The sequence below is a fragment of the Scyliorhinus torazame genome, chromosome 16 (assembly GCF_047496885.1).
Source record: "Scyliorhinus torazame isolate Kashiwa2021f chromosome 16, sScyTor2.1, whole genome shotgun sequence".
NCBI classification, from domain to species: Eukaryota; Metazoa; Chordata; class Chondrichthyes; order Carcharhiniformes; family Scyliorhinidae; genus Scyliorhinus; species Scyliorhinus torazame.
In genome coordinates this window covers 186912001-187200358 of record NC_092722.1, presented here as the reverse complement: position 1 = coordinate 187200358, position 288358 = coordinate 186912001, and the positions used below count along the sequence as shown (strand labels likewise).

General features: G+C 47.6%; 2 protein-coding genes across 2 annotated transcripts; both read right to left on the bottom strand.

Moving 5' to 3' along the window:
• Positions 1–49114: 49114 nt before the first annotated feature.
• On the bottom strand, positions 49115–53269 carry LOC140392320 (uncharacterized). Its single transcript, XM_072477635.1, has 3 exons — positions 53033–53269; positions 49558–50627; positions 49115–49511 (listed from the first exon to the last, which is right to left on the bottom strand). The coding sequence occupies exons 1-3, from the start codon at positions 53267–53269 to the stop codon at positions 49115–49117; spliced, it is 1704 nt and encodes a 567-aa protein (XP_072333736.1).
• Positions 53270–106257: 52988 nt separating this feature from the next.
• LOC140393308 (uncharacterized) lies at positions 106258–266968 on the bottom strand. Its single transcript, XM_072479621.1, has 16 exons — positions 266837–266968; positions 229159–229277; positions 215859–215942; positions 210655–210711; positions 208883–209035; positions 197016–197141; positions 194503–194548; positions 192314–192404; positions 166080–166221; positions 158866–158970; positions 154978–155068; positions 149037–149127; positions 129891–129968; positions 113029–113131; positions 110665–110801; positions 106258–107759 (listed from the first exon to the last, which is right to left on the bottom strand). Exons 1-16 carry the CDS (start codon positions 266892–266894, stop codon positions 107624–107626), a joined length of 1617 nt encoding a protein of 538 aa, XP_072335722.1. The 5' UTR covers positions 266895–266968; the 3' UTR covers positions 106258–107623.
• Between the last annotated feature and the right edge of the window lie 21390 nt (positions 266969–288358).

The following is a 288358-nucleotide window of genomic DNA, read 5'->3' as shown; positions in this document are numbered from 1 at the left end:
GAGTGTGCGAGTGAGTGTGTGTGTGAGTGTGTATGTGAGCGTGTGTGTGTGAGACAGAGTTTTCTGAGTGTGTGTGTGAGAGAGAGTGTGTGTGAGTGTGTGTATGAGAGAGTTTTCTCACACTCAGAAAACTCTCTCATACACACTCTCACACACAAACTCACACACACACACTCTCTCACACACTCAGAAAACTCTCTCACACACACACTCACACAGACTCAGAAGACTCACTCACACACACTCTCTCACATACACTCACACACACATTCAGAAAACTTTCTCTCTCACACACACACTCTCACAAACGCACTCTCTCTCACACTCACATTCTGAGAGTGTGTGTGTGAGAGTTTTCTGAGTGTGTGTGTGAGAGTGTGTGTGTGAGAGTATGTGTGAGAGAGAGAATTTTCTGTGTATGTGAGAGTGTGTGTAAGAGAGAGGTTTCTGAGTGTGTGTGTGAGAGTGTGTGCAAGAGAGAGAGAGTTTTCTGAGTGTGTGTGTGAGAGAGTGTGTATGTGAGAGTGTGTGTGTGAGAGAAAGTTTTCTGAGTGTGTGTGAGAGTGTGTGTGAGACAGAGTTTTCTATGTGTGTGTGTGAGAGAGTGTGTGTGTGAGTGTGTGTATGAGAGAGAGTTTTCTCACACTCAGAAAACTCTCTCATACACACACTCACACACACTCTCACACACACACTCACACACACACACACTCTCTTACACACTCAGAAAACTCTCTCTCACACTCACACACACTCAAAAGACTCTCACACACACACTCTCACACACACACTCACCCACACACACTCAGAAAACTCTCTCACACACACTCTCACACACACACTCAGAAAACTCTCTCTCTCACACACACACTCTCAGACACACACTCACACTCGCATTCTGAGAGTGTGTGTGTGAGAGTTTTCTGAGTGTGTGTGAGAATGTGTGTGTGTGAGAGTTTTCTGAGTGTGTGTGAGAGAGTGCGTGTGTGAGTGTGTGTATGAGAGAGAGTTTTCTGAGTGTGTGTGAGAGTTTTCTGAGTGTGTGTGTGCGTGAGTGTGTGTCTGAGAGAGTGTAAGTGAGTGTGTGTATGAGAGAGTTTTCTGAGTGTGTGTGAGAGTGTGTGTGTGTGAGTGCGTGTGTGAGAGTGTGTGTGTGAGAGAAAGTTTTCTGAGTGTGTGTGAGAGTGTGTGTGTGAGAGAGGTTTCTGAGTGTGTGAGAGAGAGAGAGTGTGTGTGAGAGTGTGTGTGAGAGAGTGGTTTCTGAGTGTGTGAGAGAGTGTTTGTGAGTGTGAGTGTGTGTGTGTGTGTGCATGAGAGAGAGAGGTTTCTGAGTGTTTGTGAGAGAGAGAGTGTGTGTGTGAGTGTGCGAGTGAGTGTGTGTGTGAGTGTGTATGTGAGCGTGTGTGTGTGAGACAGAGTTTTCTGAGTGTGTGTGTGAGAGAGAGTGTGTGTGAGTGTGTGTATGAGAGAGTTTTCTCACACTCAGAAAACTCTCTCATACACACTCTCACACACAAACTCACACACACACACTCTCTCACACACTCAGAAAACTCTCTCACACACACACTCACACAGACTCAGAAGACTCACTCACACACACTCTCTCACATACACTCACACACACATTCAGAAAACTTTCTCTCTCACACACACACTCTCACAAACGCACTCTCTCTCACACTCACATTCTGAGAGTGTGTGTGTGAGAGTTTTCTGAGTGTGTGTGTGAGAGTGTGTGTGTGAGAGTATGTGTGAGAGAGAGAATTTTCTGTGTATGTGAGAGTGTGTGTAAGAGAGAGGTTTCTGAGTGTGTGTGTGAGAGTGTGTGCAAGAGAGAGAGAGTTTTCTGAGTGTGTGTGTGAGAGAGTGTGTATGTGAGAGTGTGTGTGTGAGAGAAAGTTTTCTGAGTGTGTGTGAGAGTGTGTGTGAGACAGAGTTTTCTATGTGTGTGTGTGAGAGAGTGTGTGTGTGAGTGTGTGTATGAGAGAGAGTTTTCTCACACTCAGAAAACTCTCTCATACACACACTCACACACACTCTCACACACACACTCACACACACACACACTCTCTTACACACTCAGAAAACTCTCTCTCACACTCACACACACTCAAAAGACTCTCACACACACACTCTCACACACACACTCACCCACACACACTCAGAAAACTCTCTCACACACACTCTCACACACACACTCAGAAAACTCTCTCTCTCACACACACACTCTCAGACACACACTCACACTCGCATTCTGAGAGTGTGTGTGTGAGAGTTTTCTGAGTGTGTGTGAGAATGTGTGTGTGTGAGAGTTTTCTGAGTGTGTGTGAGAGAGTGCGTGTGTGAGTGTGTGTATGAGAGAGAGTTTTCTGAGTGTGTGTGAGAGTTTTCTGAGTGTGTGTGTGCGTGAGTGTGTGTCTGAGAGAGTGTAAGTGAGTGTGTGTATGAGAGAGTTTTCTGAGTGTGTGTGAGAGTGTGTGTGTGTGAGTGCGTGTGTGAGAGTGTGTGTGTGAGAGAAAGTTTTCTGAGTGTGTGTGAGAGAGAGTGTGTGTGAGTGTGTGTCTGAGAGAGTGTAAGTGAGTGTGTGTATGAGAGAGTTTTCTGAGTGTGTGTGAGAGTGTGTGTGTGAAAGTTTTCTGAGTGTGTGTGAGAGAGAGGTTTCTGAGTGTGTGTGTGTGAGTATGTGTGTGAGTGTGTGTGCGAGTGTGTGTATGAGAGAGAGTGTTTTCTGTGTGTGTGTGAGAGAGTGTGTGTGTGAGTGAGTTTTCTGAGTGTGCGTGTGAGAGTGTGTGTGAGAGAGTGTGTATGTGAGAGTGTGTGTGTGAGAGAAAGTTTTCTGAGTGTGTGTGAGAGAGAGTGTGTGTGAGTGTGTGTATGAGAGAGAGAGTTTTTTGTGTGTGTGTGAGTGTGTTTGTGAGAGTATGTGTGAGAGAGAGGTTTCTGAGTATGTGTGAGAGAGAGAGTGTGTGTGTGAGTGTGTGTGTGAGTGTGTGTGTAAGTGTGTGCATGAGCGAGAGAGTTTTCTGAGTGTGTGTGTGAGAGAGTGTGTATGTGAGCGTGTGTGTGTGAGACAGAGTTTTCTGAGTGTGTGTGAGAGAGAGTGTGTGTGAGTGTGTATGAGAGTTTTCTCACACTCAGAAAACGCTCTCATACACACACTCTCACACACACTCTCACACACGCACTCACACACACACTCTCTCACACACTCAGAAAACTCTCTCTCACACACACACTCGAACACACTCAGAAGACTCTCTCACGCACACTCTCTCACACACACACTCACACACACACACTCAGAAAACTCTCTCACACAGACACACACACATTCAGAAAACTTTCTCTCTCTCACACACACTCTCACACATGCACTCTCTGTCACACTCACATTCTGAGAGTGGGTGTGTGAGAGTTTTCTGTGTGTGCGTGTGAGAGTGTGTGTGTGAGAGTATGTGTGAGAGAGAGAATTTTCTGAGTGCGTGTGAGAGAGAGGTTTCTGAGTGTGTGTGTGAGTGTGTGTGTGAGTGTGTGTGTGAGAGTGTGTGCAAGAGAGAGAGAGTTTTCTGAGTGTGTGTGTGAGAGAGTGTGTATGTGAGAGTGTGTGTGTGAGAGAAAGTTTTCTGAGTGTGTGTGAGAGAGTGTGTATGTGAGTGTGTGTGTGAGAGAAAGTTTTCTGAGTGTGTGTGAGAGTGTGTGTGAGAGAGTTTTCTGAGTGTGTGTGTGAGTGTGTGTGAGTGTGTGTATGAGAGTTTTCTCACACTCAGAAAACTCTCTCATACACACACACACTCTCACACACACACACACACACACTCTCTCACACACTCAGAAAACTCTCTCTCACACACACTCACACACACTCAGAAGACTCTCTCACACACACTCTCACACACACTCACACACACACACACTCTCTCACACACTCAGAAAACTCTCTCTCACACACACTCACACACACTCAGAAGACTCTCTCACACACACTCTCACACACACAGACTCACCCACACACACTCAGAAAACTCTCACACACACTCTCACACACACACTCAGAAAACTCTCTCACACACACACTCTCTCACACTCACATTCTGAGAGTGTGTGTGTGAGAGATTTCTGAGTGAGTGTGAGAATGTGTGTTTGTGAGTTTGTGTGAGAGAGTGCGTGCGTGAGTGTGTGTATGAGAGAGTTTTCTGAGTGTGTGTGAGTGTGTGTGTGAAAGTTTTCTGAAAGTGTGAGAGTGTTTGTGTGAAAGTTTTCTGAGTGTGTGTGAGAGAGTGTGTGTGTGAAAGTTTTCTGAGTGTGTGTGTGAGAGAGAGTGTTTGTGTGAAAGTTTTCTGAGTGTGTGTGAGAGTGTGTGTGAGAGAGAGGTTTCTGAGTGTGTGTGAGAGAGAGAGAGTGCGTGTGAGTGTGTGTGTGAATGTGTGCATGAGAGAGTTTTCTGAGTGTGTGTGAGAGAGTGTGTACGTGAGCGTGTGTGTGTGAGACAGAGTTTTCTGAGTGTGTGTGTGAGAGAGAGTGTGTGTGAGTGTGTGTATGAGAGTTTTCTCACACTCAGAAAACTCTCTCATACACACACTCTCACACACACTCACACACGCACTCACACACACACTCTCTCACACACTCAGAAAACTCTCTCTCACACACACACTCACACACACTCAGAAGACTCTCTCACACACACTCACACACACACTCACACACACACACTCAGAAAACTCTCTCACACACTCACACACACATTCAGAGAACTCTCTCTCTCACACACGCACTCTCTCTCACACTCACATTCTGAGAGGGTGTGTGTGAGAGTTTTCTGAGTGTGTGCGTGAGAGTGTGTGTGTGAGAGTATGTGTGAGAGAGAGAATGTGCTGAGTGTGTGTGAGAATGTGTGTAAGAGAGATTTCTGAGTGTGTGTGTGAGTGTGTGTGTGAGTGTGTGTGAGAGTGTGTGCAAGAGAGAGAGAGTTTTCTGAGTGTGTGTGAGTGTGTGTGAGAGTGTGTATGTGAGAGTGTGTGTGTGAGAGAAAGTTTTCTGAGTGTGTGTGAGAGTGTGTGTGTGAGAGAGGTTTCTGAGTGTGTGAGAGAGAGAGTGTGTGTGTGAGAGTGTGTGTGAGAGAGTGGTTTCTGAGTGTGTGAGAGAGTGTGTGTGAGTGTGAGTGTGTGTGTGTGTGTGCATGAGAGAGAGAGGTTTCTGAGTGTTTGTGAGAGAGAGAGTGTGTGTGTGAGTGTGCGAGTGAGTGTGTGTGTGAGTGTGTATGTGAGCGTGTGTGTGTGAGACAGAGTTTTGAGTGTGTGTGTGAGAGAGAGTGTGTGTGAGTGTGTGTATGAGAGAGTTTTCTCACACTCAGAAAACTCTCTCATACACACTCTCACACACAAACTCACACACACACACTCTCTCACACACTCAGAAAACTCTCTCACACACACACTCACACAGACTCAGAAGACTCACTCACACACACTCTCTCACATACACTCACACACACATTCAGAAAACTTTCTCTCTCACACACACACTCTCACAAACGCACTCTCTCTCACACTCACATTCTGAGAGTGTGTGTGTGAGAGTTTTCTGAGTGTGTGTGTGAGAGTGTGTGTGTGAGAGTATGTGTGAGAGAGAGAATTTTCTGTGTATGTGAGAGTGTGTGTAAGAGAGAGGTTTCTGAGTGTGTGTGTGAGAGTGTGTGCAAGAGAGAGAGAGTTTTCTGAGTGTGTGTGTGAGAGAGTGTGTATGTGAGAGTGTGTGTGTGAGAGAAAGTTTTCTGAGTGTGTGTGAGAGTGTGTGTGAGACAGAGTTTTCTATGTGTGTGTGTGAGGGAGAGGTTTCTGAGTGTGTGTGTGAGAGTGTGTGCAAGAGAGAGAGAGTTTTCTGAGTGTGTGTGTGAGAGAGTGTGTATGTGAGAGTGTGTGTGTGAGAGAAAGTTTTCTGAGTGTGTGTGAGAGTGTGTGTGAGACAGAGTTTTCTATGTGTGTGTGTGAGAGAGTGTGTGTGTGAGTGTGTGTATGAGAGAGAGTTTTCTCACACTCAGAAAACTCTCTCATACACACACTCACACACACTCTCACACACACACTCACACACACACACACACTCTCTTACACACTCAGAAAACTCTCTCTCACACTCACACACACTCAAAAGACTCTCACACACACACTCTCACACACACACTCACCCACACACACTCAGAAAACTCTCTCACACACACTCTCACACACACACTCAGAAAACTCTCTCTCTCACACACACACTCTCAGACACACACTCTCACTCGCATTCTGAGAGTGTGTGTGTGAGAGTTTTCTGAGTGTGTGTGAGAATGTGTGTGTGTGAGAGTTTTCTGAGTGTGTGTGAGAGAGTGCGTGTGTGAGTGTGTGTATGAGAGAGAGTTTTCTGAGTGTGTGTGAGAGTTTTCTGAGTGTGTGTGTGCGTGAGTGTGTGTCTGAGAGAGTGTAAGTGAGTGTGTGTATGAGAGAGTTTTCTGAGTGTGTGTGAGAGTGTGTGTGTGTGAGTGCGTGTGTGAGAGTGTGTGTGTGAGAGAAAGTTTTCTGAGTGTGTGTGAGAGAGAGTGTGTGTGAGTGTGTGTCTGAGAGAGTGTAAGTGAGTGTGTGTATGAGAGAGTTTTCTGAGTGTGTGTGAGAGTGTGTGTGTGAAAGTTTTCTGAGTGTGTGTGAGAGAGAGGTTTCTGAGTGTGTGTGTGTGAGTATGTGTGTGAGTGTGTGTGCGAGTGTGTGTATGAGAGAGAGTGTTTTCTGTGTGTGTGTGAGAGAGTGTGTGTGTGAGTGAGTTTTCTGAGTGTGCGTGTGAGAGTGTGTGTGAGAGAGTGTGTATGTGAGAGTGTGTGTGTGAGAGAAAGTTTTCTGAGTGTGTGTGAGAGAGAGTGTGTGTGAGTGTGTGTATGAGAGAGAGAGTTTTCTGTGTGTGTGTGAGTGTGTTTGTGAGAGTATGTGTGAGAGAGAGGTTTCTGAGTATGTGTGAGAGAGAGAGTGTGTGTGTGAGTGTGTGTGTGAGTGTGTGTGTAAGTGTGTGCATGAGCGAGAGAGTTTTCTGAGTGTGTGTGTGAGAGAGTGTGTATGTGAGCGTGTGTGTGTGAGACAGAGTTTTCTGAGTGTGTGTGAGAGAGAGTGTGTGTGAGTGTGTATGAGAGTTTTCTCACACTCAGAAAACGCTCTCATACACACACTCTCACACACACTCTCACACACGCACTCACACACACACTCTCTCACACACTCAGAAAACTCTCTCTCACACACACACTCGAACACACTCAGAAGACTCTCTCACGCACACTCTCTCACACACACACTCACACACACACACTCAGAAAACTCTCTCACACAGACACACACACATTCAGAAAACTTTCTCTCTCTCACACACACTCTCACACATGCACTCTCTGTCACACTCACATTCTGAGAGTGGGTGTGTGAGAGTTTTCTGTGTGTGCGTGTGAGAGTGTGTGTGTGAGAGTATGTGTGAGAGAGAGAATTTTCTGAGTGCGTGTGAGAGAGAGGTTTCTGAGTGTGTGTGTGAGTGTGTGTGTGAGTGTGTGTGTGAGAGTGTGTGCAAGAGAGAGAGAGTTTTCTGAGTGTGTGTGTGAGAGAGTGTGTATGTGAGAGTGTGTGTGTGAGAGAAAGTTTTCTGAGTGTGTGTGAGAGAGTGTGTATGTGAGAGTGTGTGTGTGAGAGAAAGTTTTCTGAGTGTGTGTGAGAGTGTGTGTGAGAGAGTTTTCTGAGTGTGTGTGTGAGTGTGTGTGAGTGTGTGTATGAGAGTTTTCTCACACTCAGAAAACTCTCTCATACACACACACACTCTCACACACACACACACACACACTCTCTCACACACTCAGAAAACTCTCTCTCACACACACTCACACACACTCAGAAGACTCTCTCACACACACTCTCACACACACTCACACACACACACACTCTCTCACACACTCAGAAAACTCTCTCTCACACACACTCACACACACTCAGAAGACTCTCTCACACACACTCTCACACACACAGACTCACCCACACACACTCAGAAAACTCTCACACACACTCTCACACACACACTCAGAAAACTCTCTCACACACACACTCTCTCACACTCACATTCTGAGAGTGTGTGTGTGAGAGATTTCTGAGTGAGTGTGAGAATGTGTGTTTGTGAGTTTGTGTGAGAGAGTGCGTGCGTGAGTGTGTGTATGAGAGAGTTTTCTGAGTGTGTGTGAGTGTGTGTGTGAAAGTTTTCTGAAAGTGTGAGAGTGTTTGTGTGAAAGTTTTCTGAGTGTGTGTGAGAGAGTGTGTGTGTGAAAGTTTTCTGAGTGTGTGTGTGAGAGAGAGTGTTTGTGTGAAAGTTTTCTGAGTGTGTGTGAGAGTGTGTGTGAGAGAGAGGTTTCTGAGTGTGTGTGAGAGAGAGAGAGTGCGTGTGAGTGTGTGTGTGAATGTGTGCATGAGAGAGTTTTCTGAGTGTGTGTGAGAGAGTGTGTACGTGAGCGTGTGTGTGTGAGACAGAGTTTTCTGAGTGTGTGTGTGAGAGAGAGTGTGTGTGAGTGTGTGTATGAGAGTTTTCTCACACTCAGAAAACTCTCTCATACACACACTCTCACACACACTCACACACGCACTCACACACACACTCTCTCACACACTCAGAAAACTCTCTCTCACACACACACTCACACACACTCAGAAGACTCTCTCACACACACTCACACACACACTCACACACACACACTCAGAAAACTCTCTCACACACTCACACACACATTCAGAGAACTCTCTCTCTCACACACGCACTCTCTCTCACACTCACATTCTGAGAGGGTGTGTGTGAGAGTTTTCTGAGTGTGTGCGTGAGAGTGTGTGTGTGAGAGTATGTGTGAGAGAGAGAATGTGCTGAGTGTGTGTGAGAATGTGTGTAAGAGAGATTTCTGAGTGTGTGTGTGAGTGTGTGTGTGAGTGTGTGTGAGAGTGTGTGCAAGAGAGAGAGAGTTTTCTGAGTGTGTGTGAGTGTGTGTGAGAGTGTGTATGTGAGAGTGTGTGTGTGAGAGAAAGTTTTCTGAGTGTGTGTGAGAGTGTGTGTGTGAGAGAGGTTTCTGAGTGTGTGAGAGAGAGAGTGTGTGTGTGAGAGTGTGTGTGAGAGAGTGGTTTCTGAGTGTGTGAGAGAGTGTGTGTGAGTGTGAGTGTGTGTGTGTGTGTGCATGAGAGAGAGAGGTTTCTGAGTGTTTGTGAGAGAGAGAGTGTGTGTGTGAGTGTGCGAGTGAGTGTGTGTGTGAGTGTGTATGTGAGCGTGTGTGTGTGAGACAGAGTTTTGAGTGTGTGTGTGAGAGAGAGTGTGTGTGAGTGTGTGTATGAGAGAGTTTTCTCACACTCAGAAAACTCTCTCATACACACTCTCACACACAAACTCACACACACACACTCTCTCACACACTCAGAAAACTCTCTCACACACACACTCACACAGACTCAGAAGACTCACTCACACACACTCTCTCACATACACTCACACACACATTCAGAAAACTTTCTCTCTCACACACACACTCTCACAAACGCACTCTCTCTCACACTCACATTCTGAGAGTGTGTGTGTGAGAGTTTTCTGAGTGTGTGTGTGAGAGTGTGTGTGTGAGAGTATGTGTGAGAGAGAGAATTTTCTGTGTATGTGAGAGTGTGTGTAAGAGAGAGGTTTCTGAGTGTGTGTGTGAGAGTGTGTGCAAGAGAGAGAGAGTTTTCTGAGTGTGTGTGTGAGAGAGTGTGTATGTGAGAGTGTGTGTGTGAGAGAAAGTTTTCTGAGTGTGTGTGAGAGTGTGTGTGAGACAGAGTTTTCTATGTGTGTGTGTGAGGGAGAGGTTTCTGAGTGTGTGTGTGAGAGTGTGTGCAAGAGAGAGAGAGTTTTCTGAGTGTGTGTGTGAGAGAGTGTGTATGTGAGAGTGTGTGTGTGAGAGAAAGTTTTCTGAGTGTGTGTGAGAGTGTGTGTGAGACAGAGTTTTCTATGTGTGTGTGTGAGAGAGTGTGTGTGTGAGTGTGTGTATGAGAGAGAGTTTTCTCACACTCAGAAAACTCTCTCATACACACACTCACACACACTCTCACACACACACTCACACACACACACACACTCTCTTACACACTCAGAAAACTCTCTCTCACACTCACACACACTCAAAAGACTCTCACACACACACTCTCACACACACACTCACCCACACACACTCAGAAAACTCTCTCACACACACTCTCACACACACACTCAGAAAACTCTCTCTCTCACACACACACTCTCAGACACACACTCACACTCGCATTCTGAGAGTGTGTGTGTGAGAGTTTTCTGAGTGTGTGTGAGAATGTGTGTGTGTGAGAGTTTTCTGAGTGTGTGTGAGAGAGTGCGTGTGTGAGTGTGTGTATGAGAGAGAGTTTTCTGAGTGTGTGTGAGAGTTTTCTGAGTGTGTGTGTGCGTGAGTGTGTGTCTGAGAGAGTGTAAGTGAGTGTGTGTATGAGAGAGTTTTCTGAGTGTGTGTGAGAGTGTGTGTGTGTGAGTGCGTGTGTGAGAGTGTGTGTGTGAGAGAAAGTTTTCTGAGTGTGTGTGAGAGAGAGTGTGTGTGAGTGTGTGTCTGAGAGAGTGTAAGTGAGTGTGTGTATGAGAGAGTTTTCTGAGTGTGTGTGAGAGTGTGTGTGTGAAAGTTTTCTGAGTGTGTGTGAGAGAGAGGTTTCTGAGTGTGTGTGTGTGAGTATGTGTGTGAGTGTGTGTGCGAGTGTGTGTATGAGAGAGAGTGTTTTCTGTGTGTGTGTGAGAGAGTGTGTGTGTGAGTGAGTTTTCTGAGTGTGCGTGTGAGAGTGTGTGTGAGAGAGTGTGTATGTGAGAGTGTGTGTGTGAGAGAAAGTTTTCTGAGTGTGTGTGAGAGAGAGTGTGTGTGAGTGTGTGTATGAGAGAGAGAGTTTTCTGTGTGTGTGTGAGTGTGTTTGTGAGAGTGTGTGTGAGAGAGAGGTTTCTGAGTATGTGTGAGAGAGAGAGTGTGTGTGTGAGTGTGTGTGTGAGTGTGTGTGTAAGTGTGTGCATGAGCGAGAGAGTTTTCTGAGTGTGTGTGTGAGAGAGTGTGTATGTGAGCGTGTGTGTGTGAGACAGAGTTTTCTGAGTGTGTGTGAGAGAGAGTGTGTGTGAGTGTGTATGAGAGTTTTCTCACACTCAGAAAACGCTCTCATACACACACTCTCACACACACTCTCACACACGCACTCACACACACACTCTCTCACACACTCAGAAAACTCTCTCTCACACACACACTCGAACACACTCAGAAGACTCTCTCACGCACACTCTCTCACACACACACTCACACACACACACTCAGAAAACTCTCTCACACAGACACACACACATTCAGAAAACTTTCTCTCTCTCACACACACTCTCACACATGCACTCTCTGTCACACTCACATTCTGAGAGTGGGTGTGTGAGAGTTTTCTGTGTGTGCGTGTGAGAGTGTGTGTGTGAGAGTATGTGTGAGAGAGAGAATTTTCTGAGTGCGTGTGAGAGAGAGGTTTCTGAGTGTGTGTGTGAGTGTGTGTGTGAGTGTGTGTGTGAGAGTGTGTGCAAGAGAGAGAGAGTTTTCTGAGTGTGTGTGTGAGAGAGTGTGTATGTGAGAGTGTGTGTGTGAGAGAAAGTTTTCTGAGTGTGTGTGAGAGAGTGTGTATGTGAGAGTGTGTGTGTGAGAGTGTGTGTGAGAGAGTTTTCTGAGTGTGTGTGTGAGTGTGTGTGAGTGTGTGTATGAGAGTTTTCTCACACTCAGAAAACTCTCTCATACACACACACACTCTCACACACACACACACACACACTCTCTCACACACTCAGAAAACTCTCTCTCACACACACTCACACACACTCAGAAGACTCTCTCACACACACTCTCACACACACTCACACACACACACACACACACACACTCTCTCACACACTCAGAAAACTCTCTCTCACACACACTCACACACACTCAGAAGACTCTCTCACACACACTCTCACACACACAGACTCACCCACACACACTCAGAAAACTCTCACACACACTCTCACACACACACTCAGAAAACTCTCTCACACACACACTCTCTCACACTCACATTCTGAGAGTGTGTGTGTGAGAGATTTCTGAGTGAGTGTGAGAATGTGTGTTTGTGAGTTTGTGTGAGAGAGTGCGTGCGTGAGTGTGTGTATGAGAGAGTTTTCTGAGTGTGTGTGAGTGTGTGTGTGAAAGTTTTCTGAAAGTGTGAGAGAGTGTTTGTGTGAAAGTTTTCTGAGTGTGTGTGAGAGAGTGTGTGTGTGAAAGTTTTCTGAGTGTGTGTGTGAGAGAGAGTGTTTGTGTGAAAGTTTTCTGAGTGTGTGTGAGAGTGTGTGTGAGAGAGAGGTTTCTGAGTGTGTGTGAGAGAGAGAGAGTGCGTGTGAGTGTGTGTGTGAATGTGTGCATGAGAGAGTTTTCTGAGTGTGTGTGAGAGAGTGTGTACGTGAGCGTGTGTGTGTGAGACAGAGTTTTCTGAGTGTGTGTGTGAGAGAGAGTGTGTGTGAGTGTGTGTATGAGAGTTTTCTCACACTCAGAAAACTCTCTCATACACACACTCTCACACACACTCACACACGCACTCACACACACACTCTCTCACACACTCAGAAAACTCTCTCTCACACACACACTCACACACACTCAGAAGACTCTCTCACACACACTCACACACACACTCACACACACTCAGAAAACTCTCTCACACACTCACACACACATTCAGAGAACTCTCTCTCTCACACACGCACTCTCTCTCACACTCACATTCTGAGAGGGTGTGTGTGAGAGTTTTCTGAGTGTGTGCGTGAGAGTGTGTGTGTGAGAGTATGTGTGAGAGAGAGAATGTGCTGAGTGTGTGTGAGAATGTGTGTAAGAGAGATTTCTGAGTGTGTGTGTGAGTGTGTGTGTGAGTGTGTGTGAGAGTGTGTGCAAGAGAGAGAGAGTTTTCTGAGTGTGTGTGAGTGTGTGTGAGAGTGTGTATGTGAGAGTGTGTGTGTGAGAGAAGGTTTTCTGAGTGTGTGTGAGAGTGTGTGTGTGAGAGAGGTTTCTGAGTGTGTGAGAGAGAGAGAGTGTGTGTGAGAGTGTGTGTGAGAGAGTGGTTTCTGAGTGTGTGAGAGAGTGTGTGTGAGTGTGAGTGTGTGTGTGTGTGTGCATGAGAGAGAGAGGTTTCTGAGTGTTTGTGAGAGAGAGAGTGTGTGTGTGAGTGTGCGAGTGAGTGTGTGTGTGAGTGTGTATGTGAGCGTGTGTGTGTGAGACAGAGTTTTGAGTGTGTGTGTGAGAGAGAGTGTGTGTGAGTGTGTGTATGAGAGAGTTTTCTCACACTCAGAAAACTCTCTCATACACACTCTCACACACAAACTCACACACACACACTCTCTCACACACTCAGAAAACTCTCTCACACACACACTCACACAGACTCAGAAGACTCACTCACACACACTCTCTCACATACACTCACACACACATTCAGAAAACTTTCTCTCTCACACACACACTCTCACAAACGCACTCTCTCTCACACTCACATTCTGAGAGTGTGTGTGTGAGAGTTTTCTGAGTGTGTGTGTGAGAGTGTGTGTGTGAGAGTATGTGTGAGAGAGAGAATTTTCTGTGTATGTGAGAGTGTGTGTAAGAGAGAGGTTTCTGAGTGTGTGTGTGAGAGTGTGTGCAAGAGAGAGAGAGTTTTCTGAGTGTGTGTGTGAGAGAGTGTGTATGTGAGAGTGTGTGTGTGAGAGAAAGTTTTCTGAGTGTGTGTGAGAGTGTGTGTGAGACAGAGTTTTCTATGTGTGTGTGTGAGAGAGAGGTTTCTGAGTGTGTGTGTGAGAGTGTGTGCAAGAGAGAGAGAGTTTTCTGAGTGTGTGTGTGAGAGAGTGTGTATGTGAGAGTGTGTGTGTGAGAGAAAGTTTTCTGAGTGTGTGTGAGAGTGTGTGTGAGACAGAGTTTTCTATGTGTGTGTGTGAGAGAGTGTGTGTGTGAGTGTGTGTATGAGAGAGAGTTTTCTCACACTCAGAAAACTCTCTCATACACACACTCACACACACGCTCACACACACACACACACACACACACACTCTCTTACACACTCAGAAAACTCTCTCTCACACTCACACACACTCAAAAGACTCTCACACACACACTCTCACACACACACTCACCCACACACACTCAGAAAACTCTCTCACACACACTCTCACACACACACTCAGAAAACTCTCTCTCTCACACACACACTCTCAGACACACACTCACACTCGCATTCTGAGAGTGTGTGTGTGAGAGTTTTCTGAGTGTGTGTGAGAATGTGTGTGTGTGAGAGTTTTCTGAGTGTGTGTGAGAGAGTGCGTGTGTGAGTGTGTGTATGAGAGAGAGTTTTCTGAGTGTGTGTGAGAGTTTTCTGAGTGTGTGTGTGCGTGAGTGTGTGTCTGAGAGAGTGTAAGTGAGTGTGTGTATGAGAGAGTTTTCTGAGTGTGTGTGAGAGTGTGTGTGTGTGAGTGCGTGTGTGAGAGTGTGTGTGTGAGAGAAAGTTTTCTGAGTGTGTGTGAGAGAGAGTGTGTGTGAGTGTGTGTCTGAGAGAGTGTAAGTGAGTGTGTGTATGAGAGAGTTTTCTGAGTGTGTGTGAGAGTGTGTGTGTGAAAGTTTTCTGAGTGTGTGTGAGAGAGAGGTTTCTGAGTGTGTGTGTGTGAGTATGTGTGTGAGTGTGTGTGCGAGTGTGTGTATGAGAGAGAGTGTTTTCTGTGTGTGTGTGAGAGAGTGTGTGTGTGAGTGAGTTTTCTGAGTGTGCGTGTGAGAGTGTGTGTGAGAGAGTGTGTATGTGAGAGTGTGTGTGTGAGAGAAAGTTTTCTGAGTGTGTGTGAGAGAGAGTGTGTGTATTAGAGAGAGAGTTTTCTGTGTGTGTGTGAGTGTGTTTGTGAGAGTATGTGTGAGAGGTTTCTGAGTATGTGTGAGAGAGAGAGTGTGTGTGTGAGTGTGTGTGTGAGTGTGTGTGTAAGTGTGTGCATGAGCGAGAGAGTTTTCTGAGTGTGTGTGTGAGAGAGTGTGTATGTGAGCGTGTGTGTGTGAGACAGAGTTTTCTGAGTGTGTGTGAGAGAGAGTGTGTGTGAGTGTGTATGAGAGTTTTCTCACACTCAGAAAACGCTCTCATACACACACTCTCACACACACTCTCACACACGCACTCACACACACACTCTCTCACACACTCAGAAAACTCTCTCTCACACACACACTCGAACACACTCAGAAGACTCTCTCACGCACACTCTCTCACACACACACTCACACACACACACTCAGAAAACTCTCTCACACAGACACACACACATTCAGAAAACTTTCTCTCTCTCACACACACTCTCACACACGCACTCTCTGTCACACTCACATTCTGAGAGTGGGTGTGTGAGAGTTTTCTGTGTGTGCGTGTGAGAGTGTGTGTGTGAGAGTATGTGTGAGAGAGAGAATTTTCTGAGTGCGTGTGAGAGAGAGGTTTCTGAGTGTGTGTGTGAGTGTGTGTGTGAGTGTGTGTGTGAGAGTGTGTGCAAGAGAGAGAGAGTTTTCTGAGTGTGTGTGTGAGAGAGTGTGTATGTGAGAGTGTGTGTGTGAGAGAAAGTTTTCTGAGTGTGTGTGAGAGAGTGTGTATGTGAGAGTGTGTGTGTGAGAGAAAGTTTTCTGAGTGTGTGTGAGAGTGTGTGTGAGAGAGTTTTCTGAGTGTGTGTGTGAGTGTGTGTGAGTGTGTGTATGAGAGTTTTCTCACACTCAGAAAACTCTCTCATACACACACACACTCTCACACACACACACACACACACTCTCTCACACACTCAGAAAACTCTCTCTCACACACACTCACACACACTCAGAAGACTCTCTCACACACACTCTCACACACACTCACACACACACACACTCTCTCACACACTCAGAAAACTCTCTCTCACACACACTCACACACACTCAGAAGACTCTCTCACACACACTCTCACACACACAGACTCACCCACACACACTCAGAAAACTCTCACACACACTCTCACACACACACTCAGAAAACTCTCTCACACACACACTCTCTCACACTCACATTCTGAGAGTGTGTGTGTGAGAGATTTCTGAGTGAGTGTGAGAATGTGTGTTTGTGAGTTTGTGTGAGAGAGTGCGTGCGTGAGTGTGTGTATGAGAGAGTTTTCTGAGTGTGTGTGAGTGTGTGTGTGAAAGTTTTCTGAGAGTGTGAGAGAGTGTTTGTGTGAAAGTTTTCTGAGTGTGTGTGAGAGAGTGTGTGTGTGAAAGTTTTCTGAGTGTGTGTGTGAGAGAGAGTGTTTGTGTGAAAGTTTTCTGAGTGTGTGTGTGAGTATGTGTGTGTGTGAAAGAAAGAGAAGGTCTATATGGGGACGGGGAGCATTGACAAGGATCTGTACAGTGCCCAAAGAGATAACAATCTCCTGGATGTTTAACACCATGTCATTGCCAGATGTTTTATTGCCTACTGCAAAACCTATTCCCAAGGAAGGCGCAAGCAAGGGCACAGAATCATTGTCCATAAAACTGAATGTTCTTGAAATACTCAGGACAAACACCATCTATGGCGAGATTGTCACGTTTCAGGTTGAGGTGCCCCTTTACCAGTCATGTCGACCCGATAATTAACTTTCTTTCTTTGTACAGCTGCTGTCTGACTTGCTGTACATTTCCAGCATTTTCTTTTTGCTTTAGAACTTTCAGAATTTTCAGCATCTGCAAAATGTTGCTTTTGTACATGGAATCAAAGAATGATTACAACAAGGAAGGAGGCCATTCGGCCCATTGTGTGCCTGCCGCATCTCTGCAAGGCCGGCTCAGCTAGTCCCACTACCTGCCCATTTTCCCACAGTCCACCAGTTACTTTTTGTCAAGTTGCAGATCCATTTCCCTTTTGAAAAGGGTGATGGAACCCCCCTCCACCAAAATCTCGGGCAGTGCATTCCAGATCCTCGGCATTCCCTGCAGGCAGGTGTTTTTCCCGCTGTTGTTTGGTCCTTTCGTCAATCGCCTTAAATCTGTGTCCTCTGGTACTTGACCTTTCCACCAACGGGAGCAGTTTCTCCCTTTCTCCTCTGTCTGGACCGCCTGGTGATTTTGAACACAAACCTCTTCTCAACTTTCTCTTCTCCAAAAAGAACTGTCCCAGCTTCTCCCATCCGTGGGAATGAAGACCCTGCTGTCTGGAACCATTATCATTAATGTTTTCTGCACTCTTTCCAATGCTTTCACATCCTTCCTAAACTGTGGTGCCCAGAATTGGATACAATGCTCCACTCTAGGCTGAACTACTGTTTGATATCATGATGTTTTCTTGGGGGGGGGGGTTTACTGTATTTCTTTAGTGCCTTTCACTGCCTCTGGACAATCCACAGTGCTTTACCGCCGTTGAAGTGTGGTCACTATTGGAGGATGCACGAGTCAATTTGTGCAGAGCGATCTCCCAGCAGCAATGTGATCTGACCAGCGTATTCATTGTAGTGATGTTGCCCTGGTGAAACATTGTTTAAGAAACACAATGATGAAGATCACCATCAAACCCATTATTCAGCTATTTGCATGCGATCCCCACACGGTGATACACTGTACATAGTTACTGGCCTCGTCCCTCTCCATCTCCATCACCTCCTCCGGCATTCCCACTCTCTGAGTAACTTTCCAAGTCTCGCTTTGACAAAGGGTCAGCTGGACTCGAAACGTCGGCTCTTTTCTCTCCTTACAGATGCTGCCAGTCCTGCTGAGATTTTCTAGCATTTTCTCTTGTGGTCTTGCCTCTTGTTGCATTTCCCCCGCTCTTTCTACCTTTGGCAGCCTTGCCTTCAGCCCTCAACACCTTAAGCTCTGGAATTGCCTCCCTCTGGTATCAGCCCCGCTCTCCTCCTTTAAGCCTCTCCTCACAACTGTGCCTTTGATCAATTTCAACATATCCTGATGTTCCCCCTCTTTAGCTCAATGGCATTTGTTGCATGGAGCACCTTGGTGGACAATGCCACAGTAAAGGTCCTTTGTTGTCCATGTCCCTAAATGCAACTTTTCCCATGAAGAGAATAAATGTTGATCATCGCGAGCAATGTTAAGCTAACCCGCCCTTCAAGAGATTGTTGTTTTACATCTTCCTTCATTTTGCTCTCCTTTGAGAGAGCAAGAGAGCAAGTTGGATGGGATTAGAATCAGTGATCTCTCTCCCCCACCCCCGATTCATAGAATTTACAGTGCAGAAGGAGGCCATTCGGCCCATTGAGTCTGCACCGGCTCTTGGAAAGAGCGGAAAGAGCACCCCTACTCAAGCCCACACCTCCATCCTATCCCCATAACCCAGTGACCCCACCCAACACTAAGGGCAATTTGTACACTGAGGGCAATTTAGTCTGGCCAATCCAGCTAACCTGCACATCTTTGGACTGTGGGAGGAAACCGGAGCACCCGGAGGAAACCCACGCACACACGGGGAGAACGTGCAGACTCCGCACTGGCAGTGACCCAAGCCGGGAATCGAACCTGGGACCCTGAAGCTGTGAAACAATTGTGCTAACCACTGTGCTACCGTGATTCCTTGGGTCTCCCATCCTATGAGGTGTCAAAATGACCCTCTGTAGAAAAATGCAGCAACACAAGAGGTTCACGGGCCAGTCAGTGCTGCTCTCTGCAAGATCCACCCATTAAACTCAATTTCGGGTCCCTTTCACTGGTTTCTTTTTCAAATATGTATCCACTTTCCTCTTCCAGCTTGGCGTTTGGAGCAATGTTTCAAACTCTGCACCCCATATACTAACAATCCTCTAGTGAAGAAATACATTTCTCATCACTCCCTTTTTTTGATGAGGAGCAGTGAAGTTTATCTCTCACTCGCCGATCACCGGAAATAATGACCGGCTCTCTTCCTCCTCCCCCCATTTCCTCTCATTAAAGTCTCTTGAGTCGAGAGACGGTTTATTGAAAAATTCTTTCAATGGGGATGTGGGTGTCACTGGCTGAGCCAGAAGGCCAGTAGATCCATTGCTGCCTGCAGTATCTCACCCCAAAGGTATGCATACGTCTAGACCATGTTATTTGACCCATTTGCCTGTGAGGGATGTCACAGGCAACCCTGATCTCATCACTCATTATCCGCACAGCCAGACCAACACGAACAATGATCAGGAGCGACATCCCAGGATGACCTTTGCACCACCTTGCCCAGGCATGTGACACCAAAAGAGTTTTTAGAACTCCACTTTTAAACAAAACAAGTCCATCCTTTTTTTACTCAATTCATTCATCCTCCCCTCTTTTCACCAGATCCCCCAATATCATTTAATTGCAAAATAATCATAATCTTTATTTGTGTCACAAGTAGGCTTACATTAACATAGTTACTGTGAAAATGTAGTTTTCACAGTAACCACATTTACTGTAGTTACTGTGAAAAGCCCCTCGTCGCCACACTCCGGCGCCTGTTCGGGTACACGGAGGGAGAATTCAGAATGTCCAATTCACCTAACAAGCACGTCTTTCGGGGCTCGTGGGAGGAAACCGGAGCATCCGGAGGAAACCCACGCGGGCACGGGGAGAAGTGCACGCTCCACAGTGACCCAAGCCGGGAATCGAACCCGGGACCCTGGCGCTGAGAAGCAACAGTGCCAACCACTGTGCCGCCCTAACAAACTGCAGTTGATTCTTGAATCCATTTAGACTGATATCCGACAAGGGCCAATCAGCCCTTCGAATCTACTGGGCCATTCTTTTCTTCAATTCATTTTCTCTGAGGTGTGGGAACTTATTGCCCATCCCTAATTGCCCTTGAACTGAATGGCTTGTTCAGTGAACCAGATGGATTTTCATGACAATCGACAATGGTCATCATTTTTAGTTTATGATTTTTATTGAATTTCAAATTATACCATCTGCCATGGTGGGATTTGAACCCAGCACCTAGAGCATTAATCCCTCATCTCTGGATTACTAGCCCAGTGACAAGACCACTATGATTTACCTTGTACCTCAGTTAAACACCGCCAAATCAGCTAGTATCTTCCAGGTTTTGGGATGTCAAACCTAGGGCGAGGCCAATCATTCAGGAGGAGATGACTGAACATTTGGAAAGACAAAGCTCGATCCACAATTGTTAGCATGGTTTTATGAAGGGTGAGCCGCGCTTGACAAACTTGCTTGAGTTCTTTGAGGACGTAAGCAGCAAGGTGGATAATGGAGAACCTGTGGATGTGGGGTATCTAGACTTCCAGAAGGTGTTTGACAAGGTGCTGAATAAAAGACTGATCTAGAAGATGAGATTGCAGGGGGTTGGGGGTAGAATACTCGATTGGATTGAGATTGGCTGATTGACAGAATGCAGAGGGCCGAGGTTCTCTGGTGGAGAACTGTAACTAACGGGGTGCCTCACGGTTCAGTCCTTGGACCTCAGCTGTTTACAATCAATATAAACGATCTGCAAGCAGAGACAGAGTGTAACATTGCAAAATTTGCGGATCATACGAAAATAGGTGGGAAAGTTGGCAGGTACAGATTTTACAGACGGATATGGATAGACTAGGAGATTGGGTCAAAATTTGGCATACGGAGTTTTATTATTTTATTATTGTTATTAATATTTTTTTTTATATAAAAAATTTAATTTAGTTGTTAGCCAGATCTTGGTAGAAAGTTAGAGGGATGGCAGGGAAGGGAGTGCAATGTTCCTCCTGCAGGATGTTTGAGGTGAGGGATGCCGTTAGTGTCCCTGCTGATTTTACCTGCAGGAAGTGCTGCCATCTCCAGCTCCTCCAAGACCGAGTTAGGGAACTGGAGCTGGAGTTGGAAGAACTTCGGATCATTCGGGAGGCAGAGGGGGTCATAGATAGCAGCTTCAGGGAATTAGTTACACCAAAGATTGGAGATAGATGGGTAACTGTAAGAGGGACTGGGAAAAAACAGTCAGTGCAGGGATCCCCTGCGGTCGTTCCCCTGAGAAACAAGTATACCGCTTTGGATACTTGTGGGGGGGGGGGGGGATTACCAGGGGTAAGCCATGGGGTACGGGCCTCTGGCACGGAGTCTGTCCCTGTTGCTCAGAAGGGAAGGGGGGAGAGGAGCAGAGCATTAGTAATTGGGGACTCGATAGTCAGGGGCACAGATAGGAGATTTTGTGGGAGCGTGAGAGACTCACGTTTGGTATGTTGCCTCCCAGGTGCAAGGGTACGTGATGTCTCGGATCGTGTTTTCCGGGTCCTTAAGGGGGAGGGGGAGCAGCCCCAAGTCGTGGTCCACATTGGCGCTAACGACATAGGTAGGAAAGGGGATAAGGATGTCAGGCAGGCTTTCAGGGAGCTAGGATGGAAGCTCAGAACTAGGACAAACAGAGTTGTTATCTCTGGGTTGTTGCCCGTGCCACGTGATAGTGAGATGAGGAATAGGGAGAGAGAGCAATTAAACACGTGGCTACAGGGATGGTGCAGGCGGGAGGGATTCAGATTTCTGGTTAACTGGGGCTCTTTCTGGGGAAGGTGGGACCTCTACAGACAGGATGGTCTACATCTGAACCTGCGGGGCACAAATATTCTGGGGGGGAGATTTGTTAGTGCTCTTTGGGGGGGTTTAAACTAATGCAGCAGGGGCATGGGAACCTGGATTGTAGTTTTAGGGTAAGGGAGAATGAGAGTATAGAGGTCAGGAGCTCAGATTTGACGTCGCAGGAGGGGGCCAGTGTTCAGGTAGGTGGTTTGAAGTGTGTCTACTTCAATGCCAGGAGTATACGAAATAAGGTAGGGGAACTGGCAGCATGGGTTGGTACCTGGGACTTCGATGTTGTGGCCATTTCGGAGACATGGATAGAGCAGGGACAGGAATGGATGTTGCAGGTTCCGGGGTTTAGGTGTTTTAGTAAGCTCAGAGAAGGAGGCAAAAGAGGGGGAGGTATGGCGCTGCTAGTCAAGAGCAGTATTACGGTGGCGGAGAGGATGCTAGATGGGGACTCATCTTCCGAGGTAGTATGGGCTGAGGTTAGAAACATGAAAGGAGAGGTCACACTGTTGGGAGTCTTCTATAGGCCTCCAAATAGTTCTAGGGATGTAGAGGAAAGGATGGCGAGGATGATCCTGGATAAGAGCGAAAGTAACAGGGTAGTTATTATGGGAGACTTTAACTTTCTAAATATTGACTGGAAAAGATATAGTTCGAGTACATTAGATGGGTCGTTTTTTGTACAGTGTGTGCAGGAGGGTTTCCTGACACAGTTTGTTGACAGGCCAACAAGAGGCGAGGCCACATTGGATTTGGTTTTGGGTAATGAACCAGGCCAGGTGTTGGATTTGGAGGTAGGTGAGCACTTTGGGGACAGTGACCACAATTCGGTGACGTTTACGTTAAGGATGGAAAGGGATAAGTATACACCACAGGGCAAGAGTTATAGCTGGGGGAAGGGCAATTATGATGCCATTAGACGTGACTTGGGGGGGATAAGGTGGAGAAGTAGGCTGCAAGTGTTGGACACACTGGATAAGTGGAGCTTGTTCAAGGATCAGCTACTGCGTGTTCTTGATAAGTATGTACCGGTCAGGCAGGGAGGAAGGTGCCGAGCGAGGGAACCGTGGTTTGCCAAAGAAGTGGAATCTCTTGTTAAGAGGAAGAAGGAGGCCTATGTAAAGATGAGGTGTGAAGTTTCAGTTGGGGCGATGGATAGTTACAAGGTAGCGAGGAAGGATCTAAAGAGAGAGCTAAGACGAGCAAGGAGGGGACATGAGAAGATTTTGGCAGGAAGGATCAAGGAAAACCCAAAAGCTTTCTATAGGTATGTCAGGAATAAGCGAATGACTAGGGAAAGAGTAGGACCAGTCAAGGACAGGGATGGGAAGTTGTGTGTAGAGTCTGAAGAGATAGGCGAGATACTAAATGAATATTTTTCGTCAGTATTCACTCAGGAAAAAGATAATGTTGTGGAGGAGAATGCTGAGCTCCAGGTAAATATATTAGATGGCATTGAGGTACGTAGGGAAGAGGTGTTGGCAATTCTGGACAGGCTGAAAATAGATAAGTCCCCGGGACCTGATGGGATTTATCCTAGGATTCTCTGGGAGGCCAGGGAAGAGATTGCTGGACCATTGGCTTTGATTTTTATGTCATCATTGGCTACAGGAATAGTGCCAGAGGACTGGAGGATAGCAAATGTGGTCCCTTTGTTCAAAAAGGGGAGCAGAGACAACCCCGGCAACTATAGACCGGTGAGCCTCACGTCTGTAGTGGGTAAAGTCTTGGAGAGGATTATAAGAGACAAGATTTATAATCATCTAGTTAGGAATAATATGATCAGGGATAGTCAGCATGGCTTTGTGAAGGGTAGGTCATGCCTCACAAACCTTATCGAGTTCTTTGAGGTGACTGAACAGGTAGACGAGGGTAGAGCAGTTGATGTGGTGTATATGGATTTCAGCAAAGCGTTTGATAAGGTTCCCCACGGTAGGCTATTGCAGAAAATACGGAGGCTGGGGATTGAGGGTGATTTTGAGATGTGGATCAGAAATTGGCTAGCTGAAAGAAGACAGAGGGTGGTGGTTGATGGGAAATATTCAGAATGGAGTTCAGTCACAAGTGGAGTACCACAAGGATCTGTTCTGGGGCCGTTGCTGTTTGTCATTTTTATCAATGACCTAGAGGAAGGCGCAGAAGGGTGGGTGAGTAAATTTGCAGACGATACTAAAGTCGGTGGTGTTGTCGATAGTGTGGAAGGATGTAGCAGGTTATAGAGGGATATAGATAAGCTGCAGAGCTGGGCTGAGAGGTGGCAAATGGAGTTTAATGTAGAGAAGTGTGAGGTGATTCACTTTGGAAGGAATAACAGGAATGTGGAATATTTGGCTAATGGAAAAGTTCTTGAAAGTGTGGATGAGCAGAGGGATCTAGGTGTCCATGTACATAGATCCCTGAAAGTTGTCACCCAGGTTGATAGGGTGGTGAAGAAGGCCTATGGAGTGTTGGCCTTTATTGGTAGAGGGATTGAGTTCCGGAGTCAGGAGGTCATGTTGCAGCTGTACAGAACTCTGGTACGGCCGCATTTGGAGTATTGCGTACAGTTCTGGTCACCGCATTATAGGAAGGACGTGGAGGCTTTGGAGCGGGTGCAGAGGAGATTTACCAGGATGTTGCCTGGTATGGAGGGAAAATCTTATGAGGAAAGGCTGATGGACTTGAGGTTGTTTTCGTTGGAGAGAAGAAGTTTAAGAGGAGACTTAATAGAGGCATACAAAATGATTAGGGGGTTGGATAGGGTGGACAGTGAGAGCCTTCTCCCGTGGATGGAAATGGCTGGCACGAGGGGACATAACTTTAAACTGAGGGGTAATAGATATAGGACAGAGGTCAGAGGTAGGTTCTTTACACAAAGAGTAGTGAGGCCGTGGAATGCCCTACCTGCTACAGTAGTGAACTCGCCAACATTGAGGGCATTTAAAAGTTTATTGGATAAACATATGGATGATAATGGTATAGTGTAGGTTAGATGGCTTTTGTTTCGGTGCAACATCATGGGCCGAAGGGCCTGTACTGCGCTGTATTGTTCTATGTTCTATGTTCTAATGTGGATAAGTGTGAGGTTATCCACCTTGACAGAAAGAACAATCAGGCAGATTATTATCTGAATGGAACGCAGATTCAAAATGCGTCTGGGCAGAGGGATCTGGGTGTATTTGTTCATGAAGCACAGATAGTGTGCAGGTACAAAATGTAATGAGAAAGACAAATGGAATGTTAGCATTTATTGCAAAAGGATTGGAGTATAAAAGTAGAGAAGTGTTGATGCAATTGTACAGGGTGTTGGTGAGACCACATCTGGAGTATTGTGTCCAGTTTTGGTCTCCTTATTTGAGGAAGGATGTGGTGGCATTGGAGGAAGTTCAGAGGAGGTTCACCAGATTGATTCCGGGGATGAAAGGGTTGACGTATGAGGAGAGATTGAACAGTTTGGGCTGATACTTGCTGGAGTTTAGAAGGATGAGAGGGGTTCTGATTAAGGTATATAAAATACGAAAAGGGATTGATAAGTAAACGTAGACCAAACATTCCCCTTTGTGAGGCAATCTAGAACGAGCGGTTACAGATATAGGTTGAGAGGTGGTAGATTTAAAACTGAGATGAGGAGGAACTACTTCTCGCAGAGGGTGGTGAATTTGTAGAACTCGCTGCGGTGGAGTCCAGATTATTAAATGGTTTCAAGCGGGAGATAGATATATTTCTGATTATAAAAATGGGTGAAAAGGATCTGGGAACAGGCAGGAAGAAGGCTTTGAGACCAAGAAGAGATCAGTCATCATCTGATTGAATGGCGGAACAGGCTCAAAGAGCTGAATTGCCGACTTCTGTTCATAATTCCTATGTTCCAACGCTCCTATGTTCCAATTCCAGCCCCCTTGACCCGGAGTCACAACATATTTGAATTAAGCAATAATTCTTAGAAGAATACCCACAGCCTTTGGCCCTTGGCTGCCCAATTATTACAGTCACCAGGTTTGTAAATTTAAACACAAATATATTTTATTTATAACAAGAACTATAATGAAATATGCAGCAAATGCAACTGGTTAACTATTATCTGATTCCTGATGCCCCACTTGGACTTTCCCCCACCCTCTACACACACACACACAAGGCAAACAAACACAGAGGGGAAGAGGGGGGTGAAAATAATAAGTAAAATGATAAAGAGTATTTGTTTCAGATGGTTGTCTTGAAGCATATTTTCCTTTAAATTAGGCTTTCAGGTCGAGAGTTCTGGTTTACAGACTGTAATAATAATAATCGCTTATTGTTACAAGTAAGCTTCAATGAAGCTACTGTGAAAAACCCCTAGTCGCCACATTCCGGTGCCTGTTCAGGGAGGCTGGTAAGGGAATTGAACCCGCGCTGCTGCCATTGTTCTGCTTTACAAGCCAGCTGTTTAGCCCACTGTGCTAAACCAGACTGTATTGGTTTTCACTGTAAATTAATTCAGGTTTCTGCAGTTTCAGAAATACAGCAGCGGCCCAGATTCTCTGGAGAAACATGAGGGAGCGAGAGAGCAGGTCCACGTCTCTCCGCATCCAGGTCTCCATCTCTGCTCTCCTTATGTCTCTGGAAATCATCCCACTCAGGCAGGATCCAATCACCACCTGTTACCAGGCAGAATGCTGCCTTTTGGCCAATTCATTGGCCACAGGCCAACCAATCGAACAGAGCCCCACCCCATCTCTCGGGTGCCACAAAGTCTGAGTTCTGCTGCGTGGCCATATGCTGTGGTGCAACTTTGCAAATTTCTCATTCTCTCTGCAGCTTGACTTAAAGATACATGTCCATTAAGCATCCGTAGATCAAAATGATAACAGTAAAAAAATAAAGGAAAGGAAAACATCAGGAAGGACCCTTATATGGGGGTACCACAAAGATGTGCTGGGGAGCCCCCTTGCTACCTGCCCAGATGTACCCAGGTACGGTTTGCAAACCAATTGCCTGGGAAATTCAAGTTTCCTCAGGCAATTCTTGTGCAATCAGAAACTTTTGAAAGTACGATATCAATTGCAAACGTTGGATGGTTCCGTCTTTCTTGCCAGAATAATTACCCAGGAACGGTTGGAAAAATTAAAAGTACTCCTAACTCTTGGGTAACTATAGTACTGCCCCACCCCAGATGCCCCCACCCCCACCGGACACCATCCTCACCACCTGGCATGCTTCACTGACCACCATACAACTTACCATACCCCCTGACGACCCAACCCCCTCCAACTGACCCCCCACCCCCCCACTGACTACCTGACCCTCACCCCCTACTGACTACCTGACCCTACCACTGACCCCACCGACCAACCAATCCCTCACCCCCTCACTGACCACCCACCACTCCCCCGCCCACCCACCATGATCGATACTTATTTCAGAGTCATGGGTTTTAAGGAAAGGGCAGGAATTGGGATTTGAAGAATTGGTAACAAAATGGCAGCGTGGATTCAATGGGTCGAATGGCTGCTGAATTCTTCCTCTGAGGGTGGTGTGGTTGTAAATAAAGTAAAATATTTTGAGTCAGATTTACTGAAAGCTTTAAGTACTGATTTCATAGAATCATAGAATTTACAGTGCAGAAGGAGACCATTCGGCCCATCGAATCTGCACCAGCCCTTGGAAAGAGCACCCTACCTAAGTCCACACCTCCACCCTAACCCCACACTTCCACCCTATCCCCATGCCTCCTCCCTATCCCCGTAACCCCACCTAACCTTTTTTGGACACGAAGGGCAATTTATCATGGCCAATCCACCTAACCTGCATGTCTTTGGACTGTGGGAGGAAACCGGAGCACCCGGAGGAAACCCACGCAGACACGGGGAGAACGTGCAGACTCCGCGCAGACAGTGACCCAAGTGGGAATCGAACCTGGGACCCTGGAGCTGTGAAGCAAGCGTGCTAGCCACAGTGCAACACAGAGCCTTCTTATTTCAACTCGTCAGCCAGGTGGGTTTGTCAACCTGCTGATTTAGCTTATTCCGATATCCCTCAATCGTTTAACCACATATCGGCTATAGAAGAGATTGAAAATAAGTGGGGCCCAATGGGGCCATATCTATCTTTGCTCGAATGGGCAGTGTGGCTCTATCCTTAATTATTTATTTTAATTGTTTACTACTCTTTGATGTTTATTCAATGAACAATCAAAAGGTTTCAGTGGCAGAAGAGACACACACTGTCAGAGTGACATAATGTCTGGATAAGTGAGTAGCACTTTAGCTCTGTCAGTGATGAGATATTGGATCGTAAATGTTGCACTGTGTGTCTGCGTGTGCATGTATAAGATATGTCACAACTGCGGGGCAAACATCTCTTATAATCCGCAGTCATTATGTGAAAAAATAATGTGCAATGTCCCATATCCCAGAGATAGAGGCGCGAATCCCGCTCCGCCGCCCCGATGCCAGCTGCCCTATGCTCCGGTGCCGTTTTTCGGGAGGCGGCGGGATTCTCGCCACGCCGGTCGGGGACCGTTGACAGCAGCCTCTCCGGCTCTGGGGGGGGCCCCCACGGTGGCCTGGCCTTCGGGGCACTTCTTTCCTCCGTGCAGGGCCCCTGTACGGCTCCGCCATGTTGGCCGGCGGCCGGCGCGGAGAAGACCCGCGCACACGCGAGATCACGCTGGCCGTTCCGCTGCGGCCCTTCGGTGCCGGCTGGAGCGGCGCCAACGGCTCCGGCAGAAGCCTAGCCCCCGAGAAAGTGGAGGTAAGTGGAGAATTCCTCACCTTGGTGGGCCGTTGACGCCAGAGTTGTTGGCGCCGGTCTTCCCGCCGGCGTGGGGACATCGCCCCATTTTCTGGGAATTCCGCCCAGAGAGTCTGACTATTGGGCAGTCAAGAGACGTTCTCAGCATTAAACAATTAATAAGATCAAGCGTTAGATCAAGTGTGAGATCAGGTGTAATGTCTGCTCTCATCAACTTGAATCTCATTGGTCTCTCGTCTGGGGACCATGAATTGGATTCAGTTTGAATTGGTTTTTGGAGCAAGCAAGGAGATGGATTAGGGGCTTGTCCTGTCCACGCTGGCTACTCTGGACATCAGTGGTTTTGTAACTCTGAGGAAGGAATAAAATTAATTTAAAATAAGTCAAATCAGGAAATTTACAGGTGGCCAGATAACTGTCATAATCAAATACTTGCAAAAATGATCCTGTTTCAACCTCCTGCCCTGAAAGTTCCTTGAACAAGTATCACGCACTGTTTACTGTTTAGGGCCCAGGCTGGTGACCATTCTTCATGTGTGAGCTGAACAGAAATGTCACATAATATTTGACTACGAACAATTATAGCTAAAATAGTGCCCCCCCCCCTTGAGGATCTAACCATCACCCTTGACATTCAAAGGCATTACCATCGCTGAATCCTCCACAGTCAAGATCCTGGGGGTTACCATTGATCAGAAACTGAACTGGACTAGCCATATTAATACTGTGGCTACGAGGGCACGTCAAAGACTAGGAATCCTATGGCAGGTAACTCATCTCCTGACCTCCCCACAGCCTGCCCACCATCTACAAGGCACAACTCAGGAGTATAATGGAATACTCTCCACTTGCCTGGATGAGTGCAGCTCCAACAACACTCAAGAAGCTCAACACCATCCAGGACCATAAGACCATAAGACATAGGAGCGGAAGTAAGGCCATTCGGCCCATCGAGTCCACTCCACCATTCAATCATGGCTGATTTCAACTCCATTTACCTGCTCTCTTTCCATAGCCCTTAATTCCTCGAGAAATCAAGAATTTATCAACTTCTGTCTTAAAGACACTCAACGTCCCGGCCTCCACCGCCCTCTGTGGCAATGAATTCCACAGACCCACCACTCTCTGGCTGAAGAAATTTCTCCTCATCTCTGTTCTAAAGTGACTCCCTATTATTCTAAGGCTGTGCACCCGGGTCCTAGTCTCCGCTGCTAATGGAAACAACTTCCCTACGTCCACCCTATCTAAGCCATTCATTATCTTGTAAGTTTCTATTAGATCTCCCCTCAACCTCCTAAACTCCAATGAATATAATCCTAGGATCCTCAGACGTTCATCGTATGTTAGGCCTACCATTCCTGGGATCATCCGTGTGAATCTCCGCTGGACCCGCTCCAGTGCCAGTATGTCCTTCCTGAGGTGTGGGGCCCAAAATTGCCCACAGTATTCTAAATGGGGCCTAAGCTTCAGAAGTACATCCCTGCTTTTATATTCCAAGCCTCTTAAGATAAATGACAACATTGCATTTGCTTTCTTAATTACGGACTCAACCTGCAAGTTTACCGTAAGAGAATCCTGGACTAGGACTCCCAAGTCCCTTTGCACTTCAGCATTATGAATTTTGTCACCGTTTAGAAAATAGTCCATGCCTCTATTCTTTTTTCCAAAGTGCAAGACCTCGCACTTGCCCACGTTGAATTTCATCAGCCATTTCTTGGACCACTCTCCTAAACTGTCTAAATCTTTCTGCAGCCTCCCCACCTCCTCCATACTACCTGCCCCTCCACCTATCTTTGTATCATCGGCAAACTTAGCCAGAATGCCCCCAGTCCCGTCATCTAGATCGTTAATATATAAAGAGAACAGCTGTGGCCCCAACACTGAACCCTGCGGGACATCACTCGTCACCAGTTGCCATTCCGAAAAAGAACCTTTTATCCCAACTCTCTGCCTTCTGCCTGACAGCCAATCGTCAATCCATGTTAGTACCTTGCCTCGATTGCCATGGGCCCTTATTTTACTCAGCAGTCTCCCGTGAGGCACCTTATCAAAGGCCTTTTGGAAGTCAAGATAGATAACATCCATTGGCTCTCCTTGGTCTAACCTATTTGTTATCTCTTCAAAGAACTCCAACAGGTTTGTCAGGCACGACCTCCCCTGACTAAATCCATGCTGACTTGTCCTAATCCGACCCTGCACTTCCAAGAATTTAGAAATCTCATCCTTAACAATGGATTCTTGAATCTTGCCAACAACCGAGGTTAGGCTAATTGGCCTATAATTTTCCATCTTTTTCCTTGTTCTCTTCTTGAACAGGGGGGTTACAACAGCGATTTTCCAATCCTCTGGGACTTTCCCTGACTCCAGTGACTTTTGAAAGATCATAACTAACGCCTCCACTATTTCTTCAGCTATCTCCTTTAGAACTCTAGGATGTAGCCCATCTGGGCCCGGAGATTTATCAATTTTTAGACCTCTTAGTTTTTCTAGCACTTTCTCCTTTGTGATGGCTACCATATTCAACTCTGCCCCCTGACTCTCCTGAATTGTTGGGATATTACTCATGTCTTCTACTGTGAAGACTGACGCAAAGTACTTATTTAGTTCCTCAGCTATTTCCTTGTCTCCCATCACTAGATTACATGCGTCATTTTGGAGTGGCCCAATGTCTACTTTTGCCTCCCGTTTGTTTTTAATGTATTTAAAGAAACTTTTACTATCATTCCAAATGTTACTGGCTAGCCTACCTTCATATTTGATCCTCTCTTTCCTTATTTCTCTCTTTGTTATCCTCTGTTTGTTTTTGTAGCCTTCCCAATCTTCTGACTTCCCACTACTCTTTGCCACATTATAGGCTTTCTCTTTTGCTTTGATGCATTCCCTAACTTCCTTTGTCAGCCATGGCTGCCTAATGCCCCTCTGATAACCTTTCTTTTCTTTGGGATGAACCTCTGCACTGTGTCCTCAATTACTCCCAAAAACCCCTGCCATTGCTGTTCTACTGTCTTTCCCACTAGGCCCTGCTCCCAGTCAATTTTCGTCAGTTCCTCCCTCATGCCCCTGTAGTTACCTTTATTTAACTGTAACACCTTTACATCTGATTCTACCTTCTTTCTTTCAAATTGCAGATTGAATTCTACCATATTATGATCACTGCCTCCTAAGTGTTCCCTTACTTTAAGATCTTTAATCAAGTCTGGCTCATTACATAACACTAAGTCCAGAATGGCCTGTTCCCTCGTGGGCTCCATCACAAGCTGTTCCAAAAAGCCCTCCTGTAAACATTCAATGAATTCCCTTTACTTGGGTCCACTGGCAACATTATTTACCCAGTTCACCTGCATATTGAAGTCCCCCATGATCACTGTGACCTTGCCTTTCTGACATGCACTTTCTATTTTGTGGTGCATTTTGTGCCCCCGGTCCTGACCACTGTTAGGAGGCCTGTACATAACTCCCATTATGTTTTTTTTGCCTTTGTGGTTCCTCAACTCTACCCACACAGACTCCACATCATCTGACCCTATGTCGTTTAGTGCCATTGATTTAATTTCATTCCTAATTAACAAGGCAACCCCGCCCCCTCTGCCCACCTCTCTGTCTTTTCGATAGGTTGTGAATCCCTGGATGTTTAAATGCCAGTCCTGAACCCCCTGCAACCACGTCTCTGTGATGCCTACCGCATCATACCTGCCAGTCACAATCTGGGCCACAAGCTCATCTACCTTGTTCCGTACACTGCGCGCATTTAAATATAGCACCTTTAATTCTCTATTGACCGTCCCTTTTTGTTTTCTTAGTGTGGTGGACCTTGGTTTACTGAGCCTTTCCATTCACTGTGTCATATTTTGTGGGATTGGGACTATCGTAACCTCTCCTGAGTTTTGTTTTTTCGTGCTTTTTTGTATTCCTAAGCAGCTACGCTTCCCACTGATTACTTCACCTCTTGGTTCCCTGCCTTTCCCTTCCCCCCCCAATCTCTAGTTTAAAGTCCTATTGACCACCCTATTTACTCTTTTCGCCAGAACACTGGTCCCAGCTCGGTTCAGGTGGAGACCATCCCAACGGTATAGGTCCCCCCTGTCCCAAAACTGATGCCAGTGTCCCATGAAAAGGAACCCCTCTTTCCCACACCACTCTTTCAGCCACGTGTTAACTTCCTTTATTCTTGCCTCCCTATGCCAATTTGCACGTGGCTCAGGCAGTAATCCGGAGATTATGACCCTTGAGGACCTGTTTTTTCATTTGAATCCTAGCTCTTTATAATCTCTAAACAGGTCCTCTTTTCTAGACTTGCCTATGTTGTTGGTACCGACATGGACCACAACAACTGGATCCTCCCCCTCCCTCTCCAGTATCCTTTCAAGCCGGTCAGAGATGTCCCGCACCCTAGCACTGGGCAGGCAACATACCATGCGGGACTCTTTATCCTGCTCACAAAGGATACTATCTATCCCCCTGATAATAGAATCACCTACAACTACAACTTGCCTATTTACTCCCTCCCCTTGAATGGCCTGCTGAACCATGGTGCCTTGGTCAGCTGACTCATCCTTCCTGCAGCCCTGTTCGCCATCCACACAGGGAGCAAGTGACTCATACCTGTTGGACAGGGTCAAGGGCTGAGGCTCCTGAGTTCCTGACTGCTGGTTCCCTTTACCTGCCTGACTTGCAGTCACACCCTGCTGTCCCTGGCCACTGGCAGGATTTAAACTACTTACTCTGACAGGTGTGACTGCCTCCTGAAACACAGTGTCCAGGTAAGTCTCCCCCTCCCGGATGTGCCTCAGTGTTTGAAGCTCAGACTCCAGTTCATCAACTCTGAGCCGGAGCTCTTCGAGCAGCCAACGCTTACTGCAGGTGTGGCCGCTGCAGCTCGCAATGGGATCTGCGAGCTCCCACATCAAGCAGCTCAAGCACATCACCTGACCAGCCATCACTAATTAATTAATTAGTTTAATTTAAGTTTACGAGTTTAGCTGTGTTTTTTTGGGGGGGGCAGATTTGCTATCAACCAATCAGATCACAGCTTCCCTCTGACGTCACTTTTGGGGGAAAAAACTGGAAAACGAAGTTACCATTAGGTTTTTATACTCACAGAGACTGCTCCTCCTCCTCCGAATGGCTCCCGAAATTAGGCCCGGAGAAAGAGAGAGAACAAAACAGTCGGGAAAAAGCACCTTCTCCCACTCTTCACCAAATTACCAAATTCTCACTCTGTCTGTGTCTCACTCACTCAGGCTGTGTCTCCTTGACCAGCGCAAGCAGCCCGCTTGATTGCTCCCCAGTCCACAAATATTCAAACCCTCCGTCACTGACGAACAGTGGCAGCCGTGTGTGCCATCTACAAGATGCACTGCAGTAACTCACCAAGTTTCTTTAGACAGCACCTTCCAAACCCACGGTCACTACCATCTAGAAGGACAAGAGCAACAGATACCTGGGAACCCCACCACCTGGAGGTTCCTCTCTAAGTCACTCACCACCCTGACTTGGAAATCTATCACCGTTCCTTCACTATTGCTGGGGCAAAATCCTGGAACTCCCTCCCTAACATCACAATGGGTGTACTGTTGCTCGTTTAGCCTTAGTTTAATTGCTCTTATTCTGTCACCTTTGCTCTTGAGTCACCAGGTATCTTTCTGATACTGCCACGTGGTTCAAGTCCGAGTAATGATTAATAATCCAACACACCGCTTAGTAAGAGTTAAATCAATGCTCATTTATTATATGCAGCAATTAATACTTATACATTAATTCTATCACTAAGCTACTTCCTACAACTAACAGGCCAATACTTAACTTTGGAAATGGCCCACCAGGTCAGGGAAACGAATGGCCTTTCGTATGGGTTCTGAGCCTGCGGGATTCAAAGCTGGTACAGGTCGATAGTCAGGAGTGTCTATCTGGTAGCGATCGTTGGAGTAAGACTTACGTTTCTTTCGGCTGTTGTTGGAGAGAGTAAAGAAGGGTGCAGCCGGGAGGAGAAGGGTCGATTTGAACTTGGCCCCTATTCTTATAGTCCCCAGGGGCTTCCCGCCTCTCGGGGCAGACCTTGTACCTGGTTCCAAATGGTCTTGGTCCCAATCACTTGGTTCAATATTCTCCAATGCTGGAGCGATTCCTTGATCGAGGGGTGGTCGTTTACCTCTCTTTGTGTCAGCTCCTGCTGGCGCCGAAAAGTCTGGGTCGGCTTTGTGTTACTAACTTGTAGCATATTGTTCCCGGGATTGCTACTTTATATGCAGATGGCTGGGTTGTTGTGATGTTGATGGCTGCAGGTATCGATTCGGTCTGGCTTCCCCAGAGGCGAATACGCTGTTTTACCTGCAGCTGTCTGTTTGAGTCCTGTTGGCTGATTTTCCCATCAGCCTCTTCCGTTCGCCATTTTAAATCGGGGTTTGGCCCTTCTAATCGGGAGTTAGCCATTTTACATGGCTACAGTACCTACACCTGAAGGACTGCAGCGAAGGCAACTCACCACCACCTTCTGCAGGGCAACTAGGGATGGGCAATAAATGCTGGCCTGACCAGCGACGCCTACATCCCGTAAATGAATTGTAAAAATTCATATAAAGATCCAGAAACTAGTGTTGCTAGCTGGGCTAGCGGCAGAGGGTGCTGCTGAAAATTCATTGAAATCTTGAACACAACAAGTAATCTCTCCACGTAGAACCCCCACAGTGCACGGACTCTCTCAAAGACCACCCTACCTAACCTTTCTGTTGTAATTATATTAAAGCAGCAATAAATTTGTAACAATGATTGACAATTAACTGTCAGTCAACTGGTGCATTCTCCGTGGCAATGCCTGTACCAATGCGAGTCCGCTTGCTGGTCAATCTTATACAGTGGAAACTGTCGATCCCTTCACATTTGGTACTCTTACGAATTGTCCCGAAGAGTGCAAGATTAAAAGACCGATAAAAAGTGTCTCTTTTTTTTTCTCAACAATAATGGCATTTATTGCTGTTCTCTTAATCCAGTGGTGTTTTATAATAGCTTGAGTATGTCATATACCGATCGGCACGGTAGCACAGTGGTTAGCACTGTTGCTTCACAGCGCCAGGGTCCCAGGTTCGATTCCCGGCTTGGGTCACTGTCTGTGCGGAGTTGGCATGTTCTCGTGTCTGCGTGGGTTTCCTCCGGGTGTTCCGGTTTCCTCCCACGATGTCGAAAGGCGTGCTTGTTAGGTAAATTGGCCATTCTGAATTCTCCCTCTGTGTACCCGAACCGGCACCAGAGTGTGGCGACTAGGTGCTTTTCACAGTAACTTCATTGCAGTGTTGATGTAAGCCTACTTGTGACAACAAAGATTATTAAGATTAAGATTATAAGTATGTCATTTCGAGACATTCCCTGAACAATTAATGCCCAATAACGTATCTATGAACTAACTGGTTGAAACAGAAAACTCTATCCAGAGGTCCACCAGGTGGAGTTTTTAAGCAGAAACTAAGCTCCAATACAATGTAAATCAGTCAGAAACATTAATAAAGTTATTTTTTTTCATCCCATGTAGGTTTCTAATTGAACTCCAAATTTAAAACTTGCCATTGTATTACACTTTAAGACTTTTCTGCACAACCTTCTTATAAAACTATATGAAGGACTTCAAAGTAGGGTGATTAAATCTCGTCCTGGAGGTTTCACAACGTGATTTGGCCCAATGCTCCAGCCATTAGTTGGCCAACACACCTATCCTTGTGATGTACTGCCTTTCGGCTCCAATGGGAAAGCAAAAAGATTCATTACCCAACTTGATGTTGCTCGACTGTCAGCCAAACGACCTGACCCCACACAACCACCACCACCATTTCCACCCCCCCCCCCCAACCCCCACCCCAACCCCCACCCCCCACACACACAGCCAACCCTATCCCTTTTATACCTGGTAAAACGATTTTATTTTTAAGAAATGAGAAAATAATGTGTTTAATATCACTATGAATTTTTTCCAGGGTTGCATGTAGCAGTGTCCTGGAGCTTGATCTTCAATTCCTGCAGACTCCAGGCCAATCCTGCAGGGTTGGCAACCTGGTTCAAACTGGAGAGGTGGGAATACCACAGCAGATAACCAGGAATCAATAGATGACCAAGAGCTGGTTAATCCTTTGTTGTGACTTGTTGTGGTGCCCTGGCAGTCCAGGGTAAAGCACTCAGACAGAGCACCTGGTCTTTCACCATTATACCAGTACCAAAGAAGAACCAGGCAACGTGCCTCAATGACAACCGACCAATGGCCCTGACTTCAGTCGTAATGAAGTGCTTCGAGAGGATGATCATGAAGCGCATCACCTCCATACTCCCAGAACGCCTTGATCCACTGCAATTCGCATACCGCTGCAACCAGTCCACATCAGACACCATTTCCCTGGCCCTACACTCATCCCTAGAGCATCTCGAAAACAAGGATTCCTACATTAGACTCCTATTTATTGACTACAGCTCCGCCTTCAACACCATAATCCCAGCCAAGGTCATATCAAAGCTCCAAAACCTAGGACTTGGCTCCCCACTCTGCAACTGGATCCTCGATTTTCTGACCAACAGACCACAATCAGTAAGAATGAACAACAACACCTCCTCCACAATAGTCCTCAATGCCGGGGCCCCGCAAGGCTTTGTACTTAGCCCCCTACTCTACGCCCTGTACACACACGACTGCGTGGCAAAACTTGGTTCCAACTCCATCTACAAGTTTGCTGACGATACGACCATAGTGGGCCGGATCTCGAATAACGATGAGTCCGAATACAGAAGGGAGTTGGAGAACCAAGTGGAGTGGTGTAGCGACAACAATCTCTCCCTCAATGCCAGCAAAACTAAAGAGCTGGTAATTGACTTCAGGAAGCAAAGTACTGTACACACCCCTGTCAGCATCAATGGGGCCGAGGTGGAGATGGTTAGCAGTTTCTAATTCCTAGGGGTGTACATCTCCAAAATTCTGTCCTGGTCCACCCACGTCGCGCTACCACCAAGAAAGCACAACAGCGCCTATACTTCCTTAGGAAACTAAGGAAATTTGGCATGTCCACATTGACTCTTACCAACTTTTACAGATGCACCATAGAAAGCATCCTATCAGGCTGCATCACAGCCTGGTATGGCAACTGCTCGGCCCAGGACCGCAAGAAACTTCAGAGAGTCGTGAACACTGCCCAGTCCATCACATGAACCTGCCTCCCATCCATTGACTCTATCTACACCTCCTGCTGCCTGGGGAAAGTGGGCAGTATAATCAAAGATCCCTCCCACCCGGCTTACTCACTCTTCCAACTTCTTCCATCGGTCAGGAGATACAGAAGTCTGAGAACACGCACGAACAGCCTCAAAAACAGCTTCTTCCCCACTGTCACCAGACTCCTAAATGACCCTCTTATGGACTGATTTCATTAACACTACACCCTGTATGCTTCATCCGATGTCAGTGCTTATGTAGTTACATTGTATATGTTGTGTTGCCCTATTATGTATTTTCTTTTATTCCCTTTTCTTCTCATATACTTAATGATCTGTTGAGCTGCTCGCAGAAAAATACTTTTCACTGTACCTCGGTACACATGACAATAAACAAATCCAATCCAATCCAAGAACCTCCGAAGAGAGGAAACCCCAGCAGAAAAAAAACTGTGGTTAGAAACCTGCTCCTTCTAGGAATAACTTCAGAACAAAAAACTGTTCTGAAAAAACTGCAGTTCGAAACAACACCTGCTCTTTCTATGAAGCACTTCAGGACAAAGAAACAGCCTCTTCAAACAACAACTGCATAAAAGAGGAGTCACACCAGGGTTAGTGCACCATGAAGAGCTATAAAAACAAGCACAGCTAATCCCTGCTTTGAAATAACTTGGACCTGTCAACCAAGAGGCTTGTAATGTGAAATTGAATGGAAACAATGCAGATCGAAGCTTTTAGGTTTCTCAGCAAGCCCAAAGGCTTGAAAAAGTTAAAGAGGACTAAAATTGAATCTGTAAAAAGCACTTCCAATGTTTCCAGTATATCAATGGGAAGACTTTTCTTTTACCTTTATCTGACATATTTCTGAACTTTACATGCTGGGAGAGATATCAAAGGTTTTCAAAGCTACAGAGGGAAGAATGTTATTTTCATCTGACAGATCATTGAACGTGACATGCTGGGAGAGACATCAAAGTTTCCCAAGGCTACAGAGGGAAGACTTTTATCTTCATCTGACGGATATTTGAATTTGACATGCCAGGAAAGGGTTTAAAAGTTTTCATGTCTACCGAGGGCAGACTTGCCACACCACCCCCCATCCCAGGAAAAACCCAAGACCTGAGACCCCCCAGCCTGCCCATGCTTCCCGACCCCAACCTCCCCTGAAGGACCCCGCCAGCACCCTGGAAGATGTAGACAGGGTAATAACCCCTTGCTCCCCATCGGTGTCCCTGGCACCTGTTCCCCATCTTTTAGGGACCAATAGTGATTCGCGCCCAGGTGACATCCTACTGGGGAGGTGGGGGAGGGGAATACTGGGAGTCCACTTCATTCAACTTTTATCTCGCTAAAGAGATTAAAATGAATGCAAATTAGTTGTGATCAGTTTGTCACCCTTTCTGGGCAAGATCATGATCACGCCAGCTGGAGGAGGTTGGGAGAATGGGAAACTTAAGCGAAATTCTCCATCCCGCCCCGCCACATTTCTGCCCCGACCCGCCGGCGGGATGCTCCGTTACACCGGCCGGTCAATGGGGTTTCCCATTACGGGGCAGCCCCACGCCGTCGGGAAACCCCCGGGCGCCGGCAAAACGGAGACTCCCGCCGGCGGAGAATGACGCCCCAGCTGATTTGTGCCTGGCACAGAGCCCGTTTCGGGGCTCTTCCGCAATTCTCCCAACATAGCGAGATTTGTACCGTAGGAACAACCCCATAGGCTATAGGTTAATACTTGTCAAAAACAGGACAGGACTTGACCAGCGTGCTATGATCCTTGATTTCTAGTTCAGCCGTGGCGCAGGTTGGCAAAGTCTCTGTTGCCTCCCTATAAAGCCAGCTTCTTGCGGGCAGCAGGCTCTTCCACTTCAAACTTCCTACACAACTTTCTCAGTGAAAGCTGCTGCTGCCTGTTCTCACTCTCACCCAGCCACAACTCACAGCATGATCGCCGATGTGCATTCTGATTGGCCCAAATGAGGTGAGGCAAATTCCTATTAGGCTTAATGGGAGCGTGATCAATCTGTGATTGTTCTAGATGATGTGTGATCAGTTTCTAATTGGTTTCTCAAGGGTGCTGGCCATCTATTGATTTAATTTCCCATTGTCCCTTGACTGGCCCTCTAAGGTGTCAATTACCTGTGGAACCACCCCTCTCATTAAGCTTGTTCCTGTTACTTCTTGCGAAGGTACAATAATGTTTCGCAATGTCTTGCTTGGCCAGTTGTTCAGGGTAGGGGAAATATGCTGTAATTTCTACAATGATTCATATCTTTAGCTCATCGTCTCAGACTTTGTTGAATTGGTATTAAACCAGACTCCTATCAGTGACTCTTTTTAGAGGCCACTTCGCTGGGTGATGCCTTTCTCTCTCGCTGGTTACTTGGAATGAGATACTTTATTTTCAAAACATAGAATAGAGTGGTAAAGTTGCTTACAGTCTTAAAACTAATAAATAAGATTACAGGAGAATCTAAGACCAGCGAGAATGGTCTCAGATTAAAGAGGAGCCAGTTTAAGACTTGAGATGATGAGGAATTTCTTCTCTCGGAGGGTTGTGAGTATTTGGAAAGCCTTACCACAGAGAGATGTGGGGGCAGAGTCCTTGGGTGAAATTCTCCCGTATCGGCTCGATGTCCGCCGACTGGTGCCCAAAACGGCGCAAATCAGTCGGGCATCGCGCCGCCCCAAAGGTGTGGAATTCTCCACATCTTGGGGGGCTGAGCCCCAATCTTAAGGGGCTAGGCCCACGCCGGACTAATTTCCGCCCCGCCAACTGGCGGAAAAGGCCTTTGGTGCCCCGCCAGCTGGCGCGGAAATGACATCTCCGGGCGGCGCTTGCACGGGAGCGTCAGTGGCCGCTCACGGCATCCCCGCGCATGCGCAGTGGAGGGAGTCTCTTCCACCTCCGCCATGGTGGAGACCGTGGCGAAGGCGGAAGGAAAAGAGTGCCCCCACGGCACAGGCCCGCCCGCGGATCGGTGGGCCCCGATCGCGGGCCAGGCCACCGTGGGGGCACCCCCCGGGGCCAGATCGCCCCACGCCCCCCCAGGACCCCGGAGCACGCCCGCGCCGTCTTGTCCCGCCGGTAAGGTAGGTGGTTTAATCTACGCCGGCGGGACAGGCATTTTAGCAGCGGGACTTCGGCCCATCCGGGCCGGAGAATCGCGGGGGGAGGCCCGCCAACCGGCGCGGCGCGATTCCCGCCCCTGCCGAATATCCGGTGCCGGAGAATTCGGCAACCGGCGGGGGCGGGATTCACGCCAGCCCCCGGCGATTCTCCGACCCAGCGGGGGGTCAGAGAATCGCGCCCCCAGTGTATATTTGAGGCTGGGATAGATGGATTCTTGATCAGTAAGGAAATCAAGGATTACAGGGAAAGGGCAGGAAAGAGGATGTGAGGAATGGCGGATCAGCGATGATCCTATTGATTGGCGGAGCAGGCATGAGGGGCCGAATGGCCTTCTCCTATTCCTATTTCTTATGGTCTTACGGAAGTATAGTACTCATAACTGATATTGTGCATATTTGAACATAAGTGAGAATGCATTTGATGTCTGCTTTTATTTGAGATAAGGCAGCGTGTGATATCTGGCAACATGAATTCATCAGCCCAGATGTCTAATTATTCTATAGATGTCAGTATGTCCTGGAGAACATAATTAAAACAGCTGCTTATCAATGTGTTTTTGTTGAGAGATCGTATGTTCTTGTTGTATCTATCAGAGCTTGGTATAAGTCAATTAAACATAGAGGTTGCTTTACAGAACCTACAAAGCTACAGAAATTACAGTCTATGTAAAATCAGTGCTTCAAAGTGACTGATGTGCTAAATATAAAACAACACATTCAACCAACAGATATTAAAATTTAAAAGAAATAGAGTTACAAATGTTAAGTACAGAACTTAATTCGAAGATGGTTACTATAATGATCCTGGAGATCCGAGAAAGAAGGCTTGCTTAAGTTTATTATAAACTTAAAGGTTAAGGCCCCTGCCGCAACATACAATAAGGTCCCATTCGGGGACAAAGGAGAGCGCTGGACTCGGTTCGGGCCAGTATTTAAAGGGCTAAGTAACGATCTCCAGTTGGGTGGAGCTCCACTCACTTGCAGGGGAGTTCGTATTCTATGACTCCCAAGGGGTGATCCGTCAGTGTATTCCCATAGGCCTCATGAGGGCCTCCAGGAATGCAATGTTAGCATTCATGTCAAGAGGGCTAGAATACAAGAGCAGGGATGTACTTCTGAGGCTGTATAAGACTCTGGTCAGACCCCATTGGGAGTATTGTGAGCAGTTATCTAAGGAAGGATGTGCGGGCGTTGGAAAGGGTCCAGAGGAGGTTCACAAGAATGATCCCTGGAATGAAGAATTTGTCGTATGAGGAACGGTTGAGGACTCTGGATATGTAATCGTTGGACTTTAGAAGAATGAGGGGGGATCCTTTTGAAAATTACAGGATACTGCAAGGCTTGGATAGAGTGGACGTGGAGAGGATGCTTCCACTTGTAGGAAAAACTAGAAGCAGAGGACACAATCTCAGACTGAAGAGACGATCCTTCAAAACAGAGATGAGGAGGAATTTCTTCAGCCAGAGGGTGGTGAATCTGTGGAACTCTTTGCCGCAGAAGGCTGTGGAGGCCAAATCACTGAGTGTCTTTAAGACAGAGATAGATAGGTTCTTGATTAATAAGGGGATCAGGGGTTATGGGGAGAAGGCAGGAGAATGGGGATGAGAAAATATCAGCCATGACTGAATGACGGAGCAGACTCGATGGGCCGAGTGGCCTAATTCTGCTCCTAAGGCTTATGGTCCTATAGATGGTTATGACATTCACATATTGTGACATAGAGTGGCTTACTTTCAACATCACAAGTTAAGCTACGTTGATTTAATGCACAAGGCCAAAACACTTGGTTTCCTTTGCACAATAGATCTTTAAATTTATAGCTTACGGGCCTGGATAGCCACATGAGTAATACCTTGGCGTCTTGCATCACTGGCATAAGAGCCACATGCTTATTCTCCATGGTCAATTGTGAGTGTGAGACTAAGGCTGGGTCATGTGATGAGCTAGTGTCCCCGAATTCAGAAAAACTCACATTGGATTGACATACTTTGATTATTTGGCTAATGCCCATAAGACCATAAGACATAGAAGCAGAATTAGGCCACTCGGCCCATCGAGTCTGCTCCGCCATTCAATCATGGCTGATATTTTTCTCATCTCCATTCTCCTGCCTTCTCCCCATAACCCCTGATCCCCTTATTAATCAAGAAACTACCTCTCTGTCTTAAAGACACTCAGTGACTTGGTCTCCACAGCCTGCTGCAGCAAAGAGTTCCACAGATTCACTACCCTCTGGCTGAAGAAATTCCTCCTCATCTATTTTAAAGGATCGTCCCTTGAGTCTGAGATGGTGTCCTCTGGTTCTAGTTTTTCCTACAAGTGGAAATATCCTCTCCACATCTACTCTATCCAGGCCTCGCAGTATCCTTGTGAAGTTACAATAAGATCCCCTCTCATCCTTCTAAACTCCAATGAATACAGGCCCAGAGTCCTCAACCGTTCCTCATACGACAAGCTGTTCATTCCAGGGATCATTCTTGTGAACCTCCTCTGGATCCTTTCCAAGGCCAGCACATCCTTCCTTAGATATGGGGCCCAAAACTGCTCACAATACTCCAAATAGGGTCTGATCAGAACTTTATACAGCCTCAGAAGTACATCCCTGCTCTTGTTTCTAGCCCTCCTGACATGAATGCTAACATTGCATTTGCCTTCCTAATTGCCGACTGAACCTGCACGTTAACCTGAAGAGAATTGTGAACAAGGACTCCCAAGTCCCTTTGTAAACTACAAACTAATTGTAAATAATTATCAAAATTAAACTTTCCTACACAGAGACTCACTGGTGTTCTGGTGCCATTTTTCTTTGAGAACATTCCTTATCCCTCGGGTACCCATTACTGATTACCTTTTCCATATGTCCTTACATCTGCTGTTTTCCTCAGCAATGTCTCCCTTTGGTTATTTTGCATTGTGCTACAAAAAATGTATTTTCCCCCCTCACAGGAAAAGACAACTCCTGCAGCCTCACTGCGCCAGGGACCCGAGTTCAATTCCGGCCTTGGGTCACTGTCTGTGTGGAGTTTGCACGTTCTCCCAGTGTCTGCGTGGGTTTCCTCCGGGTGCTTCAGTTTCCTCTCACAGTTCAAAGATGTGCAGGTTGGGTGGATTGTCCATGTAAGAAAAAGATTGCCTCTTTGTATCGAAAGATGTGCAGGTTAGGTGGGGTTACAGGGATAGGGCAGGGGAGTGGGCCAAGGTAGCGTGCTCTATTGGTGGACCTTGCAGACACAATGGGCCGTATGGCTGGGGGGGCCACAACAAGGGGTCACAGTCTCAGGATATGAGGTCGGCCATTTAGGACTGAGGATAGGAGAATTTCTTCACTCAGAGGGTGGTTAACCCTTGGAATTCTCTACCACACAAGGCTGTGGGGGCCAAATCACCGAACATATTTAAAAAGGAAATAGAATTCTAGACTCTAAAGGTGTTGAGACGGATGGTGAGAGCACGGGAGTATGCCATTGAGATAGAAAATCAGCCATCATCATATCAATGGGGGAGCAGACACTACCCTGAGGAATTCCTGCAGTGATGTCCTGGAGCTTAATTAATTGACCTCAAATAATCACAACCATCTTCCCTTGCGCCAGATATGTTTCCAACCAACAGAGGGGTTTACTCCTGATTCCCATTGACTCCAGTTTAGCTCGGGCTCCTTGATGCCGTACTCGGTCAAATGCTACCTTTGTGTCAAGGGCAGTGACTCTCACCTCACCTCTGGCATTCAGTCCTTTTGTGCATGTTTGAACCAAGGCTGCACTGAGGTCAGTGATCCTTGTGAAATCCAAACTGAGTGTCAGCCAGCAGGTTATTGCCAGAAAAGTGTCGCTTCCTATCGTTGTTGTTGACCCCTTTCCTACTGGTGATTGAGCGTAGATTGATGGGGTTGGGTTTGTCCTGCTTTTTGTGTACAGGACATACCTGGCAATCTTCCACATTGCTGGGTAGATGCCAGTGTTGTAGCTCTACTGGAACAGCTTGGCTAGGAGAATTGGAAACCTCTGGAGCACAAGTCTTCAGGGTCCATGTATAGGAGTGTTTTCAAGGACTGAGTATTGAGCTCGCTTTTACATTGAGGGTCCTCCCTCTTAGTTACGGCTCAGCTAAACACAAAGACCTGCGGACACATCAATCCTGGTTAAGACGGCTTTATTTTCCAAGCTTGGCCACGTTCGAGGGAGAGCGATTTGGATAAATGCCAAAACCACTCTACACTGTTTCAGGTGCAACAGTTATACAATTTCCAAAAATTAGTAGCCCACCCCAGTTGGACTTGATCCAATCCTTGTAGCTGTCAATTTTACCTTGACCAATGAATTTAATTTTAGGCATCTTGGTGACTCCGTGATCAAGCTCATGATTTAGCCCCATCCTGTTCCTTGGTCATCTGTTGTTTTCCAGGACTCTTGTATTCATTATGTCTTGTTCTCCCCTGTTCCCATGTTGCTTATCTCAGCCAGCTCCTGCCTACCTCATTGTTTGTCTGGGTGCAGGATGTTGAAGCTTTGTACCGTGGATTGTCTGAGCACAGGATGCTGGGGCCACTGATAGGAACTGTTTCTTGAGCTGGCTATATTATTGCTGACCATATTATTTCTGTCTGATTCTGTTTGTGGTAAGAACATGGGCAAGTTAGCTAACTTAAATCCCATCATGCATTGCGGCCATTACTTTTAGCAAGAGTTTAAATGCTTGTTACTGCTATGTGTTAAAAATACATGTTTACAAAATAATGATTACTGGGTATACTTTCTATGATTAGTCTCAATCCTCAATGAACTAACTTATGTAGAACTATTCTAGTGTTATCCTAGCTATCCGTTTTTAAGGCGTTTAATCTCAGGACCTCCCTCACCATGACCTTTGCGATATTCAGAGCCTTCAGCTGGTTCACATGGAGTGAATCAAATTGGCTGAAGACTTTGATGCAGCAGAGCGGCTTCCGGAGCCATTTCAAGAGGGTATTGAAGAGCCAAGCACATCGCCATGGGTCTGGAGTCTGTTGTGGAGTCACATCTATCTGTAGGCCAGACCAGGTGAGGATGGCACATTTCCACATGGGTTTTTATGACAATTGTTGCCATTAGACTTTTAATTTCAAACTTTTTAAAATTCAAGTTCCACGCTCTGCCCGGATCTGAACCCGTTGTCCTCAGACCACTACGAGTCCAGTGACAATGCCGGTATGCCACTGTCTCCCCTCAGGATAGTGGTCACTAAGATGAAGTCAAGAGTCAACGTTTTGCAGAAACTGGCAAACAACAGTTGGGGAGCCTCAGCCACCAATCGGCCGCAATGCAATGACCCTCCACAGAGCTCAGCGAATCAAAGAAAACAAATCCTTCCCTCACCAACGTCCTTCATCTCCGATTGAAGGCCCTTTTGGACCCGTGTACACAACGTCAGTCAATGTCACTTCAACCCTGACGAAACCCAGGGCAGATGAATGGTCCTCACAAGAAGTCACGAAGAAACACCTCATGAAAGGTCCAACACAGAACGTCGTTACGTTCAACCTCCCACGAAGCTCATGGACATCACTAAACTGCATCCGTATAAACCATGGCGGATGTGGATACCTGATGGACAAATGGAAAATTAAAAACTCTCCTGTGTGAGACAGTGGTCACCCAGCACAGTCCGTGGAATACAGAACAACCCAATGGCCAACTCATAAATTGGAAGGCGGTATTACGGCGATGCACACCGTCGCCCTCCACCCCCCATGTAATAGCTTGGCTTAACCACCGTAATGTAAAAATCTGGTTGGTGCTCTAACCCCAGCTACGCAAAAGACGAAGTTTCAGAAACAAGTTTATGGCAGCTCTCCTAAAACTAGTAAAAGCTGGAATGATAAAATGAGAATGATAAAATGTGGTTAGACTGAAGCAAATTGAATCAAGGGTGAGTGGGTGGACTAAATAGGGCTACAGTGAAACACTATTAAAGTTTTATAAATCTCACTGTCGTGCAATCATGGATTATAATGAAACCTGAAATATATTCGGCAGAAAAATAACACATTACTCTGCAATAACATATTACCCAGCAATAACATATTACCATGCAATAACACATTGCCCTGCAATAACACCTTAGTCTGCAATAACACATTGCCCTTGTCATGGGAATGTCACTTTAAGAAATGTCTGTCTGCTCAAGTGGCTGCAGTGATGTCAGAGTGTGGGTGGAGCTGAGCTCTGGCTCTGCTTTTTAGTTTCGCTTTGAGAAAACGCTTGGGTGTGTCTGTGTTTTTTAGTTTTGTTTTAGTGTTGGAGCTGCAGCAGCCGAAGAAGGTATAATTTAGTTCTCTGTGCCATCTAAAGACTATCTCTAGATCATTTGGTGAATTCAGGGTGATAACTGCTCTCAGTAGAGAATTAAAACCTGATGTGCTTCTGTAAAAATGATTTTTGTCTTATGGATGTTAAAAGGAAAGTTTAAGGATTACTTAGTGTTGTATTGTTTGGGGGTGTATTTGAATTGATGGTTGCTAAGATGTTCCCTGTATGTTTTAAAAAGGTTAACTGAGTTCATAGAATAAACATTGTTTTGCTTTAAAAATTACTTTTAAATTTCTGCTGCACCACACCTGTAGAGTGGTCCGTGTACTTCCCACACTACAATCTAGTAAACGTCATGGGTCATGTGAACTCCATGATACACTTTAGGATTCTCTAAACCCTGGCCCATAACAAATTGGGGGCTTGAGGGGGATAAAAGTCTATTTATTGGATTGGCTTAGTGAACTTAAAGACAGTGAGGGGTGAGCATATTGTGGTTGCTTTTCAGGTGTGGTATTTCAGTTTAAGTAGGGAGTGTGTTGTGGACAATGGCTCTTTCAGAGGCTCTGAAGTTTTGAGGGTGGAGACGGTCACACACAGTACCTTACAGACAGAGACTAAAAACAGGGTTTAAGAGTTGGCAAAAAACATTGCAGTTAACATTACCTGACAAAATGCGAAAAGGTGAGGTAATTTTGGCGGTGGCTAAGCAATAACACGTTACCCTACAATAACACATTAGTCTGCAATAACACTTTACTCTGCAACAATACGTTACCCTGCAATAACACATTACTCTGCAATAACACATTACTCTGCAATAACACGTTACCCTGCACTAACATATTATCCTGCAATAGCACGTTACTCTGCAATAATACATTACCCTGCAATAACACATTACTCTGCAATAACACGTTACCCTGCACTAACACATTACCCTGCAATAGCACGTTACTCTGCAATAACACATTACCCTGCAATAACACATTACTCTGCAAAAGCACATTACTCTGCAAACACGTTACACTGCAATAACACATTACTCTGCAAAAGCACATTACTCTGCAAACACGTTACTCTGCAATAACACATTACTCTGCAATAGCACATTAGTCTGCAATAACACTTTACTCTGCAATAACACATTACTCCGCAATAACACATTACTCCGCAATAACACATTACTCTGCAATAACACATTGGTCTGCAATAACACTTTACCCTGCAATAACACATTACCCTGCAATAACACATTACCCTGCAATAACACATTACTCTGCAAACACGTTACTCTGCAATAACACATTACTCCGCAATAACACATTACTCTGCAATAGCACATTAGTCTGCAATAACACTTTACTCTGCAATAACACATTACTCCGCAATAACACATTACTCCGCAATAACACATTACTCTGCAATAACACATTGGTCTGCAATAACACTTTACCCTGCAATAACACATTACCCTGCAATAACACATTACCCTGCAATAACACATTACTCTGCAATAACACATTAGTCCGCAATAACACATTACTCCGCAATAACACATTACTTTGCAATAACACGTTACTCCGCAATAACACATTACTCCACAATAACACATTACTCCACAATAACACATTACTCTGGAATAACACATTACTCTGCAAACACGTTACTCTGCAATAACACGGTACTCTGCAATAACATATTACCCTGCAGTAACACATTACTCCGCAATAACACATTACTCTGCAATAACACATTACTCTGCAATAACACATTACTCTGCAATAACACATTACCTTGCAATAACACGTTACCCTGCAATAACACATTACTCTGCAATAATACGTGACTCTGCAATAACACATTACCCTGAAACAACACATTACCCTGCAATAACACATTACTCTGCAATAACACATTACTCTGCAATAACACATTACTCTGCAATAACACATTACTCCGCAGTAACACATTACCCTGCAATAACACATTACTCTGCAATAACACATTACTCTGCAATAACACATTACTCTGCAATAACACATTACTCCGCAGTAACACATTACTCTGCAATAACACATTACTCTGCAATAACACGTTACTCTGCAATAACACGTTACTCTGCAATAACACATTACTCTGCAATAACACTTTACCCTGCAATAACACATTACCCTGCAATAACACATTACCCTGCAATAACACATTACTCTGCAAACACGTTACTCTGCAATAACACATTACTCCGCAATAACACATTACTCTGCAATAGCACATTAGTCTGCAATAACACTTTACTCTGCAATAACACATTACTCCGCAATAACACATTACTCCGCAATAACACATTACTCTGCAATAACACATTGGTCTGCAATAACACTTTACCCTGCAATAACACATTACCCTGCAATAACACATTACCCTGCAATAACACATTACTCTGCAATAACACATTAGTCCGCAATAACACATTACTCCGCAATAACACATTACTTTGCAATAACACGTTACTCCGCAATAACACATTACTCCACAATAACACATTACTCCACAATAACACATTACTCTGGAATAACACATTACTCTGCAAACACGTTACTCTGCAATAACACGGTACTCTGCAATAACATATTACCCTGCAGTAACACATTACTCCGCAATAACACATTACTCTGCAATAACACATTACTCTGCAATAACACATTACTCTGCAATAACACATTACCTTGCAATAACACGTTACCCTGCAATAACACATTACTCTGCAATAATACGTGACTCTGCAATAACACATTACCCTGAAACAACACATTACCCTGCAATAACACATTACTCTGCAATAACACATTACTCTGCAATAACACATTACTCTGCAATAACACATTACTCCGCAGTAACACATTACCCTGCAATAACACATTACTCTGCAATAACACATTACTCTGCAATAACACATTACTCTGCAATAACACATTACTCCGCAGTAACACATTACTCTGCAATAACACATTACTCTGCAATAACACGTTACTCTGCAATAACACGTTACTCTGCAATAACACATTACTCTGCAATAACACATTACTCTGCAATAACACATTACTCTGCAATAACACATTACTCTGCAATAACACATTACTCCGCAGTAACACATTACTCTGCAATAACACATTACTCTGCAATAACACATTAGTCTGCAATAACACATTACTCTGCAATAACACATTGCTCCGCAATAACACATTACCCTGCAATAACACATTACTCTGCAATAACACATTAGTCTGCAATAACACATTACTCTGCAATAACACATTACCCTGCAGTAACACATTACTCCGCAATAACACATTACTCTGCAATAACACATTACTCTGCAATAAAACATTACTCTGCAATAACACATTACTCCGCAATAACACGTTACTCCGCAATAACACGTTACTCTGCAATAACACATTACCCTGCAATAACACGTTACTCTGCAGTAACACGTTACCCTGCAATAACACATTATTCTGCAATAACACATTATTCTGCAATAACACATTACTCTGCAATAACACATTACCCTGCAATAATGTATTACTCTGCAATAACACATTACTCTGCAATATCACATTACTCTGCAATAATGTATTACTCTGCAATAACACATTAGTCTGCAATAACACATTATTCTGCAATAACATCTTACTTTGAAATAGCACATTACTCTGCAATAACACATGTAGATTTGGATTAATTGTCATGTGCACCGATGTACAGTGAAAAGTATTGTTCTGCGTACAGACCAGGCAGATCATTCCATAAATGAAAAACATAGGACATACAATAAATACACATACATGGACATAGACATTGGGTGAAGCATTTGGAGTGTAGTGCTACACAACAGAGAAGCTGTGTGGTGAGATCAGTTGAGTCTATAAGCGGGTCATTCAGGAGTCCGGTAACAGCCGGGAAGAGGCTGTTTTTGAATCTGTTGGTGCATCTGTACAAATTGGTAAGAGTCAACGTGGACGTGCTGAATTGTCAAAAACCCGGCTCCGTGTAAGACTCCGATAATAAAATATAAGTCAAACATCCACAGTTAGTTTTATTTTTACTTACACAAGGGGATACTGCACCTAATCAACGCTTAGGATGAAAGTCCGCAGTACAATGGTAATTCTGCTACATTTATACACATGTATGCAGGCAATTTCTTTGAGAAGGTGACTGAACAGGTAGATGAGGGTAGAGCAGTTGATGTGGTGTATATGGATTTCAGCAAAGCGTTTGATAAGGTTCCCCACAGTAGGCTATTGTATAAAATACGGAGGCTGGGGATTGAGGGTGATTTAGAGATGTGGATCAGAAATTGGCTAGCTGAAAGAAGACAGAGGGTGGTGGTTGATGGGAAATGTTCAGAATGGAGTACAGTCACAAGTGGAGTACCACAAGGATCTGTTCTGGGGCCGTTGCTGTTTGTCATTTTTATCAATGACCTAGAGGAAGGCGCAGAAGGGTGGGTGAGTAAATTTTCAGACGATACTAAAGTCGGTGGTGTTGTCGATAGTGTGGAAGGATGTAGCAGGTTACAGAGGGATATAGATAAGCTGCAGAGCTGGGCTGAGAGGTGGCAAATGGAGTTTAATGTAGAGAAGTGTGAGGTGATTCACTTTGGAAGGAATAACAGGAATGCGGAATATTTGGCTAATGGTAAAGTTCTTGAAAGTGTGGATGAGCAGAGGGATCTAGGTGTCCATGTACATAGATCCCTGAAAGTTGCCACCCAGGTTGATAGGGTGGTGAAGAAGGCCTATGGAGTGTTGGTCTTTATTGGTAGAGGGATTGAGTTCCAGAGTCGGGAGGTCATGTTGCAGCTGTACAGAACTCTGGTACGGCCGCATTTGGAGTATTGCGTACAGTTCTGGTCACCGCATTATAGGAAGGACGTGGAGGCTTTGGAGCGGGTGCAGAGGAGATTTACCAGGATGTTGCCTGGTATGTAGGGAAAATCTTATGAGGAAAGGCTGATGGACTTGAGGTTGTTTTCGTTGGAGAGAAGAAGGTTAAGAGGAGACTTAATAGAGGCATACAAAATGATCAGGGGGTTGGATAGGGTGGACAGTGAGAGCCTTCTCCCGTGGATGGAAATGGCTGGCACGAGGGGACATAACTTTAAACTGAGGGGTAATAGATATAGGACAGAGGTCAGAGGTAGGTTCTTTACGCAAAGAGTAGTGAGGCCGTGGAATGCCCTACCTGCTACAGTAGTGAACTCGCCAACATTGAGGGCATTTAAAAGTTTATTGGATAAACATATGGATGATAATGGCATAGTGCAGGTTAGATGGCTTTTGTTTCGGTGCAACATCGTGGGCCGAAGGGCCTGTACTGCGCTGTATTGTTCTATGTTCTATGTTCTAATTCATGACTCGGAGTTAATTAGCTTGTGTGTGACTATGTACAGAAACAGATTGATTTAAGAAGCGAAACTACAATGTAAGGAGCACAAGAGGATTTTTATCCGCATGTGACCGTTTATAATAACACAGATGTCTATATTTTGTGTCCCGTTGATATGATTAAAGACGGGGTTAACACAGTTAGTCCACTTCATTTCTGGCTGCATGCTCACTTTAATGAGATCAAAGCGCTTTGCACAAGGTCTGTGGTTTCAGATCTCAATTTATGTTTAACTGATACTGTAAATACGTTATTCATATCTTATTCTTGCCCTGTCAGTAGTTTTGTGGAGACATTATAATTATGGGCAAGCATCCCATCATGCATTGGTTATATTAGCCAGTAACGTACACTTCCATACTCTCTCCTTTTGTCATATCCATATATGACAACTTTATTCAGATAATATTCTTTGAAGCTCTAGTTTGTATGGGTCTTCCGGGGGGTTGTTCTGCGACAATTAAAGCCATTACGGTGGGTTGGGGGTCTATGCCTTTAGCCGCTACATGACAGCAGCATTTTCTGCCATGCCAGCAACATATAAGCAAATGCACAGTCTGATCATCAAAATGATGCCTTGCAGGGTAGGCTTACCCAGACCATCCAGTAATCCCTCTAGCCGCCCTGTCCATGAACCCCAATCTCCTAGGCTTGAGCCATCATGTACCTTGGCGGCCTGCTTTCTGATGTAATCAGCCAGATTGGTGATGTTCTCTGACGCGCCTGGTATGTCGGTGCAACATTCTGACCCTATCAGGGCGCAAGTCCCTCCATTTTCCGCCAGTATGAAGTCTAAGGCCATTCTGTTTTGTAAGGCTGTTGTCCGAATGGCCACCATTTCTGCGCTGATCTCGTCCAATGCACCTGCAGTATCGTTTGCTATCTTTTCTAGAGCTGCCGCCATATTTATGGATTCAATGGCTACCTTCGCTGCCCTGTACCAGGGGAGCAAAATGGAGAAGAACCGCTCTGTATCGGTTATTGCCCTTCTCTTTCTATGGCCGTTCAAAGCATTTTGGGGGAAAGATGTAGAGTGGTAAATATAGGGAACTACATAGCCCAGGTAGCAGGACCCTGACCAATTGATGGTCAACCAGGGATAAGCGTTATGTCCGCAAATAAAGTACGAGCCATTGTAAGACGCGAATCGGGCCACTACCTCTGAACCAGCGTTCAGAGAAAGTCTTTCCACTCGTAAGGTTGTTAAGGCTCGTCAATCGGGACGAGTAGGCATTCTCAGAAGCGTCAAAATAACGGGAGCAGTTACTGTGCCCAAACCGGTAACTTTTGGGATGGATTTTCACCAGGCATATGGATCCTGGTGGTCCTCCCATACCTGAGGTGATCGTGAGGCCAATTTCGGGGGGGGGTTAAGGTCGATCGTAGTTGGATTGGTACCATCCTTTGAAGGCATTGAGTGGGTAACCCGCCGATCGCCAGGACGTGACATCCTCAGTTACATCAACCAGGTACCTCCCGAATTGTGCCTCCGCCCCCTCGCGGGAGAAGGTTGAGCGGGAGGTATTCTGGAAGAGATACCATTCCGCAGTTTCGGATGTACTAAAAGGAATTGGCCTTAAGGGGATGCCCCCTTTTGGAGTGCATTGGTACGTGAGCACAGACCCAACAACCGAAGAGGTGCGATTCTTTCGCATATACGTAGGACATATACAAGAAAGTGTTCACAAGCAATTCATCTGTCAGCAAAACAAAATGAAGCAAAGCAGAAAAGGCGAGGACGATCAGTCCGGTCCCCCTCTTTCCTGGTCGGCGGCCCTTTTGCAATGCGACACGTGGATTCATGTTGATCGCTCCTCGACCTTGACTGCTGCGTTTCAGTAAACCTGAAATGGACCTCCTTCAAACCTTGGGTGTAAGTCGGTGTTTCTTTCGAAGGCCTTCGCACACACAAATTCTCCTGGCTCGAGGCTGTGGCCCTTCCCTTCTGCTGGATCCGCTTGGGCTTCTTTGACCTGTGAATAAAAGCTAGAGATACTTCTTGTCAGGGCCGTACAATAATTCAGCATATTCTCTTCCATCTTGTGGATGTCCCATTTGTTTTGCCATTGGGGACGTCCCATGACAATCTCGCATGGTGAAAGTCCCGTTGTCCTGTTGGTTGCTGGTCGCATTATCATTAATGTCAGAGGTAATAGTTCAACCCATTTTAGTCCAGTTTCATCACACAATTTTGCTAACTTGTTCTTTAAAACTCCATTGTATCGCCACACCAGTCCAGCTGACTGTGGATGGTAGCTGCAGTGAAAATATGGCTTAAGTGGGACGGTGCAGACTCGATGGGCCGAATGGCCTCCTTCTGCACTGTATGTTTTATTTTCTATGTTCTTAAAATGCTGATCCATTGGCAAAGCTTTACACATTTCTCGTATGACAGTTCCCGTAAAAAGTGAGCCATTGTCACTTGGTAGTTGTACGGGAATGCAGAATCCCGGCACAATTTCTTTGAACAGGTGCTTAGCAGCCATAACTGCTTCATTCTTTTTACACGGGAAAGCTTCAATCCATTGAGAGGATACATCTATAATCACTGAAACAGATTTAAAACCCATACCTGGGGGTGATTCAATCATAACCATCTGTCAAGTTTACGGAAGGTCCTGTTGGATTTGGGTGGGAGACAGACTGTAGTTTTTCATTTTTTTCCCGGATTCAAGGTCTGACAAGTGTGTCATGGGCCAGGATTTAACAACTCCAAAGTATCTTCTGCAGCACACCTGACCAACAATCTTTATGTTGAATTTGGCTGGAGTGAGCCAAGAGCCTTCCCTTTCAGGGGTTATTCAACGAACGTCTTAGGCGCTTTTAATTTTAAAAAAAAACAAGCTTTATTCGAAGAATTTAGTTAACATTTGTATAAATACGGCCAGCAAGATTTTTTATCAACTACAAACATAAAGACCCCACACAGCTACAATAATCTATATATAACCCTTAATGAATTCCCCTTTAACTGTTCCAATTCAACAACAAAATCCAAGTAAAACCAGAAACCCCTTTTTAAAGGTGTGGCCCAGCACACGGCATTCTCACTTGTATAAGACTTGTTTTTGATACTCTGTTCCCCTTTTCAAACAGCAGGTTTGAATTCTTTCCAGAAAGCAATTATCTCTTTTAAGTTATCAAGTAGTCGACTTCCGGTGACGGCGGACGGGAGGCGGCCGCACAATGGAGGGCTCCCGTTCGGGAATGGCATTTTCGGGGCTTTAAGCCCAGTCCCAGGGTCCACGGAGGCGGCAAAAGCAGGGAGAAGGCACGGAGGAGGCACAGTGAAGGCACAGTGAAGAAGAATGTCGAGGGTGAGCAAATAAATGTCCGTAAAGAAGACAGCTGAAGGTCTGTTGGGGAGTGGAAAGGTCACCACGGGGACACCAAGGAAAATTGGGGCTGGAGCACCAGGGGAGGCCGCATTGCTTACGGCTGAAGAAATAACTAAGGTGATGGCTGCGGAATTCGAAAGGTAGTTTACAAGATACATGGAGACAATGAGGAAGGAGATGAGAGAGGTTTTGAGTGTGCTGGTGGAGGAGGCGATTTCCCCGGTGCCAACGGCGGTGGCGAGCGCAGTGGCGGAGGTGCGAGAGCAAGGGGAGGCGCTGAAGGAAGTGGAGGAGACGTTATTGCAGCACGGTGATCAACTTGACTCGATGGGGAAGGAGATGCGGAAGGTGATGGACATTAACAAGGATCTGCGAGGAAAAATGGAAGACCTGGAAAACAGATCCAGGCGACAGAATTTGAGGATTGTGGGGCTGCCTGAAGGAGTTGAAGGACCGAGGCCGACTGAGTATTTTGCCACGATGCTGGTGAAATTATTGGGGGAGGGGGAGGATCCCTCCCGATATGAACTGGATCGGGCTCATTGGTCGTGGAGCCTGGCAGAACAGGGTCCGAGTGGTCTAGCCGGGGGGGGGGGGGGGGGGGGGGGGGGGGTTGGGGGAAGGAACCGAGGTTGGGGGAGGAGTTTTACAAGAGGCAGTGGACGGGAGGAGTTGGAGACTGGGGCGGGGGGGGGGGGGGTGTACAACTCTTGGGTATCATGTACGGTACTCTTTCAGAGGCTGAATGGTGTTGAGTGTAGTGGGGGAGGGGGAGTGGACTCTATAGGTCAATGGTGACCATGGGCGGTCCCGGACTCCTTTTTCTTTTTCTCCTTTGTTTTTTGTTTCCACCATGGGAGGGTTTATTTTATTGGATGCATATATTGACAGGTGGGCCGTTGTTTGGGGTGGTGGGAAGATGGGATCGTTGGTATTGTTAAGGGGATTGATTTTGTATTTGTTACCGATAACTGTTTGTGGGTGGGGTGTAAATCTTGAAGGAAAATGTGAAAATGGAGAATAAAAACATTTTTTTTAAAGTTATCAAGTAGTCTGGAAACAGCTTTTAAAATGAAGATAGAGAGAGACACTTCTTTCAACCTGTGCAGTTCAAACCAGTCCAAACTCAAAGCAAAAGTAAAAACTCCAAGTGCCACAGCCCAGCTCCACCCACACAATGACATCATTGAAGCCATGTGATAAGACAAAAACATTTCTTAAAGCGACAGTCCCATGACAAGTGACACATTGTTCATTAATTTATTTTGCAATTGCCGAAATATCTGGACCGGGATTCTCCCCTACCCGGCGGGGCGGGGGAATGCGGCGTAATGGAGTGGCGGGAACCACTCCGGCGTCGCGCCGCCCCAAAGGTGCGGAATTCTGCGCACCATTAGGGGCCAAGCCCTTACCTTGACGGGCTAGGCCCTCGCCAGAGTGATTTCCTCCCACGGGCTGGCGGGAAAGGCCTTTGGCGCCACGCCAGCCGGTGGCGAAAGGACTTCGGCGGGCGACGCATGTGCGGGAGCGCAACGGCAGCTCACGGCATCCCTGCGCATGCGCAGGGGGTCTCTTCTACCTCCGCCATAGTGAAGAACATGGCGAAGGCGGAAGAAGAAGAGTGCCCCGTGGCACAGGCCCGCCCGCCGATCGGTGGGCCCTGATCGCAGGCCAGGCCACCATAGGGGCACCCCCTGGGGCCAGATCGCCCCGCGCCCTCCCCCAGGACCCCGGAGCACGTCTGCGCCATCTGCTCCCACCGGTAAGGTAGGTGGTTCAACCCACGCCGGCTGGCGAGGGTTGACAGCGGTGGGACTTCGGCCCATCGCGAGCCGGAGAATCGCCGGGGGAGCCCGCCAACCGGCGTGGCGTGATTCCCGCCCCTGACGATTCTCTGGTAGCGGAGAATTATTATAATAACATATTACCCTGCAATAACACGTGACTCTGCCTTCTCAACCTCACTCCTCACCTGAAGTGTTATGACCCTCAGTTTAAATCACAACAGTCAGATCTCTCTCCAAGGAGAGAGGGAACTGTGTCCTCTGGGACCAATTTACATCCTAAACAAAAGGATAACCATCAATAACATGTTATATGTCAAAGCGCACAACCACTCAACAATGCACTAAGCTGCAATAACACATTATCCTGTAAGAACGCATTATCCTGCAATAACACATTATCCTGCAATAACACATTATCCTGCAATAACACATTATCCTGCAATAACACATTATCCTTGTAATAACACATTATCCTGCAATAACACATTATCCTGTAATAACACATTATCCTGTAATAACACATTCTCCTGCAATAACACATCCTTTCATAACACATTATTCTTGTAATAACACATTATCCTGAAATAACACGTTGTCCTGCAATAACACATTATCCTGTAATAACACATTATCCTGTAATAACACATTATCCTGTAATAACACATTATCCATCAATCACAGTATATTGCAATAGCATGCCACCTTTTAAGAACAGCTTATCCTGCATTAACACACTATCCATCATTAACACACTAACCATCATCATTAACACACTATCCATCAACATTAACACACTATCCATCATCGACACATTATCCATCATTAACACACTATCCATCATTAACACACTATCCATCATTATTAACACACTATCCATCATCATTAACACACTATCCTTAATCGACACATTATCCATCATTAACACACTATCCATCATAAACCCACTATCCATCATCATTAACACACTATCCATCATTAACACATTATCCATCATTAACACACTATCCATCATTAACACACTATCCATTATCATTAACACACTATCCGTCATCATTAACACACTATCCATCATCATTAACACACTATCCATCATCGACACATTATCCATCATTAACACACTATCCATCATTAACACACTATCCATCATCATTAATACATTATCCATCATTAACACACTATCCATCATTAACACACTATCCATTATCATTAATATATTATCCATCATTAACACACTATCCATCATTAACACACTATCCATCATCATTAACACATTATCCATCAATAACACATTATCCATCATTAACACACTATTCATCATTAACACACTATCCATCATCATTAACACATTATCCATCAATAATACATTATCCATCATTAACACACTATCCATCATTAACACACTATCCATCATCATTAACACACTATCCATCATCATTAACACATTATCCATCAATAACACATTATCCATCATTAACACACTATCAATCATTAACACACTATCCATCATCATTAACACATTATCCATCAATAACACATTATCCATCATTAACACACTATCCATCATCATTAACACACTATCCATCATCATTAACACATTATCCATCAATCACACATTATCCATCATTAACACACTATCCATTATTAACACACTATCTATCATTAACACACTACCCATCATCATTAACACACTATCCATCAATAACACATTATCCATCATTAACACACTATCCATCATTAACACAATATCCATCATCATTAACACATTATCCATCAATAACACACTATCCATCATTAACACACTATCCATCATTAACACACTATCCATCATTAACACACTATCCATCATTAACACGCTATCCATCATTAACACACTGTTCATCAATAACTCTTATCCATCAATAACACACTGTTCATCAATTAACACATCCATCAATAACACACTATCCATCATTAACACACTATCCATCATTAACACGCTGTCTATCATTAACACACAGTCTATCATTAACACACTATCCATCATTAACACACTGTCCATCATAAACACACTATCCATCATCATTAACACACTATCCATCATTAACACACTATCCATCATCAGTAACACACTATCCATCATCATTAACACACTATCCATCATCATTAACACATTATCCATCAATAACACATTATCCATCATTAACACACTATCCATCATTAACACACTATCTATCATTAACAAACTATCCATCATTAACACACTATCTATCATTAACACACTGTTCATCATTAACACACTGTTCATCATTAACACACTGTTCATCAGTAACTAATTATCCATCATTAACACACTATCCATCATTAACACACTATCCATCATCACTAACACATTATCCATCAATAACACATTATCCATCATTAACACACTATGCATCATTAACACACTATCCATAATTAACACACTATCCATCATTAACACACTATCCATCATTAACACACTATCCATCATTAACACACTATCCATCATTAACACGCTATCCATCATTAACACACTGTTCATCAATAACTCTTATCCATCAATAACACACTGTTCATCAATTAACACATCCATCAATAACACACTATCCATCATTAACACACTATCCATCATTAACACGCTGTCTATCATTAACACACAGTCTATCATTAACACACTATCCATCATTAACACACTGTCCATCATAAACACACTATCCATCATCATTAACACACTATCCATCATTAACACACTATCCATCATCAGTAACACACTATCCATCATCATTAACACACTATCCATCATCATTAACACATTATCCATCAATAACACATTATCCATCATTAACACACTATCCATCATTAACACACTATCTATCATTAACAAACTATCCATCATTAACACACTATCTATCATTAACACACTGTTCATCATTAACACACTGTTCATCATTAACACACTGTTCATCAGTAACTAATTATCCATCATTAACACACTATCCATCATTAACACACTATCCATCATCACTAACACATTATCCATCAATAACACATTATCCATCATTAACACACTATGCATCATTAACACACTATCCATAATTAACACACTATCCATCATTAACACGCTATCTATCATTAACACACAGTCTATCATTAACACACTATCCATCATTAACACACTGTGCATCATAAACACGCTATCCATAATTAACACACTATCCATCATTAACACACTATCCATCAATAACACTATCCATCATTAACACACTATCCATCATTAACACACTATCCATCATTAACACATTATCCATCATTAACACACTATCCATCATTAACACACTATCCATCATCATTAACACACTATCCGTCATCATTAACACACTATCCATCATCATTAACACACTATCCATCATCGACACATTATCCATCATTAACACACTATCCATCATTAACACACTATCCATCATCTTTAATACATTATCCATCATTAACACACTATCCATCATTAACACACTATCCATCATCATTAATACATTATCCATCATTAACACACTATCCATCATTAACACACTATCCATCATCATTAACACATTATCCATCAATAACACATTATCCATCATTAACACACTATTCATCATTAACACACTATCCATCATCATTAACACACTATCCATCATCATTAACACATTATCCATCAATAACACATTATCCATCATTAACACACTATCCATCATTAACACACTATCCATCATCATTAACACATTATCCATCAATAATACATTATCCATCATTAACACACTATCCATCATTAACACACTATCCATCATCATTAACACACTATCCATCATCATTAACACATTATCCATCAATAACACATTATCCATCATTAACACACTATCCATCATTAACACACTATCCATCATCATTAACACATTATCCATCAATAATACATTATCCATCATTAACACACTATCCATCATTAACACACTATCCATCATCATTAACACACTATCCATCATCATTAACACATTATCCATCAATAACACATTATCCATCATTAACACACTATCAATCATTAACACACTATCCATCATCATTAACACATTATCCATCAATAACACATTATCCATCATTAACACACTATCCATCATCATTAACACACTATCCATCATCATTAACACATTATCCATCAATAACACATTATCCATCATTAACACACTATCCATTATTAACACACTATCTATCATTAACACACTACCCATCATCATTAACACACTACCCATCATCATTAACACACTATCCATCAATAACACATTATCCATCATTAACACACTATCCATCATTAACACACTATCCATCATCATTAACACACTATCCATCATCATTAACACACTATCCATCATTAACACACTATCCATCATCATTAACACATTATCCATCAATAATACATTATCCATCATTAACACACTATCCACCATTAACACACTATCCATCATCATTAACACACTATCCATCATCATTAACACATTATCCATCAATAACACACTATCCATCATTAACACACTATCCATCATCATTAACACACTATCCATCATCATTAACACATTATCCATCAATAATACATTATCCATCATTAACACACTATCCATCATTAACATATTATCCATCATTAACACACTATCCATCATTAACACACTATCCATCATCTTTAATACATTATCCATCATTAACACACTATCCATCATCATTAACACATTATCCATCAATAACACATTATCCATCATTAACACACTATCCATCATCATTAACACACTATCCATCATCATTAACACATTATCCATCAATAACACATTATCCATCATTAACACACTATCCATTATTAACACACTATCTATCATTAACACACTACCCATCATCATTAACACACTACCCATCAATAACACATTATCCATCATTAACACACTATCCATCATTAACACGCTGTCTATCATTAACACACAGTCTATCATTAACACACTATCCATCATTAACACACTGTCCATCATAAACACACTATCCATCATCATTAACACACTATCCATCATCATTAACACACTATCCATCAATAACACATTATCCATCATTAACACACTATCCATCATTAACACACTATCTATCATTAACACACTATCCATCATTAACACACTATCTATCATTAACACACTGTTCATCATTAACACACTGTTCATCAATAACTAATTATCCATCATTAACACACTATCCATCATTAACACACTATCCATCATCACTAACACATTATCCATCAATAACACATTATCCATCATTAACACACTATCCATCAATAACACACTATCCATCATTAACACACTGTCCATCAATAACACACTATCCATCATTAACAAACTATCCATCATTAACACACTATCCATCATTAACACATTATCCATCAATAACACACTATCCATCATTAACACACTATCCATCATTAACACACTATCCATCATCATTAACACACTATCCATCATCGACACACTATCCATCATTAACACACTATCCATCATTAACACACTGTTCATCAATAACACGTATCCATCATTAACACACTGTTCATCAATAACACTTATCCATCAATAACACACTGTTCATCAATTAACACATCTATCATTAACACACTATCGATCATTAACACACTATCCATCAATAACACACTATCCATCATTAATACTATATTCTATAAATGGCAGCACAGGGCTAAATAGCTGGCTTTTAAAGCAGACCATGGCAGGCCAGCAGCGCGGGTTCAATTCCTGTACTAGCCTCCCCGAACAGGCGCCGGAATGAAATGAAAATCGCTTATTGTCACAAGTAGGCTTCAAGTGAAGTTACTGTGAAAAGCCCCTAGTCACCACATTCCGGGGCCTGTTCAGGGAGGCTGGTACAGGAATTGAACCTTGCTGCTGGCCTGCCTTGGTCTGTTTTCAGAGCCAGCGATTTAGCCCTGTGCTAAACCGGCTAAACCAGGAATGTGGTGACTAGGGGCTTTTCACAGTAACTTCATTTGAAGCCTACTTGTGACAATAAGTGATTTTCATTTCATTTCATTAGCTGAAAGCCATTCATTCCTTTCTCGTCGTGGGCTATGATTGACAGCTTCGACAGAACAGCTGCAGCCTTGATTCATTCATCTCCCCTCATGGATGAGTGACTCTTATGTGCTGAAACCCCAATGTTTACAAACATCAACCACATCAAAGGCAGGTAAGTACATTCCAGTAACTAAGTGCATTCCAAGCACTCAAGCATGTCATTGCAATGCCCTTACCGCTCTTTACATGTAGGTGAAAAATGATTGGTGACAGATGTGAATTGTAAGCAGCACCTTGCACGAGGAGAGAGAGCGACAGAGGCACACTGGTTTTAGAGTGAATTCCAAAGGTTAGGGCTTTGGCAGCTGAAGGCATGACCACCAACGGTGAAGTGGTAAAACTCAGCCATTATTCAGCTTGTTACAGAGTGGAAACACTGAGTCTTTAATTACAAGCAGACACATCTACAAGCAGACATATTTGATTTCACCGCTTACAATTGTCGCAGCTTTGAAAAAATCTTTTCATGTCACCGAGGTTGGCATTCCATTTCAGTCTGACAACTCCAGACGAACGACACAATTCCTGTTCTCCAGAGTCGTATTTATTTGCAAAGCTGTGGTATATGTGCTCTAAGCTGCCAAGGCCTTCTGGCTTCCAACAGGCCTGTCAGAAACGTTGCTCATACCACTCTTGCCAACACCACGCCGCTGGAATCCCTCGGAAATTCCTCAGGCGATTTGCTGAACCCCCATTTCATGGTTGTCTGCTTTGACTCCGTGAACTGTGGAAAATGCCTCTGACTCCATCCCCCCCCCCCCCCTCAGCCGGTTTTAAATATTATTAAATGTCCGGTTCCCACTTCCCCAAGGCTGAGGTGGGTTTATCTAGTGAGTAACCGAGTCACAGTAATCAGCAAACTCTCAGACATGATCCCTAGTTTGCGCTGGTCTCACTGAGGGTTGCCAACCCTCCAGGATTGGCCTGGGGTCTCCAGGAATGGAAGGTCAATCTCCAGCGCGCTGCTGCCTGTGGCCGTGGAGCGCAACAAAGCTGTTTGGCTGACCCCCTGGGCTGCATTCTCCGATTTTGAGGCTACGTCTCCCACGCCGGTGTGGGAACGGTGGCAGAGTACGCCAGCAAACATGGCGTAAAACGGCCGCCGACCCTCCGTTTGGCTGAGGGCTAGCAGGACAGCAAGGTAGAGCACCCAGATCTAGCTGGCGATACGGCCCGGGGAATTGCCGGGTCTTTGGCCGCGCATGCGCAGGCCGGCGGCCTGTAGCGGTCGCTCCGTGCTACATAGCAGCGGCCGCTCGCGGACTTGGCCCGCGAAATAGTGCCCCTCCCCCTTTGGCCGGCTCGCGTGCCCCAGACCACCCCCTCCCCCCACAATGCCCCCAGCCCCTGATAAAGTCCCGCCCGCAGATCGGCCCTCCCCCAACTGTGGCGCCGCTAGACTGAGTCCGCAGCCGCCACGCCGAGTTCCCAACGGATGAGACCCACGCCGTCGGTAACTCGACCGGTCAAGGGCGGAGCATCGGGGTGGGGGGGGGGGGGGGGTTGGCCTCAGGCAATGTCCTGAGGCCGTCGGCATGGCATGCGGCGTACTCGGAGAGTACCCCGCTTTGGAGGGGCAGAGCATCGCAAAAGCGCCGCCACCTCCGATTTGGTCGGGAACCTCGATTCTCCGGCCGATCGCCGAACACGATTTCGGCGTCAGAAACCAGAAAATCCAGGCCCCTTACAGGGTCGAGAGTCTTTTTATTTTCCATCTGGCTTCAGAAGGCAGTACGTCACAAGGATGGGTGTGTTGGCCGACTAACGGCTGGAGGGCAGGGGGAGGTCCTGTGTTGAAACCTCCAAGAATCGTACTCCTCTTTAATTTGTTCATGAACCGATCTGTCCTCGGCACAGATGCTGACTCACCTACAGTGTGTTTTCCAGTATTTTCTGTTATTTATACAAAGGGACACAATTGTAAAACAGAGCAACTGATGGAGAAAACTGGCAGGGGGGATACTGAGTAACGTTTTCTCCTGCTATTTGTACTTGTCTTTCACAAGGTTGGAATTTGAAACTGGCTTTAAATATATTTTAAGTAACTGGAAAAGACGTACCATTTCATTGCTATATTTGGACGACTGCACCCTTGTTATTGTATAGCCCTTGAAAGTCAAATATTTTGCCTGTTTATTGTAATAAGGCTCTCAGTGGATTGAATGGGCTGCCTGTTCCAGACGCTTTACTCTGGGCAAAGTTGTTCATTGCAAACCACCTTTTCACCTTGCCCCTTCTCAGCTTCTGGCTGTCCCACAATTGGAGCCAGATGGTGGGATAGTCAGAGAGGCAGGTGAGGGAAGACAGACCGACAAACATTCACAGAGTGTAACAAATGCTGAGGAGGGGAGGTGGAAGAGAGAAAGCCAGGCGGCGAGGGGGAGAGTGCAAGGCAGATGGAGCAGGGGAGAGAGAAAGGCAGACACAGAGAGCGCGAGAGAGAAAGGCAGAGAGGGAAGGGAGAGAGAAAGGCAGATGGAGCAGGGGAGAGAGAAAGGCAGACACAGAGGGGGAGAGAGAAAGGCAGAGAGGGAAGGGAGATAGAGAAAGGCAGAAGGAGAGGGGGAGAGAGAAAGGCAAGGGTGGTTCTTTGTTCTTTAGGGTTTTGGTCAAGGGTGATATCATGACCGGTATATGCTTGGAGGGCTGAAGGGACTGTTCCTGTGCTGTATTGTTCTTTGAAAGCACATGGAGAGGGGGAGAGAGAAAAAGGCAGATGGAGAGAGAAAGGTAGACGGAGAGGGGGAGAGAGAAAGGCAGACAGCAACAGGGAGAGAAAAAGGCAGACAGAGAGGGGAGAGAAAGACAACAAAGAAGGCAAGAGAGAAAGGCAGTTGGAGATGGGGAGAGAGAAAGGCAGAAGGAGAGGGAGAGAGAGAAAGGCAGAAGGAGAGGGAGAGAGAGAAAGGCACACAGAGAGGGGGAGAGAGAAAGGCAGTTGGAGACGGGGAGACAGAAAGACAGAAGGAGAGGGAGAGAGAGAAAGGCAGACAGAGAGGGGAGAGAGAAAGGCAGAAGGAGAGGGAGAGAGAAAAAGGCAGAAGGAGAGGGAGAGAGAGAAAGGCAGCAGGAGAGGAGAAGAGAGAAAGGCAGAGAGAAAGGGTGAGACTGTCAGAAACAGAGGAGAGATTGGCAGATAGTCTAAATTATCAGACAACTTGTCCAACATAAAGTATTGAACGCACAGAAATTCGCCTAATCAAATATTGGTGCGACCAAAGACCTTCAATCCCCATCAAGAACTCAGTTCAGTACTCACCAACTTTGTTTCTCTCCTTGAGAACTCTCTGAGGCTGATTCAGCCTCTTCACAATCTTGGTATCACATATGACCCTGAGACAAGCTTCCCACTGCATCTCCACACCATCACCGGAACTGCCAATGGAACGTCACCTCAGAACGAGACTGAGCCTCGCGTTTCCAAATCAGCCAGGGAAGGTAAACGCCAGAGAGGTCATCAGAGAGCAAACCACTGTTCACGTAGTAAAGCACGATCATTTATGCTAAATGAAGCCACATACGTGAGGAACCTGAGTAGCGGATCAAGTTGGAGACCTGGAGTTTTGACTCAAAGACCTTGGGCGGGATTCTTCCACCCTCTGTGCCAGAATCGCGTCCGGCATGTGGGCGGAGCATAGCCGTTCACGCTGGGAATCCGGCATTACGGCGCTTCCGCAATTCCCCGCGGACCCGCCAGTCGCGCGCAGTCGACTCAGTCGGGCCGTCGACCAGCCGAACCCCCGCCGGCATGGTTTACATTTGGTATCACCCGGCGGAAGCTGGGACCTGTGGCCACGGTGGCGGTCCTGCTGTGGGGCGGGGGGAATCTTACTCCGGGGAGGGGGCCTCAGCGGTGGCCAGGCCCGCGATCGGGGGCCACCGATCGGCGGGCCATCACAATCTGGAGGGGACCTACCTTCCTCCACGCCGGCCTGCTATGTGACTCCGCCATGTCTGCAGCGCCCGCGCCACATGCGCAGAACTGTGCGCGGCCGCCGTGCGCATGAGTGGCCGCGCGGTCTGGACAGCAGGACACCGCCAGCAGCCAGAGCTGCGGGATGCACCCCGGGACCCTGCTAGCACCCTGGAAAAAGGAGACTCACCCTGGACTTTCGAGGAAAAAGTCCGGAGTGATTCACACCTACTTTCCGGCGGGCGTGGGGACATAGTCCCCAAAAGGGAGAACCCCGGTCCATATCTCTTTCGTACCAAGTAGTTGAGGAGGGATGGATCGTTCCTAAACATGTGGACCTCTTGAGGAGTAAAGAGTAGCTCCAAGAGTCAGTGTTGCCATTGAGAAATGTTTTTGAACCTGTAAGCACCAAAGTACCTGATCGACCAGTTACCGACAGAATATCTCCGTAGAAACAAATAGTGATGAATCAATCGCCTGTGCCAGAGGAGGTGCCCATTATTGCAGTCCTTATTAACGATGATCCTGTGGAAACATCTCAGATGACAGAATTACGCTGCTCTACAAGAAACAGAAAACCCCTCAAAAACTCAATTTGCTCAATAGGGCAGCACGGTAGCACGAGTGGTTAGCACTGTTGCTTCACAGCGCCAGGGTCCGAGGTTCGATTCCTCGCTGGGTCACTGTCTGTGCGGAGTCTGCACATTCTCCCCATGCCTACGTGGGTTTCCTCTGGGTGCTCCGGTTTCCTCCCACAGTCCAATGACATGCAGGTTAGGTGGATTGCCCATGCTAAATTGCCCTTGGTGTCCAAAAAAGGTTAAGAGGGGTTATTGGGTGGAAGTGAGGGCTTAAGTGGGTCGGTGGAGACTCGATGGGCCAAATGGCCTCCTTCTGCACTGTATGTTCTCTGCTCATGAACGCAATGTTTCGTTAGTATTTAGGACAAAGTAAATTAGTCATTGAAGATTGCATAAAGTTAAAGGGAGAGGGATGTGGTAATTTTCCCTTTCAGGGCAACACAGCAGAGTAAGGGTCACCGGGCCTGTGTGACCAGTCGGGACTCAGTGTGGAATCATCCCATGGTGAAAAAGGTTCTCAAGTAGAGGCAATTTGGGATGAAGCTACAGCCATGCGACTGCAGCACAATTCTTATTAATAAATACACTTTGTGTTCACGACTGAAGTCTGTGAAAGTGCATCTATACATCAACCAAGCTATCTATCATCTATCCAAGCTATCTATCATCTATCCAAGCTATCTAACATCAACCAAGCTATCTATCATCTATCCAAGCTATCTAACATCAACCAAGCTATCTATCATCTATCCAAGCTATCTATCACCTATCCAAGCTATCTATCATCCCCGACCCCATGGAATCTTACCTTGTGTGTTAACCTTTTGTGCGGCACCTTATCAAACACCTTCTGGAAGTCCAGATATACGACATCTACAGCATCTCCATTATCCACTTTGCTTGTTACATCTTTGAAGAACTCTAGCAAATTATTCAAACATGATTTACGTTTCATAAAACTTTGTTGTCTCTGATGGATTGCGTTTTGACTTTCTAAATGCCACGTTACTACTTCATTAATAATGGATTCCAACAATTTCCCAATGACTGATGTTAAACTAACTGGTCTATAATTCCCAAATTCCTGCCTTCCTCCCTTTTTGAACAGGGGCGTTACACGAGCCTTTTTCCAATCCACTGGAACCTTTCCAGAATCCAAAACATTTTGGGATATTATAACCAATGCCTGCACTATTTCTGCTGCCACTTCCTTTAAGACCCTAGCATGTAGGTCATCGGGCCCTGGGGACTTGTCTGCCTTTACTCCCAATAGTTTGCTCAGTACTTTTTCCCCTAGTGATAGTAATTGTTTTAATTTCCTTTTCCACAGCCTCTGCATTACCTGTTACTATTGGGATGGTTCTCGTGTCCTCCACAAAAAAAACTGATGCAAAATATTAGAATCATACAATTTACAGTGCTGAAGGAGACCACTCAGCCCATCGAGTCTGCACCAGCCCCTAGAAAGAGCACCCTACTCAAGCCCACATTTCCACCCTATCATCATAATCCAGTAACCCTGTTTAATCTTTTTTTGAAAACTGAGGGCAATTTCGCATGGCCAATCCACCTAACCCGCACATCTTTGGACTGTGGGAGGGAACCGGAGCACCCGGAGGAAACCCACGCAGACACGGGGAGAACGTGCAGAGTCCAACAGACAGTGCCCCAAGCCGGGAATCGAACATGGGACCCTGGAGCTGTGAAGCAACTGTGCTAACCATTGTGCTACCATGCTGCCCACAATTTAGTGTCTCTGCCATTTCTGTGTCCCCCATAATTAACTTACCAGTTTCATCCGCTAAGGGACCAATGTTGATTTTAGCTACTCTCTCCCTTTTAATATACTTATAGAATTCTTTGCCATCAGTTTTTAGAATTTGCACTCGATATCTTTCATAATTTACCCATACTGAACTCTGTAACATTTCCCGACCTCCCTCCCCCCCCCCCCCCCCCCCCACCCATTTCAGCTCACCTGCTACCGGAACCCTGACTGGTGCCTTTGTTACCTATTCCAACGCAGTCCTCACTGATCTCCAACCGTCCATCTCCCAGAAACCTGAGGTCATTCAAAATCTTTCCATTTGTGTTTGAAGTAAATCCCATTCACCACCACAACTGCGCTCACTGATTTATATTGGCCACCGGTCTGACAATGTCTTAACTTTAAAATCCCCATTATCACTTTCCAATCCTCCATGGCCTCACCACTCCCCCCCCCCCACCCACTTTGTAATCTCCCCCAGACATACAGGCCTCTGAGATATCTGCACTCCACCAATTGTGATCCATAAGCATCTCTAATTAGAATCGCTCGATCGTTGGTGTATGCGCATTGAGCTGACCCTTAGCTCTGGAATTCTCTCTCCTAACCTCTCAGCCTCACTACTGCACCTTACTCCTGCAAGACACTGCTTAAAGCTCCAATCCTTTGGTCCAGTGCCCTGCTAGTATATTCTTATTTGTCTTCATGTCAACGTTTGTTTGGTAACACTCCTGTGAAGTGCCTTTTGGTATTTTACATTGCTGAAGGAACAGTGTAAATACAAGTTACTCGTGCTGCCTTTCAAAATACTTCTCTTTCAAAGTACTTTGTGGGCAGCACAGTAGCACAAGTGGATAGCACTGTGGCTTCACAGCACCAGGGTCCCAGGTTCGATTCCCCGCTGGGTCACTGTCTGTGCGGAGTCTGCTGCACGTTTTCCCCGTGTCTGCGTGGGTTTCCTCCGGGTGCTCCAGTTTCCTCCCACAGTCCAAAGACGTGCAGGTTAGGTGGATTGGCCATGATAAAATTGCCCTTTTTGTGCAAAAAAAAAAGGTTAGGAGAGGTTATTGGGTGATGGGGATAGGGTGGAAGTGAGGGCTTAAGTGGGTCGGTGCAGACTCGAATGGCCTCCTTCTGCTCTGTATGCTCTATTTCCTCAAAATCTCTGTCGTCATCCTCCAACCCCACCCCACTCTAATTTCTCTCCACGTTCCTCCTCATTTTCAGACCTTGGGCAGTTTAGTTTAAAGACCAGTTGTCCCTTGCTGACCCTCACTTGGCTCGGTTTGTGTAATTAAACGTCTTGTTTTTATGACAGTCTGTGAACATTCCTTCCTGTTTCTGGAAGAGCTCGTCTGCTCCCGTTTGGTAATCTGTGCCAGTCCTTAGCACTTTATGTTTGCTTCTCATTGACTCCACTACAAATTGAGCTGTGAAAGGGAATTCACACAAACCCATACAGGCTTCATTAATGGCCCTCACGGTGCATTACCTGTCAAGATTTCACAGACCAGCCATCAAACTCCAAAATGCCTCACTCAAGCTTCAAGAGGAATGTCAAGCGGTTCGCGTAAGGAGAAAGCTTCCAACGAAGTCTCGAACTATCTCCGATACGATAACATCAGAAAATGTTTGTTACAAAGGAAAGGCTGGTTTTGTCATTTCCCAGGAGGAAGTGAAAAATTATCATTGCATCTTCGGATCCAAGAAGGGGAACTGTAGCACCTTCACATCAGAAGGGCCAATGATTTACTTTATCAGTGTGGTCACTGTTGTGAAGTAGAAAGTACGGTAGCGAATTTGCATAAAGCACCTCCCACAAACAGCGATGCCATAATGACCAGAGAATCCTTTATATCATTGGTGGAGGGCTAAATATTGTCTAGGTCATGTGGGATAATCCCTGTTCCTCACGATAGTGCCATGGGACCTTTTACATCCACCTGAGAGAGCAAACGGGGCAGGTATATCTGAAAGACGAGTCTACCAACAGTGCAGCACTCCCGCATCAGCCTGGATTTATGTGGACAGGTCTCTGGAATGGGACTTGAATCAACAACATTCTGATCCAGGAGCACTGAAGCACAGCTACCTGCTATCCTTCCCACCGCCAACATCAGACATTGTGAAAATGAAATGAAATGAAAATCGCTTATTGTCACAAGTAGGCTTCAAATGAAGTTACTGTGAAAAGCCCCTAGTCGCCACATTCCGGCGCCTGTTCGGGAAGGCTGGTACGGGAATTGAACCACATTGCTGGCCTACCTTGGTCTGCTTTAAAAGCCAGCTATTTAGCCCAGTGTGCTAAACCAGCCCCTATTGTTATTTATATACTATGCAAAGTCCTGCAGAAGTTTACACTTCCTGTCTACTTCCTGGTGTCAAGATTGTTGATCATGTTTTTAGATCAAATTTTAAAATTAAAATTGCCCGTACAATTATTTATGATACAATTAACTGGGTGTGACCAGCTGTCCGTAACAATGTAGTTACAGGCATTTGCCACTAGGTTTTTCTTAATTCATTTTCAGGATCTGGACGTTGTTGGCAAAGTTGGCATTATTACCATGGTACTCAAGCCTCGCTCAACTTCATTGCGATCTGGGATATACATGAGGGCAGCACGGTGGCGCAGGAAAAAATGAATTGGGTACTCAAAAAAAATGTTTTTAATCTTGGATATATATAATCGATAAGAAAGTTAATCATCATCAATCAGACCCGCAAACTATCAGAAGTATCATCTTAGGTAATTTGGACATTCGGAATTCTCTCAGTGTACCCGAACAGGTGCCGGAATGTGGCGACTAGGGGCGTTTCACAGTAATTTCACTGCAGTGTTAATGTAAGCCTACTTGGTACAATAATAAGGATTATTATTCTGCTTCTCCTTGCCTGTGATCACGTTCGCGGTTAAAAAGAAACAGCCGTTTGATGTCTTGACATCAATCCTCGACCCTTGGTCAAATAGGTCTAGTTTCCCAATGACAGGTATTTCCAATGATGTTTTAAACAATTCCGTCTCTTGCTGGAACTTCTGTACTTCCTCAACTGTCCCTTCCTCTCCGCCCCCCCCCCCCCCCCCCCCAATTCACGATGACTGCCGGCTGTGATTGAAAACTTTTACCTCATCGCCAACGTGATGGTTTGAGACATAAACTGGAGGCTTCCATTAGTTAACAAAGGGGTTATTGTTGTAAGGCAAAGACAGTTAAGTAACAGGCGCAGAACGCAGTCCAACATGCCTTAATGCAAATTGTTAATGCGGATGCATTAAGTCACTTGCCCTTACCCAGGGCATTCTGCCACCACCGGTACCCCAGGAGATTATCCCAGACTTAAACTTCCTCGACACCCTGCGCGGGACTCTCTCAGGCCAGTGCCGGGACGGAGAATCCCCGTAACCGGGCCACGCTGCCCCAACGCTGGGAAGCCGCTATAAAAAGCCGGTCGCAGCCGGCAGGAACTCTGCCGCAGGGTCGGGAGGCGGCCTGTGGGGGGGCGGAATGGGGGCTCTGACCCCGGGGGGGCCTCCGATGGGGCCTGGCCTGTGATCGGGGCCCACTGATCGGCGGGCCGGCCTCTCGCTCCCCGGGCATATTTTCTTCCGCGGTGGCCCCTGAACCCCCGCGCCATGTTGCGTCGGGGCCGGCGTGTTGAGGGAGGCCACCGCTCATGCGTGGGTTGGCGCCAGCGCCACTGCGCATGTGCGGATCCCGCAGCGCACAGTTCACGCCGGGATGGGAGGCTGGAGCGTCGGGAACCGCTCTAGTGCCGTGCTGGCCCCCTGTAGGTGAAGCCCAGTGCAGGATCCCCTCTCGCCCCCCACCCCCCCCACAGGGCGCCCCCCTAGCGTTCACGCACCGCCCACGACTGCAGCGACCAGGTGTGGACGGCGCCGGGGGGAACCCGCCGTTTTGGCCTGGCCACTCGGCCTATCCGGGCCTCAGAATAGCGGGGGTGCCGGAGTATCACCATTTTGGGTGTCTCCGGCGATTCTCCGGCCTGCGGCCCGCGAAACTCGACTGGGCCGTTCCCGCCGCTTGGGAGAATCGCGGGAGGGCGTCGGACCGGCATCCCCGGAAATTTGGGCGGCCCAGGCGATTCTCCCAACCGGCGTGGGAGTGGAGAATCGCGCCCAGGCTCTTCGTTAGCACTGCTGCCTCACAGCCCCAGGGACTTGGGTTCAATTCACGCTTCGGGTCACTGTCTGTGTGGAATTTGCACTTTCTCCCCGTGTCTGCGTGGGTTTCCTCCGGGTGCTCCGGTTTCCTCCCACAGTCCAAAGATGTGCAGGTTAAGTGGATTGGCAATGATAAATTGCCCCCTTAATGTCCAGGGATGTGCAGGTTAGGTTACAGGATTATGGGGTGGGCGGGGCGGTGGACTTGGGTAGGGTGCTCTTTTGGAGAATCGGTAGCCGACTCGATGGGCTGAATGGCCTCCTTCTGCACTGTAGGACTTCTCTGATTCCCTATGTAAAAGATAATGTGGAATCAGGGGCACATCCCGCTCGGACCGGAATTCAACTCTATGTGGGCTGCTTTGGACCCTGAAATCGAGCAAGGAGAGTTGCAATGTCTCCTCCATTGAACCTTTTCCTTCAGGTGGTTGGCGCTTTGTGCTGTGCCAGTGAGTGACTGCACTGCACACGGACCAGAGCAGCAATAGTCAAGTTAAATCAATGCAACCGTGAGAGCTTAAAGGGAAACATTAAATCATATTACTCCAGAACAGCCTGAGTTTCCATTACACAACTGTGGTCATCACTAATAAGAGGGTTTAGTCGACCAAGTTAAACCTTGTAATTTAACAAATGTTTGGCAGCTTCAACAAAACTTCCATATTACTAATTTTAGCGATTTGATCTGATGAATTCTGCGGCCTTGTAATTAATTTGTTTGTATCTCAAAGTTCTTGGAGAAGGCACACACTTATAAGTATCGTCCTTACTCCTGTCACGTCGCTATTGTTATAACAGAAACAGATGGCCTGAGACTCACTGTGGGTAATGCCACTGGGATTCTCCTGTCTCCCTGCCCAAGCTGCGTTTGCCACGCCTGTGCAATATTTGTTGTTGCACTTCTAAAGAAGTATTGAAGGAGAGAGAGGTCTTGTGATGATCCGGAATGCACTGCCTGAAAGGGTGGTGGAAACACATTCAGTTGTAACTTCCAAAGAGAATTTGATCTGTGCTACAGAAGGAAATGTTTGTGGGGCTGGGGGCGATGAACAGACAGGTGTGGAAATAATTTCACAAGAGTTGGCACGGGCTCAGAAAAATCACTCCAAATTTAGAGCTGGGGACCATTTAAAAAAGTACCACTTCTTCCCACAAAGTTTATTGGAAGTCTGCAATCCTCTGCCCTATGCTGGCCGTAGATGTTGGGGGAGCAATTAACGTCTTTAAGACCGAGATTGATACTTTTGATTTTAGGCAAGGGCATCAAACAATGTGGAGAAAAGGCAAGTAAAGGGAGTTGAGGTACAGCGGTGACAGTGGCAGAATAGGCGTGAGGGGCAGAACCGCCTCCATGATTGTGAAGGACGGTGTCCAGGTTAACGGTGAATTCGCCACCGCAACATGTGCCAGGCTCAGCCTGATCCAATTTAAGGTCGTTCACTGGGCTCACATGACAGTGGCCCGGATGAGCAGATTCTTTGGGGTGGAAGACAGGTGTGCGAAATGAGCCGGGGCACCAGCGAACCATGTCCACATGTTCTAGGCATGTTCAAGGCTGAGGGGATTTTGGCAGGGGTTTGCCAACGCCATGCCCAAGGTATTAAATACGAGGGTGGCAACGAGTCCAGAGGTGGCGATTTCCGGGATGTCGCAGGATCCGGGAATCCAGGAGGAGAAAGAGGCAGATGTTCTGGCCTTTGCTTCCCTGGTAGCCCAGAGGCGGATATTACTAACATGGAGGGACTCAAAGCCCCCGAAATCAGAGACCTGGCTATCGGACATGGCTGGCTTCCTCTGCCTGGAGAAAATTAAGTTTGCCATGAGAGGGTCTCTGTAAGGGTTCGCCCGGAGGTGGCAACCATTCATCGACTTCTTCGCAGAGAATTAATCGTCAGCAGAAGGGCAGTTAGGCTAGCGTAGATTAGGGGGGTAAGTAATGGCAAGACTTGTGGGAGAGGGAGGTGGTATTTGCACTCTGTTAATATTTTACTTGTTATGTACATTATTTATTTTGTTGCTGTTATAATGCCAAAGAAATACCTCAATAAAATGTTTATTAACAAAAAAAAGGTGAATTCGCCCATGAATCAACAATGGGAACAGATGTTTTCTCTATCTTCCAATCGGTCTGTGCTGTCTGGTTGACTCATTCATCAGATGGAATTATCTAAACACAATTTTAAAATGGGGGAAAGGCCAAAGTGAATCATGAGCTATTCCGTCTGGGATCGTACTTGTTTTGTTCTCCAGGTTTTTGGTTACTCTTTGAACTCTGCTTTAACCCACGTTCACTGTCTGGAGCTGTGACTCTCTCTCTCCCATTCCCACTGAGATTGGTGAGTAAAGATTGGTGTTACCATAGCAACACCAGGGATAACATCAACAACTTGCATTTGTACACCACCTTTAATATAGGGCGAGAGCAGACATTCTGTGTTGAAAGCTGTCCATGTGAATGGGGAGGGCTGCAAGCTTGCTACCTTCTCTCTTCTGCCTGAATCATGGGCAGTGTTTGGGCATTCCTCCTCTCTTGGTTTTCCTCTGATTTCCTCTGTGTTCTATTGGGCGGCACGGTGGCACAGTGGTTAGCACTGCTGCCTCTCAGCACCAGGGACCCACGCTCGATTGCAACCTCAGATGATTGTCTGTGTGGAGTTTGCACTTTCTCCCCGTCTGCTCCGGTTTCCTCCCACAGTCCAAACATGTGCATGTTTAGGTGGATTGGCCATGCTAAATTGCCCCTTAGTGTCCAAAAGGTTAGATGGGGTTACGGGGCTAGGGCAGGGGAATGAGCCTGGGTGGGGTGCTCTTTCGGAGCATCGGTTTAGACCCGATGGACAGAATAGCCTCCTTCTGCACTGTAGGGATTTGCTGATTAATCTCTCTCTAGTCTCTTCACCTCTTCCCATTCAGCTTTCCCAATCACTCATTTTCTCTCGCGCACGCACGCACTTCTTTCTCTCTTGTCTTTAGCGCTCTCTATTTTATTGTTATCCAGCTTCTCGCTTTTGTCGCCCACACAAATACCCTTTACCTTCTTGTTCCTTCACTGTTTTTGCTCAGATTCCTCTTTTTCTCTGGGGTTTGCGCCTCACACTCACTTTATGATTCTGACTCCTGATGTGTTGGGTGTTCTGGATCACATACAGGTCACCAACACTTGAAATCGTGCAACACTATTTTATTGAATCATTAACTGTTTAAACATACTCAGACTGTGGGTGAATACGATACTAGCTTTAACTAAAGACCTTTGCCTTGTCCTAACCAGTCGATGCACTCAGCACATGGTGAATGTCTGTGTTACAGGCTGTGAGCTCTGTCCTCCTAGCTAGCTGCAACTCGTATGAGCGGGAACTCTGACGCCCCCTGTCTTTATAGTGCGTGTGCTCTCACTGGTGATTGGCTGCGGTGTTGTGTGTGTTGATTGGTCCCACTGTGTGTCCATCAGTGTGTGCCTGCACCATGATATACTGGTGTATATTATGACAACACCAACACCATTCTTGGCTCTACATTTCTCTGTTGTCACTCGGACAGACATCCTGGGCATGAAACGAGTGTCCAAGACAGTGTTGGTGTCAGCACCTTTGATTTACACGCGGGGGAGTGGATGGTCACGTTAGATCGCAAAACAATCTGTGTACTTGACTCCTAGTTGGTTTGCTGTTCACATTTGCACCGTCGCCCAATCCTGTAGAAACCCCAGGATCAACAAGAACGTTTTGTTTCTCACGTCCTTCTCTGGGGAAGATAAAAATGAGTTCTCATCCTGCTCCTCCTGATGCCGTTTCCTGTCAGGCATTTTCTCCATCATTCACATTCCCTTTTTATTCCCCCCTCTCAGTCCTATCAGCTCTGCGTCAGTCGCCCAGTCTCACTTTTCCAGCCTCCGTCTCTCCTCCCCCCTTATTTATACTTGAACACTTATAGTTCCCAGACAGACTCTGAAATGAATGGTTGCTTGTTCCAGATGATGCTCACCAGGCATTGAGTTACATATATAGACAAATGGACCAGTCAGGAATGTATCGCCATGTAATCAGTGTCAGCTATGGCTAAGGTGGCTTCTACATTTTCCTACGTTACAACAGCAACTCCCCTTTAGCAAAGTGGTTCATTGGCTGTAAACCACTTTGGGTGTCCTGAGGTTGTGAAGGATGTTTTATAAATGCCAGTCTTTCTTTTTAGCTCCCAGTTTGATTCTGAGTTGACATTTGGGCAGTTCCACGTGAGCTCCCAAAGTCAACGAGATCTCATCGTCTCCCTGGCAGGAATTTGCCTACCTTATGGAACAGTGGCCCACATCTCAGTCGCCCACAGCTCAGCCAAGCCCGCAGACCAGGGAACAGACCCTACAGTAAACCTGACAACGTGCAAGCCACGCAATTTTTTTTTTGCCGCTTTCCTTTCTGGGATTGTTGATTGGAATTCACCATGCCGTGCTTTTACTGCTGGGCCTGAACATGACATCTTTCCCAGGTTTGGAGAGTTCCTGCGGTTCTCCGTTGAAATGTATGTTTACGCTATGGGAGGAAAAATGTGAAGTGTGGGACTGAGCCAAGGGAGACCGCACAGGTCCCAGGGTCAATCCCTGCCCTGTCGGCTGATGTCAGCCCTGCATTTCAACAAGGGTGTTGCAACCAGCTTCCATATTCTCAGAGGCGGGGGGGGGGGGGAGGAAAAGTGGACAGGCCTGCAGACTCCCCACCCATTACTGCTCTCTAGTGGTCACCCTGTGTGCGTCAATGAGGCAGTGGCTGTTTTTGGGATCCCACCCGAAGGATTGTGTGCGACACAGCGTAGGCCGTAGGGTTACCATCACTTGGGTAATCACGCCTCATGAATTAGTACCTCTTGAATAGGAAGGAAAGTTCTACATATATTTTAAAACACAGTTTAAACGGAACAAATTTGGAACAGTTATAACTTACTCTCTACCTACTTAAGGTTGACCCAGAAATAATTGGAGCACAAGTTATAAGCGGAATAAAGCTCTTTTCATCCGACTGCAAAGTAATTGTGTATTGAATCGTTGAATATGTTAACATTCTCTGGCTCCACTAAGTGATATCAGTTCATGTTGAACTCTGGATCTCTTTCCTGCACGGTGCCGGTAGTTCCAGTAGGAACTGGATTGAGGCGATGACAATGTGCCATGAATCTGGGTTGAACGAAGCATGAAGAGGTGAGAGCACACAGTATTCAAACTGACTCTGTCAACCTGCCCTGAAGTAAGGAGCATTTCTAGATGCGAGTGATTAAACCAAGAAACGGTGTGGCAATTTGTCAATAAAATTCTCTGCCAAACGAGAGCCTGGAATTCCTGGTCTGGTTGGTTGTGCTTCTGCTTTGATTTGCTGGTGCCATTTGGAGTTTGTTGCTCTCTACCTACCTACAAGTACGGGGCCGGATTAGCTTAGTCGGCTGGACAGGTTGCCTGCAATCCAGAGGAAGGCCAACAGATCCCTGTACCAGCTGATGTTATTCATGAAACCTACATTTCCCCTTGCCTGAGGCCTCCTGCCTATGCCCATCTGGGGCTATGGTGACCTTACTTTACACTGTACGAAATACGACTATCAAAAAACAGAGTTGTCCGAACATCAGACGTTTTTATAAGTTGCCTTGCATCAATTTTAATTGCTGTTAAATGAGTAAAGAGGTGATTCATTAGTGAGCTGAACTAGTTAAAAACTTCACATACACGTCTTCTCCGTGGACTTTCCATGTGTGCCGACTGGCCTGAGCAATCCCAATTTGCAAGTTAACTGTACTTTATAATATATAGGGTGGAATTCTCCGTAGCCCGAGGCTGAAATTGGGGGGATCGGGCGGAGAATGGCTTCTGTCGCCAGATTCGGGGCAGGCGGCGGTTTGACGCCGGTTCGCGATGCTCTGCCCCCGGTGGGCCGAGTTCCTGATGATACGGGCCATGTGTGGCCCCAGCGGTCGGGAACCTGGCCGTGCCCGGCTGAGGACAGTGTCCAGCGCCGTCGCACTCTGCCGGGATCCGTGCTGCTGGCCGGGGGGAGCTGCTGCCAAAGCTGGGGGGAATGGTGGGGGGTGGCCAGGGGGTAGGCTGTGGGGTCGGGGTGGGCAGGTCAGGGCTCTAGCATGGCAGGCGCCATCGTGCAGCCTGTCAGACCTGCGCGTGCGTACCCCGGGACCCGGCGATTTTCCGCCCGTTTTCCGCGTGATCCGCGGGTGTTCCACTCCGCGCCAGTGCTAGCCCCCTCACTTGTACCGGAATCGGCTAGGGGTTCGCACCAATTTCCCCGTCGTGAATCACCCGCGGATTCTCCGTTGGCGCCTGCACTTAGCGTCAGGAATGGAGAATTCCGCCCAATACTTTTCCCCGAAGGATATCTCCTCACTAGTATAGATTCTTTCTTTTCCAGGTTTCAATGAAAAGAAACTTATTCATTTGATTTCATGTGTCTCTTTTTAATTAAGGTTCTGATTTTTTTCTCTGACAATCGACTAGATCCGAAATCCGTCACTGACTCAGTCTTGAGGTGCTGGTTTTTGAGCCTCTCTACCTGCCTTTTGGGTTATTTTGTGATGGTTGAGATGCGATCTGGCTGAGGCGTTCAAAACTAATGATGAGAATGGAAAGAAATATTTGATCATTTGTTTCCACTCACATTCCAGACCCACGAAGACCATGAATCATGGCAAGACTGGTCTGGACACAGCCCACGTGGGCCAATGACAGAAGCATCCAAGTGACTAAACAATAACTACTCCCCGTCTTTTTAATTTTCCCAACTGTTTAAGGTTTAAATTTGAACTTTGACCTGTAAGCTGAAAGTTGCACCAACCAGACTCCAGGTAGACTGTTGTGACAGCTCGAGACAGACACTGGAGACTTCCAACAGTCAACAAAAGGCAAATGCAGTTTAGTAACAGGCACAGAACTCAATTCAATAGCAGTACCTGGTGTCTTGCTCTCAAAGCCCCACGCAAACTTCCTATTGGCTGGGGTTTGAACTCACCTTCATGTTTGGCTCTGAGTCGGTCATGTGGTCCATGGAGCACGCCCCCTCCTTAAAGTGACTGCGCTACACCCCCTCCTTAAAGGGACCGCGCTACACCCCCTCCTTAAAGGGACCACGCTACACCCCCTCCTTAAGTTCTTTATTAAAACTCCCCCAAAAACTATACACAGAAGAACAAATGTTGACAGACACAGCCAGGGAAAGAGAATCCATCAAAACATCAATCAGTCTGTAAACCTCTGGGCCCTCCCTGTCCTCCGTAGCCCAGTCACAGGCTCGGCACTCTTTTGGGCGATTCAGTAATCAACAGTCGGTGTCACCTCAGGAGGCACTGCTTCAACGACAGGTCACCGGCCTCTACGAGCACAGCTGGTTCAACAGAAACAGGAGTCCTCCTGGCCCCTCAGAGTTACAGGAGTGTTCACAATGCTAGCTGGACTTGTCGACTCCTAGCTGAGCTTTGCCAACCCTCCACTCCTCAAGTGGTCAACGTGTTTCCTGACGGACGTCTCGATCACAGTGGTCACGCAAGACACCGGCCGTGACTGGGCCACAACCCGTCCCGCTAACCAAGGCAGACGTGAAGCAAAATGGCGGACCAAAACCGGGTCTCCTACCTGGAACGACCTGTCGACCCCCCCGCCCTCCTCCTGCTCTGACCGCTGACTCTCTGGGACGCCTGACGTGCTTCCACCCTCCGTGCCAAGTTTGGGAACACAAGGTCCAATCAAGTACAACAACAAAAATTTAGCCAACAGCTGGCAAAGACGTTTACCAGACTGCTTCATCAAGGCATTCTTGAAAGTTTGGATGGGTCTCTCAGCCCGACCATTCAACGTTGGGTAATTGGCCTTGTTCTCCTCAGCAATGTGCTATTTGCTCTCACAAAATAATGGAAATTATCACCAGTGAAGGGAGTTCCATTGTCCGAAAGAATTGACTCGGGAAGCCCAGGAATGGCAGACACTCGACGCTTAAACATAGACATAGAACATACAGTGCAGAAGGAGGCCATTTGGCCCATCGAGTCTGCACCGACCCACTTAAGCCCTCACTTCCCCCCTATCCCCGTAACCCAATAACCCCTCCTAACCAAAGGGCAATTTTAGCATGTCCAATCCACCTAACCTGCATGTCTTTGGACTGTGGGAGGAAACCGGAGCACCCGGAGGAAACCCACGCAGACACGGGGAGAACGTGCAGACTCTGCACAGACAGTGACCCGGTGGGGAATTGAACCTGGGACCCTGGCGCTGTGACGCCACAGTGCTAGCCATGTATGCTACCTTGCTGCCCTTAAATAAGAGCCCTGACAGGGACACGAACCTTGGGCCCTCAGATTAAAAGTCTGATGCTCGACCGACTGAGCTACCAAGGCAAGACATATACCGTGGCCGTAAACGTAGTGGTCCCCATCTCTTGAACCGATAGCCTCTTAGAGGAGGCATCCATAAACACCAAAAATACTTTGCCAACAAACAGGCCCGTATAATCAACATGGAGCTTGGACGTGGCCGTTCCTAAAGGTTAAGGGTGGTGGAAGGCGGCAAAGATTTCTGCATTTGGCAAGGGTGTTACTAGTTCTTCAAGGGCTTTATCTAAGCCTGGCCCCCAGACGTAACTCTGCGCCAGCGTCTTCACCCTTGTCTGCCCTGGGTGGCCCCTGTGCAACTCTTGAAGGAGGGGCCCACCGGCCTGAGGCGGGACGACCATCCGTGATCCCCACGGAATCACGCCGTCTTCACATATCAACTTGTCTTGACGAGTGATGTAGGGCCTCAGCTGTTCAGACTTTTCGAAACGCCATCCGGACTGCATCATTTGTTTAGGTTCAACAGCGGATGTGCCCCACAGACGCAGATAGGGGACGTCCTCTCTGAAGGAGGACCTCCTTCCTTCCGCAGCCCCGCAAGATCCGTCCCCCATCTTCTTGCGGGGCAGATTTAGAGAGGACGACAACCACGCATGCGCGGATGATACCCGTTATGCGGCGCCGGCCACGCCATCTATGCGGCGCCGCTTTTACGCGGGCGACAAGGCCTGGCGCGTGTAGATGACGCGGCCCCGATACTGGCCCGTTGTCAGGGCCTGAATCGGGCGGGACCGGGGCCGTTCCGCGCCGTCGTGAACCTCGACGGCGTTCACGACGGCGCGGCCACTTCAGCGTGGGAGTGGAGAATCCCGCCCCCTGTGTCTGAGTCAAGAGCCTTTTGTTAAATCGGTGTCCGTGCTTGTGTGTAATGCCATTTCCTAAGCTTGTCGGACGGCAACAAGCAGGAATGGGTTTAAAGGGTTAAAAATAGAAAATATTGAGGTCAGCAGCTTCTGTGGAGAGAAATAGAGTTAACATTTCAGGTCAAGGACCCTTCCGAGGACGGAAAGTCAGCGGTTAGTTGTTCTGGATTCCGAGGTACTTTCAGGCTACGTTAGCAAGTGCCTCGTTGCTGAGATACTTGTGCAGAATGCGCTTGCTGAGGGCATGAACCCTTTTGCAGATCTGCATGTTCTGAATTGCTGCATAAGTGCTCTCCAATCAGGGAAATCAGCAGCAGCTGTGAGGGAGAATGCGGAAGCTGCAAGAGGAGTTTGCAGAGAAGGGAGGGCAGAGGAGGAATTACAGAATGTCAGTCTTCACAAACCCAACATCAGAACCAACCACGGTGGCTGCATTTCAACGGGGAGGTAGTCCGGTACCCATGCCACCTACTGGAGCAGGGATTGGCGTCCAACACTGCATGTGGTTATAAATCACCGTGGGCTGGATTCTCCGTTGCTGCGTCTAAGTGCCGACGCCAATGGAGGATCCTTGGTGATCAACGACGGGAAAATCGGTGCCGTCCCCCCCGTCCCGATTCTGGTTCCGGTGAGGGGCTAGCACCGGTGCCGCGTGAAACACCCGCGGAAAACGGGGGGAGAATCGCCGGGTCCGTGTTGGACATGCGCAGAGCTGACAAGCCTACGCCCCACACACGCTCACCGATCGCACCAGTCGTGCGCACACGCCCACCCCGACCCCACAGCCCACCTCCTGTTTCCCCCCCCCACTACTTCCCCAGCCCTGGCAGAAGCCCCCCCCCCCCCCGCGCACGGCCAGCGGCACGGCTCTTGGCGGAGTATGGCGGCACCGGACATTGTCCGTACGCCTTCTCTCTCTCTCCGCAGCCGCCTCGCCAGGCTCAAAACCGCTGAGACCACCCGTGGCCCGTGCCGTGGGGAACTTGGCTGATCGGAGGCGGAGCATTGCGGGTGGGTCTGATAACTATGTGTAAGCGGGGTTGCGACTGCGCGCACCTCGATGACGCCGATTTGGAGGTGGTGGAGCACCGTGACCCGCCGTCAGGTCGTCGCCTGCCACGATTTCGGCATCGGGAGCCATTCTCTTCCCGATCGCCGTTCCCGATTTCAGCGTCAGGTGACACGGGCTGCGGCGGTCGGTGTTCTGTGTCCTCGGTGGTCTGGCAGTGAGCTGCCCTGTTGGTCAGGTGCCAGTTGTTGACCCTCTCCCCTTGGTCTCAGCTGAGGTGAAGCTTCAAGCTGGGAAATGTCTCGGTCTGTTCAGCTGATTTCCAGACCAGGTGGCGCTGTTGCTTACTAGGACACAGGGAATACCGGAAGGTGAAGAGTGGGGTGTTTTAGAACTAACCACTGTGCCACCGTGCCACCCTACCACGGCCGATATTGGACCCCTCAAAAAAAACAGATTGCCTAGTCATAGTCGCACTGCTGTTTATGGGAGCTTGCTGTGAACAAATGAATCACTCTGTTTCCTCCATTACAACATTGACTACACTTAATAATAATCTGGGAGGGTCTCTAATTGCTGCCCACCCAATTTGATTTCCAGAATTGGAATGAATGGTTAAGATTTTGCTGCAAAGATCAACCAAATCTTTGAAACTATCTAAGGGGATAAGTTGAAGTATTCTTGTCACAAGTAGGCTTACATTAAACACTGCGTTGAAGTTACTGGGAAAATCTGCTAGTCGCCACATTCCAACGCCGGTTCGGGTACACTGAGGGAGAATTCAGAATGTCCAAATTACCGAACAAGCACGTCTTTCGGGACTTTGTGGGACGAAACCCGAGCACCCGGAGGAAACCCACGCAGACACGGGGAGAACGTGCAGACTCCGCACAGTCAGTGACCCAAGCCGGGAATCGGACCCGGGTCCATGGCACTGTGAAGGAACAGTGCTAACTACTTCATTGGCCATAAAGTGCTTCGAGATGTCCCGTGGTTGCGAAAAGCGCTATATAAATGCAAACCTTTCCTGTTTCCCAAATTTGCAGGTCCACAGAACCCAAACAGGAGGAACTGCGTGAGAAATACAAACCTGCATTAGAACGGAGGTTCTCTGTGGGCCGCAGTTGGTGTGGTAGTCACCACTAGCAGTATTATATGTATTGCTGTAAGACACGTATAGTAAAGGCACATGGGTAACTCCCTGCCTGCTGGTTCTGCCCAGTAGGCGGAGTATAAATGTGTGTGCTCGCCGGTGCTGCAGCCATTCTGGTTCCAGCTACAGGAGGCACAACATCTTTGCTCAATGAAGCCTCGATTATTCCACTCCTCCCATCTTTGTGATAATTGATAGTGCATCAATTTATTGAGCAAAGATGTTGTGCCTCCTGTAGCTGGAACCAGAATGGCTGCAGCATTCCTGGAATGCACACACATAAATGCACACACATTTATACTCCACCTACTGGGCGGAGCCAGCAGGCAGGGATCTACCCATGTACCTCTATTATACGTGTCTTACCGTAATACATATAATACTGCTAGTGGTGATACCACAGTTGGGGCGCTCTTTGCCAAGGTGACACCCTCAAGTCCTTTTGTGGGGCTCAAACTTGCTACTGTTTGACCGAAAAGGAGAGTTTAACTAACTGAGTTAATCTGTCAGCAGCCTCCAGGATTATGGATCATTCAGAGTGTTTACCAAAAAAATGCATTGACAGGGAGCTTCAGAATCGTGTTGAACTTTTATTTTAAAAGTGACTTTGAAGGTCCTCTGTCTACAAAAGACTTCTTCTCCCTCCCTCCCTCCCTCCCCACCCCTATGCCTTGATCGCTGGTGCAATCCCCAGGAGGGGGTGAGAGTAATTCGAGGAAACGAGTAACTGTTTCATTGGAAGGATTCAAATCGCTCCCAGGAGATGCGAACTGTGTGTCTGGTTTCTGTTTGCAAGAACGTTGCTGCTTCCAGGAATTAGCACATTCTGAGAAATGGCACAAGCTGCACGATGGGATGCTGCTGGAATTTATATCCTCAACCCAGGCCAGGTCCTCATAGAGTGCCCGAAGATCCCCTAATTTAGCCTCAGAGATGGTTGCAAAATTGATGGTATTTAGCTTCAGAACATGACCCCGTTCATAAGAGCCCGACCACATTTTTACACAGAAAGAAAATACAAATTTCTATTCATTCGTGGAATGTGGGTAATTGTCCACGCCTAGTTAAATGACCAAGTGACTTAATTGCTGGGCCATTTCAGAGAGCAGTGAGTCACCTGCATTGCTGTGGGTCTGGAGTCACATGCAGGCCAGACCACAATAAGGACGGCAGATTTCATTCCCTACAGGACATTGTGAGCCTGACGGGTTTTTGACAACGATCCAGTCATTTCACAATCGCAATTGCCCGCTTTTCCTGTTGTATTGAACAATTTCTCCAGCAAATTTACCTTGAAGTTGATTAAAAACATACAGTGGGATCCTCCGTTTCGCTGGCACCGGATTTCCCGACGGCGTGAGGGCACCCAAAATTGGGACGCCCCATTGGCTGGCTGCATGGATGGAAAATTGCGCTGCCGGCGGGGGGCCGCGCCGCATCAGAAAACGGATGCAGCAGGACGGAGAATCTCGCCCATAGTTTTTATTGCCTTTGATCCTTTTTGCATGTAACATTTTAGGATGGATGGAACCTAACTAATTGACTCCCGTTGCAAAGTACCTTCGTCATTCACAATTTCGGCATTTGCGAGGTTTCGCAGGAACGCAACCTGGGCAAACAGCGGAATTTTATTATCTCCCTTAAAGGCATACTACAACCCCTCTGTGATTTCGCCAAAGTTCTTACATTGTTGCGGGATCTTGCTGTGCGCAAGTAGGCTATGAAGTATTCGATTGGCTAGAAAGCACTTTGAAATGTCCTGAGGAAGTATTGTGAATAGCGCTGTATAAATTAAATTTCTTTGCGGCTCCCAAGATGGCTCTCTCATTTCTGTTATCAGCCATTCCATGTCAAAGCAAATGTCACAAAGCACTTTCAGATGTTCTGGACGAAATTGATGAAACAGGGGGCAGCACAAGTGGCTAGCACTGTGGCTTCACAGCACCAGGGTCCCAGGATCGATTCTCCGCTGGGTCACTGTCTGTGCGGAGTCTGCACGTTCTCCCCGTGTCGGCGTGGGTTTCCTCCGGGTGCTCCGGTTTCCTCCCACAGTCCAAAGATCTGCAAGTTAGTTGGATTGGCCATGATAAATTGCTCTTAGTGACCAAAAAAAAAGGTTAGGAGGGGTTTTGGGTTACAGAGATAGGGTGGAAGTCAGGGCTTAAGTGGGTCGGTGCAGACTCGATGGGCCGAATGGCCTCCTTCTGCACTGTATGTTCTATGTTCTATATATTCTAAACACGATGAGTCTTTTTCTAATGTGTCACGGGAAGTTCTTCATATTTCTTGAGGGTAAGTCCGGCTGTTGATTTGAACGATAACCCTTTGCTGCCGCTCAACATGGCTCCACTTAACACTCCATTTATCAGGAAAGAAAATCCTCCCACAGTCACGCTCCCTTGCACAGGGATCTCAAAGGAGCAGCGGGGGAATTGTACTTTTTGAGGCTTGCGAAATGTCTTGTGGGCTTCCCAGAACCATGGCAAGGTCCCAGCTGGTCCTCAAGGCTGGGGCCAGATTGGAGCTTCTGCCCCGCAGTGTTGGCGGGATTTCCTTTCATCAAAGTCCGGAGGCCAGAAGCAGCAATCACCAAACGGGAGAGGTGTAAATATACGTTCAACATAATGTGATCAGCTTCTCCTTTACTTTGCATTGTGGCCTGCAAAAAGGCTCCTCAGCCCACAGCTGCCCTGCGCATTTCTTTTCTGAAGATCAGGATAATAAATACACCCTAACTCTTCAGTTTACCCTCCTCCCTCTCACTCAGAACCTCTGCTCTTTTACTATCTTTTGCTGCTTTGTTCTGGTCTAATACCTTCATATCTACAGCTCTTCCCATCAAGTTGACATTTTATTCTCAGCTGAGCTCTGTGCCTCTTCGAGAATTGGCGTGTGCTAACATTCGAAGAGAAGGAGGTCTTGTGACACAATGGGCAGTGTCCCTGCCTCTTAGCCGGAAGCTCCAGCTTCATGTCCCACTCCAGAGCTCGATGACCAAGGAAGGGGCGCTCATAATCTGGCCAAACCGGTCGATCGCCGGCGTGGCAATCCTTCCGGCACATCAATAGCAAGTGCAACGAGCTGAGAGAGATTCCTCAGCCATGCTTAATGAAGGGGGGCACCCATCAGACCTAGTCCCCAGCTGGCAACCTGTTTCAGGAAAAAGCAAGGTGTGGAAAATGGACATAAGCATGTGTTTAATTCACCTCGTGCATCTCTGGAGGCTGGCTGTAGTCTCAAGATGGACATCTTCGATTGCTGCTTGTGCGGGAGACAAGGGGAAACACTCAGGCACATTGTTCTCAGGGGAATTTGTTGGGTGTTTTACGAGGAAACCTGGAGGCTTGTATAGTTGAACATAAACTTTTCATTGGTAACCCATGCCAATATATAAATCTCCAAGTCAAAGCCTTAGTCAGGTTCTATCATCTTGCTGACTTCTCTCAGACTCTCTGTACACAACTCTGCAGAGGCGTACATTCACACCACACAAGTGCCAGGAAATGATCATCTCCTACAAGAGGTGATCTAACCATCGCCGCCCAACCTTCAGTGGCATTACTATCGCTGAATCCCCCACAATCAACATCCTAGTGGTTACCATTGATCAGAAACTGAACGGGACCAACTAGCCACATTAATACTGTGGCTACCAGGGCAGGTCAATGGCTCGGAATGCTGCAATGACTATCCTACCTACATTCACTAACTAATAGGGCGTCCCGGTGGCGCAGTAGGTGGCATTGCTGCCTCACAGCGCTGAGGACCCGGGTTTGGCCCTGGCCCTGGGTCACTGTCTGTGTGGAGTTTGCACTTTCACCCCGTGGCTGCGAAGGTCTCACCCCCCACAACCCAAACGATGTGCTGGCGAGGTGGATTGGCCACCCTAAATTGCCCCTTAATTGGGGAAAAAAATAAATTGGATATTCTAAATTTATTTTTTTTAAATACATCCACTAACTAAACTCACACAAGTAGGGCCCAAGCTACTGTATCTCTGTGAGGAGCTGATGGCTTCAGAAGAGGAGTGAAGAATGGGTTGGAGAGGAATGAGCATCAGGGGCATCAGGAGCTGGGGGGTCGGAGAATGCCCCTTGGCCGCCGCGAATCCCGCCCCCGCCGGTTGCCGAAGTCTCCTGTACCGGATATTCGGCGGGGGCGGGAATCGGGCCGCGCCTGGCGGGCACCCCCGCTCGATTCTCCGGCCCGGATGGGCCGAAGTCCCGCCGAGAAATTGCCTGTCCCGCCGGCGTAAATTAAAGTAGGTATTTACCGGCGGGACAAGGCGGCGTGGGCGGGCTCCGGGGTCCTGGGGGGGGCGCGGGGCGATCTGGCCCCGGGGGGTGCCCCCACGGTGGCCTGGCCCGCGATCGGGGCCCACCGATCCGCGGGCGGGCCTGTGCCGTGTGGGCACTCTTTCCCTTCCGCCTCCGCAATGGCCTCCACCATGGCGGAGGCGGAAGAGACTCTCCCCACTGCGCATGCGCGGGGAACTGTCAGCGGCCGCTGGAGCTCCCGCGCATGCGCCGCCCGGGGATGCCATTTCCGCGCCAGCTGGCGGGGCAACAAACGCCGTTTCCGCCAGCTGGCGGGGCGGAAATTCCTTCGGCGTCGGCCTAGCCCCTCAATGTTGGGGCTCTTCCCCCAAAGATGCGGAGCATTCCGCACCTTTGGGGCGGCGCGATGCCCGTCTGATTGGCGCCGTTTTGGGCGCCAGTCGGCAGACATCGCGCCGTTGGGGGAGAATTTCGCCCCAGGTGAGTAAAAGTTCAGATTCACCAGGAAAAGGAGGAATTTGCATTTATATAGCACCTTTTCGTGAACTTGGGATGTCTCAATATGCTTTAGAGCCAATAAAGCACTGTTTGAAGTGTTGTACTACAGGAAACCAATCTGCACACAGAAAAATCCCACACAACGTAATGAGCAGATCGTCTGTTTTTAGCGATATTGATTCAGGGATAGATATTGACCAGGGCATCAGCGATAACCGCCCTGCTCTTTCCAATAGAGTGCCTTGGAATCTTTTGCACCCACTGGGACTGGTAGGTAGGGTCTCATCTGAAAGCTGGCATCGCTGACAGTGCCCCAAATCCTACCTCTTCAACCAAGCCTTTCACCCCCCCCCCCCCTCCCCCCCCCACCTGTCCTAATAGCTCTTCATGTGCCTTGGTGACAAATTTCAGTTGATAACGCTCCTGTGAAGCATACTGCGATGTTTTACTGCAATAAAGCATTAAAGGCGCTGTATAAATGCAAATTGATGTTTATTGAAGGTCTCCAGTGATCGTCAGTGGGTGATTTGATTTTAAAAAAGAATCACTTATCCGGGGTGGTAGGTATTGATTGAACCACACTCAAATCGGTTTCTCATATGATGTCCCTCGGTGCCACGAATGACTTGCTTCTATTCAGGTTTGACGTGTTCTGAGACGGTTGATAGGTCTGATGCACAATCTGCAGACTCGGCCGCATGCAGGACAGGTGGCGTTGAAGGGTTGGGTGGATGGGTGACAGAATCGTAGAATCCTAGAATTTACAGTGCAGAAGGAGGCCATTCGGTCCATCAAGTCTGCATCGGGGGTTTGCGTCCTCGCTCCGACTTCCATCTCGCCACGTTCCCGACAGAGACTCTGCGTGTGTTCGGTGCTTTCCCGATAAACCTTCTCCATTTCGGTCTGTCACAAGCAAAGCGTCTCCCATGAGTCGGTGGATTGGTTGACCTCCTCAGGGATGTTTGAGGACATCCCTGAAGTGCTTCCACTATCCTCCTGGGAGACTCCTGCCGTGAGCGAGTTCCCATCAACGCAGTTGCTTTGGTTGTCTTATGTCAGGCATATGGATGGCCTGTCCCACCCAGCGGAACTGGGATTCTACGCCAGCAGGAATATTTGGGAGGGCGGAAAAGATTGAGAGAGGGGAAGATCTTCACCAGGAAAAAAACAGCTAAAAATCAGCAGCGCCATAACCAACACCTGAATTTTATCAAAAACAAGTCAATCTAACCTCAGGGCTTTAACACTCCAAACTTCGCCCAGTAGTAGATCTATTAGTTATCTTTACAGGTATTCACAAAGGACATCCTTTGCAGAAGGCCAATGAAAACGCAAACGCTGAGTACCTGGTGCTTCTTTCATCAAGGTTAAAACTCACAATCTGGCATCACCACTACAAAGGTACGCAGCAAAGGTGCTGTGTTGCATTTTATATGATGTAAAAAAAAATGTAATGGGGCAACGATTCGTCGCGTTAAATTGTTACTAATCTAATTAAACGTACCAGGTATCCCTGCCTTTGAAATGTAATATTTAATGCATTCTGATGCATGACCAAATTAAGGGTTTCAGTGTCAACAGTGCCCTCTGTTGGACCCTGATGCCATTGCGTGTTACTGGTTCAAATTCTTCTTTGCACCCTCAATGCATTGAGGAATTGGCCATTGAGCTCGACAGGCCTATGATGGTGTTAATGGTCCATGTGAGTCTCCTCGCACCTTATTTCATCGTACAGCATCCTTCTATTCCTTTCTGTCTCGTGTGTCCACCTAGCTTCCCCGTGAACGCAGCGATTCTATTCACCTCGGCCTTGCCCTGTAGTAACGGGTTCCACATTCCCATCACTCTTTGGGTATCGCAGTTTCTCCCGAATCCTATATTGGATTTATTAACGGCCCCTTATACTCATGGCCCCTAATCCTGGACTCTCCCACAAGTGGGAACATCTGCTCCTCATCTACCCTATCAAACACCTCTCTCATTTTTAAAGGCTCCTCCCAGGTCGACTCGAGCATCCCCCCCCCACCCTTTTTTAGGGAAAAGGTGGCCCAGCCCCTCTAACCTTCCGTAATAATCATCGCTCTATTCTGATTTGGATGGGTTTAATTTTAATTCTCTGAATGCTGCTCTTTACATGATTTCTACTGCTTGCCGATTTGCTACAAGGGAGCAGGATTGGACGTGTAAAATGGAAGTTGGGTGAATTATCTGTGTGCGGCAGGTAAAGGTTCATTAGGATATTGAATACATGACCACAATGACTGAAATGGAGTCCATTTAAAGAACAACTTAGACCGACGCAAAGAAAAATAATAAAACGTGGGGGTACCCAAGGTTATCGGGGTTAGGTGGAATGTGGAGTTGAGCGCACAATCCAATCAGCTTTGATCTTATTGAATGGCACAGCAGGCTCGAGGGGCCGAATGGCCTACTCCTGCTCCTAATCTGCTTGCCCATGTCTATGTTTGTATGGAAGGAACAGCGTACATTGTGCCAATACAAAGCTTGTACTGGCTGAATACTCACCTACTTTGCTGCCATTTCTACGAAACTGTTGCGCAGTCGAAGTCAATATAGAAATGGTCTGGATACTGTCCCTTTAAGACATTTAATGTCATGTATGTCACATTTTCTTTTTGCTCATTCGCAGGGTGTGGGTGACACTGGAAGGAGGCGTTGCAAAGGAGTTTAAGAGTCAGCCACATTGCTGTGGGTCTGGAGTCACATGCACGGCAAGGATGGCAGTTTCCTAACCTAGAGGTTGGGTCTTTGTGATGTGAGGGGGCTGAGATCTCACCCTGTATATTTTTAAAATAAAAATTGATTATTTCTAAAAAATTTAAAACTCGACAAAGGCCTTTTAAAATGGCTAAATCTGTGTCTACCTGTGACCCCTGGACAACAGGTGCTGTCCGGCAAGAAATATACATCTCGTTACCTCTGCAGAGATATTAATGCCAAATTGTGGGCTGCACAAACCAAATTCAAAGAGAGCCATACAAAGGCCATCTGCATTTCATAACCCAGCTTGACCAACCGGAGTCTCCAAGTCTGCTAGGACAAAGGGCCCCTCACATTCCTTTCAATCCTTAATGGTTGAGACATTTAACCATCTCAGGGACCCAGGCTGGGGGATACATAAATATGGTTGGCTCTTAAATGTCCTCAGGGATGGGCAATAAATGTTTGGCCCAGCCACAACACCCACGTCCCACGGACAAATTTAAAATAAAAACACCCACACAGGCACTCCCTGCACAATCACCACCACACAACAAATGTCAGCCTGGCACATTCACAGTGCCAATATGTCAGCTGGCAGTGCCACCTGGGCACCTTGGTGGTACTGCCATAGCCCAAGGCTGGCAGTGCCAGGGCACCATCCTGCCCAAGGGGCATGCACCTGAGGGCCTCCAATCCCCTGGGAGACCCCCACAGGTGCCATTCTTTTGATCCCCATTTGTGGAGGCCAGTACTGAATAGTACTCACCTGAGGTCTCTGAGGCAAAGGGAGTAGATCATAAAGCCTCAGGTGCACTGGGAAACTGCACATTAGAGTGGGACTAGCTGTCTCGCTGTAATATGCAGATTTTCCAAAAGGTGATCCTGCCCACAATGGGCAAGATTTACATTACAACGTCTCGCATTCGATCTCACGAGGCGTTCCGAGCCAGGTAGATCCCGGGAGCGGGGTCTCCTGGTTTCTATCGGCCACGCTGAGCCGCGGCGAGCTGCGTTTTGGGCGCAGCCTGGCCGTAAAATCGCGCTCGGGAGGTGATAGGAGAAATCAGGGCTGTTTAAATTAACCCCCCCCCTCGTTTTATGTCTGTGGCAATGACAATCCAATAATTTCACGCTCACCATTACTGCTACTAGTTTCTCAGTCCAGGTTTATTTCATTAATTGAAGATGCTGAGGTGGGATTTGAACCCATGTCTCTGGAAAGTTCAGTACAATAACTATCTTGTTACCGTACCTGGGTCATCTGATTTCCTTGCTGTATATGACAATGGGGCCTTAAATTTTTACATTTAAGCCTAATGAAACAACATCAATGCACCAATTACAAAAATCAGTACAAACTCTGTCAGGGTTGGTCAACTTTGAGCTGAGTGCGTACAGGCGTTAACAATGGAAAATAAATTTATTAGCCTCTCTCTTCTTTGCTGCACCCATTGCAGCCTGGATCAACCGTTATTCACTCAGCATTAACCTTCAGCTTTCGCCCAAGGCGGCCATTAACAATTCAATGCTGTTATCTGAACCTCACTCAACCCCACCAGTAAACTTCAAATTTGCACCAATTTCAGTTGGTGAACTTGAAATTGTCCGGTTCCCCGAGTCCCGGATTTCCTGGGGTATTAGTGGGAGGAAAAACGAGCCGTGAAGTATAAGTCAGACAGTGGGTCAAGAAAAGACACAGCTTATCACATTGTTGTCCAAAGTGCAGGAATCCAATTGAGCCAGCTATACATTTGCACTGTATTCATTCCCAATGGACCAATGCATTAACGCACTTTTCATTTACAGAAGACAAACCAGACCTTATTGTAAATATTACCGGTGGGACCAACTATTTTGCATTGAATAAACTTTCAAGTATTGACATCCAATCAATCAAACTTTGTGCACTCCTACTGTACAGAATTCTCCATACAAGCATGCCGCTAGGATTATTGAAGAGCGTTAAGTATTAAGAGTACTAAGAGGGATATGGACCAAGTAAGGGCAGAAGGTGTTTTTGTTTTAGTTGGGACATCATGATCGGCACAGACTTGGAGGGCCGAAGGGCCTGTTCCTGTGCTGTACCTTTCTGTTCTTTGTAATCTGAAAATTTGATGCCTCACAATTACGCAGGTTCTTAAACACCCAGCACACAATATGTAGAAGCATAAAGCACAGCAGGAGACCATTCAGCCCATCAGGTCTAAACTAGCTCATTGAAGAAGCTATCCAATTAATCCCACTGCCCCAGCTTTTTGCCCATAGCCATACAAATACTCATCGAGTATTACCCAATTCACTTTTGAAAGTTACTTGTCAATTGGCTGCACCATCCTTTCATGACAGTGCATTCCAGGTTAAAGCAGCTTTGTGTCAAATAAGCTCTTCTCAGGAGTAGGCCATTCGGCCCCTCGAGCCTGCTCCGCCTCTCAACAGGATCATGGCTGATCCGACATTCCTCACGTCCTCTTTCCTGCCCTTTCCCCGTAACCCTGGATTCCCTGACGGATCAAGAATCTACCTATCAAAGCCTCAAATATACACAAGGACTCTGACCTCACAGCTGTGGCAAGGAGTTCCAAAGACTCTCAACCCTCTGGAAGAAGAAATTCCTCCTCAACTCAGTCTTAAATGGACACTCCTTTATTCTGAGACTATGCCCTCTGGTCGAAGACTATCCCATGATGGAAAACATCCTCTCAGCATTTACTCTGGCACCCCCCTTAAGAATCCTGCATGCTTCAATGAGATCACCTCTCATTCTTCTAAATTAAAATGAGTAGAGTCTCAACCTATTTAACCTTTGCTCATAAGGCAATCCCTCCATACCTGGGATCATTCATGCAAGCCTTCTCTGAATTGCCTTAATTAAGGGGATCAAAACTGTTCACAGTGCTCCAGATGTGGTCTCTCCAGTATCTTGTACAGCTGCAGCAAGACTTCCCCACACTTGTACTCCAACCCCCTTGAAATAAGGGCCAACATTCCATTAGCCTTTGTTAATACCTGCTGCGCCTTTGTGCTAGCTTTCTGTGTTTCGTGCACAAATACCCCCAAGTCCCTTTGTTTAGTAGCTTTGTGCAATTTTTCTCCATTTAAATAATACCCTGTTCTTTTGTTCTCCCTTCCAAAATAAAAAACTTCACATTTTGTCACAGTAAACTCCCATTTGCCAACTTTTTTCCCCACTTACTTAACCAGACAGCTCTTTGCAAACTGTCTGTATCCCTCTCACAACTTGTCTTTTAATCTATTTATGTGTAATCTGCTAACTTAGCTACAGTACATTCGCTTCCCTCCTCCAAGTCATTCAGAAAATTTGTAAACAGTTGCAGCCCCAGCACTGATTCCTGTGGAACCCCACTGGTTACAGGCCGCCAACCTGAAAAACAATTCCTTATCCCCACTCGCTGTTTCCTGCCCATTAACCAATTCTTTATCCACGTCAATATACTACCTCCAACACCATGGGCTCTTATCTTAGGACAAACTTTTATGAGGTGCCTTGACAAACGCCTTCTGGAAGCCCAAATACAGCACATCTACTGGTTCCCCCCTATCCACTCTGATTGAGACTTCCTCGAAAAACTAATAAATTAGTCAGACACGATTTAGAACATAGAACATAGAAAATACAGCACAGAACAGGCCCTTCGGCCCACGACGCTGCGCCGAACCTTTGTCCTAGATTAATCATAGATTATCATTGAATTTACAGTGCAGAAGGAGGCCATTCGGCCCTTTGAGTCTGCACCGGCTCTTGGAAAGAGCACCCTACCCAAACTCAACACCTCCACCCAATACCAAGGGCAATTTGGACATTAAGGGAAATTTATCATTGGCCAATTCACCTAACCCGCACATCTTTGGACTGTGGGAGGAAACCGGAGCACCCGGGGGAAACCCACGCAGACACGGGGAGGACGTGCAGACTCCGCACAGACAGTGACCCAAGCCGGAATCGAACCTGGGACCCTGGAGCTGTGAAGCAATTGCGCTATCCACAATGCTACCGTGCTGCCCAGATTTCACTTTCATCAAGCCATGTTGATTCTGCATGATTAGATTGTGATTTTCCAAATGTGCTATTACCTCCTTAATAATTGATTCCATCATTTTTCCAACAATAGCTGTTAAGCTAATCGACCTATAATTACCTGCTTTTTTGCCTCCCTACCTTTTTGAATAGGGGTGTCTCACTGACTGTAGCTACTTCTTTTAGAATCCTAGGATGCAAACCATCAGGGGCAGGGGACTTGTCTGCCTTTAACCCCATTAGTTTGTCTAATGCTACTTCTCTAGTGATGGTATTTAATTGCTCCCCCGTAGTCTTTAGTATTAATAGGTTGTTCGAAGTATCTTTCACCATAAAGACTGATGTAAAATATCTATTTAACTCCTCTGCCATTTCCTTGTTCCCCATAACTATCTCCCCAAGTACATTTTCTAAGGGGCCTATGTTCACTTTGACCTCTCTCTTCCTTTTTACATATTTAAATAGACTCGTATTGTCAGTTTTCTTTCCTCGCTGGTTTGCCCTCATAGTTTATTTTCTCTCTCTTTATTATAATTTTAGTCCTCCTCTGCTGGATTCTGAATTTATCCTAGTCTTCAGGGCTATCACTGACTTATGCCTCCTATTCTTTTTCTTTCAACTTAATATTGTCCTCAACTTCCTTGGTTAGCCACGGTTGGTTTAACCCTCTCTTGGAGCTTAGTGAATTTTCTTGCATGGCTGGCCAGCTAAGTCGTCTTACTGCAGTAAATGTAGAAGATTTAGATTTATACCAGTTGAAGAACTTTTTTTGTAAGCCTCCAGAGATACCAAAAGGCAAAGTTGGTCAAGTGATTGATCTTTTTTCAGGAGCGAGTATCTGACGCAAACACATAGGAGATATATTATTACTTCTAAAGGATTTTAACCCAAGCTTCGGAGAACTCTACACAGGGGAGAACATCACTCCGGCTCATAAGCAATGTTCTGTACTCTTCTTTTAGAAACACGCTCCACGCACTTACCAAGGTCAGCAAGCTTAAGAACAAACTGAAGGAAGACAAAAGCTAGGGACCCACGACTCTTGGAGTCAGGGGTGTAAGCAGTACACACCTCTCTCAGCCTCTTCGAATCCATCCATCCCGCAGCCAGCAAAATACATTCAGCCCACTCAATGAGAGCTGGTGATTTAACCGGAGGATCACCTCACCTCAGGCGAGTGGCGAGGTTGAGAAGGTGGAGCCTTTATGAATAACTTCAGCTCATTCGGGAATTGAAACCACGCTGTTGGCCTCTGCATCACAAACCAGCTGTTGCTTCACAGCGCCAGGGTCCCGTGTTCGATTCCCGGCTTGCGTCACTGTCTGTGCGGAGTCTGCACGTTCTCCCCGAGTCTGCGTGGGTTTCCTCCGGGTGCTCCGGTTTCCTCCCACAGTCCAAAGACGTGCGGGTTAGGTGGATTGGCCATGATAAACTGCCCTCAGTGTCCAAAAAGGTGAGGTGGGGTTACTGGGTTACCGGGATAGGGTGGAGGTGTGGGGCTTAAGTAGGGTGCTCTTTCCAAGAGCCGGTGCAGATTTGATGGCTGAATGGCCTCCTTCTGCACTGTAAATCCTATGATTCTATGACAGCACCGTTAACTACACCAGAGGGACTGTGGAGGTTTCAAGAAGGCAGCTCACCACTACCTTGACAAGGGCCAACAGGGATGGCGGTAAATTCTGCCGATGCATCCATGAACGAATTACAAAACCAGCAAAAGCAGGATAAGCACTATTTATTTTCACCCGGGACTCATTTCCACCCCTCACCTTATTGGGAAGCATTGACTCAAGTGTGGTCATGATCCGATTAGACAGAATTGCCTTGTGCGAATTGTTCTTGAAACTGTGGTTTAGCAACAGCAGAAACGTGAGTTAAATTATTATGGGCCTCCAGGTTACACAGCTAATTTTTGCCAGCCTCTGTTCGAGAAACAGAGTTAGCAAGCCTCGTGCTCCCGAACCATAAGTGCAGCACAAACAAATGACATGGGTTGAATGAAAGCTGCTGCTTGGAGTAATAATTATATTTCAATAGCCAAAATTCTTGGGAAACTCCTTTCCCCACAGAGTGATGAAAAGGTGGAACTTGCTCCCACGGGGAGTGTTTGAGATAAATAGCAAAGGTACATTTAAGGGAAAGCTAAATAATCACACGATGGAGAAAACAAAGAAGGATTTGCTGATAGTGCGAGGTGAAGTATTGTGCAAAGAGGCTTTTATGGAACATAAACGCCACCAGTTGGGTGAAAGCCCTGTTTCTGTGCTGTAAATTCTATATCATTTCAATGCTCTCATCAGTTCCAGTTAGAGTGTTTCCCATGAATCAGCTTTTAGCTCAAGAGCATGTAACAACTTTCTTTTTTAAAACATGTACACCGTTACAACAACCCAATGGCTGTCGATTTGATACACAGATAAACACTTCCTGCGAGCGGAACTGATCAACCATTGCCCAAACAGGTCATATAAAGGTTAGGACTGGACCAAGACAGACTATTGTGGTCCATCTGATGGGCCCTGGGAATGTAGCCAATTCCTGGAATTAAAGCCCCACTTAGAGGGCCATTTTTTCGCCAGCTCCAGGATTTGACTGACCTTGGGACTCTGTGCTGAAATCAGCAGCTCAATGGAGCAGGGCGGGCCATCAGATCCAGCAGTGCCATGCTCCAATGACTGGGCCGTGGGGAGTAGAGGCCATAGCTCCATCCATGACTGGGTCTATGGAGGGGTTTCCCGTACAGCCGGATGGCATCCCCAGCTGTCATCCTCTTCAATTCATCACTTCTGCGTCGGCAGCCTAATGCACCTCCATATGGAGGAGAGAAACAGCTGAGGCGGACACTCCAGTGCAGCACTGAAATAGTCCGGCCATGTTGGAGGTTCTGCCTTTCAAGCGAGAAATTAAAGTGGGGGGGGGGGGGGCATCGTCCATATCAGAAGGATGTCAAAGATCCCATGGCACTGTTTTACAGAACAGTGAGGTCCCCTGGATGTCCTGGTCAACATTTATCCCTCAATGACTCAATGAATAGCACAAAAATAAAACATATATCTAGTCATTCTCACATTGCTGTTGGTGGGATCTTGCTGTGCACCATTTAGCTGCCACTTTTCCTGCATTACAGCAATGGCTACACTTTCAATCACTTCATTGACTAGGATGTTTAGGAATGTCCCGAGGTTGTGACAGGCTCCACGTGGATTTTGAACGCTTTAACCAAATATCCTTTCAACCTTCTTTACTCTTAAGAGAAGTGCGGGCGAAAAGAGGGACTGGAGGCAGTCAGCATCACCGAGAAGCACATCAGAGTACGTCTTGATTTACGGAGGCAACGTAAATACCATTGCACCATGTGACGTTCTTTGGCCTCCCTGAAAACTGCTGATCTTCCAGCGCAAAGAATTGTCCCCAATTGAGTGTTGCAGACTGGCACATTCCGAAGGTCCAAGACTACGTGCTGAGGGACGCACTTGAGCTTGGGGCAGCCACCAAGGTGCAATGGGGAAAGGTCACCATGGAAGGTGTTTTAGCCAATGTACACAGAGGGGCCTGAACCCCTTGGGATTGGAAGCTTAATCCTAACTGTATATAGTAAATGTAACCGTGTCGAGTGCCATATGTCCGATGTATATAATTTGAACAGCATTGTAGTCTGTAATATTGGGCTGTTTGTAATGTTCTCCTCATTATCATAGAATCCTATAGTGCAGCAGGAGGCCATTCAGCCCATCTAGTCTACACCGACCTCCAAAAGAACACCATACGGCCCACGCTCCACCCAATCCCCATAACTCCATCTAATCATTTGGATACTGAGGGGTAATTTTTTTTAGCATGGTGTTACAACCTGCCTGTTGACCACTGGCTGGGGACTAATGTCAATCCCACAATCCTTAGGGAGTATGAGCTTCCCCCAATGAGGGGGGCGGGGAAATCATTAGCAGAGTCCCTGCATAAATAAAGCTGGCCAGTATGGAACCAGCTAGAGAGGAGTGAGCAGCAAGGGAGTTACTGCTGCTGTTGTATGTATATATGTTATTGTAAATAAATGTTATTTCTTTCTATTCTACAACTCGTGCTGGATTCTTCGTGGCCCTCACAAAACATGGCCAATCCCACTCAACCTTTATGGAAGAGACTAGACTAGGTGCCACAGTTTAAAAATAATCTGTCTCCCATTTAAGACGGAGTCGAAAAGAATTTTTTTCTCCGAGGGCTGTGAATCTTTGGAACTCTCTTCGCTGCGAGCGCTCCAGGAAGGGTTATTGAATATTTTTAAGGCATAGTTGATCAGCCATGATTTATTGAATGGTGGAGCAGGCTCGAAGGGCTGAATGGTCTCCTCCTAATCCATGAGTACACATGTACATTCGTATGAGATCCACCCTTTGGGGAAACACAATTGGTTCAAAATATGCATACAAGGGGCACATTCATCAGCTTGCTGAGGATTAATAGATTATGATTGGAAATATACTTGACTCGCTTCAAGTTATAATGGCATACTCTCATCACGCCATGATAGATTGGTTCTGGTGGGCCCAGGTACTGGTTTCTCAATATTGTTGTGACACTGCAGAGAGTGTTGCAAGCTATCTCCCACCTGCACAGGAGACGGAATATCCCATTCAATTATTCACCCCATTCCAAACGCTTACAGACTGCCTGGGGATGGCTGTTTGGGACAATGGACAGTGCACCTTATTTGAAGCACAAGGATAATCCTAACAGGTAGGTTCTTCATTCTACATCTTGCACGTACAAAAGTAGCACAAAATTAGGAGACTTGAGCCCACACAGGATTGACACACAATCATTTAATCTTATGTTGAGGACTTGTGGATATTTTTCCATCTGGCAGCCTTGCACAGTGTGGAAGAGCTGGGTTCCAATGACTGGCATCCATGAACCTATAACAAACAATAGTTCATTCACTAGTTTGAGAAGTACTACATGCTTGTGCTCTGCAGAGAACTTGCATGCTCCCATCTCATGAGCTTTTAAGTAAGAAGTCTTACAACACCAGGTTAAAGTCCAACAGATTTGTTTCAAACACTAGCTTTCGGAGCACTGCTCCCTCCTCGCCTGAGGAAGGAGCTGTGCTCCGAAAGCTAGTGATTCGAAACAAACCTATCGCACTTTAACCTGGTGTTGTAAGACTTCTTACTGTGCTCACCCCAGTCCAACGCCGGCATCTCCACATCATGACCTTTTAAGTAGCTGCATCATCACGTGACCACGTGGTCCGCATTTCCCCGTTCATAGAATTTACAGTGCAGTGCAGAAGGAGGCCATTTGGCCCATCGAGTCCGCACCGGCTCTTGGAAAGAGCACCCTACCCAAGCTCAACACCTCCACCTGATCACTATAACCCAGTAACCCCACCCAACACTAAGGGCAATTTTGGACACTAAGGGCAATTTATCATGGCCAATCCACCTAACCTGCACATCTTTGGACTGTGGGAGGAAACTGGAGCACCCGGAGGAGACCCACGCACACACGGGGAGGATGTGCAGACTCCGCACAGACAGTGACCCAAGCCGGAATCGAACCTGGGACCCTGGAGCTGTGAAGCAATTGTGCTATCCACAATGCTACCGTGCTGCCCGTGTTGTTTAAACTGGAACAACTGGTGATGCTGAGATGTAACAGTGTTCGTGAACAGGAACTGTGTACAAATCATTTCATAGCATACGGATTGAACAGACTGATAATACATAACTGTTTACATCGTGGGAGACACGAATTAAGCTGTTGCAGCTGCTGCATAGCCCATCGTGTATCGTCCTCCCCCCCACACTTTTTTGTTGGTGTAAAGGTGAAAGATGAAGACCGGTCGTACACTAGTTCTTTACATAATCCTGGAACCTTGTGTTTGGTTTGGTCACACATCCTGAGCAGTGATCATGTCACTTGGTTGTGCTCGAGATGCTCTCGGAGGTGTCCGCAGTGTGGACAACCTGGGGCCCTCCATTGGTGAGTGCAGTGCTCGCTGCCTAAGCCTCTGGTGTAGCCTCCATTTGCACTGACATAGGGGACCTGTATTGTACGTTGGATGGCTCGGGTACTGTGGCATCTGGTGGTGATGGTTCTCATACCCGTTGTAGGTGACAACAGTTTTGCACACATTGGTTGCCATCTGAGGCTACTATGTAACTATTTGACTGCGGGGATTGTACCACCACCAACTTGTCATGACCGTTTATGGTCTGGATCCTGACTGTTTGACCAGGTGTTAAGAGGGCCAAGTCTGTGGGCATTTTGATCATAGTGCGTTTTGCTTCCTAATCGTTGCTCCATGAGGGCACCACTCACATTGGGCTGTTTGGGTTGCAAAAGAGCCTGGACAGTAGGAATCGTGACCCTGGTGAATAGTCGTGGTGTTGACGAGGGCAGACCCTGGTGTGGAAGGTTTCTCAGGCTGAGGAGTGCAGCATTGTAGTCAGTGTGATTCCGTGCACATTGCTCTGGAAGATGCATGGCTGAGCAAACCGCCCACACCACCGAACCGTTTTGACTGTGGGTATCGGGGGCTGCTGGTGATGTGCTGAATTGGAAGCTTTCACGTTGTCCTCTGCAGCGACACCCCTCACCGTAACAAGCACAGATTCACGAGGACCCAAAAATAAAATAAATCGTATTGCATCGTTCAACAGACTAAATTCATCATGTTCTCCCAGGTAACAACATGTGGTAGCCATAAAAACGTATGCTTTATTATCATATCGTGAAAATGAGTGATTCTAGAGAGTACGGTTCATAAAACAGTTGGTGCAAGAGGAGAGATGTCCAAATCTTCCCCATAGTTGAAACTAGTAGTCAATGTCCAACAATCGGCAGACAGTACAAAGTAACTCTGGAGTCCATGCTTACAGCATTTTCACACAGGTTAAAAACAACCTGCTCAGAGATGAACGATGGTTCAGAGACCCTATATACATATTGCAATACTTTACTGCTTGGCAGCTGTGCATAGTTAAGAGTACATACATTTTATATATTAATAAAAAGAGCAAGTCAGCAACATTAATAAATATTTGGCATTTCAACTTCCTTGACCTTCAGTTTAAAATCTCGAACTATGTTCCAAGACCAGCAATGTTTACGTCTCAGGAGATTTAAAAAAAAATGATAGGCTATATCTCTGTCATGGAGCATTTTGGAAACATAGCGCTCTTTTGAATTCCTAAGATTGGCACCATTGTGTATTCTTACTTAGCAGGTTTGAACAGGTCCAATTGTTTGATCCTTCACTTTGTGTGTGTCTAACCCGACAACAACGATTGCAAATAAAACGAGAACTGAAAATGCTGGAAAAGCTCTGCAGATCTGGCAGCAGGAAAAATGAGAGTTAATGCTTCGGGTCGGCCTGTCAGTTCTGATGAGAGGTTAACTCTCTGTTTCTCTCTCCACAGACGCTGCCAAGCCCGCTGAGTGTTTCCAGCAATTTTCTTTTTTTATTTCAGAGTTCCAGAATCCGCGGGACTTTGCTTTTGTATCGGAGAAAATTATTTACCAAGTGAAAAAGAAAACTGACTGGCCAATATTCCAGTCACTTGGACAAGTCAATCCAATTTTGGACAAGGCGTTTTGAAAACTGGATTTGTTAAATTGCCAGTGCTTTTATATCTTTTGGAAGCCTAAGTATGAATACTGATCTGTTTCACGAATTGAACGTTTCAAGTTGGCATATTCGGTTGGGTCCACTCAATGCCGATGCACAGTGTGTTTTCCTAAATACCCAGCGTTTTGGACTGGGCAATATGTGCTCAATCCTACTGGTGCCTGAACAAGCAGAATAATTTGTTGCCGATGGCACAACATTTGCAAATTCAAAAAGGTTTCCCTTCCTCCCTTCAATCACCATTCCAAAGGTAAGTGAGTTGGGCAGATCGACTTAATCCAAGTTGCTGCCTCCATCCCTCCCAACTCTGAAAGCCTGGAAACAGACTCCACGCTCCCTGTCTGCAACTTGCTTAAGGTTCCTCTGCCCATTCATTCGGAAGGAAACGACAAACAGATTCTGCCCAGCCTCCCAAGTCACCCAACTCTAAAATAGCATTGGAACCATTCTCATGTCCTTTTAGAGAGTGTCGTGTTATGCCCGTCCCTTTGAATTAATTGAATGCATACTTTTGACATTCTTCAATCTTTCACAGTCCACTCCACATTGTGGGGTAGGCTGCAGAACGCAGCAACTAATAAAACCCGGCATGATGGACTAATACTCGGGTTAAGAAGGTGTCTTGAATCCTTTGGATTCATCTTTCTTTCTATTGTGAAAAGGGATACCTCAAAATGTTAACATCGATTAGAGCCATTATTATCCAAATAATTTTTGTTGAACATTCTGTCAACTTTACCACATAGTTGACTCTCCTTCAGTGAGGTCCTGGGTTATCTTCAAAAGTATTTAATTGGCTGTGAAATGCTGAAAGTGATCGTGAAGGGTGCTTGGGTAGCGCAATTTATAGTCTTACTCTTAGTTGAGTACGCTGCGTCAATAATTCCATCAGGTCAGGAATTCTAATAAAATCAGGAAAAAGAATAGAAGAAAATATAACAAAAAAAGAAATCATCCCAATTTCAAATTCACACCTCGTGTCATATAATTTCAGGGCAAACACAATGAAAGTCAAAGCCCTGACATCCTGAAGCAACAGGCCTGTTGGGATGCAGAATGATTGGTCGGGGAGGGAATACAAAGAGAGGAAAAGATATTGCACATGTTTTCTGATGGAAGTTTGGAATAAATAGCTTATTCAATATTCAGTACTTCATTCCCGGTAGAACTCTCTTCCGCGATATCAGATTATATTTCTTCACCCACTTCTCATGGACATTAAATGTTGGCCTCGTCAGTGATGCTGATAGCCAAGAAAAGAACAGAACCTCAAACTGTTAGAAAGTGAAAGTATTGAACTGTTACTGGACGAGGAAACAGGTGAATGGTCCCAATATCCAATGAGCAATTAAGACTAATCAATATTTACATAATCTCCAACCACAAATCCTTACTTTATTCATCAAGCTGAAAATGGGCTAAGCTGTAATAAATTAATAGTTGTTCCTGCACGATGATTTCACCCTCCTTACTTCACTGTCAACACATATAAGAAAATTCAGCAAACCTACCTTCCACTGGCAAAACAAAATACGGACTGGAATGTGGGCAGTTCTCCCACATAGTGTTGGGGATTGAGAGGAGAAAGAGCCCAAATCACCCCCCACCCCCCCCCCCCCTCGTCTCAGCACCACCACCCAATTCATGTCAAGCAGAGGCTGTGACGCCTCCTAGTAGAGGAGAAAGGTGTGCAGGAATTGGTGTACTAGGACAGGATCTCAAGCTTTCCAGCAGTTGCTGAAAGATCGCAGGGTTCTGACGGAAGATCACTGCCCTAAAAAACTAACCCCACTTTCCCCCTTCTCCCTAGGGGTGGCCTGACCCACTTGAGGGTTTTCCAGCATTTTACCTCAGAAGTGCCAGCATCTGCAGGACTTTGTTTCTTGTTTTGAGACATGGCATATATTGTATCCAGATATGCAAATTCCTGGTGGGAGCACACCTGGAGCACTGTGTTCAGTGATGGGCACCATATCTTAGGGAGGATATATTGGCCTTGGAGGGAGTGCAGCCTAGATTTACTAAAACAATACCAGAATGTCATGGGTTAACTTATAAGGTTAGATTTAACAAATTAGGGTTTTACTTCCTGGAATTTAGAAGGTTAAGGGACATTTTGATCAAAATTTTCAAGACATTAAAGCGTAACAGAGAGGGGAGATAGAGAGAAGTTATTTCTGCTCGTTGGGAGTCTAGAAATAGGGGGCACGGTTGAAAACTTCGATCCTTTTAGGGGTGAATTTAAGAAAAATGTCTAGATACACAAAGGGTGCTAGAAGTTTGGAACCGTCTTAAGAGAGCAACCTTTGATGCTAGATCAGTTGTAAATTTTAAATCTGAGATAAATCACTTCTTATGAATCAAAGGGATTGTGGGGCATGCGACAAAGGTGGGCCTATGGAGTTAGGTGGCAGGTCAGCCATGATACCACTGAATGGTGGAACAGACTCCGAAAGATAAAGGCTTCCTCCAACAAGCCTATGATTCAAATTCAGAACCTAAGGGAGGCACGAGGTAAGGAGTCATGACACCCTGGAAATATTTAAAGAAAATCACTGAACATATTTGAAAATGGATGAAGCGAAGAGTTCGAGAAGGCGCATTGCACGAGGTAAGGGAGAAGGAAATTCATAGCTGCTCCCCAAACCCCTGTTTGTCAGCTGCAACATTCCAAACGAAATGGGGTTTTGAAATACCACACAAATATATGCAGCACACTTTAGAGTATGGGATAGATATGTCCCAAAAGACTGGAATTAAGAGTGTCAAAAATCAAGCCTTCTTCAAGCCTACAAGTAATGGTAATTGATCCAACAGGTTAGATTTGGAGTGCAAATATCCAATTCCAATCATTTTCAAAGAGAGAAAGATGGGTCTAGTGAGTAGACGGAGGGCCATCAGAACAGCTCTGAGATTTGGAAAGTCATGCTGGGGTTAGTGCATCCTTCATACTTCATTGGGTCTCTGGTGTGGAGCGGGTCTCTTTCAGTGCTGCCAGGGCTTTTTGTCAACTCCTCTGTGGTCGGGAGTGTGCTTGTAGCGGCACTTGTCTCCAAAATGACAGCCGGTAGTGCGCCAAAAATAGCACTCATCCCCGTCGACAGGACCTCGACGCTTCAACCTGGGGAAAGTGGAAAGCATTTTAAAGTGAAAAAAAAAGAGTCCCTTGCTTCTCTTTGTCCAATTCTAAACTCCAAACCAATCACCCAATTTAAACCAAAATGGACATTTAATTAAAAGATTTTTTTAAAAACGAAGTACCTCAAATGTCAGAGAGTAGTAATGACATTTTAATTCAAGAATCAGCCCAAAGGCGGAACTGCAGTATACCTTACATCACAAAATTCAAATAGCGATCAAGATGAAAATATGGAAAGGTGTGACAATCGCAGAGTAACAAAAATACACAAAATAATCAGCAGGGAACAGGGACGTGGTGTGTGCGATAAAAGAAAGAATATTGAATTAAAATTATATCAAGATTGCAAACTAATAGCCTATTCCCACATTACAAGATCTGTCGCACAGAAATATAATCATTCAAGTACTTCATTGAGGACCTGAATCATATGAGGAAAAGGGCTACACGAGTACCTACATCTCACAGTGTTGAATTCAGTCGAATCTCTGAGTTGACTTGGTTGCTCTGGGCTTGGTATGGGTAAACAGTTCTGAAAATTGGTACATTGCATAAGCGTTCTTCCAAACTTCGAATAAGTATGAACTCTTCGTTCATATGAGTTTGATGCTTTGCAACATGACCACTGTTATAGGCCTGATACCCAGAGCCTATCATTATTCTCAGTGCGCACTTCTCTATTCTTCCGAGCTGAGCGGCTTACGCGTGTGTGTGTGTTGCGACAGGATGATTCGCAGACATAGTGCGCTCGACCAAGGGATGGATGTAGCTAGTGAGGTTCAGCAGGGTCAGGGAAGGACAGGGATTCTGAAAAGGATTTTGACATCTTCCTGAAGTACAATTCCCCATGCACCCGGCACCCTCTCTATCTTGTCCAAGCAGGTACTCATCATGTAATCTGACACCTCAACTGTTAGTAGGCTAGTCAATATTTAGCGTATGGGGAGGAGCATAGGGGGCAGGTCAAGGCAGGGTGGGTGTGGATGAGGGGGTCATCATTGACAAATCTGATCCCTCCATTGTTGACCAAAGTTCAAAGTTCCATCAGGAGCTACTGGGTCTAATTGGGTCTCCTCTCTCCAGCCCAATCGGGAAACTGAGGTACATTTCTCCCAGAGGTCAATGCAAATGCAGGGCGGAATTCTCCGCTCCCCGCCACGAAGGTCATGCGGAGAATTCTGTATCGGTGGGATCGGCGCTGGGCGCCGGACCTGTCCCCAGTCTTTGGTCCTACCCCACTGGCCAAAGCGGACATCCTGCCCTGTGCTGGCGAGAACTTGCAAACAGCTCAAATGCTTTCATTTGAATGTGTTTAATTGGCTGAAAGGCTGTATCTCCAACCTCCCCCCCCCCCCCCCCCCCAACCCTCTTTACAATCTCCCCGCCCAACAGGAACTACACCAGGTGGGCTTTGGTGTAAGTATTGCCAAGCGCAGTACTGGCCCTGAGGGGGGGTCAAGGAGGATAACCCATTTCTCATGTGCCTTTTGCAAAATGTGGAGGGAGGGTGTCCCCCAAGAGCCCTGGGGGTTGGGAGTGCCAAGTGTGACTTTCAGGTTGCTCAGGGCTGGGTGGGGCAGTCCAGACATAGGACCCCCCCCTCCCAGGGAAGGTCCCAGGGTCAACTCCTTACCCACAGTCCAGGCCCACCCAAACCCCAGGACCTTTGAGGGATCCTCCCTCTGCAGCTTGGCAGCGACACAAGGGATGAGCAATGGGCTAACCTCCTTGACCCCCCTCAGGGTCCTGTGCGGCAGGCTAGGGGGTCACTGAAAGGGTCTCAGTGCCATGGGGGCAGTGCACCATTGAGAATGCCAGGGAATGGGGCCTGATAGGTGGCGCCTGGGTCACCCTAATGCATGTGTGGTGTGGGGGGTGACCCATTATTCCTCTAGTGGGCGGGACGATGCCCCTCCTTGATGAGGGGTTGGGGGTGCTCCCCTCATCAGCGGAGTGGGGGGGGGGGATGCCCGAGACCAGTAAGTCCAGTGAAACCGGCGTGTTGACCACTTTGCATAATTTTCTACAGTAACGGTATGAGAATATCCCTCAACGACACTCCTAGCTCCAACGGGACACAGTCTGGATTATCCGCTGGTGGGAGTGCTCCCTCCTTGCTACAACATAGTATGATCAAGAGGCAACATAATAGTTCAGCATGCAAATCCTTCCCATGGTAAAAGTTTCCATGTGCATTCGGTAGCAAGGGTACATGGGTTTTGCAAGTTTGCCCAGGAGGCACAGAATGTCTAGATGCTCAACCCCAGTGTGCCAGGAAACAACACATCAACCGTCAAAGCAAGGCCACCTCGGGCATCTCTAAGCATCGAGTCGGCGTTTCTTCGATCCAAATGATCAGAATTTCTTCCAGGAGACTCTGGCACAGACCCAGAGATTTGCCCTTCCCCATCAGGTTTGAGTAAACACCCCCCCCCCCTTTATAACTTCAAGGTAAGGTAACTGGGACAATGTCAACAACAACTTCCTTTACTTAACGCCTTTGACGTAGTCCCAAGATGCTTCAGAGGGGTGATTATCAAACAAAATTTTACACCAAGCCGGATAAGGAAATATTAGGAGAGTTGACCAAAAACCTGGCCAATGAGATAGGGTTTAAGGAGCGTCGTAAATGAGAACGAGGTCGAGAGATTGATGGATGGAACTTAGGCGCCTAGGACCCAGCCATCAATGCAGGGAGCAAGGAAAATGGAGGATGCACAAGAGGCCAGAATTAGAGGAGTGTAGAGATCTCGGAGGGTGATAGGGCTCAAGGAGGTTTAGAGATAGGGAGAGGCAATGCGGTAAAGTCAAATGACACTGAGCCCACACGGACAAAGATCATGTGACTATAAATGTCCATCTAAGTCCCCGCACCTCCTGAACTCACCCGCACGCGGCCGTCACGATTTCCGGCTGGACCGACACTCCCATCGGCACAGGGGGTTTCTGCAGTGGGAAACTCCGTTTAGTCAGATGTCTGTCAGGGTACCTGATTAGCAGCTTTGTGTTTTCTATTTCTTTACCCTGTGAATGAGAGAGAGAGAATTACTGGCCCAATGCCACACCGTGATACCAGACGCCGGGTGGCCCTAAGGTATAAAAGATCAGGAGGATTCAGCCCTTCAGTTAGTCAACCTCGTCGGGAGCAGCGGGTGGCGATATGTAAACTTACAACACAGAAACAGAATGTTCCCTGCAAGTTGTGGGTGCCCGTGCCCCACGGGAACTCAGAATGCATTGTGCCGTCCATTCACCGTGCCGTCCATTCACCCTGTCGCCCATTCACCCTGTCGCCCATTCACCCTGTCGCCCATTCACCGTGCCGCCCATTCACCGTGCCGTCCATTCACCCTGTCGCCCATTCACCCTGTCGCCCATTCACCGTGCCACCCATTCGCCGTGCCACCCATTCGCCGTGCCACCCATTCGCCGTGCCACCCATTCGCCGTGCCACCCATTTGCCGTGCCACCCATTCGCCATGCCACTCATTCATAAATGGTCTCTTTCAAGATACCGCTCGTGTACGACCGTGCAAAACAATTTTATAGGTACTGCAAATTTAAATAAACTGGCTGCGCACAGCAAGGTAATATTAGAGGGCAAATTTCAGTTCCCCAACTGTTGTGTGTCGATGCATATGGTGCAGCCGAACCTTCTCCCTGTCTAGCCAGTGATGATTACATAGCAAGAGCGAATTTTTAAAAATCCTATTACCCACCTTAGTTTTATTAGTCTTAATATCCTTACCAAATAACAGTCCACCAGCTCCACTTTGAAATATTCTCTTGAACCCAGCTTTGACAACTTTTTGGTTTAAAAAAAAGTGTTCAACATTTCTACTCAGCTTTGTTTGAGGAAGTGCTTTCTGACTTCACCCCTGAATGGCCTGGATTTAATTTTAAAGTTAGGCCCATTTGTTCTGGACTCACGTGCCAGTTTCTCTATAAATACTACCTATCTTTTGTCCTTGTTCACTGGTGTTCCGTGCCTACTCTGCATACATCCCAAATCACTGTTCCTCCACAGTTGCTAGTGCTTTACCATTTAGAACTTTCTCTGATCTATATCTGAACCAACTCCTTCTTTTACTTTGCTTGTCTCGGTATCACCAACTAACATCCACAATCTACCAACGTTTATGAATCTTTTATGTTTTGATAAGGTCGCCCCTCAACCTTCTAAGCTCCAATGCCATCCTCCTATTTAACTCCATTTGCCAACACACTTAATCTACCAATGTCCCGTTGCAATTTTCTGCTCTCGTCTACACATCGAAATGTGCCGCCTAAACTTGAGCTTTATCGACAACTGCGGAAATACAAATCTTTGCTCCTTGACTGAAGTCCTTGGCAAAAGCTCTGATGAAAGAGTTGCAGAAAGATAGAGTTGGGATTATGGAGGCCGCCCCCATGCCCGTGAATCAGGCACCAAGGCGTAACAGCCAGATTCGGGGACGAGGAAGGTATCAGAAAATGGAGCTCTGGGGTACTCTTGAAGGTTTCTCTATCAAGGTTAGAGGAGAACGTACGAACATAGGAACATACAAATTAGGAAGAGTAGACCACTTGGCCTCTCGAGCCTGCTCCGCCATTCAATAAGGCTATGCCTCAACTCCACATTCTGCCAACTCCAATAACCATTAACCCCATTGTGAGTCAAGGATCTATCTACTTCTACCTTAAATATATTTAACGACCCTATTTCAATACCCTCCTGAAGCTGTATTTCAGGTGATTTACACCTCTTCATCCTTGTGTTTGCAACTTCAGCAAAGGAATACTGGGAATGTTTGAAGGGTCTAGCTCCATGTAACATGTCCTAGCCTAAACGGAGAAGATTGGGTGATGTGATCCCCTGTTGTAGCTGACCAGGATTGATTTGATGCATTATCTATCCTCCACTGACTGCACGTGGCTGGAGAAAATAAACTTGCTGTTATTCGGAGACTTTGCTGTAGCTTCAGTTGTGAGCTGTGTTTTCAGTAAACTAGATACTGTTTACTGTAAAGCTTGCCTCGCCTCCCGCTCCCTGACAGACACAGTGCAAGTGAATTGGGCATTTACTCACCTTAATATTACACTATTATAGAAAACCGTGAGGAGCCATTTGTAAATGCTGTTTCAGAGCAGATTGCCCCATTTACTAGCAAAGCCTCCGATGCTTCCCTCATTGATAAATTAGGGGACTTTGATTTGCAAACAAGGTAGATGACAACGTCATGCTCAAACGGTGAAATCTTTCTGAACTCACCTGTAACGCTTCCAATGCTTTAGCAGCTGCCATGTGGCACTTAAAGTTGACAAATGCACAGAAGCGTTCATGTAGTACCCGGATACTTTCGATCTCCCCGTAACTGGAAGGAAGCAGTTAGAAATCATTAAAATATGAATTAGTTGCACCCCATCAATTCTGTCCTACATATGTTTTCATCAAGCAGGAATGATATTGGCAGAACAGAGTTACCTCATCCACAGGAGAGTATTTTAAGACATCGGGGCTCAAGTCAACAACTTATATTTGCACTTGGTGCCATTTGAAAATAATGGTTGGGGGGGGGGGGGTTAGAGAGAGGTTGGGAGGTTGTGGGAAGTATGTTTGATAACTTTCCTGGAAAGAATTTGGAGGCAGCCAGATGTGGGCTGTGAGAAAGTCTCTAGCCCACACCTCCTTAACACCACCCCCCCCCATCCACTTCCCATTGCTCCTCACACCATCCATGCCAACTCATCCCGAATTGGCCATGGGCAAATCTCAGGAGCCATGCTAAGGTGAAATAAAATGAAGTTCTTTAGCGCCTATTGATGAATTCACTATTAAAAAAGACACTCTCATCGTTAAGAACACATTTACTAGGTTTAACTTACTTCAATTGCTCAATCCATTCTAAAAACAAACATTTGTATTCAAACTTTATAAGTCTGTGCTGTCAATCAAATGGTGAACCGACAGGTATCCCACTGTGATAATGATAGGTTGTGAAATCAGTCACTTCGCGCAAGTCATGCAATGATAACCCTGAGGTTTATGTCAGCAGACAGATTGAAATAGCAAGCATGATTTTTTTTTTTGTTAAATTCCAGGCCATTTTTCCAAAAACAAATTATATGCCTGGGGATTTAAATCCCTCGACAGTTCCCATGAATTTATCCACTTTTTACACAACATTTTGCCTAATTTTAGCAATCTCAAAAGGTACCTGACCTCTTTCAAAGGTTGCCCTGGACCTATCCAAATGAGTACCTGATCTCTTCGAAGGGGTGCAATATGTCTCCAAAATGGTACCCTACCTCTCCAAAGAACACTAGCAACTTTAAACCTTTACCTGCAAGCGCTGAAGCCCACAACGCATGCTTTGTACATCTTAGTTACAAGAATTGGATCAGTTTGAAGGCAGCTGCACTTTAACCTGCAGCTTCTGTCAGGGTCCCTCCTGTTTGTTTCCTATTGATCTCCTTATTTCCCCTTTGTTCTATTTTTGATCCACAGATTAGTAATGGACCTGTGACTTTAATGCAGCCTGTATCTTTAAGGCATCTTACACACAGCCGTTGCCTTTAATTCAGGCAGGAGAGATCAATGATGACTCAGTTTAACTGACTTGGCTGGCAGTCAATGAACTGGCTCAAAATGCTGGGCTTTGCTGGTAACCAGTGGCAACCGGTTCTGATTTCTATGGCATGTTTCTCAAGGGCGGGTGGTTTTTAGTTTCGATTTTGGTTCTGAAGCTGGAAGAGGCATCTCTGATTTTCTCTCTCCGACATGATGGGATCTCTCTCAAAACCCAGCGGAAGGACTCTTCCCTCACCCCAGTAAGGCTGGATGTCATTTTATTGAAACTACAAAGGATTGAGATTAAAAGTCGGGCTGGAAACTGGGTTTGATGCGAGTCAAAGAATCTTGAGCGAAGAAGATTCAAAAGTGAACCTTTGAGCTGAAGGCCCTGTTTAGTAAAGGCCAAAGCGTCCCTCTGGAAGAAATCCTACTGCCTGTGAGTACTGAATGAATGTTTGCGTGAGAAGAACATCACTAATAGTACACCGGTGCCGTTGATCAAGCAACGTGCTGGCATGAAAGCGTGCTGCAAAGAAGTACCATCGAAAGCAAGGACTCTTATCCTCTTTACGTTAATCCTTCTTATTTTTACCCCTTTCCATCCTTCTGTGTTTGTTTGTTTTCTGTGTGTGTGTGGGTAGAGTGTGGGACAGTTAAGGGGATAGTAGGTTCGCTTGCCATTATGCCGTTGTAGTTACTGCATATTACGTCTTTTTTTCTGTTATAAATAAACAGTAATTGTGTTTCTACGGACAAGCCTGGTGACTAAATTATTGGGCAGCAAAGGGCCAAAGATTTCAGGATTTTTATACAAATTATTGATTAATTCACGGGTGTTGGGGTTCCGGGGTTTGTGGGGCTGGAATTGACCGCGCATTGGCCCAGTGTATCGTTATCATTACACTTCATGTACCATGGATGTGCAAATTACAACTACCCCTGTACCCCCACTGCCCCTGGGCACTTGGCTCAGGGGCAACACTTCCAAATTCGGGCCTCCAGCACCATGGTGGATAGGTTTAGGATGCAGATAGGATGCAGAGCAGGGCTGAGAAGTGGCAGATGGAGTTTAACCCTGAAAAGTGTGAGGTTGTCCATTTTGGAAGGACAAATATGAATGCGGAATACAGGGTTAACGGTAGAGTTCTTGGCAATGTGGAGGAGCAGGGAGATTTTGGGGTCTATGGTCATACATCTTTGAAAGTTGCCACTCAAGTGGATAGAGCGGTGAAGCTAGCGTTCATTAACAGAGGGATTGAATTTAAGAGCCGGGAGGTGATGATGCAGCTGTACAAAATTTCGGTAAGGCCACATTTGGAGTACTGCGTACAGTTCTGGTCGCCTCATTTTAGGAAGGATGTGGAAGCTTTGGAAAAGGTGCAAAGGAGATTTACCAGGATGTTGCCTGGAATGGAGAGTAGGTCTTACGAGGAAAGGTTGAGGGTGCTAGGCCTTTTCTCATTAGAACGGAAAAGGATGAGGGGCGACTTGATAGAGGTTTATAAGATGATCAGGGGAATAGATAAGAGTAGACAGTCAGAAACGTTTTCCCCGGGTGGAACAAACCATTACAAGGGGACATAAATTTAAGGTGAATGGTGGAAGATATAGGGGGGATGTCAGAAGTAGGTTCTTTACCCAGAGAGTAGTGGGGGCATGGAGTGCACTGCCTGTGGAAGTAGTTGAGTCGGAAACATTAGGGACCTTCAAGCAGCTATTGGATAGGTACATGGATTAAGGTAAAAAGATATAGTGTAGATTTATTTGTTCTTAAGGGCAGCACGGTAGCATTGTAGATAGCACAATTGCTTCACAGCTCCAGGGTCCCAGGTTCGATTCCAGCTTGGGTCACTGTCTGTGCGGAGTCTGCACATCCTCCCCGTGTGTGCGTAGGTTTCCTCCGGGTGCTCCGGTTTCCTCCCACAGTCCAAAGATGTGCAGGTTAGGTGGATTGGCCATGATAAATTACCCTTAGTGTCCAAAATTGCCCTTAGCGTTGACCTTGGGTAGGGTGCTCTTTCCAAGAGCCGGTGCAGACTCAGTGGGCTGAATGGCCTCCTTCTGCACTGTAAATTCAATGATAATCTATGATTAATCTAGGACACAACATCGTGGGCCGAAGGGCCTGTTCTGTGCTGTATTTTCTAAGTCGGAGACCCTCTCTGTCACGCCGTAAATTCAGGCCCTGGAATCGATACGTTTCCTGATCAAGATCTCCTAATCATTACCAAGTTCTTCCCGCGTAACTGATTTACTTTGAACTCTCGTCGCTGTTGCTAAGTAGGCATATTGAAACGGAGAGAAAACCGGCAGTGCAGACAAAAAATATGTTGAGAGGTACGGCACAGCCTTTGACAAAGTGCAGAGATGTGTCAATGCAAAATGTTTTGGATAGTGAGAGGTTGAGGAGAGAACTAAAGGACAGACTGAAGGAAAGATAGTGTGAGTGAGAGCAGATCATAGTTATTATATTAGGGTAGAGATTAGTAGTAGGTTAGTGTGGATTGTATGTTTATTATCAACTGTTTATTATCTAGGAGTAAGTGTCGTATCCAATTGAGTGTAAATAAATCTTTAGTTTTGTTCAATATAAAACCTATTTGTGGTCGTTGTAAACACTGTGCAATCCATCCTCGGATTAGAACCACAAAGAACACCACAGCCTTTTTTTGGCCAATTAAATCCGTTTCCCTGATCACTGGACCACCTGATGGTGAAAACAGTTTCTCCAGATTGCACCTAAATGCACCCTTCATGATTTTGAACACCTCAGTCGAGTTTCACCTTAACCTTCACTGCTCTAATGAGAATGATCCCAAAGTCCCTACTTTCTCCACATAAAAGTACAACATGTAAACGAGGCGTCCAACTCATATACTCTGCCCTGGTGCTTGTTTTCTACATTAACAACAGTCCAATACCATGTTCCAATATCTCTTTCATCTCTTTTCCTGCAAACGCCTACTTCAAATATTCTTAAATATTGATGTGGTTTCTGCCTCCATCACTCATTCCCCATATGTCATCAAAAAATAATGCGATGCCTCAAAGGCCTGGTGATGGTGTTAGGCGGCGTGTAGATCACTCAGTTCAATAGCTCACAACAGTTGCCCAAATACCAAACCATTTATTTATTTAAAGGTCTTCAGGTACTCAGCAGAACAGAAAAGAAAGGAAATCAACACCTCGCTCTTCTTTGAGCCCAACTTCACACACAACGTATCCCTATTTATACAGGGCTGGTTTAGCTCAGTGGGCTAGACAGCTGGCTTGTGATGCAGGACAAGGCCAGCAGCGTGGGTTCAATTCCCGTACCCGCTGAGAATTCTGAATTCTCCCTTTGTGTACCCGAAAAGGCGCCGGAATGTGGCGACTAAGGGGATTATCACAATAATTTCATTGCAGTGTCAATGTAAGCCTACTTGTGACACTAAAAGATTATTTATTTAAACATGGGCGGCAAATCCGTTTCCCAGCAGGAAAAAAACTGAACACGATATATAATAGCAAATCAGATTAACAGTACGGGTCCTCATACAGGCCAAAGTTCAATCCAAATCAGTGGATTTTGAGATCAGCCTGAAGCACCCAGTGTGCACACAGCAAGTTCTTCACTCTCCAAGGCACCTTCCTTGCGTACAACAAATTGGTTTCCCTCCCTAGCAGGACTCAGTGCCCGGCTTATATAGTCTAGCAAGGCTACACAGCCGATTCTCGTCGCACTCATTCCTGATAGGGGTTTCCCGTCAATCTGCCATGTGACTTCCGGGTTGACCTCCTGTGGCCAACTTGGTAAATTTTCTCATTGTGAGAAACATCGCTGCTCATTTCTCATATCAGTCAAGAAACTGGAGAATCTTGTGAGAAAAGTATCGTCCTTCCAGCACACAGCCTCTGCTGACACCACCATAAGAACACGAGAAATATCAGGAGTAGACCACTCGGCCCTTCAAACCTTCTATACATTCCTGGCTGATCTTGAGCCTCAAGCAAGCATTCCCACCCACTCCCCATATACCTCAGTCTCTGGGAGCACAAAAACCCAAGTATGTTCCATTTCCTCACAGTCATGTGCTAAAAGAATCTCTTCTGCTCATTGTCCTAAATCTTTTAACATTTAATCTCAGATCTCCTTTTGCTAGGACCCTCGGCCACAGGAAACAGTTTCTCTCTGCTCTCTCTCATCCTTCGTAATTCTAACCACATCCATCAAATCGACAACAGTCTGATATTTATACACTGCAAATATTTCTTTTAATCGCCTCTTTTCCAACAAAAGCAGCTTAAATTTTTCATGTTTTATTTGCAATTCCTCTGCGTGGCAATAATCTAGTGAATCTGTGCTGAATCCACCCTACTGAGAGGCCATTCGACCCATCTAGTCTGCACCGATGCTCCGAAAGAGCACTCTACCTCGGCCCACTTCCCCCCCCCCCCCCCCCACCCCCCCCACCCCCAACCCACCCCCTATCCCCGTGACCCCACATTGATCAAAGCCAATCCACCTAACATGCACACCTTTGGACTGTGGGAGGAAACTGGAGCACCCGGAGGAAACCCACGCAGACACGGGGCGAAGGCGCAAACTCCACACGAAGAGTTACCCAAAACTGGAATTGAACCCGGGTCCCTGGTGCTGTGAGGTAGCAGTGCTAACCACTGTGCCGCCCAAATGCTTCACGTGATACAGTTGTGGTCCTATTCGTCAGATTCGCTATTTAACCCTGATTTGTATATTCTATTCTGAAATCCTGTTTTCTGTTCATTTTTATAGCATTACCTACTTGATGCAGTTACAACGGCCTTTTATGTTAAATCTGAAAATGCCCTTTAATCCAGAGGTTATAAGATCAAAGGGTGAAGACTGGGAACTAGGCAATGCAACTGACACAAATCTGACACATCTGGATCAATAATTTTGACGCACATCGAAAAACATTCGAGACATCTGCATGTTTGTAACAGGACCTGTAAGAGGGTAGAGCTTGCTGCTGTAATCGCAGATACCTGGGCAGTAATTAGCAGGCATTAATCTACCGCATTAGTTCAGCTAGTGCTAAACTATGAAAGCCCAGCTGGAACCATTTAGTGAGCTCCACGGTGAGGTCACTTGCTTGACATCACTGAACTTTCCCTCTTTGTTCATATTGCTAAACAATGTCATTTTATACTAAAGGATAGTCATTACAGCAAAAGAAACAATCATCACTGGGAATACTATGTAAACACTAGAATTAGCGTATCCCACATTACAAAGTCGTCATTTTCCTTTATTTATATAGGGTTGCAAGTCGCTTGAACTTGCTCTGCCTATTAGCTACTATGCACCTCAACTCCATTTACTTGCCTTTGCTCTATGTTGCTTGATACCCTCATACTATTGGCCAAAGTTTAAATCACCCCCTTTAATGCTTTAACACTTTTGTGTTCTAGGAGCGAAGCATTGAATCAGAAACCTGGCTAATTCCCATCCCCTATATTTTGTCACTTATAAACTCCCCCCACCCCCCTCCTTTATTATATTCACAGTCAAAATTAGACCAGTGCTGCAATTCGGGGATTAAACCTGGGGACTTTCCATTGCAGGTTGGAATGAACCTGACTGGTCAGTGGGAAGCTGGAATCAAGCCTTCTCCCAGCTCTTTGGGAAGGAGACGCTGGGTTTACAGGGCACAACCCAGAGGTTTTGCAAATGGTTAATTGTAAATTAATTGAGTGTTTAATTGAACTCAGGTGGTGGGCAGTAACTGGGGATTCACTCGAGTTCCTATATACAGATGCAGTCTGAAACTATGCTTTTTGGGTTTTGGAGGTGCATGTTTGTAATGTGTTTCCCCGTAAATGAAATCTTCTAAATACTGGTTTCAGTTCTCCCCTTCAGCCGGTCTACTGAGCTGGATCTGAAAGCTAAATGTTGTTCCAGATCCTGACTTACATCATTGTTATTATTTACCACGAGCCACACCCTTTCTATTCCGAGACAGAAGTCTGCATTTTGACTAGACAAAATAGAAGGTACTGTTATCTGGTGTTTACGTGGATCTTCGCAACAGACAGTCCATGTACCACTGAGACATTAAGGGCGCTTACTCATGCAGAGGCAGCAAGCACTTCTGGAGGACGTTACTGTCAGGAGCACAGTTCCGTTCAAGTTGAATCGCCGAGAGATGAAAACGGTTTGAAAAAGGAAAAGAAAACTGGCTGTTTGTTTGCAGCCAATGGAATCCTAATCCAGGCAGAACGCTTCTTGGCAAACACCGTGCATTTTCAGCTATATAATGTATTCGGCACCGTGCCCTTCAAAGAGAGTAGGGTAGAGTACAAGAACAAACAATTGAACTTTGGCAAACGTAGCAGGCTGTGACTTTAGGGAGATCTCTGAAAATTCTTTCGGCGTGAAATTCCCTCGCTTAGCACCGCATTTGTGCGGCGCTCTGTGCCGCCTGTCACTTCCCGCACGGTGCTGTGAGAAGGGCACACACGTAGCCTGTGCCAGAGGAGCTCGAATTGACACTTTCCTGATGTCACACCGGCCAATGGTTGATATGGTGCCAAGATACCAAATATGGACCTCACACGGCTTCGTAGATTGCTCCGTGACCCACTGCAAGTTGGGCCCTGCATTAATGCAAGATTAGATTTTAAATTTAGATTTGTCACGTGTATCGAGGTACAGTGAAAAGTATTGTTCTGCGTACATCATTACATACACGAAACATAGAACATATGATAAACATGAGGATACATAATGAAAATACATAAACATTGACAGCGGGCAAGTATAGGGTATATAATGCTGCAACTGTAGAGAAGATGCGTGGAAAGATCAGTTCAGTCCATAAGAGGGTCATTCAGGAGTCTGGTAACAGCGGGCAAGAAGCTGTTTTTGAATCTATTGGTGCGTATCTCCTGCCCGATGGGAGAGGTTGGAAGAGAGAATAGCCCAGGTGGGAGGGGTCTTTGATTATGCTGCCCGCTTTCCCCAGGCAGCGGGAGGTGGAGATGGAGTCAATGGATGGGAGGCAGGTTCGTGTGATGGACTGGGCGGTGTTCACGACTCTCTGAAGTTTCTTGCGGTCTTGGGCCGAGCAGTTGCCATACCAGGCTGTGATGCAGCCCGATAGGATGCTTTCTATGGTGCATCTATAGAATTTCCTTGAAGGGCCAGAAGCCTAAATTACAGGTAAGATCATTTTAGAGAATTTCTTTTCAGTTGCAAGTGTCTGAATGTCTGGAGTCTATTTGGAGGGTGCTGTGGTGAGCTGCTGTATTTACCAGCGTGTTGTGCATCCTCACTGGGATGGCAGACAGTCAGTCACTAGAACAGGTTGCAATGGGTCTGAACCAATCGTGGCAGTGGGTCTGGAACTGCTGGATGACACGGAGATGGGGCAAAGGTTGCAGAGAGGTACAGCATCTCGTTAACTATTCTGCCACGCCAAATGTTTAGATCCATGCAGTTTCGAGATTTTGCCAGAAAGGAGATATAGAGCTTCCCGGTGGAGCTGGCCTCCACATTGCTGGAGGAGGTGCTGACGACAGGGGGACTGGAGAAGGGGGTAGGGTCGGCGGTTTGCGGGGCTATTTTGGAGGAGGAGAAAACGCCGCTGGAAGAGGTCAAGGCAAAGTGGGAGGAAGAGTTGGGAGAGGGTATGGAGGAGGGGTTCTGGTGTGAGGTGCTCCGGAGAGTGAACGCCTCCACCTCGTGTGCGAGGTTGGGGCTGATACAGCTGAAGGTGGTATATAGAGCACACCTCACAAAGGCGAGGACGAGCCGGCTCTTTGAGGGGGTAGAAGATGTGTATGAACGTTGCGGGGGGAGCCCCGCAAACCACGTTCATATGTTTTGGTCCTGTCCAAAGCTGGAGGATTACTGGAAGGAGGTTTTTAGGGGGTGCACGTGAAACTGGACCCGGGCCCTTGATAGGCCATATTCGGGGTGTCGGACCAGCCAGGGTTGGAAATAGGTCGGAGCAGATGTTGTAGCCTTCGACTCGTTGATTGCCCGAAGGCAGATCCTGATGGGTTGGAGAGCAACCTCCCCACCCTGTGTCCTGGCGTGGCGGGGGGACCTGTTGGAATTGTTGACTCTTGAGAAGGTTAAGTTTGAACTGAGGGGAAGGATGTAGGGGTTCTCCAATTCATGGGCATTATTCATTATGCGCTTTTGAGAACTGGATAACATCGAACATTAGTTGGGGGGGTTGGTTGGGGGGGGGGGGGTTGGGGGGAGGGGGGCTGTGTGTGTTAATGGCGACTATGGGTGATTCCTGATTCCTTTTTGTCATTTGTTTGTGTGAACATGTGGGCTAATGTTTGGGGTTTGGTGGGAGGATGGGATCGTTGTTATTGATATGGGGATTGACATATTCGTTACTAATTATTGTTTATTGTTGGTGGGTGTAAGTTTGGGAGAAAATGTGAAAAAGGAGAATAAAATTTTTTTTTTTTTTTTAAACTATTCTGCCAAGTCAGAGCTGGACTCCTGCAAGTGAGAAGGGGTCCCCTCTAGTCGATCTCCTTGGTTGATCCCAAACAAGGGTTAAGCAGAGGATTGAGTTACTTTTTAAAGTACATGCCTTTTCCAAATCAGAACGCATTTAACTATTTCAGTTCTGAGCATTAAAAACTCCATCAACCAAGGTTTTGCTGAGCCAAAGAAAAGAGCAAATGTATTAACTGCTAAATGAAAGAAAAATAATGAAACACAGCGTCAAGCATTCGGTCCTCGCGCAGTCATTCATGCGGTGCGCACCAAGGGGAGTTAGAGTCCAATAAAAAGGTGGAGAAAAAAAACAATCAAGTGTTGTTTAATTGTCCTTGAGGCTTAGATTTCAAATGCTGTGACCAATTTGGGTTAGCTGGTTTTATGGATGCAGTCAGATGTAGAAGATATTGCAACTATTGCGAGATGTCATAGATCATAGAATTTACAGTGCAGAGGGAGGCCATTCGGCCCATCGAGTCTGCACCGGCCCTTACAAAGAGCACCCTACCCAAGCCCACGTATCTACCCTATCCCCGTAACCCCCACTTAACCTTTTTGGACACTAAGGCAATTTAGCATGGCCAATCCACCTAACCCGCACATCTTTGGACTGTGGGAGGAAACCAGAGGAAACCCACGCAGACACGGGGAGAACATGCAGACTCCGCACAGACAGTGACCAAGTCGGGAATCGAACTTGGGACCCTGGAGCTGTGAAGCAACTGTGCTAGCTACCGTGCTGCCCTCAAACCAAATGTTGGTTTGCTGGTAGATGTCCGGTGGAGTTGGCTTCTCAAACTGGGCAACAGTGCTATTCCAAGAAAGAGAGAGAGAGAGAGAAGCCCCCAGCTTGTTTCCTCTAATGAAGACTTTTTGACACCGTTCTCTAATTAATGCAGCCTTGCCTTGAAATACTTTACCCATTGTGTATTTGCTTGACATTTTGGGTGCATTTCTCTGTGGCAGCCATTGTTTCAATATCCAGTGCCTTTCACTTGTCATGTCTCTTCCTTAAGACAGTTAGGAGTTTCAATAGGTGTCTGGATTGTCTCTCCACACTCGCCTGAGGGGGGTATAGCCTGGTAAGGCTTGTTTTCTGTCAGTGTCAGTATATAGCAGTGTTGGATTTTTCAGATTTAATATGGTTCACACAACTTGCATTTATATAGCACCTTTAACATAGTAAAACATTCACTCCCTCCATCACTGATGCACAGTGGCTTTCGTGTGTACCACCTACAAGATGCACTGCAGCAACTCGCCAAGGCTCCTTAGGCAGCACCTTCCAAATCCGCGATCTCGATCACCTGGAGCAGACACGTGGGAACACCATCGCCGTCACCACGTTCTCCCCCAACAGACCAACCTGACTTGGACATATATGACTGTTCCTTTACTGTTACTGGGTCAAAATCCAGGAATTCCCTTTCTCACAGCGTCTACACCACGCGGACTGCTGTTGTTCAAGAAAGCAGCTCACCATCCCCTCCTCAAGGGCAATTGGGGATGGACAATAAATGCTGGCATAGCCAGTGATACTCAACGTCATGAAAGGATTAGGATAGAAAATAATCGCAAAGACTTCACTGAAACATTAATAAAACTTTTAACACTGAACCACATAAAGAGGTGATTCAAAGCTTGGGGCCAGATTCTTCCTTTCTAAGGCTAAGTGTGGAGGATCTGCGGCGACGTTGAAAAAAAAACGGCGGCGCCCCCTCACCGATCCTGTGAACAGTGAGGGGGTTAGAAGCCACGGCGCGTAAAACCTCCGGCCTCCGTGAAATAAAGGGTCGGAGAACGGCCGGATCCGTGGCCCCGCATGCGCACGCTGATGATCTGCAGCGGTCGCGCCGTAAAACACGGACCCGATCCGCCACAGCGTGGCGCCCCTGGCCACCCCCCACCAGTCCTTCCAGCCCCCGTGGAAGCCCCCCCCCCCCCCGCTGACCAGCAGCACGGCTTCCGCCCGACTGCAGCGGTGCTGGACGCAGTCTTCTTAAAAGAGCACAGTACGAAGTCTTACAAGACCAGGTTAAAGTCCAACAGGCTTGTTTCGATGTCACTAGCTTTCGGAGCGCTGCTCCTTCCTCAGGTGAATGAAGAGGTATGTTCCAGAAACATATATATAGACATGAAATTCAGGTCCCAGTTGAGGCCGCACTCATGTGTTCCCTTCCAGTCGGGGAACACTTCAGCAATCAAGGGCATTCAGCCTCTGATCTCCGGGTAAGCGTTCTCCAAGGCGGCCTTCGGGACGCGCGACAACGCAGAATCGCCGAGCAGAAACCTATAGCCAAGTTCCGCACACATGAGTGCGGCCTCAACCGGGACCTGGGATTCATGTCGCATTACATTCATCCCCCACCATCTGGCCTGCGAAATCCTACCAACTGTCCTGGCTTGACACAATTCACACCTCTTTAACCTGGGGTTACCCCATCTCTGGATCTGTAAAGATTTAATCACCTGCTAATGCTCGCATTCCAAGCATCTGGCATCTTTGAATTTGTCTATATATATGTTTCTGGAACATACCTCTTCATTCACCTGAGGAAGGAGCAGGGCTCCGAAAGCTAGTGGTATTGAAACAAACCTGTTGGACTTTAACCTGGTGTTCAGCCCAGTCCAACGCCGGCATCTCCACATCATTCTTAAAAGAGGACAAGAGCGGCAGCTCATGGCATGACTGCCTTTGGCGGAGTGAAGGAGGTGCGGGATGCACAAGAGGCCAGCATCGAAGGAGCACAGAGTTGTGGAGCTGGAGGTAGCTCCAGAGTTAGGGAGGGGTAGCTGACTCCATGGAGTGATTTGAAAACAAGCATGTGCATGCAACTTGAATCTCAACACCGAAACTAAGCACTCCAGCCAATAGCTAGTCACAAGTGTAAACTAGCTGACACTACGCAACCAACCCGTGAACACACTTTAAATGCAGAACCTTTCACTCTTCAGAATATGGAACCTCGCTGTTTTTATGTTGGATGATGTGCTACCACTAGCGCAGCTGCTTCCCAGGCTGTGAGTGTCAGGGCTGCCAATGGGAAATCTTGGATTTAACGCGACTGTCAAGTGAGACAACGTTTTGCTTGTTAATCTTTTGGGTGCAGGCAGCATTAACACAGGCACTGAGCAACTTTAAAAGCAGTTTTTGTTCCCGAGACATGGCATCCATCTATCACGTGCCCTTTAACTAAATAGCAGCGTATGATTTAAATTACTATTTCAAAGACTCTGTGAGCAAAGCGTCTCGACAGAACCAGTCTGACTCTCATACCCCTTAAAACATTAAATTATCCAATGTCAATATTTAATTTACCGTACCCTATTTCAGGCAGCATATTTCAGTGCTAGTGTCATTGTCCAGAGAACTGACATAGGAGTGTTTCTGAAGCACAATGAGAAAGTCTTCTCTCGAAGTTGTATGTGGTGACTGTCTTGTAAATCCCTTTTATAAAGGACAGTTTTATAATACCGGTGTAGCGAGCGCGCAGAGGAAATAGTCTTGCTGTCGCTGTACAGACTGCATTTTTAAGAGTAAGGATAAGACAATGCATTCTTAGTGGTGAGGATAGCAAGGTGCAAACACAACAAAATAAGACCAGGGTTTGCGAAGCGTAGCGAAAGTTATTCAGCAAGACATTTCCCCGCCCCGCCCCAGAAACCTTTATAATGCTGCTGCTTTTTAAAATCAGATTCAAGGCATTCTCCGAGTGAAAGAAAAAGCTTTGCATTTATATAGCACCTTCCCCACTCAGTACGTCGCAAAGGACCTTACAGCCAATGAAGTCATTTTTATTTTGAAGTGTAGTCACTGGGTGTAATGCAGGAAGCCCAGCAGCCAGTCTGTGCACAGCAGGATCCCGCAAACAGCAATGGACATATCATCTATTTTTTTGGGGGGTGATGCGGATTGAGGATTAAATAATTGCCAGTACGCTGGTGATATCCTTGCTGTTCTTCAAAATACTGCCACGGGAGATCCAGCTGAGAGAAAGCAGACTCTGTAATCTTCAAGGCAGCCCTTCCGACAGTGTGGAGCTTCCTCATGGCTAGGCCGAAGTGCCAACCCTGATTTGTGTGCTGGAATCCCTGGAGCGGGACTTGAACCTGCTGCCTTCTGACTCAGAGGCCAGAGTGTGGCCCACTGAACCCACAGCTATTTGGCCTGGCTGTGAATTAGGCGAGCGAAATACCACCCCGAACCAGTAGAACGGCTCTTCTGAAGTCAGAAGTATTGTTTGATCAGGGAAGAAAGGCAGGTCACCTGACCAGAGATCAGAACACCAACGCCCAAGGGGAGAAATTAATTGCATCCAATGTCACTAATGAGAAAAAGACTGTAGAGTGTCCTGTGTCTTTTTAAAAATCAATCTGCAGAAAAGGTTATTCAGAATTAATAAATATTAATTTCTGGTTATTCTGCCGTTTGGCCTGTGACATCTCACACAGAGGATATGACCACTCCCTTAGGGTGTTGTTTTCTCTCTGCTTCTCCTCTTTCGTCATGTTCCGTGTCTGATTTTTGCCCGTGTGAACTTCTCATTTTGCATCTCTCTGTCCTTTCTGCTTTGCTCTCAAGACTCTTGGTAGAGAAAGTATGGCACTCAACTCCTTTCTCACCGACTGCTCTCCTAATCATCTTAGTTTGCCTTATGTGAAATGAAAATGAAAATCGCTTATTGTCACGAGTAGGCTTCAATGAAGTTACTGTGAAAAGCCCCTAGTCGCCACATTCCGGCGCCTGTTCGGGGAGGCTGTTATGGGAATTGAACCGTGCTGCTGGCCTGCCTTGGTCTGCTTTCAAAGCCAGCGATTTAGCCCAGTGAGCTAAACCAGCCCCCTCATTCCCATCGCCTTGTAAACCCCTGGACCGTTCCACCATTTTGGCGCTTCCCACCACCTCCACACAGAAACTATCGGCTGGATTCTCCGTACCCGACACCGAAATCGTGATCGGCGATCGGGGAGGGAATGGATTCCACGGCGGAACCGAGGCCGGCGCCCGTTCGCCATGCTGCGCGCAGTTGCAAGGCCGTTGGCGCGTCATCGGCCGGTAACCCATGATTGTTCTGCCCCCAATGGTCCGCGTTCCCGACGGCACAGGCCACGTGTGGTCCCAGCGGTCGGGAACCCGGCGTGCCGGCTGTGGACAGTGTCCAGCGCGGCCACACTCATCCGGGATCCGTGCCGCTGGCCGGGGGGGGGGGGCTTCTGCTATCGCTGGGGGGTCTGGTGGGGGATGGCCAGGACGTGAGCTGCGGGGTCGCGGTTGGCGGGTTAGGGTTCTAGCACGGCGCCACTGGTGCAGGTCGTCAGCCCTGCGCATGCGTGGCACAGGACCCGGCCATTCTCCGGCCGTTTTCGGTGCAGTCCGTGGGTGTTCCCCTCACTGGTACTGGAATCAGTGAGGGGTTTGCGATGGTTTTCCTGTTGTGAACTTCCCGCGGACTCTCTGTTCGTGCCAGCACTTAGACTCAGGAACGGATAATCCAGCCCTATGTGTTTTCCTCCCCTGTCCCTGCAATCCTGTCATTCAGCTCACTTGCAAACCCTCCCAGCTACTCCCTCCGCACTCCATTCCACAGGATTAATATAAAATTAGCCTTAGTTAAAGAGATCAAGTCCACGTACGCTTAGGCTTTAGGGAGAAACTGAGGCTTTCAAGTAAAACCTTTAATGAAGGCCTTGAGAGACAATTTAATTTAGAATGTAATTATACCACTGCGCATGATGTAATTATATATTTTTAAAAAGTGTGTTTAAACCCTTATTTTTGGACGGCTTAAATGTCAGTAACAGAGAGATTGCAATGACAACTTAAAAAAACATTTTCAGAAAGAATTCTGAATGAATTTCTGGAACCAGGCAGCCAGATTAGACAATCTCAAAATAATATACTCAACCTGCCTTTCGTGCTACACCGGGCGGCAGCTTCAACATTACACATCAGACTGCCACCTACGGGACTAAGAGGTACTGCAGTTACCTAGAATAAGCACTTCCGATGAAACGCATGCCCCAGATACCAAGGCCGCGACTTTTTGCACCTTTCCCGGCAGTGGGATTTTCCACCCCCTCTTCCCCCCCACCGCCCCCGCCGGTTGCCGAATTCTCCGGCACCGGATATTCGGCGTGGGCGGGAATCGCGCCGCGCCGGTTAGCGCCCCCCCACCCGCGATTCTCCGGCCCGGATGGGCCGAAGTCCTGCTGCTAAAATGCCTGTCCTACCGGCGTAGATTAAACCACCTACCTTACCGGCAGGACAAGGCGTCGCGGGCAGGCTCCGGGGTCCTGGGGGGGGGCGCGGGGCGATCAGGCCCCGGGGTTGCCCCCACGGTGGCCTGGCCCGCGATCGGGGCCCACCGATCCGCGGGCGGGCCTGTGCCGTGGGGGCACTCTTTCCCTTCCTCCTTCGCCATGGTCTCCGCCATGGCGGACGCGGAAGAGACTACCTCCACTGCGCATGCGTGGGAAACTGTCAGCGGCCGCTAACGCTCCCGCGCATGCGCCGCCCGGAGATGTCATTTCCGCGCCAGCTGGCGGGGCACCAAAGGCCTTTTCCGCCAGCTGGCGTGGCGGAAATTCGTCCGGCGCGGGCCTAGCCCCTTTAGGTTGGGGCTCGGCCCCCAAGATGCGGAGCATTCCGCACCTTTGGGGCGGTGCGATGCCCGACTGATTTGCGCCGTTTTGGGCGCCAGTCGGCGGACATCGTGCCGATACCGGAGAATTTCGCCCCGGATGTCCCATCACATAGTTAAATACGCAGAGTCCTCAACGGGTGGACGCACATGGGGCTAGATTCTCCGTTCCACCGCGGCAGATTTCTGGTTCAGAACGCCGGCGGGATACTCCATTTCGCCGGCCGGTCAATGGGGTTCCCCATTATGGGGCAACTCCACGCCGTCGGGAAACCCCCCGGGGTGCCGGCAACACGGAGAATCCCGACAACGGAGAATCCAGCCCACGGTCTCCGAAAGGAGAGGGATGGTTTGGATGCTTTGCTCCAGTTAATGGCAGTAAAATCCATGCAGCTTAACAAATGCAAATACTGGGCACGTTTCATACTTACATTCTAAACAGATCTTTAAGCTGCTTCTCTTTGACGTGAACAGTAACATTTCCAATCCACAACGATGCACAGGGCAGCCTGAGGGGGGGAGGGGGGGGGAAATATAATGACAAGATAATTGGACAAGGCAAAACTCCTCCCCCAACCACCGGCACCAAACACAGATGAACTGGTCACTCATCTGAATCGCGGAGTCTTGCCATGCACAAAACTGCTGTTTCACTCCAAAGTGCTTAACGATGCAAGAACAGTTTGAGTAAATACTAGCTTTTTAAAAACATATATAGACATATATACTTCCCACTACCTCTTGCATAGTGCAATGAAACACAATCTGGAAAATCTCACTTGTCAATCTTTTAACCGACAAAGTTTCTAGAACAACAAATCATCCCACTGTAACAGGACCGACAATGAGGGAAGAGGTCGGTTTTCCCATATATCAGTCACGCCTTTGAACATGTATCCCATTGGTGATGTTTGTTTACCATAATCTAACCCAAACACAGACTAATTCCTGAGTGTTAAAAATCGCTGGCAACATCCCCATTACTTTGAACAGCAGAAATGAAAGATGTGGAACCTGAGCTCACCCATTCGCCTTAGAGACTGGGACAGCTGGAGATTCTTCCATGGTCCTTTGCTCGGTTAGTTGATCCTAGCCAGAACTGCAACAATAAGGGTGATATCCTTCTCAAACTCACAGTTCTCTTCACTAGCCCTTCCTTCGTCGTCCTCACTCATATTTTTGTCACCTGCAGACTTGAACATTCCACATTTTAACCTGTGAAATCTGGAAGTCAACCCAAACTCTGCTGCCCTTGTCCTAACTTGCACCAAGTCTAGTTTACCCATCACCCTTGTGTTTGCTGACCTGCACTGGTTACCGTTTAAGCAACGCCTGGGTCTTAAAATGGTCATCCTGCTGTGCGAACTCCTCCATGGCTTCTCCCACTCCCTATTTCCGTAATCGCCTCCAGCCCGAGGAACCTCCGAGATATCTGCGCTCATCCAACTCTGAACTCTCGAGCAGCCCCAATTTCAAATGCTCTGCCAGTGGGCAGCCATGCCTTCAGCTGCCTGGTCCCGAAGCTCTGATACCCCCTCCCTAAACCTCCCCTCCATTCTGCATCACTGTCCTCATTAAAAACCCTCCTTAAAACTTACCTCTTTGACTAAATAAGCTTCTGGTCTCTTGCCCTAATATTGCTTTATGTGGATCAGTGTCAAATTTTGCTTTCTAATGCTCCAAAGACATTGGGATGTTTCATTATGTTAAAGGCCCTATATAATTATAAGTTGTTATTGTTGTTCCCTTCTCTCCCTTTGCATTCTTAGCCCCTCTTTCTCTCAGTCTCTTCCCTCCTCTCCATTTGGATTCAGTTAGTTCCCATTCCCTTCTCATTCTGGCTCTCTCCTCTTTCCCGCTCTTTCCTTTTATTCCAACTTTCTGTCCTTCATTGCTTTCTTTCACCTCCTTTGTTCTTCATTAAAAGTAAGGTCAAGGATCACACAGTGCTTCAGCAAGTCCCAAGCAAATATTGTTAACTCACTGAATCCCCCGCTATCAACATCCTGGGGGTTACCATTGATCAGAAACTGAAATGGACTGGCCATATTAATACTGTGGCTACCAGAGCAGGTCAGAGGCTAGGAATCCTACGGCAAGTAACTCACCTCCTGACTCCCCAAAGCCTGTCCAACACCTACAAGGCACAAGCTAGGAGTGTGATGGAATACTCTCCACTTGCCTGGATGAGCGCAGCTCCAACAACACTCAAGAAGCTCAACATCATCCAGGGCAAAGCAGCCCACTTGATTGGCACCACAAACATTCACTTCCTCCACCACCGACAAACCATAGCAGCAGTGTCAAATGATGCACTGCTTCAATAAGGCTCCTTAGGCAGCACCTTCCAAACCCACGACCACTACCATCTAGAAGGACAAGGGCCGCAGATATCTGGCAACCCCACCGCCTGGAGGTTCCCCTCCATGCCACTCTTCACTGTCGCTGGGTCAAGATCATGGAACTCCCTCCCTAACAGCACAGTAGGTGTACCGACACCAGAGGGATTGCAACAACTCAAGAAGGCAGTCACCACCCACTTTCTCAAGCGCAATCAGGGATGGGCAACAAATGTGGGCATAGCCAGCGACGGCCACATCTCGTGAAAATTAATTTTTTTAAATCCCAAGCCAGTTGACGAAATATGAAACTAGACACTACACTGTTCTTGATAATGGGTTTATTTACAGAATGCAGCACTATATGTGGCTACATCCGGTTATATTACATTTAGTAATATCTTGTTACTCATTTGCTTACTGCCAGAATGGTCGTATGCTTGATGTTCAGTAACACTCAAAGTCTTCAAATAAAGCAAATACTGTTTATTGAGTAACGATTATAAATTAACTGAGTTCATTGACTCTTCTATAACTATAACTGTCGATTAGATAAATAAGATTAAATATATATATAATGATGATTAACTGCACCTGCACACTAAGCTATCTCTCTCTAACTCTGATCAGTCATCACTCCCAACATGAAGAGGCGGGAACTCTGAGTTTCCTCATAGACATCTATCTGGTGCTGCCATCTACTGGTTATCTAGCACTTACTTATAGATGTTAACCCTTTACACACCTTCAGATATGAATCATAGAATTTACAGTGCAGAAGGAGGCCATTCGGCCCATCGAGTCTGCACCGGCTCTTGGAAAAAGCACCCTCCCCAAGACCACACCTCCACCCTATCCCCATCACCCAGTAACCCCACCCAAAGCTAAGGGCAATTTTGGACACTCAGGGCAATTTATCACGGCCAATCCACCTAACCTACACATCTTTGAACTGTGTTTGGAAACCGGAGCACCCGGAGGAAACCCACGCAGACACGGGGAGAACGTACAGACTCCGCACAGACAGTGACCCAAGCCGGGAATCGAACCTGGGACCCTGGAGCTGTGAAGCAATGGTGCTAACCACTATGCTACCGTGCTGCATATACAGATGACTACACATCCGACCTACCGTCCCTGTGACTCAGAAGCTCCTTTTCTCGGTGCTCTAGGTACTGAATCAAACAATGCCCTTCGCCTGCATATCTTAACAATATAATTAACATACCAATAACAAATGTAGACTTGAAAACACATTTAGATAAACTGGGGTCGATCTCCTCCGAGCAGAGAATCTTCAGGGAAGGCTTAATGGAGGTGTACAGAACCTTGAAGGATTTTGAGAGCATAAATACGGAGCAACTGTTTTCAGTGGCACCAGGATCAGTTACCACAATAGACAGATTTAAATTGATCGGCAAAACCACCAGAGACGCCAAGAGGAAAACAAAGTTGTGCAGCAAGTTGTGAACTGGAATCAGGGATTGGACAGGTGGCGGGAGCAGATTCAATAGGAACTTTCAATAAAGGAACTGAATCTTTTTTTAAATTTATTTACGGGATGTGTGCGTCGCTGGTTAGGCCAGCATTTATTGCCCATCCCTAGTTGCCCTTGAGAAGGTGGTTTGGAAGGTGTTGTCGAAGGAGCCTCGAGTACCTGCAATGTTGTTGCGGATGGTACACACAGGTGCCACTGTTCATCATTGGTGCAGGGATTGAATGTTTGTGGAAGGGAGAGCAATCAAGCTCTCCCTTCCACATAGAAACATAGCTCTGTTTTGTCCTGAATGGCGTTGAGCTTCTTGAGTGTTGTTGGAGCTGCACTCATCCAGGCAAGTGGAGAGTATTCCATTACACTCCTGACTTGTGTCTTGTAGATAGTGGACAGGCTTGGCTGGAAGGTGAGTTACTCACAGCAGGATTCCTATCCTTTGACCTGCTCTGGTAGCCACATAACTCATATGGCTAGTCCAGTTGCTGGTCAATGGTAAGCCTAAAGATGTTGATAGTGGGGGATTCAGTGATGGTAATGCCATTGGATTTCAAGGGGAGATGGTTAGATCCCTTCTTATCGGAGATGGTCATTGCCTGGCACTTGTGTCGAGCAAATGTGACATGACATTTTTCAGCCTTCGCCTGGATATTGTCCCGGTCTTGCTGCATTTGAACTGCTTCAGTATCTGCGGAGTCGTGAATGGTGCTGAACATTGTGCAGTCATCAGCGAACATCAACACTTCTGACCTTATGATGGAAGGGGGGTCATTGATGAAGCAGCTGAAGGTGGTTGGGACTAGGGCACTACCCCAAGGAACTCCTGCAGTGATGTCCTGGAGCTGAGATGATTGATATTCAGAAAACACAATCTTCCTTTGTGCCAAGTATGACTCCAACCAGTGGAGAGCTTTATCCCTGATTCTTACTGACTTACTGCGAGGGCTCCTTGATGCAATACCCAGTCAAACGCTGCCTTGATATCAGCATTAAATATAAATAAATGTGTGCATATTTGAAGAGAAAATATTTGAATGTGTTGTCACCAACTGCTGTTGTCCAAAAGAAATTTCATGACCTGAAATTGTTGAACTCAAGCGTTGAGACTATAATAATAATCGCTTATTGTCACAAGTAGGCTTCAATGAAGTTACTGTGAAAAGCCCCTAGTCGCCACATTCCGGCGCCTGCTCGGGGAGGCCGGGAAATGAACCCGCGCTGCTGCCTTGTTCTGCTTTACAGGCCAGCTGTTTAGCCCACTGTGCTAAACCAGCCCATGGCTGCGAAGCGTCTCATTGGAAGATGAGGTGCTGTTCCTCAAGCTTAACTTGAGCTTCAGTGGAGCAGTGCTGGATGCAGAGGATAGGGGCGTCCAGGGTGAGAGTCGGGGGGAGTTTTAGAATGGCAGACGGCTGGAAGCTCGGGGTCACATTTGCAGACCGTAGGGAAGGGTTGTAAACAAATCCAGTTGTAACTTGCAAAAGGAAATTCAATAAATACTGAAAAAGGAAATGTTTATTTATTTACTTAATACATTTAGAGCACCCAATTCTTCTTTTTTCCCCAATTAAGGGGCAATTTAGCATAGCCAATCCACCTAACCTGCACATCTCTGGGTTGCAGGGATGAGACCCACGCAGACACGGGGAGAATGTGCAAACTCCACACGGACAGTGAGCCGGGCCTGGGATTGAACCCGGGTCCTTGGCGGCGTGAGGCAGCAGTGCTAACCACTGCACCCCCATGAGGAAATATTGATGGGGTTATAGGGCAAGAGCAGGGCAGTACATGGTAGCACACTGGTAAGCACTGTTGCTTCACAGCACCAGGGCCCATGTTCGATTCCCGGCTTTGGTCACTGTCTGTGCAGAGTCTGCACGTTCTCCCCGTGTCTGCGTGGGTTTCCTCCGGGTGATCCGGTTTCCTCCCACAAGTCCCAAAAGACATGCTTGTTAGGTGAATTGGACATTCTGAATTCTCCCTCAGTGTACCCAAACAGGCGCTGGAATGTGGCGACTAGGGGATTCTCACAGTAACTTCATTGCAGTGTTATGTTAATGTAAGCCTACTTGTGACAATAAAGATTATTATATTTGTGGTATTATCAGGTATTGCAGTACCTGAGAGGCTGAAGACCATTGGTTAAACCTAGGAGTTTACCATTGGCTGTTTTGTATGTAGCTCCGCCCTGAGAGGCGGGGTATAAGAACCGGTGCCGTCCCAGCAGCCCTCATTCTGTACCGAAGCTGCTGGGGAACAGTTCTAGTCTATTAAAGCCTTCAGTTATGTTACTACCTCATTTTAATAGTAATTGATCGTGCTTCAATTTAATAGACTACACTTAAGCTGAAAGGATGGATCTCCGAATCAAGCCGGTGTGTCTGCAACTCAGCCCCCACACGGAGAGCTCGGCGGCGATCTTCAAGCATTGGCTGGTGTGCTTTAAAGGCTACCTCGAGACGGCCGGAGGCACACTCTCAGGGGAGCAGAAACTGCATCTCCTGCACTCAAGGGTAAGCCCTGGGATCTACACCCTCATCGAGGAGGTGGAGGACTTCGATGCAGCGATCGAACTGTTAAAAGGACATTATATCCGCCCTGTAAATCAGGTCTACGCACGTCACCTGCTTGCAACGAGACGGCAAAGCCCCAGGGAATCGTTGGAGTTCTATCGCGCGCTAATGGTGCTGGGCAGAAACTGTGGCTGCCCGCAAGTTTCGGGGAGCGAGCACACGGAACTCCTAATCCGGGATGCCTTCGTAGCAGGTATGAGCCCCTCAGAGATCCGCCAGCGGCTCTTAGAAAAAGACACCCTGGGACTTAGAGAGGCACGGGCCCTGGCAGGGTCCATGGACGTTGCCTCCAGAAACGCGCAATCCTATGCGTCCGACCGCGCGGCGGCCCCCTGGGCAGCGGGGCATCCCACAGCGGCAGCCCCACAGACTTTCCCCGTGTCCCCGCAAGCCTGCGCTGTAAGACGGCCCGCTAACTCCGTCGGGCCCCGCTGTTTCTTCTACAGACAGGCGAAGCACCCCCGCCAGCGCTGCCCGGCCCGCACCTCCACCTGCAAAGGGTGCGGCAAGAAGGGCCATTTTGTGGGGGTCTGCCAGGCACGAGCGGTGGCCGCGGTCTCCAGCGGCGACTCCGGACCGCCGCGGCAATCTTCTCTTCGGGCCCCAAGCAGCCAGCACTCACCGCCACCCCCCCTATCCTAGGGCCACGTGCGACCCACGGATGCAGCCATCTTGTTCCTCGGACACCACGCTGGACGGATGGGCGCCTCCATTTTGTCCATTCCCCGACCACCATGTGCGACCCATGGGAGACGCCATCTTGGATGGGGCCACAGCACGGCCGACTACACGCTGCCCGATCAAAACCCGCAACTACTTCATCTGGCCTCGGTGACTCTGGACCAAAATCGACTTGGACACTCTCAACAGCAACGACGACGGTCTTCATCAACGGCCACGAGACGTCCTGCCTGATCGACTCTGGGAGCACGGAGAGCTTTATACACCCCGTCACGGTAAGGCGCTGTTCACTTGTTACCCACCCTGTAAACCTAAGAATCTCCCTGGCCTCCGGTTCACACTCGGTGGAGATAAAGGGGTTCTGCCTAGCAAACCTCACGGTCCAAGGCAGGAAACTCAACAATTTCCGCCTTTATGTCCTGCCACACCTCTGCGCGCCTACACTCCTGGGGTTGGATTTCCAATGTAACTTGCAAAGCCTGACCTTCAAATTCGGCGGCCCTATACCCCATCTTACGGTCTGCGGCCTCGCGACCCTTAAGGTCGACCCGCTTTCCCTGTTTGCGAACCTCATCCCAGATTGCAAACCCGTCGCCACCAGGAGCAGACGGTACAGTGCCCAGGACCGGACCTTCATCAGGTCAGGGGTCCAAAGGCTACTGAGGGAAGGGGTCATTGAAGCTAGCAACAGTCCCTGGAGAGCTCAAGTAGTGGTGGTAAAGACCGGGGAGAAACATAGGATGGTCATTGGATACAGTCAGACCATCAACAGGTTTACGCAGCTGGATGCGTACCCTCTCCCCCGCATATCCAACCTGGTAAACAGGATCGCGCAATATAAGGTCTTCTCCACGGTGGATCTCAAGTCCGCCTGCCAGCAGCTACCCCTCCGTAATAGTGACCGCAAATACACTGCCTTCGAGGCAGATGGGCGGCTCTATCATTTTTTAAGGGTTCCCTTTGGTGTCACTAACGGGGTCTCGGTCTTCCAACGCGAGATGGACCAAATGGTTGACCGGTACGGCTTGCGCGCAACGTTTCCGTATCTCGATAATGTCACCCGATGGAGGATAGAACTCTCCACCTACAACTACGAGATCCTGTATCGTCCCGGGAAGCTAAATGAGCCTCCTGATGCCCTGTCCCACGGCACATGTGCCACCGCACAAGTGGACCACCTCCGAGCCCTCCAAGAGGACCTCTGCCACCCGGGGGTCACTCGCTTTTTCCACTTTATCAAGACCCGCAACCTGCCCTACTCCATCGAGGAGGTCAGTACAGCCACCAGGGACTGCCAAATCTGCACGGAGTGCAAACCGCACTTCTACCGGCCAGAGAGGGTGCACCTGATAAAGGCTTCCCGTCCCTATAAACGCCTCTGCATGGACTTCAAAGGCCCCCTCCCCTCCACCGACCGCAACACGTACTTCCTGTACGTGATTGACGAGTACTCCCGGTTCCCATTCGCCATCCCCTGCCCCGACATGACCACAACCACCATCATCCAGGCCCTCCAGGCCTTTACACTGTTCGGTTTCCCCGCGTACATACACAGTGATAGGGGTCCTCCTTTATGAGCGACGAACTGCGTCAATTCCTGCTTAACAGGTGCATCGCCTCAAACAGGACGACCAGTTACAAACCCCGGGGAAATGGGCAGGTAGAGAGGGAGAACGGAACGGTCTGGAAGACCGTTCTACTGGCCTTACGGTCCAGGGCCGTCCCAGTCTCCCGCTGGCAAGAAGTCCTCCCGGAGGCCCTCCACGCCATCCGGTCACTGCTCTGTACAACTACCAACCAGACAGCTCATGAACGTCTCCTTGTCTTCCCCAGGACGTCCTCCTCCGGGACCTCGCTCCCGACTTGGCTCGCAACACCCGGACCCATCCTGCTCCGAAAACACGTGAGGGCGCTCAAGTCGGACCCGTTGGTCGAGAGGGTCCACCTGCTGCACGCTAACCCCCAGTACGCCTACATGGCGTTCCCTGACGGCCGGCAAGATACGGTCTCCCTACGGGACCTGGCGCCCACCGGAATCCCACGCGCACCCGAACCACCCCCCCCCCCCCTCCCCTCCACAGCACCTCACAGGAGGGTCAGTCCTCCCACCACCCCTGTCTAGGCCCTCCCACCCACCAACGTCCCCTACAGGCCTCCCCCCTCTCTTGTCAACCGTTTGCCCCACCAGCGCCGTCTAGGGGTGATGAAGTTGCCATGGAGGTCGAAGCCACGCTCCCGGAGTCGCAGATACCCGGACCCCCACCGGAATCACCACCGAGGCTCAGACGATCCAGGAGGACGACCAGGCCACCCGACCGACTGATTGCTTCAGTATAACCGATCTGTAACTGTAAATAAACACTGACTGTATATATCTTCCACAATTGTAAATATTCTCTACAACCCTGTAAGGAGGTATCACGGTACCTCAATATTCATGTTAAATGCAATTGTAACCACTGGCCACCACCCCCACCGGACTCTTTTTTAACAGGGGGTGAATGTGGTATTATCAGGTATTGCAGTGCCTGAGAGGCTGAAGACCATTGGTTAAACCTAGGAGTTTACCATTGGCTGTTTTGTATGTAGCTCCGCCCTGACAGGCAGGGTATAAGAACCGGTGCCGTCCCAGCAGCCCTCATTCTGTACCGAAGCTGCTGGGGAACAGTTCTAGTCTATTAAAGCCTTCAGGTATGATACAACCTCATTTTAATAGTAATTGATCGTGCATCAATATTATAATTATATACATGGGACTGATCTAGGTTCTTTCAGACAGACAGCCCAGAAATCATGGGCCAAACAGCCTATGTATATGCTCTTTTAGTCTTATTGTATCTTATTTGCTTCAAAAGGTTGGTGTTCCACTGGAGTAAGGGGCATTATAATTGTGCATTGCAATGCGAGGAACACCCAATTAATACTCCAATTCCTCACTGTTACCCAGCCCCCTCTAGGTGTGTGGACCAAATGGATGAGGAAACATCCTGTGATGATGCCCCCCCCAGGCCAAATAGACCCATATTCTCGCAACAGAAATGGCCACTTGACAGGCACCTGTGGAGCCAGTAGTGGCTTCAATAGACACATTCTGGGAGGGAAGGTTGGAGGGGTCGGGAGAGAAAAGAGCCTCAAAATTGACCAGAAGATTAAAAAGATTACTTTTTAAATTGCTGAGGTTTAATACCTATGATCATGTCTGCAGTCTAAATTCTCCCAGCTGAATACCTGGTAATTGCTTGCAAGTGAGAGAAACATGAGTATTTAAAGGTGAGTGTTGGCATAATTACATGCTTCTTTTAAATATTGACTAATCAGGACCCGTGCTTAAAAGCCAACACGTGTAGAGACTAAACAAGCCCTGTTCTCTACACTATTGCGAGCAGGAGGGGGATAATTTATACAGCCTCGATTTCTCCCCCCAGCTCCTCAGTTTGGAGTGCTTCAATCCTCCATGGATAACCCCATAGCAAACCAGTGATAAGGCAAAATAAAAGGGGTGATTTATTTTATATACACACACACACAGGGGTTTTGCAACATCCGCCCCTTTTGCATTCATCCAATAAAAGAGGGGTAAGGGAAGGAAATGGGTACAGGCAAGACCACAATAAAAATAAACGTGTTATGGTTTTACACGAGTCCAGAATCAACAGTCCAATGATGCTGACTTCTGCAGGCTGATCCATCTTTCCAGAAGCAAAGACTCCCACAATGGAAGAAGGCTTGTAGAGATGAATTAGTCTTAATGGCATAGATCGAGAAATTCCAATGTTCCCAGTCGTTCAGAGTGTAGACGAGGGCCAAGCAATTTTAAACCTGGACAGAGGTCTTTCTATTGCTTCCTGCTAGATTGTAAATGGTAGACAGAGACGCATTGCTTGTCCGATACCCTGTTTCTCTTCTGAGGTCAAACAGGGACTGAAGTTAAAATTCAAAAGCTGCAGAATTAAAGGACATTCTTCTTTTTGCAACACTTATTTTACACCTCTGGCAGAGTGTGATGTTTGAAGTAGAACACTTGGGGCGGGATCTATAGGCTGCATTGCGCTGGAACGCCAGCCTGGCGCGGCACAGCGTGACCTGTGGATGCCGGGAGATCCCACTTCCTAGATCTACCCAGCTTGGCAGGCCTTGCAAGATCGAACGCAGGATGGCACCCTGGCACTACCCGGGCACTCTGGCACTGCCAAGCCTGGCAGTGTGAGCCTGACACCCTGGCAGTGCCACCTGGGTGCCAACCTAACACTGCCAAGGTGCACAGAACTTTAGAAGGGGTTCATTGAAAGCAAGCATGCAGGTACAGCAAGCAGTTAGGAAGGCAAATATTATGTTAGCTTTCATTGCAAGAGGATTTGAATACAGGAGCAAGGATGTCTTACTGTACAGGGCGCGGTGAGACCACACCTGGTGTATTGTATGTAATTGTTGTGTTCTGCTTCTCCATGTAGCATAAGCTGCTTCCTTGATGTATACTCTGACAAAGGAAGGTTCAGACTTGGAGATAGGTTTAACACATTTATTGAACAGTTAACAATTCTCCTACTTGAGTTCGACTCTCCTGCTAATCTTGCTACAGTAACTCAGTCTAACTAACCAGTCTGCTCTAAGCCATGCGGTGGGTGTGATGCTTCTGATCTGCCCGTCCTTCTCTCTGAGTGTCGCCTGTGGAAAGAGACAGAACATGTGTGCCCTGTCCTTTTATATGGGTTGCCCCCTTGTGGTAGTGTCACCTCTGGGTGTCTTGACTGCCCATTGCTCCTGTCCTATTCTATGTGTTCATTAGCTGTATGTCTGCATGTCATATTGTCTCTGGTGCTCCCTCTAGTGTTTACTTAGTTGTAGTGTATTTACATTAACATATACTTCTCACAGAGGGAGTGCAGACTGATTCCTGGGATGGCACGATTGTTGTGTGAGGAGAGATTGGGTCGACTGGGCCTGTATTTTCTGGAATATAGAAGAATTAGAGGGGATCTCATTGAAAAGTATAAAATTCTAGCAGGGCTGGACAGACAGGGTGCACGGATGCTGTTTCCCTCTGGTCGTGAGGGTTCTAGAACAAGGGGTCACAGTCTCAGGCTGTGGCGGCCAAGCCACTGAATGTAAGCAAATTACTGCAGATGCTGGAATCTGAAACGAAAGAGAAAATGCTGGAAAATCTCAGCAGGTCTGGCAGCATCTGTAGGGAGAGAAAAGAGCTAACGTTTCGAGTCCAGATGACCCTTTGTCAAAGCACTCTTTGTCAAGAGCTTTGACAAAGAGTCATCGGACTCGCAACGTTTGCTCTTTTCTCTCCCGACAGATGCTGCCAGACCTGCTGAGATTTTCCAGCATTTTCTCTTTCAAGCCACTGAATGTATTAATCACAGAAACAGGAAATGGGAGCAGGAGGAGGCCATTCGGCCCTTCAAGCCTGCTCCGCCATTCATTATGCAGCACCGCAGCACAGTGGTTAGCACTGTTGCTTCACAGCGCCAGGGTCCCAGGTTCAATTCCCGCTTGGGTTGCTGTCTGTGCGGAGTCTGCATGTTCTCCCCGTGTCTGCGTGGGTTTCCTCCGGGTGCTCCGGTTTCCTCCCACAAGTTCCAAAAGGAGTGCTATTAGGTGAATTGGACATTCTGAATTCTCCTCCGTGTACCTGAACAGGCCCCGGGAGTGTGGCGACTAGGGGCTTTTCACAGTAACTTCATTGCAGTGTTAATGTAAGCTTGCTTGTGACAATAAAGATTATGATGATGCTGATCACGGCTGATCATCCAACTCAATAGCCTAATCCCGCTTTTCCCCCCTATCCTTCGATCCCCTTCGCCCCAAGTGCTATATTTAGCTGCTTCTTAAATACATGCAATGTTCTGACCTCAGCTACTTCCTGTGGGAACAAATTCCACAGGCCGACCACTCTCTGGGTGACAAGATTTCTCCTTAGCGCTGTCCTAAATGTTCTATCCCATATCCTCAGCCTGTGACTCCCTGATTCTGGGCTCCCCCACCATCGGGAACATCCTTCCTGCATCAACCCTGTCTCGCCCTGTTAGAATTTTATATGTCTCTACGAGATCCCCTCTCATTCTTCTGAACTCCAGCGAATGCAATCCGAACCGACTCAATCTCTCCTCATATGACAGTCCCGCCAACCCTGGAATCAGTCTGGTAAACCTTCGTTGCACTCCCTCGAGAGCAAGAACATCCTTCCTCAGCTAAGGAGACCAAAACTGCCCACAATACTCCAGGTGTGACCTCACCAAGGCCCTGTATAATTGCAGCAAGACATCTCTGTTCCTATACTCAAATCCTCTCGTTATGAAGGCCAACATACCATTCCCTTCTTTACTGCCTGCTGTGCCTGCTTCAGTGACTGGTGCATGAGGACACCCAGGTCTCGTTGCACATCCCCTCTCCTAATTTCTGGCCATTGAGATTAATAAGGAAATGGATAGATTTCTAGACTCTGAACCTGTCAATGGATATGGGGAGAGCACAGGATGTTGAGATAGAGGATCAGCCATGATCATATTGAACGGCGGAGCAGACTCGAAGGGCCGAATGGCCTCCTCCTGCTCCTGTTATGTTTCCTAGATAGCAATCAAAAGCTGCCACCGCTTTGTGTCTCTTCCGCATGATCTCATGCAGTCGGGTTGCGGCCAGTTATATTGGCCTCTACTGTGGTCCCAGCTGAGATGAACTAATTCAGTCCAAAGTTGACCTGGACCCGAGACCGTTCTTTATCTTTGTGGTCTCTTCAGCTATCAGCAAATGTGTACCGTTTGAAGCTTCCCCCCATCTCCACAAGATTGTTGTCCATCATCTTACCAGGACCAGGCAGGAGGATGCTGATGATGATCATCATTTTCATGCTGGACAATTCATTTGACAGCTGAAGGAGCTGGCGAGGTGCTCCTGTAGGTTCCTTGCAAAATCCATTTCAGAAACGACTCTCCCGTTCCCAGCACGCTCCGCAGGGGTTGGTTGCAGCGCAGTGGGTGATATTTTCAATCAGCTTTGGGCCATCCCGAGGTCATAAAGGCGCTAAATAAATCCGAGACTATTTATCATTTTTCTCTCTGTGTGCAGTTAGATTGCTTTTAATTTTTTTTTTAAATAGTGCAGATTGTGTTCTTTCAGAGGCTGTGAGGCTTAAGTCTCGAGGGTATGAGTGAATTATAATGGCTTTTGCTGCCACTTCAGATCCCATTACGTGGGAATCCACTACACAAATGAGCATGATTTTTTTTTTATTATTAAAGTGTCATTTCTTTCTCTGAGAAAATGAGGAAACATGTGCAGTAGAAGGTTGAAACGTCCACGTTGAACAAAGAATAATATAAAAGTCACTCAGTAAAGCAGAACTTAATTATTACTGAAAAGAGAGAAAAACTGTGTTGCGGAAGCTTTATCTTGCACTCACCTGGACAAATGCAAGAATACCAAATTTTGCATGATCACAACGGGTCGTATTACAGGAGAAGAGTGTGCTGACTGGGTGGCATGTTGACTCTGGCCAACGCATTGCCACGAAGAAAGCAATGGGAAAACTATAGGCTCCCCAACCTCCCGGGTAATTCAAAGGTGATGCTAGGCTTGAACCTGTTCCTTTTGTTTGCACAGAATGGATCCATGTTATATAAACATTCAATCCTTACCGGTCATATCCACGCATGGGGACAGAGTCCCGTAGTGTGTGCGATTAGCCGGGGTTTCCCGGCACTCGAAGCACTGAGAAATACCACGCTATCTAACGCCCATTCAGGTAGATCGATGACCTCAGCGGGGAACTCACGGCCGACGCCGCACTTATTCCCGATTTCGGCACTGAGGAGCTTGCCATTTTTAAATGTGGGATTTAGGAAAAAGTTCCCTCCCGATCCCATCGCAACAAGGCCGGGGAGACATGTGGGTAATTGGTGAGGTACTGTAGGGGGCTGTTCCCGCCCTGGGACACTCCCGCTACTCAAGTCGTACCATAGAATCATACAATACAGACGTGGGCCATTCGGCCCACTGTGCCCGTGCTAGGCCTTTAAGCATGAGCGAGTTGCCCAATGAATCCCACGCCCTTTGCTCTTTTCCCACAGATCTACATTTTGTTTTGCAGAAGTATTTACCCAATTCCTTTTTGGACGTCTGCTTCGGCTACCCTTTCAGACAGGGCATTCCCAACCACAACAACTCTCCGTATGAAGAAAGTTCTCATCGCCACTCTGCCTCTTTGGCCAATGATCCTAAATCGGTTTCCTCTGGCTATGGACCCTCCTGCCACTGAAAACAGTTTCCCCTAATACATTCCTTCATCATTTTTAGCATTTCTACATCATTTTTAGCATTTCTATTACATCTCTCCTGACCTCCTTCTTGAAGGGGAACAACCTCCACTTCTCCAGTTTCTCAATTGGTCCCTTCCCCTTGACCTTACCCCAGTAAATCTCCACTGCACCCTCTCCCAAGATCTCAACTGTAAGCGCTCAACCTTTACACTATGATAGAATCACAGAATTGTTCCAACATAGAGGGCCTTATGCCCCATTATATCTCTCTGCTAGTCCCAATCCTTGCCTGCTTCCTGTTACGTCTATGTTAATAATAAAAGGAGATCGTTCGTGCAAAATTGCCACACTGCAATGACACCCTCCTGCCAGTGATGGGGCTATTGTGCGGATAAATTACAGTGTGACAGGTTTACTTACGCAGTTTCCATTATAAATGTGGAGACAGGAATTTATAATGGGAAATAAAAGGGAGGAATGCATGACTTTAAAACGGGTTAAATTAATTATTCCACTGCACCTTGGGCCAATTAAAGGCGGGACTTGACGCAACACTTTTTGTGTACGATAACACAGCAGTACATATATTGTTAAAAATGAGGAGGGCAGAAAATAGCTGAGAGAGTCAGCACTTGCTAATGAGAGCAATTGCTGGTCTTCATAATTTCTGCTAGGCCGCATTTGCTGCCACTGCAGTGCGTGCACAGCTGCACTGCGTGACGGTTTTGTCAGTGACAAGAGTAGGCAGCGGCCAGGAGAGGAGATGCTTATCAAACAGTTTTCCCATGAATTTTAAAAGTATTTTAAGTAAATACAGACAGTGTACACCAGGCAAGGTCCTGCCTCCAAACCAGTAAAGAAAAAGCTCACAAACAACACTCACCCCGCACTCCAAGCACCGTCAGCCCCGGCATTGATACTGAACTTCAGCACCATCCCCGCGGGTGATATGCTATCAATGAACACACGACGAGTGGTGAACATAACTGAGGCTTTAATAAACTAAACGGAAAGCCTCCTGGCCTCGGATCCCGAACTGAGGCAGCGGCGGAGACTAGCCACCTTTATACCGAGCCCGAGGGGAGGCGGAGCCAGCAGGCAGTAGTTTATCACACTACATATAATACTGTGGCAGTTTACCACAGCGGACTTTTCTGTCACTGTGACGTGGTTGGTTTTCTGCTCGCTCATGTGCAGACATGTACCGGCAGCCATCTTGTATCGGCAGGAGCCACAGAGGGAGGAATTTTCAGGCTACCTCCTCACCCCCACCCCCCCACCCCAAAAAATTTTTCCAGCGCAGAGGCATCTCCCCATTGGCCGCCGGTGAGGTCTTCCGGTCCCGCCCATGTCTACGCGGGAACGGACTGGAAAATCCTTTTTGAAAATAAATTTAGAACACCCAATTCTTTTCTTCCCCCAATTTAGCGCGCCCAATCCACCTACCCCGCACATCTTTGGGTTGTGGGGGTGAGACCCACGCGGACACGGGGCGAGCGCGCAAGGACTGAAAAATCCCGCCCAGTGTTTCCGTCAGGCGAGAGAAAAGCAAGTTGCCGTGCAAAAGAAAACTCAGGAACATATTGTGGAGATCCTCAAGATCATCCTGTGGGTTGCAGCAAGGAATTCCTCAGCTAGGGTCACCCTACTCTGAGACAGAAACTTTACAGAGAACAAAAACAGTGTAAAAAAAAAACCAATTCAAGTCGCAGGACCTCCAATAGCTCCAATCATAGTTATCTTGCCACAAAGTGAAATTTTCTCGAGGTGGAATTTTCTTTGCTGATTTGGAGAGCATGAATGCGGTTTTATTATTTTTCCCTAACTTGTTTATGAATATTAATTTCACAAAGCGCTGCCAGGGTTTTAACATTCAATATTCACTGCTAAAAACTCACACTCTCTCACTTGCAGAATGGAAATGCTCCTTCATTAAATTCTGGTAAGATGTAACTTACGGCTGGCTCAGTGTTCCGCCACAGACCTGTCGGATTGGTAAATACAAAAGGGAGGCACAGTTGTGGCAGTAAATGCCGAGATCAAACATCTCCCTTCTCCAACTGTTCCTCGACAGTATTTGGGGTAGAGCCAGCTTCTTACACATGGTACCGCTTTCCCTCCACCCCCAACAGGCCTCGCTACGACACGACTACATGAGTCAGGAGGACTTGTATCCGCTGCGCTCCCCACCTCGCGCACCGCCACCTGGGGGTGGGTGGGAAGAGAGGAGGAGGAGAGGTGCCATTCTGCAATCACCTTCAGCACGTCACCAGTAACACCAGCTTGCTTTTATATGGCACCTTTAACAGAGTAAAAACACCCCCAAGGTGCTTCACAGTAGTCCAAAGATGTGCAGGTTAGGTGGATTGGCCATGCTAAATTGCCCTTAGTGTCCAAAATTGCCCTTAGTATTGGGTGGGGTTACTGGGTAATGGGGATAGGGAGGAGGTGTGGGCTTGGGTAGGGTGCTCTTTCCAAGAGCCGGTGCAGACTCGATGGGCCGAATGGCCTCCTTCTGCACTGTAAATTCTATGATTCTATAAAATCAGACAGAACTTGGCAATCGAGCCACCTGAGGAGATATTGGGGCAGGTGGCCAAATACTTGGACAAAGAGATAGGATTTAAGGAGCATCTTACGAAGGCCAAAAAGAGGCAGGAGGTCGATGAAGAGAATGCCAGAGCAAAGTGCCTCAAAACGTATTGGCAGAAGAAGACAGAGTCAGAGGAATGGAAGGAACTCGAGGGGTTATAGGGCTGGAGGAGATTAGAGAGATAGGGAGGGGCGAGGTCACGGAAAGATTTGAAACCAAGAATGGGAATTTTAAGAATCAAGGCGTCACTGGACTGGGAGCCAATGTAGATCAGGGAGAACAGGGGTGATAGGTGAATGGGACCTGGTATTTGTTAGGACAGGGGCAGCAGAGCATTGGGCATTGATTGCCCACTTTAGGGCCCCCCGATTGGCATCTGGGCAGGAAGGCCACCCACAAGCCTTTGCACCCAGTCGTAATTTGGGGGCGCGTTAGCAGGGTGCGCTGGGAGGCAGGAATCAGCAGGGTCCCCTTCTAGCATCCTCCCACCTGATCAAATTGGCCCCACTGCATCGGAACCCGTCTCCAGGGGAGGGGCATTATGTTCCACCCAAAAGTGCTTCAACATCAGTGTCGTCTTCAAGTAATTAGGTTTTTTTAAATTTCCTTATGGTATGTGGGCAGTAGTGGCTGTACCAGCATTCATTAGCCATCCCTAATTGCCCCTGAACTGGGCAATAATTTGCTCGGTCATTTCCGAGGGCATTTAAGAGTGAACCACATTGCTGTGGGATTGGAGTCACATGTAGGCCAGACCGGGTAAAGACAGCCGATTTCCTTCCCTAAAGGGCATTAGTGAACCAGATGGTTTCTTGGTCACTGTTAAGACTTGTAATTCCAGTTTTTTTTTATTGAATTCAAATTTCATCCCATCTGTTATGATGGGATTCCCAGAGCATTAATTACCCTGGGTTTCTGTGACCAGTCCAGTGCTAATACCACCTCCCATAAAGGTGCCACAAAGGGCAGGGTGCTCAGCTGTGACCCAGTTGGTAGCACACTTGTCCCTAAATCACAAAGTTCTGGGTTCAAGTCCCACTCTGGGGCTTGGGCAGAATAAAATCAAGTCTGACATTTCAGTGCAGTACTCCCCGTGTCTGCGTGGGTCTCACCCCCACCACCCTAAAGATGCGCAGGGTTGGTGAATCGGCCACGCTAAATTGCCCCTTAATTGGAAAAAAAAAGAATTGGCTACTCTACATTAAAACAAATTCCATTGCAGTACTGAGGGAGTGTTTCACCCACAGAAGAAATGCTCGCGGTATATAGATGTTAATCTGTGACCCCGACACAGGCAATGTGGAAGCGAGGAGCTGGACTGCCAGTCAGCCTGGCCTGGACATTGGGAAAAGTTCCAGCTCTTCATAAATATTTCCGCAGAATCTTTGACATACACGTGAATTAGTCAGCAGCCCTCAATTTGGCCTTTTCACCATATGTTCAGCATTTCTGACAATGCGGCACTCCCTCAGTACTGCCCCCTGCAATGTCAGCCTAGATAGTCCGCTCAAATCTTAAGACCGAGGTTCACACTCGCAACCCTCCCATCTCAGGTAAGAAGTCGGCTGACATTGTGACCCGTCTACCCACCCTCCACACACACAGCAGACACGCAAGAATACACAAGGTACCTACTCAGTTTGATCCTCGATGATAGGAAAATTGATTAAAAATAAATGGTCCTCTTCCTCCGGCATCTCCAAGGTCCCCAGATGTGACTCCTGAACTGTGGAAATGGAAAGGATACAGATTATGAATGAATAGCCCATGTCCACCATAGCTCAGTGAAATCACAAATGGAGCAACAGCAGACTCAAAGTCAATCCTAGATTACAGAAGGAGATCAAAGTGTTTATTTTTTTCTTATATTCATTCTTTGGGTGTTGTTAAGTACTTGCATTAATTCCTATTAGCTCTAGAGAAGCTCTGATATATTAAAGTATTCACCGAAAGTGACGTCATAGAACAGAGAACATACCGTGCAGAAGGAGGCCATTCGGCCCAGCGAGTCTGCACCGACCCACTTAAGCCCTCACTTCCACCCTATTCCCGTAACCCAATAACCCCTCCTAACCTTTTTGGATACTGAGGGCAACTTAGCATGGCCAATCCACCTAACCTGCATGTCTTTGAACGTCATAAGTCCTAGCATGTGAAACAGAGAAGGAGGAACATAGAAGCGTAGAATTTACAGTGCAGCTCATCAAGTCTGCACCGGTCCTTGGAAAGAGCACCCTACTTGAGCCCACATCTCCACCCCATCACCGTAACCCAGTAACCCCACCTAACCTTTTGGACACTAAGGGGCAATTTAGCATGGCCAATCCACCTAACCTGCACATCTTTGGACTGTTGGAGGAAACTGGAGCACCCGGAGGAAACCCACATAGACACGGGGTGAAAGTGGAAACTCCACACACCCGAGGCCGGAATTGAACCCGGGACACTGGCGCTGTGAAGCAGCAGTGCTGACCACTGTGCCACAGTGCTATATAAGAGATCACACAATGTAAATAAAGCTCTGTTGTTTTAAACCATCATACTCCCGTGTCTCACATCTCCAAAACACAACAGATATCAGGGGCAAGGGTGGGTAATGTAGGTCAGCTTTAATATATCCTCCAGAAGGGGATGGTAAACTGCCTTCTTGAACCGCTACAGTACGTGCAGTATGGCTACATCCCCAGTGCTGTTACGATAGGGAGTTTAATCCAGCAACAATGTTTTATGTTAAAGGCAGAAGGTGGGTTCCTTGGGGAGGAACTCACAGACAATGGTGCTCCCGTAAACCCAATTTCTTTGGCCCTTCTCAGTGGTGAGAGTTTGGAGTTGGGAGATGCTCCCAAAGAAATGACGATCCAATTTAATTTCACCTGCATGGCTGTCATGAGAATGTCACTTTAAGAAATGTTTGGATGCTCATGTTACGCAGTGATGTCAGAGTGTGGGTGGAGCTGAGCTCTGGCTCTGCTTTTTAGTTTCACTTTGAGAAAAGCTTGGGTGTGTCTGTGTTTTTTTTGTTGGTTTCGTTTTCAGTGTTGGAGCTGAAGCCAGACAAAGCAGGTGTACTGCTGTTCTCTCTGCCATGAAAAGTCTACCTCTTGATCATTTTGTGAATTCAGAATTATAAATGTTTTCAGTAGTGAATGTAAACCTGATGTGCTTCTGTTAAAAGGTGTTTCTTTTGTCTTCTGGATGTTGTTTGGGAAGTTATTAAGGATTACTTAGTGTTGTATTCTTTGGGGGTTGTATTTGAATTAATGGTTGCTAAGATGTTCACTGTCTGTTTTAAAAAGGTTAACTTGAGTTCATAGAATAAACATTGTTTTGCTTTAAAAAATACTTTTCCATTTCTGCTGTCCCACACCTGTAGAGTGGGCCGTGTGCTCCCCATACCACAATCTATTAAAAGTTGTGGGTCAGGTGAACTCCATGATACACTTCGGGGTTCTCTAAACCCTGGCCCATAACAATGACATAGAGTTTGATTTTGATTTATTGATTTCCTGTCACACATACCGAAGTACAGTGAAAAGTATTTTTCTGCGGCCAAGGGAACATGCACAATGGTGTTATGGGAATGCCACTTTAAGAAATGTTTGTCTTCTCAAGTGGCTGCAGTGATGTCAGTGTGTGGGTGGAGCTGGGCTCTGGCTCTGCTTTTTACTTTCGTTTTGAGCTGCAAGCTGTTTTGTAGCTGAGTTTTAGTTTCGTTTTCAGTTGGAGAGCTGCATTCAAACCAAGGAGGTGTATTTTGGTCTCTCTCTGCATGCTAAAGAATGTCTCCAAATCACTTGATGATTTCAAAGTAATACCTGTTTCTGTAAGGAATGCAAACCTACTGTCTTTGTTAAAAATGGTCTTTGACTTATGGATGTTGTTAGGAAAGTCACTAAGGGTTACCTATAGAATACTGTATCTTTGTGGGGGGGGAGTATCAGTCTTGGTAGTTGATAAGATGTTTATTGTGTGTTTATAAAATGTTAACTGGATTCATAGAATAAACATTGTTTTTGTTTAAAAATACTTTCGTTCTTTGTTGCATCACACCTGTAAAGTGCGCCCTTGTGCTCCCCATACCACAATCTATTAAAAGTTGTGGGTCAGGTGAACTCCATGATATACTTTGGTGTTCTCTAAATCCTGGCCCATAATAGTAGACAAGAAGAAGAATTGACAGAGTACATTGACAAATGGTACATCAACAATAGTGATTGGTTACAGTGCAGAACAAGAGACAAACAAAGCAAATACATGAGCAAGAGCAGCATAGGGCATTGTGAATAATGTTCTTACAGGGAACAGATCAGTCCGAGGGGGAGTCGTTGAGGAGTCTGGTAGCTGTGGGGAAGCAGCTGTTCCTATGTCTGGATGTGCGAGTCTTCAGACTTCTGTATCTTCTGCCTGATGGAAGGGTCTGGAAGAAGGCAAAGCCTGCGTAGGAGAGGTCTCTGATAATACTGTCTGCCTTCCCGAGGCAGCTGGAGGTGTAGGCAGAATCAATGTGACGGTTGCAAGCTTGTGTGATGCAGACGACACAAAGGTTGGTGGAATTGCGGATAGCGATGAGGACTGTCAGAGGATACAGCAGGATTTAGATTGCTTGGAGACTTGGGCGGAGAGATGGCAGATGGAGTTTAATCCGGACAAATGTGAGGTAATGCATTTTGGAAGGTCTAATGCAGGTAGGGAATATACAGTGAATGGTAGAACCCTCAAGAGTATTGATAGTCAAAGAGATCTAGGAGTACAGGTCCACAGGTCATTGAAAGGGGCAACACAGGTGGAGAAGGTAGTCAAGAAGGCATACGGCATGCTTGCCTTCATTGGCCGGGGCATTGAGTATAAGAATAGGCAAATCATGTTGCAGCTGTATAGAACCTTAGTTAGGCCACACTTGGAGTATAGTGTTCAATTCTGGTCGCCACACTACCAGAAGGATGTGGAGGCTTTAGAGAGGGTGCAGAAGAGATTTACCAGAATGTTGCCTGGTATGGAGGGCATTAGCTATGAGGAGCGGTTGAATAAACTCGGTTTGTTCTCACTGGAACGAAGGAGGTTGAGGGGAGACCTGATAGAGGTCTACAAAATTATGAGGGGCATAGACAGAGTGGATAGTCAGAGGCTTTTCCCCAGGGTAGAGGGGTCAATTACTAGGGGGCATAGGTTTAAGGTGAGAGGGGCAAGGTTTAGAGTAGATGTACGAGGCAAGTTTTTTTACACAAAGGGTAGTGGGTGCCTGGAACTCGCTACCGGAGGAGGTGGTGGAAGCAGGGACGATAGTGACATTTAAGGGGCACCTTGACAAATACATGAATAGGATGGGAATAGAGGGATACGGACCCAGGAAGTGTAGAGGATTGTAGTTTAGTCGGGCAGCATGGCTTGGAGGGCCGAAGGGCCTGTTCCTGTGCTGTACATTTCTTTGTTCTTTGTTCTTTGTTGGGCTGAGTTCAACACACTCTGCAATTTCTTGCGACCTTGGGCCGAGCAGTTTCCATGACACGCCGGATTGCAGCTGGATAGGATGCTCTCTATGGCACATCAAGTTTGTGAGAGTTGAATCAGACATGCTGAATTGCATTAGCTTCCGTAGGAAGTAGAGACGTTGTTGGGCTTTTTTGACTGTTGCATCAACGCGAGTGGACCAGGACAGACTGTTGGTGATGGTGACCCCCAGGAAGTTAAAGCTATCGACCATCTCCACTTCGGAGCCATCGATGTGGACAGGGGTGTGTGTCGTGCTACGCCTCCTGAAGTCGATGATCAGTTCCTTGGTCTTTCCGACATTTAGAGAGAGGTCGTTTTCGGTACACCATGCAATCAAGTGATCTATCTCCCTTCTGTAGTCTGATTCGCCATTGAAGGAGGAGAGCTTCCACTTTCTCGAGCACAGGCTTGGTTTTGTTGAAAACTCTTTTACATTTCAAACCTGTAGTAAACAAACGTTAGGGGCTGGTGGTCCTGCGCAGCTCCAATGGAATGGGGACCTCCTGATCTGCATGTTTTATGATTGATTTCCCCCCCCCCCCTGTTTCCTGGTGGCAGGAAATATAAACAAGGCAAAGTAGCACCAACAGGATAGTTACAGTAACTGCTGCCTGAAACTGACACACTGGTGGAAAAGTGCCCCGTAACTGGATCTCAAAACCGATATGAAAGGAGTCGCAGCAAGATTGAAAGGTGCAAGGGCAATGAGAGATAAATCAAGTGGTTAGATGATGCTGCAACTTGGCTTTTCAAAGCCTGAGAATTGAACCAGGAAGAGCAAACTGAGTGAGGTATAGAGTAGCTATTGGTCTTGGTAAAGGAGGGGGTCATAGTCTCAAGTCACTGCGCTTTAATCTAGGAGCATCAGACTGCGCCACGCTGGGCAGGTACAGTGTGACGGGCACCCACTTCTCCTCAGGGAGCACCACAGCAGAAGTCAACAGCACTGACTCACCAGCTTTGAGCCACCTTATTATCTGTTAATTGCTAGCTGCCGCGATTGAAGATGGACAGCAGGTCAACTTAGCATCAGGGCTACCAATTCTAGTTTGGCGTATTTTGGGATATTTCATCATGCGACCTCAAGCCTCCTTCTTCTCAGGCTGTCCCTCGGGATTGAGGATGACTCTAGTTCAATGGGTTCCACGATGGCTGATAAGTCCAATTCACGATCTTCAGATGCTGTCACATACGGGGCAAGTAGTGCTTGAAGGATTGGGTAGATGCACTCCCTCCTATGCACTCTCTGCAATGCCTCAACTTCACCTCCATGCGCGCCAAAGTCTCTCGATGTGTTCAGTACTTCACCAAATGAACCTTCTCCAATTTGGGCAATCACCGTGGATGTTTGACCACTCAGGGACGCTTTGAGGACATCCTGTTGTCCTCCTGGTAATCTCCTGCCAGAACCATGTTCCGAGGGGAGTCGTTGCTTCAGGAATCTGGTGTCGGGCACACGAATACCCTACAGAGCTGACTTTGAGTGATTAGTGGCTCGATGCTGAGCATGTTGGCTTGGGAGAGGACGCTGCTTTTGAACCAACTTTCTTGCCACTGGATTTGGAGGATCTTGCAACGTCATCGCCGGTGGGACCTTTGAGACGCCAGATGTAGGTTCTCCAAATCTCCAGCTTCCAAACGCCCTAACACTCCCACCTTTGGGTTCCCAATTTATCCAACCTAGCAACACATTGCCTTCCCAATGGGAAAGTAAAGAGACTCATCTGCTCCAGGTTTGATGGTTCTTGGCTGATTAGTCCAATAAATGTTCTTTCCTCCATCTCCAATATTATTATAACTGATAAACAAGTATTCCAAAAAAATCATTTTTCTCACAGGTGATTAATCTTTAATGCCTGCAGACTCCAAAATAATCCTGAAGGATTGGCAACTCTTAAATAGCAACCACTCAACCAAAGCAGGGGAGAGGGAGAGGGAAAAGGTGACAGAGAAGTGGAGAATAAAACAGCCATTGCCATTTTGAGAACGTTACTATTACATTTCGGAAGCCCTTCCTCAGCTTGTTCTCCGGCCTAATAAGTTAGAACCGGCTGGACAAAATTATTGGCAAGTCAGGAACACTTACAATTTAATACTATACGAGAGTCCAGTGCAGCCTCGACAGTTTGATGTTGCTGTAATGCCATTAAGCTTTGTTGCTGGGTAAAACCCATGTTCTGAAACAAATGTTTAAAGAGCGTCCCTTAAACAGAGGCAACTTTACACAGTTCAATCAACATTTCTCTGTTTGTTACGGTTTTCAAATTTGGAAGGGAATACTTGGGACTGGACTGCACATTTAGTTAACAAACCAGAGGCAAGATAGATGGGAATAAAATGGACATAATGTGAAGAAGATGTTATCACCTTCAGGCATGATAGGAACCAGGGGCCATGAATAAGGAATTCAGGAAAAGGTACTCGTGAGAATATAAAACTCACTACCACATGGAGCTGAATGGTATAGACGCATCAGGGGAAGTTAAATAAACATGAGGGAGACAGGAACAGCACGGTAGCATTGTGGATAGCACAATTGCTTCACAGCTCCAGGGTCCCAGGTTCAATTCCCGGCTTGGGTCACTGTCTGTGCGGAGTCTGCACGTTCTCCCCGTGTGTGCGTGGGTTTCCTCCGGGTGCTCCGGTTTCCTCCCACAATCCAAAGATGTGCGGGTTAGGTGGATTGGCCACGATAAATTGCCCTTAATGTCCAAAATTGCCCTTCGTGTTGGGTGTGGTTACTGGGTTATGGGGATTAGGTGGGGTTACTGGGTTATGGGGATAGGGTGGAGGTGTGGACCGTGGGTAGGATACTCTTTCCAAGAGCCGGTGCAGACTCGATGGGCTGAATGGCCTCCTTCTGCACTGTAAATTCTATGTAATCTATGTAAACAGAAGGTTACACTGATAGGGGAGGTCAAAAGGGAGGGGCCTCGGGTGCAATATAAACATCGGCCTGGATCTTTTTGGCTGTTCCAGTGATGTAAGTTTGTCAAGTCCATTTCGTTCCCCTGGTTGCAAACATCCTACAGTGACTTCACTTGGGGAGGTTTCAAATCTATATCCCAATGGGCCATACCGCACTAAACTGCCCTAACACCAGTGCGAAGTAGCCGGTGTCGCTCGGGGAGGGTAGAGGATGGCCAACATGGGAGACAGGGGAATTGGTGTAGGTGTAGCACAGACACTCTCCAAAGGTTTGTGCTGAGGTACACTTGGGTAAGAGAAACGCAGGTGTGTCCGACGGAACTACTAGCCTGGAATCCGTCAAGGAGATGCCCTGGGACTATTTTTGTCTGCTGGTATTGGGTGATATCGAATTATCAATATTCACTCAGCACATAGATTACCGGAAAATAATAAGCTAAAACTGGATTTTTGAAAAAAATGCACCATTCCACAAAAGGGAGAAATGGCCATTTAGTGTGCAGCTGTCACACAGCAAGGAATGAATAACCAATCAAAGCAGAACTCAACAGGGAAACCGTGAGTTCTGGTATTTGGCCACAGAACTACCTTCACCGTTGGATGTTCTGCCCAGTATTTTGCACAGTCATTCTGGTTAATTTGTGCTTGGAGTTGACAATAAGCTATTCATTCCAGTCACTGAACTCAGAAAATTGCCTGTCTCACATTTTTGTTTTTTAATATTTTTGATTCTCCTCCTTTTTCACATTTTCTCCCAAATTTATACCCAACAATAAACAATAATCAGCAACAAATGTTTTGTCAATCCCCATATCAATAACAATGATCCCATCCTCCCACCAAACCCCAGACACTGGCCCGCATGTTAACATAAACAAATGACAAAAAGGAATCAGGAATTACCCATAGTCACCATTAACACATACCGTCCCGCTCCCCCCAACCCTCCCAGCCCCCAACCCCCCCTAATGTTCGAGGTGATCCAATTCTCGAAAGTGCAGAATGAATAATGTCCATGAATTGTAAAACCCCTCCATCCTTCCCCTCAGTTCAGATTTGACCTTCTCAAGCGTTAGGAATTCCAGCAGGTCCCCCCGCCACGCGAGGGCACAGGGTGGAGAGGTTGATCTCCATCCTAACAGGATCCGCCTTTGGGCGATCAACACGGCGAAGGCTACAACATCTGCCTCTGCGCCCGTTTCCAACCCCGGCTAGTCCGACACCCCGAATATGGCCTCCCGAGGGCCCGGGCCCAGTTTCACGTGCACCACTTTAGAGATTACCCTAAACACCTCCTTCCAGTAATCCTCCAGCTTTGGACAGGACCAAAACACATGAACGTGGTTTGCAACCCCCCCCCCCCACACAACGTTCACACACATCTTCTACCCCCTCCAAGAGCTGGCTCATCCTCGCCCTTGTACGGTGCGCTCTATACACCACCTTCAGCTGTATCAGCCCCAACCTCGCGCACGAGGTGGAGGCATTCACTCTCCGGAGCACCTCACACCGGAACCCCTCCTCCATACCCTCTCCCAACTCTTCCTCCCACTTTGCCTTGATCCCTTCTAGCGGCGCCTTCTCCTCCTCCAAAATAGCCCCATAAACCGTCGATACTACCCCCTTCTCCAGTCCCCCTGACGTCAGCGCCTCCTCCAGCAATGTGGAAGCCGGCTCTACTGGGAAGCTCTGTATTCTGCAACCACATTTTAGCATGGCCATTCCATCTAATGTTTTTCTTATTTGTACAAGGTCATGGCTGTGGCCATAGGGACTCCAGAAATGATCTCCAAGGGGCTATCTGGTGTCCAGAGCTTTGAACTATTGACGTAACAAAATTAAATGGGGAATGTTGATACTTTAAGAAGGATGCGCAGACTTTCCAGAGAAAATCTGAGGAGAATGGTTGCGAGGAGGAGAAACCTCAGACTCGTGGACAGATCAGAAAAGTTGGCCCTGTGCTCCTTAGGGAAGGTTGAGGGGAGATGTCAGGGAGGTGTTCAAAGTCATGACTGGTCTGAATAGAGAGAAACTGCTCCCATTCATGGAAGGGTCACGTACTAGAGGACAACAAATGAAGGTGGCTGTCAAAAGAAGCAGTGTTAACACAAGGGGATAAACTGTTTTGTGCAGTGAGTGATTGGGATCTGGAATGCACTGCCTGAGTGGGGGTGGAGGCAGCTTCTATTGTGGCTTTGCAGAAGGAACTGGATAAGCACCCCGAGATAAATGTTTGCAGGGTTACGGGGAAAGAGCGAGTGGAGCAGAAATTCCAATTGCTGTAAATGTCATGTAATTATTATTGAGCGGCACGGTAGCACAGTGGTTAGCACTGTTGCTTCACAGCGCCAGGGTCCCGGGTTCGATTCCGGGCTTGGGTCACCATCTGTGCGGAGTCTGCACGTTCTCCCCGTGTCTGCGTGGGTTTCCTCCGGGTGCTCCGGTTTCCTCCCACAAGTCCCAAAAGACGTGCTTGTTCGGTGAATTGGATATTCTGAATTCTCCCTCAGTGTAACCCGAACAGGCGCAGGGTGTAGCGATTAGGGGATTTTCATTGCAGTGTTAATGTAAGTATTTGTGACACTGATAAAGATTATTATAATTGTAGTTTTTTGCTTGAAGGGAGACTGATTACTGAGGCTTTTTTGTCTTACGCTCATCGAAATGTCAAATTTCAAATGTTCACATCAATTTTGCAAGTGTTTGAAGTTTGGCATTCTTGCATTTGACCTGATGAGTGCAAGACAAAAAGCTTCAGTAACATGTCTCTTTTCAGCAAAGTTCAAGTTCTGTACTACCAAGCCACCAGTTTTTAAGTTCTTTCTCTGTTTGTGAAAGTGAACCACAAGAGGAAACTTTAACTATAAACCGTACAATTAAGTAAGTAAGGTTGAGGAACAATACTTGAGAAAGTGCTCATCCCAGACACACATTCAACGTATCGACTTTATGGTACATCAAAGATACGATAAAGGCATTGCATGAGTAAAACTCCAATCATTCTTTCTAAAGTTAGCAAAGATGTGAATAAAAATATCTCCTTTACCATCAGCCTCAACATACGGACTTTGAAAAGCTCGTTAACAGCATCATCGCAGTCTTTGTCCAACCGCAGCACCATTTCGAGTGCGGATTCTGCCTCAGTGTACCTCTGCGGACAGACGTGTTCAACGTTAACTTTCTCAGGTTTTTTTCTTAAATAAACCAAGTTTATTCTAAACATTTCTGCCCCTTTTACTTACGTTCTTGATCTCGAGCATCAAATGTGATGTCAAAGCCAGGCTCTGTCTCTTTACCAGAGGTTTTGAAGAGTTTTTGACAGATCAAAACGACAACATAGGCATTTATACAGCACCTTTAACGTAGTAAGAACACTTCGCGAGTGCATTACCAAACACTTTTTGACACGATTGCCAATTTCCTGAATTCACTTCACTGGTCCTTTGTCTAATTGGCTGTCCCTCGTCAGTGAACGCAGACAGATTATTCCGTCGACAGAGAGACATTCTACCTCAGGCAGATGTCTCAATTTGTATAGTCGGAGAGATCACTATATTGTGAGCTGATTAAGGAAGCCTGCCTGATAACCCCCAATCTATTCTGGCAACCCTGTGGACAATTGTAGTCTTCCTCTGACCCACCACCATCCTTGCTGTGAATGGACACCGAGGACGAAGGGGAGTGATCATGGACTCCAGCACAGCAGGCCATTCCTCCCATCGATTCCACGTCAGCTCTCTCGAAGAGCAAGTCAGTTTGTCTCACTCCCCTGCTCTTTCCATATCTCCCTGCAATCTCCCTGCAATCTCCCTGCACTCTCCCTGCACTCTCCCTGCACTCTCCCTGCACTCTCCCTGCAATCTCCCTGCACTCTCCCTGCAATCTCCCTGCAATCTCCCTGCAGTTTTTGCTCCTTCAAGTGTTTATCCTATTCATTTTTGAAGGATATTACTGAATCGGCATCCACCACACAACCAGACAATACATTCCATAAAACCAAAAGGCCATAAGACATAGGAGCAGAATTAGGCCACTCGGCCCATCGAGTCTGCTCCGCCATTCAATCAAGGCTGATATTTTCTCATCCCCATTCTCCTGCCTTCTCCCCAGAACCCATGATCCACTGATCCCCTTATTAATCAAGAACCTATCTATCTCTGTCTTAAAGACACTCAGTGATTTGGCCTCCACAGCCTTCTGCGGCAAAGAGTTCCACAGATTCACCACCCTCTGGCTGAAGAAATTCCTGTCATCTCTGTTTTAAAGGATCGTCCCTTTAGTCTGAGATGGTGTCCTCTGGTTCTAGTTTTTCCTCCAAGTGGAAACATCCTCTCCACGCCCACTCTATCCAGGCCTCGCAGTATCTTGTACGTTTCAATAAGGTTCCCTCTCATCCTTCTAAACTCCGAGTACAGACCCAGAGTCCTCAAATGTTTCTCATATGACAAGTTCTTCATTCCAGGGATCATTCTTGTGAACCTCCTCTGGACGCTTTCCAAGGCCAGCACATCCTTCCTTAGATACGGGGCCCAAAACTGCTCACAATACTCTAAATGGGGCCATATACAGCCTCAGAAGTACATCCCTGGTCTTGTATTCTAGCTGTCATGACATGAATGCCAACATTGCATTTGCCTTCTTAACTGCCGACTGAACCTGCACATTAACCTTAAGAGAATCACGAACAAGGATTCCCAAGTCCCTTTGTGCTTCTGCTTTCCGAAGCATTTCCCCATTTAGAAAATAGTCTATGCCTAAATTCCTCCTTCCAAAGTACATAACCTCACACTTTTCCACATTGCATTTCATTTGCCACTGCATTGCCCACTCCCCTAGCTTGTCCAAATCCTTCTGCAGCCTCCTTGCTTCCTCAATACTACCTGTCCCTCTACAGATCTTTGTATCATTTGCAAACTTAGCAACAGTGCCTTCAGCTCCTTCTTCCAGATCATTAATGTATATTGTAAAAAGTTGTGGTTCCAGCACAGACCCCTGAGGCACACTATTAGTCACCGGCTGCCATCCTGAAAAAGACCCCTTTATCCCCACTCTCTGCCTTCTGCCAGTCAGCCAATCCTCTATTCATGCCAGGACCTTACCCTGAACACCATGAGCTCTTAACACCATGAGCTCTTAACTTATTTAACAGTCTCCTATGTGGCACCTTGTCAAAGGCCTTCTGGAAATCTAAATATATCACGTCCACTGGTTCTCCTTTGTCTAACTTCCTTGTTACCTCCTCAAAGAACTCTAACAGATTTGTCAGATATGACCTCCCTTTGACAAAGCCGTGCTGACTCAGTCCTATTTTACCATGCACTTCCAAGTACTTTGCGATCTTATCTTTAATAACAGACTCTAAAATCTTACCAATGACCAAAGTCAGGCTAACCGGCCTATAATTTCCCGTCTTCTGCCTCCCTCCCTTCTTAAACAGTGGTGTTACATTAGCCATCTTCCAGTCCTCTGGGACCCTTCCTGCCTCCAGTGATTCCTGAAAGATCATCACTAATGCCTCTACAATTTCATCAGCTATTTCTTTTAGGACCCTGGGGTGTAAGTCCCCATTTTATATATATTATATATATATATATATATAAAATTATATATTTTCCTTTATATTACGAGCTAGCTTGCACTCATACTTCATCTTCTCCCCCCTTATTGCTTTTTTAGTTGTCCTCTGCTCGCTTTTAAAAGCTTCCCAATCCTCTGGTTTCCCACTAATCCACGCCACTTTGTATGCTTTCTCTTTAGCCTTTATTCTGTCCCTGTCAACCCTCATAAGCCATGGACGCCTTGTCCTCCCCTTAGCATGTTTCCTCCTCCTTGGGATGAATTTCTGTTGTGCCTCCCAAAAACTCCTCCATTGCGGTTCCACTGTCTTCCCTGCCAGGCTCCTTTCCCAATCAACTCTGGCCAGCTCCTCCCTCATGTCTTTGTAGTTACCCTTATTTAATTGTAATACTGTTACATCTGATTGCAGCTTCTCCCTCTCAAACTGAAGGGTAAATTCGATCATATTGTGGTCACTGTTCCCTAAGTGTTCCTTCACATTAAGTTCTCTAATGAAGTCTGCCTCATTACACATCACCAAATCCGGAATCGCCTGTTCCCTAGTCGGCTCTGTCACAAGCTGCTCCAAAAAACCATCTCTTAGACATTCCACAAGTTCCTTTTCTTGGGACCCACTACCAACCTGATTTTCCCAGTCCACCTGCATATTGAAGTCCCCCATGTTATTGTAATATTTTACATGCCTTTTCTATCTCCTGATTTATTTTCTGCCCCACATCCTGATTACTGCTAGGGGCCTTGTACATAACTCCCATCAGTGTCTTTTTACCTTTGCGATTCTTCAACTCTACCCACAGAGATTCTGTGCCTTCTAATCCTATATCGCTCCTTGCTATCGATTTAACTTCATTCCTTACTAAGAATGCCACCCCGTTCACTTTGTCCATCTGCCTGTCCTTTCGATAGGACATATATCCTTGGATATTTAGTTCCCAGCCCTGATCCCCTTGCAGCCACGTCTCTGTGATGCCCACAACATCGTACCGGCCAATTTCAATGTGCGCAACAAGCTCATTTACCTTGTTCCGTATACAGCGCGCATTTAGGTACAACACCCTCAATCCTGCATTGACCACGTCCCCTTTCACACTCTCCTCAGGCACTGTATCCTGTCCTGTGGCCCTTTTTGATTTTTGACTATGGCTTCTCTGCCTTACACTTTCCCCCTTACTGCGTTTTGTTTCTGGCCCCGTTTTACTTCTCTCCGACTTCCTACATCAGTTCCCATCCCCCTGCCACATTAGTTTAAACCCTCCCCAAAAAAGGGAATTCCCTTTCTTAATTACTCATCGCAATAAAACAAAGGGGGTTCTCTTTGTGTCTGGTTCTTTTACCAATCACCTTAAATCAATGTCCAAGTTATCAACCTTTATCCGCAAAACCTTCAGAAGTCGAAACACTTGTATTGCTCAGGCCATTTTCCCAGGTCCTTGTGTCTTAGCGCCTGAAGGAAATCTTTCAGTTTAAACACACGCTCTATCCACACTCTGTAGTAGACTTCCCAACATCACAAAACAGATCAGTACACGGCACCAACTTGCAAAATTTGAAATGAAAATAAATTAAGAATTCTTGCGAACGTCCCTTTCCACCGCCCCCCCCTCAAATCCCTCCACCCCACTTGCCCTTCTAGTCCCACTCTAATTTCTCCAACACACCAACCTCCTCCCCCACAACTCACAATCCAGCCATGTACCCACCCACCTCTCTACGCCCACTGACTAAGATGGAAATTGATAATAGCGAAAATGAAAGAAATTGGGGTGCATCAGTAAATTGTCAAAAACTCAGAGTGAAGAAAACCAGGAGTGTTTCAATGTTCTGCAAAAAACAGGTGTGGATCAATGCACTGTGAAAACCTGGAGTGGCTCAGTACATTGCCAAAACCTGGAGTAACTTTATGCACTGTGAAAACCTGAAATGGATCAATACACTGCCGAAACCTGCAGTGGTTCAATGCACTGCCGAAACCTGCAGTGGTTCAATACACTGCCGAAACCTGCAGTGGATCAATACACTGCCGAAACCTGCAGTGGATCAATACACTGCCGAAACCTGCTGTGGTTCAATACACTGCCGAAACCTGCAGTGGATCAGTACACTGCCAAAACCTGCTGTGGTTCAATACACTGCCGAAACCTGCAGTGGATCAATACACTGCCGAAACCTGCAGTGGTTCAATGCACTGCCGAAACCAGCAGTGGTTCAATGCACTGCCGAAACCTGCAGTGGTTCAATACACTGCCGAAACCTGCAGTGGATCAATACACTGCCGAAACCTGCAGTGGATCAATACACTGCCGAAACCTGCTGTGGTTCAATACACTGCCGAAACCTGCAGTGGATCAGTACACTGCCAAAACCTGCTGTGGTTCAATACACTGCCGAAACCTGCAGTGGATCAATACACTGCCGAAACCTGCATTTGATCAATACACTGCCAAAACCTGCAGTGGATCAATACACTGCCGAAACCTGCAGTGGATCAATACACTGCCGAAACCTGCAGTGGATCAATACACTGCCGAAACCAACAGTGGATCAATACACTGCCGAAACCTGCAGTGGATCAATACACTGCCGAAACCTGCAGTGGATCAATACACTGCCGAAACCTGCTGTGGTTCAATGCCCTGCCGAAACCTGCATTTGATCAATACACTGCAGAAACCTGCAGTGGATCAATACACTGCCGAAACCTGCAGTGGATCAATACACTGCCGAAACCTGCAGTGGATCAATACACTGCCGAAACCTGCAGTGGATCAATACACTGCCGAAACCTGCAGTGGATCAATAGACTGCCAAAACCTGCAGTGGATCAATACACTGCCGAAACCTGCAGTGGATCAATACACTGCCGAAACCAACAGTGGATCAATACACTGCCGAAACCTGCAGTGGATCAATACACTGCCGAAACCAACAGTGGATCAATACACTGCCGAAACCAACAGTGGATCAATACACTGCCGAAACCTGCAGTGGATCAATACACTGCCGAAACCTGCAGTGGATCAATACACTGCCGAAACCTGCAGTGGATCAATACACTGCCGAAACCAACAGTGGATCAATACACTGCCGAAACCTGCAGTGGATCAATACACTGCCGAAACCTGCAGTGGATCAATACACTGCCGAAACCTGCTGTGGATCAATACACTGCCGAAACCTGCAGTGGATCAATACATTGCCGAAACCTGCAGTGGATCAATACACTGCCAGAAACCTGCAGTGGATCAATACACTGCCGAAACCTGTAGTGGATCAATACACTGCCGAAACCTGCAGTGGATCAATACACTGCCGAAACCTGCTGTGGTTCAATACACTGCCGAAACCTGCAGTGGATCAGTACACTGCCGAAACCTGCAGTGGATCAATACACTGCCGAAACCTGCAGTGGATCAATACACTGCCAAAACCTGCTGTGGTTCAATACACTGCCGAAACCTGCAGTGGATCAATGCCCTGCCGAAACCTGCAGTGGATCAATACACTGCCGAAACCTGCAGTGGATCAATACACTGCCGAAACCTGCAGTGGATCAATACACTGCCGAAACCTGCAGTGGATCAATACACTGCCGAAACCAACAGTGGATCAATACACTGCCGAAACCTGCAGTGGATCAATACACTGCCAAAACCTGCAGTGGATCAATACACTGCTGAAACCTGCAGTGGATCAATACACTGCCGAAACCAACAGTGGATCAATACACTGCCGAAACCTGCAGTGGATCAATACACTGCCGAAACCTGCAGTGGATCAATACACTGCCGAAACCTGCAGTGGATCAATACACTGCCGAAACCTGCAGTGGATCAAAACACTGCCGAAACCTGCAGTGGATCAATACACTGCCGAAACCTGCAGTGGATCAATACACTGCTGAAACCTGCAGTGGATCAAAACACTGCCGAAACCTGCAGTGGATCAATACACTGCCGAAACCTGCAGTGGATCAATACACTGCCGAAACCTGCAGTGGATCAATACACTGCCGAAACCTGCAGTGGATCAATACACTGCCGAAACCTGCAGTGGATCAATACACTGCCGAAACCTGCAGTGGATCAATACACTGCCGAAACCTGCAGTGGATCAATACACTGCCGAAACCTGCAGTGGATCAATACACTGCCGAAACCAACAGTGGATCAATACACTGCCGAAACCTGCAGTGGATCAATACATTGCCAAAACCAACAGTGGATCAATACACTGCCGAAACCTGCAGTGGATCAATACACTGCTGAAACCTGCAGTGGATCAATACACTGCCGAAACCAACAGTGGATCAATACACTGCCGAAACCTGCAGTGGATCAATACACTGCCGAAACCTGCAGTGGATCAATACACTGCTGAAACCTGCAGTGGATCAATACACTGCCGAAACCAACAGTGGATCAATACACTGCCGAAACCTGCAGTGGATCAATACACTGCCGAAACCTGCAGTGGTTCAATACACTGCCGAAACCTGCAGTGGATCAATACACTGCCGAAACCTGCAGTGGATCAATACATTGCCAAAACCAACAGTGGATCAATACACTGCCGAAACCAACAGTGGATCAATACACTGCCGAAACCTGCAGTGGATCAATACACTGCCGAAACCTGCAGTGGATCAATACACTGCCGAAACCTGCAGTGGATCAATACACTCACCTTTATTCCCAATAGCGCTCTTCCCTTTCTGAAGTAGCCTTTCGGCCAGTCAGCAGCAAGCCTGATGGAGGTTTCAGCATCTTCTAGTGCAAGGCTATACTTCCGAAGTCTGTCATAGCAATAGGATCGATTTCCAAAATACCTGCACACACAAGAAGATTGTTCTCAAAATTAGTTCAATGAGAAATCTTGAGCATTGGAAATGTAGGTTTGCAACTGAGTAAAGGTGCCTCAGTCGAAATTTGAAAATATCTTTGGCCTGATCTCACACGATAACACGGTTACAACAAAAGGAGTCAATGCTGGAAATACTCAGTGGGTCAGGCAGTGGTGTAGTGGCAATGTCACTGGACTAGAAATCCAGAGCCCCAGGCTAATGTTCCGGCAACACAGGTTCTAATCCCACCTCGGCAGATAAATAATCTGGAATTATAAAACTAGTTTCGGTAATGGTGACCATGAAGTTGTTATGGGCCAGGGCTTAGAAACTCCAATGTGTATTCTGGAGTTCACCTGCCCTATAACTTTTATGTTGAATTTAGCTAGGATGAGCACAAGAGCCTTCACTTCAGCTATGATTCAACAGACTCTCTAGGCACTTTAAATCAACATGAGCTTTATTCTAAGAATTTAGTTAACATTTATATAAACACGCAGCTAGAATTTTTATCAATTACAAACATAAAGACACCACCTAGCCACAGTAAGCTATGTATAACACTTAATGAATTCCCTCTTAACTGTTCCAATTCAAAAGCAAAATCCCCAAACCCCTTTTTTCAAGGGCGTGGCCCAGCTTTCTGCATTCTTCCTTGAATGAGACTGGCTTTCCCTGGATATATCTTCAAAGCCACCACAAAGGTGATTTTTACTAGAACAGATATTTAAAATGACTGGGCAAAACACTTCTTCCTCCTGTTTGTAGTCCACAGTAGCCAAAACTCAAAGTGAAACCAAAAACCTCACAGCCAGTACTCAGTTCCACCCACACAATGACATCATTGAAGTCATGTGATAAGACAAAACCTTTTCTTGAAAGGGACACTCACATGACAGTTATAAAAACCCATCTGGGTCACTAACGCCCTTTAGGGAAGGAAATCTGCCATCCTTATGCTCGTCTGGCCTACATGTGACTCCAAATCCACCACAATGCGTTTGACCCTAACTACCCTCTGAAATGGCTGAGAAGGACAATCGGTTCAGGGACAATTAGGGATGGCAACAAAGGCCATGAAATAATTTTTTTAAATGACAGTATCCATTGACCGGTGTTAGCGGAACTTATGGACAGTTGGCGCTGACATCAAATACTTGCGCATGCAAAATAAAATTAAAATGATATGTCACAGGGCCAGGTGAGATTCATCCAAAAATGAGTGGAAATTCCAAACACCTCTTCCAATCCTCCTTAGGTACAGGGGGGGTGCACTTACGACCAAAATAGGGGTGGAATGATAAACTCAGCAAGCACAGGCCTGCCAGGTTAACACTGGTGGTGGGAAAAGGTTTGGGAAAGATAACCTTCAACCAAACAGTCACTTGGAGAAGTGCGAGTTCATTAAGAAAAAGAAGAAGATAGTTAAACGCAAGTTGTGTTTAACTAATTTGACTGACTTTGTTGCTGAGGCGACAGGATTGATGATAGTCACGCAGTGACTCTGGTGTATATGGACTCCCAAAAGGCATTTAACAAAGTGCCACATGGGGACTTGCGAGCAAAGCTGAAGTCCACGGAATGAGAGAGACTTGGCAACACGGATACGAATAGGCTGCGTAACAGGCAACGAAGGTGCACAGGTGTTTCTCAGGCTGGAGGAAAGTGGGGTTCCCCAGGAGTTGGTAAGAGGGCCTCCTCTTTTCTCGATCGATATCAATCAATAGGGCACAACTTCAACATTTCCAAATGGCTCACAATTTAAAAGTATCGTGAACCTGGAGGAGGCAAGTGATAGACTTCAAGAGGACATGGACAGGCTGGTGCAATGGACAGACATGAACGTGACAGATGGAATTCAAATCAGAGAATGATGAAGTGATCCATTTTGGTAGGAGGAATGAAGAGAGGCAATAAAAAACAAGACCTCCCTTTCACTTCAAACCAAAGATTAAGAGCATAAATTAAGCTCGAACACATTAAGATCAGGTCAGATCCTGCCGACATCTGCTTCAATTTGGAGTCGGGTGGGTCTCAATACCAGATTTACACAAGTTCCTCATCAGAACAGAGTGGAAACTGACATGTCGAGACTAAACCTGGAGTCTGGCTACTCCCCACGCGAGTTCTTCCCCATCTGGAGGTCTTAAAAGAGTCTCTCAAACTATCCCCACGAGTAGAGAGCCCTCAGAAATCACATCTGCAAATAATTTCCACAATTCTACAGCCAGCAGCAGAATTATTTATTGGTAGTAATGGGGATTACAGTAGCACCAGTCTATTCATCCCTGTAACAAGCCGTTAACCACTGGAAGAGCACCATGTCTCACACTTTATATCTGCCTCTCTCACCCCAGAACAACTTTAAACGATTGACCCTCCACAGTGATCAGCCTCCGATGCGGAATGTTCAGGAAGTAACCAGCAAGAGCAGGAAACATGACGTTTCTTGGAAAGCTATTGATTTATTCACTTGCATTCTTCAAAGGTTATGTCATGAGGACCGAAGAGGAGTTAATTAAACAGAAGCCTTACTACGGATGACAGGTGGCCATTCATTTCAAAGCCCAATACAGGACCCCAAAACGGTGTAAAAACACTGCGATATTCTTGCGACAGAGATGTTTCTCTCAGCCTCCTCCTTTTTTTCTCGCTCAGTCTATCTCCAGTTTTTTCGCACCTCTCCCTCTATCAAATAATACTTTAGTAAGTGTTCCTCTCAGCTTTGGTCTCTTGTTCCTCTGCTCTGATGGGACACCATCTCACACATTCTTCTTCAAGATACATCATGCCATCGCCAAATCAAACTCATTCACTCCCCGGAGCTCGGAAGTGCAGAATTCCTTACCTCCCTCAGTTGCCCCTTCAGGTCCTACAAGCCTTTAAACCCCAAGCTCGGTTGTCTCCTGCCCTACTAATTTTCCATTGATCTACCAACTTTTTTCGACCACATAGTCTTCCTGTAGTCGAGACATGGTCCTTCCCCCGACTTTCTCAAATAGAATGGAGAGCACCCAAGTCTGTACATGGGAAACCTCATTTATATTTCATCATCGTAGGAAATAGCATAGTGATATTCCCCATCGGCCTGGTCACTCCCACTAGCAAAAGGTGGAAGGAAAATATATAACAGTTCATAACTATCATGAGTCACTGGACTACGATCAGCAAAAAGCTGTGATCAGGACTGTATGAGAATCCCAACAATTTACAATTTATAAGACTGTGCGGACAGACTAAACACTGGCCAATACGTATCATTTATGGTGAAACAAACTTCAATTTAATCGCAACATTAACCATATTAACAACAAATAAGTAGCTTTACAATTAACAGTTCAACAGTTCTTAAATAAAAGGGGGAAAAACTTTCACTCACTATCTACAACTGCCACTGTATATTCCAATTAAGCAACGCATTGCAGCTCAATTGCCACTTATAAATAAAGTTACCAATCAGGATTACTTGCTTCTTTGTGCAGACCTTTGGAAAGACCCCCTTTCAAGAGCAATCTGAAATTCCTTCTGTCTTGTCAGACATTTCTGTTCACTTGAAATCCTATTGCAGACTGCCGAACTACAGACAGACCTGGCTCCTCCCATTAATTACATCATCTGCATCCCAAGCATAAGGCATTCTCCAGTCTCCGCCCACTAAGATGTCCCATGACCTACTTAGCTAGGACTAAGCACAATGAGGCTCCAGGAAAATGATACGTTATTTTTTTAATCTTTACTACTGAGCTAGTTTCTTTTAAGCTACACACTGTGTCACTGTGCATCAGTGGTGGAGGGAGTAAATGTTTAAGGTGATGGATGGGGTGCTCATCAAGCTTTGTCCTGGATGCTGTTGAACTTAAGTGTTGTTGGAGCTACACTCATCCAAGCAAACGGAGAGTTTTCCATCACACTCTAATTGTACTTTGCAGATGGTGGACAGTTTTGGGGGAGTCAGGAGGTGGGTTACACACTGCAGAATTCCTAACCACTGATCTGCTCTTGTAGCCATGGTAAAAGATAAAGTCACCACAGTCCCTGATGGCCACAGGCTGCTTTCCCCTTTGAGGGGGGAGAGCTGACTGGTGGTGATTTAACCTGACGATCACCTCGCATTGCTGCCTCACGGCACCGAGGTCCCAGGTTCGATCCCGGCTCTGGGTCACTTTCCGTATGGAGTTTGCACATTCTCCCCGTGTTTGCGTGGGTTTCGCCCCCACAACCCAAAAGATGCGCAGGGTAGGTAGATTGGACACGTTAAATTGCCCCTTGATTGGAAAAAATAAATTGGGTACTCTAAATTTATTTTAAAATTTAAAAGAAAAACTTGAGGATCACCAGGTCATCTACCAGGGAGGTTGACCAGAAAACATTCACTCTTACCTCGATTTAATTTATTGCCAGAGAAGGAGCTGAAAGCGTTAAGTGTCCTCATTATGCCGTTGATGGAGGGAATTGGGTCTGTTATGTACAAAGGTAGGTAACCTGCATGAAGAGATACCCGATGTTCCACACTCTCCCGATAAATACTCCTTCATTGATCAGAAACTCTCAAAGCCACAGGGAGGCTCTATTGTCAAGGCAAATTAAAGTGGAGAGAGTGGGCACCCCGGAATAGTGTCCCTATTGAAGGGGGAGCAATCTGAATAGGAGGTAGTCGCATGAGGCAGTAGGGGATTGTATAACAAACAAATCCATGAGACAAATTTTTGACCAAAGCCCAATCTTCTAAGAATCTCAAACAAATGGTCTCAACTCTGCTCTGCGTCTCGGGATATTGTCATCTCTGCCTCGAGTGCAGGAGAGAGAGAGAGTATAACGTTCAAAAAACAACATTGAGTAGCTGATAACTGACGGTCCTTTACAAAGCCTGTTTGGTCCTCTGGAATTATGCTTGGAAGCATACCTCATATTCAGATTACTTCAGAAGCTCAACGAGCAACTTAACATCTGCGTTCAAGAGCATGAAGTGTCTGCATGAACTGCACTCGGTCGGGTCTTTGTCCCTCTTAAGGAGCCATGAAATAGAGTAAGGGTTGGCGACAATGAACCACGGGATAGGGAGTCATTAAAAATGTCTAATAGCACAGGTGAGGGTTGTTCCGAATATTTGTTACCAGCCTGCAGAAGACCAAAGCATTTTCAAATCTCATCAGGACGTATCGGGGAGTCCAACTCACCACTCTCGACTGTTACGACCGATGGGATGAACAGGCTGTCCAGGAAACCAGCCATGACTGATTTGCCTGCGGGAGGCTCAGATTTATACAGGTCCCAGTAGAAGGATGAAAAAAACGCATTGACTTGGAGAGGGGTGGAATCGAGGTTACCCCCACCCCCCTCCCCCAGATTGAATATCTGGGTGAGCTCACGGGAGATCGTTTGGGTTTATGTTAATGTGCTAAAAGATGACTGGCCTTCTCCCCATATTCGGAGAAAGTATCTCTGGAGCTCTGCAGCAAACACACAGCTTTATTGGTGATCAGTAGCTCAAACTGGGTCTGTAACTTTTGTCTGCTTGCATATAAGTCCAAAGTGAATCAAGTGAGTATTGGTCATCTATCTCTGAAATAGGGCCCACCAGCCTCTGCTGTTCTAATTTCTTCATCTTTAGCACATGTGCGCAACAGGAAATAATATCCCGCCTGAGCATGGCCAATGTGGAAGGGAAGATGGAGTCCGACCTAATTTCTATTGGCCGACAAAGTAGTGTCCAACCTTCAGGTGACGGTTGAGTGGGGCCGGACTCCAGCAACAGGTAGACAAAGTATGGTCAGAGATTACAATTGCTGAGTGCTCAGCCACCGCTACCGACGGAAGGGGACCCTTAACCAGAATTTAAAAATCAATGCGAGAGTACACATGGTGAATATGAGAGAAAAAGGAGAAAATCCAATCATTCGGATGTAAAAAACGCCTGGGGTCCGAACCCCTCCCATCTGAGCCAGGAAGACAAAGCCCAGACCACCCCCGGTGGGACAAAAGATATGGGTCCAGGACACATTTCAGGTCACCTCTTAAAATAAGATGGTGCGTGTAGAGATTGGGAAGGGAAGATAACAAAGAAGCGATAAAGTTTCTATCGTCCCAATTAGGGGCATAGACCAGAAACACTGGGGAGCCGCATACGATTATATAATTGACCGTTTGGGTCCGCTACAATCTGGGAAGAGGAGAATTGGACTCTTTTGTTGATGAAAATCGGCGTGCCCCTGGCCCTACTATTAAAACTAGGAGGGCAGCACGGTAGCACAGTGGGACGCACTGTTGCCTCACAGCTTCAGGGTCCCAGGTTTGATGGGTCACTGTCTGTGCGGAGTCTGCACTTTCTACCCCGTGTCTGCGTGGGTTTCCTCCGGGTGCTCCAGTTTCCTCCCACAAGTCCTGCAAGACGTGCTTGTTAGGTGAATTGGAAATTCTGAATTCTCCCTCGGTGTACCCAAACAGGCGCCGGAATGTGGCGTCTAGGGGCTTTTCACAGTAACTTCATTGCAGTGTAAGCCTACTTGTGACAATAAAGATTATTGTTATTATTAGAATGAAAAACTTGCCCAACCCACCCTTTGCACAACCTGGTCTTATCTTTAATTTGTAAATGGGTTTCTCACACAAAGAAAAATCAGACTTTAGGTTCTTAAGATGCGCGAATGGTCTCGATCGATTCACAAGGCCATTCAAACCCCTAACGTTCCAGGGAATCAGTCGGATTGTAGGTCTCCCGCCATCCCACAAACCAGAGTCGGCCGTTTCCAAGGAGGGATGTTAAACAAGGGGAATGGAGAAGACAAAACAAGATGGCCACCGGGCCAAGTCAGGTGACTCGGCAAAGAGGGATCAGCAAGCAAACTCCAACTAAATCCCCCGCCCACCCAACACAACCCAACTACGCCTTCACAGTCGAGCATAACCACACCCAAAGGCAAATGGGACTGTGGCAAACAGTAACTTAATCTAAAACTTAAAACTTAAAACTAACAGAATATAACTCAACTTAAGATATAAAAACGATTATGAGCCGCATAATATCACTCCCGTTAACGAACACACCTCGTCAGCAGGGAGACTCCCAACTGGAGAGTAAAAACGTATTTAACTTAGAGCGCCACGAGAGCGCCTGAAAGTCGCGGCAAATGATAATAATGCAATGAAAAAGCATAGGCATTGATAAAGAGCGAACAGAAGAAATTCTTCATATATAACTAAGGTCAACAAGAGTACATCCGTACAGCAGACATGAAAAGTGCCACACAATGAGCCGTAGATTAAATTAAATGGAGCCTAAATTGTGCTTCTGAACAAAGGAGCTTGCGTCATACAGCAAGCCAAACAAAAAGTCTTTTTCACAGAATCTTCTACGAAGGCGGGCTGGATAGATCATCACAGAATTGACTCCACTCCCATACAGGGACGGTTTCACCTTGTTAAAGGGGCCCTTTTCTTGGCTAGATCAGCACTCATGTCCTGGTATAATCTGATGGACTGGCCTTCCCACGTAAAATCCCAGTGCTCTCTGGGCCATCGGAGTACCAGCTCTTTCTCCTTAAACCTTGCGATTACTGCACGAGTAGGAGCATCAGAGCGAGACTTGGGTCGAAGCGAACGGCAGACCTGGTCCAATTCGGGGGTTGGGGAGGCGGAAGAGTATATTCTCACCCATCATTTTGTGAGACAGGTCTGAGAAATACTGAGTAAGGGTGCAACCTTCAATCCCCTCCGGTAACCCCACAACACAAACATTTTGCCTCCTGGATCTGTTCTCCAGGTCGTTCAGCTTGGAGGTTATAAGACTCTAAGACAGAGGAGCAGAATTAGGCTATTCGGCCCATCGAGTCTGCTCCGCCATTCAATCATGGCTGATATGTTTCTCATCCCCATTCTCATGCCTTCTCCCCATAACCCCTGATCCCCTTATTAATCCAATGAGAACAGACCCAGGGTCCTCAACCGCTCCTCATACGAGGAGGCTCGAAGGGCTGAGTGGCCTCCTCCTGCTTCAATTTTCTATCTTTCTTAACTGTTTCCACTGGTAGGAAAGAAAAGGATTGAATGGATTGAAGAGAATGGCTGAGAAAAGCCATTGGCACCACGTTGCAATCTGCCTTAAGGGTGAGGGGAGCAGATTCAATAGAAACTTTCAGAAGGGGAATTGGGTGAATATTTGAAAATGAGGCGTGCAGGGCGACAAAGGACGACCAGGGAGAGCGAGAGTAATTGAGCCGGAACAAGCACCAGGAGACGAGGGGTTCCTTCCTATCCTGTGCGGTTCTGTCTTCAGAGATTGTCAGACTGTGCGAGTAATTACTCCAGAAAAAATATAAACACATTTCTGCTGTGTAGACAAAGTGAGAATCAATCACTTTATCCCGAAGATTAGTTATTGGAAGATTGCTCCCTGCATTAAAAATACCTCAGTCTTTCTTTCAGGTGGGATGGATTTGGTCTTCACTCTTGGATGATGAATGGCGATGTTATGACAAAAGAGCGCAGACACACTCAAAAAGAATTCCATCAGTCTTACGCCTGGGGGGGGGGAATGTTTTCGTTTTGTGGTTCGTGATTTAAATTCCATTTTGTCACATTGCATAAATTTAGCAACTCATCCTCTGCAATACATTTTAATTCCTGGTGTGTTGGTGTTGCAAAGGGGAGGAACTCTTTGGCTTGGCATCTCCACCTCTCGGTCGGAAAGTTACGGGTTCGAACCCTGCTTCGGACAGTCCCAGCGAGCAAAGGACGGAGGGTCCCAGGCCCTCCCCCAGTAAAAAGAGATACCAAGGGTTGGGGGAAAGGTCATTCGGAAATATGTGCCCCACCCACAAGGTACGGCCAGTTTGCAGGCGGGGACAAACGGGCAGGTGACACGTCTCTCACAGTCGCATGGCCAGTTACACGGGGAAGAAGAGCAGGCGACAGAAGATCGAAGAAGGGTGTCACAGGGGGATTTTCTTTACAGAATGCTGAGAAGGGAGAAGCAGTTTAGGTGTGTTGGTGGAATTAGCAATAGTGTGAAAGACTTTAAGAATATTTTGAAGACTTGCTGCAAATATAAATACAACTTGCAATTTCAGTGTGATCGAAGTTTCGAGTCTTTCAGTCTGTACGTTCTCCCCGTGTCTACGCGGGTTTCCTCCGGGTGCTCCGGTTTCCTCCCACAGTCCAAAGACGCGCAGGTTAGGTGGATTAGGCCATGCTAAATTGCCCTTAGTGGCCAAAAAGGTTAGATGGGATTATTGGGTTACGGGGATAGGGTGGAAGCGAGGGCGTAAGTGGGTTGGTGCAGACTCGATGGGCCGAATGGCCTACTTCTGCACTGTATGTTCTATGTTCTTCTGCATTGCTGAAAAAAAGAGACATGCTGTTGAAGCTTTCAGCCTTGCACTCATCAGGTCAGCTGCACTAGTGCCAAATTTCAACGGGAGCGACAATTTATCCGGCATGAGGAAATGGGGCCGATTAGCCTGCAGATAGGAAGCACATTGCACTGGCTGGTTGCAACTCACTGACCAGCAATGATGCACCAAGCAGCATAGCTGCAGCACCAAGACCATACACACTGTGCCCTTCCAGTATTCCACCCATAGTCTGCACCATTAAGATAGGAGTTGGTCATTTGTATGTTTACCGTTTGTGGGTCATTGCTGTATGTAAACCTGACGTTACATTTGCGTATAGAACATCAAGAGAAAGTCACTGAGTGCAAAAGCAATTTGGATGTTCCTGAAGACACGAGAAAGGGCAACATAAATTGTGATGGCACATTATTACATGTACCCAATTTAGTACTGCACAGAGCGAAAGCAATTTAATGACAAAAGATAATAAACTTTACACAAAATTTACCCAAGGCTAATGAAATGTTTGAGGTTAAAAATTCAATGCATCAACCATTTTTTCCAAGATATTAAACTGTGCCCACACACACACCACCTACACAGAATAAGTAAAAGCTCCTGGCCTCAATCATTTGCTGTGCTCTGTGCGTCAGAAGACTGGCTGTTCAACAATTTCACTGGCACAAGTGTGGCAATCATTAAAGGGGAGTCACAGATGAGGCAGGCCATTCAGCAGGGTCTGGTGCCGACCTCTTTAAGTTGGAAGGTCTCTGGTTCACGATCCCACTCCAGGGGCTCGACCACACAACCCAAGGTAACATTGTGTTCTGTACCGAGGGAGTGCTGCACTGTCGGAAACGTTGTCACTGGAGTGAGGCATAAAATGGAGTTTGGCTTCCACGGGCTCATGTAAAAGGTCCCAGGACAATATTTGAAGAGAAGCAGGGGGGGGGGGGGGGGTGACAGTGGTGTAATGGCATTGTCACAAGACTATTAATCCAGAGATCCCAAGTAACGCTCTGGGGACCCCGGTTCGATTCCCACCAAGGCAGATGGGTGGGGTTTGAATTCAAAAAAGATCTGGAATTCATAGAATTTACAGTGCAGAAGGAGGCCATTCGGTCCATTAAGTCTGCACCGGCTCTTGGAAAGAGCACCCCACCCAAGGTCAACACCTCTACCCAACACTAAGGGCAAGTTTGGACACTAAGGGCAATTTATCGTGGCCAATCCACCTAACCTGCACATCTTTGGGCTGTGGGAGGAAACCGGAGCACCCGGAGGAAACCCACGCAGACACGAGGAGGATGTGCAGTGACCCAAGCCGGAATCGAACCTGGGACCCTGGAGCTGTGAAGCAATTGTGCTAACCACTATGCTACCGTGCTGCTCATTGATGGCCACCAAATTGTTGTCGATTGTTCTAAAACAACACCCAGCTGGCTTTGCTAATGCCCTTTTGGGGGAGGAAATCTGCCAAGCTTACCTGGTCTGACCTACATGTGACTCCAGACACACAGCAATTGGTTGACTCACAAATGCCCTCAGTTCAAGGGCAATTAAGGATGGGGAATAAATGCCGGCCAGCCCAGACAGTGATGCCCACATCCCGTGAAGTAATATATATATTTTTTTTTAATTGGTCTCTCAAACAGCAGCGAACAAACAGGTGAAATGAAATGAAATGAAAATCTCTTATTGTCACAAGTAGGCTTCAAATGAAGTTACTGTGAAAAGCCCCTAGTCGCCACATTCCGGCACCTGTTCGGGGAGGCTGGTACGGGAATTGAACCGTGCTGCTGGCCTGCCTTAGTCTGCTTTAAAAGCCAGCGACTTAGCCCAGTGTGCTAAACCAGCCCCTTTATTCACACCTAGTCTGGATGTATCTTTTGGTTTCTTTACATGATCTTTACATGATCCATGGTCATCCCTTTTACCTTCCACCCCTTTCTGCAATTTAATCTTTCACCTCCTCCATCCCGTCACAGACCTTCTCTTGTGTTTTTAATATAATAATCTTTATTGTCACAAGCAGGCTTACATTAACACTGCAATGAAGTTACTGTGAAAATCCCCTCGTCGCCACATTCCGGCGCCTGTTCGGGTACACAGAGGGAAAACTCAGAATGTCCAATTTACTGAAAAGCGCGTCTTTCAGGACTTGTGGAAGGAAACCGGAGCACCCGGAGGAAACCCACGCAGACACGGGGAGAACGTGCAGACTCCGCACAGACAGTGACCCAAGCCGGAATCGAACTTGGGACCCTGGAGCTGTGAAGCAATTGTGCTATCCACAATGCTACCGTGATACAATCCTTAAAATCTGCGTCCAGAAGAAAACAGAACACACAATGTGGGTTTCACCCAGACTGAGCTCGACCACGACAAGACTAAACACTGCCAACCCCTCCAGAGTAAAACTGCGTGCCGACGCATATGGCTGCTCCCTTATCAAATTGATCCCTGTATAGTGCAACTGCGCTGCCAGTCAAACCAGGCTGTGTGGGTAGTAAGCAGTTGGATGGTGGAGAGCTGGTGTCCCGACTCACGTACACCCCCTCTCGCCCTTCATCACTAAAAAAATATAGAAGCCTCGATAAAAATGAGCTGCCCTCGCAAAATCTCCAATCAATTTGATCTCACATGACTTCCGGGTGCGGCGATGACCAGCTGAGTCGCACGTTTCGGCAGCTCCCTGAGAGACGGACTTTTGGGCTCTTGATAGGAGCCCCAACGGCAATTTTAACGGCTGAAAACACCGTGCGGTAAACCAGAAGGGTGTTCCCCCTGGACACGGATGGAAAAAGGAGAGGAAAGTGGCCGGATTGCAGCGGATCCTTTGGAACAACGGCAAGGAAGGCAAGCAGAAACCAAGATGGCGTCGGAAGGTGGCAGTTTCATATGGGGCCCTGAACAACAAGAGTTTTTGAAACGCTGCGTGGAGGAGATAAAAAAGGAAATGAAGAAAGAGTTGTTGGCCCCGATATTACAGGCGATTGAAGGGCTGAAAGAGGAACAAAAGACCCAGGAGCAGGAGCTTCGGGTCGTGAAGGCGAAAGCAGCAGAGAATGAAAACGACATACAGGGCCTGGTGGTGAAGTCGGAGATACAGGAGGCACACCAGAAACGATCTGTGGAGAGGTTGGAGGCACTGGAAAATAACGCAAGGAGGAACAACTTGAGGATTCTTGGCCTTCCTGAAGGTGTGGAGGGGGCGGACGTCGGGGCATATGTGAGCACGATGCTGCACTCGTTAATGGGAGTGGAGGCCCCGACGGGTCCGTTGGAGGTGGAGGGAGCATACCGAGTTATGGTGCGAGGATCGAGAGCAGGAGAAGCTCCCAGAGCCATAGTGGTGAGATTTCTCCGTTTTAAGGATAGAGAAATGGTCCTTAGATGGGCGAAGAAAACTCGGTGTAGTAAATGGGAGAACGCGGTGATCCGCGTCTATCAAGATTGGAGTGCGGAGGTGGCGAGAAGGAGGGCGAGCTTTAATCGGGCCAAAGCGGTACTTCACAAAAAAAAGATAAAGTTTGGAATGCTGCAACCGGCAAGACTGTGGGTCACATATCAAGGGAGGCACCACTACTTTGAGACGGCGGATGAAGCGTGGACTTTTATTGTAGAAGAAAAATTGGAATGATTGGACTACGAAAATGAACGTTTGGACAAAGTGGTGGGACGAGTGGGGGGGGGGGGGGGGGGGGTGAAGAGGGATTGTATGATTAATCCTGCGGTATGGTAACTTTTCTTTCTCCCACAGGTGGTGATGGGGGGAGGTGGGGAGGGAGAGGAGATGGGGCGTTGGCCATGGGAGGCGGGGCCGAGGGAGAGGCGCGGGCTTGGTTCCCGCGCTATGATAATTATGGCGGGAATAGAGAAGCAGGAAGGAGGGGGCGCCGCACGGGGCGAGCCGTGATCACGGGGGGAAGCCGAGGTCAGCCAGAGTTTGCTGACTTCTGGGAGCAACATGGGGGGAGTAATTACGCTAGCGGGGGGTCTAGCGGGGGGGGGGGGGGGAATTACTGGGTTGCTGCTGCTGGGGAAAGGGGGGAGTGGGTGCGGGAAAGGATGGGCGGGGGGGCACCGTCTGGGAGAAATACAGCCGCGTGGGAACTGGGCGAGAAGCTGGAAAAAGATGATGGCTAACCGGCAAGGGGGGGGGGTGGGAAGCCCCCCAACTCGGCTGATCACGTGGAACGTGAGGGGGCTTAACGGGCCGATAAAGAGGGCACGAGTACTCGCACACCTTAAGAAACTTAAAGCAGATGTGGTCATGTTACAGGAAACGCACCTGAAACTGATAGATCAGGTTAGGTTGCGCAAAGGATGGGTAGGGCAGGTGTTCCATTCGGGGCTGGATGCGAAAAACAGGGGGGTGGCTATATTAGTGGGGAAGCGGGTAATGTTCGAGGCAAAAACTATAGTGGCGGATAACGGGGGCAGATACGTGATGGTGAGTGGCAAATTACAGGGAGAGATGGTGGTGTTGGTAAACGTGTACGCCCCGAATTGGGACGATGCCAATTTTATGAGGCGAATGCTAGGACGCATCCCAGACCTAGAGACCGGAAAGCTGATAATGGGGGGAGACTTTAACACGGTGTTGGAACCAAGGCTGGATAGGTCGAAGTCCAGGACTGGTAGGAGGCCGGCAGCAGCCAAGGTGCTTAAGGATTTTATGGAGCAGATGGGAGGGGTGGACCCGTGGAGATTCAGTGGACCTAGGAGTAAGGAGTTCTCGTTTTTCTCCTATGTCCATAAAGTCTATTCACGCATAGACTTTTTTGTGTTGGGTAGGGCATTGATCCCGAGGGTGAGGGGAACGGAATATACGGCTATAGCCATTTCGGATCATGCCCCACACTGGGTAGACTTGGAGATAGGGGAGGAAACAAGAGGGCGTCCACCCTGGAGAATGGATATGGGACTAATGGCGGATGAGGGGGTGTGCTTAAGGGTGAGGGGATGCATTGAAAAGTACTTGGAACTCAATGACAATGGGGAGGTTCAGGTGGGAGTGGTCTGGGAGGCGTTGAAGGCGGTGGTTAGGGGGGAGCTGATATCAATAAGGACACATAAAGGGAAGCAGGAGAGTAAGGAACGGGAGCGGTTGTTGCAAGAACTTTTGAGGGTGGACAGACAGTATGCGGAAGCACCGGAGGAGGGACTGTATAGGGAAAGGCAAAGGCTGCATGTGGAATTTGACTTGCTGACCACAGGCACTGCAGAGGCACAATGGAGGAAGGCGCAGGGTGTACAGTATGAATATGGAGAGAAGGCGAGCAGATTGCTGGCACACCAATTGAGGAAAAGGGGAGCAGCGAGGGAAATAGGGGGGGTGAGAGACGAAGATGGAGAGACGGAGCGGGGAGCGGAGAGAGTGAATGAAGTGTTTAAGACATTTTATAAAAAATTGTATGAAGCTCAACCCCCGGATGGGAGGGAGAGAATGATGGAGTTTTTGGATCGGCTGGAAATTCCCAAGGTGGAAGAGCAGGAAAGGATGGGATTGGGAGCACAGATCACGGTAGAAGAAGTGGTGAAAGGAATTAGGAACATGCAGACGGGAAAGGCCCCGGGACCGGACGGATTCCCAGTTGAATTTTACAGAAAATATTTGGACTTGCTCGCCCCGCTACTGACGAGGACCTTCAACGAGGCAAAGGAAAGGGGACAACTGCCCCCGACTATGTCAGAAGCAACGATATCGCTTCTTTTAAAGAAGGAAAAGGATCCGCTACAATGCGGGTCCTACAGACCAATCTCCCTCCTCAATGTAGATGCCAAGGTCTTGGCCAAGGTAATGGCAATGAGAATAGAGGAATGTGTCCCGGGGGTGGTTCATGAGGACCAAACTGGGTTTGTGAAGGGGAGACAGCTGAACACGAACATACGGAGGTTGTTAGGGGTAATGATGATGGCCCCACCAGAGGGTGAAACGGAGATAGTAGTGGCGATGGATGCCGAGAAAGCATTTGATAGAGTGGAGTGGGATTATCTGTGGGAGGTGTTGAGGAGATTTGGGTTCGGAGAGGGGTATGTTAGATGGGTGCAGCTGTTGTATAGGGCCCCAGTGGCGAGTGTGGTCACGAATGGACGGGGATCGGCATATTTTCGGCTCCATAGAGGGACAAGGCAGGGATGTCCTCTGTCCCCATTACTGTTTGCACTGGCGATTGAGCCCCTGGCGATAGCGCTGAGAGGTTCCAAGGGATGGAGGGGAATACTTAGGGGAGGAGAAGAACACCGGGTATCTTTATATGCGGATGATCTGCTACTATATGTGGCGGATCCAGCGGAGGGGATGCCAGAAATAATGCGGATACTTGGGGAGTTTGGGGATTTTTCAGGGTATAAATTGAACATGGGAAAGAGTGAGCTGTTTGTGGTGCATCCAGGGGAGCAGAGTAGAGAAATAGAAGACCTACCGTTGAGGAAGGTAACAAGAGACTTTCGTTACCTGGGGATCCAGATAGCTAAGAATTGGGGCACATTGCACAGGCTAAATTTGACGCGGTTGGTGGAACAGATGGAGGAAGATTTCAAGAGATGGGATATGGTAGCATTGTCAATGGCAGGGAGGGTGCAGGCGGTTAAGATGGTGGTCCTCCCGAGATTCCTCTTTGTGTTTCAGTGTCTCCCGGTGGTGATCACGAAGGCTTTTTTCAAAAGGATAGAAAAGAGTATCATGGGTTTTGTTTGGGCCGGGAAGACTCCGAGAGTGAGGAAGGGATTCTTACAGCGTAGCAGGGATAGGGGGGGGCTGGCACTACCGAGCCTAAGTGAGTATTATTGGGCCGCTAATATTTCAATGGTGAGTAAGTGGATGGGAGAGGAGGAAGGAGCGGCGTGGAAGAGATTAGAGAGGGCGTCCTGTAGGGGGACCAGCCTGCAGGCTATGGTGACAGCCCCATTGCCGTTCTCACCAAGGAACTATACCACGAGTCCGGTGGTGGTAGCTACACTGAAGATTTGAGGACAGTGGAGACAACATAGGGGAAAGACCGGAGCACTGGGGGGGTCCCCGATAAGAAACAACCATAGGTTTGCCCCGGGGGGAATGGATGGAGGATATGGAATGTGGCAAAGAGCAGGTATAACGCAATTGAAAGATCTATTTGTGGATGGGAAGTTTGCGAGTCTGGGAGCGCTGACCGAGAAATATGGGTTGCCCCAAGGGAATGCATTCAGGTACATGCAATTGAGGGCTTTTGCGAGGCAGCAGGTGAGGGAATTCCCGCAGCTCCCGACACAAGAGGTGCAGGACAGAGTCATCTCAAAGAAATGGGTGGGGGACGGTAAGGTGTCGGATATATATAGGGAAATGAGAGACGAAGGGGAGACTATGATGGACGAACTAAAAGGGAAATGGGAAGAAGAGCTAGGGGAGGAGATTGAGGAGGGGATGTGGGCAGATGCCCTAAACAGGGTAAACTCGTCGTCCTCGTGCGCCAGGCTAAGCCTGATTCAGTTTAAGGTATTACACAGGGCACATATGACTGGAACACGGCTCAGTAAATTTTTTGGGGTGGAGGATAGGTGTGCGAGGTGCTCGAGAAGCCCAGCGAATCATACCCATATGTTTTGGTCATGCCCGGCACTACAGGGGTTTTGGATGGGGGTGACAAAGGTGCTTTCGAAAGTAGTAGGAGTCCGGGTCGAACCAAGCTGGGGGTTGGCTATATTTGGGGTTGCACAAGAGCCGGGAGTGCAGGAGGCGAAAGAGGCCGATGTTTTGGCCTTTGCGTCCCTAGTAGCCCGGCGCAGAATATTGCTAATGTGGAAAGAAGCCAAGCCCCCGGGGGTGGAGACCTGGATAAATGATATGGCGGGGTTCATAAAGTTAGAGCGGATTAAGTTCGTCCTAAGGGGGTCGGCTCAAGGGTTTACTAGGCGGTGGCAACCGTTCGTCGAATATCTTGCGGAAAGATAGATAGGGGAGAACAAAGAAGGCAGCAGCAGCGGCCCAGGACTTGGGGGGGGGAGGGACGGGGGGGGATGGGGGGGGGGGGGTGTGGCCTGAGACAAGGCAGTTGCCAATTAGGGCTAGTTTTTATTTTTTGTTATTTAATATTTATTTATTTGTTGTTGTTTTTGTTTAAATTTAAAAAAGGTCATTATTATCTGTATTGTTACAATGTTGTGTAAAGGATGCACAATGTACTGTGTTGGTTGACCAAAAATTTTCAATAAAATATTATTTAAAAAAAAAAAAAATTTGATCTCACATATATAGAAACAGATATTGCTAAATTAAACAGGGCTGGCTTCTGTCCCTGGTTCACCCTCTGGACTGCGTATCACAAGAAAATTCAACCAGTCACCTTACAATAAAATAAAGATTGATCCGTACATCGATGGAGCATGCTGATATACTCTGCGATACAGGAGGAAACAAAAACTGCAGCCAGAATTAAATAGCTACAGGGCAACTTCACAGAGCAGGAAGCGATTCTTTGAAGGAATACTGAAATTGCGATGGTCAATGATTATTTTAGTGCGGTAAGTTGGGAGTTTCACAGCTTGACAGCGTAGACTGGACCTGCAGCTGAAGCACCTGCTGAGATTTAACAACTCCCGAGTGGTCAATTAACTTCCAGTTGTGGCACCACAGAATAAACCTGTGCAGCAACACGTGCTACGCAAGGGTCACTGAAGTAGCTCCTGCGCTATTTATAGGCCGACAGCAACTGTGTTGCACGCGGGAACAGCAAACGTTTTATTCAATACAGGGAGGAGAAACAATGTAGAACCACAGAAAGCTGAGCGCAGAACAGGAGACCATTCAGCCCAATGCATCTTTGCTGGTTCTTAGGGCTGCATGGTGGTGCAGTGGTTAACACCGCTGCCTCACAGCTCCAGGGACCCAGGTTCAATTCCCACCTCCGGTGACTGCCTCTGCGGAGTCTGCACGTTCCCCCCTTGTCTGCGTGGGTTTCCTCCGGGTGCTCCGGTTTCCTCCTACAGTGATGTGCAGGTGAGGTGGAATGGCCGTGCTAAGTTGCCCTTTCCAAGGGCTGGTGCAGACCCGATGGGCCGAATGGCCTCCTTCTGCACTGTAAATTCTACGACTCTATGCTAAAGTACTTCAAACACTAATCTCAGTTGCTCTCTCCCTCCCTTATAAATGTCTAGTCATGATTATAACATTCTCGTGCTTGTTTTACAAGTCGCTGAAAAGCCTTGCCGCTCCCGGTAACCTCCTCCAGCCCACAGCTCTCTTGAGATAGGGCGGCACGGTAGCACAGTGGTTAGCACTGTTGCTTCACAGCGCCAGGGTCCCAGGTTCGATTCCCGGCTTGGGTCACTGTCTATGCGGAGTCTGCACGTTCTCCCCGTGTTTGCGTGGGTTTCCTCCGGGTTCTCGGATTTCCTCCCACAAGTCCCGAAAGACGTGCTGTTAGGTGAATTGGACATTCCGAATTCTCCCTCCATGTACCCGAACAGGCGCCGGAATGTGGCGACTAGGGGATTTTCACAATAACTTCGTTGCAGTGTTGATGTAAGCCTACTTGTGACTTATTATAACCTCCTCCAGCCCACAGCTCCCCGAGATAGCTGCATTTCTAATTCTGGCCTGTTGATTATAACCACCACGCCACCATTGGTGACTGTTCTCCAAGCTCTGGAATTCCAACCTTACCTCTCTCTCCGTCTCTCTCTCTCTCGCTCTCTCCGTCTCTCTCTCTCTCTCTCTCTGTCTCTCTCTCTCTCTGTCTCTCTCTCTCTCTCTCTCTTTCTCTCTCTCTCTCTCTCCGTCTCTCTCTCTCTCTCCGTCTCTCTTTCTCTCTCTCTCCCCACTTTTAAGACTGGTTAAAATCTACCTTTTCACCAAGCTTTTTGTCACCTGACCTAATATCTTCGTATGCCTCGTTGTGACATTTAGTTTTATAATCACTCTGTGAAGCACCTTGGGATATTTCTATGTTAAAGGCGCTATACAAGTTGTTGTTGCTCGGCTGTTAAACGTCTCAGCTCACGTCTCTGAAACTTCTCCTGTTCAATTAAACTCCTCCTTAAAGCCCGTCTCTTCAAACAAACGTTCAGACATCTCTCTGAACTCCCCCAGGAGCCAACGTTGACAGATTGCGTGGCGCAAACGTGGGCACAGTGCCCGAAATATGGTTAAGGTTTTAATTGGTTACTTTTCATCATTTTCATGAGTGAGAGCGATGCAGGGTGATCAAGCTGCGGTGATGTCAAAACGGAACTCTGTGCAACACAGAGAAAGAGAAGGTGGCAGCAACGGGGGGAAAGAGCTAAAGAGAGGGACTGAGTCAGAGAGAGAAATAGAAAAAGGGAGTGAAAGAAAGGGAAAAGTAAAGCAAGAAGGGAAAAAGAGGAAGGCACAGAAAAGAGAGATAAAAAGAGAAATAAAGGGAGGGAGAGAGACAGCGAGAGAGGGGGAAGACAGAAAGAGAGGGGGGAAGAGAGAGAGGGGGAAGCGACAGAGAGAGGTGGGGGCGACAGAGGGACGGGGAGATAGAAGAGAGGGAGACTGGACAGACAGAGACAGACAGACAGAGGGACAGAGAGACACAGACAGAGAGAGGGACAGAGAGACTGGTGAAGACGGAGAAGGAGAGAGAGAGAGAGAGAGAGAGAGCGAGGGGGACAGAGAGAGAGGGGGACAGAGAGAGAGGGAGAGACAGAGAGAGGGAGAGTCAGAGACACAGAGACGGAGAGAGAGAGAGAGAGAGAGGAGAGACAGTGAAAGAGAAGAGAAAGAGAGAGAGACACACACACAGAGAGACAGAGAGAGAGAGACAGAGAGAGAGAGATCCCCCCCACCGCACCAGAGTGACAGGTGTGAGAATTAACCTAGTTAATGGTGTGTGAGAAGGCAGCAAGGTGCTAAGTTTCTTTCTCTGAACTCCGTCAATGCCCCAGCCCGAAGATATTGTAAATACAGCCCGTGTAATCTTAAAATCAACCAATAGTTAAACAACAGCACCCTCAGGTGACCAGATTGCTAACATCAATCCAATAACAACACTGCACTAAAAGGGTTTTATTCACGACAAATCGCACCATCAAATTCTTGTCCACAGCTGGTTTTGAAATTCCGTCACTAGCTTGCCAGTTCTCCCAAAGCTTCACGCACCCCCTCCCCCAAATTACAACAGGCCCGTCACCCTTTTGTCAACAACTTGCATTTACATATCGTCTTTCACTTAAACATCCGAAGGTGCCTTTCAGCAACAATTCTCAACAAACCGCACGGCACTCAGCCGCAGAAGGAAATATTCGGACAGGTGACTGAAATTTCACGGTGGAGCGATGAAAATCGGGGGTGCACAAGAGACCAGAGTTAGAGAAGGGCGGATATCTTGGTGGGTGGTGGGGCTGGGAGAAGATCAGAGAGAGAGCGGGAGGGACGAGAATTTGAAAATCGGGGCGCTGCTTAACCAGGAGCCAATGTAGATCAGCGAGCCGTGGGGAGGTCCGTTTAACGTGCGTGCGAATCCTGTTACGGCGGCTATATCTCACAGCAGGGCCAGAACGGGATTTGTGCTGGCGAGATCTCGGTTTGAGATCTACCCCGCCACCCCCACCGGTAATGTGATTAGGTTCACACACAGAAAGGGTGTGAGAACTTCATGTCCATTCATTTAAATAAAGTTAAACATGATTAAACCGCTTTACGTTGTATCTTCCGGCCCCGTGTGATTACCCCTCCCCTCCGGGCAGTATGACACCTTATCGACGCGATTTACTCACGGTTATCAAAACTGTCAACCAGTCGTGATGAAGGTTTGAAGGGTAAGGTTTGTCAGTGCCTCCTGGCACTGTTCTGCAGCGGCGGGAGGTGGCCAGTCATTGGCTGGAAGCAGGATATTCTGGTCCCGGCCTTGTCCAGGGGCTTTCCCGTTGATCACACCCCTCACCGCCTGCACCATCGGCGAGCCCTCGAGATCCCACTGATGTGGACGGCCAGAAAATCCTGCCCAAATTGTCAGAAGGTCTGGCAGAAAACCTGGCCGTGTTTCTGAGGGGGGCTGGGGGGGGGGAACACACCAATTTCCAGCAGAACCTGATTGCCGTTATTTCAAAAAATTCCACGATGACGAATATAATTGAATTACAATGGTATGGTCCCAGAGAGGGCATTAACTCCCGCAACGAGTTAAACTCACAGAGCAGCTTAAATCTATGGCATTCACCGCTTTAGTTTTTCATGTGATGTGACCATTGTGGACACGACCAGCATTTATCCCAACTACCCTCGAACTGAGTGTCTCGCTCGGCCATTTCAGGGGACAAGAGTCAACCACATTGCTGTGGGTCTGGAGTCACAGGTAGGCCAGACCAGGTAAGGACGGCAGATTTCCTTCCCTGAAGGAACATTAGTGAACCAGATGGGTTTTTACAACGGTTGATGATGGTTGCCATGGTCGCCATTCCCGAGAGCATACTAATCCAGGTCTTTTTTTAAATTAATTATTTCACAGGATGCGGTCGGTGCTCGCTAGGCCAGCATTTGTTGCCCATCCGTATCTGGTCTCGAGTAGCCGATGGTGAGCTGCCTTCTTGAACCGCTGCAGTCCATGTCAGGTAGGTACATCCACAGTGCCGTTAGGGAGGGAGTTCCAGGATTTTGATCCAATGACCGTGAAGGTAAGGCGATATATTTCCAAGTCAGGATAGCGTGTGACCTGTGGGGGAACCTGCAGCTGGTGGCGCGCATCCCTTGTCCTTCTAAGTGGCGGAGGTCGCGGGTTTGCAAGGCGCTCTTCCAGGAGCCTTGGCGAGCTGCTGCAGTTCCTCCTGCTGCCACTATGTGTCGATTGTGGAGGGTGGGGAGGTCTTGTGGTGCAGAGGGTTAGCATTCCTGCCTCTGAGCCACGAGCTCCGGGTTCGAGTCCCATCCCAGGACTTGAGGACCAAGGAAGGAGCGTTCATAACGCGGCCAAACAGGCCGAGTGTGCAGAGGTGGACGTACACTTTTGGGGACCCCGCGCTCTTCCACTTTGTGGGGGCCCCTCGTCGTGACCCACCCCCTGGTGACATGGCAGCCCACCCCAATGACATCGAGCCCTGTCCCCAAATGACGTGATAGATGGATAAGGCAAGCTGGGTATCATAAAATACACCACAATCGATCAGGGAGAGAAATGTCTGACACTGAGAAAGGCGGTAAATTTAACATGCAAAATCAGCAAGAAGGAAGATGATTTGGTTGCTGCCCAGCCCTTGCTCTCAGCCCTGCCTGGCTGGCCCCTGGCTCATCATCCCTCTCCCGCTGACGGCTGCTTCGCGACTCCCCGAGACATGAAGCTGCTGCTTGCCTGGCCTTTTCTGCACCTCCCGACTGCTGTTCTGCTCACGTCTCACTCGGGTGTGTAATTGATAATATGGAAAGATGTGTCATTTGAAACATGGAAGCCTGGCAATATCTGGTCTGAGAGAAACGTGAGAGAATACAGGGAAAGATCCCACAAAGGGTTAACAGCAGCTGCCAGGAGAAGGATTGTAAAATGCAGATAGCCTTGGTCAAGCAGGCTGAGCAAACAAGACAAACAGGATTTTGAATGAAGGCAAAGACAATGGCTCACACCTTCATTGAAAGTAACTAACTTAGTAAGGATCTGGAAAAGAATGGATGAGGCTCGAGGTGTGAAAATTTGCTAATACCAGGTTTATCAGTCTACGAGAAACATCATTCAAAGCCAAAATCAAAGTCAAAATTGAGCTGAGGATACAATTGGAAAATAAAACTATAGAAATGACAGGAATTAAAAGTAACACCTCTTGAAACCAAAGCATTTTGAACACCACAAAGGAAACAATGTAATCAGATCTATGAGATGAAGTCATGTCAAAATGTATACTTAGTTGGATTAAAAGGTTTAGATCAAAAGGTACTTTTTACAATCAAAGAAAATAAGAGTTACTTTACAATAACATAAAAAAACTTAATTGTTAGAAAGCAAATATAAACCTAGAGACCAGGGCAGGAAAGATTGAGATTCAGATCCAGAACCAGAGCTCAGAGGGAGAGAGAGAGAAGCAGAGAAGGAACAAGCAGCTAGAGTCACAATCAGCTCGGCCATGGGAAATGGACAGGGCAGAGCAGCCGAGCTAAAATAGCTGATACATCTAAAGAAGAGCAGGCTTTAAAGAAGATTGATTGTCAAGTTGGGCCTGAAGGTCCCTTCAACCAACCAGAAGGATCCAGAAGCAAGATCTTTTTACTTTTCTGTAAAGACAGTGATTGCATCTTTTAAAAAGAGAAAAAAAATATATAATAATAAAATAACTTAAAAGTTTTAACCTGAAACAGTGGTTATTAGTCTACTTTACTTACTTAGCAATGCGGGACCCAGGATCGATGCTACTAAGTGGTAAGTAGATGAAATCTTCGGTGAAGGTATGGGTTATACCGGGGGATAACTTGAAAATACAGTTTGACCTGAATAGCACCCACTGAAGCTTGCATCGGAGTCAGGGAGTGAGAATCCCTGATCACCATTTAGAATGTCGGCCCTTTTTGGTATAGGGGGACTTCTAAGAATAGTGGTGAGTTTTCAAAAACAGGTGGCCGGGCCTCGATCTTCGATCGTGCTCCTGACTGGCTGCCTGGCTATCTGGCCTGGCCCCTGCTCTCTCTCACACCCTCACTGCCTGGCTCGGTTGCTGCCCAGTCCAGCCCCCTCACTCTCAGCCCTGCCTGCCTGGGCTCTGGTCGAGTCTCCCCCCACCCGCAGGCCCCTGACCCCCGATTCCCCGAGATGTAACTCTGCCACTTGCCTGGCCTTCTTCACACTCTTGCTCACTGCTCTGCTCACCTCTCAGCCCTCGCTCAGGCTGCCGGGTCTCAGGCTCGATCCTCTACGACCGTGTGCTCCTGGCTATCTGGCCTGGTGGCCTCTGTCCTTTTTGGTTGGTTGCCCACCTTCCTCAGCCCTGATTGAGAGTCGCCTCACTGCTCCCCTCGCTGCTCCCCTCGACAACCATTGACCAGCACCTCCTCGTCTCACCTCGCTGCTCCCCTCGACAGCCATTGACCAGCACCTCCTCCTCGTCTAGCCAAAGGCTTTGCAGGCTCCAACCCTGATGTTAGGGCGGCGGCCTCACTTTGGCCTCAGGCTCTCCGCCAGGCCGAATACCAGAAACCTGGCTGCTGTTTTGCACCTTTATTCCATGAAAGTTCAGAACCTTCACACCAATTCAGGAGATCCGTGTCTGAGCAGTTCGGAGCCTCCACCACCTCTCAACGTCCGGCAATCTGTTCTCCCACTCGATGTGGCTTTGTATTGCTTGCTGAATTCCGAGGTTCTGATGGGTGTTCCCACCCACAACAGTCACCTCTTTGAATGGTGCTCCTGATTGGCTGGTGCCCCACGCTGTAGCACTGTGTGTTTCATCGAAAGTTCCCCTATGTGAGTGCATCAACCTGCAAAATCCTTCCAACATGCCTGTGGCCGGTGGTAAGAGCGGGAAACGCCTGGTCAGCCGTACTTGATGTGGAGCGAAGCCCCTGAAGGTTCTGCTGACAGTCCTGGCGACCGGGAATTACTAGCAATTAAAACAGACGAAAGTCTGCCTTAGTTTACCGCGAGGGGTGGGAGGAGAACTGGAATGTGCTGACGGTGGTGGAAAGGATGAATGTTTGTCGCTGTCGCTCTGTCCTGGATTGTGTCGAGCTTCTTGAATGTTGTTGGAGCTGCACTCATCCAGGCAAGTGGAGAGTATTCCATTACACTCCTGGCTTGTGCCTTGTAGATATTGGAGAGGCTTTGGTAGGGTCAGGAGGTAAGTTACTCTATCCAGAACGCACTGTCGCCGACATGCTGTTGTAGCGACAATATTTATATGGCTCGTCCAGATCAATGGTAACCCCCAGGATCTGAGAGTTTCAGCGATGGCAATGCCATTAAATGCCAAATTGAGATGGTCATTACCTGGCACTTGTGCGGCGCGAACGTTACTTGCCACTTATCAGCCCAAGCCTGGATGCTCTCCAGGTCTTGCTGCATATGGACATGGACTGCTTCAGTATCTGAGGAGTCATGAATGGTGCTGAGCAAAGGGCAGCACGGTGGCGCAGTGGTTAGCACTGCTGCCTCACGGCAACGAGGTCCCAGGTTCTATCCCGGCTCTGGGTCACTGTCCGTGTGGAGTCTGCACATTCTCCCCGTGTCCGCGTGGGTTTCGCCCCCACATCCCAAAGATGTGCAGGGTAGGTGGATTGGCCGCGCTAAATTGCCCCTTAATTGGAAAAAATGAATTGGGTACTCTAGATTTATTTTAAGAAATGAATGGTGCTGAACATTGTGCAATCACCAGCGGCTACACGATGGAGGGAAGAAGAGGGGATGTTCGCTAATAATCCCATTTAAATTCCATCAGCTGCTACGGTGGGATTTGAACCTATGTCCCCAGAGTGAAACTTGGGATTCTCGAATAAGAGCCCAGCGACATTACCACTGCATCCAGCCCTCATTAACATATCGAAAATAACAATCCACCACCTACACACTAGCTGGTTGTAGGTCATTGCCCGATTTCAGTAATACGCGGATTGGTGAATTGGACCAGGTTTCCCCACGTACTTAGACCATAAGGCTTAGGAGCAGAATTAGGCCACTCGGCCCATCGAGTCTGCTCCGCCATTCAATCATGGCTGATATTTCTATCAACCCATTTTCTCATCCCTATTCTCCTGCCTTCTCCCCATAACCCCTGATCCCCTTCTGCCCTTTTAACTTCCCACCCGCGCCCAAGGTCGGTAATTTGGTTACCTGTGATCCTTAGGATCAAACTGAACAGCTTCGGTAAACAGCTCGACGGCCTTCAAATAGTTGCCTTGTTTAGCCAGGTCAATCCCTTGTTCTGTGGAGCACAACAGGTAGCGTGTGACGTCAGGATTTCTAACAATAACCAGATGTTCACTGCCTCAATGGCGACAAGGCTGTGCTCTTCGAATCGCTCAAACATTAATCCCCTCCCATCACCTTTTCCTTCCAAACTCTGTGGCTCAATGGTTGACACTCACCCCCGAGGACAAGGAGTTCCAGATGATTGCCAAACTAACCAGAGGCAACCGGAGGAGTAATTTGATTTCACGATGAGTAGCCAGGCTTTGGAATGCACGGCCTGACAGGATGCTGGGTACAGATTCAACAGGAACTTTCCAAAGGGAATTGGATAATAGTTAAAGGAGAAATAATTTGCTGGGTTGTAGGGAAGGTGTGATATCATTGGGTCTCTCTCGCTCTGAAAGAGTTGACAGAGACTCGATGGGCTGAACAGCCTCCTTCCGTGCTGTACTATCCCATGAACCTAAAGACCGAGCAGCAATAGATAAAGCTCTTGCTTGTCAGCAGGATCCTAGTCAGTTGATGGAGCAGGAACCAGGACTCAGAGCTTTTCTTTATTGAGTTTATTGACTTAGGTCAGTCCCACAGCTCTCCTCTCCCTCAACCCAGTGCCCCAGTCATCCCCTATTTATTTGTGCTCAAAGACAATTAAGACCCATCCCCGGTTTCTCCTCACCTTAACAACGTAATTGACATTAACAAACCTTAACAATGTAATTGATAAGACATTGACACCGCTCCTGCACCCGTCTTCCTCGACCGCCATCATCTACATCAATCTGGCCATCGTGAGCGAGCTTAAGAACAAGAGTTGACGGCGAACTTGGTGCAAGAGATCATTTCCACCAGGACTTGCAACCAAGCTGCAAAGCCACCAATGCAGCAAACCCCTTCCCTTTGGCCTTAAGGCAAATGAGTTTCATTTTCACATGCCAAATATGTTTGGAAAATATGAAAAAGAGAAGGGAGAGAGAAATTCCATTTACAGTAACACTATTTTTTTTTTCCTCTGACTCATATACTACATCAAAGTTGTCAACTGTGGCTGATGGGTAGCAGCCTGGCCTCCGGGTCAGAAGGCAGCAGCGCCAAATCCCAGTACAGTGACTTGAGCATCAAAACCAAGGCTGACACTCCAGTGCTGAGGGAGTGCTGCACTGTCAGAGGTGCTTTCCTTTGGTTGAGATATTAAACCGAGGTCCTCTTCCCCCTCAGGTGGGCAGACAAATATCCCATGGCCACTATTTGGAAGGGGAGCAGGGGCTTGTGGGTGTGCAATGGGGCGGCCACATTCCCTACGTTCCAGCAGTAACGACACTTCAATGGCTGTGAAATTGTTTGGAACATCCCAAGTTTTTGACACCGGGACACACAAGGAGTCATTAAATCGGATAAGTTAAAACCTGGTCAATGAGGTAGGTCAATTTTAAGGAGCGTCTTAATGGAGGAAAGAGGGGACAGAGATGCTTAGGGAGGACCTAGGCAGCTGAACGCACGGCCAACAGTTGGGATTTCTCCTGAGAATTGGAGGTGTGCAATCAGTAGTTAGCTACTGGAGGAAGCTAACCGAGATTGGTAGGGAAGGAGGCGAAAGAGGAATTCGGAAACAAAAATGAAAATGTAAAACTCGTGAGCGACACCAAACTGGGAGGTCAACGGACGCAGCGGCGGTGGGCGAATGGGCCTTGCTGCAAGTTAGGGCATGGACAGCAGAGTTTGGGGTGAGTGGTGGGGAAGAGCATCGGAATGGTCGAGTCCAGAGGTAACAAAGGGGTGGCTGCAGGATGCAGCAGCAGATGGTCAGAGGTAAGGGGTTGGAGAAGTGGCAACGTTAGGGGGGGGGGATCAGCGGGCTTGCTAATAAATCAGACGCGGAGTCAGAAGCTCGACCTGGAGTTAAATGGCACAAAAAGTCGACGAACGGCCTGGTTCGGAGTCAGACAGCAGCCAGGGAGAGGGATGTCGTAACGTCAAAAGGTTCAGAGGCTGGAATTAAGAACTGCGTTTCCTACAAAGAATGTTTTTCAAGAGGCCAAGAGTTGACGCTTATGCGGGGGGGAAAAACACAAGATTGCTAAAATACTGTAAACGTTCATGCGTGATGACCTTACCAGCCAACTGCCGGCCTTTCAATATTAATGGATCCAAATCAGTGAGCTGAAAAGTGAATTAAAAAGCCACTGATCAAAAAATGAATCAAACAAAAAGAAAAGCATTCTTTATTCAAAAGAAACAAACTTAACTCAGACGAGTTCAACCAAAAAGCAGGCAGAGCATTAAGGTGGCATTTGCCATTTCATTCACAAACGTAACCCCCCTCCTGCCATCTGCCTCCCAGTGTACGAGCTACACAGAGAGAGCTACTCCACTAAGGTGGGGGTTGCATTCTGGCTCAGACAACCCCTACCCCCTTATCCTCGCAGCCACAGGAACCCTCTTTCCTTTAAGGGGAACTCAGGTCTGACTGCAATCAGTTTTTTAGCAGAGGAAGTCGAACATACTTACGCATCGGTGACGGGAGTTTTCGGAATTTCGGCAAGGCAATGTGTCACTGTGAATGGCCAGCATAATTATTATGTGCTGATTGTGCCATTGGTGGCCATACAGATGATGCATGGCGGTAATGTTTAGTTGCTAGTCTAGCCAGTTTTTTTTAAGCTACTCCCTGTGATGAAAAGACCAAAATGGTTCACAAGGTCAATGAGCAACAACTCATTGTTCCAATGTTCTCGAAGTTGGCAGCTGCTTTTTAACACAATGAAACTGTCTAAGTCTTTAAACAAAACAGAAATAATATATCCCTTTATTATAGTGTAGAAAACACGGGAAAATTACAACTGGGGGAAGTGCAATGGGCGACAATTTCCAAAATCTTGAACACACTGGGTTCACGCATGAGACATGGATGTAATTCATTGCAAAGAATCACACTGGCAAGGTTCCACTGTGGGTGCATTCAGAGTGCCCCATGTACGCTGGGATACTGAGGTCCACACACAACTCAACAACACGTCAACAGATAATGCCGTTTTCAGCTTCTCTCCCACAAGGTTAATTTAACAGGGATCGGAAAAAAAATCTGCTTCCAAGTAGCGAAGGAGGGGAGAGGAGCGAGATGAAAAAGCAAAAGGGGCAAGAGAGAAAAGACAACTCTACAACTCTTTAACACCCTTACCTGACAAAGATCTGTCAATTCACAGTGTTCAAAATTGATCTATCCATATTGGCCATAAGTTTTACTGCAGTGTGAATGGGTAATTTACAGGTATTTACATCAGATAAGACACGGATAGACATGACACACATCAGCTCTCACATACAGACACGGACAAGGGCTCTCATACAGCAGACAAAATACAAACTCTCACACACGCACAAACACACACACAGACACACACAAGATGATTGTTTATTTATTTTAATATTTCGGGGGAATATGTTATTCTATAAAGGAGGTTGTGTGCCTCTCTCAATGTGTAAATTATTTCCTCAGGCTGGGGAAAGGTTAATAAAAACAACGGTTGGGATTCTCCGACGCCCCGCCGGGTCGGAGAATCGCCGTGGGGCGACGTGAATCCCGCTCCGACGCCGGCTGCCAAGTTTTCTGGTGCCGGTTTTTGGGTGGGGGCGGGGATCGCGCCGCGCCGGTCGGCATTTCTCCGGGCCCCGATGGGCCGAGTGGCCGCCCGTTTTTCGGCCAGTCCCGCCGGCGTGGGATAGACGTGGTCCATACCGGCGGGACCTGGCTTGGAGGGCGGTTAGCGGGGGTCCTCAGCAGGGGCGCGGGGGTATCCGTCACCGGGGCGGGGCCCCCACAGTGGCCTGGCCAGCGATCGCGACCCACCGATCTGCTGGTGGGGGCACTCTTTCCCTCCGCGCCGGCCTCTGTAAGGCTCCGCCATGGCTGGCGCCAGAACACACTGGCGGTGCTGCGCATGTGCCGGCCAGCGGCAGCCCTTCGGCACCGGCAAGTGCAGAGGTTTCCGCTACTTCCGGGCGGTCCGACCCCGGAGTGGTTCACGCCGCTCTTTGGCGCTGGTACGGGCCGTCCCACCGATTCCGGGAGAATCCCAGACAACTTGTCTGGGAGAGTTGAGAGATAAAAGGGGTAAAAGTGCTAAATGCACAAGTTTGTAATAAGGCCACAGTGAAGTGCATTTATAAGTAAATAGGTTAGGTTTAAAATTTGCATCAGGAGATGGATAAGGATTGCACACACACACGCACACACACGCAGGGACCGTCACACACTGCAGGGACGCACAAAATCTCACATGCACATAAACACGTCAGCTCTCCCTCACACACAATACACACACACACATACACACACACACACACACACACACACACACGCAGGGACCGTCACACACTGCAGGGATGCACAAAATCTCACATGCACACAAACACGTCAGCTCTCCCTCACACACACAAAACCCACACACACACATACAGACACAAACACGGACAGTCAGACATGGACAGATGGACACACATAAACATGAATACATGCACACGGCAGACACACAGACTGGGACAGGCACACACAGAGACACGGGCAGACACACTCACACGGGTTGGCACATGCAGTCGGGCAGGCACAGACTAACCTCACCACACTCACCCCATGGCCTTTATCCTCGTTCTCTTTGTTTTCCTTGGACTTTTTGTCAGGTTTGGCTTTGCTCTTGGGCTTTATGTGACTGGCAGCATTGGCAACGAAAGCACTGCTCACATCCCATTCAGGCTCCTAGTCAAATAAAATTGAACGATAGAAACATAACCATAAATGCAACATCTCTGCCTTTCTGTAGCTTCGTCGACCCTGAAAATAGAAAATTGAAGGAGAGGAAGAAATGAAGAAGAAGGAATAGAAACTACAAGGCTGAACCTACACTCTCTCATTTCATGGACGCAGGGGATTGAATATTCGGGAGGGCGATGAAGATAGTTTCTTTAATCTATTCCCACTCCCATCTTCACGCTGAGGGTCTCCAAGTACTGCGCCCGGCAGCTTTATCTTCCTCTTTCCAAAGGTTTCATATTTATAATAAAAGACTTCATAATCATAAAAGTCCTCCATCAAGATCCCCTCATTTTCCTCTTCTCCGAATCATAGACCACTCCCCCAGAATGAACCAATATAGAAACCTGCCTCTTGCTTCATTGTGCCTGTATCAGCCCATTGAAAAAGTGAAGCAATTAGTCCCACTCCCCCACCCATTCCGTAAAATTACATGGTCTACTCTTTCAATGAACACTTGTATTAAGTCACCCGTAACCTTGCAGAGTAAAGTGAATCTTCATAATTCACACTTCTGTTCCGATTTCAGCCTTGTTACTTTCTCTCCAGTAATCCTAAATCTTGCCCAAGATCTTGAGGCAAGAATTGAACACAATTGTAGAATCCCTACAGTGCACGAGGAGGCCATTTGGGCCAACTGGTCTGTACTGACCCACTGAAAGAGCTCCCTACTTAGGCCCAACAACCCTCCCTATCCCTGTAACCCCACTTAACATTTGGACACTAAGGGGAAATTTAGCATGGCCAATCCACCTAACCCGCACATCTTTGGACTTGTGGGAGGAAACCGGAGCACCCGGAGGAAACCCACGCAGACACGGGGAGAACGTGCAAACTCCGCACAGGCAGTGACCCAAGGCTGGAATTGAACCCGGGTCCCTGGCACTGTGAGGCAGCAGTGCTAACCACTGTGCCACCCCTATCCTCTAGGTGCAGCCTCACAAGGCTCAATACAACTTCAAAATCACCTCAAGAATTCTACTTACACAAAGGGAAAGTAGCAGCTAATATATTCGCCCTAGTCCCAGGTGACCTTAGGGGGGGGGGGGGGGGGGATTTAACCCGAGGATCACCACACCTCAGGCGAGGGGCAAGGTTGAGAAGGGGGGGGGGTTGATGGATAACCTCAGCTGGTACGGGAATTGAACCTGCCCTGTTGGCTTTGCACTAAATCAGCTGTCCAGCCAACTGAGCTAATACACATAGGATACTCCCACAAATAGCGATATAGTGAACACCAGGCCATTCATTTTTTTAAAGCAATAGGGCACCATGGGGAGTTCCCCTGATCACCCTCAAATAAATCGAGTCATTAGCACATTGCAGTTTGTGGGAGCTTGAGGTGTGCAAAATGGCTGCCACATTTCTAAATGTCATCAATAAAGTACTTCATTGGCTGTAAAGTTCATTCAGATATTTGGTGGTTGTGAAGACTAGTCTTTCTTTAACCGCTTCTTCTATCCAACCTCAGTGCTTAAACTGATTTAGATTGAACTTTACCTGAAACCTCTCTTGTCTATGGGTCTACCTTGTAGGATTGCACAATGGACAGTGTCACAAGTTGTTATGTTGTGTTATGGGTGTCTCATTCATGAGATCTTGAGACTTGTATGTTTAAACATGAGCTACCTATTAGCAATCTTTCACTAATTACAGATCCCGGTTACTGCCATGCAGGTTCTTTCTGGACTGTTGTCTGATTCTATCACCATGTGACCTCATACATCATACTTTGGGAGGTACTGTACTCCAGTCCCCACATTGGTCCTTGCTCTGCTGAGCACCTTTACATTACAATGGCATGTAGGCACAAACAACATCCTTCCTTCTCAAAAGAGAACATTCCTCCCTTCTAACACATTTACATCTACCTATAGCGCAATCTTTACTTGCTATCCCTTCTCCCCCACCTCAAGATTCGGGCTTTGTAAATTCAGACGGCCTTGAGGCTTGACAGTTCTTCCAGATTTCAGTCTGTCATGTTCGGCGGAATGTTAGCAGCAACCTGTGCTTCTGATACTTGGTTCTCTCCATTTGCTTTGCTCTTGGCGGTCCTTCAAGATGGGCTTCTCTTTATTAACACACCCACATTTTTTTTTTGAAAATATTTTTATTCGAGGTTTTTTACATATAGACAGAATATCAGAAGAACACATTAACCCAACAAACAACCACAGATATCCAACCACCCCCCCCCCCCCAATACCAACACCCACCACATCCCGCCTTCCCCATTTTAACCCCTTTACCCACACCCTCCTCTCCCTTGTTGACCCCCTCAATTCACCTTGGAGAAATCAATGAACGCTTTCCACATCTGGGTGAACCCTTCTACCGACCCCCACAGAGCAGGCTTGACCTTCTCCAACCACAGGAATTCTGCCTGGTCATTCACCCACACCCCCGGCTTTGGCGGCTCCGGGTCCCACCAACACAACAAAATCAGTCTCCGAGCTACCAGGGAGGCAAAGGCCAATCCGTCAGCCTCTCCCACCACCCCCCCCCCCCCGAACTCCTGGGTCTTCCGACACGCCGCATATCGCCACCTCCACACTCGGAACCATCCCAACACCTCGGACATCACGTCCTGTCCAGAATCCCCTCAGTCCTGGACACGCCCAGAACATGTGGAAGTGGTTCACGCCCCCCCCCCCCCCACCACCACCACCCCACTCCCGCGCACCACCCGCACCTATCCCCCGCCCCAGCAGAAAACCTGCCCATCCTCGCTTCCGTCATGCGGGCCCCTTTGCACCACTTTCAACTGGATGAGGCTTAACCTCGCACGGGACAACCCACCCGCATTTTATGCAGACTTTGGGTTTTTTCAGATTCCTTCCACAACCTTTGACCCGAGGGATCCTTGCAGTGTGTGATGGTCCTTCAACAGGCCGCCCTCTTCCTTGCGAAGCCCACTTGCTTCATCTCGAGCTATTCTGAATTCCAGCGGCGTCCGCTCGAGTTTCTTCTGCTGGCCTTCCATTTTGCTGTTTAAGACAGTTTTGTTCCATGTTGCTGAATGGTAACGTATTCCTTTTGCATTTAATCTTGAAGGACAATCAGCTGTTTATTTTCTTGCTGACCCTTTGTCAACTCAGTCTGAGTTTCAGTTCTTCATTTTGTTGCTGCTGCTCGTTCTATTTTAACTTTTTCTCAAGTAATATTCAAATGTTCTTTTTCGTTCACATTTTTTGATGGCTACGTATTGATTCTTCAAGGAGTCCTTTAGGGTCGCAACTTCTTTGTGTGTCTTTCCTGCCTGCTGTTTTGCCTGGCTTTACATCTGGCTGAATTTTCCCAACTCCTGCTTTGAGTTGCCAACAGTGGAATTGAGGACCGTTATTTCCTGCTGCATCGTCTCCAAAATTTGTTTCTGCAGATATCGAACAGCTCGGTTCATCGAAGTCTTCAGTTTATCGTGTGTTTTCAAAAGTATACACTCAGCTTGAATCTTGCCCTTCAAATCTTCTCATTCAGCTCTGATGCGATCAGTTTCCTACAGAACAGCTTCAATTACTTTTTGCATGCTTTGTTGCTTTTGAGTTACCTCAGATAGCTTTCCTTCATTCACAGCCATCTGCGCACTCTGCAGTTTGAGTACTGTGTCAGCATTTTCAGAAATGCTCAATTTTTAATCTATTTGTTTTTCCAATTGGGGCAACGTAGCATGGCCAATCCACCTACTCTGCACATCTTTGGCTTGTGGGGGTGAGACCCACACAGACAGGGAGTATGTAAAAATGCCCTATTTTTCTGTCTTTCAGCTGCTTTTCAGCCATTTATTTCTTTTGTGTTAAACTCTTTGGCTTGTGCATTTCATTGTACTGACAAGGTCGGCAACCACCCTGTGATTTACTTGAATAACGTCTCCCTTGTTCAGGGGGTCTTTTGTCTTAATAATAATAATCGCTATTTGTCACACGTAGGCTTCAATGAAGTTACTGTGAAAAGCCCCTAGTCGCCACATTCCGGCACCTGTTCGGGGAGGCCGGTACGGGAATTGAACCCGCGCTGCTGGCCTCGTTCTGCATTACAACCCGGCTGCTTATTCCACTGTGCTAAACCAGTCCCATCTTCCTCACTCTGGCGTCTTTCGGCTCCCTCTCTCAGGGTCTTTTGTTGTTGCTGACTGCATTTTATTGAACGTGTGCTTGATCTTCTTCTAGGATCGCGCACTCCACAACTTAAAAGTTTAAAATATCTTCCAAAGCTTTTCAATATCTTATCAAATGTTGTCCAGTATTGATCTCAACCTTGGCTGTGGATGACCTCACCTGCAAATGAACCAAACACGAATAGAAATTGTGCTAATGATTCTGTATGTAATCCTGTAATTCTCCTAAAGTCTCTCTTCTCCAAGATGCCCACTCTTGGATCTGGTACCATTTCCTTAACCATGGGCGGGATTCTCCAATAATGGGGCTATTGTCCCCAGGCCAGCATCCTTAAGAAAGTCCAGAGTGATTCCCCTACCTGCATGGGGCTAGCAGAGCCCAGGAGTGCTCCTCGCAGCTCTGGCTGCGGATACGGGGCCCCGCACCTCCGGTCGGGCGTACAGGCAAGCGCAAGGCGGCGGCCTGCAGCGGCCGGCCAGTGCGACACGGTGGACTCGGACCGCGGAGCGGCACCAAAAATGTAGGTCCTCCCCGAGATCGTGCCGCCCGATCGCATGCCTGGCCATCTGTGAGGCCCCCACCCCCGGTGAAGGATCCCCCCCCCCCGGGGCGGCCGTTCCTGACAGGCAAAACGTGGCGGGAGCCACACCATCGGGAACTCGGCCAGTTGTCCTCGCAGAATCGCCGCGGGGACTTCTGTCAATGGCCCCCCCTATCCGCGCAGACCACGTGAGGGCGATTCGCGGCGATTCTCCGGGGACGCTTGCTCTGCCGAGCATCTTTCCATTTCACTGGCATGCAGGCTCACACAACAGGTTTACACAGAATTTTTTCCCGTTGTCTCGGTCTGCTGTAACCTCAGCAGGACTTGGGCAAAGTCCCCCATTTACACGTGCATGAGATAGAAATGTTTGGAGCAAAGTTTCATGATTGGCCTGATCTGCAATCTTGGCCAAGATTCCAAACAGCAGCGGCAGTGACACCTTGTGGTGGTTTTCAGTATGACACATCTCCAGGCGCTACTATACTATGATAACCTTTCGCCAATAAATACTTCCCCATCTATCCAAATGGAACACACCCAGAAAACCTGTCATTGTGTGGGAATGTGGGGAAACCCTTCCTGAATTTCATGCAGCCACCCCCACCGCCTTTTCTTTCTAGACCAGTTCAGCAACCTTCTTAAAGAATCTAATAAATTGCTCCGGCGTTAATCAGTGTCTTCTCAATAGATTTTGTCTCTCTCTGATCAGACCTGGTTTTTTCAGATAATCGCCTACACTCCCTCAATTTCTGGAACAGAATTCCTCATAATGCAAATAAGGTTCACGCAATTATAATCTCCTTGCTATTTACCAATCCATTAAGCATTAGCCACGGGATCAGGGGGTTGCATTATTGACTCCAAGTCAATCATCTATCAATTCAAGCTCCAGTCCATGACTTGAACACAATACCTAGGCTGGCATCCCTGTGCGGTACCGAGGGTACACTGCACTGTAGGAGTTGCTGCCATTTTGATGAGATGCGAAGCTGAGGTCCCTCCTCCCAGTTGGAGATAAAAGATCTTATCTCAAAGAAGCGCAGGAGAGTTCTACCCAGTGTCCTGGCTCACCACTATCACCAAAATCAGATGTCCTGGTCATTGACGCATTGCTGTTTGTGGGAGCTTTCTGTGCACACACCGGTTGCCATGTTTCCCACATCACAACAGCAATTTAGAAGTACTTGATTAGCTGTACAGTGTTTTGAGACATTGTTAAAGGTGCTAAATAAATGCAATCAAGACACAATTCTAATGAATTTTGAAAGATCTCGGTGTGGGAGTTCCCAATGCTTTATTTTCAAAAGTTCGGAAGTTCATGAGATATAGGAGCAGAATTAGGCCATTCGGCCCATTGGGTCTGCTCCACCATTCTATCCTGGCTGATATGTTCCCTCATCTGGGGCGGGATAGCCCGACGCCGGCGCCAAGAACGGCGTGAACCACTCCGGCATCGGGCCAACCAGAAGTTGCAGAATCCTCCGTACTTCCGGGGGCTAAGCCGGCACCGGAGGGGTTGGCGCCGCGCCAATCGGCGCCAAAGGGCTGGCGCGAGTTGGCTCATGCGCAGAATCGCCGGCATGTTTCCTTCATTCCACGCGGGGTTCTTCTCCGCGCCAGCCATGGCGGAGCCCTACAGAGGCCGGCGCGGAAGGAAGAAGTGCCCCCACGGCAGAGGCCCGCCAGCAGATCGATGGGCCCCGATCGCGGGCCAAGCCACCGTGGGGGCCCCCCTCCGGGGCCGGATCCCTCCGTGCCCCCCTCTCCGAGGACTCACCTGGCCGGCCTACAAGCCAGGTCCCGCCGTGACGGACCATGTCCATTTCACGCCGGCAGGACTGGCCCAAAATGGGCGGCCGCTCGGCTCATCGGGGCCCGGAGAATTGCCGCGGGGGGGGGGGCACTGCCAACGGCCCCCGACCGGCACGGCGTGTTCCCCGCCCGAAAACTGCCGCCGGAGAATTCGGCAGCTGGCGTCAGAGCGGGATTCACGCCGCCCCCCGGCGATTCTCCGACCCGGCGGGGGGTCGGAGAATCCCGCCCCTGCTACCTACAATGTTACAGACCAAGAGCTGGATTGCGAAATCAGCCGGAGCATCTCCTCCCTAGAACACAAGACCGAGGAGCGGGAGTCGGCAATTTAGCCTCCCGAGCCTAACCCCCTCAATCTGATCATGGCTGATCCCATCCTGGCCTCAACGTCACTGTCCTGCCCGTTCTCCACAACCCTTCAACCCGTTACCAATTAAAAATCTGTCTAACTCCTCCTAAATTTACTCGCTGTCCCAGCATCCACTGCACTCTGGGGTAGCGAATTCCACAGATTCACAATCCTTTGGGAGAAGCAGTTTTTCATCAAATCAGTTTTAAATTTGCTGCCTCTTATTCTAAGCTTTGACGAGAGGTAATCGAGGCGACGCATTAACTCTGCATTTTTCTATTCCTTTCGTCACAGGTGCTACGTGAGCAGTGGAGGGTTTTCCAGCATTTTCAGTTTCCATTGCTGGCTTTGACGAGTATCAGAGCGCTGTGCGGGAATAGGTGTCAATCAATAGGTGGGTGATCTGAACCTATCAGCAGGAAGCAAGGGAGCCCACTCAGCCGTTTCAACAGTATCACAAATTAAAGTTCTAAATGACCAGTGTGTCTGAGAATTGGACCTTATCGGGAATATTACATGAATTAATGCCAAAAATCCCTCCCGGATCAAAAAAGGTAAAAGTCCCCAAAATGATTTCTGACTTTTCTTCCCGCTGTGAACTGAAACAGACAAAAAGGAAAATGAATGAAGGCAACTGAACAAACCCATCAGCCACACTGACACGCACTGTCCAGCCCAATATACCCGCCAACAGCTGGGCATCGCCTGAGGGTTTCACAGTACTCTCTGGTTTTCAAAATAAGACAATGGCAACTCCTTGATCCAAGTGAGTGCCACAGAGGTCATTGATGTCATCCCATGACACACACGTATGTTAACATTCATTGTTATGTTTGTACAGATTGAGCCTCCCAACTTTCAAAAGCTGGAGGTCAAATCCAGGCTGGCACTCCCAGGACAGTGCCGAAGGAGTGCCACACTATCAGAGATGCCATCTTTCAAATGAGGCATTAAAATGACACCACACCTGCCCTTTCAAGTGGATACAGATGAAGACCTTGGGATCCTTAATGAGAAAAAAAGGGAGCTCCCTCGACTCCCCAACAGGTGTCCCAACCAACATTATTAAAACGCTATATTTGGTCATTACCTAGTCCTGACCCCCCCCCCCCCCCAAAGCCTGTCCACCATCTGCAAGGCACAAGTCAGGAGTGTGATGGAATACTCTCCACTTGCCTGGATGAGAACAGCTCCAACAACACTCCATTCGACACTATCCAGGACAAAGTGGCCCGTTTGATTGGCACTCCTTCCATCACCTTCAACACTCACTTCCTCCAACACGGACACACAGTGGCAGCCATGTGGTATACCATCTACAAGAGGCACTACAGGAAGTCACCAAGGGTCCTTCAACCACATCTTCCAAACCTTTGGCTTCAACCATCTGTGTGGAAAAGGACGGGAGACCCATGGGAACTCGACCGCAGTTTCCCCTCCAACGCACTCATCATCTGGACTTTGAAACTGTATCCCCATTCCTACCTGGGTCAACACACTGGAACTCCCTCCCTAACAGCACTGTGGGTGTACCTACACCGCAAGGACTACAGCGGTTCCAGAAGGCCGCTCACCATCACCTTTAAAGAGGGAAATTAGTATGGCAGCACGGTGGCGCAGTGGGTTAGCACTGCTGCCTCACGGCGCCGAGGTCCCAGGTTCGACCCCGGCCCCGGGTCACTGTCCGTGTGGAGTTTGCACGTTCTCCCCGTGTATGCGTGGATTTCGCCCCCACAACCCAAAAGATGTGCAGGGTAGGTGGATTGACCACGGTAAATTGCCCCTTAATTGGAAAAAATGAATTGGGTACTCTAAATTTATATTTTAAAAAAAAGAGGGAAATTAATGAAGGACAATAAATGCTGGCCTAGCAAGTGGTGCCCAGAAACAGAAACAGGAAATACTGGAAAAATCTCAGCAGGCCTGACAGGGCCTCTGTGGAGAGACAAGGAAGCTGATGCTTCGAAGCTGGATAACTCTTTGTCAAAGTAATGCCCACGCCCGGGTTTGACAACAGCATCCCACCCAATCAAGAACTTCAGGCACTAAAATAGCCCACCTCTCAAAGCTTCCTTTTTTTTAAACCGCGCTTTGCCTCCTTGTTCGAGAATTAAACACACACCTTTCCCACCCCAACCCCCACGCTCACACTCCTCCTACAGAGGAACAAACAACCTCAGCCTGAAAATCGTTGCTTGAAACTATTAACAGTCTAAATGTCCAGTGTATTGCTCGGTCACTCTGGGAGCCCACATGATTCTCATTGTTAAACATTCCGGGGGGGTTACCTGCGGGGGGGGAAACACAATCCAAGGGAACTTCAGATATGCTCAGAGTTTGACAAAAAGGGACCAGTGACATCTGCAGGAATGATGTGGAGATGCCGGCGTTGGACTGGGGTGAGCACAGTACGAAGTCTTACAACACCAGGTTAAAATCCAACAGGTTTGTTTCGATGTCACTAGCTTTCGGAGCGCTGCTCCTTCCTCAGGACCTCTTCATTCACCTGAGGAAGGAGCAGCGCTCCGAAAGCTAGTGACATCGAAACAAACCTGTTGGACTCTAACCTGGTGTTGTAAGGCTTTGTAATCTGCAGGAATGCCAGAGGTTGAATGGTTGATGAGTGACTACTTTTAGGGTGTGGATAAAGTGCTGAAAATTAGAAAAAGATATTTTTCTAACCCTCAAGTTAAGCTACCTTACAATTCATTGAGAGGTTGCAGCGGAGAGAAATCTACCATTCTTTTTTAATTTTTCCAATTATGGAGCTATTTAGCGCGGCCAATCCACCTAGCCTGCACATATTTGGGTTGCGGGGGTGAGACCCACGCAAGACACGGGGAGAATGTGCAAACTCCACGCGGACAGTGATCCGGGGCCGGGATAGAACCCGGGTCCTCGGCGCCGTGAGGCAGCAGTGCTAACCACTGTACCGCCCCTACCATTTTGTTTTTAAGTGGTAGAGTTTAACGCATTGCTAAAGTTTAAATTAGTACAGTAAATGGTGACGAGGAGGGGCACCAATTAAAACAATTAGATAAGTCATTAACAAGTTAATCAAAACACAATATGAATGGCAGGGCAGGCGATGTGTCGCGACTGCAGCTTGTGGGAGCTCATGGACACCATGTAATCCAATGTAACCCAGCCACATCTGCAAGTAATGTCTGCAGCTCATGGAGCCTTGGTTCTGAGTCAATGAGCTGGAGGCCTAGCTACCGATACTGCAATGCATCAGGAAGGGAGAGGTTGCTTGCTGCATCAGTTATTTGATTTGGTCAGTGGTCAGCGACAGGAGGGTGTGACTTTGAGTGAGTCAGATATGGGGACTGTCCCATCTAGAAGATAGAACTAAAAATAAATATCTACTTTATAAAATTATTGTATGATTTAACAAATGGACAAAGTCTTTACCCAGAAATGCCTGACCAGACCAGACTCTTATCAAAGGAATATGTAGCTTTCAGAAAACCAGCAGGGACTTTGTTAACTTTAAAGTGGCACTAAGGCCTCCTGAGACTGCAGCAAGTCAAGTTCCAAAGAATTGTACCAACACCCTTTACATTTCGAAGACGGAGCTCTGGCCACACGTCGATATGTCTTTCAGGGGGGGAAAGGGAGTCAGACTCGTCTATTAAACCTCTCAACATTCCAAACCTGGAAACCCAGTAGAAGGAGCGGGAGGTGTGTCACAGGACCTCCTCCAAGCTGCTAGAACCTGTAATATTGCTGCGTGAAAGACATGCGTCCAGATTAATTGCCTGGTCCTCATCTACACGGTGCACTACTGAAGCATTGAAACCCCTGTCTCGGTGCCTAAATTCATCTCAGCGTGCCTTCTCCCATCGGGGAAGTCCTCATTCCTGGAAAGACAGACGGAACACCCTGCAGCAGTGTCACTCTGCGAACAAACTGCCACTGCCCTATTTCAGTTACCAGAATGAAAAAGCAAACGAGCAATCATGATGAGGAAAGACCAACTTATTTACTGGATGTAATGCAGTACATAAGCCTAGAAAAGTTTAAGCACAAATAGATTTAAAAAAAAAAAATCAAATGAATAAATTAAAGTTAACTTCAATTTGCACTCACAAATGCAGTGAAAACATTAATTAATTTCAGAAGCTGCAACCAGCTGAGAGATTCCAGCAAAGGAAGAGAAGTGAGAAGAGTGCGCTCGTTAGTTGGTAGTGGGCTCTGATGGGTAGAGTCGTTGCCACTGATAATGCACCAGGGAACAGTTAACTGCCAAGCTTTTGTTCAAATTCAAACCAGGCAGATCTACTCTGATTGGTCAAGGCATTTGAACCAGGGAATGGCGTCCCCCCCCGACCCCTCTCCCCCACCCCCAACCCCCCACCCCACCCCCACCCCCACCCCCCCAACCCCCCACCCCAACCCCACCCCCCACCCCTTCCCCCCCACCCACCCCTCACACCCCCAAGCTTTCCCCTGGTTGAATAAGGTGCAATACAGACAGAAGGAGCTTTGTTTGAGAACAAGTGTGAAAACACCTGGCTTTAAACAGGCACTTTCCTCTCCCCCTCCCTTCCCCACCCCCCCCAAAGGTCAAAAAGAAGTTTAAATGGGCGGCAGGGTGGCACAGTGGTTAGCACTGCTGCCTCACGCCACCAAGGACCCGGGATCGATCCCGGCCCCGGGTCACTGTCCGCGTGGAGTTTGCACATTCTCCCCGTCTCTCAACCCAAAGATGTGCCGGGGAGGTGGATTGGCCACGCTAAATTGCCCCTTAATTGGAAAAACAAAAATAAACACTGAAAAATCATCAAATATTCCGGATTGTAAACGGTGTCAGTTTTTACAACCGACCACATGGTAAAGTAGCTGAAATTCTTTGTGATCTAACCTCATCCATCATCACTGACACAGATAAATTATTCACATTCCCAAAAACGCCCAGAGGCTGTGCTGTCTTCTTCGTTCCTTCTGTACACTCCGGAATGTTCTGTATTCGAACAGTTTCTTCAATCTCTTCAGCACTCTCGCTGTCTTCATTTTCCTACAAATGTAAAAGATTCTGCCGTCAATTTTTCAAACTATTAAAAAGAAACAAGACTAGCGCATCACATCTCACAGAGTGTCACTAAAAGGGATGAGTATATATGGGGAATTATTTTAAGGTGAAGGTGATTTGCACAGATCCCAGCCACAGCTTGGGCTGGATTCCCGTTTTGGAGACTAAGTCCCCAAGCCGGTGTGAAAACGGTGGCCTTTTACACCAGGAAAACTGGCGTAAAGCAGCCACCAATCGAGAGGATACCGGACTAGGACCTCAAACACTTTATTTTTATTTTTAAAACTGTGAGGAAAAGATATTTTGCTGCAGGAGTGATTTCCCTGACTACAAAGAACAAAGAACAAAGAACTAACAGGTATCTTTCACGTTAAATCAAACTTTATTAACACAGGATTAAACACATCATAGAAAATACCTTTTCAATTAATAGTTGAATTCTTAAAATTAAAGAAAACCCTTTTTACTATTAACTTCTCTATCTCCAATTAAGCAAAGCCCATTATAGGTCAAAAACCACTTGTAAATAAAGTTAGCAAACACAGGGGGGTGGGATTCTCTGATCCTGAGGCTAAGTGTTGACGCCATCGTAAATGCCGTCGCGTTTCCCGATGGCATCAACATGGCCTCAGGAACAGCAATTCTGGGCCCTACAGGGGGCCAGCACGGCACTGGAGTGACCCACGCCGCTCCAGTTGCTGATCCTGGCGTCAACTGGGTGCCACGAGGTCCACGCATGCACAGTGGCACCGGAGCCAAAGGGCGCATGCGCAGTTGCTCCTTTCTCCGCTCCGGCCCCGACGCAACATGGCGCAGGGCTACAGGGGCCAACGCGGAAGAAAGGAGGCCCCCAGCCCGAGAGGCCAGCCCACCAATCGGTGGGCCCCGATCACGGGCCAGGCCACAGCGGAGTACCTCCCCGGGGTCGGACCCCCCCTCCCCCCCACAGGCCGCCCCCCGATCCTTCCACGCCAAGGTCCCGTGGCTAAGAGCAGGTTAGAACAGCGCTGGTGGGACCCATCCCGGGCGGAGAATCGCCAGGGGGGGCCCCTGTAGAGCGGCCCCCAGCCAGCGAAGCGCCGACCGCGCCGGCGCCAATTCTCCGCTCTGTGGAGAATCGCGTCCCGGCGTCGGGGCGACATGGCGCGATTTGCGCCATTCTCGGCGATTCTCCGGCCCGGCCCCGGGCTGAGAGAATCCCGCCCAGGGTTACTTGCTGTACACCTGTAGAGATATTTATTGGAAAGACTGCTTGAAGAGAGAAAGACCCTTAAGCAGCCTGCAGATCCTTCTGTCTTTGTCTCACGCCTGCTTAAGCTGGCAGCATTTGGCAAAAGCTGCTACGCAGTTTAAAGCTCCCAGCTGACTGCCAAAACTATATCAAACTGCAAAACTACAGAGAGACCTGGCTCCTCCCATTAATTACATCATCTTTATCCCACTCAGATCCCATGACCTGCTTACCTAAATCTAAACACAATGTCTCAAACTATCTGCTCTCCAGGGAATCTCCAGCAATCATAGCAAAATTCCATTAGGCCTCTTCTTTCCAAACACCTGGTTGAAATGAAGAGAACAGCGGATGGTACTACTTCTTTCCTTACCTGTCTGTTCACTTCATTGCTTTTTCCTTTTTCGAGTTTCTTTCTTTCCTTCTGACGCTATAAGGAAAAAACAGTTTCAAAGGATCAATACAAAGTTTCCGTCTTACTATCAACATCTACAGAACAAGTTGCTTCAGGACAAGGTCTCACATGCAGCTAAAATTGAAAGAAATATTAATCATCGCATTAACTTTCAAAGTTGTTCTCTCTCCTTCTCCAATTCGTTCCAGATGAAGCTATGTTTGCTGGAGTTGATCCCGTGGAATCTGCCCTTGCCTGCTTGTGGTAGCTGAGGGGGCCAGACACTGAAGACAGCAGCAATGCCAACACTCGCTGGCGGCGACACATCGTGTGCAAGACCCAGCCGCCCATCAGGCTGTGGCGGGAAATAGAAGGGGAGGCCAGCAGTGACCCAAGGTGTACAGGCCTCATTGGTCCTTCAATGAGCTGACGGACACCATGTGCCACAGAAGATTGTGTCTCAGCAGAGAGACAGTGCAGCACCTGCGACACGTCCTCATGGAGGAGGAGGACACCTGCTCCCGGTGGCCATGAAGGTCACTGCAGCCGTCAACCTTTATGCCACCAGGTCATTCCAGGGCTCGAGCGGAGATTTGTGGCATATCATAATCTTCCATCCACAGGTGATGGATATTGTGTGTGCCCGGGCATCGAACTACATCATCTTCGAGTTGGACCAGGCCCACCAAGATGTCCAGGCTGCAGGATTGGCTACCATCGCTGGGTGCAATCGATGGCAAGCATGTCACCCTGCGGGCAATGGAGCAAGAGAGTGCCCTATATTAACAGAAAGGGGTTCCACTCCCTGAATGTTCAGATCATGTGCGACCACCGCTTCCGAATCATGAGCATGTTTCCCAGCTACCGAGAGCATGCATGACACAGCATACATCCTGGGGCATTCGCAGATCCTCGGTGTCTTCAAGGGCATGATGAAGGGTTGGCTCTTGTTGGACAAGCAATACCCAGGAAGGTCATGGCTGATGACACTGTGGTGAGCCACGTATGGCTACGTAAGGCTGTTATATATATGTTCTACTGTTCTATTAGTATTGTTATCTCCACTGTTGTATATACTTATTGTTATTGCTGTTCTGTTATTGGTTGTTGCTGTTGTACTGTTGGAATGTTATTATTGGTGCTGCTGTTGGCTCCGCCTGTGGCTCCGCCCAGCGGTGGAGGTATATAGCCTGTTGTCCTGGGTCAGCCCTGCAGTGGGTGAGGAGCTACAGGTCGGCACATATTTAGCTTATTAAAGCATCGGCTCGCTGCTTCTCAGCGTCTCGTCTGAATTGATGTCTATCAGACACCGGTGTGGAGGCCTGAGGCCAAGGCCGAGACTGAGGCCCACATGTCGTCCAGCGGTGCATCGACCTGCTGAAAATGCGGTTCCAATGACTTGACTGCTCTGATGGTGCCCTGCAATACACCCTCCAGAGGGTCTCATGCTTTATGGTGGTCCGCTATGTCCACCACAATCTGGCATGCAGCGGCGTGATATGCTGGAGGAGGCGAGGGGACGTGTGGCCTCGTCTGAGGACGAGGGGGGTCCAGGAGGTGGAACCAAAGAACGGAGGATAGACGGCGGTAAGGACCCAACATACCAGGAGGACCAAGGATGCCCTCATCGTCTCCAGATTCTCCCAGGACGAACTTGTGTCCATCATCTCAACCTCCCCCATTTCCCTCTCCCCCCCCCCCCCCATTACCCCCCCAACCCCCATTTCCCTCCCGTCCCCCATTTTCCCATAACTCGCTGTGAGGAAAGCTCTGGTCTCCTCAGTTTCTGAGATCTGACGCCTGCCTTTCCGCTGGCAGCACGCTCACACCCATCCTCTGAACGGGGGCTGTATCAGGGAGGGGGGGGGGCGGGGTTGATCTTGGACCACTGTGCCCAGGGGTGGCAGGGGTGTGAGTATACCCGCTGTGAAGATTAATAAGGCTTCACATGTATGAGGCGTGAATGTTTTAATAGTGAACATTTTACTGTGATAGATTTCCATTCCCCCTAGCTACAGATTACGACCCCCACCCCCATGTCCATTCAGTGTTCCTCAATCTCCTTGGTCTTCCGTGGTCTACTGCAATGTCTAGGTGGGTCCCCAGGATGCACATCAGAGGTGGAGGTGGAGGTGGAGAGAGCCTTCTGCCTTCCGCGCCCTTGATACGTTTGGCAAACGTCCTCTGAAGGGTCTGGGGCCGGCGGGCCCCGCCCGAGTTACTGGTGTCACAGGCATCGTCATGCCACCCTGATCTGCCCGCGGCCCTCGAGATGCGCCAGTGTCAGGAGGGGGGCTGGGAGACCCGGCTGGGGTCACTGTCTGTGCGGAGTCTGCACGTTCTCCCCGTGTCTGCGTGGGTTTCCTCCGGGCGCTCCGGTTTCCTCCCACAAGTCCCGAGGGACATGCTTGTTAGGTGAATTGGACAGTCTGAATTCTCCCTCTGTGTACCCGAACAGGCACCGGAATGTGGCGACTCGGGGATTTTCTTCATTGCAGTGCTCATGTAAGTCTACTTGTGACACTAATAATAAAGATTATTATTATTATTAAAAAGTGAAAGAGGTGTGTCGGAAAGTGCAGCGACAAACTAAACAGGACCTATGGAAAAATGCTGCCAGGTCAGTAAAAGAGGATCAGGTTACCTGTTACCTCTAAGCAAATGACAAAGAAATTCAATGTTACACATGCATTTATTTGATGAAGTCAGGATAACAGAGATCGAAAGAAAAACACACAATTTCAAGCAGATCATTTGGGGTAAATTGAACATTATGTCTGGAACTATGACTAGATGAGTGTAGTTTATATGGTAACAATCAACTGTGTCTTATTTAGGAGTATTTGTACTGCTGGATTTGGGTGTGGGCTGCTGGATATTGTCCAGGTCCTGCTGGATTTGGACATGGGCTGCTGGATATTATCCAGGTCCAGCTGGATTTGGACATGGGCTGCTGGATATTGTCCGGGACCACCTGGATTTGGACATGGGCTGCTGGATATTGTCCAGGTCCAGCTGGATTTGGACATGGGCTGCAGGATATTATCCAGGTCCAGCTGGATTTGGGAGTGGGCTGCTGGCTATTGTCCGGGTCCAGCTGGATTTGGACATGGGCTGCTGGATATTATCCAAGTCCAGCTGGATATTGTCCAAGTCCAGCTGGATTTGGACATGGGCTGCTGGATATTGTCCAAGTCCAGCTGGATTTGGACATGGGCTGCTGGATATTATCCAAGTCCAGCTGGATATTGTCTGGGTCCAGCTGGATTTGGACATGGGCTGCTGGATATTGTCCAAATCCAGCTGGATATTGTCCGGATCCAGCTGGATTTGGACATGGGCTCCTGGATATTATCCAAGTCCAGCTGGATATTGTCCGGGTCCAGCTGGATTTGGACATGGGCTGCTGGATATTGTCCAGGTCCAGCTGGATATTATCCAGGTCCAGCAGGATTTGGACATGGGCTGCTGGATATTATCCAAGTCCAGCTGGATATTATCCAAGTCCAGCTGGATATTGTCCAGGTCCAGCTGGATTTGGACAAACGGTTCTGCTAGATATTATCCAAGTCCAGCTGGATATTGTCCAAGTCCAGCTAGATATTGTCCAGGTCCAGCTGGATTTGGACATGGGCTGCTGGATATTGTCCAAGTGCAGCTGGATATGGTCCAGGTCCAGCTGGATATTGTCCAGGTCCAGCTGGATATTGTCCAGGTCCAGCTGGATATTGTCCAGGTCCAGCTGGATATTATCCAAGTCCAGCTGGATAGTGTCCAGGTCCAGCTGAATTTGGACATGGGCTGCTGGATATTGTCCAGGTCCAGCTGGATATTGTCCAAGTCCAGCTGGATATTGTCCAAGTCCAGCTGGATATTGTCCAGGTCTAGCTGGATTTGGACATGGGCTGCTGGATATTGTCCAGGTCCAGTTGGATATTGTCCAAGTCCAGCTGGATTTGGACATTGGCTGCTGGATATTGTCCAGGTCCAGCTGGATTTGGACATGGGCTGCTGGGTATTATCCAAGTCCAGCTGGATATGGTCCAGGTCCAGCTGGATTTGGACATGGGCTGCTGGATATTGTCCAGGTCCAGCTGGATATTGTCCAGGTCCAGCTGGATATTGTCCAGGTCCAGCTGGATTTGGACATGGGGTGCTGGATTTGGACATGGGCTGCTGGATATTGTCCAAGTCCAGCTGGACTTGGACATGGGCTGCTGGATATTGTCCAAGTCCAGCGGGATATTGTCCAGGTCCAGCTGGATTTGGACATGGGCTGCTGGATATTGTCCAGGTCCAGCTGGATATTGTCCAAGTCCAGCGGGATATTGTCCAGGTCCAGCTGGATTTGGACATGGGCTGCTGGATATTGTCCAGCTCCAGCTGGATATTGTCCAAGTCCAGCGGGATATTGTCCAGGTCCAGCTGGATTTGGACATGGGCTGCTGGATATTGTCCAGGTCCAGCTGGATTTGGACATGGGCTGCTGGATATTGTCCAGGTCCAGCAGGATATTGTCCAGGGCCAGCTAGATTTGGACATGGGCTGCATCAACCCATGCTGCTGGTGCTTCTCACCTGGCACTCATCGGAACAAATGGAAGAATGCCAAATTTCTAACAATCACGACAATTTGTACTAAAAGAGGAAAGGATGTTGACTGGTTGGCGAGTCGACTCTGATTGGCAGAGGCATCGCCTTGAAGCAGCAGAGAACTATTGGCTTCCAAACACAAAAAAAGGCGCAAGACTTGAACATATTCCTTTAGTTTGAGGAGAACAATTCCCTGTGTATACCGTTTCCAACATGGGTTAACGAGCCATATTATTAGCGCAACTGATTATCTGACATTGGTTGCGAGTATAGCTGTTAACGCACTCAGGATTGTTCATCAATTGCTGCCCAATCGCAGAATCATATTGAACAGTGGACATTTTGGTTTGGGATTTGCAAATGTGGGCTGGTTGATTGTGGTCTGTACTCTCCCCATTACGAACAACTGAAGGAAGGCACTCTTTGATTCGACAATCGCTGGGATGTATGGCCAACCTATCTGGCATCGCACCCGGCATTGAAATTCATACATGACATTACCAATCTATCGGGGCTCACTGGGATTAACCCATTCTTTTCTCCAGCAGAAATGTTATTCGCCACTGGAAAGCCAACAAGCAAAACAAAAACCTTTTTCTTCGCCCTTCGCTTCGCTGCTTTCGTTTTCGCTCTTTCCTGGTCGGTTATATGTTTGTCCAACTTGATCCCATTGTCCTGTTAGCGAATAAAGAGAAGTCATGGTTAACATTGCAACCACACCGTAATGAATTCAAGAGTCGGAAACCACAATACTTAGTTTTCTTAATGCAGTCAAGTAAAAACGCAGCCCGACGGCAACAATCGGAGATTGACTTTTTATTTTACAACTGCCAGCTCAATGCTCATTGCATTGATCAAATAAACAATGTGACAGAAATTCATCCTGTGATACACCCTGCCCAGTATTCACTTCCCAAGGACTCATTAGAGCCCTGGCAGATAAAGGGAGGCCCATCTAGCAGTACCCAGTGAGAGCTGACAAGCTTCCAAATAGTCCTTTACAGTGCGAATGAGCCCAGAGGCCCAGTTAGACCACCACATGTTCCAGAACAGATGGCATAATCAAGACAGTCAAGAAAGCCCAACAACGTCTCTACTTCCTGCGGAAACTAAATAAATTTCGGCATGTCTGCATCGACTCTCACAAACTTCTACAGATGTGCGATAGAGAGCATCCTATCCGGCTGCATCACAGCCTGGTATGGCAACTGCTCAGTCCAAGATCGCAAGAAACTGCAGACTGTGGTGAACTAAGCCCAACGCATCACACAAGCTTGCCACCCTCCCATTGATTCTGTCTACACCTCCCGCTGCCTCAGGAAGGTAGACAGTATTATCAGAGACCACCTCCCACCCAGGCATTGTCTTATTCCAGACCCTTCCATCAGGCAGAAGGTACAGAAGTCTGAAGACCCGCACATCCAGACATAGGAACAGCTTCTTCCCCACAGCTACAAGACTCCTCAACGACTCCCCCTCGGACTGATCTGTTCCCTGTAAGAACACTATTCACGACACCCTATGCTGCTCTTGCTCATGTATTTGCTTTGTTTGGCCCCTTGTTCCGCACTGTAACCAAATACTGTTTGTCGATGTACCATTTGTCAATGTACTCTGTTGATTATTCTTGTGTCTACAATGTACGTACTGTGTATGTTCCTCGGCCTCAGAAAAATACTTTTCACTGTACTTCGGTACATGTGACAATTATTCAAATCAAATCAAATCATAATCTTACATTTAGAATGAGGTCAGGAGTGAATCAAGGAGCAGTGAGATCTCACAAAATATATAAGAAAATATTGCATTTCTGTCCCTCCATTCACAACCATTTACTGTCCCAAAGCCATTTTACAGGCAATGGCGTACTTTTTGAAATGTAGGCAAGGTTGTGATGTAGGAAACGAGGTAACCAATTTGCACACAGCAAGCTCCCACAAAAAGCAATGAGATAAGGAGATGATCAATGTTTTGTGACATTGATTGTGGGATAAATATTGACCCGGGCATCCGAGATAGAACCCCTGATCTACTTTGAAAGGGAGCGATGGGGCATTATGTCCACTTAGAGTGCAGATGTGCCCTTAGTTTGACACTCCCTCGGCGCTGCAGCACTCCCTCGGTACTGCAGCACTCGCTGGGCACTGCAGCACTCGCTGGGCACTGCAGCACTCGCTGGGCACTGCAGCACTCCCTCAGTACTGCAGCACTCCCTCAGTACTGCAGCACTCGCTGGGCACTGCAGCACTCCCTGGGTACTGCAGCACTCGCTGGGCACTGCAGCACTCGCTGGGCACTGCAGCACTCCCTCGGCACTGCAGCACTCGCTGGGCACTGCAGCACTCGCTGGGCACTGCAGCACTCGCTGGGCACTGCAGCACTCGCTGGGCACTGCAGCACTCGCTGGGCACTGCAGCACTCGCTGGGCACTGCAGCACTCGCTGGGCACTGCAGCACTCGCTGGGCACTGCAGCACTCGCTGGGCACTGCAGCACTCCCTCAGTACTGCAGCACTCCCTCGGTACTGCAGCACTCGCTGGGCACTGCAGCACTCCCTCGACGCTGCAGCACTCCCTCGGCACTGCAGCACTCGCTGGGCGCTGCAGCACTCGCTGGGCGCTGCAGCACTCCCTCGGTGCTGCAGCTCTCCCTGGGCGCCGCAGCACTCCCTCGGTGCTGCAGCTCTCCCGCGGCGCTGCAGCACTCCCTCGGTGCTGCAGCTCTCCCTCGGCGCCGCAGCACTCCCTCGGTGCTGCAGCTCTCCCGCGGCGCTGCAGCACTCCCTCGGTGCTGCAGCTCTCCCTCGGCGCTGCAGCACTCCATGGGCGCTGCAGCACTCCATGGGCGCTGCAGCACTCCATGGGCACTGCAGCACTCCTTCAGTATTGCAGCACTCCCTCGGCGCCCCAGCACTCCCTTGGCGCCCCGGCACTCCCTCGGTACTGCTGCACTCCCTGGGCACTGCGGCGCTCCCTCGGTACTGCGGCGCTCCCTGGGCACTGCGGCGCTCCCTCGGTACTGCGGCGCTCCCTGGGCACTGCGGCGCTCCCTCGGCACTGCGGCGCTCCCTCGGCACTGCGGCGCTCCCTGGGCACTGCGGCGCTCCCTGGGCACTGCGGCGCTCCCTCGGCACTGCGGCACTCCCTGGGCACTGCGGCACTCCCTGGGCACTGCGGCACTCCCTCGGCACTGCGGCACTCCCTCGGCACTGCGGCACTCCCTGGGCACTGCGGCACTCCCTGGGCACTGCGGCACTCCCTCGGCACTGCGGCACTCCCTCGGCACTGCGGCACTCCCTCGGCACTGCGGCACTCCCTCGGCACTGCGGCACTCCCTCGGCACTGCGGCACTCCCTCGGCACTGCGGCACTCCCTCGGCACTGCGGCACTCCCTGGGCACTGCAGCACTCCCTGGGCACTGCAGCACTCCCTGGGCACTGCAGCACTCCCTGGGCACTGCAGCACTCCCTGGGCACTGCAGCACTCCCTGGGCACTGCAGCACTCCCTGGGCACTGCAGCACTTCCTGGGCACTGCAGCACTCCCTGGGCACTGCATTATTTTGTCTGCCGGGACTTTGTGCTCAAGCCCTGGATTGGGATTTGAACCCACAAGCTTCTGACTCAAGGACGAGAGTGCTACCAACAGCTGGCACAATAATGACATAGTTGGGTTTCGCGAAGCTGTTGGGAGGCCAAAGATAAAACACATGGATCACCAGTATGGTCAAGGGGAAAACAAAGATGTAAGTAGGATCAAACAAGGGAAAGGTGGGCGACATTGCACAAACCCCCTGCCCCAAAACCAAGGGCGGTATTGTCCACGTTGCCCGCAGTGTCTTTCACAACAGCAGGGGCGGCTGGCTATTGGCTAGGGGGATCTTCTGATCCAGTCACTGTGAACGGGGCTTCCCGTTCTATGCATCCCCCCCCCCCCCCCCCCCCTCTCCACCACCCGGGAACCCACAGCAGGGGTTCACCGTCAGCATGACTGGAAGATGCCACCGGTGAGAACATCCGGAAAATTCGGGCTCAAGAAACAAATCCAGGCATTCCTCAAGCTAACGAGGTATTTCCTCCATGAGAAGGGGTGGCAGGGGCCATGATACAAGCATGAGCTTCAGGCCTAGTGTGAGTGGGCCAAGTGGCCTACTTTAGTGCCGTAAATTCAAATACCTTCAAACAGAAACAGTCTGGATACAGTCCAAGATATATTCCCTCAAAAAGGACAAATAAATCCAGAGCTCCCTGGATAAAAAGGGGGATATAAATCTAGGCAAAAACTTGTACTTACAACAGGCATCAGGTAGAAAATACAGTTGAGAACCAAGCTGAATACAGAAGGTTCAGAGGGGAGGTGAAATAGCGGATTAGAGAAGTGAAGAGGGATTATGAGAAAAGACTGGCAGCCAACATAAAGGGGAATCCCAAAGTCTCCTTTCGGCATATAAATAATAAAAGGAGAAGACCCACTTGGGGCCCTGAAAGTGGATTTATACATTGGGACAAGAGGCATGACTAAGGTATTAAATGAATACTCTGCATCCATCTTTACCAAGGAGGTACAACCCGTCTCCCATGATGAGGGGTTAGATAGAGTGGACATTCCAAGACTATTTCCTCGGGTGGATGTAGCTGTTACAAGGGGGCATAACTATAAGGTTCGGGGTGGGAGAGATAGGTGGGATGTCCGAGGTAGGTTCTTTACTCAGAGGGTGGTTAGAGTGTGGAATGGACTGCCTGCTGTGATAGTGGAGTCGGAACTTTCAAGCGGTTATTGGATAGGCACATGGAGCACACCAGAATGACAGGGAGTGGGATAGCTTGATCTTGGTTTCGGACAAAGCTCGGCACAACATCGAGGGCCGAAGGGCCTGTTCTGTGCTGTACTGTTCTATGTTCTAGTTCCCATCCATTGACTCCATCTACACCTCCCGCTGCCTGGTGAAAACGGGCAGCACCTCCCACCCGGCTTACTCACTCTTCCAACTCCTTCCATCGGGCAGGAGGTACAGAAGTCTGAGAACACGCACAAACAGACTCAAAAACAGCTCCTTACCCGCTGTTACCAGACTCCTAAACGACCCTCTTTTGGGCTGAGCTGATTAATACTATACCCTGTATGCTTCACCCGATGCCGGTGTCTATGTATTTACATTGTGGGCCTTGTGTTGCCCTATTATGTATTTTCTTTTCATGTGCTGAAGGATCTGTTGAGCTGCTTACAGAAAGATACTTTTCACTATCCCTTGGTACACGTGACAATAAACAAATCCAATCCAATCCAATACTACACAGGCCATGGTGACAGAGGAGGAAACTCTGTCCCGAGAAGGGTTCAAGATTGATAAGGAGAAAGTGTCGAATAGACTGGCGGTACTGAAAGTTGTGGAGGTACCAGGAACAGGATGAGATGCATCCAAGGATAATGAAGGAGGTGAGAATGGAGATTGCAGGGGAGCGAGCCATCAGCTTCCAGTCTTCTCTAGATCCAGGGAAAGTACCAGAGGACTGAAGAATTGCACATGTTACGTCCTTGTTCAAAGCTTGTTACGATAAGCCCCAGCAATTACAGAGCAGGCAGTTTAACACCAATAGTGGGCAAGCTTCTAGAAACAGCTATTTGGGATAGAATTAGTGGTCACGTGGAATATTGTAGGTTGATTAGAAATAGCCAGCATGGATTTCTAGAGGCGATATCATGTTTACCTAACTTGATTTTTGAAGAGGTAACAGTAAGGGTCTATGAGGGTGATGCTGTTGATGTGGTGACTCTTTCATACAGAAGCTGCAAGCCCTTCTGTCTTTGGCAGACTAAAAGCTAAACTGCTTGCTACAGACCTGGCTCCTCCCATTAATTACATCATCTCTATTCTATTAAGGTTAAACACAACCCTCAATTATCTGAACCCCAGGGAACCTTCTTTCTATATACGAAAGGTCGTTAGTCCGACAGAGGTAAACAATTAAATTATTAGAATCAATGATTATCCTAACATTTATGACATCTTAATTGCATCTTTTGCACACGCACACCACCTGCCTGTATGTTAAACCAGGATTTATAAAATTATTATTGCACCAGATATATATACAATATATATAACAATTTCCTCCATTCATCACAATGGGATTAGGTAATAGATCAGCCAGGATCTCATTGAATGGTGGGAACAGGCTCAAGGGACTAAGTGGCCTCTTCCTCTTCCCGTGTATCTATGTAGCTATTAAGAGCGAACTAAGGTTCAAATGTCAAAACAGTCGACAGCATGAACATTAAAGAGATCCAAAAGTCAACCATGGTACTTTGGCATATCAATTTCGAACTCTTTCTCCTCAAATCCCTCCATTCCATTCCATCCTTCCAATCCAGCTTTTCCACTGTTTGTTCCTCCTTCCTTCTTTCAGATTTACAACAATGTAAAAGCTATCGTCACCCTGCACAATGGAACTTACCTCCTAAATGCCCCTGCCTTAAATCTTTTTGATAGCGTCTTTGGGTAACTCCACTGGTCACAGTTCAGCTCCTGATCACATCAGACCCTCAACTGCGAAGCCCCTGGAAAGGACATTTTGCTACATTGGGTGTGCTATTGGCATGTGAGAGTACCTTTAAGAAATGGGTGTTTATTACTGCAGTGATGTCAGAGAGTGGGTGGAGCTGGGCTGTCTGTAAGCTTTTTACTTTTGTTTTTGAGCAGGCTGCAGGGTGTGTTTTAGTTTCCTTTTCAGTGTTGGAGCTGAAGCCAGACCAAGCAGGTGTACTGCCGTTCTCTCTGCCATCAAAAGACTATCTCTTGATCATTTGGTGAATTCAGAATTATAAATGTTCTCAGTAGTGCTTCTGTTGAAATGTGTTTCTTGGGTCTTCTGGATGTTGTTTGGGAAGTTATTAAGGATTACTTAGTGTTGTATTCTTTGGGGGTTTTATTTGAATTGATGGTTGCTAAGATGTTCATTGAATGTTTTAAAAAGGTTAACTTGAGTTCATAGAATAAACATTGTTTTGCTTTTAAAAAATACTTTTCCATTTCTGCTGTAACCACCTGTAGAGTGGGGCGTGTGCTCCCCGTACCACAATCTATTAAAAGTTGTGGGTCAGGGGAACTAAATGATACACTTTGGGGTTCTCTAAACCCTGGCCCATAACAAATTGGGGGCTCAAGCGGGATAAACATCTATCTATTGGACTGGCTTAGTGAACGTAAAGACAGTGAGGGGTGAGCATATTGTCGTTGTTTTTCAGGTTTGGATTCTAGTTTAAGTGGGGAGTGTGTTGTGGACAATGGCTCTTTCAGAGGCTCAGAAGTTTTTGGGGGTGGAGACGGTCACACGCAGTACCTTACGGACAGACTAAAAGCAGACTGTTAGATTTGGCAAAAACATTGCAGTTAACGTTACCTGACAAAATGCGAAAAGGTGAGGTAATTATAGCGGTGGCTAAGCATTTAAACTTGCCTGAGATAGAGTTTAACTCATTGGAAATGGCAAAAATTCAGTTGCAAATTAAACAAATGGAATACGAGAAAGAATTAAAGCTGCTTGAATACGATAAAGATGGAGCGGAAAAAGTGAGAGAGAAAGAGATAGAGAGGAAAAAGAAAGAGAGAGAGAGGAAAAAGAAAAGGAGAGAGAAGAAAGGAGAAAAGAAAGAATAGCCCAAGCAGAACAAAAAGAAAGAGAAAGGGAGATACAGATCAGGGAAAAAGATAAAGAGAGAGAGTTTGAACTTCAGAAAATGACCATGAAACATGACAGTCAGTTAAAATTGGCAGACATAAAGCGAAATGTACAGTTGGATGATCGTGAGAAAGAGAGTCAAAGTCAAATGCTTGGTGGGAATCTATTTAAATATGTCTAAGCATTGCCAAGGTTTGATGAGAAGGAGGTAGAAGCCTTTTTCATTTCATTTGAGAAGGTAGGTAAACAAATGAAATGGCCACAGGACATGTGGGTATTACTGATTCAAACAAAGCTGGTAGGTAGGGCTAGTGAAGTGCTTGTATCACTACCGGAGGAGGTATCTGGGACGTATGAGGAGGTGAAAAAATCCATTGTGGTGCATATGAACTGGTGCCTGAAGCCTGCAGACAAAGGTTCAGGAATTTAAGGAAAGAATTTGGTCAAACATACATGGAGTTTGAAAGGCTCAAACAGAGTAATCTTGATAGGTGGATAAGGGCTTTGAAAATAGACCAAACGTATGAAGCTCTCAGAGAAATTATACTTTTGGAGGAGTTTAAAAATTCAATTCCTGATGTAGTGAGAACTCATGTGGAAGAGCAGAGGGTTAAAAATGCGAGGTTAGCAGCAGAAATGGTAGATGATTATGAATTAGTTCATAAATCAAAGCTTGGTTTCTGACATCAGTTTCAGCCTGTGAGGGATAGAAACTGGGGACATGAGAAATACTCAAGTGGTAAAGGTAAAGGTGATCTGATGGGAGATAATAAGGAGCGTGTACCTCAGATTAAAAAAGAAATCCAGGAGGGTGGAAAAGAAATGAAAAGTTTCAAATGTTTTCACTGTAATAAACTAGGCCATGTAAAGTCACAGTGTTGACGGTTGAAGAAAAGCACTGGGAAGGCTGATGTGGTAAAACAGGATAAGACAGTGGGCTTTGTTAAAGTGGTAAAGGAAAGCCCAAGTGAAGCGAATGAGGTGCGAAAGATCTCTTAAATGAATTTACTTGTGTGGGTAAGGTTTACTCATGTGTATCAGGAGGAGCAGGTAAAGAAGTCACAATTTTAAGAGATACGGGAGCTAGTCAATCTTTAAATGGTAAGAGATGAGGAGTTATGTAGTTTGGGAAGAATGTTGCCAGAAAAGGTGGTAATATGTGGAATTCAGGGTGAGAGGAGTAGTGTTCCATTATACAAGGTAAGATTGGAAAGTCCAGTGAAGAGTGGTGAAGTGGTAGTAGGAGTAATAGATAAACTATCTTGTCCAGGAATACAGTTTATCTTGGGTAATGATATAGCTGGATCGCAGGTGGGAGTGATGCCTACTGTGGTTGATAAGCCAGTGGAAGATCAGACAACTGAAGGGTTGAAGGACGAATATCCTGGGATTTTTCCAGATTGTGTAGTAACAAGGTCGCAAAGTCACAGGTTAAGACAAGAGGAGAAATCAAAGAATGAAGATGAAGTTGAAGTGCAATTATCAGAAACGATTTTTGATCAGATGGTTGAAAAAGAACAAGAACAGGTGGAGGATGAGGCGGATATTTTTAGTTCAGTAAAAGTGGCAAAATTACAACAAAAAGATGTAGAAATAAAACGGATGTATCAGAAAGCATACACGGAAGAGGAATCTGAGTGTATACCAGAGTGTCATTACCGTAAATGTAATGTCTTGATGAGAAAATGGAGACCTTTACATATGCAGGCGGATGAAAAGTGGATAGAAGTTCATCAAGTAGTATTGCCGGTAGGGTATAGAAAGGAGGTGTTGCGAGTTGCACATGAGGTACCAGTGGGAGGTCATTTAGGAATAAGGAAAACTCAAGCTAAAATCCAGAAACATTTTTATTGGCCTGGACTACATAAAGATGGAGTTAAATTTTGTCAATCATGTCGCACATGTCAAGTGATAGGGAGACCTCAAGCAGTGATAAAACCAGTGCCCTTAATACCTAATCCAGCATTTGAGGAACCTTTTACAAGGGTCCTAATTGATTGCGTAGGACCGCTTCCGAAAATGAAAAGTGGGAATCGATATCTTTTGACTATAATGGATGTGCCTACTAGGTTTCCAGAGGCCATTCCAGTACGTAATATTACAGCTAAAAAGATTGTGGAGGAGTTACTTAAATTCTTTACTAGATATGGACTACCCACAGAAATACAATCGGATCAAGGATCAAATTTTACCTCAAGGTTATTCAAAGAAGTTATGGATAGCTTAGGAATAAAACAATTTAAATCAACTGCGTACCATCCAGAATCGCAGGGAACGTTAGAAGGGTGGCATCAGACATTAAAGACAATGTTGAGGGCTTATTGTCAAGATTATCCAGAGGATTGGGATAAAGAAATTCCATTCATACTGTTTGCAATTAGGGATGCACCTAATGAGTCAACCAAATTTGGTCCTTTTGAACTAATTTTTGGTCATGAGGTAAGAGGACCACATAAATTGATTAAGGAAAAATTGGTGAGTGAGAAATCGGAAATTACATTATTGGTTTACGTGTCAAATTTTAGGAAACGATTAAATAGAACAGGTAAATTGGCTGGACAACATTTAAAATGTGATGAAACGGGTAGTGGACAAGAAATCCAAAGTTCGTAGTTTTGCCAGTCGAGATAAAGGTTTAGTATTGTTACCAGTGGGAGGTGAACCTTTAAAAGCTAGGTTTTGTGGATCGTATCAGATTGAAAGGAAATTAAGTGAGGTAAATTATGTGGTTAAAAACACCAGATAGAAGGAAGACTCACCGAGTGTGTCATGGGAATATGCTTAAAAGGTACTTTGAAAGGGAAGGTGAGAAAAAGGAGGTTTTAATGATTCTAACTCAAACTGATGAACCAAATCCAGATGACTGTGAATTTTACATACCTCAAATTAAATTGGAAAACGAGGATGTTCTTAAAAATTAGGATAAATTGTTAAGTTACCTTCCAGAGGAAAAACGGACTGACCTGAAAGAATTATTGATATCACGTGGGCAAATTTGTAGAGATAAATTGGGAAGTACTAAAATGGCTATACATGATGTAGATGTGGGAAATGCTGTTCCAATCAAACAACATCCATATAGACTTAACCCTTTAAAATTGGCACAGGTTAACAAAGAAATTGAGAGAATGCTTAAAAATGGCATAATTGAAGTGGGTTGCAGCCAACGGAGCTCACCCATAGTGATGGTACCTGAACCGGACGGTACCCAACAGTTGCGTGTGGACTCTAGAAAGGTTAATGCAGTTACAAGGACGGACCCTTATCCTATCTCACATTTGGAGGATTGCATTGAGAAAGTGGGACAATCAGTTTTTATTTTCCAAACTGGATTTACTTAAAGGTTACTGGCATGTACCTTTATCCGAAAGGGCGAAGGAGATTTCAGCTTTTTTGACTCCAGGTGGTATATACCAATTCAAAGTTATGCCATTTGGCATGAAAAATGCCCCAGCCACATTTCAACGGTTAACATTTCAAAGTTGTTTCAGGATTACTCAATTGTGCGGTATACATCAACGATCTGGTAATTTTCAGCCAGACATGGAAAGAACATTTAAAACATCTGATGGAGTGATTCGATCGACTTCAAGAGGCGGGTTTGGTGATAAACCTAGCCAAAAGTGAATTTGGAAAGGCCCAAGTCACTTTTCTTGGCCATACAATCATAAGACCATAAGACATAAGACATAGGAGCGGAAGTAAGGCCATTCGGCCCATTGAGTCCACTCCAACATTCAATCATGGCTGATTTCAACTCCATTTACCCGCTCTCTCTCCATAGCCCTTAATTCCTCGAGAAATCAAGAATTTATCAACTTCTGTCTTAAAGACACTCAACGTCCCGGCCTCCACCGCCCTCTGTGGCAATGAATTCCACAGACACACCACTCTCTGGCTGAAGAAATGTCTTCTCGTCTCTGTTCTAAAGTGACTCCCTTTTATTCTAAGGCTGTGCCCCCGGGTCCTAGTCTCCCCTGCTAATGGAAACAACTTCCCTACGTCCACCCTATCTAAGCCATTCATTATCTTGTAAGTTTCTATTAGATCTCCCCTCAACCTCCTAAACTCCAATGAATATAATCCCAGGATCCTCAGACGTTCATCGTATGTTAGGCCTACCATTCCTGGGATCATCCGTGTGAATCTCCACTGGACCCGCTCCAGTGCCAGTATGTCCTTCCTGAGGTGTGGGGCCAATGTCGAATGGTCCCATGGGGTGTGAAATCAACAGTTATTGAGGAGTTTCCGATACCCTCGAGACAAAGGGAAATAATGCGATTTCTTGGCATGAGTGGATTTGATCGAACATTTGTGAAAACGTTTTGTAGTGTGATTGCTCCACTGATGGACTTGCTGAAGAAACATCGAAAATTTCAATGGACAGCGGACTTTCAACAGGCATTTGACTGCCTGAAAGCTGTGATAACCAATGCTCCCGTGTTGGAGAATTGCAAGGGACTCTGTGATCGGATTGAAGTAAAGTATCTGACTTCAAAGAGACATGCCGAGGCGTAGAGAAATGGACGGATCGTGCAGAGACTTTCTTGTTCAAAGAGGCTGTCAATCAGGAAAGATTTCAGTTGGAGGAAGAAGAAAGAAAATGGACTATATTATTGTACCTGTTTGCTTGTGTTGTTTTTTTAAAAATAAAAATGTATATTTACTGTGTGCATTTCTTAAGGGATAGTGCTTCTGTTAAAAGGTGTTTCATCTGTCTTCTGGATGTTGTTTGGGAAGTTATCAAGGATTACTTAGTGTTGTATTCTTTGGGGGTTGTATCTGAATTGATGGTTGCTAAGATGTTCACTGTATGTTTTAAAAAGGTTAACTTGAGTTCATAGAATAAACATTGTTTAGCTTTTAAAAAATACTTTTCCATTTCTGCTGTCCCACACCTGTAGAGTGGGCCGTGTGCTCCCCATACCACAATCTATTAAAAGTTGTGGGGCAGGGGAACTCCATGATACACTTTGGGGTTCTCTAAACCCTGGCCCATAACACTATCTGAATGTAAACTGCGAAGTAGCTATCATGTGGTATTACATGGAACATGTCAACAGTTTTCACAATTTCAGTTTGATTTGTTCTACGTGCATATCATTAATTCACTCTCAAAGTAGCAATACTTCAATATTTAAAATTTCAACTTCTGCAGAATATTCTGATTGCATTGATTAATGTGTTTTAATCAAAGAGATATTCCATCACAAATCGATACACAAAGGGAAAAGAATGTATTGCGACCAATTTATCCAGGTAAAACTTTAAACAGAGATCTTGTCTGCTCTCCAAAGTGGATGTAAAAGATCCTGTGACACTATTTCAAAGACACACAGAGGAATTTCACACACACACACACACACCCCGTCCTCGCCATGCCCCGGCCAATACTTATCCCTCAGTCAATTTCACCAAAACTGATTATCTCAACATTAACATCGCAACATTCGTTTGAGCAGCTTCACCACATTCCATGGCACTTTCGGCCATCTTCTCAAAGTTATCTGCAAAATCAAGGGGGCAGAAAAAGAAATGAAGGGGCTGTTTAGCACAGGGCTAAATCGCTGGCTTTGGAAGCAGACCAAGGCAGGCCAGCAGCACGGTTCAATTCCCGTACCAGCCTCCCGGAACAGGCGCCGGAATGTGGCGACTAGGGGCTTTTCACAGTAACTTCATTTGAAGCCTACTTGTGACAATAAGAGATTTTCATTTTCATTCATCACACTTCTGTTTGTGGGAGCTTGCTGTGTGATAATTGGTTGCTGTCTTTATATTATAAAAGCAACTACACTTCAAAAGTATTTAATTGGCTGGAAGGCACTTCGCGCACCCAAGGTCACCGAAGGCTAGTATTTTTCCTTTCTGTTACTTTAATTTCCAACCAACAAAATATTTCACCCTGAGCATAATTAGAGATTAAGTCAAATTTCAAAAACTGATCATCTAATGGGGTGCAGAAATTGGATGTCCACCTCCCTATAGAAACTGAGGAAGTTTCAGTGGCAGGCCGAGTCACGGCCCTGGTGATTTCTTTCTTCTTAGGCTCTCTTTCCGACCTCCCAAACTCAGGCCAGGTCTCCCCTGGACTCACCACAACCTCCTATCAAGCTCACTCCAGGTGTTAACCCTATTTTCCCGATCAGGCTCACAGCTACGCCAACCCCAGATGGAGCAATCCTTTGATATAAAACCCCACTAAGTGGGTGCTTACAGGACTCGGGCTGCAGTTGGTCACCTGCACGCAGGAGAGTTTGATTTGAGTCCTTTCTCCATTCGTTTGAGGAGCTTCACCACATTCCATGGCACTTTCGTCCATCTTCGCAAAGTTATCTGCAAAAGCAAGGGGGCAGAAAAAGAAATGAAGGAGTTACAAGGGGAAAAATAAACCATCCGATAAAGAACAAGATAGCAGGGTGGGTTGTGCGGTGGTGGAGAAATCAATCTGACAAAAGATATGGGTTTTATGTTTCAAAAATCGTGGCCCGTTTCAAATTGCCTCAGCCATGATTCAGTTAGTAGCATTGGCACTTCCTAAAATGGAGGTTGTGGGTTCACGACCCACTCCAGGGCCTCAACATAAAGATTTAGGCTGATGCTCCTCAGCAATACCGAGGAGGGGCTGCACTTGTCAGAAGGTGCGGTCTTTTTGAAAGGGACTTTAAACTCTGGTCCCACCTGCCCTTCCTGATGGGGGCAAAATATGTAACAATTTCAATGAAGGGCAAGGGAGATCACCCTAATGTACTGGTCAATATCTGTCCCTCAATCAACATCACTAAAAATACATGACCTGGTCATTATAACATTGCAGACGGTGGGAAATAGTGGTGTATAACTGGGCTGCAATATTTCCTGCATTACAACTGCAAATTAAGATACTTTACAGACTGTAAAGGGCTTTGAGACACCCTGAAGTCATGAAAGGTGCTATATAAATGAAAGACTATCATTCACTGATCCAAAATGTTGTCATTATTAAACAGCATCAAGAAGGTACTATTTTACACAGGCAAGTGAGTTGGTGAGACAATACCCGGACACATTTCTACACTATACCCATGCAGCATCGTCACTGTCTGAGTATGTTTAATTATCGTATCAATAGTCCTTGAGGCACTGCGCACTAGCAGATGGATTGTTTTAAATATCTAACAGTAGCAGCTGTTAGGATACCTGCTCCCAACATTAGGGGCGGCACAGTGGTTAGCACTGCTGCCTCACAGCGTTAAAGACCCGGGTTCGATCGATCCCCAGTTTGGGTGACCGACTGTGTGGAGTTTGCACTTTCTCCCCGTGTCTGCATGGGTTTCCGCCGACAGTCCAAAGATGTGCTGGTTAGGTGGATTGGCCATGCTAAATTGCCCCTTAGTGTCCTGGGATGTGCGGGTTAGGTGGATTGGCCATGCTAAATTGCCCCTTAGTGTCCTGGGATGTGCGGGTTAGGTGGATTGGCCATGCTAAATTGCCCCTTAGTGTCCTGGGATGTGCGGGTTAGGTGGGTTATGGGGTTGCAGAGATAGGGTGGGAGCCTGGTTAGGACCCTCTTTCAGAGTGTCGGTATAGACTTGGTGGTCCAAATGGCCTCCTTCTGCACTGTTATGGTTCTATGATTCTGTGATTTTTTAGGCTACCGGACAAGGTCCCCAGACAATATTGCAAATTTGTAAAACTGTGACGCTTCACCTAGAATCATAGAATTTACAGTGCAGAAGGAGGCCATTTGGCCCATTGAGTCTGCACCGGCCCTTGGAAAGGGCACCCTACCTAGGCCCACTCCTCCACCCTATCCCCGTAACCCAGTAACTCTATCTACCATTTTTAGATACTAAGGGCAATTTAGCATGTCCAATCCACCTAACCTGCACATCTTTGGACTGTGGGAGGAAACCGGAGCACCCGGAGGAAACCCACACACACACGGGGAGAACGTGCAGACTCTGCACAGACAGTGACCCAAGCCTGGAATCGAACCTGGGACCCTGGAGCTGTGAAGCAATTGTGCTATCCACAATGTTACTGTGCCGCCTCAGGAGTGATACCTCTGACCAATGGGTATGTCTTATGTTAGAAAAACGTCCCACAGCAGCACGTGTAGGGGTTCTAACAGAGCGGCTAAGTTCAGGATAAATTTCCTATAATAGTTCACAAGCCCCCAAAACGACCTTGGTTGTGTTATCGGGACTCCCTTTATGGCCTGGACCTATTGCTCTACCGGGGTGAAAGCCATCCTTATCCTCACAGTATCCCAGGTACGTGACCACCTTCGCCTGAAACACAGTGATGCACAATCAATGACCACTAAAGCGAGGTTGCAGTCCAACGGAAGGCTTTAATAAGCTAGATGTTACCCCCAGCAGCTCAGGTACAGAATGAGGGCTGCTGGGGTGGCACGGGTTCTTATACCCCGCCTATCAGGGCGGAGCTATCATACACTCTAACCAATAGAAAGCATACAGTTTCCACCAATGGTGCTTTAGCCTATCGGGTACTGTAATACCTATAATACCACATTCACCCACTGTTAAAAAAAAAGAGTCCGGCGGGGGTGGTGGCCAGAAACTACAAAACATAGCAACATGGTATAATTAGTTATGGAGGTACCGTAATACCTCCGTACAGTTTTTAGTAACTATTTATAAGTCTGGTAGCTATGTACATTTGATGGTTAATATTTACAGATTACAGTTAAAATGAAGCAATCAGTCGATCGGGGGCCCTGGTCGTCCTCTGTGATCGTCGGAGCTTCGGTGGTGACTCCGGTGGAGGCTCGAGCGTCTGTGACTTCGGGAGCGAGGCTTCGATCTCCATGGCAGCTTCGTCACCCCTAGACGAAGGTGGGAAAAATGGCTGACCTGGGGAGGGAGCACGTGCGGGGGGCCTCGGTGGGTGGGGGGGCCTAGACTGGGGTGGAGGAAGGACCGATCCTCCTATAAGGTGCCCTGGTGGAGGGGAGGGTGGGACTGGTGGCTGGAATGTGCGTGGGGTTCCGGCGGGCGCCAGGTCCCGTAGGGAGACCGTATCTTGTCGGCCATCGGGGTACGCCACGTAGGCGTACTGGGGGTTAGCATGGAGCAGATGGACTCTCTCGACCAACGGGCCCGACTTGTGTTTTCGGAGCAGGATAGATCCGGGTGCTGCCAGCCAGGTCGGGAGCGAGCTCCCCGAGGAGGACTTCCTGGGGAAGACAAGGAGACATTCGTGAGGTGTCTGATTGGTGGTCGTACAAAGCAGTGACCGGATGGAGTGGAGGGCATCCGGGAGGACTTCTTGCCAGCGGGATACCAGGACGTTCCTGGATCGTAGGGCCAGTAGGACGGTCTTCCAGACCGTTCCGTTCTCCCTCTCTACCTGTCCGTTACCCCGGAGGTGGTAACTGGTCGTCCTGCTCGAGGCGATGCCCTTGCTAAGCAGGAATTGACGCAGTTCGTCACTCATAAAGGAGGACCCCCTATCACTGTGTATGTAGGCGGGGAAACTGAACGGTGCAAAGATGCTATGGAGGGCTTTGACGACGGTGGTTGCGGGCATGTCGGGGCAGGGGATGACGAATGGGAACCGGGAGTACTCGTCAATCACGTTCAGGAAGTACGTGTTGCAATCGGTGGAGGGGAGGGGGCCTTTGAAGTCCATGCTGAGGGGTTCAATGGGGCGGGAAGCCTTTATCAGGTGCGCTTTCTCTGGCCGATAGAAGTGTGGTTTGCACTCCGCGCAGATTTCTCGATGGGTGTAGGGCAGGTTGTGGGTCTTGATGAAGTGGAAAAATGGAGTGACCCCCGGCTGGCAGAGGTCCTCGTGGAGGACTCAGAGGCGGTCCACTTGTGCGGTGGCACATGTGCCGTGGGACAGGGTGTCAGGAATCTCGTTTAGCTTCCCGGGACGATACAGGATCTCGTAGTTGAAGGTGGAGAGCTCGATCCTCCACCGCAAGACCTTGTCGTTTTTTATCTTGCCCCACCGTGCATTATCAAACATGAAAGCAACCAACCGTTGGACAGTGAGGAGAGTGAATCTCCTGCCTGACAGGTAATGCCTCCAATGTCGCACAGCTTCTACTATGGCCTGGGCCTCCTCTTCGACTGAGGAGTGGCGGATTTCGGAAGCATGGAGGGTACGGGAGAAGAAGGCCACGGGTCTGCCCGTTTGGTTGAGGGTGTCCACCAGAGCTACGTCGGACGCATCGCTCTCGACCTGGAAGGGGAGGGGCTCGTCGATGATGTCTGCTTTGATGTGGCTGAAGGCCTGGCGGGCCTCTATCGACAGGGGAAAAACTGTGGATTGGATCAGGGGACGGGCCTTGCCCGTGTAGTTGGGGACCCACTGAGCGTAGTCGCTAAAAAACCCTAGGCAGCGTTTCAGGGCCTTGGAGCAGTGAGGGACGGGGAACTCCATAAGGGGGCGCATGCATTCAGGGTCAGGGCCTATATTTCCATTTCTCACTATGTAGCCGAGGATGGCTAGACGGTTGGTGCTAAACACGCATTTATCCTTGTTGTATGCAAGGTTAAGGATCTTTGCCGTCTGGAGAAATTTTCGGAGGTTGGTGTCGTGGCCGCAGGTGGTGACATTATAGAGATACGGGAATGTTGCCCGTAAACCGTACCGGTCAACCATTCGGTCCATCTCGCGCTGGAAGACCGAGACCCCGTTGGTGACACCGAAGGGAACCCTTAAGAAATTATAGAGCCGCCCATCTGCCTCGAAGGCAGTGTATTTGCAGTCACTAGTGCGGATGGGGAGCTGGTGGTAGGCGGACTTGAGATCCACCGGGGATAAAACCTTGTAATGCACAATCCTGTTTATCAGGTCGGATATGCGGGGGAGAGGGTACGCGTCCAGCTGCGTAAACCTGTTGATGGTCTGACTGCAGTCGATGACCATCCTATGCTTCTCCCCGGTCTTTACCACCACTACTTGAGCTCTCCAGGGGCTGTTACTGGCTTCAATGACCCCTTCCCTCAGTAGCCTTTGGACCTCTGACCTAATAAAGATCCGGTCCTGGGCACTGTAGTGTCTGCTCCTGGTGGCGACGGGTTTGCAATCCGGGATGAGGTTCGCAAACAGGGAAGGTGGGTCGACCTTAAGGGTCGCGAGGCCGCAGACAGTAAGGGGGGGGTATAGGGCCACCAAATTGGAAGGTCAGACTTTGAAGGTTACACTGGAAGTCTAAACCCAGGAGTGTAGCCGCACAGAGGTGGGGAAGGACGTAGAGACGGAAGTTTTTGAACTCCCTTCCCTGGACTGTGAGGTTTGCTACACAAAACCCCTTTATCTCCACTGAGTGTGAACCGGAGGCCAGGGAGAATTTCTGATTAACGGGGTGGATGAGGAGAGAACAGCGCCTTACCGTGTCGGGGTGTATGAAGCTCTCCGTGCTCCCAGAGTCGATTAGGCAGGAAGTCTCGTGCCCATTGATGAATACGGTCGTTGTAGCGGTTGAGAGCGTTCGAGGCCGGGACTGATCCAGGGTCACCGAGGCTAATCGCAGCAGTTGAGAGTTCTCTTCGGGCAGTGTGTGGTCAGCCGAGCTGGGGTCCTGGGCGTTCATCCAAGATGGCATCTCCCATTGGTCACACATGGCTGGGGTTCCAGAAAATGGCGGCGCCCGGTGTCCGCACGTGGCCCTGGGATATGGAGGTGGCAGCGACCGCTGGCCGCATGGGGCCCGTAGAGACGTTTGTGGTTGCGGTCCGCATTCACCGCTAGAGACCGCGGCAACCACCCGGGCCTGGCATACCCCTTTTTGCCGCATCCCTTACAGGTGGATGCGCGGGCCGGGCAGTGCTGGCGGGGGTGCTTGGCCTCCCTGCAAAAGTAGCAGCGGGGCCCCTCGGGGTTGCCAGGCTGCCTTGCAGCGCAGGCCTCTGGGGGGATGGGGGATGGCCCGGGGTCGGCCGCGGAGGGGCCACTGTATTTCACAAGAAATGCATAGAACATGAAGCACTTTCACGAGATGTTGGGACATGTGTTACATACATGCAAGTTTCATTCTCTTCTCCAAAAAGGTTAATGGGTTTTCGTATAAAGGTCCATTCCATTTACTGTATAACATGGGCTTTTGTTAAGATTACAATTCTGCGGCTGCCACTCCGTCTCTGTTATCATTATGATCAGTTGCTTCTTCCACCAAAGTCTAGCCAGAGAGTCATCATATGTCAAAATATTCCAAAAACTAGTAAAAACAATTCTTTCAAAGTAGCTTGTCTGTATGTATGTTTTTGACCAGGATGTTAATATAAACTCAATTGAAAATCATTTAAGTGTGAAGCAACAACTTGGCATTCATACTGTTCATCAGAAGTGCAGTGTGGATAGATAAGGCCTCAAAAACAACAAGCCAAAGGCATTGCGTATCTCCTAACTGAGGCAATATAGTACAAGAGAAAATAAATAAGCCTCATTAGGCCACAGTTAGAGTACTTCATGCAGCTTTGAATGCTCCATATCGAAGGGGCATAAATGTTATTGGGTACAGGTCTGTAGGATGATGTTTAGGATTGGAAACAAGAGTTGTAATGAGTGATTTGAGATTTTCGCAGGAGGAAAGATGGCCACGAGGAGGTTCACTACAGTTTTAGTCAAATGATGAAATGATTGTCCTAATCTAGACAGAGCTGCTGGAACAGGAAATGCTTTGATATGGAGTGGTTGAACAGACAGTAAAGTGAGCTTTAAAGGATAAGGTAGAGACACACCTGAAGCAGACAAAGTTGCTGGCTAATCGGGATAGAGCTGAGTGATCGGCTCTGGATTGCTCGAGTGAAGGAGTTGATGTTGGCATAATGGACGGAATGGTAGAAAAATTCAGTAACTCAAAAACTGTGTTCTGATGCAAAAATAAACACACAGCCCCTTTGTAATGGTGCACTTTCACAGACTTCATGAGAAACACAAAAGTGTTTATTAATAAGAAGAATTTACAGCAGCCACATGTCTGCACCTAGTTCCCTACATGTCTCCTGCCTGAGGGAAGACTCCACTCTCTGGGCTTCCCACCCACCCTGCATCTCAGGTGACCCTTGCTCTGCTGTGTTGCCCCTAAAGCCACGGGTCACCACTCCCTTACACAATAACACAAAGAAACCATGTAATTGGACTTCGAAATGGTACAAAAGGAGTGCATTAAAGCTACAATTTAATCAAGTGGTTCAGATGAGTTCATGAAACACAAGAGCTAAATTCAAGATTAAGCTACGGCCATTCGAGGACTCATCATTAACAATGTGCGCGAGGACCTCAATTAAATCATTTTGACAACTAGAAGACGGGAGAGGAGAAGATGCTGCTATTAGTTGGGGTTATGATAATTATCTGCAAAGTGGTAGATTGCAACTGTTTCTCTGAAATGAAGTTTGGCTTTCTCATAAACACTAGAGGCTACATACGCTTTCTCAACATCTACATATGTGCTTTCAGCTGAGAGGATACCATGAGTAGGAAGCTTTTCTTTGTAACTGCCTGCACCATTACTTTGAGCTCCGTGAGGATTTATCCACACTGCCCAGCCTTTCTAGTTCTCATCTAAATCCTGCCCCTGGTTTTTGATTTGATTTGATTTAATATTGTCACATGTATTGGTATACAGTGAAAAGTATTGTTCCTTGCATGCTGTACAGACAATTCATACTGTACATAGGGAAGGAAGGAGAGACTGCAGAATGTAATGTTACAGTCATAATTAGGGTGTAGAGAAAAGATCAACTTAATACGAGGTAGGTCCATTCAAAAGTCTGATGGCAGCAGGGAAGAAGTTGTTCTTGAGTCGGTTGGTACGTGACCTCAAACTTTGGTATCTTTTTCCTGATGGAAGAAGGCGGAAGAGTATGTCCGCGATGCGTGGGGTCCTTAATTATGCTGGCTGCCTTTCCGAGGCAGCGGGAATTGTAGACAGAGTCAATGGATGGGAGGCTGGTTTGAGTGATGGACTGGGCTACATTCACAACCTTTTGTAGTTTCCTGCGGTCTTAGGTAGAGCAGGCTCCATACCAGGCTGTGATACAACCAGAAGGAATGCTTTCAATGGTGCATTTGTAAAAGTTGGTGAGAGTCGTAGCTGACCTGCCAAATTTCCTTAGTCTTCTGAGAAAGTAGAGTTGTTGGTGGGCTTTCTTAACTATAGTGTCGGCATGGGGGGACCAGGACAGGCTGTTGGTGATCTGGACACCTAAAAACTTGAAGCTCTCGATCCTTTCTACTTCATTCCCATTGATGTAGACAGGGGCATGTTCTCCACTACGCTTCCTGAAGTAGATGATAATCTCCTTCGTTTTGACAGTGAGGGAGAGATTATTGTCGTCACACCAGTTCACCAGATTCTCTACCCCATTCCTGTACTCTGTCTCGTCATTGTTTGAAATCCGACCCACTACGGTGGTGTCATCAGCAAATTTGAAAATCGAGTTGGAGGGGAATTTAGCCACACAGTCATAGGTGTATAAGGAGAACAGGTGGAGGGTTTTCGGGGTGGCACAGGGCAGGGATACGAAAGTTGGGGGACCTGTTTGTGGACGGGAAGTTCGCGAGCTTGGGTGAGCTGGAGGAGAAGTACGGGCTCCCCCCGGGGAACACCTTCAGGTACTGACAGGTAAGGGCGTTTGCCAGACGGCAGGTGGTGGAATTCCCACGGCTACTGCCACACACAGTACAGGACAGGGTGCTCTCGGGGGGGTGGGTGGGAGTGGGGAAGATCTCGGAAACTTACCAGGTGATGCAGGAGGAGGAGGAGGCCTCGGTGGTGGAGTTGAAAGGTAAGTGGGAGGAGGAGTTGGGAGAGGAGATCGAAGAGGGGACGTGGGCAGATGCCCTAGGGAGGGTGAACTCTTCCTCTTCATGCGCGAGGCTCAGCCTCATACAGTTTAAGGTGCTGCACAGGGCACACATGACCGGGACAAGGATGAGCAGGTTCTTTGGGGGTGAGGACAGGTGTGTCAGGTGCTCAGGGAGCCCAGCAAATCACACCCATATGTTCTGGGCATGCCCAGCGCTGGAGGAATTTTGGAAGGGCGTAGCGAGGACGGTGTCGAGGGTGGTAGGATCCAGGGTCAAACCGGGCTGGGGGCTCGCAATATTTGGGGTGGCAGAGGAGCCGGGAGTGCAGGAGGCGAAAGAGGCCGGAATTCTGGCCTTTGCGTCCCTGGTAGCCCGGCGAAGGATTCTCCTTCAGTGGAAAGATACGAGGCCCCCAAGCGTGGAATCCTGGATCAGCGATATGGCAGGGTTCATTAAATTGGAGAGGGTGAAATTCGCCTTGAGAGGGTCGGTACAAGGGTTCTTTAGGCGGTGACAACCATTCTTAGACTTTCTGGCAGAACGATAGACATTGGTCAATGGCAGCAGCAGCTCGGGGGGTGGGGGGGGGGGGGGGGGGGGGGTTTACTTTATTTTTGTTTATGTTATTTACACTGGAAGGGTCTGAGGGGGTGTATACACCTGTTGTCTTAAGTCGGGGTGTTAATGTTAATTTATTATTTAGGTACAGGGGGGGAGGGGTTTGGGGGGTTGCTTTTTTAGATTGTGTTTTGTACTTAACCCTGTTGGGTTCTTTTTTCTTTCTCATTTTATTATTGATATTTTATGAAAACCTTGAATAAAATTTTTTTTTTTTTTAAAATAGGTGTATAAGGTGTATAGTAGGGGGCTGAGGACACAGCCTTGTGGGGCACCGGTGTTGAGGATGATCGTGGAGGAGATGTTGTTGCCTATCCTTACTGATTGTCGCCTGTGGGTTATGTGGATGGCGTTATCCGAAAGCACAGTGCTAATGTGCGTATGCAAACTGATACCTCACCAACACCTCGCTCGGTTTCTCTGCTGTGGTTATCAGCTAGCTTATCCAACATCCAGAGCTGGAGGAGCAAAAGCTTTCTCCAATCAAGAACTGGGAACATTCCTAGATTCATAGAATTCCGACAGTACTGAAGGAGGCCAAGCAGCCCATCGTGTAAGCCCCGACCCTCTGAAAGAGCACCCTACCTAGACCCACACCCCCGCCCACTCTCCTTAACCCTGTAACCTCACCTAACCTTTTGGACACTAAGTGGCAATTGACCATGGCCAATCCACCGAACCTGCACATCTTTGGATGGTGGGAGGAAACTGGAGCACCCGGAGGAAACCCACGCACACACGGGGAGAAGAAACTCCAAACAGACAGTCACTCGAGGCTGGAATTAAACCCGGATCCCTGGTGCTGTGAGGCCGCAGTGCTACCCATTGTGCCACCGTGCCACCCAACATTATGGGGAAAATGTATTTAAGCAGATTGAGAATATGGGACGGGGTTCTCTCAGCCCGGGGCTGGACCGGAGAATCCCCGCGGCCGGGCTACGCCGCCCTGGCGCCGGCACACGATTCTCCGTCATCGTGTTTGGCACGGCGCCGGTCCCGGGCCGCTCTAGGCGGCCGGCCCGCCGTTTCTCGGCCCGGGATGTGCCGAGCGGCCGTAGAGAAAACGCTGAGTCCCGCCGGCGCCGTCCACACCTGCTCGCAGCCGGCGGGAACTCTGCGTGGAACGGTCGGGTGGCGGCCTGTGTGGCGGGAGGGGGGGGGGGTCTCCGCCCCCGGGGGGGGGCCCCGATGCAGCCTAGGTCTCACCGATCGGCGGGCCGGCCTCTCTGTCCCCCAGCCTCTTTTCTTCCGCGCCGCCCCGTGTACGGCTGCGCCATGTTGCGTAGGGGCTGGCGCGTTGAAGAAGGCCACAGCGCATGCGCGCGTTGGGGCCGACGCCAGTCGCATGCGCAGAGTTCCCGCGGCGCCCAGTTCGCGCCGGGATCGGCAGCTGGAGCGGCGTGAAGCGCTCCAGCGCCGTGCTGGCCCCCTATAGGGGCCAGAATTACTCCTGGCAGCGGCCCGTTCACGCCGTCATAAAATGCGACAATGTTTACGACGGCTTGGGCACTCTGCCACAGGATTATCATAGAATTTACAGTGCAGAAGGAGGCCATTCGGCCCATCGAGTCTGCACCGGCTCTTGGAAAGAGCACCCTACCCAAGGTCAACACCTCCACCCTATCCCCATAACCCAGTAACCCCACCCAACACTAAGGGCAATTTGGGGCACTAAGGGCAATTTAGCATGGCCAATCCACCTAACCTGCACATCTTTGGACTGTGGGAGGAAACCGGAGCACCCGGAGGAAACCCACGCACACACAGGGAGAACGTGCAGACTCCGCACAGACAGTGACCCAGGCCGGGAATCGAACCTGGGACCCTGGAGCTGTGAAGCAATTGTGCTAACCACTGTGCTACCATGCTGCGGGAGAATCCCGCCCATGGAGTTAGAATGGGAGCAGTTGAGGTAAACAGCATGGGTACATTTAAGGGGGAGCTGGACAAGCACATGAGACAGAAAGTTACAGAAGAATATGTTGATAAGAGTGACTGGAGTAAGGTGGGGAAGAATGAAGACGAGAGTGGCTCAGTTTGGCTGTATAGCCAGTTTCTGTGCTGCATGTTCAATGCTATTCTGTGCACAAATTGTCAGTTCAGTTCTAGGCCTGTAATCACTTGCTGAGTAAATTATTTCCCAGAGTGATCGGGTCGGGGCTACATTATTTGTAGTCCAAAAGGATGAGAGGTGATCTCATTGAAACATAAAATTCTTAAGTGTCTTGATTTAGGGTAGATGCGGAGAGATTGTTTCTCCTGGCTGGGGAATCATAAACTAAGAGCCACAGGATAAGGGGTCAGCTATTTAGGGCTAAGAGGAATTTCTTCAGCGGATGGTAAATCTTTGGCATTCTCTGCCACAGAAGATTGTGGAAGCTCAGTCATTGAATGCATTCAAGAATGAGATTGATAGATTTTTGGACCTGATGGGAGTCAAGGGATATAGTGATAGGGCTGAAAAATTGGAGTTAGATAATCTCATTGCACAGAGGAGGCCTAAGAGGGCATGTGGCCTACTCTAGTGCTCCTATTTTTTTATGTTCTCCTGATAGGAATAAATGATTTCTACAGCCAGTAATCTGATCAAGCTGTAATACTGTTTGGCAGGCGATTATGTTATTTGAGCCACTTGTTTCTATAAATTCCTTAAAGCTTACTCATAGTAATCTATTGCATCCTTAGCGAGCCCAAACTTGAAACATGCAAGCAAAAATATTCAACCAAGCTTTTCAACTAATCCTTCTGTTATGAATCTCAGAGAGCCAAGTCTTTCTCAAACAAACACACACACAAAGCCACTAGAAGAGCACGTTTTCTTTTGAGAGTGAGGCAGAGAGAAAGAGGGAGTGGCAGAGAGAGAGAGAAAAAGGGAGAGGCAGGGAGATGGAAAGAGGGAAAGGCAAAGAGAGGAAAAGAGGGAGAGGCAGAGAGAGGGAAAGTGGGCGACGCAGAGAGAGGGAAAGTGGCCGACGCAGAGAGGGAAAGTGGGCAAAGCAGAGAGGGAGACGCAAAGGGAAAGAGGGAGACACATAAAGAGGAAAAGAGGGAGAGGCAGAGAGAGGGAAAGGCTGAGAGGGAAAGAGGAAGAGACGGAGAGGGAAAGAAGGAGAGACAAAGAGGGAAAGAGGGAGTGGCAGAGAGAGAAAGGCGGAGAGGGAAAGAGGGAGAGGCAGAGAGAGAGAAAGATGGAGAGGGAACGAGGAAGAGACGGAGAGGGAAAGAGGGTGAGACGGGGAGGGAAAGGCGGAGAGGGAAAGAGGAAGAGACGGAGAGGGAAAGTGGGAGAGATGGAGAGGGAAAGAGGAGGAGGCAGAGAGGGAAAGAGGAAGAGACGGAGAGAGAAAGAGGAAGAGACGGAGAGTGAGAAAGAGGGAGAGGCAGAGAGGGAAAGGCAGAGAAGGAAAGAGGAAGAGATGGAGAGGGAAAGAGGGAGAGGCAGAGAAAGAACGGTGGAGAGGGAAAGAGGAAGAGACGGACAGGGAAAGAGGAAGAGACAGAGAGAGAAAGAGGGAGAGGCAGAGAGGGGGAAAGAGGGAGAGGCGGAGTGAGAAAGAGGGAGAGGCAGAGAGGGAAAGGCAGAGAAGGAAAGAGGAAGAGATGGAGAGGGAAAGAGGGAGAGGCAGAGAGAGAGAAAGATGGAGAGGGAACGAGGAAGAGACGGAGAGGGAAAGAGGGTGAGACGGGGACGGAAAGGCGGAGAGGGAAAGAGGAAGAGACGGAGAGGGAAAGTGGGAGAGATGGAGAGGGAAAGAGGGAGAGGCAGAGAGAGAGAAAGATGGAGAGGGAACGAGGAAGAGACGGAGAGGGAAAGAGGGAGAGGCAGAGAAAGAACGGTGGAGAGGGAAAGAGGAAGAGACGGACAGGGAAAGAGGAAGAGACAGAGAGAGAAAGAGGGAGAGGCAGAGAGGGGGAAAGAGGGAGAGGCGGAGTGAGAAAGAGGGAGAGGCAGAGAGGGAAAGGCAGAGAAGGAAAGAGGAAGAGATGGAGAGGGAAAGAGGGATAGGCAGAGAAAGAACGGTGGAGAGGGAAAGAGGAAGAGACGGACAGGGAAAGAGGAAGAGACAGAGAGAGAAAGAGGGAGAGGCAGAGAGGGGGAAAGAGGGAGAGGCGGAGTGAGAAAGAGGGAGAGGCAAAGAGATGGAAAGGCGGAGAGGGAAAGAGGAAGAGACGGAGAGGGAAAGAGGGAGAGGCAGAGAGAGAGAAAGATGGAGAGGGAACGAGGAAGAGACGGAGAGGGAAAGAGGGTGAGACGGGGACGGAAAGGCGGAGAGGGAAAGAGGAAGAGACGGAGAGGGAAAGTGGGAGAGATGGAGAGGGAAAGAGGAGGAGGCGGAGAGGGAAAGAGGAAGAGACGGAGAGAGAAAGAGGAAGAGACGGAGAGTGAGAAAGAGGGAGAGGCAGAGAGAGCAAAACAGCCATAATATAGGACTGGAATAGTTCATAAGTCAGACTAGAATTTCTCCCCTAAAGGACTCTGCATGAACCAGTTGACAGTTATTTGGCAGTCCAAACATAGTGTGTCACACACCGTGACATCTTCAACAGCGGGACTACCGATCAGAATGCCACTGTTAACAGGTACTACAGGTACCTAAACGAGCTTTCAATGAAATGTGTGTCTCAGGTACCAAGTGTATAACAAATAGATCTTGAGGAGGATTGAATAGACTTGAGCATTTCAACCTAGGCCTGCACTCACGCGAAACATTGAGTGAATGCTGCACTGTCAGAGGTGAACTTAAAAAAAAGGAAAGGGAGACTCCATCTGCTCTCTCAGGCAGGAATGGTCCTGTGCCATTAGTTTAATAATGAGCAGGGAAGGCACAGCGACCAATGGTGGAGTGATTGAAATCGAGGATTCAGAGGAGAAATTGTAAATGTTTGGAATGCACAACTTGACATTCAGCCAAAAGGAGGGAGTGGCAGATTTTTTTTACAAGATCTCACCGCTTACTCTCGAGGCATCCTAATAATATGGAAACATTTCTTGAAAGCTTATTCTCTGCACGATTGCACTCACTCCTGGCCAGGGTCCCACTTTCCCTCTCTCTTCGTGAATCGCGGAAGAGAGTGAAAGTCTCCCATTGCTGAAGCTCCTTTCATTTCTTCAGCACATCGCAAAGCACTTCACAGCCAATCACCCGCTTTGAAGCGTAGTCACTGTTGTAACGTAGGAAATACAACGACTAATGTGTGGGCAGTCAGGTCCCACAGACAGCAACAATATCAGATCAACTGTTTTAGTGATGTCGGCGGAGGGACGAACATTGTTAACAAAGGTTTCTCCACCCTATCCCCCCCCCAAAACCAGTTTTGACGAGTGCCATGGGATCTTTCACATCAAATTGAGAGAAGACAGGATCTCGTTTCAACACCTCATCCGACCGACAGCGCGTCCCTCAGTAGCGAACTGAAATACCAACAATCGAAGAAGATTGCACAAGATTGTGCAAGGTTCACCCCCTGCTCATTCCGTCCAAGGCTCAGTACAGCGTGTTCAATTAGGTGAATTGGACATTCTGAATTCTCCCTCTGTGTACCCGAGCAGGCGTCGGAGTGTGGCGACGAGGGGCTTTTCACTGTAACTTCATTGCAGTGTTAATGTAAGGCTACTTGTGACTCTAATAAAGATTGGTATTATTATTTTGCATCAGACAGGTGCTCACAAGCCAAGAACAGACACCGACCGGGACAGGGTAACGAAGGCTGGAGATTTAGAGAACTGTACTGTAAGTGACATTGTCATGAGGAATGAAGAAAGTAACTCAATTTTACAGCAAACATACACAAGGATCTGACTTTTGCAAAGATGCTCAGCCCACCCTCCAGGATAAAGAAAATATATTTTTTTTCGGGGGCAGTGGGGGAGACAGGAACAGACCAGAGGGTTCAATAAGCCTGTCTCTTTCCTGACTGCAAGTAGTTGTCAAACTTTACTACATAGTGAAGATTTGCAGTGACGATCCCCCATCAGTGTTGGTCGTTACTCTACATGATCCATTATGGTGAGTTTCCTCTAAGCTACACTGACTGTAGGATATAGTTTAGTGTGTGGTTTGTGTTCTGCATGCCATTCGAGCCATGTCTGGTCAACTGCATCGGGAAAGTCTTGATGAAGACGCCATGACTCACACTGCAAATAAACAATAAACTTCCATTTATACAGTGGCATAGTGGCACAGTGGTTAGCACTGCTACCTCACAGCGGCAGAGTGCCCGGGTTTGATTCCGACCTTAGGTGACTGTCTGTGTGGAGTTTGCCCGTTGCCCCCGTGTCTGCATGGGTTTCGTCCGGGTGCTCCGGTTTGCTCCCACGGTCCAAAGGTGTGCAGGTTGGGGGGGGACTGGCCGTGCGAAATTGCTCCTTAGTGTCCAAAGATTAGGTGGGCTGAAGGGGATAGGGCAGGCGAGTGGGCCGAGGTAAGATACTCTTTCGAATGATCGATGCAGACTTGATGGGCTGAATGGCCTCGTTCTACACTGTAGGGATTCTACTCTATCACCCTTTCTACAAGCTCAGTATACCCTAATGCACTCGAGGAGGCTAAACTCTTGCTAGCAGATCTCAACATATTGGGCGGGATTCGCCGACCACCCGCCGGGGGGGGCGACGTGTATCCCCCCCTCCCCCCCCCGAATTCTCCGGCGCCATTTTTTTTGGCGTGGCGGGAATCGTACCACACCGGTCGGGGGCCGTCGGCAGGGCCCCCCCACCCCACCACCCCCCCCACCCACCCCCACCCCCACCCCCCCACCCCCCCCACCCCCCCACCCACCCCCCCCCACCCCCCCACCCCACCCCCCACCCCCCCCACCCCCCCACCCACCCCCCCCCACCCCCCCACCCCACCCCACCCCCCCACCCCCATCCCCCCACATCCCCCCACACACCCCCACCCCACCCACCCCCACACCCCCACCCCCCCCCACCCCCCCCCCCTTTACTACAGTTAATCTTGTTCTGCAGAAAGAGCAGTCAAGCTTTCAGAGGCAGAGTGGATGGAAAACCCTCTTTTAAATTCTCAAGCAGAGTTCTAAGATAGTCTCGGTGAGACTGAGGTCAGTCAAGTGCAAGTGACTCCCCAGAGGAAATTCTACAGCCTGCGTTTTTTAATTGAAGGCACAGACCAGAGGGTCCAATCCAACAGGTAGATTTCCACGCTTCGCGTCCCGAAGAGATCGCCGCCTACTCAACAGCAAAGATACTCAAATCTTGCATTCCCAGTTGAATCCCCATCCTTTTAATCCTTCCCTACCCCCACTGTGTGTTTGTCTTGTGTGTATGTGTGTGTGTCTGTGTGGGAAGGGGTTAGGGTAATAATTAGATAAGCAGACCATTGTTCTATTATTGCCATTACATATTTAGCTCTTCTCTTGCTATAAATAGTTTTTTAATGATTTTCTTACAAATCTGGTACCTGTAAATCATTGTAGCAGTGCAGGGTCAAAGATCTCAGGAAACTATATGAATTATTGTTCAATTCATATGTGGTGGGACTCCAAGGCCTGTGAGGTTGGTATTGACCGCGCACTAGCCCAGCGTGTTGTAACAATATTCAATGCTGGGTTAGACAGATTTTTGATCAGCAAGGGATTCAAGGAGTATTGGGGGGTGGGGGGGGGGGGGGGGGAACAGAAAGGAAAGTGGAGCTGAGGCGACAATAAGATTGGCCATGATCTTATCAAATGGTGGAGCAGGCTCAAGGGGCCGAATGGCCTACACCTTCTCCTAATTCCTGCATTGTGTGTTCTTGTGGAAGAGAACTGAAGTCGCCAGTTAATGAAAGAGACCGGGGTGACGTAGTTTTGTAAGGTTCATGAGCAATGGTGTGAAGGGTTGTAAATCTTTGGAATGATCTAGTCCAGTAGGCTGCAGATTCTCCATTGTTGAATAGGGACAGACAGATTTTTGATCTCTCAAGGAATCCAGGGATATGGGGAGCAGGACAGGGGGGAAAGGGAGGTGAGGCTGAAGATCAGCCATGATCGTACTGATTGGCAGAATATAGGCCGGACAGGTCGAATCATCTATTCCTGCTCCTATCTCTCATGTTCTTGTGGGCACCAGATTTTAGTCACATGATAATTCCCCACAAAATAAAACACACGATTTTGCCCTTGTACAAGGCCTCGGTTAGATCTCAATTAGAATACTGTAGCCATTTTGATTCTGCCCCCCCCCCCCCCCCCCCCCCCCCCACACGATGGGAGATTTTGATGCTCTGGTAAGGGTGAACAGGAGGGTCACAAGATTAATGCCCGCTTTACAAGATCTTAGTTCCCCAGCAAGGCTGAAAATCGGGTCTCCTCTGCGTTGTTTTGGGGGATTAGATTGTGTTTACGTGGACCAATTATTTCAACTGGATCTGTTGGGGAAGACCAGGGTTTATGGTTATAAGTTGCAAATAGTAGATCGAGATTAGAAATGCAGCTCTCACCACCCCACCCTCCACCCCACAGAGACTAGGGGAACTGGCTGCCATCTGTACAGTGAACAATAATGCTTTGTTGTAGATCAGTGAAAGCTAGGCCTCTTTCTAGCTTGGGTGAAGCTTTGCGCAAGATGAGGGTATCCTATTGTTATGGGCCAAAGTTTAGAAAACTCCAAAGTGTATCATGGAGTTCACCTGACCTACAGCTGTTTGTAGATTTTGGTTACGGGGAGCACAAAGGCCTGCCTTTCAACAGAGGCCTTCAGCACTTTTAATCAAAAACAAAGTTTATTCTACAAATTTACTTAACATTTCATAAACACACACAGTAAGCATTTTTATTAACGACAAACATAAATACCCCACACAGCCACAGTACTCTATGTGTAACCCTGAATAAATTCCCCCTTTAGCTGTTCCAATTTAATAACAAGATCCCATAAACCAGAAATCCCTTTTCAAAGGTGCGGCCCAGCACACGGCACTCAAGACCTGGTTTAGATGCTCTTGTCCTTTCCAAAACAGCAGGTTTGAATTTCTTCCAGAAAACAATTATTTATTTTCCAAGTTATCAAGCAGTCTGGAAACAAAACCAGTTCAAACGCAAAACAAAAGTAAAGCTCAGAGCCACAGCCAACTCCCAACTCAAATAACGAAAGTAAAAACCCAGAGCCACAGCCCAGCTCCACCCACACCATGACATCACTGAAGCCATGTGATAAGGTAAAAACATTTCTTAAAGGGACGCTCCCAAGGCACTATATATTTACACTAGGATCAATGTGGCATCCTGGACTAGCTTTGATCGGCAGAAAGGATCACCTTGGGGTTTTGTGCCTAATTAGCCTGGGTTTTCATCATGGCTTGACCATCCCTCTTTCTGTAATCTCCGCCATCCCTACATTCCTCCAATCCTGGCCTTTTGCATAACCCGAATTTAATCATACCATCATTGGCGGTTGAGCTTTCAGCTGTCTAGGCCCAAAGAACTGGAATTCCCTCTGAAAACCTCAAACTCGAAGCTTACTTCAACCAAGCTTACTCTAACCTCTCCTGTCAACATTTTAATATCTTAAAAAGGTGCAAAATAGAAGCAAGCTGTGGTTGTTTGTGCACCTCTTCCCAGCTATTCCATGTCTCCAGGTTGGTAGTGGGAGCTCATGTAAGGCAGTCATTTTCAAAGTCAGAGTCACGAGAGAAGCAAGAAACAAAGAAAGAGATAGAGAGGAAAGGGAAAAAGAGAGAGAGTTTGAACTTCGGAAAATGGCTCTGAAACATGAAAATCAGTTAAAATTGGCAGACGCAAAGGGACACGTACAGTTGGAGGAGATGGATGAGGATAATGAGACAGAGCGTCATAGTCGAAGACGTGGTGGGGATCTATTTAAATATGTCCAAGCATTGCCAAAGTTTGACGAGAAGGAGGTAGAAGCCTTTTTCATTTCATTTGAGAAGGTAGCTAAACAAATGCAATGGCCACAGGACATATGGGTAGTACTGATTCAAACAAAGCTGGTAGGTAGGGCTAGTGAAGTGTTTGCATCGCTACCGGAGGAGGTATCTGGAACGTATGAGGTGAAGAAATCCATCTTAAGTGCATATGAGCTAGTGCCTGAAGCTCACAGACAAAGGTTTAGAAATTTAAGGAAAGAATTTGGTCAAACATACATGGAGTTTGAAAGGATCAAAAGAGTAATTTTGATAGGTGGATGAGGGCTTTGAAAATAGACTCCAAACGTATGAAGCTCTCAGAGAAATTATACTTTTGGAGGAGTTTAAAAATTCAATTCCTGATGTAGTGCGAACTCATGTGGAAGAACAGAGGGTTAAAACTGCGAGATTAGCAGCGGAAATGGCAGATGATTATGAATTAATTCATAAATCAAAGATTGGTTTCCGACATCAGTTTCAGCCGGTGAGGGACAGAAACTGGGGACATGAGAAATATTCAAATGGTAAAGGGAAAGGTGATCTGATGGGAGATAATAAGGAGAGTGTACCTCAGATTAAAAAAGAAATCCAGGAGGGTGGAAAAGAAATGAAAAGTTTCAAATGTTTTCACTGTAATAAACTAGGCCATGTAAAGTCACAGTGTTGGTGGTTGAAGAAAAGCACTGGGAAGGCTGATGTGGTAAAACAGGATAAGACAGTGGGATTTGTTAGAGTGGTAAAGGAAAGCCCAAGGGAAGCGAAGGAGGTGCAAATGATTGTACAGCCTGTTCAAGAAGTAATTGTTAAGAAGGTGCCAGATGTATTTAAAGAATTTACTTGTGTGGGTAAAGTTTGCTCATGTGTATCAGGAAGAACAGGTAAAGAAGTTACAATTTTAAGAGATACAGGGGCTAGTCAATCTTTAATGGTAAGAGATGAGGTATTATGAAGTTTGGGAAGAATGTTGCCAGAAAAGGTGGGAATATGTGGAATTCAGGGTGAGAGGAGTAGCGTTCCATTATATAAGGCAAGGTTGGAAAGTCCAGTGAAGAGTGGTGAAGTGGTAGTAGGAGTAATAGATAAACTGTATTCCTGGACAAGATAGTTTATCTTGGGTAATGATATAGCTGGATCGCAGGTGGGAGTGATGCCTACTGTGGTTGATAAGCCAGTGGAAGATCAGACAACTGAAGGGTTGAAGGACGAATATCCTGGGATTTTTCCAGATTGTGTAGTAACAAGGTCGCAAAGTCACAGGTTAAGACAAGAGGAGAAATCAAAGAATGAAGATGAAGTTGAAGTGCAATTATCAGAAACGATTTTTGATCAGATGGTTGAAAAAGAACAAGAACAGGTGGAGGATGAGGCGGATATTTTTAGTTCAGGAAAATTGGCGGAGTTACAACAGAAAGATGTAGAAATAAAACGGATATATCAGAAAGCATATACGGAAGAGGAATCTGAGAGTATACCAGAGTGCTATTACCGTAAAAATGATGTCTTGATGAGAAAATTGAGACCTGTACATATGCAGGCGGATGAATAGTGGGCAGAGGTTCATCAAGTAGTATTGCCGGTAGGGTATAGAAAGGAGGTGTTGCGAGTTGCACATGAGGTACCAGTGGGAGGTCATTTGGGAATAAGAAAAACTCAAGCTAAAATCCAGAAACATTTTTATTGGCCTGGACTACATAAAGATGTAGTTAAATTTTGTCAATCATGTCACACATGTCAAGTGATAGGCAGACCTCAAGCAGTGATAAAACCAGCGCCCTTAATACCCATTCCAGCATTTGAGGGACCTTTTACGAGGGTCATAATTGATTGTGTAGAACCGCTTCCTAAAACAAAAAGTGGGAATCAATATCTTTTGACAATAATGGATGTGTCTACTAGGTTTCCAGAGGCCATTCAAGTACGTAAGATTACAGCTAAAAGGATTGTGGAGGAGTTACTTAAATTCTTTACCAGATATGGACTACCCAAAGAAATTTAATCGGATCAAGGATCAAATTTTACTTCAAAGTTATTCAAGTTATGGATAGCTTAGGAATAAAACAATTTAAAATCAACTGCGTACCATCCAGAATCACAGGGAGCATTAGAAAGGTGGCATCAGACATTAAAGACAATGTTGAGGGCATTTTGTCAAGATTATCCAGAGGATTGGGATAAAGGAATTCCATTCATATTGTTTGCAATTAGGGATGCATCTAATGAGTCTACCAAAGTTAGTCCTTTTGAACTAATTTTTGGTCATGAGGTAAGAGGACCACTTAAATTGATTAAGGAAAAATTGGTGAGTGAGAAATCGGAAATTACACTATTGGATTACGTGTGAAATTTTAGGGAATGATTAAATAGAACAGGTAAATTGGCTAGACAACATTTGAAAGTTGCACAAAATGTGATGAAACTGGTGGCGGGCAGGAAATCCAAAGTTCGTAGTTTTGCCAGAGGGGAAAAGTTTTAGTGTTGTTACCAGTGGTAGGGGAGCCTTTAAAAGCTAGGTTCTGTGGACCTTATCAGATTGAAAGGAAATTAAGTGAGGTGAATTATGTGGTAAAAACACCAGATAGAAGGAAGACTCAATGCGTGTGTCATGTGAATATGCTTAAACGGTACTTTGAAAGGGAAGGAGAGAAAAAGGAGGTTTTAATGATTCTAACTCAAACTGATGAACCAAATCCAGATGACTGTGAATTTGACATCCCTCAAATTAAATTGGAAAATGAGGATGTTCTTAAAAATTGGGTTGAATTGTTAAGTTACCTTCCAGAGGAAAAACAAACTGACCTGAAAGAGTTATTGATATCACATGGGCAAGTTTGTAGAGATAAATTGGGAAGTACTAAAATGGCTACACATGATGTAGATGTGGAAAATGCTGTTCCTATCAAATATAGACTTAACCCTTTAAAATTGACACAGGTTAACAAAGAGATTGAAAGTATGCTTATAAATGGCATAATTGAAGTGGGTTGCAGCCAATGGAGCTCACCCATAGTGATGGTACCTAAACCAGATGGTAACCAACGGTTGTTTGTGGACTACAGAAAGGGGAATGCAGTTACAAGAACGGACTCTTATCCTATCCCACGTTTGAGAGATTGCATTGAGAAATTGGGACAATCTGCTTTTATTTCCAACTTCCTGACATGGAAAGAACATTTAAAACATCGTGTGGAGTTCTTCGATCGACTTCAGGAGGCGGGTTTGGTGATGAACCTAGCCGAAATGAATTTGGAGAAGCCCGAATCACTTTCCTTGCGGATTTTCCGATACCCTCAAGACGAAGGGAAATAATGCGATCTCTTAGCATGAATGAATTTGATCGAACAGTTGTGCAAACGTTTTGTGGCGGGATTACTCCACTGATGGAATTGCTGAAGAAACGTAAAATATTTCAATGGACAGCGGACTTTCAACAGGCATTTGACTGCCTGAAAGCTGTGGTAACCAATGCTCCTGTGTTGGAGAATTGCAAGGGACTCTGTGGTCAGATTGAACGAAAGTATCTGATTCTGAAGAGAAATGCCGAGGAGTAGTGGAATGGATGGATCGTGCAGGGACTTTGTTCAAAGAGACTGTCAATCGAGAATGATTTTGGTTGGAGGAAGAAGAACAAAGAAAAATGGACTATATTATTATACCTGTTTGAGTGTGTTTTCTGTAAATGAAAATGTATATTTACTGTGTGCATTTCTTAGTGGATGGTGCAAAAGTGAAAAATGAAACCATCTTGAAGGTGATGTTTATTTTTTTTTCTTGGGGGGAGATGTCATGTGAGAGTACCTTCAAGACATGGATGTTTAAGCAATGTACCTTTAAGAAAACAGTGATGTCAGAGAGTGGGTGGAGCTGGGCTTTAGATCAGCCATTTTGGAAGTTTCAGTTTGAAAAAGCAGCTTGTGTGTGTCTGTGTGTTTCCAGAGAGCAGCAGTTTGGAGATAAAGAGCTTGGGGAGTGTCTGTGTTTTGCAGTGAGCTGGATTTGCTGTGACCTCAGCCATGAAAGACTATCTCTGGATCATTTGGGTGATTTAAACTCATAATAGTAAAGCCTTTAACCTGATGTGATTCTGTCCACAACAGGACAAAGCAGTGCTGGTGTGAGCTGCTCAGGAGAGTCCACAACGGGACAAAGCAGTGGCGGTGTGAGCTGCTCAGGAGAGTCCACAACGGGACAAAGCAGTGGCGGTGTGAGCTGCTCAGGAGAGTCCACAACGGGACAAAGCAGTGGCGGTGTGAGCTGCGCAGGAGAGTCCACAACAGGACAAAGCAGTGTTGGTGTGAGCTGCTCAGGAGAGTCCACAACAGGACAAAGCAGTGGCGGTGTGAGCTGCGCAGGAGAGTCCACAACGGGACAAAGCAGTGGTGGTGTGAGCTGCTCAGGAGAGTCCACAACGGGACAAAGCAGTGTTGGTGTGAGCTCCAGGACATGTAATGAACAACCCACACAGAAATGTAATATTGAATGACAAAGCAAGTGAGATCATGAGGACCAAGCAGGCTCACCTGTCGCTTTACAGGTAAGCAAGATGGGTGGGTCATGAAGGTCTGCCGGCATGGGCCCCTCCCTATCTTTTTTTTTGTTTGTTTGCTAAATGCCTACTCATGGCAGTTCAGCACGATAATCCATTTGCATTGCTACCCCAGTTACATTACCTACATCCAAATGTACCACCACATCAAAGCATCATCGTGTAGCTGGAAACCGCCACAGGGAATGCCAAGTAGAGGCATTGAAGGTTCAAAGGAGCTGCTTCGTCGATTGAGCATGTAATTTTAGATCCCGAAGTAGAATGAAGTCATCTGCTGTTAATTTGTAGAGCCTAACAAACAGCTGGAAAAAAGCACTTTTAGTCAATGCGCTTCCTTCATTATCAGCTCTGACTCCGATGGTAGTTCACTCGTCTCCACGTTAGAGCGCTGTGGGTTTAACTCCAAGACTCACTGTAAGACTGGGGCACAAAATTCAAAACCGGTACCCCAGCTCTTTTCAGATGAGATATAAAACCAAGGCCCCATCTGTCCTCCCTGTCTGATATCAAAGATCCTCTGGCACCACTTTGAAGAGAGGCAGACGTGCTCTTCCTGGTGCCTTGGTTAATATTTATCCCACTAAAAAATTATCTGGTCATTATCCCATTTGCGTCATTTCTTTTAATATCCGTCCTGGAGCTGTGAGCATCACCTGCGAGGCCATCGTTTGCTGAACATCCCTAAATGCCCTCAAGAAAGTGCTAATGAGCTGCTTTCTTGAACCGCTGCAGTCCATGTGTTGTAGGAACAGCAAGAGTGCCATTAGAGAGGGAATTCCAGGATTTTGACCCAACGACAGTGAAGGAACAACGGTATGCTTCCAAGTCAGGATGGTGAGTGGCTTGGTGCGGGGGGGAGGAATTTGTAGCTGGTGTTCCCTGGCAGCTGCTGGCCTGTCCTTCTAAGTGGTCGAGGTTGCGGGTTTGGAAGCTGCTTTCGAAGGAGCCTGGGTGAATTGCTGCTGTGCTTCTTGTAGGCGGGACACATTGATGCTACTGTGCGTTAGTTGGTCGAAGCAGTGAACGTTTATTGTGGTGGATATGGTACCAATCACGTGAGCTGCTTTGTCCTGGGGGATGTCAAGCTTCTTGAGTGTTCTTCAAGTTGCACTCATCCAGGAAAGGAGAGTATTCCATCATACTCCTGACTTGTGCCTTATAGATTGTGGATATGCTTTGGGGAGCTGCTCTCTGCATAATTCTCACCCTCACACCTGATCTTCTGGCCACAGTATTTATGCGGCTGGTTCAGATCAGTTTCTATTCAATAGGAACCACCAGGAGGTTGATAATAGGGGATTCAGTGATGATAATGCCACTAATGTCATGGGGAGATGGTCATTGCCTGACACTTGTGGTATAAATGGTTTCTGGTACTTATCAGCCCAAGCCTGGATATTGTCCAGGTCTTGTTGCATAAGGACATGGACCCGCTTCAGTACCTGAGGAGTTGCAAATGGTACTGTACATTAATCATCAGCAAACACCCTAATATCTGACCTTAGCTGAAGGTCATTGATGAAGCAGCTGAAGATGGTTGGGCCGAGGACACTACCCTGAGGAACTCCTGCAGCGATGTCCTGGAGCTGAGATGATTGACCTCCAACCACCACAAACATCTCCCTTTGTGCCGGGCATGACTCCAACCAGCGGAGTTTTCTCCCCCTAATTCTCACTGACTCCAGTTTCGATAGGGCTCCTTGATGCCACACTCAGTCACATGCTGCCTTGATGTCAGGACAGCCGACCTCTCCTCTGGAATTCAGTCCTTTAGGCCATGTTTGAACCAAGGCTGAAGTAAGGTCAGGAGCTAAGTGATGCCGATAGAACCCAAACTGAGCATCACTTTACTGATGATTGACAGTGGCCCCTTAAGATGGTACATGGCCGGGTAGCATTTGTCCTGCTTTCTGTGTACAGGACATACCTGGGTAATTTTCCACATTGCCAGGTAGATGCCAGTGTTGTAGCTGTACTGGAACAACTTGGCTAGGGGCGCGGCAAGTTCTGAAGCACAAGTCCTCAGGACTAATGCCAGAATGTTGTCAAGGCCCCTAGTCTGGCAGTGTCCAGTGCCTTCAGCCATTCCTCGATATCAGGTGGGGTGAAATTGGAGAAAGATTCACATCTGTGATGTTGGGGACCGCCGGAGGAGGCCGCGACAGATCTTCCATTCGGCACTTCTGCGTGAAGCTGACTGCAAGTATTTCAGCCTGGCCTTTTGCGCTGATGTGCTGGGCTCCCACTCCACTGAGGTTGGAGATATTTGTGGAGCCTCATCCTCCAGTTTGTTTAATTGCCCACCCCCATTCATAACTGGATATGGCGGGACTGCAGAGCTTCGAACAGATCCATTAGTTGTGGGATCACTTAGCTTTATCACTTGTAGTCCAGTGTTATAGATTCGCCAAGTTGATTTTCGGTATACTTAGTGCTGATCCATGCTCTCTGTGGTCGTCACCACTGTTGTATTATATTGTATATACTGCACTGCATACGAGGGTATTACGGTAAGGCCCCTGTACTACAGGTACGGGGGTAGATCCCTGCCTGCTAGCTCCGCCCAGTAGGCGGAGTATAAATGTGTGTGCTCCCCGAACTGCAGCCATTTCGGCAGCAGCTGTAGGAGGCCACACATCTCTGTGTAATAAAGCCTCGATTACATTCTACTCTCGTCTCGTCGCAATTGATAGTGCATCACTCTCCTGCACTCTTCATTGAACCAGGATTGATCCCCTGGCTTGCCGATAATGGTAGAGTGGGGGATATGCCGGGCCATGAGGCTACAGGTGGTGGTTCAGTACAATTCTGCTGCTGCTGATGGCCCACAGCGCCTCATGGATGCCCAGACTTGAGTTGCTAGATCTGTTCTGAATCTAAACCATTTAGCACGGTAGTAGTGCCACACAACATGATGGAGGGTACCCTCAATGTGAAGACACGACTTTGTCTCCACGAGGACTGTACGGTGGTCACTCCTATCGATACCATCATGGATAGATGCATCAGCGGCAGATAGGTTGGTGAGGATGAGGTCAAGTATGTTTTTCCATTTTGTTGGTTCCCTCGCTACCGGTCGTAGTCCCAGCTATGTCCTTTAGGACTCGACTAGCTTGGTCAGTAGTGGTCAAGCTGCTCCAACTGAGCTTAGGAATCCCCCACACCCATGGGCATTATCCCACAACCCCTCCCCCCCCAAGTGAGGACACTTGAGGAGCGTCTCCCCTCTCCTCTTAAGACCCCCCCCTGCACCCCCTTACAGAGCCCCCCCTTCCTGGACCCCCACCCGTCTTCCCCCAACCTCCCAGAGGCCCCTTTTGCCTGTCCAGCACCCCCCCACCCTTCATAAACCCCCTCCAACTTCCTTTCATGGACATGGTACCCCTCAGGCCCTGACCCTTGGCAGTGCCACCGCGGCATGCTTGCATAGCCACCCTGGCAGTGCCCGTCCCATGGTGGCAGTGCCAAGATGCCAGCCAGGAAGTGCCATGGTGCCCACATTTCAGGCAGCCACCCTGCACTGTCCCTGACCACCCAGGGGTCTCCGATGGCCTGGGAGAGCACCCGCCGCCTCCTCCCACCTCTACCCCCGTTCCACCTGACCCGCATTGGTGTAGACCAGGACTGAATCGTGCCCGGTTTGAGGACTCCCTGGGGAGGCCGTTAGATACCGGAAGGCCGGTAGATCCCAGTTGAGTAGAACTTAGTCGGTTTAGGGCCTACTAACGCGAGAGCAGCTTGGGCGGGATTTTGTGGGCGGGATGTTGATCGCGCCGCCTCGCCGGATTTGGGAGACATCCACCGGCGACGCCGTGCTCCTGGTCAGGCGCGACGTGGCTGGTAGATCTCACCCATTGTCTATAAGATAAGATTCTGTGAGTATGTCTATGTCAGGCTTGACTAACCTGATAGACAGCTCTCCCAATTTTGGCACAAGTCCCCAGGAAAAGGAGGACTTTGCAGGGCATACAGGGCTGGGTGTGCCATTGGCGTTTCTGGTCAATGTGGGGCCTAGTTTCATTCCTTTTAGGCGTTCTAGTAGTTTGATAAAACTGAGTGGTCTGCTGGGCCATTTCAGAGGGGCATTTAAGAGTCACTCACATTGCGGATCTGGAGTTATTGTAGGCCAGAGGATGGCAGATTTCCTTTCCCAAAGAACATTAGTGAATCCTTGCTTTCTGTGGGAGCTTACTGTGCACATTTTAGCCGCCATGTATCCTACATCACAACACTCATTTCACCTCAAAAGTACTTCTTTGGCTGACAGTACTGTGGTTATGAAAGATGCTACAGAAATGCAATCTTCCTTTCCATTAAGTTTATTTCGAATGGCAGCATCATGCATGGTGGGTTGGACAACACGGAAGAGGGTCCAAGACACGCCGTTCATTCCAACTCCTGACCTTACGGTCCGTTAGCTGGTGCTTCTCAAAGAACAGTCAGGCTGAACGGGAATACAAGCCACTGAGGCGCAACAGGCTGGCCAAGGGCATACAAGAGACCAGAATCCTCAGCTCCGCCACTGGCATCACCTCACACAGAAGCTCCCGCATGCACAGCACCAGTCGCCATAGGCACGAGCAACAACAACATTTTCTAAGCATGATTTATGCTACTGTTAATTTTGTTTGGTTAAGATAGAACTTAGCTTCTTGGAGCATTATTGCGATGATTTTATATAACATATTAATAGAATGTTTCAAATGAACGGGCGTTCAGGTCATATTAATGCTTAAAATATGAAAATATCAATTTCGTATCTGCAGGTGCGTGACTTTCTGCGGAGACAGGTACCACCCTTCCCACTCCTGCCGCTAAGGGGGATTCAGGATAGGGTGGTTTCTAGAGGATGGATAGGGGAGGGGTGGGTCTCGGACATATATAAAGAGCTTATGGGTTGGGAGGAGGCACAGACCGAGGAGCTGAAGCAAAAGTGGGAGGAGGAGCTGGGGAGAGAGATAGAGGAGGGCCTCTGGGCGGATGCGCTGAGTAGGGGCAACGCGACCGCAACATGTGCCAGGCTCAGCCTGGTCCAATTTAAGATCGTTCACCGGGCTCACATCACGATGGTCTGGATGAGCAGATTCATTGGGGTGGAGGACAGGCGACGTGTGCGTGGGGGCCAGCGAACCATGTCCATATGTTCTGGGCATGTCCAAAACCGAGGGGATTTTGGCAGGGATTTACCGACGCCATGCCCAAGGTATTAAATACGAGGGTGGCAATGAGTCCAGAGGTGGCGATTTCCGGGATGTCGCAGGATCCGGGAATCCAGGAGGAGAAAGAGGCAGATGATCTGGCCTTTGCTTCCCTGGTAGCCTGGAGACGGATATTACTAGCATGGAGGGACTCAAAGCCCCCGAAATCGGAGACCTGGCTATCGGACATGGCTGGCTTCCTCTGCCTGGAGAAAATTAAGTTCGCCCTGAGAGGGTCTTTGTTAGGGCTCGCCCGGAGGTGGCAGCCGCGTCGACCTCTTCGCAGAGAATTAAGTGTCAGCAGGAGGATGGGGGGGAAGGGGGTTAGGCTAGCGTAGATTAGGGGGGGTAAGTAATGGTGGGACCTGTGGGAGAGGGGGGCGGTATTTGCACTATGTTAATATTTTCCTTGTTATGTACATGGTTGATTTTGTTGCTGTTACAATGCCAAAGAAATACCTCAATAAAATGTTTATTTAAAAAAATATATGAAAATGTCTTTTTTGTTTCTGGTATGAAGTAATTTAATTATGATATTCAATTTTAAAAATGCACGTAAATTACATTTAAATTAAAAGATTCAATAAGGTCCCATTGTTCTCAGGAGTGATTTTTTTTTGCCGTGTACGTGATCCACAAGATTGTCTGTCCCACTGGAACATTGGAGCAAAATGTAAAGACATCCACGACCAAAGCAGGAAAAGGAGAGCCAAAGACAGACAGGAATGCGGAAATGAAAAAATGCATCGATTAAACAATTTTCCCAGCCACAGGACATACCAAAGCACTTTGCAATCAACAACGTACTTTTGAAGTGCAGTCACAACTGGTAAAATGGTTCTGTAGCAAAATCTGGCCATCCAGACGTGCTTTACACAAACAGCAATTCCATTTTATTGCATGTCAGGAATGTTTGGTAGATATTTCTGGGACCTCTCCAGTGTTGTGAAAGGATTTCGAGGACCCGGATCATTGAATGCCGATGATATGAAATGCATCCTAACATTTCCATGTGTTTCAACACCGTAATTATCAGCATCACTCACTTTAGTCAACATATCCCCCACTCTCACCTCACCCCCGGGTCAGGGGAGTGGCTTCATGACAGTATTTGAAACATAATCCAAACTGGCCCCTATCGAATACCTTCCGAACTTGCGGTGTTCCTTGTGATACTTGTTCTCAGGCTGGATGTTGTAGTGTTCACAAAGACACAGAAGCTAAGTTCATTAACAAAGCTAACATTTGTTTACACTACTTATTAAAGCTCGACCACTTACTCCTATAGTAAACAATAATCCAGTAATCTACACTACACTGACACTAGTCTACACTCTTATCTATACCCTGATCACTCTCACTACTCCCATGCTCGCCTCTCCAGCATTCTCCCAGAAGCCTGTGAGTCAGTGCTTTATATAGTTCTGCATCTAGCTCCATCTAGTGGCTAATTATGATATGACATTAACCCTTTGTATTCTGACCATTTCCCATAATGCCACAGAACTCTCCACCCTTCTCGTCCTGCAAGATGCTCTTTAAAAACCTACCTCGTTGACCAAGCTACTGCCCTCTGTTTTAATACCTCCTTATCCAATATCTCATGGTGCAGTACCTCATCTTTTGATTCAGTGCGCTACAACCTTCTGACCTCAATATCGAGATCAACAACTTCAGATCATAACCAGCAGCGGCTGGTAATGATTCTGTCGTCGCCACTTAACCTTCCTCTAGGGACCCATTCATCATTTCTTTATCGTCCCATTACCACCCTTATTGTTTTGCATTTATTCGCTCCTGCCCTCCACCCTTTCACAGTCCCTCAGGAGTCAACTCTGTGAGTAGCATCCTTGAGTCTCAGTCAGCAGTTCCACATTCAGGACCCCCATTCCAGACACTTGAGTACAAGAAACATCAAGGCTGGCACTCCAGGGCAATACTGTGAAGTTCTGTCCTGTCATAGAATTTACAGTGCAGAAGAAGGCCATTCGGCCCATTGAGTCTGCACCGGCCCTTGGAAAGTGCACATTAATAAAGCCTCCCCCCTATCCCCGTAACCCAGTAACCCCACCTAATCGTTTCGACATGAAGGGGCAATTTAGCGCGACCAATCCACCTGACCTGACATCTTTGGACTGTGGGTGGAAACCGGAGCAGCCGGAGGAAACCCACGCACACACGGGGAGAACGTGCAGACTCCGCACAGACAGTGACCCGAGGCTGGAATTGAGGGACCCTGGAGATGTGAGGCAGCAGTGCTAACCACTGTGCCACCCCAGCTTAGAACTAAATGGGACAGTAATTATCCCGAACCATGAACACCTTACACCATTGCCGCTGTCTTCCCTGGGCCTCCCCTTAATCTTTAACAACCACAGGCCAGGTGTCAAGCAGACTTCAGAACGGCTCACATGACCCCCTTCATCTTACCTTACTTTAAGTCACAGTCCCAAAACAATCTTGTAAAGCTCGTAATTGTAACATATTCCTTCAGTGCTACACTGGAGTGTTAGCCTTGATTTCTGGGCGGCACGGAGGCGCAGTGGTTAGCACTGCTGCCTATGGCTCGGAGGACCCAGGTTCGATCCTGGCCCCAGATCACTGTCCATGTGGAGTTTGCACATTCTCCCCGTGTCTGCATGGGTCTCACCCCACAATCAGGTGGATTGGCCACGCTAAATAGCCCCTTAAATGGATTTTTTTTAAAAATTAAAGCCTTGAGTCCTGGTGGGCAGACGTGAACACACAACCATCCAACTCAGGAGGCAAGAATGTTACCAACTGAGCCATGACCAATGTGCTGTTTTTCCAACATCACAAAACCAGATTATCTGGTCTTTGTCACTTCGTTGTTTGGCAGGAGCTTGCTGTCTTTTCTACATTGCAACAACGACAACACTTCAAAAAGTGCTTCATTAGTTGTAAAAGGCTTTGCGATCTCCTGTGATATTGAAAGGCGCTATATAAATGCAGGCCTTTCTTCTTTCCTTGCCCTTTTCCCCCCTGGTCCTTGCACCTGCCATAAAATCTTACAGCCAAGTTCCGCACACATGAGTACAGCCTCAACCGGGACCTTGGATTCATGTCGCATTACATTCACCCCCCCACCATCTGGCCTGGGCTTGCAAAATCCTGCCAACTGTCCTGCCTTGAGACAATTCACACCTCTTTAACCTGGGATTACCCCTCTCTCTGGCTCTGTAAAGACTTAATTATCTGCAAATGCTCGCATTCAAAGTATCGTCTTGTATCTTTGACTTTGTCTATATATATGTTTCTGGAACCCACCTCTTCATTCACCTGAGGAAGGAGCTGCGCTCCGAAAGCTAATGATTTGAATCAAACCTGTTGGACTTTAACCTGGTGTTGTAAGACTTCTTACCCTGCCATAAAAGTAATAAATCTCTAACTTCTGCCAGTTCTGATGGAAGGTCAATGGTCTGAAATGTTAAGTCTTGGGCAGAATTTATCGGCTGTTCACATCGGCGGGATATTCCAGTCCCACCGATGGCGCACAGGTTTCTGGCGACAAGGGTGCAGTCAACGGGAAATCCCATCGACAACAGTGGTACCGGTAAATCCCGCTGGCTGGCTGCCTCCGCCGCCGAAAAACACGCGGCGGGTTGGTTGGTAAATCCCACCCCACATTTCATCAACCAAAGTTGTTTTGCAAGGGCGTCTGAAACTGTTCCAGTCCATAGCTACGTGTACAGTAACTCTTGCTTCAATGAACGACACAAAGGCGTTAGTGTAAATGCAGGCTGAATAAACCTTAGCAATAACACAGAAGTAAAACATTTATACACAATGTAACAGCACATTTTAAAAACACTCGCAGCCCAGTTGTAACAACGGCTTCAAAAGAGATACTATCTTGGTTGATAGTACATTTATCGAACAGTCTCACCGTTCGCCAAATGCACCGTCAACAAATTTAGGGCATGCAATCGGCTCAAGCTAAATTAGTCATAGCCCAGAGTACAGGTCGCACTGAATCTGACTTTCACTCTCTGACACATTCCCACATTACAAAACTCCCATTCTAACTTAACCAGGAGGCAGATAGTCATCGTTAAAGTCAGTTTACTTCCCAAACTTCATTCCCTCTCCTCCTTTAAAATCAAGCTCTTGATCAACTGACCTCATATCTCCTCATGTGGGTCAATGTCGTACTGTTTTATTGTGACATTTTGTTATGTTAAAGGTACGCTATAAATATAAGTTGTCGTCTCAGTAACTTCCCATGACGGCATCCATTGCAACATAGAATATTCACCTCGAAACACTTCTAAATGTCATTTTCCACCTGCATTTCAGTTAGATACAATATAGATTCTCCTCCCGAGAAAAGTTCTGTAATAACCATCCTGAACCAATGTGTCTGAACCTCTGACATATTCGAGCGACCAGTGAGTGGGTGAAGCAACTTTCTCACTCTGTTTGGGAGACAGGGTGGTCTGTCTAATGCCATGTCTATGACCTGACATTAGAGAGCAATTTGTTTGGTGGCAGCGTAGCTTTGTAGACGGAACCATAATATTAAAGTGGAGCAGTGTCACAAAAAGTGCCTTCAGGGCAATGGGTAAGACATACCGAATTTTGGAGAACAAATAAACAGACAACAAAGCTAAACTGACCTGGTGAAAACCCCCTCCTATAAACAATTGACTTCACGTGAAATGAGCTTGGGAATAAATTTCAAACTAGTTCCTTAGATGGGAATGACGTGCCCGTTGGGCACCGCAGGGCTGCGCTGTTTCATCAACCCCTCGGGTCACATTGTATTTTTATGCTTTTAAGTTTCCTTTGTGATTTGTATTTTGTTTGACGGGGTAACCCTTTAAGAGGAAACTCCCTTCATTGGTCCCTCAGTTTACTTGATTTAATTAAATTGGTTCACCATTTTGCTTCAAAAAGGAGGAGATGGGAATCAGTTCAACTTGGCACATCCCTGGACAAAAATGGTTTCACATCAGCGGGTGCGAAGTGTCAGGCGAAGGAGCAGCCAATGCAGTTTCAGTGTCTCTCTTCCCTAAAAGCAACTTGCATTTAGAGAGAGTGAAGTGTCATGATATGCAAACATGCACATAATGATATACAGACAGGCAGCAAATGAACACAGAGAACAGGTCATGACCAATGAGCAGGCAGGACACTCAGGGGGGGTATCTCACTATAAAAGGCATGAGGCACTCATACGCCGCCTCGTTCCATTGATGAACATCTACAGAGTGAGTCAGGGTGTATGTACAGTAACACACCTCAAGCACGTGGATAAGAGCTAGTCTGGTTCAGTCAGACAGAGTAACCACACTTAGGTTAGCAGAGAGTCGAACTCATAGAGAACTGTGCTAACTGTGCTACTAGTTCAATAAATCAGATTGAACTAACTTCAAGGTCTGGAGTATCTTTTGGTCAAAGCTGCATCCAGTTGCAGCCTGTGTTATCCCAGAGTACATAACACATCATGAAGTTAGAATATAAAATGTTCCCAGTTGGATTACAGGGGGAGAGAAGGGGAGAAGAGAAAGAAAAAGTAAATAGGTAAAAGAAATGTGTCAAACTATAGGGATACTGTTTGGATGGACGACTGTCAGGTTAGTTGTTTTTGGGGGAGACAGACAGAGAAGTTGAGAGGTGGATAGGTCTGGAGTGTGTGTCCCATGCAGAACAGCCGAAGACTCTTTCACCAATAATAGAATGAAGGAATGGGGAACACACTGAATCCAGAGTCAGAGGATTGACAGAGGATTACAAGGAGTTTGCAGTGGCCTGGCTAAAGACTGAAGACTATGGGAGAGATCTGAAGATAAAGATTCACTGGACTAGTAATCCAGAGGCCCAGGCAAATGCTCTGGGGACATGGGTTCAAATCCCACCACAGCAGCTGGTGGAATGCAAATTCAATTGAAAGCTAGACTCAGTAACGGTGGCCATAAATCTATCGATTGTCGTAAAGCCCATCGGGTTCACTCATGTCCTTTAGGGAAGGAAATCTGCCTTTCTTACCTGGTCTGGCCTACATATGGCTCCAGGCCCACAGCAATGTTGTTGACCTTGAACTGCCCTCTGAAATAGTCTAGCCACTCAGTTCAAGGGCAATTAGGGATGGGCAATAAATGCTGGCCTTGCCAATTCACATCCTGTGAATTATACTTTTTTATTGAAATCTTATGCATTGGAAAACTGATAGACAGTGTGGGCCAGAGAGAGATGGGTGAGCAGGACCTAGTATTGAGCTTTGAGCAACCTGAGTTTTAATAATGGAGGATTTGAGGTTGGTATTAAACTAGCACTGGAGCGTCTCGACATTATGACTAGCACTGGAGCTCAGCGTCAATGATAACTTCCATAAATAGACCAGGCATCCTCTACAAAACAGGCTGCAGCTTTACCTAGCCAGCAGGGGCAAAGGTAGCCTGATTTCCAAGATTAAATTGAGTATCTATCACTGCATTCCAGTTTACCCTAAAATGTTGCTTGCTAACGCACAACTTCGTCATTGGTAAGTTAAGGAATATACCCTTTGAGAAAGTGGCTTAGGATATAAACCAATACATATTTATTTAACAATCAGCAGCTCAATAGAGTGCACAGCACAATCTACAACAGTCACAATTTTTTAGAATAATAATAATCTTTATTAGTGTCACAAGTGGGCTTACATTAACAGTGCAATGAAGCTAATGTGAAAATCCCCTTGTCGCCACATTCCGGCACCTGTTCGGGTACACAGAGGGAGAATTCAGAATGTTCAATTCACCTAAGTCTTTCGGGACTTGTGGAAGAAAGCTGGAGCGCCCGGAGGAAACCCACGCAGACACGGGGAGAACGTGCAGACTCCGCACAGTGACCCAAGCAGGAATCGAACCCGGGTTCCTGCCGCTGTGAAGCAACAGTGCTAACCACTGTGATGCCGTGATTTTATGATTCCCAGTGAAATATCAAAACAACAAAGATGTTGATTGTTCATTAAATCTCAACATCACGTTGTTCCTTGGAACACAGTCACTTTTCACATAGGTATACACTGCCAAGGACATAGATCAATCTTTGACCTCAGACTGTGAGACAGCCAGTCACAAATATACCATCGCCAATCGTTTTGAGGGTTAATCAGAACAAAGCTCCATTTAAATCTCGATGCCTCAGAGCCACACTATATTGGCCACGTGGGCCAGACATAAAACACACTATACTTTAATTTCAAGACCAGGCCTCCACACGCTTACACTGAATGGCTGAACTACTTAAAGATATAATTCCAGTGAGCTGTAGAACAGCTACTTGAACAGCGTATACTCCATCTGATACAACAGCAACTTCCATTTATATAGCGCCTCGCAGAGTAAAATAGCCTCCACGGGAACGTTAACAAAAGATGGCACTGAGCCACGTGAAGGGATGTCAGAAAAAATGACCCCGAGCTTGGCAAGTGCGGTAGGTTTCAAGGAGTTTCTTAGAATGAAGCAAGAGAGGTGGGTGGGGGGGTGGGGGGGTTTAGGGAGGGAATTCCACAGCCAAGAGCCCAGGTAGCTGAAGCTAAAGAAGAGGAAATAGCTCCACTAGCGGAGGGAACGGTCATGGCCCAAGCTTCAGTTTGCAAAGAGATCAGTGTTCGGTATCCCCTCCCTCTCCAGGGCGGGCAATGCAATATCTGAAGTGCAATTTTTTTTGCAATATTTTGCAATATAATGGGGCACCACCTGCAAAATGACATAACACTTAAAAGCTCCCTGCAAGATAATACTGGAAAAGGGCAATCGAATGCCCTCGTTTTCCTCCACGAGACCCCACACGCGATGACTGCACTACAAGACTTCCCTGCCACTTTCATAGAACATAGTGCAGAAGGAGGCCATTCAGCCCATCGAGTCTGCACTGACCCACTTAAGCCCTCACTTCCTCCCTATCCCCGTAACCCAATAACCCCTCCTATCCTTTTTGGTCACTAAGGGCAATTTATCATGGCCAATCCACCTAACCTGCACGTCTTTGGACTGTGGGAGGAAACCGGAGCACCCGGAGGAAACCCACGCAGACACGGGGAGAACGTGCAGACTCTGCACAGTCAGTGACCCAGCGGGGAATCTAACCTGGGACCCTGGCGCTGTGAAGCCACAGTGCTGTCCACTTGTGCTACCGCGCTTTCCTCGGAAGGTTGGAGATGATATAAACTGACTTCCCAACGTTAGAATGTCAGAGCCAGCACCTTGCAGAGGTGCTCACTCCACACTCTGTACCAGGACACAGTAAAGATTCCAGAGCCAGAAAGTGAAGATCAGGGGAGTGTCCGGATCAAGCAGGCAGGCCCTCTGAACCAACATAGATCACAGCAGATCAAGTCAGCCAGCCATACCTGGGATCTTGCTGCGCATAGAGCAGCTGGCATCTTTTCCTAACGACCAATAGTTATTGCACGGGAAAACAGTTCGTTGGACTTGGAGAGAGCTTTTACTGAGATGAGTTAAAACATCTTACATTGGTATCAATGCCCTTGGAACACACCCTGCTGGCTTAAACCAATCTGAAGAGGAAATACACATTACTGTTCAAAAGACATTGCATTTTATATGTATACATGCATACATTTTTTAAACCTCAACAATGGCGCTGATTAACTGACAGCACAGTTAGTTAAAAAGGGGGTTAGATAAAAATAAATCCTTTAGTTCACATAACTTCCTTCAACATTCGCTCGGTCGCTCATTGGACATTTCAAAGTAATTTCAAGAATTCGGAATGCGAGAAGTTGGGGTACTTCCAAAACTTTTAAACAAAGTTAACTTTTATTGTCAATCGCCAGGCCCTCAGTTGCCAATTGCTAACTGATGGGAGGTTTCTCAGTGGGGGTGAGCACAGCCGCTTGGAGACAGGGTGCGGGTGGGGAACACTCACCTCCGGGGAAGCCCAGCAGTCTGCAGAGGTCTTTGACTGACAGCATGTCGCCCCTCATTCCGCATCCTCGCAGCGCTCGCTGTCCCGGGGCTCTGCCTCCCTCGGTGCCCCGGCACTGCCCCTGCCCCTCTGCACAACCTGCCCGACTAGCGGAGGGAATGGGTCGTTGCAGAAGCTGCAGTTTGCAAAGAAATCAGTGTTTGGCATCCCCTCCCTCTCCGGGGCGATGCAATACGCATTGCCAATTTTATGCAATGTAATGTGGCAGCTCCTGGCAAACTACTTTTTTTTTTGCAATACTTAAAGCTCCCTGCAGAATAATAATGTAAAAGACTGGCCTTCCAAATATTATCCAATGCATAAAGCAACTTTTGATTCCATTAATATAGGAAATTACTTTATTCTGAAAACGGGGATAATAATAATGGAATCTTTATTATTGTCACAAGTAGGCTTACATTAACAGGGCAATGAAGTTTGTCATGATATTCATATAAACATATGGTGCAAACAGACACACACACTGATGGACAGATCAACGGACCAATCAACACACACGCAACATCACAGCCAATCACCAGTGAGAGCACACGCACTATAAAACGGGGAACACCACAGTTCCCGCTCATCCCAGCAGGAGACAGCTCAGGGCACAGAGCTCACAGCGCGCCACTCAGACATTCACCATGTGCTGAGTGTCTATCTAAGATAGTGCTAGGGCTGGGTCCACAGGTTAACTGGTGAAGTACGAACCACAGCCAGAAGTATACAGTAGATGTTATCAAGAATAATAAAACAGAGTTGTACCATCTACAGCCGTGATGGTTCGTTTGTATAGTGGAACACCCAACACGACACAGTACCAGGATTGGAACCCAGCAACTGTGAGACCTACCTGCACATCTTCAGCGATCCGCCATCCTGCGCCATGGACACCATCAGCCCGCCGCAGCCGCTCCAAATCGCTTGGAAACCTCGGCGTCAACTGGAAGCTGTTTAAACAGCGCTTCCAGCTCTTCCTAGGAGCCACAGACAGGGAGAATGCATCGGACACCAGGAAGATCGCCCTCCTCCTCTCCACGGCAGGGCAACATGCCATCCACATCTACAACTCCCTGGCATTTGCGGACGGTGAGGACAAGACGAAGTACAAGACGGTCCTTCTAAAATCTTGAGCAACACTTCAGCGTCCAAGTGAATGAGAGCTTCGAGAGGTAGCTCTTCCAGCAGCGCCTGCAAGGTAAGGATGAGCCTTTTCAATCCTTTTTGACACACCTCTGTATCCTCGTGCAGTCCTGTGGCTATGAGACCACCTCCGATTCCATGATTCGGAACCAGATCGTTTTTGGGGTCACCTCGGGCACCCTACGTCAGCAGCTCCTCAAAATAAAGAGCCTCACCCTAGCCACCACCATCGAAACCTGCGTCCTCCACGAAAACGCGACCAGCCGGTACTCCCAATTCCAGGTGGCCGAATTGGCACGGCACGGTTCCCACGAGGCCGAGTGGGTCCACTCCATCGAGTTCCTCCCGGCCCGCGCCCCGGACGAGGGCGGCCATTTTGCGCGCTTTCCGAGGCCTCCAGCGCTTGTATGCGCCAAAAGAGACGCAGAGGGACGTGACGCGCAGTCGCGCTCTATGCAGGACCGAACTGCGCATGCGCAGTTGCGCAACGAACGCCATGATGTCACGACGTGTGGCAACTGTGGATATGCACATTTAAAGCAGCAATGTCCAGCAAAAAATCGACAATGCCTCCGCTGTGGCAAGATGGGCCACTACGCTGCCTGCTGTCGAGCAGCTCAACCTGCCAACGCTCCCCAATTCCGCCAGCCTCGCAGGGACGTGCGGGCCAGTCAGCCTCCATACACCGAGTCATACACCGAGTCATACCCTATCGACGTACAGACCGGTGATACCAACGACCGGGAAGCCTTCCGCGTTGCGGTAATTGACAGAAATCGGATGTCTCCAAGTAGGACCCACCAGCCGATGCCAGTGCACAGCGTCAATCCGGGTGATGAATGGTGTGCCACCCTAATGGTCAACCGAAAACCAATCTCATTCCATTTAGACACTGGTGCCTCCGCCAATCTCATTGCATGGTCAGCCTTCTACACCTTGAAGGTCAAACCACCGATTCGGCCAGCTCGTTGTCAGTTGGTCGATTACAACGGTAATGTTATCCCGGCCATGGGATCCTGCCAGCTCGAGGTGACACACAATTCACACGCAGCCACATTGTCTTTTGAGATAGTTGGATCCTCAAAGGACTCCCTGCTAGGCGCACATGCGTGCAAGATCCTCCACCTCGTTCAGCGGGTACACACTCTGTCTCCAGAAGGCACGTCCAATTTCCCGGATGCAGACTTTAGGGCATAGCTCCACTCGCTCCTCGCCCACAACCAGGCAGCTTACGAGGGCATGGGCACACTGCCCTACACTTACAGAATACGGCTCAAACCGGACGCCATCCCGGTCATTCACGCACCTCGTAGAGTCCCAGCACCACTCCAGGACCGCCTCAAGCAGCAGCTGCAGGATCTCCAGGACCAAGGAGTGCTTTCCCGGGTCACGGAGCCCGCGCCATGGGTCAGACCCATGGTGTGCGTTAAAAAGCCCTCTGGCGAACTCCGGATCTGCATCGACCCGAAAGACCTGAACAATAACATCATGAGGGAACACTACCCTATACCCAAACGGGAAGAGATCACGAGCGAAATGGCCCGGGCATCAGCGACGACATCGCCAACATGGTGCTCAACTGCCCCCACCTGCCAAAGGTTTCAGCCTGGGCGAAGGTGGGTGTGGACCTTTTGCATGCGCTCGGCAGGGACTACGTCATCATAATTGACTATTTTTCAAATTATCCGGAGGTCATACGCCTGCACGATTTGACATCATCAGCTGCAATCAGAGCATGCAAGGAAACCTTCGCTCACCATGGCATTCCGCTCACCGTCATGTCGGACAATGGGCCCTGTTTTGCGAGCCAAGAATGGTCTTCTTTTGCTGCTTTGTATGGCGTCACACACATGACGTCCAGCCCTCTGCATCCCAGTCAAATGGTAAGGCGGAAAAGGGCATCCATATCGTGAAGTGGCTCCTATGCAAGGCTGCTGATGCCGGATCTGATTTCTGTTTAGCCCTGCTGGCCTATCGATCGGCCCCACTGTCCACAGGCCTCTCACCAGCCCAGCTGTTGATAGGTCGCGCCCTCAGGACCACTGTGCCGTCCATTCATGGTCCTAAACCCGACCATGCTCCATTACTGCAAAGGATGCGACAGCAGCGTGCTCAGCAGAAGGTGGCATATGACGCTCGGGCAACTGATCTTCCTGCCCTGGCGCCTGGAGACAACGTCCGCATACACCTACCAGAGGGTGGCTGGTCGGCAACTGCCGAAGTTCTCCGCCGCGTAGCTCCCCGCTCGTTCCTGGTTCGCATGCCTGATGGCTCCATTCGCCGGCGTAATCGGCGGGCCCTTCGGCTGCTTCCGCGCTGGCTACGTGATCATGCACCGGTGCCACGCCCTCCTGTTGCCCCTGATGTCGACATCGTGGAGCTTCCTGCCGCTCTGCCTATTCCTCTCTCGCCTGTGGCCAGGCCCATTCCTCAGCCGGTGGATCCTGACCCACCCTTGAGGCGGTCAACCCGAATTCGTCGCCCACTTACTAGGCTGGACTTATGAGCCTGTTTGCACATTGGACTCACTGAATTGTTATGCAACAATGTCAATGTGTTTCTCTTTTTGGTGTTCCAGGAGTTCTCTTTCGATGTTTGATGATTGCACTTGTTTTGTTTATGGTACAACCTTGTTACTATGTTGCACCTGACACCTTCCTATGTATATAGTTTAGCCTCATGTACATGTTGTAGATATTGCACACACATATTCAGCTGCACTCAGTACACACCAATATTTATTACCATATAGGCACATATTCTTGTGAAAAGGGATGTCATGATATTCATATAAACATATCATGGTGCAAACACACACACTGATGGGCAGATCAACGGACCAATCAACACACACGCAACATCACAGCCAATCACCAGTCAGAGCACACGCACTATAAAACGGGGAACACCGCAGTTCCCGCTCATTCTACCAGGAGATAGCTCAGGGCACAGAGCTCACAGCGTGTCACTCAGACATTCACCATGTGCTGAGTGCCTCTCTAAGATAGTGCAAGGGCTGGGTCCACAGGTTAACTGGTAAAGTACGAACCACAGCCAGAAGTATACAGTAGACGTTATCAAGAATAATAAAACAGTGTTGTACCATCTACAACCATGTTGGTTTGTTTGTATAGTGGAACACCCAACACGACAAAGTTACTGTCAAAAGCCACTAGTTGCCACATTCTGGCGCCTGTTCGGGTACACTGAGGGAGAATTCAGAATGTCCAATTCACCTAACAAGCACGTCTTTCAGGACTTGTGGGAGGAAACCCGAGCGCCCGGAGGAAACCCAGTTCGGACCAGTATTCTGATTTTGGTGCTCCATTTTAATGTATGCAAGACATACATTAGGGCAGCTCGGGAGCACAAGTGGATAGCACTGTGGCTTCACAGCGCCAGGGTCCCAGGTTCGATTCCTGGCTTGGATCACGGTCTGTGTGGAGTTTACACATTCTCCCCGTGTGTGCGTGGGTTTCCTCCGGGTGCTCTGGTTTCCTACCACAGTCCAAAGATGTGCAGGTTAGGTGGATTGGCCATGCTAAATTGTCCTCAGTGCCCAAAAAGGTTAGGAGGGGTTATTGGGTTACGGGGATAGGGTGGAAGTGAGGGCTTAAGTGGGTCGGTGCAGACTCGATGGGCCGAATGGCCTCCTTCTGCACTGTTTATGTTCTATGTTCTAAGACCAGTTCAGTCCAGTATTCTGATTTTGATGTTCCATTTTAATGTATACAAGACAAGTTCGGGCCAGTATTCTGATTTCCCTATTTTTACTATTTTTTTTCCTTCTGAGATAACTGAATGCTGACAACACCCAGCTCTACCTCGACATAACTTCTCCTCTTCCACGACTCCTGATTTGCTGTCGGTCCAGAAAACTGACAGCGAGTAGAATTTTCCTTTTGGGAAGATTGAAACCATCGTCGCCGGTCCCCGTGTCAAACTCTGTTCCCCAGTCGCCTACTCCATCCCTTTCCTGGGCCACTGGCTGAGGCTGGAGAAGACAGTTTGCAACCCTGGCCTTTGCTACCTTTCTGATTCTGACCTGACATTCCTGTCCCATATTCACACCATCATCTAGATCACCCACTCGCACTACCGCAACATTAGCCATCCAGCCCAGCCCACCTGCTGCCTAAACCCTCATCTCTAGACTCCGCCATTCCAAATCTCTCCGGGCCACCCACTTCAGCCATTATCACAGCGGTCTACATCCCACCCCAGGCAGAAGTGAGGAAGGCGCTGGACGAACTGTACACAGTTATAAACAACTACGAAACAGAACACCCGGAGGCCTTGTTCATCGTGACCGGAGACATCAACAAGACCAACCTCAAGAGTGTACTGCCAAAATTCCACCAGCATATCTCCTGTCCCACCAGGGGCAACAACACTCTTGACCATTGCTACTCAAAAATCAAGGGTGCCTACTGTTCCATCCCCCGACCGCACTTTAGGAAATCAGATCATAAGACGGTGCTCCTTCTCCCGGCAGACAAGCAGAAACTCAAGCGGGAGAATCCAGCTAAGAAGGTCGTGCAGTGCTGGTCCGAGGAGACAGAAGAGCTCCTCCATGACTGCTTAGAGACAGTGGACTGGTCCATATTTAAGAACTCAGCGACCAACTTAAATGAGTATGCCACCGCCGTCACAGACTTCATCAGCAAATGTGTGGACAACTGCGTGCCAAAGAAAGCAGTACGTGCATTCCCCAACCGGAAACCATGGCTCAATCGCGAGATTGACTCCCTACTGAAGGACAGATCTGAGGCGTTCAAGGCAGACGACCCTGACCTATACAAGAAATCCAGGTACGACCTCCGCAAAGCCATCCGGAATGCCAAGAGAGAATATCAAACCAAGCTAGAGTCACAGACAGACTCGGCGGTTGTGGCAAGGACTAAACAACATAACGGGCTACAAAGCGAAGCCGAACAGGATCTCTGGCAGCAGCGCACCCCTCCCCGATGAACTCAATGCATTCTATGCTCGGTTCGAGCAGGTAACCAACAATCCGCTGGCGAGTGCCCCAGCAGCCCATAACTCACCCATACCCACCATCACAGCTTCCAAAGTCAGATTGGCCTTCCTGAAAGTGAACCCTCAGAAGGCGACGGGCCCAGACGGGATCCCTGGTCGTGCACTCAGAGCCTGCATGGACCAGCTGGTAGAGGTGTTCGCGGACATCTTTAACCTGTCCCTACTCCACTCCGAGGTCCCCACCTGCTTCAAGAAGACCACCATCATACCAGTGCCAAAGAAAAACCAGGCAGTGTGCCTCAATGACTACCATCCGGTGGCCCTGACTTCAGTCGTAATGAAGTGATTCGAGAGGTTGATCATGAAGCGCATCACCTCCATACTCCCAGAAAGCCTTGATCCACTGCAATTCGCATAGCGCTGCAACCGGTCCACATCAGACACCATTTCCCTGGCCCTACACTCATCCCTAGAGCATCTCGACAACAAGGACTCCTACATTAGACTCCTATTTATTGACTACAGCTCTGCCTTCAACACCATAATCCCAGCCAAGCTCATATCAAAGCTCCAAAACCTAGGACTTGACTCCCCACTCTGCAACTGGATCCTCGATTTTCTGACCAACAGACCACAATCAGTAAGAATGAACAACAACACCTCCTCCACAATCGTCCTCAATACCGGGGCCCCACAAGGCTGCGTACTTAGCCCCCTACTCTACTCCCTGTACACACACAACTGCGTGACAAATGTTGGTTCCAACTCCAGCTACAAGTTTGCTGACGATACGACCATAGTGGGCCGAATCTCGAATAACGAGTCAGAATACAGGAGGGAGATAGCGAACCTAGTGGAGTGGTGCAGCGACAACAATCTCTCCCTTAATGCCAGCAAAACTAAAGAGCTGGTCATTGACTTCAGGAAGCAAAGTACTGTACACACCCCTGTCAGCATCAACGGGGCCGAGGTGGAGATGGTTAGCAGTTTCAAATTCCTAGGGGTGCACATCTCCAAAAATCTGTCCTGGCCCACCCACGTCGACGCTACCACCAAGAAAGCACAACAGCGCCTATATTTCCTCAGGAAACTAAGGAAATTTGGCATGTCCACATTAACCCTTACCAACTTTTACAGATGCACCATAGAAAGCATCCTATCGGGCTGCATCACAGCCTGGTATGGCAACTGCTCGGCCCAGGACCGCAAGAAACTTCAGAGAGTCGTGAACACCGCCCAGTCCATCACACGGACCTGCCTCCCATCCATTGACTCCATCTACACCTCCCGCTGCCTGGGGAAAGAGGGCAGCGTAATCAAAGACCCTCCCACCCGGCTTACTCACTCTTCCAACTTCTTCCATCGGGCAGGAGATGCAGAGGTCTGAGAGCTCGCACGAACAGACGCAAAAACAGATTCTCCCCGCTGTTACCAGACTCATAAATGACCCTCTTATGGACTGACCTCGTTAACACTACACCCTGTATGCTTCATCCGATGCCAGTGCTTATGTAGTTACATTGTATATGTTGTGTTGCCCTATTATGTGATGCCAGATCAATGACCACTAAACCGAGGTTGTAGTCCAACTGAAGGCTTTAATAAGCGAGATGTTTCCCCCAGCAGCTCAGGTACAGAAAGAAGGCTGCTGGGGCGGCACGGGCTCTTATACCCCGCCTTGCAGGGTGGAGCTACCATACAGCTTGACCAATAGGAAAAATACAATATCTACCAATGATGTTCCGGCATTACCAGGTACCGTAATTACCAGGTACTTGGGCAGCACGGTAGCATTGTGGATAGCACAATTGCTTCACAGATCCATGGTCCCAGGTTCGATTCCGGCTTGGGTCATTGTCTGTGCGGAGTCTGCACGTCCTCCCCGTGTCTGCGTGGGTTTCCTCCGGGTGCTCCGGTTTCCTCCCACAGTCCAAAGATGTGCGGGTTAGGTGAATTGGCCAATGATAAATTGCCCTTAATGTCCAAATTGCCCTTGGTGTTGGGTGGAGGTGTTGAGTTTGGGTAGGGTGCTCTTTCCAAGAGCTGGTGCAGACTCAAAGGGCCGAATGGCCTCCTTCTGCACTGTAAATTCAATGATAATCTATGATTAATCTAGGACAAAGGTTCGGCACAACATCGTGGGCCGAAGGGCCTGTTCTGTGCTGTATTTTCTATTGGCTATTGGTAATACCTCTACACAGACTACCACATTTACCCCCTGTTAAAAAAGAGTCCGGCGGGGTTGGTGGCTTGATATTACAACATGGTAACGTGCTAGAAATTATAGTTATGGAGGTACCGTAATACCTCCGTACAGCGTTTTGTAACTATTTACAGATTCATAATTAACTATACACTTTAAAATGAAGCAATCAGTCGGTCGGGGGCCCTGGTCGCCCTCTGTGATCGTCGGAGCTTCGGTGGTGACTCCGGTGGAGGCTCGGGCGTCTGTGACTCCTGGAGCGTGGCCTTGATCTCTGTGGCAGCTTCAACACCCCTACACGGCGCTGGTAGGGAAGACGGTTGACCTGGGAAGGGAGCGTCTGCGGGGTGCGTCGGTGGGTGGGGGGGCCTAGACGGGGCAGGCGGAAGGACCGATCCTCCTGTAAGGTGCACTGGTGGGAGCGAGGGTGGGACTGGTGGCTAGCGTGTGCGTGGCGGGCGCCAGGTCTCGTAGAGAGACCGTATCTTGTCGGCCATCGGGGTACGACACGTAGGCGTACTGGGGGTTAACGTGGAGAAGATGAACCTTCTCGACCAACGGGTCCGACTTGTGCGCCCGCACGTGTTTTTGGAGCAGGATGGGTCCGGGAGCTGCCAGTCAGGGAGCGAGGTCCCAGAGGAGGACTTCCTGGGGAAGACAAGGAGACGTTCGTGAGGTGTTTGGTTGGTCGTGGTACACAGCAGTGACCGGATGCAGTGCAGGGCATCTGGGAGACTTCCTGCCAGCGGGAGACTGGGAGATACGTGGACCGTAGGGCCAGTAGGACGGTCTTCCAGACCGTTCCGTTCTCCCTCTCTACTTGTCCGTTACCCCGGGGGTTTTAACTGGTCGTCCTGCTCGAGGCGATGCCCTTGCTGAGCAGGAATTGATGCAGTTCATCGCTCATAAAGTGATAACCCCTATCACTATGTATGTAAGCGTGGAACCCGAACAGTGCAAAGATGCTATGGAGGGCCTTAGTGACGGTGGTTGCGGTCATGTCGGGGCAGGGGATAGCGAATGGGAACCGGGAGTACTCGTCAATCACGTTCAGGAAGCACGTGTTGCGGTCGGTGGAGGGGAGGGGGCCTTTGAAGTCCATGCTGAGGCGTTCAAAGGGATGGGAAGCCTTTATCAGGTGCGCTTTCTCTGGCCGCTAGAAGTGCAGTTTGCACTCCACACAGATTTGGCAGTCCCTGGTGGCTGTACTGACCTCCTCGATGGAGTAGGGCAGGTTGCGGGTCTTGATAAAGTGGAAAAAGCGAGTGACTCCCGGGTGGCAAAGGTCCTCGTGGAGGGCTCGGAGGCGGTCCACTTGTGCGTTGGCACATGTGCCGCGGGACAGGGTGCAGGAGGCTCGTTTAGCTTCCCGGGACGATACAACATCTCGTAGTTGTAGGTGGAGAGTTCGATCCTCCACCGCAAGATCTTATCGTTTTTTATCTTACCCCGTTGTGCATTATCGAACATGAAAGCAACTGACCGTTGGTCACTGAGGAGAATGAATCTCCTGCCAGCCAGGTAATGCCTCCAATGTCGCACAGCTTCTACTATGGCCTGGGCCTCCTTTTCGACTGAGGAGTGGCGGATTTCGGACGTATGGAGGGTACGAGAGAAGAAGGCCATAGGTCTGCCCGCTTGGTTGAGGGTGGCCGCCAGAGCTACGTCAGACACGTCGCTCTCGAACTGGAAGGGGAGGGACTCATCGATGGCGTGCATCGTGGCCTTTGCAATGTCTGCTTTGATGCTGCTGAAGGCCTGGCGGGCCTCTATCGACAGGGGAAAAGCTGTGGATTGGATCAGGGGACGGGCCTTGTCCGCATAGTTGGGGACCCACTGGGCTTATTAAGAGAAAAACCCTAGGCAGCACTTCTGGGCCTTGGAGCAGTGAGGGACGGGGAACTCCATAAGGGGGTGCATGCGTTCAGGGTTGGGGCCTATAACTCCATTTCGCACTACGTAGCCGAGGATGGCTACGCGGTCGGTGCTAAACACGCATTTATCCTTGTTGTATGTAAGGTTAAGGACCTTTGCGGTCTGGAGGAATTTTCGGAGGTTGGTGGCGTGGTCCTGCTGGTCATGGCCGCAGATGGTGACATTATCGAGATACGGGAATGTTGCCCGTAAACTGTACCGGTCAACCATTCGGTCCATCTCGCGCTGGAAGACCGAGACCCCGTTGGTGACACCAAAGGGAACCCTTAAGAAGCAATAGAGCCGCCCATCTGCCTCGAAGGCAGTGTATTTGCGGTCACTAGTGCGGATGGGGAGCTGGTGGTAGGCGGACTTAAGATCCACCGTGGAGAAGACCTTATAATGCGCGATCCTGTTTACCAGGTCGGATATGCGGGGGAGAGGGTACGCGTCCAGCTGCGTAAACCTGTTGATGGTCTGACTGTAGTCGATGACCATCCTATGCTTCTCCCCGGTCTTTACCACCACTACTTGAGCTCTCCAGGGACTGTTGCTAGCTTCAATGACTCCTTCCCTCAGTAGCCTTTGGACCTCTGACCTAATATAGATCCGATCCTGGGCACTGTACCGTCTGCTCCTGGTGGCGACGGGTTTGCAATTCGGGGGAGGTTCGCAAACAGGGAAGGCGGATCGACCTTGAGGGTCTCGAGGCCGCAGACAGTGAGGGGGGTATAGGGCTGCCGAATTTGAAAGTTAGACTTTGGAGATTACACTGGAAGTCTAAACCCAGGAATGTGGCCGCGCAGAGGTGGGGAAGGATGTAGAGCCGGTAATTTTTAAACTCCCTACCCTGGACTGTGAGGTTTGCTACACAAAACCCCTTTATCTCTACTGAGTGGGAACCGGAGGCCAGGGAGATTTTTTTATTAACGGGGTGGACGAGGAGGGAACAGTGCATTACCGTGTCGGGGTGTATGAAGCTCTCTGTGCTCCCAGAGTTGATTAAGCAGGACGTCTCATGCCCGTTGATTAGTACTGTTGTTGTAGCAGTTGAGAGTGTCCGAGGCCGGGACTGGTCCAGGGTCACCGAGGCTAATCGCAGCAGTTGAGTGTCCTCTTTGTGCAGTGTGCTGTCAGCCGAGCTGGGGTCCTGGGAGTCCATCCAAGATGGCAGCTCCCATTGGTCGCACATGGCTGGGGGTGCACAAAACGGGGGCTCCCATCCATCGAACGTGGCGTCCGCGGGACAAGATGGCGGTGCCCGGGGGCCGCACGTGGCCCTGGTGGAGGAATATGGTGGTGCCCGCTGGCCGCACGGGGACCGTGGAGAAGTTTGTGGTAGCTGTCCGCATTCGCCGCCAGAGACCACGGCGACTGCACGGGCCTGGTATATGAAGTGGTCCTTTTTACCGCATCCCTTGCAGGTGGATGCGTGGGCCGGGCAGCGCTGCCGGGGGTGCTTGGCCTGCCCGCAAAAGTAGCAGCGGGGCCCCCCGGGGTTGCCATGCCATCTAGCAGCACAAGCTTGTGGGGGAATGGGAGATGTCTCAGGGTTGGCATCGGAGGGGTTCCCCGCTGCCCAGGGGGCTGCCGCGCAGTCGGGAACGTAAGCCCGGGCGTTTCTGGAGGCCACATCCAGGGAGCCTGCAAGGGCCCGTGCCCTCTTGAGACCTAGGGTGTCTTTTTCCAGCAATCGCTGGCGGATTTGGAAGGACAGCATACCTGCCACAAAAGCGTCCCGGATCAAGAGTTCTGTGTGGTCGCTCACCGAAACTTGTGGGCAGCTGCAGTTTCTCCGCAACACCAGGAGCGCATGGTAGAATTTTTCCAGCGATTCCCCAGGGATTTGTCACCTCGTTGCTAACAGATGTCGGGCGTAGACCTGGTTTAATGGGCAAATATAAAGTCCTTTTAGCAACTCCATTGCTGCATCGAAGTCGTCCGTGTCCTCGATGAGGGCATAAATTTCCGGGCTCCCCCTCGAGTCCAGGACTTGCAATTTCTGTTCTCCCGTTGGTGTGTTTTCGGCCATTCCTAGATATCCTTTAAAACACGCCAGCCAGTGCTTGAATGTTGCCGCTGAGTTCGCCGCGTGGGGGCTGAGTTGCAGACACTCCGGCTTGATTCGGAGCTCCATCCTTTTACATCTAGCTTATTAAAAACTGATGCACGATCAATGACCACTAAAGCGAGGTTGTAGTCCAACTGAAGGCTTTAATAAGCTAGATGTTTCCCCCAGCAGCTCAGGTACAGAAAGAAGGCTGCTGGGGTGGCACGGGCTCTTATACCCCGCCTTGCAGGGCGGGGCTACCATACAGCTTGACCAATAGGAAAAATACAATATCTACCAATGGTGTTCCAGCATTACCAGGTACCGTAATACCTCTACACAGACTACCACATTATGTATTTTCTTTTATTCCCATTCCTTCCCATGTACTTAATGATCTGTTGAGCTGCTCACAGAAAAATACTTTTCACTGTACCTCTGTACATGTGGAAATAAACAAATCCAATCCAATCCAACCCTCCCACCTTGCAGCCTCAACAAACATAAACTTGAGTTCATCTGGAGCACCTCTGTCCCTTCTCCTTGTTCATACCAAATTCCATCCCAACAGGTCCATTTGATATTTCCCCTTCGCATGAGCCTATTACTATTCCAGTAGATTATTAGTCCAATGATAATACCACAATGCCATAGCCTCCCGCCTCCTTCTAAATTTTAACCATTCTCTGTCTAAAGAAGTTTCTCTTGAATTCCTTGTTGGATTTTGTAATGACTATCTTATATTATTATGCCACCTTGTTCTGATTCCATCCGCAAACATCTTCTCTATGCCTACTGTATCAAACTATTTCATAATATTAAAGATCTCCTACATCACCTCATAGTCTTCACTTTTCTAGAGACAAGAGCCCCAGCTCATTCAATAATCTCTCTGTTCCAGCCATCAGGGGAGAACACAAATGAATACTGACACCTGCTATCCACACCCATAAGACCATAAGACATAGGAGCGGAAGTAAGACCATTCGGCCCATCGAGTCCACTCCGCCATTCAATCATGGCTGATTTCAACTCCATTTACCCGCTCTCTCTCCATAGCCCTTAATTCCTCGAGAAATCAAGAATGATTTCTCGAGGAATTATCTCTGTGTAGAGGTATTACGGTACCTGGTAATGCTGGAACACCATTGGTAGATATTGTATGTTTCCTATTGGTCAAGCTGTATGGTAGCCCCACCCTGCAAGGCGGGGTATAAGAGCCCGTGCCACCCCAGCAGCCTTCTTTCTGTACCTGAGCTGCTGGGGGAAACATCTAGCTTATTAAAGCCTTCAGTTGGACTACAACCTCGCTTTAGTGGTCATTCTTGATTTCTCCCACACATGAAGAATTAAAACAATGGTGAAGGACTGGAGGGTAGCAATGGAAATATATTCCAGTGGTAATCAGTAACTTCAGAAGAGAGGAGAAAACTTTGACAAATCCATTGCATTCATTGCCGAAAAATGAGTTGCCAAATTTGTCCACAAAGAGTTTTTCATTGGATGGCAGCTTCATACAAGTAGGCGGGGGTAGGGATAATTGACACTCGGAATCGTGGATCTCCTTATAGCCATTCTCAAATGCAAGATAAATGTTTGTGGCATCCACAAAGACTCTCGATCGTTTCTGTTGAAATGAATTGTGTTCAGGTATGGGGCAGAAGCTCAGGACTCTCTGACTGGAAGGTCAACACTCTCCTGTTACAGCCATTGGCTCTTCTCTCGCCCCATTTCAACTTGTCATGTTGAAAACAACAGCATTACACATAGTTTCAGTGAAAAATGTACAGAACAACAAATTGCGCAGGATAACAAAGCATACAGAATAACAAAAGACGTTCCCTGACCTGCATTTTCTGTGTTTTTGTTTTAGTACCAATCAATGGGAGGGTTTAAACTAGTATGGCAGGGGGGTGGGCACGGGAGCAAGAGGTCAGAAAGTGAGAGCATTGAGGGAGAACTAGGGAATAGGGACAGTGGGGCTCTGAGGCAGAGCAGACGGGGAGAAGTTGCTGAACACAGCGGGTCTGGTGGCCTGAAGTGCATATGTTTTAATGCAAGAAGTATTACGGGTAAGGCAGATGAACTTAGAGCTTGGATTAGTACTTGGAACTATGATGTTGTTGCCATTACAGAGACCTGGTTGAGGGAAGGGCAGGATTGGCAGCTAAACGTTCCAGGATTTAGATGTTTCAGGCGGGATAGCGGGGGATGTAAAAGGGGTGGCGGAGTTGCGCTACTGGTTAGGGAGAATATCGCAGCTGTACTGCGGGAGGACACCTCAGAGGGCAGTGAGGCAATATGGGTAGAGATCAGGAATAAGAAGGGTGCAGTCACAATGTTGGGGGTTTACTACAGGCCTCCCAACAGCCAGCGGGAGATAGAGGAGCAGATAGGTAGACAGATTTTGGAAAAGAGTAAAAACAACAGGGTTGTGGTGATGGGAGACTTCAACTTCCCCAATATTGACTGGGACTCACTTAGTGCCAGGGGCTTAGACAGGGCAGAGTTTGTAAGGAGCATCCAGAAGGGCTTCTTAAAACAATATGTAGACAGTCCAACTAGGGAAGGGGCGGTACTGGACCTGGTAATGGGGAATGAGCCCGGCCAGGTGGTGGAAGTTTCAGTAGGGGAGCATTTCGGGAACAGTGACCACAATTCAGTAAGTTTTAAAGTGCTGGTGGACAAGGATAAGAGTGGTCCTAGGATGAATGTGTTAAATTGGGGGAAGGCTAATTATAACAATATTAGGCGGGAACTGAAGAACCTAGATTGGGGGCGGATGTTTGAGGGCAAATCAACATCTGATATGTGGGAGGCTTTCAAGTGTCAGTTGAAAGGAATTCAGGACCAGCATGTTCCTGTGAGGAAGAAGGATAAATATGGCAATTTTCAGGAACCTTGGATAACGAGAGATATTGTAGGCCTCGTCAAAAAGAAAAAGGAGGCATTTGTCAGGGCTAAAAGGCTGGGAACAGACGAAGCCTGGGTGGAATATAAGGAAAGTAGGAAGGAACTTAAGCAAGGAGTCAGGAGGGCTAGAAGGGGTCACGAAAAGTCTTTGGCAAATCGGGTTAAGGAAAATTCCAATGCTTTTTACACGTACATAAAAAGCAAGAGGGTAGCCAGGGAAAGGGTTGGCCCACTGAAGGAGAGGCAAGGGAATCTATGTGTGGAGCCAGAGGAAATGGGTGAGGTACTAAATGAATACTTTGCATCAGTATTCACCAAAGAGAAGGAATTGGTAGATGTTGAGTCTGGAGAAGGGTGTGTAGATAGCCTGGGTCACATTGAGATCCAAAAAGACGAGGTGTTGGGCGTCTTAAAAAAATATTAAGGTAGATAAGTCCCCAGGGCCTGATGGGATCTACCCCAGAATACTGAAGGAGGCTGGAGAGGAAATTGCTGAGGCCTTGACAGAAATCTTTGGATCCTCACTGTCTTCAGGTGATGTCCCGGAGGACTGAAGAATAGCCAATATTGTTCCTCTGTTTAAGAAGGGTAGCAAGGATAATCCAGGGAACTACAGGCCGGTGAGCCTTACTTCAGTGGTAGGGAAATTACTGGAGAGAATTCTTCGAGACAGGATCTACTCCCATTTGGAAGCAAATGGACGTATTAGTGAGAGGCAGCATGGTTTTGTGAAGGGGAGGTCGTGTCTCACTAACTTGATAGAGTTTTTCGAGGAGGTCACAAAGATGATTGATGCAGGTAGGGCAGTGGATGTTGTCTATATGGACTTCAGTAAGGTCTTTGACAAGGTCCCTCATGGTAGACTAGTACAAAAGGTGAAGTCACACGGGATCAGGGGTGAGCTGGCAAGGTGGATACAGAACTGGCTAGGTCATAGAAGGCAGAGAGTAGCAATGGAAGGATGCTTTTCTAATTGGAGGGCTGTGACCAGTGGTGTTCCACAGGGATCAGTGCTGGGACCTTTGCTGTTTGTAGTATATATAAATGATATGGAGGAAAATGTAACTGGTCTGATTAGTAAGTTTGCAGACTACACAAAGGTTGGTGGAATTGCGGATAGCGATGAGGACTGAGGATACAGCAGGATTTAGATTGTTTGGAGACTTGGGCAGCGAAATGGCAGATGGAGTTTAATCCGGACAAATGTGAGGTAATGCATTTTGGAAGGTCTAATGCAGGTAGGGAATATACAGTGAATGATAGAACCCTCAAGAGTATTGACAAGTGAGAGAGATCTAGGAGTACAGGTCCACAGGTCACTGAAAGGGGCAACACAGGTGGAGAAGGTAGTCAAGAAGGCATATGGCATGCTTGCCTTCATTGGCTGGGGCATTGAGTATAAGAATTGGCAAGTCATGTTGCAGCTGTATAGAACCTTAGTTAGGCCACACTTGGAGTATAGTGTTCAATTCTGGTCGCCACACTACCAGAAGGATGTGGAGGCTTTAGAGAGGGTGCAGAAGAGATTTACCAGAATGTTGCCTGGTATGGAGGGCATTAGTAACGAGGAGCGGTTGAATAAACTTGGTTTGTTCTCACTGGAACGACGGAGGTTGAGGGGCGACCTGATAGAGGTCTACAAAATTATGAGGGGCATAGACAGAGTGGATAGTCAGAGGCTTTTCCCCAGGGTAGAGGGGTCAATTACTAGGGGGCATAGGTTTAAGGTGAGAGGGGCAAGGTTTAGAGTAGATGTACGAGGCAAGTTTTTTACACAGAGGGTAGTGGGTGCCTGGAACTCGCTACCGGAGGAGGTGGTGGAAGCAGGGACGATAGTGACATTTAAGGGGCATCTTGACAAATACATGAATAGGATGGGAATAGAGGGATACGGACCCAGGAAGTGTAGAAGATTGTAGTTTATTCGGGCAGCATGGTCGGCACGGGCTTGGAGGGCCGAAGGGCCTGTTCCTGTGCTGTACATTTCTTTGTTCTTTGCTTGTTCAATGGTTGGGTCGGAGAATGTTATAAGGCTTTTCACTCTGATCGAGGGTTTACAGACCATGAGAAGGAAGCTTGATGAGCCTGTGAACATTATTTGAGGTCTGGGATCATGTTACAGTCAATAACTCACCGTATCTCAGCCATGATAAGTCAGATGAGTAACGGTACATTGAAACATTTTCTCCTGGCACCCAAGATTCCCTTGTTGGCTGAAATATAACTTCAATATCTTTATCTTTATTGTACTGCTTTATTGGTTATTCTAAACGCCTTAATCTTTAATGGTTATTTTCTGCTAAAAGACCCTTTGAGGAATATTTAAAGAATTTTTTTGCCATTCTTCGCTAATTTTGCACGACATAATTTCTGTTCATTCCAGTAATTATGATTTTCCTGATATCTGTATTCAATTTACCTGGCACTCATATTCATTTAGTGGTAAAGCTATTGCTTTTACTAGAAGTGACAGTGCGTGTATGAAGTAGTCATAGTGTCTTCTGTGGCAGCCTTCTGAATCTTGTAGTGGCCATTCTACTGTGTGACAGTAAGGCCAACAATGCACTGTAGCTCTCCATTCATTAACATCAATCCATTGTTTACTCTGCATCCAGTAGAGACAAGATCAAAATGCACTTTGAGGAAGCTTGGAATGTTTGTATATTTGCGTCTGAGGCACACGCAAAGTGGCCCAAAAGACCATGCATGACCGAGTTACCCAGGTAAGCACAACAGCTCGTATTTAGCTCGGGGCTGTTTAGCACAGGGCTAAAACGCTGGCTTCGAAAGCAGACCCAGGCAGGCCAGCAGCACGGTTCAATTCCCGTAACAGCCTCCCCGAACAGGCGCCGAAATGTGGCGACTAGGGGCTTTTCACAGTAACTTAATTGAAGCCTACTTGTGACAATAAGCGATTTTCATTTCATTAACTAGTCCCGTTAATGTCGGAAAACATCCCAAGGTACTTAACAAGAACATTATCAGACAAGATTTGACACTGAAATCAAAAACAGAAAATGCAGAGAGACTCAGCAGGTGAAGCAGCATCTGAGGAGAGAGAAACAGAGTTAACGTTTTGAGTCCAATATGACTTCTTCAGAGTCGCAGTACTTTTCACTTGAGGTATGACACTGAGCTGCGTAAGAAGATATTCGGACAGTTGACCAAAAGCTTGATCAAGGAGGTAGGTTTTTGGGAGGTCATAATGTTGGAGAGAGAGGTAGAGAGATGGACAGGTTTAGGGAAGGAATTTCAGATCTTCGAGCCCAGGCAGCTGAAGGCATGACCATCAATGGTGGAGCAATTGAAATCCGGGTTGCTCAATAGGCTGAAATTAAAGGATATCCTGGATATGTGGGCCTGGTTGCAGAGATAGAAATGAGGGATTTGAAACTAAGGATGAGAATTATAAAATTGAATGCCCAAATCTCTTCCTATTGCTCCTAGTCGTCATTTAGTGATCCTTCTGCCCAGTGCCATCAATCAGCCCATATTCCTTTCCTGCCTCCAAGTTACAGCTGCGAGTTTCTTGCATTTGCTCCGGCTATGAGGCTCTCTTCAAACAAAAATACTTTCGGGTACACAGAGACCTGTAGTTACCTGAGGCAGGCACAAGTCCATTGCTGCAGGAAGCACTGAAGCCATTGTTAGTCTGAGCATAGATACCCATCGATCAGTGAAATAAAAAATGGCTCTTTTGCTAGCAAGCTATTATAATGGGGGAGGTGGGGAGACGGTGTTGTAATGGTAATGTTACTGGACTAGCAATCCAGAGGCCTGGCCTCCGGGGATATGGGTTCAAATCCCGCCACTGCAGCTGGTGGAAATGAATTCAATTAATAAACCTGGAATTGTCGCCATGACAATTATGATCGATTGTCGTAAAAAACTCATCTGGCTCTCAAGGGAGGGAAATCTGCCAGCCTTCCTGGTCTGGCCTGCATGTGACTCCGGACCAACAGCAATATGGTTGACTCTTAACTGCCCCGTGAAAAGGCCCACCAACCCACTCAGTTCAAGAGCAATCACAGATGGGCGACCAAGTGTCTTAAAGGTGGAGGAAGAGAACCATAGACAGGAGGCCCAGAGAGTGAAGCACCTCTGGCAATTCTAGAGCAGGGGAGGAGGAAAATGAGTTATATTTATCCCCAGCATCTTTAGGACCTCGGGACAACCCCAAAGCACTTTACAACCAATGAAGTACTTTATGAAGAGTAGTTATTGCAATGCAGGAAAGGCACCAATCTTTTTGCACACAGCTAACCAAGTTCATTGTTAATGTAGAATATTTATTTTGGTCAGTAATCAGTTTGCGCTCTTCATTCTCTCATAATGGGTGCTCCTAAGCTCTGATCACTTTCTGAGATTTACAAAAGTAAGACAAATCAAACTCATTCAACGGGATTCTCCAAACCCCGCCGGCTCGGAGAATCCCGGGGGGGGCGGCACGAATCCCGCCCCGCCGCCCCAGCGCCAGCTGCAGTATTCTCCGCCGCCGTTTTTCGGGCGAGGGCAGGGTTCACGTTGGCAGCGGCCACGCGGCAATTCTCAGGCCCCGATGGGCCGAGCGGACGTCCTTTTTGGCCAGTCTCGCCGGCGTGAATCACTCAGCTCACACCGGCGGGACCTGGCAGGTAAGTCAGTTGGTGCGGTCCTCGGGGGGGACGGGGGGGGGGGGGATCTGACCCTGGGGGGGGGGGGGCCCCACGGTGGCCTGGCGCACAATCGGGGCCCACCGATCTGCGGGCGGGCCTGTACCGTGGAGGCACTCCTTCCTTCCGCGCCGGCCCCTGTAGGGCTCCGCCATGGCCGACGCGCATGCACCAAAACACGCCGGCGGTTCCGCGCATGCGCGGGGTCATGCCGGATTTTTGGCGCATGCACAAACTCACCCAGTCCCTTCGCTGCCGGCTGGAGCAGCGGCAACCCCTCCAGCGTGCATCTAGAACTCTGCACTTTCGGGGGCTGTTGACGCCGGAGTGGATCGCGCTGGTTTCCCCGCCGGCATGGGGACTTAGTCCCCGGAATCCTGCCCCTTATTCCTGTGATCTTATTGAAAGTCCTGGTAGAAAGGGAGCTGCAATATTGAATAATAGCGTTGGCTACTTATTGAGGCTTGCTGTGGCATTTGTGCTGCAGTTGTTCCATTATAATTATCAAAACCAAGCTCTTAAAAATAGATGAACATTGTGCATGGCTGTGCAATTAATTTACTTGAAGGTGAAGAATATCTTCAAACAAAGCGTTTATCCATTTAACAGATGTCCAACTAACCAGAGTCATAACATGGTAAAATTCTATTAATATGAATGTATTTGTTTTTGCACAGGTAAAATCAAACTGCCGAGTATTTTGTAAACCATGTCTGGGCAGCAACTAAGAGAAAGAAAAGAACAGGAGAGAATAGGGAACCGGGTGTTCTTTGCAATTGATACATTTAGCAGTCAGAGTGCTTTGAGCCAGGAAGCAGGCTAGTCATAGATGAGGTGTTGAAGAAGTAACAGCAAGAGAGGAGCAGCCAAACAGCTCAGCTAGAGATGAATTGCTGAAGGCCAGTTGGTGCAAAAGATCATTATCTTCACAGAACTGGTCACTTAGGTGGTACGGAGTGGCAGTCACTGGCTAGATTTGACCAATAGATTTATGGTTGTTGTTTGGGAAATGGAGGAGTCTCAGTAGAGTTTAGGACTATGGGGAAAATAGATGCTTTTGAGTTTCTAGTCTTTGAGGGACTAAATGCCTATTTTAATGTGCCAAAGTATAAGATTATTCTTTGTAGAGCTTCATTATCTTTCCTCAACTTCAGTATGCATTTTTATTGTTGTTTAATCAAAGAGAGGTTTGTGTTCTCACTGTTTCCATAGATGTTTCTCACTGATATGCAAAAAGAAAACCACGCAAAACCAACACTCATGCACATAACATCAGCAGGTTTTGTAACCCCAGTGACTATCCTCTTTCTTCAAGGGAAAGTAAGTGAGGTGTCAATGGGACTCATCACCTCCCAGATAACACATCAGAAAGACTGTGTCAGATTCAACTCTCGGTACTCTGATAATAAATCAGGCAGGTTCATGTTATTCCGGGATGCTGCGAGTGATTAATGGGTTCTGGTTCCCATTTCCCACTGGGTTAGGGCTCTCGATGGAGGTTGGGATCCGTCTCTCTCATCTCCTGGGAACACTGCAAGCAATGGCTAAATGGGTAGGATGCTTGCATCCAACAGAGAGGACACTAGTTCTCTGCAGTCATAATCTAGCAACACCCCTGTGCACAA

Coding starts and splice junctions, on each gene's coding strand:
- LOC140392320 (XM_072477635.1), bottom strand. CDS start 53,269: ATGGCGGCAGCTCTAGAAAAGATAGCAAACGATACTGCAGGTGCATTG. Junction 50,628..53,032: donor TCAGAAAGCAGGCCGCCAAG/GTACATGATGGC, acceptor GTGTTATTGCAG/AGTAATGTGCTATTTCAAAG. Junction 49,512..49,557: donor GTGTTATTGCGGAGTAATGT/GTTACTGCAGGG, acceptor GTGTTATTGCAG/AGTAACGTGTTTGCAGAGTA.
- LOC140393308 (XM_072479621.1), bottom strand. CDS start 266,894: ATGAGGGGCGACATGCTGTCAGTCAAAGACCTCTGCAGACTGCTGGGC. Junction 194,549..197,015: donor ACGAGGATAAAGGCCATGGG/GTGAGTGTGGTG, acceptor TTCACTTTTCAG/CTCACTGATTTGGATCCATT. Junction 192,405..194,502: donor GAAAGGCCGGCAGTTGGCTG/GTAAGGTCATCA, acceptor TGTGCTCCACAG/AACAAGGGATTGACCTGGCT.